The sequence below is a fragment of the Pelodiscus sinensis genome, chromosome 2, assembly GCF_052426305.1.
Source record: "Pelodiscus sinensis isolate ZL-2025 chromosome 2, ASM5242630v1, whole genome shotgun sequence".
NCBI classification, from domain to species: Eukaryota; Metazoa; Chordata; order Testudines; family Trionychidae; genus Pelodiscus; species Pelodiscus sinensis.
The window spans coordinates 25,708,355-25,996,712 of NC_143053.1; the positions used below are offsets into that span (position 1 = coordinate 25,708,355).

The following is a 288,358-nucleotide window of genomic DNA, read 5'->3' on the forward strand; positions in this document are numbered from 1 at the left end:
CCTTTTGCTTATGTACTCAGAACGCAACATTCCAAACTCTGCCCTGTCCTTCAGTCCCACAGCCTCTGCCCAGGGCCTTTGGTGTTTGTATTTAACAATTCCCTGCTGTAATTAATACAATTGACTGTGTCCTGATTCTCCAGGGCTATTCATCATTTCTGCTAAGACAGCCCAAATTCATATAGAATTTTCCAAGAGTATCATTCTGGCTCCAGGATTTGTCATTCTGCATTATAAATGGCATTTCAGTGAGCTCCTCTGTTCCCAGGGGGATGTAACCTGTCTAAGTCTGAGTCAGATAATGGTGAGAGAGAGCAGTTTCCCAAGAATGGGCTTATCTGTTCCAGATTGCATGATTATATAAATTGGTTTTTAGATATGGAATATAAATGCAATTAATTCCTCCAGGATTACATTTGATAATGCCATAGAAATTAATCTTCAATGGCAGAAATAACCAGCTGCTTCGTGTTACTCATTTTTAATGCAAAAGCCTGTTCAGTATCCATTACTGAAACCCAAAACAAAAAGAAAATACCACCCAAACCTTTTTTCCTCCATCTTTTAACAGAATTTAAATTGTTCATTTTTTAACACAGTAAGGTCTGGAAGGGAGATTTCTTATCGGAAAACCTAACCACAGTGATAGTCATTAGTCACTGAGGCTAGGTCTAGACTGCAAGCCTCTTTAGAAAGATGATTTTTCGAAAGATACTTTTGAAAAAGCTTCTTTCGAAAAAGAGCATCTAGACTGCAACCAGTACTTTTGAAAAAGCAAGCTGCTTTTTTGAAACAGAGCACCCAGGCTGTCTGGATGCTCTTTCAAAAAAGCACAGTTTGCATTACAGTAAACTTCCGATAATCTGGCACTTTTAGGACCCAGGGGTGCCGGATTATCAGATCTGCTGGACTATCGGAAGAGGAGGTTATGGGGGGGTTTGGAGTGGGGGGGAGATGCCACTCCAGACCCCTCATAGCTCCCCCTTCCGATAGTCTGGCTCTGCTGCTGAAACCGACCAATGGCTGACTAGAATCAGCTGCTGGTCAGTTTCAGCAGTGGCTGACTTGGGGACGCCTGGGGCAGAGCAGCTGGGGTGCTGCTGGATTGGTCCCATAGCGCCGCTCCTCGCTCTCCAGCTGCTCCAGCACTCCAGCTGCTCTTCCCCAGGCATCCCCAAGAGCAGCTGGGGTGCTGCCAGGTTGGTTTCGCAGCCCCGAGCGGCAGCACTCTGGGACCAATCCAGCAGCACCCCAGCTGCTCTGCCCCCAGCTTCTCTGATTCAGCTGCTGGTCAGTTTCAGCAGCAGCTGAATCAGAGAAGCCGAGTGCAGAGCAGCTCCAATTGTCCGGCAGCCAGAGCACTTCCTGGTTCCTGATGGTGCCGGACCATCAGGAGTGCCGGAGCATTGGATGCCAGACCAATGGAGTTTTACTGTACATAGCACCTTTTTTTGAAAGAGCACTTTCAAAAAAAGGCATTATTCCTTGTGAAATGAGGAGTACCACCATCGAAAGAAAAGCCGCGTTCTTTCGATTTAATTTCAAAAGAATGCGGCTGTAGTCTAGACGCAGGTGAAGTTTTTTTTGAAAAAAGGCTACTTTTTTCGAAAAAACCCTGCAGTCTAGACACAGCCTGAGAGAATGCATATAGTCATTTCCATTTAATCTATGAAGACCTGGTTTTCTGAACAGCAGATAGGGAATCAGGACTGCTAGCTCTGTGCCAACTCTCCAGCATTAGACAGCTATAGGGCTGAGCACTTCACAGGCTTGGGCTTTAGGGCCTGAGGCCTGTATACACTTAAAACTTAGATTGACCCAGCTATATTGCTCAGGACTGTGCAAAACTGTGTGACATAGTTATACTAACCTAACCCTCACTGTAGATGCAGCTCTTCAGTGGAGAATCCCTTCCATTGATGAAGGAAGTGTCCACACTATGGTATACACTACAGCTGCAGCACCATAGCTGTGCTCCTGTAGTGTAGAAGTAAATTTGCGCCAGGCTTGCTGGGGCTCAGTGGTGTGCAAGGCACAGAGTATAGACATACCTTCAACCTATCTATCTGTGAAATGGGCTTACCTCACAAGGTCTTCTGAGGCTTATCTTTAATGCATTTGAGCTCTTTAAAGGAGAGGTGCTATAGAAGTGCCAGTTATCAGCAACATTTTTTTTAAACTTTGTCAGACTTTAGTGTGCTACCCTGCCAGCTTTTAAGGCTGAATTACCACTATTTTCAATAGCATGTTCCACATACGTATGACTACCAGCTACCTTCTCAATTTAGGCCAGACAAAAGTTATGGAAGAAAATACACTATAAGAAACAATCGTGCACTGACAAAATCTCTCACTAGATAACTTACTACCAGTTGAACCTTTCTGGTCCAGCAACATCCATGGTCTGGCATGATTTTAGTTAGATGGATGTCCATTTATCCTGGGTATGGCCACGTTTCTCACAATCCCATAAAGTTTGCTCACAGCCACCAATCCTGGCTTTCAGTGTTCTGTGCTGTTATTTAGGTCTAATTTATCCCTAAATGTCCTATAAGAGCCCAGTAAGCAATGGAAGTGTTGGTAATGCTGCTAGATATCACTGACCTCCCATGGTTTAGGAGTGGACCATTCTCTAGTTCAGCACTGGTCATGTCCTGAGGGTGCCAGACTAGAGAGGTTCAACCTGTAGGTATTTTCCCACCTATCATTTCTGTGATTCTGTGAAAAGATATTGAATATAGCTATATTCCTGAAAAACTTGACTTGCATGAGTAGTGCTTACACAGATAGTCCCATTGAGGCAATACAATTATTCACATAAATAAGAACTATACACATGAGTAAACAATTGTAGAAATGGGCTCTACACTTGTAGGTTCTGAACCTATTCCCTTTGAAATAAATGGCAAATATCCCATTAACTTACATGGCACAGGATCAAATCTTTAAAAGAAAGCTCAATATTTATGTACTCTATAGATGGCCAATAGTGAGCAGCATTGGGGAAGGGTCATTAATGTACTGTGTAAAGCACAGAGCTGCTGCAATTTTTTCCAATGGATTTTGGCTTTCATTCTCCGGGCCCCACAGCACTTCAAATATCTTCCAAATACCAGCAAAGCAGTCAAATAGAAAAGGAGTCTTTTATTGTTTCCTGTGATCTCTAATTTATTAATTCAGCATCTCACTGATAAATTGTTTCTTTGCCTAGCAACAGATGTTTAGGAGTGGAAATCAGTGACAGGGAGTCAGGTTTTTCCTTACTGTGCTTTATTTAAATCACGTACACTACTCTTGTTTTCCTCAAGCATGGGGAGCAACTGATAGTCCTAAAACTCCCTTTTGAAGAACTTCAGATCAGCTCCCATAGCCCTGTCTCAGGTAGCAGCTGCCTGATACCCTGCTTCTCTCTGGGGAAAGGTATGCAATTCTTTGCTGACAGCCTGTCATGTTTATCATTGATATTGTTCTTGTTAGACAATCACAGCAAATCTTGTACAAAGTGTGTCATATAAGGTGTCAATGAAAATGTTCTGATTTGCTGAGTATGATTATACTGATTGTTTACAGTTATTATCTTTGTATCTAAAGTTATGAATATTCACTATCTGCCAGTATTTCAAAGGTGTCTATCCTGGGGTAATGCTCACCAGGTAATTTACACCAAGTATGGCCAGGATAATGTGAATGAATCATTCAAGTTGATGGCACGTTATAGAACATTTAAGTCTCAAAAAACATAACCCAGAGCAACAAAAGCACTGGCTTGGACAGTGCTATGTTAGGAGAGCTTCTTTGCTGACACAGCTACTGCTGCTGATTGGGGTTTATTATGCTGGTGAAACAGCTTTCTTCCACTGGCATGGAGCTACACAGGAAACCTTACAATGACACAGTTGCAGCAGTACATCTGTGCTGTTAACGGTCCTTAGTATAGAAATAGCCTAAGACTGAGAGCATCCCCTCCACAAGGTAGAAGGTATAAAGGACCCTAGAAGTATCTCCATTTTGCCTCTTTCCTTCTCTGATCTTTGGACTATGGACTTGCATTAAAAGGAACGGATAGTCTATGGACTAAGGACCAATCTTTTGGAAGAAACTGGAAACTTTAAAAACCATCAGCCTGTAACATCTGAAGGCCCTGATCCAAGGACTTTGCAATGACTGCATGTATATAATTCCTTTGACCATTTTAATTCTCTCATTGTTCTTTTCTCTCAAACAAATCTTTAGATATTAGATACTAAAAGACAGGCAATTGCATGATAATCAGGTCAGATCTTATCCAATTATGTGCCAATTTTAGGATCAGAGGATTCTATGTGATTAAATTGGTTTTCAGTAACTTCTCATTCTGGAGTCCAGTGTCTGGATGGTGAAGCAGAGGCTTGCATGCCAAAGGAGACACATTTTTCACTTGTTAACAAGTGTGGTCAGACAGAAGTTTACTTTTGTTACTGGTTTGCTATAGTTTATAACAATATAACCATTAATTTAATTTCTCAGCAGTTTGAGCTGAATCTGGTATTCTCAGCAGTCACCCATTGAGGCACAGTGACAGGGACCAATTACTCATTCACTCGGAGGCTGGAAATAGAAAGCACAGCGGCAAGAGGCAAATTAAGCAGTCTTGTCCAGCTGTGGCATATATCTTTAGCTAGTGTAGCTAAATATCACAGCTACAGACAATGACAGGCTTTAATAGATGCAACTGTATGTATGACGCTTCCCTTGCTCTGTCCATTGGCTCACATTTTGGGCAGTCCCCTCTTTAGAGTCTATCCTTTCTATCTCTTTCCCACAACACAAGGGGAATGTCCTTGCTTTTTCTGTCAGACCCCCTCTCCGCCTGATGCCACAGTCATGCAGCAGCAAGAACTGGGGAAGGACAGAGCAGCAGCAGTCCAATCCTGCACACTCAACAGCAGAACACAGGAAGAGGCTGGCTGGAAAGTAGCCTTGCCTGAGCACTGCTCAGCTCAGTAGCCTGTGGCCAAGCTCCCTCCTCTGTGCCAACTCCTTCCTGGTCCCTTGGATATGCAGAGCAGGCTTCTCTGGGCCAGCTCCATTTGAAGTTTGTGGGATGAGCTGCAGGTCTGGAGGAAAGAATCTTGGGGCCAGGTCTGGCTCATGGGTTTGTAGGGTGACATATTCAGGGTCTCACATCACTCTCAGTACTAACCCAGGTGGTTAGACACTCTTTTCCCTTCCTCTCTGTTACCTATCAGCTCTGAGTTCTTAGGGAGTCAGGGCACAGTATCCAGCCTGTCTGACTCCAAACACTTACCTCCCTCCCCCACTCAGCCGCTTCTGGAACCAAAGCTATCAGAAGAAAGGCTTACAAAAAGCAATGAAAAGGCAGGTGAAGACACTCCTAAACCCCTGGGGACAAAGGTGACAGGATTAAGAAAGGCATCTTCATTAACAAGAACCACACTGAACTCTGGAACCAGAATCATAGTATCATAGAATACTAGGACTGGAAGGGACCATGAGAGGTCATTGAGTCCAGTCCTCTGCTCTCATGGCAGGACCAAGTATTGTCTAGACCATCCCTGATAGACATTTATCTAACCTACTCTTAAATATCTCCACAGATGGAGATTCCACAATCTCCCTAGGCAATTTATTCCAGTGTTTAACCATCTTGACAGTTAGGAACTTTTCCCTAATGTCCAACTTAAACCTCCCTTGCCACAGTTTAAGCCCATTGCTTCTTGTTCTATCTTCAGAGGCCAGGATGAACAATTTTTCTCCCTCCTCCTTGTGACACCCTTTTAGATATCTGAAAACCGCTATCATGTCCCCTCTCAATCTTCTCTTTTCCAAACTAAACAAGCCCAATTCTTTCAGTCTTCCTTCATAGGTCATGTTCTCTAGACCTTTAATTATTCTTGTTGCTCTTCTCTGGACCTTCTCCAATTTCTCCACATCTTGCTTGAAATACGGTGCCCAGAACTGGACACAGTACTCCAACTGAGGCCTAACCAGCTCAGAGTAGAGCGGGAGAATGACTTCTCATGTCTTGCTCACAACACACCTGTTAATGCATCCTAGAATCTTGGCTTTTTTTGCAACAACATCACACTGTTGACTCATATTTAGCTTGTAGTCAACTATAACCCCTGGATTCCTTTCTGCCATACTTCTTCCTAGACAGTCGCTTCCTATTCTGTATGTGTGAAACTGATTGTTCCTTCCTAAGTGGAGCATTTTGCATTTGTCCTTATTAAACTTCATCCTGTTTACCTCAGACCATTTCTCCAATTTGTCCAGATCATTTTGAATTATGACCCTATTCTCCAAAGTAGTTGCAACCCCTTCAAGCTTGGTATCATCTGCAAACTTAATAAGTGTACTCTGTATACCAATATCTAAATAGTTGATTAAGATATTGAACAGAACCAGTCTCAAAACAGACCCCTGCAGAACCGCACTTATTATACCTTTTCCAGCAGGATTGTGAACTGTTAATAACTACTCTCTGAGAACGATTATCCAGACAGTTATGCACCCACCTTATAGTAGCCCATCTAAGTTGTATTTGCCTACTTTATGGATAAGCAGGGCTCGACAAATTATACAATCTACTCACCCGTGGCGAATAGATTGTAACCCGGAAGAGCGGGTTTGGGCGATCTGCGCATGCGACAGCGTGGCTGATGAGTGGGGCTCGCTGCGGTTCGGCGAGCCCTGTGGATAAGAATATCATGCGAGACTGTATCAAATGCCTTACTAAAGTCTACGTATACCATGTCCATCACTTCTCTCTTACTCACAAGACTCCTTATCCTATCAAAGAAAGCTATCTGATTGGTTTGACATGATTTGTTCTTTGCAAATCCATGCTAGCTGTTCCCTATCATCTTGCCACCTTCCAAGTGTTTACAGATTACTTCCTTAATTACTTGCTCCATTATCTTTTCCTGGCACAGAAGTTAAACTGACTGGTCTGTAGTTTCCTGGGTTGTTTTTATTTCCCTTTTTATAGATGAGCACTAGATTTGCCCTTTTCCAGTCTTCTGGAATCTCTCCTGTCGTCCATGATTTTCCAAAGATGATAGCTAAAGGCTCAGATACATCCTCTATCAGCTCCTTGAATATTCTAGGATTCATTTAATCAGGCCCTGTTGACTTGCAGATCTCTAACTTTTCTAAGTGATTTTTAACTTGTTCTTTTTTCATTTTATCTTCTAAACCTTAACTCCTTCCCACTAGCATTCACTATGTTAGGCATTCCTTCATCAGACTTCTTGGTGAAGACTGAAACAAAGAAGTCATGAAGCATCTCTGCCATTTCCAAGTTTCCTATTACTGTTTCTCCCTCCTCACTGAGCAATGGGCCTATCCAGAAAAGCAATACAGCATTGGCTAATGGGAAATCTCTGTTCCAGATGTTAATGAACTGAGCCTGCACACCCCAAGCTTAGTAGTTATCAGATCAATTCTAGTAATAAATCCTCTTGGTATCCAAAATACTAAAGCTGCCTAATTACATTATGAGCTCCCATGAAGAAATACCGTCCATAGTCAGGAATGATCAGTTCCTATTGTCTAGCCTGAACAAAACAACTTTGGCATACTCCCTTGAGCCATCAGCTACCCATAAGCAAATGTAGTGTTCTCCCTTGAACCACTATTGTTTCCTGTGAAAACCTTTACCCTAGCTGAAGTGAGTGTTCTGATGCCTGGATCTAAAATCTTCATCAATTCTATTGGGGCTTCGTCTTCTACTGACTGATCATGCTGGGATCTCTGTTTTTAGCTTATGGACTCAGCTACCACTGCCACTTGGGAACCCCAATTGGTTTAAGCTTCACAGAGTGATAAGATCCATCTCTCTCCCCCTCTCTCTCTAGCTTTCTGACCATCACTTGTGTGATCAAATAGTTTGCTAAACCTGACTTTTGTAATTTAATTTAAGTTTGGCTCCTCTTGTATGTTTATTACCTGGCAATACATAACTTTCATGGTTAAACTGGTTGTTCCCTCTCTCTTGTCCCCCCTCCCCCGGAACAGTGCTCCTGATATCTAAGCTAAAGATCCCTGCTGTGGGGTTTGCTTACTAAGTGGGTTATTGCCAGGACAATTGTAATGTGACAGTGGTGTTAGGGATGTGCTAAACCTGAGGCTTATGAGGGTGGCAGCTTGGAAGTTCTGTTTTTCCCAGCCTGCTGAGTCCAGGGATGTATAAGGGGTCAGTTTATGAGTCTGAATGCCAATTAACCTGGTTCTCTCAGACGCACTCTGTTAACATGTATGTGCATGTTCAAATGATTCTAGGGTGGGAAGAACCCAGCCCTGGAGAACCTAGGTCCTGCAGAAAGGCTTCATTGGGAGGGACCTTGCAGAAGGAATACGTAGCGCTCGACATAAGAGCACAAGTGACACAAGCAGTAAGTACATCGATAGAATTACTGCCCTCCACAAGAGTAATCCTATTGAATGAGCACACTCCAAAGTAAAAGGCTAGTCTGGTAACATCTTGCCTTAGCCCCTGAATTTTTCATCTCAAAAATCCTTAGTCCTAGGCTTGCCTCCACCTGCATGGGCTGGAAATGTTGCAGAGGCATTAATGGCCCTTCTGTGCAGCTGCACTATGTCACAAAGAAAGGTCCAACAAGACAGACCAACAATAGTACTTTAAATCATACTGAGACCTGCTCAACTCTTACATTTTAGTTCTACCTAGGTACATCACTTAGGGGTATGAAAAATGTACATGCTTGACAGATATAGCTAAGCCAACCTAAGCCACAGTGTAGAGGGGAAGAATTCTTCTGTCAACTTAGTTACCACCTCTTGAGGTGGTAACTCATAGCACTGGAACTGTAACAACTGTCTGCTGCAACAACCTATCTGCAGCACTGCAACTGTGTTACTGTAATGCTTAAAGTATAGGCATTCCCAGAAGTTTTCCTGAGAATCTGGGTGCTTACACACCAACAACCCTCTATGGGAAAGCTTTTAGTATATTACTCATACTGTGAAAGAAGAATCTTTACAGTGCTTTTATATTTTCTTGCAACTTCCTAGACAGATTCTTGCTATGACTTGGGAGTCCAGCAGTCTCCATTGCGTACATGATCTCACAGAGAATCTTCTGGGATAGCGATGGGTGGGGAAGGGTGTGTGTATGGATTTCCTTCAATGGGCCATCAACACATGTTTGGCTGATTCTTTGGTGGTGACCAGATGCTCCAATTTTATAGGGACACTCTCAATAGGTGCCTAATACCTGCCATACTTTGTCCCAGTTTTTCATATTTGCTATCTAGTCACCTAGCTGCAACTGAAAAGGTGGCTGTGGACATCTCCCAACTTCACAGAATATTTCAGTAACCCATATAGCATTGCTTCATAGCTTCACATACAATGATAGTACATACAATTTACCAGGATATTAATGTTCAACAGATTGAGACTTTAAAAACTGTACATCACATGGCTTTTTGTCCAAAACATGTCATCATCATATCACCATGGTGAATATAGGGATTCCAGAGTGATACTTGAGGTATAGAGTACTATACCCTTGGTTGATTTTTTTTTTTTTTTTTTTAATCCAAGTGACCTCTTTCTATTTGTCTTTCTTTGGATTCTTTGTTGTTTCAGCTCTGAGCCTTTGGGGCAGTATTGCTGCTATGTTTTTTCCATGCACACTGTTCAGTTGTGCACTTCTATTCTGACAGGCTTTTTATTTTTTATTAAGGCAAATAACTTTCCTTTTACTTGTTTTGTTATCAGGAAAAAGCATAGTTTACCTTCTGGGTAACATACTAAAGCAACTCTGCCTTTCAGACAGCTTTTCGCTACAGACAGAAGAGTTCATAGGGACATAAATAAACACAAATAAAGACATACTAGTTATCAAAATACATAACATATCCTTTCCCCACAGGAAATAGATAGTTTTAAGCCCAAATCTAGAGGTATATCTTCTATCACTTTTAATACTCTTGACACTGAAGAGTACTTTGTCTATTTCACTGTGTACAATGCAATTTTCCTTCCTGAACTTGTAAAGTACAGCTCTGCCCTTGGCTCTTATATGCTCATTTCCCCTATATATGTGGCTGCTTCCTGTGAGATATGATTGCATGGAGTTATGCAATACAGTAGCTTGAGACACTAATAGGAAAGATGCAGACAAATACAAATGCATTGTTTTTATGTTTTACATCTTTAGCATCCGACAAGACATGTTCAGGAATCTGCCCAAAGATACTACAGTTGATCAAGAAATCATTTGTGGAACACCAGGACAAGCGAAAACAAATGAGCAGGAGTTCTGGACTTTTTATTTACTTTCATGGACTCAAAGAAATACATAGCTGGGGAATGAATTATCACACCCAACCAAAATGCATTCATCTAGTCATACCATAGTCATATTCATTTTAATGATTCATAAACATCTCAGGTCGCAGTAGCTCCTGATTAACTCATCGATTCAGTGTTGTCAGCTGATACTAGGGGAATGATTTATCGAACAATACCAAATCACACCAACATATAAATCCTGCCAATTGAATTGGCAGGCTGTCCTGATAAATATCTTCGGCTGCTTGAAGATGAGAATGCTTTGTCTAAAATTCAGCTGACTGCAGTTGAAATACTGTTGTTTTATTTCCCTATTAATCTGTATAAGATGTAATACAGAATGGCCTAAAACTTTAGTTCCTAATTTCCACTCCTTCAGATTTAAATATAGTGCCTGCTCAAGAAAGGGATTTAAACATTACTTTTGAGACAATAAGAAATCCTTCAGTTCTGTCTGAGATGTCTGGTGACAGAACCGTCCTACCACCAAATCCTTATGATAAAACACAGTTGGGACCCTGTCTACATTGCAGACATAGTCAAGACCTCTAAACCACATAAGACTAATAAAACTCAGTGCTGATGAGATATACTTAGAACATAGCCTTGGATAGTCCAAGGCTTTAATCCTCTTACAGCTGTACACTACACATTGTGAATTTTAACCATAATGTAACTGGATTACTTGAAAATGGGTTGTAAATCTCCAAGACCTACTTCTTTTAAAATTTAGCCTGAGTTTGCATGAAAATAGTCACAGTTCATGGCCTGGTGTTACCGATAAAGCCCAAATGTCATTCCTCCTGGGTGAGCAGGAATCCCATAGCCTACTAACGCAGGAATTTCTTTCTGAAAGGATTCTAGCCAAAAGGAGCTGCAATCATTGTTCTGGGGGTGGGTGCTGTGCATGAAGTCTTCACCCTCTGGCAAATGGTGCAGAGAGGCACATGGCCCCAGCAGCCAGCTGCTTTGAGCAGCCTGGGGCTGTGGCAGGCAGGGGGCCACATAGGTAAGCCTCCTGACCAGAACCTGCATCTAGCACCTCACCCCCTTCTGTATCCCAACTCCTGCTCACCTTTTCCTCCTGCCCCAGCTCACCACCCAAACCCATTGCACCTCTCCCTGTCCCAGGTCACAAGTCCCTCCCAGATCCTGCACCCTCTTCTGCATTCCTCCCCCAGGCCATAATCCTCTTCTGCACCCAAACCCCTTCCCCAACTCTGCACCTCATTCCCCTGACCAAGATCATAAACCAAACCCTCTGAACCCCATTCTGTCCCCCTCCCACAGGTCAGAAACCTCTCCTGCACCCATATACTCCCAGGCTCTGCATCTCAAGCCCCATACCCAGGTCACACAAACCCCTTTCACCTAAACTCCCTTTCAGACCCCACACCCTCTCCTGCACCTCAGTCCCCTACCCCAAGTTCCTATATGTATCTCAAACCCCCCCATTCCTTCCGTAGAAAAGTGTGGCCCTTGACCACATACCAAAATCTTGACACAGCTCCCCATCAAAAATTATTGCCCAATAGTGTAGACACAGCTCTTGTATTTTGCTTACTACTCTCCTGTTAATGCATCCCAAAATGTTGTTTACTTTCTTTGCAACAGCATTACACTGTTGACTCATATTTAGCTTGTGGTCCATTACGACCCCTATATCCATCTGTATTCCTCTCTAGGCAGTCACTTCTCATTTCAAATGTGTGAAACTGATTGTTTCTTCCTAAGTGTGACATTTTGCATTTGTCCTTAGTGAATTTCATCCTATTTACCTCAGATCATTTCTCCAGTTTGAGAAAGGGGAATGCTTTGGTGCTGTGACCTCACTTGTAAAAGGACTGGTGTAAATAGCACACACAAGTTGCATTAGGACAATATGCAGACTCATCATGGAAACGACACCCTACTACAGGCAGTCCCCGGGTTACGTACAAGATAGGGACTGTAGGTTTGTTCTTAAGTTGAATTTGTATGTAAGTCGGAACTGGTACATATTGTAGGGGAAACTCTAGCCAAACATTTTTTTTAGTTTTGGATAGCATAGGGAAAGGTTAACTCCCCTCTAATGTTTGTTTTGCTGTCTGTTCCCCTGTTCAGAAGATTTCACATCTATTTCTGTCCCTGTGACAAACTCAGGACTAAAGGAGTAACTCATCAAATACCAAACAGCTCTGCACCATGCTTTGAGCTAATAGCTTTATTTCCACACACCACCCAGGGTTCTAGGAGGAGGGTCCTTTTTTTGCTAACACAATGAGGCCAGCACTTTGTTTGTTTTGGTGGAGTCTTTGTTTGCCCAGGGAGCCCAGCATGTATAGGGGGAGGAGGGGCGGAGAGGCTGCTTTTGTCTGCTGTTCGGCAGCCTGTTGCTCAGGGGAGGGGGGAGGCGTGCAGGATGCGAGGCCGCGGGGGGAGGGGGGCAGCGGGCGTGGGGAGGCACTTTTCCTCTGCCCGGCAGCTCTGCGGGATCCCTGTCCCTGTGGCCAGCTGCTGCAGGCAGAGGCCAGTTGGAGCCGGCCGAAGAGGAGGAGGAGGATTCTAGGACCCAGGTGAGCGAGCCCCGGGGACGCTGCTGCGCTCCGGGAGCCCGGCATGTATAGAGGGGAGGAGGGGCAGAGAGGCTGCTTTTGTCTGTTCGGCAGCCTGTTGCTGGCAGGGGGGTGGGGGGGGGGGGGCAGCAGGCATGGGGAGGTACTTTTCCTCTGCCCAGCAGCTCTGCGGGACCCCAGTCGGAGCCGGCCCGAGGAGGAGGAGGATCCTAGGACTCAGGTGAGCGAGCCCCGGGAATGCTGCTGCGCATGTGCGGGAGTTGCCTCACCCCGTTCGTATCTAGGGATCCGACGTAAGTCGGATCCACGTAAGTCGGGGACTGCCTGTACTCAGAAAAGTGAGAATGACGTGATGGATGTGATTACCTGTTACATCCCGACTGTAACTACACTACCTTCTGCAGGCAAGGCTTTTTTTGCCATTAGTATCAAAACTACCTTTGCTGCTCCAGTCTCTGCACACGGTAGTTATGTGGTGTTATTATAAAGGAAGGTAATAGTGAATGTGATATGTGGGGGGCTAAAGTATATTTAAAATGGAAAGCTTAGTCTCGCTTAAGGGATTGTGGTATAGTGGAAGGGGGTGTAGTACTCTTAGATTTTCCCCCTCAGAGAGTTTCAGGTCTAGCAACATGTATAGTAAAAGCTGTTATACAGTCCTGTAACAGCCTATAATCAGCATTTAAAATCACAGAAAGCCCAGTGTTCTATTTCAGCATAATCAAGTTGAGCACTTACTCCTACCATTTTTCCTGTGCCTAAGTGACTATTCAGGTACTAGTGATGCAGAGGAAAACTATAAAAAGATAGATTGACCCTTTCAATAGAGTTGGACATAATGTGTGACTAACCAGCTGTCTCCCAGGTGGTGAGAGAGAGACTAACAGGCAGCTCAACTGAGTGGAGAGGTGCAAGGAGTAGGGAAGTTTCCCGCAGGAAATGCTGGGTCAGGGAAAAGCCACACTAACCAGGTGGAAGACCTGGTGGGAACTGGGAGGGGATACATAATGTTCATAGGTAGCAGTCATCTGAGACAGAAGTCTCAGGAGGATCCAGGTGGCAGGAACTGTTTTGTACATATTGTTTTAATTTGGACTGTAATTAAGTTTTAACAATAAATGCTTCTCATAGGAAAAGGATTAGTTAACTGCAGGCACCACCCTTTCAGCTCCTGGCCAAAGGGAGCTATGGAGCCAGAGCATAAGGGAGGGGCAGCATGCAGAGCCACCTAGTTTCATCTCCACCAGGAGCAGTAGAGACAGGTTACTGATTGTGGGAAATGAACAGTGGTGAGCACCCCCTGGATCCAACATCCCCGAATACCTTCTGTGCCCCAACCACCAGCTCCATCCCCAAACTTTTTTCTTCTTAGTTAACTGACATTTTTCACTTACCAGCACCTACCATTCACCTAACATGCCAGGCGATAGAGCAAGTGGTGGTGTTGGGATTACATAAATATACAAAGGTGGTGAACATTATAATGAAGAATATATTTCAAAATAATAAGCACTTATTTTCCTATTAGAATTGTAAGATATATATTTTTTGTACAAAATTCAAGCTGTATTCAAGTCCAGTACAGTTTATATGGGCAACTTTATGCTTCCACACTCAGTTGCACTGATGCTGCCTTTATTTCTGATTTAGTTCGGTTTCGTTTTCTTTTTCGTTTCTTCTTAGCAGTGGAAGGCTGTTGGGTCTCCTGCACTTTGTTCTTTTTCTTCAGGCAGCTGAGAGGATTAGGGCCACCTGCCCTCTTACGTTTTCTTCTGTTTCCAGCCTCCTTTACAAGTCCCTGTTCTTTTTTCAGATGCTCAATACTTTGTTGCTGGTGGTCTGGAACAAGCTGATTTGCTTGCATGGCTTGAACAAATGCCAATGATTTTGGAGAAGGTTTATCCAGCACCATAGTGTTCTGAATAATAAAGAGAAGAGGAACTCCAGGCTTTTTCTTCACTTTTGTTGCCAAATCCTGGTCCTGTCAAAATCAAATGTATTAGTCAATATTTTGGGATGGATCAAACCTTTAATTTAAATGCAATTGCTTTCAAAACAAAGATCAGACAGATAGATTAATACTCTGACCATTTTTATAGAATGTATCAGACCCTTGCCATTACCTGTATCCCTGACAATGAAACTTAACTTTCTACCTTTGTGGACAGGAAAAAAATATTTAGTAATCTGCAACAGAAGAAAATGTTCTAATATAAAATGCTACATAAAATTCTAGCAGATCATTTTATTTTCCCATAGTGCAGAATATAAAACAGACTGAAGTCCATAAGAGTTTGTGAATGCACATAAAGTCTTAACAGACTTCAAAATTAGTGTTATCTGCATGTTTCAATAGCACAGTTTAAATCATTTTTTTAAGAAGAAAATTGTAACAAAAATTATTCCGAATTTTCAGTTTAGTGTTTTAATTAAAATTACAGTATGTTAAACCAATGCTAAAGATGACAGACAGACAAGCTATCAGAGAGCATACAACCTTGTTGTTCCCATTCATCACGCAAAATCGCATTCACTGCCTGTTTCCTTAAAGCTGTCACTCTATTTAGGGTACTGGCAACAGTAACAGCTAACCAGTCACTTGTGCTCACAAAACTGGCAGCTATACATGCAAATGACAAATTCACCATTTTGTAATTTGCATGTAACGTTACTTGTCTTGGGCATACAAGTCCTATAAATTAGTTCCAACACAGAATCGCAGAATACTAGAACTGGAAGGGACCTCATGAGATCAAGTCCAGTCCCCTGCACTCATGGCAGGGTCAAGTATGGTCTATATCAGGCATGTCCAAAGTCCGGCCCGCGGGCCAATTGCGGCCTGTGTTCCGGTTTAATACGGCCCCACAGGTAATTTGGCAATATCTATCTTTTATGGCCCCCAACGAATCCATATGTATTGAGATGAATACATTGTAAAATCTCAGTTAATGTCAGTTGGTCTAAATCAGTTATAAATATCTTTGGACACAACATGTATACTTGGTGTTATGTTCCTGTTCATATTTTTTGAACTTAAAAGTTGACAGATTACATATTATTGGTAATAAAGGTTATGTACTTTACAATGTTCCTGACATATATTTCAGCTTCTTGGATTTTTTTTTCATCTGGCCTTCAGATATGAAAGGCAGAGTGATTTAACACCTGTTTAGATTTGTCATCCATGTGACGAAATGAAAAGTATGCTGTTTGCAATAAACTTTGCATAAAATAGTTAATTTGCATTTAATTTTAATGGTTCAAAGAATGTCAGGCAAAATGGTCGGCCCTCACGCATGTTCACTTCATCAAATCTGGCCCTCTTTGAAAAAAGTTTGGACAGCCCTGGTCTATATCATCCCTGATAGATGTCTAACCTGCTCTTAAATTAAATATCTCCAGTGAACGGAGAGATTCCACAACCTCCCTAGGCAATTTATTCCAGTATTTAACCACCCTGACAGGAAGTTTTTCCTAATGTTCAACCTAAACCTCCCTTGGTGCAGTTTAAGCCCATTGCTTCTTGTCCTATCATCAGAGGCCAAGGAGAACAAATGCCCTTGCCCCCCGCCGCACCCTTTTATATATCTGAAAACCGCTATCATGTCGCCTCTCAGTCTTCTCTTTTGCAAACTAAACAAGCCCAATTCCTTCAGCCTTGCCTCATAGCTCATGTTTTCTAGACCTTTAATCATTTTTGTTGCTCTTCTCTGAACCTTTTTCTTGAAACGTGGTGCCCAGAAATGGACACAATACTCCAACTGAGGTCTAATTATTGTAGAGTAGAGCAGAACAATCCACATAAATCTCACATTCACAGTTGGCAGAATTCCTGTTACTTAGCAATCAGAGAACAGATTTAGGAAATAAGGCTTAATTTTATTTTAAAATATATTACCTGCGTAGCAATGAAATAGTGATGAGGATTACCCTCACCAATCATAGACAACAGACATGCTGAACCACTCACTGGATCTTTGAAGTGGGAACAGTTACGAACTTGAAATCTTTGAGCAATTAGTTTTGCTCCATAGAGTTCCTTCCCCAATGACTCCAATTCTTTTAGAACACATCTAAAAAGCAAAAAGAGGAATGATTTATTAGAGGAAAATAACTACTTGCACAACAATTTTACATGATTGCAAATACTTGACATTTAGAGATCCTAAGCTTGTTCAATTATAGTTGAATGTTATCTGATCAGGCTCTATGCTTGTCACATATTGTCCAATAATCTAGATGAAATAAGTTTACTTCAGCAAATGTTCAATAATTCTAAACAAGACTGACCAGTAACAGTTGAAATATTAAACTAATAGGGATAATTGAATAGCAGTGTTAAGTCTGTTTATGTGTATATAACTAATTGCTATAAAATTTTATTATCACATTCAAAAACTTATGTCAACATAATTATGGTCACTACAAAAAAATTCAAAGTTCTTAAGACTGCCTCTTCCTATATATTTAGATAGCACTTAGCTCACGAAGCTCTACAATAATGCAACTAAAACAAAACATGCAATTGCTTTGTAGGGATAACATTAATGTATTGAAAATGATTCTCTCAAATGGAAGTGACTCCCCATAATTTGTTCCCCACAACTTAAAGTGTTTAGATTTATTATTAATTCTTCTTATTATTTGTTAAGATTGTTAAATGTTTAGATTTATTATTATTATTGCCCCTTTAGAATATAATGTATTAGGTCATGTAACTTAGAACTGTTAAGAATATAATCCTATGTAGCCAGAAACAGCCCCCCCTCTGTGTCCCAGGGCATGCTCAAGCTTGTGCAAGGGGCTGCTTGAAATTGACATTGCAGAGATACATTGTAACAATGCATTGTCAAGCCACTAACTCTGCTATGGGAGCCAAGCCCTGTAATTGACTAAGGGCATTGTTACGTAATTGACGCCTGTTCTCTTCAAAACAACTGTAACTAACTCAGCACTCAGACAGAGAATGTTTCAAGAAATGCCACCCAGAAACTTGACTTTTTTGTAACTACAACTCTTAAATATGTAAAGTTTTTATACGAAATACTGTATGGGAAACATTAATTAGGGAATGTATGTAAGAAAGAGTGTGCTTGGATGATGAATGAATGGTTCTGAGAGGTGCCAGCCTGAGAATACAGCAACAAAGGGCTGAAGAAGGCATCAGGTGCCAGTGCAACCAAAAGGTGTCAAGAGGAGAAAACCAAGTACTGGAGGTCCACCCGATGAGATCACTGACGAGCACCTGGCAGCCACCCTGAAGACATCAGCATGATGCAGCAATTTCCATAGACTGGCATAGGAAAAAATTCCTATAAGAACTGGACTAAAAAACTATGGAATCGGAGTCCAAGGTTCTGCTGCCAGCCTACCAGGAGCTTCAGATGCGCATCTGATCAGGACTTCGCTCCCCACTACCATCACTTGTGTACAGAATACCTGGCCAGTATTCTGTCACAAGCAACTTCCAGGCTGGTAACTATAACAAATACACAGAAACTGAATGAATGGATGAATGAATGTTTATATGTATAAGGGTTAAGTAGTTAAACAACGTTGTTTGCTTCTATCTTTTCTTTATTTTTTTATTATTATCTTTACAATAAATGTGGCTTTTTGCCTTATCCCCCTCATAAGATCCTGCTTGCTTTTATTTGGTACAACAGCTTTATTTACTATATATGGTGTTACTTGATACTTAAATGTGTATGGTATGAGATGCCCAACTCTGAATGGCATGGCAGTGAAAAAGACACTGGGATGTATGATGTACAATCAATTTGATTACTATTTTCCATGTTTGTAGCTCTCTCTCAAGAGTGCATTCTACTCAACACAGCCTGAGATGTTTGAAGTGACAGGTGCTCAGTGGAAACATTCTCTGTTCTTTATTTATATATATATATATATATATATATATATATATATATATATATATATATATATATGGGGCATGTAGATAGATGAAAATCAAGGTCTCCATTAGGGATGTTAAATTGTGGGTAATCAGCAAATCAAATAGGGAGGAAAACTGCAGAGTCACAGTGGGGTTAGCTCTCAACCCAGGAGCTAACCTCACTGTGGATCTGCTTTTTAAATGTATTAAGAGCTACCAGAAAAAGCACAGGTGCAGAGAGGGAGACTGGGAGCGAGTTGGGAATCAGCAACTTCCAGCTCACTCCTGGGCCCCCCCTCTCTCCTCACTGCATGTCTGCTTTTAAAAATATATTAAAATAGCATCTAGGACTAGGCACAAGGCAGGAATCAGCTGATTCCCAGTTTGCAACCAGTCCCCCGCGATGCCTCTGCCTTCCCTGCACTGCTCTCCGTGACAATGCTGGGGGGAACTGGCTTTAAACCAGCTCCTGCTCCTCCCTCTCACCCGCAGCCTCTCTTTGATAGAGGCAGCAAGTGGGGGGGAAGTGACTAGTCGAGGCACTACTACTATTATCGGGTAGTCACCTATTCGCTTAAATCCCTAGTCTCCATAGAGTACAGATAGCTTGACAGGACTCGGGAAGGATCTACAGCGCTGCAACACCATCTGGGGTTTCTGCAGGACAGGTGTGTTAAGATGGGTATAAGTGGATAATGCTATTTCAACCATATCTACACCATTGGTAGGGCAATGCTCTGATCAACTCAGTTATACTATTATGAAAACGGAACTCAGTTTTGTTCTTTATCTAAAACCCAAAAAGTTCACTGCATTCTCTTCTGAAAAATCTAAGAGTGCATCTATTTAATCTAATGAAGTAACCCTGAAGTAAAGTAGCATGATTGAACAAAACATTTAGTTTCTTAATATACGACATACTGAAAATAATGTTTTTTAAAGATAATTTTGAACCATGTGCCATGGGAAAATGTTCAAAGGTAGCTAAAGAAAGCAGATAATGATGATGAAGAGGTGGCAGATTTCAACTCTATGGACATGGGGAACTATGTGAAAGGATCGATCAGATGAATGTAAATCACTACTTTCAACATGAAGTGTTTTTGCAGGGATGACAGAAACTTAACTGTAGGTGAAGAGATGGACCATGCAAAACTACTTCTATTCAGCACAGTGCTAAAATCTAGGCTGGTCTGCTCTGTGCTACATGACTTTGTCACTATTAATTTATTTTCAATAAAGGGGAAAGAAAAGAGGTTAGGATGGACATGTGGAAAAAAAGGAAGTTAGGATGGACAATGCACAAGGCTGTTTGTGTCTACAGTTCCACCAGCTTGCAAAAGATTTCCCCAACAACTGGGCAGGAGAGCACTCAAATAATTCTGATAGATGTGTCGGATAATTCTGATCTTTGTTCTAATTTCAGCCTATTTGCCAGGTTTGGAAATCAGACAGACACCCCAGAGTAGCCTTTGAAGACTATTTTAAAATCTTGATGCTACATTAACAATCCTCCAGCCATCTGGTGCAGAGCCTGGTTTAAGCAATGGGTTACACTCCCTAACTACTCTACAGTTGCATAGCTTGTTCCTTCCATACGGCCCAAGGAACTTATTACTATTTATCAATTTGCTCCAAAAACCGTCTCCAGTGGCACCTCAACCTAAGGCAGCACCTCAGACTCACTGATAGGGGTTGTGGCGCTGGGCCAAGGCCTGCCTGTAGTGGAGGGCTGGGGTTGGGAACAGCGTATTGTATAGGCCCGTGGTGCCCATGCTCCATCAATAGGAGAGCACAGAGGCCTGGCTCCACCAAAGCAACTTCCTGCCCTCCCACTGCACTTCAGCATCCAGAGGTGACTGCTGGCGCGTCCCTGCAGCCTACGGCTGTGTATCTCTGCATGCTGCCCCTATCCCCAAGGACTCTGCTACCACTGGGGGCTGCGGAGGCGATGCCTGCAGGCAGCAGCATGCAGAGGACCCACATGCTTAGGAGTCCCTGCCGGAGGAGGGTGCAGGTCATTTAGAGGAGCCACCTCACTTAAGTGCTACACTCCCTACTGCATCCTCCGCCCTCCCGTGTGCGCCCGAGCTCCCTCCCACAGCCTGTTCTCTCTCCTGCACCCACACCCCTAACCCAGCCTAGAGCCCGCACCCAGCCCCCTCCTCCCGGAGCGTAGGCAGATTGCGTGTGTGGATGTGGGGCGGGGGAGGCGGGGAAGACTTGGACCATCTCTGGGCACCACCAGAAATGCTAGACAGCTGCCAGGCCGCCGGAGGGGGTGGGGGAAGAGGTCGGGCACCGCCGGGCTCGCCAGGCGCGCGGAGGGGGACCGGCCCTGCACACAGGCCTCCAGGCTCACCCTGCTCTCAGCTACAGAAACCGCCATCTCCCCGAGGCGCGGTAACGGCCCCTCGGCCAAGCGCGCGCCCGGGGCTCCCTCCGGCCACGTGACAGCGGCGCCCGCCCCCCACGGCCACTGACCGGGTGGTGCAGAGCTGCGTGGCTCCGGCCAGGTAGCCGGGCAGCTGCTCGCGGATCTGGATCTTGTTGCGCAGGGCGGCCTGGCAGAACGTCCCGTCCAGCAGCACCTGGAAGGGCTCCCGGAAGCCGAAGTTGTACTTGTAGAAGCCCATGTGTTTTTTGGCGTGTTTCTGCCGCGTGATCTTCATGGCGACGGCGGCGCCCCGGAAGTGAACGGGGGCTGACCCGGAAGCCCACAGAGGCGTGCGCCCGGCAGAGGGCGGAGCTTCCAGTGAGCGATCCTCGTCACGACTTGGTCCTTCACCCGCCTCTGGTCGCCAGTGAGGGCAGCTGGGCTGCGCCACCAGGCAGCCGGGCGGTCAGAGCTACGCTGTTTTCCAGTCACCTCAATGTTTTTTTCGAAGTTTGAGGAAAAGAATTAATCGCACATCGGCACAACCTCTCCCCCCCCCCAAAAAAAAAGGGGGGTGGGGGGAGAAACCCGCAACAATTCTGGCTGGAGAGAAATGCCCGAGAAATCACTTGTCTTTGGGGAGAAAGAGCTGAAATGGGAGTTTTCTGCCCGCCGGGAGAGCGTGACCTGGATACGAGCCATGCAGGCAGTAGCCTTGGGATCATCTTTCCAATGTTCTTGATGGAACATTGATGATTTTTCCCTGTCACACCCAGGCAGGGAACAAGCACGTGTCGCAGGCTGTTTTAACCCCAGCAGAGTCTCAGCACACAGCCCATGCTTCCAGGAGCTCAGCAAGACCTGAGCACACACTATACATTTGATGAGGTACATGCCTCCTCACTAATTTCTATGCCTGGCAAGTCGTGAGCTTTCCCCTCACTCTCCAGTTTAAATGGTCTAATTCATTAGTTTAGCTAGCCTTTTGCCTTTTCAAAACCTGGTTTCAAATCCTGATTGGGACCCAACTAGTGTCATGAGGTCTGTGGACTCGCCTTAGCTTTTGTCCATATCGGGAAAACTAGATAGTTTTGCCCAGTTTAGCATATCTGATTTGTACTGTTTCAGAGAATCATAGCATTAGCAGCCCTGTTTTTACATTTGCAGAGCTTCTTTAGAGAAGTTTGTGCATTGCCTGTCCATATAATTGGCTGTGGTCAGTACATCATGCCTTCAATTGGACAAAATTAACCCAAATTTACAAGAACAAATGTTTTATACTCAAGGTTCTTATGTAAGCTTTGCCTTGTTTTGTATTGACACACGGAAACAAAGGAGATTTCTGTTTAATATTGGGAGATAACTCTCATTAAGAAAGGTTAGGGAAGTTATAAGGAATTTCCTGCTTGTTTGCCAGGGGAGTGGTGAATATCAGGCCTTTAGCAATCAGGAAAACTGAACTGAACGTTTGCATATTTGCAAAAACCATCTGTAGAGAGAAGCTGCAGAACTTGATTTCATTTACAAATTTGACACCTGCAACAGAGGTTTAAACAAAGACCTTAACTGGATGGCTTGCTACATTTCATATCCTAATGACACAAAAAGCCAAGCACGAGGTACGTAGAGTACTTAGAACCCATTCTATCAGCCTCATCTACCATGGACGATCTAATTGACAATGTATTTTTTCCTTCTCTTTCCCTCCCCAACCCCTCTCTTTCTCTGCTATTTATTTGTCCCCTGGCCTCCTTAACTCCATTCATCTGAGGAAGTGGGTTGTGCCCACGAAAGCTCATGATACCATCTACAATTTTTTGTTAGTCTCTAAGGTGCTGCAAGACTATTTGTTATAAGTTATTTGGAAACTTCAGTTTAAAGGATATTGGCTCCCTTGCAACCATTCTTCTGAATTTTTTTTACTCTTGTTAAAAGCAATAATACCTTTAATACGGTAACAAGTTAGAGAATATATATATATATATATATATATTTATTTATTTATTTATTTATTTATTTTCTCGCAAGTTTGGTTATTTGTTGTGTTGGACAATACAGTACTTTGTGCAGAAACAGACTCCCCATTTTCCTTCTAAAATCAGACAATTTCTCCAATTATCTGTGTATGTCTTTCACACTGCAGAGATTTTAAAAAATTAACATAGGAAAACATGTTTGTATAATAAAAAATGGTGGAGGGGGGTCTCAGAAAGGTGTTTTACTTATAATAGTTTTAAGACAAGACACCACTTATATACAAACACAAACAACTTACACATCACTGTTGATGTGTCAGGTTGCCACCTCTGATGCTTCTTACCTATCACCCATCACCCTGTATCTCATGGTTTGATTAGATCGTCTCTGTCCATCATGCTGTCATTTTAGACCAGGGCTACTCAACACATGGCCCGTGGGCTGCACACAGCCCGCAGCCCATATGTTTGTGGCCCACGGTGTGGTTTGGATTTACGGGAGGGAGGGCTCAATACATGGCCTGCGAGTGGGATGCTTTGAACATGGCCTCCACTGGGAACATGCTCCACAATGGAGAGGTGTCTCCCAGGTGGGGTAAGCATTGAAAGATGCAAGCGGACAGGTTGGCTGGAACAGATGGGTAGAGGGTGTCGGCATTTCCAGCCCCCAAGGAGGAGATGCCGGGAGTGCCAGGGCATTGTGGGAAGTGCTTTGTATTCATGCCCGTCAATGTGAAATAAGCTATTTGCTTATATTTGCATATATATTTGTGTGTATATGTAACCACATTTAAGTTGCAGCCCTCAGCATGTGCTGTGAATATCATTGTGGCCCCTGGGGCTTCCAAAGTTCCTATAAAACTATCCAGTGCTCAAACTATCAACTAATTATAACACTTGCCTGCAACTTACAATAACGTGGGGAAGAATATAGATGAAGTGTTTAAGATTTAGTCTTTCATCTTTCTGAGATAAATGGAGTACATGGCAAGTATGTTAAATTGTGTTTAATCTGCTAATTGAGTAGTTGATGGAATTTCCATCAACTACTTGATTAGTCGATAAGTGGGGAAACTGCAGATCATCAGCAGGGTTAGCTTCCGGCCCTGGGAGCCAACCCTGCTGCAGCTCTCCCTTTTAAATGTAGTTAGAGCAACATAGCTCTTACTACATTTTAAAGGCAGAGGCACAGTGTCTAGAACTGGGCGTGAGATGCGAGTCAGATGAGTCCTGATTCACGCCTGGTCCCCCGCTGCACCTCTGCCTCCCCTGGCCCTCCACGGAGATGGTGCCGGGGGGAGCCGGCTTTTAAACTGGCTCCCCCCAGCACTGGCTCCTGCTTCCCCCATTAGAGGCAGCAAGGCAGGGAGAAGTGGCTAGTTGAGTAGTGACTCAACTACCCATAATCTTAGGCTTATCAGATAGTAGACTATTCTTACATCCCTAGTACATGGTCTTTACTCTATGTGGGTGTTTTAGATAGCCCTCACAAACTGAAATCTTGTCTGCTCAGCCTGGACACTAAAAATTCACAATGCTGTATTTGTCATAATGTAATTGCATCTTTTGGGAGAAGTCTTTTCTCACTGTACTATGCTGTGAGCTGTCCACCATAGATATGTTTCATTACTGAGGCACTTGGGATGAAAGCATTATCTCAATATAAAATACTAGTACTTATACATGTAGAAAATATTTTAAAGAGATCCACTGTCTCACTTTGAACAACAAAGAACTCTGATTTTTTCTTATAGAAACTGAAGTGATCACACTCTTTCTGCCCTGACATACAACCGTGTATCTCCTGCTGATGTAAGGGCAGTGTTGAGCTCCATAGTGGCTAGTTGTCAACCAAATTTAAACATGGTTTTGATTATATGGCAAAATATTATTATACAATGGATTAATTGCAGTAATGTTATATGAGTGTATTTCAGATGCGGTGGAAAATTGTGTTTCTCAAATGATATGCACAGTGAATAATTTTTCTATGTATATATTAAGGCAATAAATTTAAGTAGGAAAGCATGAAACTACTTTCTGGAATATGTGTTTTCTTTCTAAAAAAGTGACAAGGAGTCCTGTAGCACCTTATAGACTAACAGATGTATTGGAGCATAAGCTTTCATGGGCAAAGACCCTCTTCATCAGATGCATACTGTTTTCTTTCGGTTTCCCTTCATGCTCCTCTTCAGTCTCAGCTGTGATCTCAGACACTTGATAGTATATGTGCCTTGAAAAATCAGGAGATGTAGTACCTGATTATAAAGGATGAATGTATTTGCCCTACGGATGAATCTAGCTGGTGAATGTATCTAAGATCAGAATTGAATTTTATGGGCAACATGCTTCTGAGTTATGCAGCAGACCTCAACTCTGATATTCTGCTCTCCTTTCACACTCCCTATGATTTCAGTAAATCTGCATGTTTAGTGGGAGCAGTAAAAGAGTCTATTCTGCTCTGCACATATCCAAGTGTTGAATTTTGTCTTTAGTCCATTTTCTATTATGATGCAGCTCCCGGAATAATTCCAGAACTTGCCAGACAATGCAAGGAGCTGTTGATGAATCTCTAGTGAATTTGTACAAAGAGTTACAGTGTTTGTTTTACTAGCCAAAATTTATTTTTTAAAAAGCTCCTCTTTTCCATCTATTACATTCTGGATCAAGTGATTTTTTTTAGTGCTATTATGTCACCTTAGTTTTACTTCTGGAATTTTATGCTGGATAGTTTTAAATGCCATAGAAAATTATCCATTAACATGAAAAATTAAACAAACACCTTGAATTTAAAGAGGGTAGAATAAGATAGATGCTAATTGAAATCAGATATTGAAAATGAGAGAATAGAGCTGATCAGTGAAAGTAATTTGTTTCTATACTATTAGGCTGTCTCTACACTGGACCCCTTTTCCGGAAAAGGGATGCAGATTAGACAAGTCGGAATTGCAAATGCAGCGGGGGATTTTTAAATCCCCCGCTTCATTTGTATAGACATGGCTGCCGCTTTTTTCCAGCTCGGGGCTTCCTCTTAAAATCAGGAATAAGGTATCTTTCAGAAAAGGCTTTATTTTCCGAAAGATCCTGTCTAGACTGGTGCTTTTCTCCGGCAAAGCCCTGAGCCGGAAAAAAGCGGCAGCCATGTTTATACAAATGACGCGGGGGATATTTAAATCCCCCGCTGCATTTGAAATTCTGACTTGTCTAATCTGCATCCCTTTTCCGGAAAAGGGGTGCAGTGTAGACACAGCCTTAAAGTATTTCCCTCATGTTTAGCAGTACTGTATTATGCTATTGTCCATTAAGTACTCTATTATTTTTCAAATTGCTGCTTTCACATTTAGTCAAACAAATACTAAAAAGCTGTTTGACTGAAAGCACAGCGGAAAGCAGATGGCCTCTGCAGCTCCCATACTGTTTCAAAAAATAAATAATACTTTTAAAGCTTACATTCTGGTCCTGTATTTTCTTTATTGCATTTGATATTTGTCTCCAGGACTTTTATTATGTTGTCGCAGCTCCCAGTGGCTATTGTTTTATCACTGACCTTATTACTTTTCCTTCTCATTTCAAAGAAAAAAAAAACCAATAACAATCTTTTTTTATTATTCTTTCAAGGAAAGTGGAAGGAGCTAAGGAGAAATTCACTCCAGGTTTACTTTACAACATAGGTACCAATGGTTCCTAAAATGCAAATTGTATGTACCATCTCCAGTACTTGGTACTGCTTTGACCACCAAAACCTAAAGTAGTCAGTGGAATGTTGTAAGTTATTGAAATCAATCTTGTAGTTTTTCACGTAATCATAGATATATAGTATTGGAAGAGACCTCAATAGATCATCTACCTCAGTCCCTGAATTCAGGTGAGACCATTACCTAGAGTCAGACCATCCCTGACAGGCCTTTCTCTATCTTGTTTTTAATAACCTTCAATGATGAAGATTGTACTTCTCTAGGCAATTTATTTAAATATTTAGTTACCATGACAGTTAGGGAGTTTTAAGTAATGTCTAACCTAAATTTCTCCTGCTGCAATTTAAGACCATACATCTTGTCCTGCACTTAGTGAGTAAGGAGAACAATTTATCACTTTCCTCTTAACAACTTTTTACATATTTGAAGACTATTATCTTGTCTCCATTTCGTCTTCTCTTCCCTAGACTAAATAAACTTAGTGTTTTCAGTCTTTCTTTGAAGATTGTGTTTTCTAGACCTTTAATTGTTGTTGCTCTCCTCTGGATTTACTCTAATTTGCCCACATCTTTCCTGAACTATGGTGCCCAGAATCGGACACTGTGCTCCAGCTGAGGACTTACCAATGCTGAGCAGAGTGGAAGAATTACTTCTCATTTCTTGCTTACAACACTCCTGCTAATACAACTCTGACAGGATGTATCATGCCCTGCTGGAAAACTAATAGGTCATCCACACCCACCCCAGGAAAGTAGCAGTGAAGACGGGTCTTCCATGCCTGTCTAGAAGTAGCCAGTCAGAGCCCAGCAGGCTCAGATGAACGGAGTTGCAGAGGCTAAACTTGACAATTGCTGGTTAGGATCAGAAAGGTTGAGGAAAGGTGCTCTGATTTAGCCAGAGGGGCTCAGGGAACAGCAGCAGAGAACTGAATGCTGCAGTATGCGGCTGCTGTTTATAGGAGCCTTGGCTGGAACCCAGAAGTAGTGCGTGAGCCAGGGTTCCCTGTCTGGCTACTGCTGAAGTGGCCTCAATCCTGAAAAAGGCATAAAGCTCAATTAGAAGCCTGAGCAAGGGTTGGGAATTAAAAGACCCACAGATGGAGATGAAAACCCTGAAGGCAGATACATTTGTTGGACTCTTGCCAACTTGGAAGGTTTGTCTTTTTTTGATTGTGTGACTTAGTCTAAAGCAGTGCTACTCAACACACAGCCCACTTGTTTGTGGCCCACGGTGCAGTTTGGGTTTACGCGGGGCTCAACACACAGGTGGGATCCTTTGAACATGGCACTGAAAAGCAGCTGGTATCAAGAACTGACTGGGAGAGGGAAAAGAGTTGGGCTCAAGCTGGAAAGATGTCTATCTTGTGAGTCAGGGGTGGGGAACCTACGGCCCGGGCATGAGATGCAGCCCCCGCCTTGCCTGGATCCAGCCCCTGGGGCTCAGGTCTTCTCCCAGTATTGGGAAGCCCCTGCTGGTACCTCAGCCTCTGAGGGCTGGAGCACACAAAAGCCTGGCTCCCCCAAGGCTCTGGTATGTGAGGGGTCTGTGGGGAGTACCTTTCTCCTCAGTTAGGGGCCACGTCAGTGAGGGTGTTTTTTCTTTTTGTGTGTGACCGCTGACTGATTTTTCTGTGGGTCAATGGCCCCAACCCAAAAAGGGTCCCCCATCTCTGTTGTGAATAATAATTAGGGATATAACAGTGTAACAGTTTAAAGGATTAATTTATAAATCTTGGCTTATTGGTTACCACTAACAGTTACACGCAGGCTCCTAACCCACTATCAGGGAGCCAGCTTTCACCCCATGCTGCTGTCTCTGTATCATAGCCCATAGCACAGGGCAGCAGCTGGTTCCCTGGAAGTGGGCCCAGGAACTGGCTGCCATCCCATGCCCTGGCAGCAGGGCTGCAGGCAGGGGTCGGTGTGTGCCTATAGCTGGCTTGAAAAGCTGGCTCTTGGTATGCACCAGCTCCTGGGAAGCTGGTTGCTGCCCCATGCTGCTGCCTCTGTATCAGAGGAAGCAGTATGGGGCGGCAGCCAGCTGTCCGGGAATGGGGCTGGCAGGTGGTGACAGGAGCTAGTATGTGCCCAGCAGCCGGCTGCACTGTGGGCTCTGCAGTATAAGCTGTATGCCACAGAACCTGAAACATGGAACTGTGTAACTGCTGAGATTTTCAGCGGTTACACAAGTACCTAATTACCCACTTTTTAACATCCCTAGTAATAACACCAGAAGTTTCAAGCTGCAGGCCAGTGAAGCTGCTTTTCAAGAATTTTTTGTTAATCTGCCTGCAACAATTTCTACAGTGAGCAATTTTTAAAAAGTAAATTAAGCTTAGTTTGAGTGCTTTGCTTAATAATCTGCTTTGTTCTGTTTGCTACCTCTCTAACCACTTAAAATTCACCTTTCATAGTTAAACTTATTTCTTATTTTTAATATAACCCAGATTGTGGAATTCATAATGGTGGGGGGGAGGGGGACTGTACATATTTTCCTCCGCATTGAGGGAGGAGGTGGATTTCATAATATATCTTTGGGTCTGTACTGAATGCTGAGGCAAGTTCCTTAAGATGAGTCTTCCTAGAGCTGATCTGCAGAATGACAGACACTGAGTTGGGTGTGGCCCTGCCTGTCTGTATCCTGGAGGAGGATTAATATCCTGGTTCAGCAAGATAGGTGGAAAAGATGTCCAGATTGCCACTGCTGGCAGGCTCAGTGGTATCTCAGCACATCAGGTAGCAACCTGTGCGGAGCTCTTGGACACAATTATTGGTATTAGTATAGAATATAAATTGCCATAGGCAAGGTAGTCTAGAATTTTAAGTAGACAGAAGGAAGGCTAGCATAAAGTCATTTCCAAAGTCTACTAACATCCAGGAAATTACATCTTTCAACCTGTTCTGTGGAGAACACTGATTCCCCTTACATTTGTATTACAATTACACCCTACAATATCATATCTCACAACACACTACAATACTCTTTTTATGTAGGCTCAAGGCTATCACTGCTTCATACAAACCTGACCTGTTAGGGTATGTCTACATGGCTGCAGCTGGCTAGGGTCAACTAGTTGAGCCATGCAAGGATCAGAATGCGGGACTGACTATTTCTGTTTAGATGCTTGGGCCGGAGTTTGGGCTCTGGGACCTCCTGTCTCTGAGGGTCCCAGGGCTTGGACTTCAGCCCAAATGTCTACACAACAATTGTATAGCCCCCAAAGCCTTCATTCCCTCTCCTCTAATTCTTCCTGTTGGAAAATCTTCAGTGCTAACTCTTGTCCCCTTAGGTGACACATGTGGGCATGTACAGTCACATTTGTCCCTTGATTTCCTGGTGGGAGTTGGGCTGAGTGCAGCTGAAAGGATTTGCCTGGAAAAGCCACCAGCAGTGAGCACTCCCACGGAGTCACACAGAGCAGAGTGGTGAGACTGGGCTGGCAGCACAGCACTGCCAGATGGGACCTAGAGAAGCCAAATCACGTTCTTTTTATGTCAAAGCAGGTGCAGTTACCTGCTTGAGTATGTGTCTAGACTAGCCTGCCAAGAACTTGGGAGTCTGTTGGGGTAATGGGGAGGAGAGGAAGTGGGGCCTGAGGGAGAGGTGGGGAATCCAGGGAGGCAACAGGGGTGGGTGGAATGCCTAGGGAGAGAGTTGATAGGGGCTGGGAGAAGCAGTAGGGGCCAGGGAGGATTGGGGAAGCAGCAGGGGCCAAGATGCTGGATAAGTCACTGGGGGCCAGCGGGCCATCTTCTCTAAAGCTGACCTGGTAATGCTAGTCTTAACGGTAGGTGACCAACATGGCTTCCATGGTCAGGAGGGTGCCTTGGTGATGGTGGGGCTGCCATTGTGCTCCCATCAATCTCAGCCTGGACCATTCTACATGACAAATCTATTTCCTGGACACCCCAGTACAAATCACCAATGGTAAAATAGACACCACTCTCTACAGAAACCCACCGACACATATAGTTACCTACATGTCTCCAGCTCCCATCCAGAACACACCATACGATCCATCATCTACAGCCAAGCCTTTCAATACAACCGCATCTGCTCTAATCCCACTGAAAGAGACCAGAAACTTCAGGATCTCTACCAACCATTTATAAACCTCAACTACTCACCCAGAGAAAGAAAAAAACAAATTGAAAGAGCCAGACGAATACCCAGAAACCATCTACTTCAAGACAGACCCAAGAAAACCAACAATAGAACACCACTTGTCATCACCTACAGCCCCCAACTTAAACCCGTCCAACACATTATCAATAAACTACAACCTATACCAGAACAGGATACTAAACTCCAAGAGGCTCTGGGAGACAGACCCCATAGTCTCCTAGGCCGTGTCCAGACTCAGGGGTTTTTTCGGGAAAAGTAGCCTTTTCCCGAAAAAACTTCCCCTGCGTCCAGACGCGGCTTTTCTTTCGATGGCGGTAACCTCGTTTCACGAGGAAGAACGCCTTCTTTCGAAAGTTCCTCTTTCGAAAGAAGGCGTTCTTCAATGTAAATAGGGCTTCTTCAAAAGAGAGCATCCAGACTCGCTGGGTGCTCTTTCGAAAAAGTGGATTGCTCTTTCGAAAGATCCGCCTGCAGTCTAGACGCGATCTTTCGAAAGAGGGTCTTTCGAAAGATGCTTTCGAAAGAGCCTCTTTCGAAGAAGCCTGCAGTCTAGACATAGCCCTATAGACACACCTAACCTCAAGATGATTCTTACCAACAACCACAGGACCTACCACACTAATACCAGCCCTGGAACCTTACCTTGCAACAAACCCTGTTGCCAGCTTTGTCCACATATTCATTCTGCTGATACCATTATTGTACCTAACTTATTGAGTTATAAGATCAAAAACACACATTCCTGCTCATCCAGAAATACAAATTTATTCTCTCATGTGCTAATAATGTCTGTCTGCTATGTACATTGGACAAACGTCTCAGACACTTCGCCAAAGAATCAATGGCCACAAAATAGATATTAGACAGGATCACAAAGAATAAACAGTTTATTGCCATTTCAACCAGAAAGGGCATTGTCTCAAGGACTTAACTACCTCCATCCTGCTTCAAAAACATTTTAACATTAGACTTGAAAGAGAATCCTCTGAACTGTCATTCATGCTTAAATTTGACGCTTTACACCTAGGTCTTAACAAGGACGCTAATTATCATACCCATTACAAAGATAGCTTCCCCAATTATCACCTCTAATATCATTAGCTCACAGTCATTTAACTCCCCCCTCATCCCCTTTCTGTTCTGAAATTTGATTTGTCCTTTTTATATGTGTTCATTTTTTTGATTGTATCCTTTGGTATATATAGTCCTGCCAATTTTCTTCCACTATTTGATCTGAGGAAGTGGGTCTGGCCCACAAAAGCTCATCACCTAGTAAACCATCTTGTTAGTCTTTAAAATGCTACATAGTCCTGTTTTTTGTTTCACCAACACCAGACTAACCTGGCTACATTTCTATTAATATTATTCTCAGTTACCTATGCTTGTCCCCCTCTCCTTTACCCTCAGCCCATATCCTCTTAGGAAGTCTTCAGCACCACATCCTCATTTGCCTTGAATCCTGTTGGTCGGTGGATTGCCAGCACAAGCCCTTAACCAATGATTCAGCCCTGGTCTGATCATAGAATCATATAATCATAGGACTGGAAGGGACCTCGAAAGGTCATCGAGTCCAGCCCCCCGCCCTCAGGGCAGGACCAAGCTCCGTCTACACCATCCCTGACAGATGTCTATCTAACCTGTTCTTAGATATCTCCAGAGAGGGAGATTCCACCACCTCCCTTGGCAATTTATTCCAATATTTGACCACCCTGACAGTTAGGAATTTTTTCCTAATGTCCAATCTAAACCTCCCCTGCTGCACTTTAAGCCCATTACTCCTTGTCCCGTCCTCAGAAACCAAGAGGAACAAATTTTCTCCTTCCTCCTTGTGACACCCTTTTAGATATTTGAAAACCACTATCATGTCCCCCCTTAATCTTCTTTTTTCCAAACTAAACAAGCCCAGTTCATGAAGCCTGGCTTCATAGGTCATGTTCTCTAGACCTTTAATCATTCTTGTCGCTCTTCTCTGTACCCTTTCCAATTTCTCCACATCTTTCTTGAAATGTGGCGCCCAGAACTGGACACAGTACTCCAGCTGAGGCCTAACTAGTGCAGAGTAGAGCGGCAGAATGACTTCACGAGTTTTGCTTACAACACACCTGTTGATACAACCTAGAATCATATTTGCTTTTTTTGCAGCAGCATCACACTGTTGACTCATATTCAACTTGTGGTCCACTATGACCCCTAGATCCCTTTCCGCCATGCTCCTTCCTAGACAGTCGCTTCCCATCTTGTATGTATGGAACTGATTGTTCCTTCCTAAGTGGAGCACTTTGCATTTCTCTTTATTAAACTTCATCCTGTTTACCTCTGACCATTTCTCTAACTTGCTAAGGTCATTTTGAATTATGTCCCTATCCTCCAAAGAAGTTGCAACCCCACCCAGTTTGGTATCATCTGCAAACTTAATAAGCGTACTCTCTATCCCAATATCTACATCATTGATGAAGATATTGAACAGTACGGGTCCCAAAACAGACCCCTGAGGAACTCCACTTGTTCTCCCTTTCCAGCAGGATTTAGCACCCTTAACAACAACTCTCTGACTACGGTTATCCAGCCAATTATGCACCCACCTTATCGTGGCCCTATCTAAGTTATATTTGCCTAGTTTATCAATAAGAATATCATGCGAGACCGTATCACCACCTGTCCTAGAGCAAAGCGATGCAACACGTGTGCGCGCTGGGACACGGGCTGCCTTCCTAGGACCAGCTCTAAGTCACTTGGCGAGTGACCTTCCCCACCCCCGCACAGTCCTAGTGTGGACGCAGCTCCCGCAGTCGGAAGGCGCTCGGGCTGCTCCAGCACAGCGGCTTCCCCCAGCGCATCCCACGGGGCGGACGTGCCACAACCCGCCCTTCGGCCGCGCTCACACTAACCCGGCACCTTCAAGGCCGCCCCACGGCTTGTCTCTGCACATACGTGTAGGGGGAGGGGCAGGAGAGCCGTGACGACTGATCAGTGACGCGCGTGGGCATATTTCCCTAGCTCCTTCCCCACCACGCACCCCCATTTTCTTCTACGCACGCGCAGTGTCTCCCATCCACTCAACTGCGGCCCTTTTTGACCCTTCCCTTCGTTTCCGTCCGAACCTCGTTCAGGAGCCCACCGCAGGGTTCTTAGCCGCGCTTCCGGTGTTTCATTTTTCTCTTTCCGGCCGGCGAGCGGGTGAGAGGAAGAGTCTCTCAGCATGGCGTCTCGCAAGGAAACCACGGGGCCCGCCAGCACCGTCTCCTCGGTCGCCACTAAAGCCAGGGGCAAGGCGGCCCCGGGGGACTCGGCGGTCAAGCAGGTGCAGATCGACGGGCTGGTGAGTGAGCGGAGGGTCCCTGCGGCCCCTTGGGGGGCGAGCAGAGTTCGGGGCCGCGCGGGGGCGAGCGGCGGCAGCGCGGCGGCAGCGCGGCGTGTAGCTCTGGGCACGTTCTGCGGAGAGAGTCGGTGCCCGCCCTCCCCTCCCCACTGGTATCGGCCTGGGGCAGGCAGGAGTGGCGCCCAGAGGAGCCCGCGCGGCTGGGGGAGAGGCGGTCAGCTCCGCTTGTGCGACCGCCTGTGATGGCTTGTCCGGGGATAAGGGCGGCTGGCTGACGAAACCCCTTCCCAGAGGACAAAGGCAGCTCCTGGCCACCTTCCCCCTGCGGGCTGGTGCTGGTGGTTTCCAGGATATACTAAGGATGTCAAAAAGCGTGTAACTTGTCAGTCGTGTAGTGGACACATTTTTTGTCGACTACACAATTTATCTTTATGGGGTGGTGCTGCTACCACTCAGTCCCGATTCCTACCAAATCCGGCTCCTACCCCCGCTGTGGCTCTGCATTACAAGCACTTCCAGAATTAATAGCTGGCGCACGGTCAGGCTGGCTCAGTCTTGGCTCATGCCGGGACCCAGCAACTACCCCTGCTGCGGTTCTGCACTGTGCTGGTGTGGGGGTTGATCCTGGGTCTTGCACACGAGCCAGAACTGAGACAGTCTCTGAAAACATCCATTCAATGTGCAGCAGTAGTCAAAAAAAAAAAAAAAAAAAACAACCCAACCCAAAGGGCTAGAGAATAAGAGAACATCTTATTTCTTCTATATAAATCCACGGTACACACATGTCTTGAATAATGTGTTCAGATGTGGCTGCCTAATCTCCAAAAAAAATATGTTGGCATTGGAAAAGGTTCAGAAAAGAGCAACAAAATGATTAGGGGGTTGGAATGGGTGCCATATGAAGAGAGAGAAAAAAGACTGGGACTTTTCATGTTAGAAAAGAGGAGACTAAGAGGGGATGTGATAGAGGTCTATAAGATCATGAGTTGTGTGGAAAAAGTGACTAAGGAAGGGTTCTTTACTTTTTCCCATAACATAAGAACTAGGGGGTCACCAAATGAAAGGAATTGGTAGCAGGTTTAAAACAAAAGGAATTTTTGCTCATGCATTGTACAGTGAACCTGTGAAATTCCTTGCCAGAGGATGTTGTGAATACTAGGACTTTAAAAGGGTTAAAAAAGAACTAGATACATTCATGGTGGTTAGGACCATCAGTAGCTGTTAGCCAGGATGGGTAGGAATGGTGTCCCTAGCCTCTGTTTGTCAGAAGCTAGAAATGGATGACAGGACAGGGATCACTTGATGATTCCCTGTTCTGTTCTCTTTCTCTGGGGCATCTGGCATTGGCCACTGTTGGAAGACAGTATGCTGAGCTATATGGACCTTTGGTTTGACCCAGTATGGCTGAGTGCCTGGATCTGTCACCAGCCCCTGCTGTGACTTAGCCACTCAGCCAGCCTGGTTAAAATTTACTTGCAGGGCAGGGGGGTTGCGTGTAGTTGATAACATTAACTTATAAAAACTGGTTTATCGGTTAATCATTTAGTCGACTATACTGTTACATTCTTAGGGAGTACCTGGCGTAAATTCCTTCCTAAACTGCCTTAGGAAGTATAGATCAGTACTGCTGTTTGGGGGTGCGTCAAGAGGGGTTGAAAGCTACCTGCAGAGCAATGTTCAGGGTAAAGGCACATGTCCAGGCCGCCTCTGGGACCTGTGGTATTTTGGTAATGGAGTCCAACACTACCTGCTACCAGGGTCTTCCCCCAGTTTCTTTTTTCCACCTTTTAATGTTCCAGCACAGGAAAGGTGCAAGTAAACACAGAATTGTAGTATTGGAAGGGATCTCCAGAAGTCTTCTAGTCCAGTGTTTCTCAACTTACTTTTTCAAAAAAAAAAAAAAAAAAAAAAGTACCCCTAGTACCTACAGTTTTCAGACATACCATTTTTTTTCTACCATTGTAACACATTTGTTTAAACAATTTAATCGTAGCCAGGCGGGCAATGAAATTTTTGGGTATAAAAAGTACAAAAATAATAAAGCTCTGTAAAACTTAAAACAAAATTTCTGTTTTCTCCAAATTTCAGTTGTGTTGATGTATCCCCCAGACTTCTCTCAAATACCCTTAAGGGTACTCAATCACTGGTTGAGAAACACAGTTCTAGTCCAGTCCGCTGTACTTACGGTAGGACTGCGTTTTAACTAGGTCACTGCTGACCAGTGTTCCCTGTAAGCTAAGTGCTTGGGCTCCCACACAGGAGAAGTTCAAATGCTGCACAACTGATTAGCAGAGCACTCAAAGTCTGCAATATGTATTTCTATTGGTGGTGCATATCTGCACATGCCACAGTTCATATAATACAATTTATTTTGCTCATGGATGGAAAAAATTACAGGGAACACTGCTCCAACAGGTATTTAAGTACTTTTAGAAACCTCCAATGACAGAAACTGCAAAACCTCCCTAGGTAATTTTTCCAATGCTGAACTACACTGAGAGCTATGAATCTTTTTCCTAGTATTTTACCTAAACCTCTTTTGCTGTAATTTAAGCGTATGGTTTCTTGTTCTTTCTCCAGAGGTTAACGAGAACAATTTTTTTCTCCTTCTTGTAACAGTTATTTTATTTACTTGAAAACTGTTATGTCCCATCTCAGTCTTCTCTATTCCAGACTGAACAAACCCAATTTTTTTCATTCTTTCCTCAAAGATCATGTTAAGTTTTTGTTGCTCTTCTGTGGACTTCCTCCAATTTGTTTATTTTTACATTGCTTATTGTGTCTTTCTTACAGCACTCGTGTTAACATCCCAAAATAATGATTGCTTTTTTGCAACAGCATTGACTTCTTTTAGCTTATAATCTACTCTGATCCCCGATTCCTTTCTGCAGTATTTTCCTAGTCCAGTCATTTCCTATTTTTTTGTATACATATAACCAGGGCTCTCCAAGCCGCAGTGAGCCCCACTCGCCAGCCGCACTGTCCGGTGATCTGCGCATGCGCAGATCGTTCTGTGCATGCGCAGATCACCCGAACCCGGCTCTTCCGGGTTGTAATCTACTCGCTGTGCGCGAGTAGGTTACATAGTTTGTCAAGCCCTGCATATAACTGATTAGTCCTGCTTAAATGGAATACTTCACATTTGTGTTTGCAGAATTTCATTCTATTACTTCAGACCACTTCTCCAATTTTTCTAAATCATTTTGAATTTTTGTCCTATTTGTCAAAGCATTTGCAACCCCTCCCAGCTTGGTAACAGTCACAAGCTTTATAAGTGTATTCTCTATAGTTTTATCTAAATCAGGGATGAAGATATTGACTGGAACTTGACCCTGAACTGATCCATGCAGGATACCACTTGATGTGCCCTTCCAGATTCAGTGTGAACCACTGATAACTACTATCTGGGAACTGTTTTCCAATCCTTTATGCATCTACCTCAGTGTTTCCCAATTGGTGCTCCGGGGAGCCCTGGGGTTCCGCGGAGCAAAACTAGGGGTTCTGCGAGGAGCCGGCACTCCCGCGCCCCCTCTGAAAAAGAGAGAGAGAACCAGCTAGCCAGCAGAGGAGTGGGTGGTGAGTTGTGTGGGCTCGTGGTGCCCATGCTCCAGCAATATTTGGAGCTGGAGCGGATCCCGACTCCCCCCCCTCCCCCCCCCCGTGCATCCTCCCACCCTGGCCCCAGAGCATCTCTCCCCCGTCCCGGCTTCTCTGAGCTCCCCCTTGCTGGCTGCTGCTGCCTTGCGCAGCGCGCTCAAACCAGTGGGTGGGTAGACGCCCAGACGTGACGTAACGTCACGGCCTGGGATTTTAAACCTGCTGGGTGCTGTGTTGCACCGCATGGCTGAGTTGCGGGTTCGGAGTCCGGGGACAGAGCACAGACTCCGGCCCCGCAAAGTGGAAGGCAGAAGGTACAGGAGAGGGAGAGGGAGGAAAGGGGCTTGTGCAGAGGGAAAGGGGAAGGGCTGGGAGAGGAAGGTGCTTGTGCAGAGGCGGAGGGGAAGGGGAAGGCACCAAAGGGACAGGGGTGGAGGAGAGTCATATGGCAGGGGACCAAGTGCAGACAATGAGGAAAAAGGCAGGAGGGGAGGTGTCAGTGGGAGGGGGACAGGGTGATGGTGGGAGGGGAGAGGGTAAGGGTATTGGGGGCTGGAAGGAGGAGGGGGAGTGCTGGGAGAAGGCTTGAAAGAAGGGGCGGGCATGAGGAAGGCCGGGATGGAGCAAGTCATGTGAGAGGGCACAGGGGCATGAGGGGAATGGGGGCAGAGGGTGGTGAGGGGTGGGCATCAAGGAAAAAGGGGGCAAAGTGGACAGGGGAAGTTAGGGAAGGGGGAGGCACCAGGAGGGTGCAGGGGTAAGAGAAGATGCAGGTGCCAGGGGATTCTGGGGGTGAAGCAGAAGGGCAGACACCTACAGGGGAGGGACCACCATCAGAGGAGAGACGCAGGGCAGGTTTATAGCGGGAGGTGTTAGAAGAGGGGATGAGGAGGAGTAGCTCACATGATCAGAGTGGGGCTACTGGAGGAGTGGGCACAAAGATGAGAGAAGGGCGGGTGGAGGGAGGCAGGTTGCAGGAGGGCTGAGGACAGTGAGAAGAGTAGGAGTCAGGACAGCAGTAGGCACCAGGGGAGCTGATGGAGCAAGGGGAGGAGACATGGCAGTAGTGGGAAAAGGTAGAGGTTTAAAAATATTTATTAATAACTTGGGTGGCACATCCAAACAAGCCACATGATCTCAATACTGGTGCACTACACAAAATTCATTTTGCTCATGTGAGGAAACTCTTAGGCTATATCTACACTGGTTGTTTCTCTCACAAGAACATCTTGCGCAAGAGTTCTTGTTGAAGAACATGTCCACACTGCCATGTGCGAACTGTGCTTTTGCACAAGAGCATTTATGGCAGTGTGGACGCTCTCTTGCCCGAGAAAGTGCCGATGGCCATTTTAGCCATAGGCCTTTCTTGCTCAAGAAATTCATGTTGCCTGTCTACACTGGCCTCTTATGCAAGAATAGTTGTGCAAAAGGGTTTATTCCTGAGTGGGAGCATCGTAGTTCTTGCGCAAGAAGCCCTGATTTCATACATGAGAATGTCAGTGTACTTGCGCAAGAACACACGGCCAGTGTAGACAGGCAGCAAATTTTTGTGCAAGAGCGGCCGCTTTGCTGCAAGATCGTGCCAGTACAGACACAGCCAAGGGAAGGGAGGAAGGCAGGGGCAGGGAATCAGCACTGGCTCAGCATGTCTGCATGGTTTGGGGGAAGGTGCAGAGTGGGGAGGTCCGGGGAGCTGGGCTGAGCTGCAGTGTGTGGGTGGGTGGGTGGAGCTCAGAGCTCAGTTTGGCTGCAGGAGGAGGGAGGTGCTGGGAACCCCGGGCTAGACTCAAGGGGAGGAAGCGGCAGGGAATGGGCTCTTGGCTCAGCAGTTTTGCAGGACTTGGGGGAGGTGCAGGGAAACGGGGCTCAGCAGTCCTGTGGGGGAGGCATGCAGGGATCCAGTGCAGGTTTCAGCTGGGCTGAGGTGGATGAGGGAGGGCATACGAACAGAAGGGCAGCTCAGCTGGGCTGTGAGGGGCTGCGGGGAACTGGTGCTGCACTCCCTTGGATTGTGGGGGATGGTTTTGGGGGAGGTGCAGGGAACCAGCAGGGGTGAGCAGCTCAGTTGGGTTGCAGGGGATAGAGGTGCAAAGAAGCCTAGTGGGGAAGAGGGGGAAACCAGGATCCCTGAAATTACCTCCCCTGGTCCAAAAATTCCTCATCTGGGACCAGTCAGATCTAGAGGGTGCCAGATCAAGGAGGTCCAACTCCTACCCAAGTCCGCTTCTTGCACCCTACTCCCAATCTGCTCCTGCTCCCTCCCCTTGGTCAGACACCCTACATCCAGCCTGCTTCTGCACCCTACCTTATCACCCAGACCTTGACCCCTTCCGCCCCCCAACTCTTTCCCAGATCCTGTACCCCGTCCCGCTCCTTGGCAGCCCTGCCATCCACTCTAGCACCGCCCTGGCCCCAGCACCTTGCCTCACACCCCAGGACTCAGCACCACCCTGGCTCTGGCCCCAGCACTCTGCCATCCATTCTAGCATCCAGCAGCACCCTGTTCCTTGTCCCAGCACCCTGCCAGTCACCCTAGTGCCCAGCAGGACCATGTCCCTGACCACAGCACCCTGCCACCTGCCTGCCCCAGCACCTTGCCCCAGCACCCTGCCACCTGAGCCAGCATCCTTCCACCCAGCGGCACCCTCTCCTCAGCCCCAGCACGCACTAGCACTCTGTCCCGTACCCCCACCAGTGCATTTGGGACCACATTAGTGAGGCTTGGGGGTTTTTGGAGGAGTTTTTTTTTGTTTTTTGCATCTCACTTGTGTGGCCCCAACTGACTTTTCTGTGGGTCAGTGACCTTTGACTCAAAACAGGTTCCTCACCCCTCTCATATATAAAGACAGTGCTAAAACCTTTTGAGTTTGACATAATATTTTATTTTAAAAATGAAGCCAGGCCAACAAGCCCCCAAGTGGGACCAAACCCCCATTTCACTGCACACTCCTGCACCACCTGACCCCAAATCTGAGCCTATCATACACTGGAATCCCCTGTCCTGAGCCTCTTACATCCCCAAACTCCTGCATCCCACATATTCAGTTTTCTGCCACAACACTCCTGCGCCATACACACATCACAAATCTGTGTCCTGAGCCCATCATACTCACAGCCTCCTTGCCCTGAGTCCCTCACATATCCAGCCTAAACTCCTGCACCCTCACATCCACAAGCCCTGGCTTGCTCAGCACCCCAACCTTTCACCTGAGCTCAACACTCCCCAGCCTAGAGCCCCCTCCCCGAGCCAACAGCCCCTTCTCCTGCATCCAAATTCCCTCCCAGAGCTTGTACTTCTCACCCCTTTCCACACGCAAATCCCTCATTCCCACCCCACACCTCACTCTCACTAGGGTGAGACAGGTATAAGGGCTGGGGATAGCAAGTGATGGAGAGGAGGGGAACAGAGCGGATGAGGCCTCATGGAAAGGAGGTGTGGGGGAGGTCTCGGGGAAAAAATGTGATTTTCATGAATTGGTGGGTCCCTTTCTCTCCCCCCCCTTTTTTTTTGCTTGACAAACCTAGGGGTTCCTTGAAATTCTGAAAAGCTGAAAAGGGTTCTTCGGCCAAATAAAATTGGGAAACACTGATCTACCTCATAGTAGTTCCATGTAGGCTGTATTTTCCTAGTTTTGTTTATGTGAAAGTCATGGAAGCTAGTATCAAAAGTCTTACTAAAGTTAAGCTATACCACTTTTATCACTTCCTCCCTATCCACAAGGCTTGTTATCCTGTCAAAGGAAGCTATTAGGTCATTTTGACACTACGCTTGACAAATTCATACTGACTTATCTAGGTGTTGGCAAATGGATTGTTTATTTTTTTGCTCCATTCTCTTTCTTTGTATTGAAGTTAAGTTGACTAGTTTGTATAGGGATGTTAAGTATCAGTTAATTAACTAATCGAGTAGTTGGTGGAATTTCCATTGACTACTTGATTAGTTGATAAAGGGGAGGGGGCTCCCGTTGCGATGGACTTTTACTACGTTTGAAGTGCAAAGCTGCAGTGGGGTTAGCTCCCAGGATGGTATGAGCTGGGAATGCTTACGCTGCCCCTGGGACCACTGCAACTCTGTCTCCTCATGCACCAGGGAGATGGTGCTGTGGTAAACTGGCTTTTAAGTTGGCTTCCTCCAGCACTGTCTCGGGGTGTGTGTGTGTGTGGGGGGGGGGGCAGTGATTAGTTGAGTACTCACTCGACTATCTGATAAGCCTACGCATATCGGGAAGTCAACTACTTGACTAGCTTCTTAAATCCTTAGGTCTAATTCTTTAGGCTGTACTTATTTCCCTCTTTATAGATTTGCACTATATTTGCCATTTTCTAGTCATTTTGGGTACATCTAAACTACATGGCTCTGTCGACGGAGCCATGTAGATTTGTTTGTTCGGCAAAGGGAAATGAAGCCGCGATTTAAATAATCGTGGCTTCATTTAAATTTAAATGGCTGCTGAGACGATTTAAATTTAAATGGTTTGCGCTGAGACGACAAACAGCTGATCATCCTGCGAGGCATAACGAGGAGGTCGATAAAGGGCTTTCAGGTCAGCGCGGGAGCGTCCAGACTAGCGCACTGAGCCGACAAACAGCTGATCAGCTGTTTGTTGGCTCAGCGTGGCAGCCATTTAAATTTAAATGAAGCTGAGATGATTTAAATTGCGGCTTCATTTCATTTTGCCGATCAGCCTAATCTGCATGGCTCCATCGATGGAGCCATATAGTTTAGACACACCCTTGGAGTCTCTCTCATCTTCCATGACTTCGTGATCACTAATGGCTCTGATATATCCTCAGTCAGTTTCTTGAATATTATGGGATGTATTTCATCAGACCATGGTGACTTGAAGATCTCTAATTTGTCAAAGTAGTTTTTAACTTGTTCTTTCCCTATAGTTTAACCTCTCCTAATATTTTAATCCTACCTCATTTTCACTGTCATTCACTGTGATTGATGTCCAGTCTCTGCTAATCTTTAACACATACGATGAGTTGAATTTCTCTTTCATCAATAATGCTTAGTGGCATTTTATTTAGATATCTGTCATAGTACTGATGTTAAATCAATATAAACATAACTATGAATAATTAGTGTGGAATAAAGCATAAATGTGGGGTTTGTTTTCAAAGGCCAGCCTCTGACAGAGGAGTGAATTTAAGCATAGGAGTATAAGTGAGGGTCTGTGAAGCTTTAATCCTGGTGCTGCTATTGGCTGTATGTCAGGTGTATGTCAGGCATGTCCGGCCCCTGAGACTTGCAAAGCCACCCCTGCACCCCCTGAACATGGCCCATGCCTCCTGGCTCCCCTGTGCTCACCAGGGCAGGGGAGCTGTCCGGATCAAAATGGCAGAACCAATATGGGAGCCCTGGGCTGCACGCAGTGTTTCAAAGTGGCAGCGCCATACGGAGCCCAGGGTCTGGCCCCAGGCTCCACGCGGCACTGCCTCTTTGAAGTTTCCCCCTCTGCTCCCCTCCCTTTGCTGCCTATTTCTGATAGAGCCAGCAAGGATGGGGCTGAGGGAGGGGGGAGCAACTAGTCGATTAGCTTGTCAACCATCTGATAAGCGTTTGCACATCGGATAGTCAATTAGTCGTTCACATTCCTAGTCTGAGTGCACCCCCTCGGGCCTCAAGTCTTAACTTATCATGGGGTGGAATTCTGTATTTCATGTACTCGTAGACTGGACGTTGAGCTACAGAACCATGCGTATCATAGAATACTAGCACTGGAAGGGACCTCAAGAGGTCATCGAGTCCAGTCACCTGCCCTCATGGCAGGACCAAATACGGTCTAGACCATCCCTGATAGACATTTATCTAACCTACCCTTAAATATCTCTAGAGATGGGGATTCCACAACCTCCTTGAGTGATTTATTCCAGAGTTTGATTACCCTGACAGTTAGGAACTTTTTCTTAATGTCCAACCTAAACCTCCCTTGCTGCAGTTTAAGCCCATTGCTTGTTCTATCCTCAGAGGCCAAGATGAACAAGTTTTCTCCCTCCTCCTTAGGACACCCTTTTAGATACCTGAAAACTGCTATCATGTCCTCCCTCAATCTTCTCTTTGGGTTTGATCATCATCATCTCTGCTGAGTTTGCTATCTTCAGTTCTTCCCTTCAAGTGCCTTTGACCAATGGTTTACATCAGTGGTCCCCAACCTATAGAGGCTCCCGGGGGGCGGGGCCACTCACGCGCCGGGCGCCCGGGGGGCGGGGCTGCACGTCCTGGGGCACGCCAGGGGCGGGGATGCCCTTGCAGCCGGCGCCGGCATGTGCCCCAGGGCCGGGGCCGCCCGAGCGCCTTGTACTGCGCGCCTGGGACCGGCGCCGCCGCCCGAGCCGCGCGCCTGGGGCTGGCGCCGCCGCCCGATCCGTGCGCCTGCATGTGCCCCGGGGCTGGGGCCGCCCGAGCGCCGCGCACCAGGCGCCGGTGCGTGTCGCGCGCCTGGGGCCAGCGCCTCCTGTGAGCCATGCGCAGGGGGTGGGGCCGGCCTAGGTTGTTGGCGGGCGCACACAAATGCCCCGGCGGGCATCACGGCGCCCGCGGGCACCGCGTTGGGGACCACTGGTTTACATACTGGCCAAACAGTATTTTAAGAACAAAGGACTTTTTATTTTGCACTAGGAACAAAGATTTTAGAGAGGATTTAAAAACAGCACGTCTGTCTTGCAGTTGGGTGTGGTAAGCCCATTGACAATCTTATTTCTTCAGATGCTGAAGCAGATGCCTGTGTCTCAGCCTTGGTCCCTGGAATAACTCCTCTAAACAACTACCTTCATTTCCTTTGAGAGATGCTTTCTTTTTCAACAGCTAGAGTTCCTGTGACATTGTGTGTTCCTAGGCTTTGGTCCTTCTGGACAAAATTAATTGTGCCAGATTGACTGAGGAAGAAGGAAAATCTTCAAAGCTAATAGTTTGGCCTTTTTGCCTTAACTGCCAAGTGTCTGCTATGGAGTGACTGATCTTGATGTATTTAATTCTTTCCTGGTTATTTTTTCCTTATAGCCATTGTTAAACGAACCCGTACACAAAATATTTCAATAACCAGGCCAACGTACAATATTTATAAAATATTTTAAAGCTGCTCTAGTTTCTGAGTTTCTACCTCAATACTGCTTTAGTCTTTTTGAGGTTTCTTATTTTAAATAGTGGTGTACTGTGGATTTCATAGTGGCTTCCATTCAAGAATCTTTCTGTCTTTAGTAGGCATTTATGAATAAATCCTCAGAACTTTTTAGTATTTTTTAGCTTGAGTTGTGAGATCATTGGGACCAGTATAATTCCTTTTTTGGTTTGTACAGTGGATAATGCCATGGGGCCCTGATTTCTATATACTACTGTAATCTCTCACTATATAAAACTTTTTTTCCTGCACGATGACAGAATGACGTCATACGTTGTCTGCATGCACAGGCTCCGCCCCCGATGGGCTCCCTGATCCGAACATTGTTCGGAGGACCGGCAAAGCCGCCTGGCAGCCCAGCCTAGGCAGATTCCACCTCCCAAGGGTCCTGCCCACTGAGCTCTGGCCTAGGGTCATTAAGTAGTGACGTTAAGAATTTCCATTTACTACTCGACTAGTCATTAGGGAAAGGCAGTTACCTTCCAGGTCTCAGCACCACCTCCCACCCCTGCTCTGCACTCTTAAAGGGACAGAGAGGAGCCTGCATGCAAAGATGCTGGCTCAGTTTCTGGTCCCCTGACAGGTCTCAGGACAACCCCCTGCTGCTCCTCTACATTCTGAAAGTGACAGAGCAGCGGCAGCTGTCCCTATCCCCGTGGATCTTTCTCAGCACAAGTCCCCCCTCCCGCATTGCCACTCTGTATTTTTAAAGGGAAAGAGCAGCAGCAGCTGCCGCTGATCTGTCCCTGTAAAAATGCAGTGTGGCAATGGGGGGTGGGTGTGAGGTGCTGAGAGAGACCCATGGGATTGGCTGCTGCTGCTATGTCCTTTTTTAAATAAGCCAGCAAAGAGGCAGAGTGTGGGGGAGGAGGAGATTTGTCCTGGGACTAGGCGGACCAGATATCGATCCAGTGTCTTTGCACACCGGCTCCTCTCTGTCCCTTTAAGAGTACAGAGTGGAGTGTGTGTGTGTGTGTGTGTGTGTGATCATCATGTAGTTGATGGTGCTTCTGCTTATCGGGTAGTCAGCTACTCGACTACTTGTTCACATCCCTGCTCTGTCTGCAGCCTTTCAGCTGGCCTGTCCCTGGCCCAGGGGCTGCTTTGGCTAGTGCGATGTCTGGGGTATGGCTCATTTGCGCAGGAAGCGGAAGCAGCCTCCCACATCCTGTGGTGCACAACTTGTTCCAGAGTCTCTTGCTTGTGCCGCTGTTGTTCTTGGTGCTCATGGGCTGCTGGGCCAGCAGGATCAGGAGAAGCGCAGTATGAGGCGCTCTTCGTCCTCGGCCGCCTGCCACCTCATCTTCCGCTATGCCCTAAGTGGCCACGTCCTGAGCCCATTACTGAGCTGCTCCAGTGAGACCCAAGCCCAGATTGGCTCTCTTGCATAGCCATGCTCAGGGTTTCAGCTGCAAGCGACACTTCTGCAAGACATGCGAGGAGGTGCCTGGCAACACTGACCTGAGTGGCTCGGGCCCCTCCTTTGCCTGGTGCTGCAGCTTCGCCCTCCCTCCTCCCCCGTGCAGTTGGAACACCCTTGCTGGCTTCCTGCTCCAGGGGTGCGTGCAGAGAAAGACCCGAGCCTTGCTGCGCAGGGTAGAAGCACTCCCCCTTCCAGGCTGAGGGAACAGCAGTGTGCAAGCTGTCTGGAGGCTTTCCCTGCACTCCTATTGGCCAGATTCCGGCTAATGGGAGCATCAGGAGACTGAGCCTAGGATTGTTACAGGGCCTAAAGACAGGTAATTGCCCTCCACCCCCTCATCCCATCTATAAAAAAGGAAATAGGAACAACTAGGGAAACTACAGTCAGTTTAACTTCTGTGTCAGGGAAGATAACGGAGCTAAGTAATTAAAGAATTCATCTGTAAACTAGGGATGTAATAGTATCGTCGATTAACCGATAAGCAAAAGCTTATAGGTTAATGCTATAGACTACACGCATTTCTCTCTCCCCTTCTCCCCCACCAATACATTTTTGAGCAGGTTGGTCACTGCTGTGGCTCTGCATTTAAAGTGTATTAGAAGCTGGGCAGGCAGACAGCCCAGCAGCTTAGTTCCGGCTTGTGCTGGGTCTGGGAACTCAGACCCCTCCCGCCCCCCAGACAAGGGCTGTTGCTGCCTTGCACTGCTGCCTCTTTATCAGAGGCAACAGCAAAGGGTGATAGGCAGCTGGTCCCTGAGGGGAACTGGTTTTTAAATTGGCTCCCCTCTCAGACCAGCTCCTGTTTGGCACCCCGTTCTGCTGCCTCAGTATCAGAGGCAGCAGCATGGAGTGGCAGGGGACTCCTTGGGAGTGAGGTGCACTGAGTGCTGGCCCACCCACAGGGACTATAGAATAGTCAACTAACTGATAAGAATTCATGAGGTTACTCGACTATTCAGTTAACTGGTATTTAACATCCCTGCTGCAAATAGCTGGAAGATAATAAGGTGACAAGTAACAGCCAGCATGGATTTGTAAAGAACAAGTCATGTCAAACCAATCTGATAGACTATTAAAGAAAGCTAAACTTGTGGATAAGGGAGAAGCGGTGGATGTGGTATGCATAAACTTTAGTAAGGCGTTTGACACAGTCTCACATGATCTTATCAATAAGCTAGGGAAATACAAACTAGATGGGGCTACTATAGGTGGGTGCATAACTGGCTGGATAACCATTCTCAGAGAATAGTTATTAATGGTTTACAATCATGTTGGAAGTGTATAACAAGAGGGGCTCTGCAGGGGTCTTTCTTGGGACCAGTTCTGTTCAATATCTTCATTGATGATTTAGATATTAGCGCATAAAGTATGCTTATTGAGTTTGCAGATGATATCCAGCTAGGAGAGGTTGCAGTTGCTTTGGAGGATAGGATCAAAATTCACAATGATCTGGACAAACTAGAGAAATGGTCTGAGTAAACAGGATGAAGTTTAATAAGGACAAATATAGAGTACTCCACTTAGGAAGGAACAATCAGTTCCACACATACAGAATGGGAAGTGATTGTTTAGGAAGGAGTACTGCTGAAACGGATTTAGGGGTCATAGTGGACAACAAGTTAAACATAAGTCAGCAATGTGACACTGTTGCAAAAAAACCCAAACATGATTCTAGCATGCATTGACAGGTGTGTTGTGAGCAAGACACGAGAAGTCATTCTTCTGCTCTGCTCTGCTCTGATTAGGCCTCAGTTGGAGTATCATATCCAGTTCTGGGTACCACGTTTCATGAAAAATGTGGAGAAATTGGAGAAGGTCCAGAGAAGAGCAACAAAAATGATTAAAGGTCTAGAAAACATGAGCTACGAGGGAAGACTGAAAGAATTGGGCTTGTTGAGTTCAAAGAAGAGAAGACTGAGAGGGGACATGATAGCGGTTTTCAAGTATCTAAAAGAGTGTTACAAGGAAGAGGGAGAAAAATTGCTCTCCTTGGCCTCAGAGGATAGGACAAGAAGCAGTGAATTTAAATTGCAGCAAGGGAGGTTTATGTTGGATATTAGGAAAAAGTTCCTGTCAGAGTGATTAAACACTAGAATAAATTGCCTAGGGAGGTTGTGGAATCTCCATCACTGGAGATATTTAATAGCAGGTTGGCTAGACATCCATCAGGGATGATCTATTCTAGACCGTGCTTGGTCCTGCCATTAGGGCAGTGCACTGGACTCAAGCTCTCAAGGTCCCTTCCAGTTCTAGGATTCTGTGATTCTATGCACGGACCCTCCACCCCAACCTCCTCACTCTTCCCTCACCCCCAGCCTGCTCCTGTACCCACCTCCCTGGCCAGACATCCTGTCCCCAGCCTGCTTCTGAACCCTACCTCACACTGAGACTTCACACTCTCAGCCTCTTCTGCACCTTCCCATATCCTGCACCCCCATCCCTATCCCACTCAGACAGGCCTGCCGTACACACTGAATCCCTCATTTTTGGCCCCACCCTAGAGCCTGGTGGGCCCACAAAATCCACTAACTCCAGAACCCCAGAAGAGTTCATTTGGTCTGAGGCCTTGAACCTCAGTTCTCCCCCACCTTCCGTGGAGCACCAGAGGAGTGAGGTGTCTCAGTTGGGGGTCATATCAGTGAGGGTTGGGGGCTTTTGGAGGGGAGCTTTTTCCTTCTCACTTGTGTGGTCTCCAACTGATTTTTCTGTGGGTCAGTGGTCCCCAACTCAAAAAAGGTTCCTTATCCCTGCCATAAATAAATACAATGTTGAAACCTTTTTGTGTTGGACATAATATTTTACTTTATTTAAAATGAAGCCTGGTCAACAAGGCCCCAGTTGGGGCCCAGCGCCCATCTGGCTGCACAGTCCTGTCTCCAGCCCCCATCCTGGTGCAGGCCCTGCTGTCCAGCCCCCATCTGGCCACAGAAAGGGCTGGTGGCCACCCCTTTCCTGCTGCTTCCTGAGTAGGGGGAGAGGCCATGAGCTGATTTTGGTGGACAGAGAGGAGTTGGTGAGAGTAGTGAGCAGGGGGTACAGCCCCCTACTAAATAATTATTAATGGTAATTTCCATTTCCTGAATGGGAGACCTGAGATGCAAGATAGTCTTCCCACCTTTGCACAGGTAGAAAGTGATTTAAAAATAGAACCAAGATTACCTTATTGCTGTATTTTAATTAAATACCTATGATTCTCCTATCTCCTTTACCCCCAATTGGGTAGCACAGGGCTTGCACAGGGGTGGGCTAACATTTTGGGTAGCATAGGGGTGGGCTAACATTTTGGCCTGATGGCTAAATTAAGGATCCAAAATTGTATGGGGGGCTGGGTAGAGAAGGCTAGGAGAGGCTGTACTTCCCCAGCCAGGTGTGGCTTTTCTCCTGACCACCCTCCTGCATTCCCATCCCCTATACAGATTGGACCTCCCAACCTGTATCGGGGGGGGAGGGGGGTTGGACTTCCCTGGTCCGGCCCCCATAGGGCTCCTGCCTCTGGCCCACCACCAGGTCTCTCTGGTCCAGCAATAGCTGTGGTCCTGCTGGTCCAGGGAGTCCTGGTTGAGAGAGGTTCAGCCTGTACCATCCTCCCTGCTTCCCATCCCCTGACTGCTCTCTGGGACCCTATAACACCTATCCAATCCCCCCTGCTACCTGTCCGGGACCCCTTTCGCCCTATCTAACCACCTCCCAGCCAGCGCTGGGGTTGGTGATGATACGCTAGAGCTGAAACTATGCTGCCAGGAGCATCAGTGTTGGTGGGGCAGTGAGCTGAGGCTGTAGGGCAGGGGGGAAGAAGGGAATGCTGTGGAGCTAGCTTTCTCGGGCTGGAGCTGGAGGCTGGACAGAAGGGCTGTGATTTGCCCTCCTCTGGGGTAGCTTCAGCTTCTACTGAAGCAGTAGAGAAAAATTATTCTTTAACTTAAGGATGTCAAGTGAGTATATGACTAATCGTGTACTCGATATAATTTGTATTGATTACACAATTTCTATAGCTGATAAGGCGCCCCGCTGCAGCTCTGCAGTTTAAATGTAGCAAGAGCTGGGTGCACAGAGCTGTAATGGGGGTAGGTCTGGCACCCAGACTGCTGTGCCTCTGCCTCCCCTGCTACCCTTGCCCACCTGCACTGCAGGGATGGTGCTGGGGGTAACTGGCTTTTAAGCTGGCTCCCCCCAGCACTGGCTCGTGCTTCCCCCCCCCCCACCCGTCCTTGCTGCCTCTGATACAGCAAAGGCAGGGAGGGAGGGAGGAGGGGAAGAAGCAAGTAGTCAAGTAGTGACTGGACTACCCACATGACTAGACTACCCACACTACCCACTAGCCTATACTTGCATTGGGTCTCCACTGCTGTGCACTAGCCTTTTAAATGTATTAAGAGCTTGACAGCTCTTAATATATTTAAAAAGCAGAAGTGTAGCATGTGGAACTGGGTGTGAGCCGGGTATCAGCTGATTCCCAGCTTGCTCCTGGTCCGCACTACCCCTGTGCCTCCTGAAGAGATGGTGCTCAGGGAAACCAGCTATGAAGCCCGCTTTCCCTAGCATGGGCTTCTGTTCCTCCAGTGCAAGGGGACGGGGGAAGCAACTAGTCGAGAGACTAGTTGCTTACATCCCTAGTATAGTTTGAGTGGAAAATAGTTGCTACTACTAGGTATTGATCTATACTAGTTTTATTTTATAAAGATTACTTGCAATATGACCAGTCTTTAAGTGACTGCCTGTGCCATTCTTTCCAAGGCATCACTTCTTACATTCTGTCTTGGTATTTCCACCTCTTAAAACTAGTAGATAGAGGTGTGTATTCCCTACCCCTACACTACCTGCACTCATGGATTTGGACGCTACTTATTTTACATGTATCCTATTTTTAGTCATTTTTATAGCCATTGACATTTGATTAAATGTATTTTATTGTGTAACCTTAATTCTGGCATTTGAGGTGTTTTTTGAATGTTTGATTTGACATTCTTATCTTTTGTATATAAGATGATGGTAGTATCACTCAGGATCCAGGTGAAATATTAATCAGCATAAGGATACCTCTGTCAAATTGACAGTCTGATGTTTATAGCTTTGTTTTGTGTTCATACTGTTTTGCAATTCATATGGAACTTGATTCTGTAAACACACTTGAATAATTTTATTGATTTGTGAAAGTGTTGTTTGCCTTAGCTGAGAGACATAGTCGAACTCAGGAGGTTGTGCTATATTCACTTGCTTCATGCAATTAGTAAAATAAAAATCTCTATTAAGCAATAAAGAGCCTCCTGTGCATACTTCTGCAGTTCTTTGATGCACTGCATTAATACCATTTCCAGTAACCAATTTAAAATACAATACTATAAAGCATTCAGATGCAAGATATCATATCCTGAAGAAGAGAAACACGTTCCAGAAATATCACCATGGTTGCAACTAACTGCACAAGGCGGGCTACACCAATGTACTGGTTACTCATGACCTGGTTATGCATTATCATCCCTAATCCATAGTTTAAAAATACTCCTTTAAATTTCCTTTGTGTTAAGTGTACATACTTGTATACACTCATGAAATCACTGTGCCTTGATGTGTAGTGAAATAAAAATATTTAAATTGAAAGATTAGCTCAAGTATATTAGAACATAAGAATGGCCATACTGGGTCAGACCAAAGGTCCATCCAGCCCAGTATCCTGTCCACCGACAGTGGCCAGCGCCAGGTGGACCGAAGACAATGATCAAGCGATTTATCTCCTGCCATCCATCTCTAGACAAACAGAGGCTAGGGACACCATTCCTCTCTGGCTAATAGCCTTTCATGGACCTAACCTCCATGAATTTAACTAGTTTTTTTTTAAACTCTGTTAGTCCTAGCCTTCACAGCCCCATCTGGCAAGGAGTTCTACAGTTTGACTGTGCGCTGTGTGAAGAACTTTTTTATTAGTTTTAAACCTGCTACCCATTAATTTCATTTGGTGTCCTCTAGTTCTTCTATTATGGGAACTAATAACTTTTCTTTATCCACCCTCTCCATACCACTCATGATTTTATATATAGCTATCATATCCCCCCTCAGTCTCTTCTTTTTAAACTGAAAAGTCCCAGTCTCTTGGGACCCGTTCCAAACCCCTAATCATTTTAATTGCCCTTTTCTGAACCTTTTCTAATTCCAAACTATCTTTTTTGAGATGAGCTGACCACATCTGTATCCAGTATTCAAGATGTGGGCATATCATAGTTTTATATAGAGGCAGTAAAATATTCTTTGTCTTATTTTCTATCCCCTTTTTAATAATTCCTAACATCCTATTTGCTTTTTTGACTGCCGCTGCACACTGCGTGGACGTTTTCGGAGAACTATCCACGATAACTCTAAGATCGCTTTCCTGATTAGTTGTAGCTAAATTAGCCCCCATCATATTGTAGGTTTAGTTGGGGTTATTTTTTTCAATGTGCATTACTTTACACTTATCCACATTAAATTTAATTTGCCATTTTGTTGCCCAATCACTCAGTTTGGTAAGATCTTTGTGAAGTACTTCAGTCTGCTTTCTTCTTGACTATCTTGAACAGTTTAGTATCGTCCTCAAACTTTGCCACCTCACTGCTTACCCCTTTCTCTAGCATGTTCAGGAGCTTCAGGGAGTAGCCAAGTTAGTCTGAAACAGGAAGAAAAACCAGAAGGTAAATGGTCTGGTAGCACTTTATAGACTAACAAAACATGTAGATCAGTGGTCACCAACCAGTAGATCGGGATCTACTGGTAGATCTTGGAGCCTCTGACAGATGATCTTGGCCAAACCTGTCAAGAGGTTACAAATCCCAGCACTTCAGCTGCCCTTCCCCTCCCCCAATTGTTGCACATCTCCTGCCCTTTGCCTTGGAGCTGTCCCCTCAAGAGACTCTGCTTTCTGAGCAGGGCAGGGGAGGAAGAAGAGGGGACACTGATGTCAAGGTACCCCACTCCCACCCTGTATCCTATCTCCACAGAGCAGAGAGGGGGCACAACAGGACTTGGGGTGGAGTTTTCTCGCTGCTTTTGGGAGTAGTGCAGGGCCAGGATGGGGTAAGCCTGCCCTACTGTGCCACCACCCAAGAGCAACCTGAGGTAAGCAGTGCCCAGCTGGTGTCCACATCCCAAAACCCTACTCCAGTCATGAACTCCAGCCTGCACCCCAAGTCCCTGCCCAGCTCCGAGCACCCCTGCATCCAAACACCCTCCTGCATCCTGCACCTAGAACCCCCTCGGACACTCCAACTGCCTGCACCAGGCTCAGCTCAGCCCTTCACACTCCATATTCCTTAATCCAAGACCAGAGCTTGCACCCCAACCTTGGGAGCCTATTGAAGAGCATGTGGCAGAAATGATCAAAACATTAGCTCAATACTATCTTTGGAGAAAAAAAAAGCATCCCCCCAAGTTTAGGTAGCCAGGGTTACACCATTAGAATTAAATGTAACACCAAACCTAAGTTTATTCCTCCAACCAACTGAAATACTGAGTATAAAGATTGCAATGTATCATCTTCAGATTAGGATAAAGGATCTCTGAGATCAAAAAGGATTAGGACTCTATCCTGTCCCTGTCCGGGCATTTGAGTTTCCCAAAGGAGGAATCCTCTGTGACAAGTTAGGTCACACAGATCCCATAAGACACTCACCTGATATACTGAAATACCACTGAGCCTGTCTACCTATCCTCTGAGATGCCCCACCAGTCTGTGCTGCTGAGCCAATCTGGTCTCCTCCAGTGGTGGCACAGGATTGGGTCACAGCCTCAAACAGAGCAACACAAGAACTTAGATCGGCTCAGCTCTTAGGAGGGTCAGTTAAAGGAAATACATGTATCATCATTCTTTCTAACAACTCAAGCTAGTAAACACACCAAAACATGCATTATCCACACGTAGCTCAACTTAAGATGCTAAACAAATCTGAGTCAACTAGAAATAGTATTTGCAGGGAGAGCATGATTAATACAATATTTACTGACACTGGAAAGGAGAGTAAGAGGTATTCACTAAGCTTACAAAGTTTCTTTGGGGAATGTTGAGGATCCATGCTTTAAAAACAGATAAACGTTCTCCTTGTTTGAAACTTTCACCTTCTGTGTGTCACCAACTCAGACTCAGAGGGATAGCTGTGTTAAACTGGAACTGAAAAAAATGAATGGTACTGCAGCACCATAGAGACTAACAAAATTTAAAGACTAGAAGCCCCAGAACAAATTAGCACATGGCTTCAAGGTTTGTAGACAGATGCATGTTTTAAAGAGCTTGCAAATAAGGTTTCATTCTACAAAACTACTAGCATCACACCTAGTACTTGCTACTTTTGACTCATAAGATTCAGAACTCTACCATGTAGCAAAAATCTGGCCGTAATGCAACACAGTATAGCATGTGTTAATTAGTAACACAGAATTTAAAAAATCATTAAGATCACAGTTTAAGATACCTGCAACACTCAAAAATTATTATAAATTTTTCTAAAAATCATTAGTCCCAGTTTAAAGATGGGAAACTGAGGAGAAATATCATTGGTTTTACATGGCTGCATGGCAGTTCAGTTGCAGAGCTGTGAGTTGTACCTGGGTCTTATGAAGCATAGTCTAGTCTCCCTTTCACTGGACCACACAGCCTCCTTTTAGGGCATATTTTTATGTTTCTTTAAACTTGTTGCAATAGAATTTATTCACTTAATTTTCAGTGAAGATAGGTTCCAAAAACGTGGAAAACTTCTGTTTCACACATTAAATAATAAATGATTGAAAATGATAACCATTTTGTCGCTTTCAAGTTTGTTTTGGAACATACACTAAAAGTATGTGAAAGGAGGGATCCCATAATTTTTATGCTTAAATACAATATTTTATGTCATCACATGTGATTTTTTTTTTTTTTTTTTTTTTAAATCCTGATGTGGCGAGGATCCCAAAATAGTATTAGGTACCTCTAATCTGCGGGGATTTTATAATGCTGTAAATAGACAAAGCAAGTTTATTTTGTTTCATTTAGCACTGTGTTCTGTTAATTTCCTAATCAAATAACCATGGATAACTATTGCGTAGGTTTTCTTCTATTTCAGAATGAGAATAAAAATTTAGCATAATTCATATGAAAAATGGGTGGTTGGTCGATGTTCAGTGCTGCTGCCTTTGGCTGCCACTTGTAAACTTTTTCATATGCAAGTACTAGAAGCCAAAGCCTGAAAAGTAATTTTTATTCACAGGTAGCACTACTAGCTCAGTAAGTACTGCAAATATTTGAATGCTGGTCGTTCGCTAATATAGCAGAAGACATTTTAGCATATAGCTGACAGCTAAAAGCATAAGATTCTTTTGTACCAAATGAAAAATATTCAATTGAAATGATAGTTTGTCTCTAATTTCCCTAAAATGCAGGTACATTGTTCATCAGCTTTGATTCTCAAAACAATGGAAATATATTGATTGCTGTTCTAAAAACATGTCATAATAAAAAACTTATTTTAAATATTACATGTGTTCGAAGATTGAAATTTTCTAACCCTGTTTGTGGAAGGAGCAAAAATGATCCATCACAAAACACTTAGTAACGCTCTGTCTCAGTTGTAACTAGGGCGACTGTAGGGCCCTACTCTTGTTACAGTCCCATCATTGCTTCCTAACAGTGTGGTAATGATATCTAATGCCCTGCTGCTCAAACAATTGGAATCCTGGGGCCGTATTATAGAAACAGCCTTATAAAGCAGTCATTCTGCTTGTGGTCCTGATGGTTTCCATGGTAATGAACACTGTACTGTGATATTTATATTATGATATTTTCTATTGCAGAGAACCATATTGATGTGTAGTGAGTGGGACAATGGATAATTTAAAATATACAAACATAATGTAGTATATTACTCTTTGTACGGATGTGGCACCCAAAATGTACTACATGCTTTCCACATAGAAGAAAGAGCTCACTCTTCAGATTGAATCTGATCTAAAAAATGATGATGAGATACAGAATCCAAACATATCAGTCCTGGGGGTGATTAGCATATGTCTTGATTTATATGTTTGATTTCAATACCCTTCACTTCTCTCCATCAGTTGATGACCTTATTGTTATCCAGTTCACATTCAGCTCCTTTCCTCTGCATCACTGAGCAACTCACTTACAGAGGAAAAGTAATAAAAATAAGCAAGCTGATGACTTTAAACGTGTTTCATGGTACCTGGAAGATATCAGCTGACCAGTTCAAACTTTGGACAGAGTTAAGGAAAACATTCTCTATGAAAGATTAACGTCCCTGGCTCCTTCGCCAGACTCAGGACTCCCACTTTAATTCCCTGCTCCTCTTAAAAAAAAACAGGGAAGACAAGATGGTTTTGCTATTCGAAAGATTAAACCCAAGCCAAATCCCAAGTACCTTTAGAAAAAAATCTCTCTCTTTATATATCAAAACAATAATATGTCAACTCTTTTCTTTAGAAAGTCTATTCATTTTTAGAAGAACAGATTAGGGCTGTCAGTCACAGCCGTTACCTGGGAGCAGCCCCATAGGCCTGTTGAGTCAGCAGCCTTGCATGGGTGGAGGGAGCGGAAGCAGTAGCGAGAAGTGGGGCGGGGGGGGGAGCGGAAGTGGCAGCGGGAGGTTGGTGGGTAGCTGCCAACTCCCAGAGCATGAGCCTGTGTGGGCTGGGAGCTGGTGGCCCCCTCTTACTGCTGCTCCCCTTGTCCCCCTTCCCCCCGGGCCATGAGGATGAAGCAGCCCATGCCCGTGTCATTGGGGGGGATGGACGGACTCCAGCCCACTAGATTGGAATCGCTCCCCTCTTCCACCTTTTATTCAGTTAACTTGTTAAACCCAATGTTTAACTGGTTAACTAATTAATCAAGATTTTATGGACCCTTGGGGGATACCACTAGTTATCTCTCTCCATTTTGAAAACTTACCATTTATTCCTACCCTTTGTTTCCGGTCTTTTAACCAGTTATCAGTCCATGAAAGGACCTTCCCTCTTATTCCATGACAGCTTACTTTACGTAAGAGCCTTTGGTGATGAACCTTGTCAAAGGTTTTCTGGATATCTAAATATACTATATGTAGGGTTGCCAGGTGTCCGGTATTGTACCAGACAGTCCAGTATTTGTGCACGCTGTCCGGTTAAAAAAACCAGAAAATACCAGCATGTGCAATGCCAAGTATTTTCTGATTTTTCCGACTGCATGCTGGACAGAAGCCTGGCAGGCGCCGGGGGGAGCGGCCAGGAGTCCCAGCTGGGAGGCAGGGCCGCGACTGCTGCCGGGAGCCCTTAGTCGGTTGAGTGTGAGGAGGGTTGGAAGCCTCCTCCTCGCTCGTGCGTCACCGAGAGCCTGCGCGGGACAGGCAGCAAGTGCCCAGGTCAGTCCTGCTCCCTGCCGGCCTATTTGCTCACCCCCCCCCCCCACCTTCCCATCCGGCTGGTTCTCCCCCACTTCCCCTCCTGATCTTCTCCAGCCAGGCCCCTGCACCCTCCCCTCTCTCTGTTTGCTTTCTGCTGGCCTGTTCCTCTTCCCGATCTCCCCCGGTCAGCGCCGCTGCACCTCTCCGTGCCCCTGCTAACTGTGCTTTCCACTCCCCCTTCCTCCTGGCCACCGTCGCGGCCCCCAATCGTCCCCCCAGCTCTGCTTCCTGCCCCCCCTTACTCCTGGCCAGCCCTGCTCCCTCCCAGCAGGTCCCCCCTACCCTAATATCCCGCAGCCAGCCCCGTTCCCCTCACCTCCTCACGACCAGCCCTGCTTCCAGTTGGCCCCCCATCTCTCCTGGCCAGCCCCTCCCCCCCCCCGTTAGCTGTTTCCAGCCCCTCCCCTTTTCCCCGCCAGCACCACTCCCTTCCTGTCAGGTCTCCCCCCCCGCCCTCCCTCTCCATGAAGCATGTTGGTTTTTTATTTTTATTTAAATGACTACCTAGTAACCCCTAGCAGTGATCTAGGTTCTTTGGCCTTTCCCCCTTTTTTCCCTTCAACAACATTTTTTCCTGGTGTTTTTTTTTTGGGGGGAGGGGGGGGATGTTCGATAGTTTTGTTTCAGGCATCTAGCAACCCTAACTATATCTACCGGATCCCCCTTGTCCATATAATTTGACCCACTCAAAGAACTCTAATACATTAGTAAGGTATGATTTCCCTTTACAGAAACCATGTTAACTTCCCCCAACAAATTATGTTCATCTACAAGTCTGGCAATTTTATTCTTTACTGTAATCAACTAATTTGCCTATTACTGAAGTTAGAGTTACTGGTCTGTAATTGCTAGAATCACCTCTAGAGCCCTTTTTAAATATTGGCATCACATTGGCTATCTTCCAGTTGTTAGGTACAGAAGCTGATTGAAAAGATATGTTACAACCCACAGTTAATAGTTCCGCAATGTCACATTTGAGTTCTTTCAGAACTCTTGGGTGAATGCTATCTGGTCCCAGAGACTTGTTACTGTTAAGATTATCAGTTTGTTCCAGAATCTCCTCTTATACCTCAATCTGGGACAATTCCTTAGATTTGTCACATAAAAAGAATGGCTCAAGTTTGGGAATCTTTCCAACATTCTCAGCTGTGAAAACCAAAGCAAAGAATTCAATTAGTTTTTCCCTGTAGATTCCTTCTTTGTTGCTATCCTGTTGTCTCACAATGGAGGCCATCTTTCCTCTGACCTACAAACGAGTAGGAAAAACTTCAAAATATCAAGATGCGCTCTGAGACCTAAGTGGCTGATCACACTTCTCTCCCCCTCCCTTTAGAAATATTAGAAATTGAGTGGGGAAAAGTAAAAAGATTAATGCGAAGACGACTAAAGATTCTGAGTACAGAAGTCACTCCTCAACAGTGGAATTTTTAAGGCTTTGCTTTCCTAGAAAAACAAGGAACAGGAGACCTCTTCCTTCATGTTTTCCTCTGCCACTTGACCATAACACAAACCTTCCCAGTGTTAAGCTCTACAATGAAGAAAAAAGGGCTGAAAATTCAGAGGGGCACTCATTAATTTTTTTCCTGAGAGTCGATTTTTTGCCTTTGGAGCCAAACTCCACAGAAGAGGAAATTAGACCCAAGGTGGAGGGAAAACCCTCAGGTTTTTAAATTGTTTTTAAACCACCCTCAGGAGTATTATCCAGACTCTGTATCCTTCCAGATAAGGCCTTGAGAAAAGAAACCTTGGAGAGAAGTTGAACTGAATCCATTCCAGAGTGAATGTCCTGATATGTATTCTCCAAAAGTTTGTGTAGTCCTAGTGTTTGATTAAATAAATGGCAAGTCTTTATGTAAAATGATAAAAGCAAAGCCAGCTTAGTGCCTTTCATGCATTTGATATTACAGCCATCTGTGCATGGCCAGACTTCCTTTTGCATACTGTGCCATTTCAGTTCAGATGTCCTCTGGACAGGGAGTTTTTGGTGAAAAACCTCTTACTAGTCATAGCAGATTGTCTTTCTCCAAACAAACAGAAAATCCCACAAAAAATAAACCTTAAGATGCTCAATACGAGTGGTGTGCTGTATAATTCTCATAACACCAGGTCTGCCTAAGGCCATGGAGGGCCAACCTCTAGGGAAAGTAAGTACTGTTTACTACTGAATATCCCACGAGGCAGGCTTTTCAGTGACTATAGATAGAACTGCTATGGAAACCTCCTTTTATTTAAAAATCAGTCTGAGATCCTTGTGTATCAAAGGAATACAAACACTGTTATAAGTCTTGGTACTCTTTGGAGCCATCTGAAAGTTGCAAGAGTGATCCAAGTGGCTGATTCTGTACACCAGCTGATTTTGAGGTATAGAGGAGATGATATAGGAAAATTCTGCCTCCTTTAAGGGAGCTGATTGAGGAGCATGTGGCAGAAATGATCAAAACATTAGCTCAATACTATCTTAGGAGAAAAAAAAAAAGCATCCCCCCAAGTTTAAGTAGCCAGGGTTACACCATTAGAATTAAATGTAACACCAAACCTAAGTTTAATCCTCCAACCAACTGAAATACTGAGTATAAAGATTGCAATGTATCATCTTCAGATTAGGATAAAGGATCTCTGAGATCAAAAAGGATTAGGACTCTATCCTGTCCCTGTCCGGGCATCTGAGTTTCCCAAAGGAGGAATCCTCTGTGACAAGTTAGGTCACACAGATCCCATAAGACACTCACCTGATATACTGAAATACCACTGAGCCTGTCTACCTATCCTCTGAGATGCCCCACCAGTCTGTGCTGCTGAGCCAATCTGGTCTCCTCCAGTGGTGGCACAGGATTGGGTCACAGCCTCAAACAGAGCAACACAAGAACTTAGATCGGCTCAGCTCTTAGGAGGGTCAGTTAAAGGGACTAGACACAGCATCCAGGTGTACAGCCACAATGGGGCCAGAACCCCAGATAAATCCATCTTACTCTGCATAAAGTTTTAATACAGAGCAAATGCATAATTCATTTGTTGTCTTTATTAATGGAAGAGAGAGATGCACAGCTGTTGTCCAACCAGGTAGCCATTGTTTACACTGGGTTTATTATTAAAAGTGGTTTTAAGTATAAAAAGTAGGATTAAAGTGGTTTCATGTTATAGAAGACAGATCAAAATAAGTTTATTTTTTTATCCAGCTGTAGGTTCTACTCACCTTTTTCTCACAAACTGGGAGGCCTCCCAACTTGGGTCTGATCCTTCTTAATGTTCAGTTCCAGGTGGTTACAGAAGACGTCTTATATGAAAACAAGGGTGCTTTGGCATGTGGGCAGCTGCTCCAATTGTTTGGTTTCCTGACTGGGTAGATTTTGTCAAAGGCAGGAATCCTTTGTGTTCAGTTCAAACTTTTCTGTCCTTTGGTAGAAAAGTACAATATCCAAAATGGGTACCAGCATCTGCTGACCTGGCTACATGTCTTGGGAGGACCAATCATAGTCCAGACTTACAGGAAATATAAGACTATTCAGAGATCATTGTCCCAAGTACCAGGCTTTCAGTTCCTTTAGTACTGCTTGTCTCACTTAACATGTCTAGATTAGTAAACAGGTTTATGTTTCACATTTCAAACTTAAAATACAGGAATGATACATGCACGCAAATGGAATATGCGTGTTGAACAAGTTATAAGTTCTTAACTGATAAGTTACATGAAGTATTTTGCATAAAGTATATTAAAGTATGTCATTCATATTAATAAACATATTTCTGTAAATATGAGGTGCAACGTCAGAAATTCAATTTAACAGATTCCTTCAGAAGCCACAGGTCAGGATGGAGATCCTGGGTTCCATCAAAACAGCAATTCCCAAAATAAATTTTTAATTTATGTATCATCCAATGTTCTTAATGCTTTAGCTTTGGTTTGCCTACCTTGGTAAGGGTGTCTTCCAAAATACTAGTTAATATATTTTTTCCTGTAGGCTCTCTCTTCCTATTTCAGATGGGCACTCCCAGTGTGTTCAATGCCTGGGCCAGGCACATGCCACAGCTCACTGCCAGCATTGAAAGCAGTTGACGGCCTGCACGCCGAAGGCCAGGGAGCTACAACTGAAGTTTACCTCCTTGGAAAGTACAGTAAGACTAGCCTCTGACCCGAAGCATTCTACTCTGCTTTGGCAGCCCTCACAAACAGCTATGTTGGAGAAAGCAGCCCCTTCTGTCTCTACTACTTGAGACTCTTACCTAGATCCACTCAGGAAGAGATCTCACTCATTGAGCAGAGGTGACTCCCCCCTCAAAAAAAAAAAAAAAAAAAAAACGGGGGCCAACACCTAAAATACTCCCTGCACCAACCCACTTTAGGGCCCAGGACAGGGAAGTACCAGGACCATCATCAGCTCATGGCTCCTGAGGGTCCAAGGACCTTGGAAAGACGACTGACGGCACAGGACAAGCCCATGTCAAAGCCAACTTTGACAACACTGTCCACCTCTGATTCGGCATCCAAAAAGGCCAATTCAAAGACACATCCCAAAGATGCTCCATCAGCATATCTATGTCACTCACGGTACCAAAAGCACAAAAGAAGCCTGCTGCATATTCTGCGCTGTCGACTCAGCAAGTAGCTGTGATACTGCCATCTTTGGCTCTGTTGGTACCGTTGATGCTGACTCCACTCGCACAGACAACAGTGGAGGAGCTCAGAATGACTATTCAGCACCAACGGTACACCTGCCTCTAGCAGGCTTACTTCATTTACTTCTGCATGCTCGGCACTGCCTCTGTCAAGTGATGAGGATGAGGAGCCCCTTGTTTAGAGCTCATACACCGAGGCACTCCTCACCCAAACAACTTTAGCTGCAACAGCAGCATTAGATGCACCCATCAGTGCCTCAATGGCAGATACCCGAGTGGGTTCTGCCTCCAGTCCCTGTGCCACATACCTGACCATACTGGGATCCCTGGGTTCCTTACATGACCCAACAGCCTCAACTCATGGAGCCTCAATCAACCATCATTGGACACCTGTTATCAAGAGGAGGACAAACCTCCTTCAACTGATGACAAGTCTGCAGTTGCTTTGCATCCACCCACACACACATCGTCCTCTTCTCCCAACAATGCTCTGATGCCTCCCCCTACTACAGTGGGGGATGATTGTAAATCCTTTCAAGATCTGTACAGAAGGGTAGCAAAGGTCCTTGAAGTTTCATCAGTTAGCCCCCATGAGGCTCAACATTAACTAATATCCTACATGTCTCCCTGGCAGTAAAGCTAGTGCTCCCTAAGGACCCAGCCCTCATGGTCCAGATAAAGTGCTCTGGCAGATACCAGGCATGGTACGGCCTGTCTGCAAGAAGTCAGACTGCAAATACTACATCGCACGTTAGGGCACTGATTTTTATTCTCCCATCCAACCCCAAGTTCCATAGTGGTAGATACAGTGAACCAATGGGGCAAACAGGCTGCAACCAGAATCACTCCTTATGAAAAAGAATGGAAATGCCTCAACTTCATGGGGAGGAAAGCATATTCCTCTGCTTCCCTGCAGCTATGTATATTGAACTATACAGTTATGCTGGCCAAGTACACACACCATATTTTCAAGCTGATGACACATTTTGTTGAAGTGCTAACTGAGGATGACACACCCGTTCAGGGCCAACATGAATGGGGCACCCTGATAGCACACACAATCCTTCAAGCTGCACTAGACTCTTCTGACACTGCATCCAGATTTATCGCAACTGCAGTGGTGGTCATGAGGAGGTCGTCGTGGCTACATCTTTCCAGTTTCCCACGTGAGGTTCAGGACTAGGTAGAAGATCTCCCTTTTCAGGGATCTAAAGTCTTCGTTGACATGGCGATTAGCCAGGGGATAAAATGGTGTCCTTGGCCTCTGTTTGTCAGAGGCTGGAGAGGGATGCAGGAGACAAATCGCTTGATCATTGTCTTTGGTCCACCCTCTCTGGCACACCTGGTGCTGGCTACTGTTGGCAGACAGGATACTGGGCTAGATGGACCTTTGGTCTGACCCAGTACAGCCGTTCTTATGTTCTTATGAATGCCCCCTTCACTCACTGAAGGACTCCTGTGCTACCTTGAAGACACTTGGTATTCATGTTCCTGCAATAAAACCTCCTTTACTGCACAAAGTGAGTAATCCTCTCCTCAACACTAGACCTAGTCTAGCAGTGTCTGTTACAGTGCTGCTTCCTGGGCTTGTGCACTCTTGCATCCAGAACAACAGTCTTCCACACACAGGCCCCTCCACACTTTACCAAAGATGGCATTTGCCTGCAGATTCCTCCCATCTGTTATGCAATACTCTGATTCTTGCCCACCTAGGCTGTTGATGGTCCAGAACTTGGCAAAAATGGATTAAACTAGGTTAGTAAAATGTTATAACACTTGTACCTTGAGGAAGTATTCCCCAAGCAGCGTCTTCATAGGCCTGGTCTGTGGGGGAGCACTTATGTAGGTGAGCAGCTGTTGTGTGAAACATCAATTAAGTTTGCTTTGATTAGGGCTGTTTAACACGGTATGTATATGCACACACAAAACCCAACAGTGCTGGCAACATAATTTCTAGGCTAGGGATGTAATAGGATAATGGCTTATACAGTTTACTGATAAGCCTGGGCTTACTGGTTACCGTGAACAGTTACACACAGGCTCCCGCCCCGCTCCCGGAAAAGTGGCTACCACCCCACACTGTTGGCTCTGTATTAGGGATGTTAACAGCTAGAAAGCTAACCATTTAACCAATAAGTAATTACACCTTCCCCTTCTTCTCCCTCCCCCCATACTCTGCATTTAAAAATTGGGTCAGCAGGCTGGCTCAGAACCAGCCCGCTGGTCTGAGTTTTCAATGAAGAGCATGCAGGGGAGTTACTTGCCGCCCTGCACTGCTGCCACTGATACAGAGGCAGCAGCGCGGGGCAGCAGGTGAGAGCCAGTCCATGTGGGGAGCCCACCTGCTGTCCCATGCTGCCACCTGTGTATCAGAGGCAGCAGCATGGGATTGCAGCCAGGAGCCCCTCTGCACGGGGAGCCTTTTTTTAAACTAGTGGCAGCAGCACTAGGTAGCAGGGGGCTCCCCAGGAGTGGATCTGGGAGTGCACTGGCTGCCAGCCCTGCCCTGGGGGACATCGAGTAATCATGTAACTGCTATGAAATTTAGAGGCTACATGATTATTAAAATAACTGCTTTCTAATATCCCTACTCTGCATCAGTGTCTGCAGCGCAAGCCGTAAGCCAGCTCCCTACGAGTGGGGTGGGAGTTGGGAGCTGCTGTGGAGTGGGAGCTGGCTTTTAAGCTGGCTGCTGCCCTGTGTTGCAGCCTCTGTACCAGAAGCAGCAGTGTGGGGTGCAGGCTGGAGCTGATAGGTGCTGCAGGTGCATGTATCTGTGTAACTGCTGAAATTTTCAGTGCTTACATTGTTAGCCAATTACTCGCTTTTTTAACATCCCTATTCTAGGCCTCTTGCTATTTCTAATGCTGGTGGAGCTGATCTTATGTTAGCAAGAGAGAATTTCAGAACATTTTCTTAGGTCTCATGTATACAACAAAGCTTCTAGTGCCTGCCCTACTGTTAACCAGTCTTTAAAAAAAGAGAATAGATTTAAAGCCTTAATAGTTATCTGCATATTGCTCGGCCAGGTCACAAATGACACTACACTTAGTACTAATAAGTGTTAATGATATATATGCTTATTTCTAATGATAGCAGTTAGCTTTTCACATGTGACAGTTTGAACAGGTCAATAAGCTAATTTCAGTGGTGTGTACACAAAGTTGGTAGTATAAGAAAATTTTATCAGCATACTATTGAGGTGTGAAATTAAACATAAGTATACTGGTGTAATTCCTTTGCCCCCTTTTTAAAATACAAAAGTGGCTTTTTTCACTTAGTTTGTCACTGGGGAGAGGGTTTAAGGAGAACCAAAGAAAGCCACTCATAACTACAAATACATTACTTGCAAACTGATGAGATGTTCAAAAGCATCTCTCAGTATTGCTATGATTATCAAAGAAATTTGGGTATACTTTTACATTTAAATGGTTTTTTTGGGGATAAGGGGAGAAGGATCTCGAAAATATTGGATGGCAAGATTTCTCCTTATAAGTTTTATAGCAATGTTTGGATAGCAGCTTTTCTTGCAATGCTTCTTTAAACTTCAGCTTATCATCAAGCATTATACATTAGGTGTTACTTACTGTATTTAGTCATTGTAGAAGTTGTATAAAACAAAATGGAAAATATAGTAAGAATGTAGTCAGTGTTTTCATGGGATGCATGTCTCCTTTCTTACAGTTTGTACTTTTAATTTCAAAATACAGTCAGTAGTTAGTATGCATATTGGTCCTAGGATATTAGAGACAGGGTTGGTGAGGTGATCTCTTTTATGGGACCAACTTCTGTTGGAGAAGAGAGAGAAAAATTATTTTGAACTTACACAAAGCTTTTGAAACCATCTCTCTGTCCAGTAGAAGATAGTCCAATAAAACGTATTAGCTCACCCACTGTGTCAGTCAACAGCTAAAGCTGGAAAACCTGTTTCTGTCTGGAGCGTGCTAATGGAGTTGAGCTTAGAACATAGCCTCATGCAGGTCTCTTACTAGATTAGCACATTAATTAATGCATTAGGATCCAGCATTGCATTAGGACAGGGGTAGCCAACCTATTACAGATGAAGAGCCAAAAAAGTGGTGGGTACAGCGCAAAGAGCCAAGGGAAAGAAGTTGAGCAAAAACCAAACAAAAAACTCGCTGCCCCTTTAAGAGCTGCGTGTGACCCAAGCAGGTTTCCGTCGGCTGCAGCGTCAGATCTTGCTGCGCCAAGGGGTGCCCTGCCCAGACAAGGAAAAAAGGTCAGAGCAGAGGACAGTAAGAAGAGCTGCGGGTGCGGGAGCTGCAATTTTTCCTTTGAAGAGCCTCATGAGGCTTGCAAGCTGCAGGTTGGCCACCCCTGCATTAGGATATATGGTTACCCATTTGGAGTTCTGATAGTCTCTAACCTTCTGTATTTCTTCTGAGTCAGAAGGTGCCAGGGATTGCATTGTGGTAGCAGGTGCTCTATTATGGTGTTTTTATAGTCTGATATAGGCTACTAGAAGATAAAAAGTGAACAATATCTTATCAGAAATAGTGAGATGAAATATTGTAGTGTAAAAACTTATCAAAGGTTAGTGGGAAGGCAAGCAGGGTGTAAGAGAACACAAACAATTGAAGAGCAAAGTAGAGAAATATCGGAAATATGATACTATGCATGCTTAATCATGCAGTAAATAGTATCTTATACATGTGCCTCAGTCCATCCTATTATTTACATGTTATATGACAAAATAGATAGCTCTCCACTAGAAATTTGATCTCTGTCCCAGCAAGCCTATCATGAAGTACCACAACACCTTAGAATTAATGGAAGGATATACTTTCTTGTGGTATAGTGATAGTTTATGGAAAAAACAAACAAGCATATTTGATTTAAAACTCTGTTATCTTTCAGCAGAGGTATTAAATGCCACTTCACTATATGGTATTTTTTTTCTTTCAAAATTTCAAAGTAGTTTCATTTTTCACATCTAAATATGCACCTGGACCTTTGCTCAAAGTATCTGAGATTACTAGGGGGCTGCACCCCCTGCTTGCTACTCTCGCCAACCCCCCTTTCTCTGAGGGTAGGTTTCTGTCCAGGGGAGAGTGTGCTGTTTAGCTAGAGTGGAGGCAGCAGGAGTGGGCTGGTTGTGTGGTGTCTCAGTGGAAGGAGTAAGGGAGTGGGGATGGGGTTGGGCTTGGATGGGATCCTGCCTGCCTGGTAGGGGTTTTGGGAGTCAGGCTCTGATGTCAGAGGACCTGATGTGGCCCAGGAGCGGGGTTGGGGGTCAGGTGTGGATGGTGGAGGGTACCCAGCCCCAGCAGCCCCCTCCCATTGGTACAGTGCCCTGGGGTGTAAAGTGAAGGCTGGAGCCGGAGCTGGAGCAGCCCATGACAGGAGGGGATAGCGCCAAGGCTGGCCACAGCACGTGACCGAGGGTGGAGGCAGAGGCGGGCAGCAGCAGTGGCATGATGATGATGTCATTCTGTTGTCCCGTAGGAAATTTTTATATATGTATATATATCTTTGTGCCCCATTACTAATCCCCTGAGGTATGTAGCCCCCTCCACTGCATTGTGTAGCGTGGTCCACCCTATTTAATATTTACAGCACATAAGATGCATTTCCCTCTTTTCTTTCACTTCAGCCCATATTTTCTTCTTTATCCTCAAACAGAAGACTTCTCATAAAACTTGGGATTCCCTCTTTTTCCTCCAAGAAGGCAATATATATTGTGTATTTGCATTTGGTTTTCCTGTGCTATGAATGTTTTTCATTACCACCATGCTGCAGGGAGTGTAAATCATTACAGGTGTTTTAAAATGATTGTCACAAACATAACCTTTTGCTTCATTATTTAGTGTGCAATGCAATATATGTTCCTGCCACGTAAATGTGGACTTGTATTCATGTAGAATGTTCATTGAATCTGTAAGGGCAGTATTTATGCAAAATTTGTTCTCTCTCAGTGGTAGAGCAGAAATCCATTATGGTAGCTGGTTTGCCTACAGATGCAAAGATCAATAATGCTTTCTTAACAGGGCCATCAAGCATTTCTAGCCTGCTATGCTTGGATAGATAAGACCTTAGACCTTGGTGAAATAAAGTCCACTTGAGCTTCCCTTTGCATCATCCTTAGTGTCTCTACACATATAGATTAGTGTCTGTTGTTACTCTACATTTATACGTTTACTTTGTCATTTAAGTCTAATTAACAACATGAATTGACCCCCCATACTTTGCATTTCTGAGCTAATCTCAAATCAGTGTTTGAAAACATAATAGTAAAATCTACATAATCAACTCTTCATCACATAGGGTTACTTAATGTATTCAGAGTTGTGAGGGATGTGATAATTATTATGACAATCCTTTTTTACTCAGTCATTTACACACTTTTATTTCTGCTCTTAGGTGTATTTTCTCCCTTGTTTATGCCTCTTGGTTTCTGTTAACTGAAAGCAAAATGTTTTCAAGGAACACTTTCAATGTGTCATAGTTCCATTTCAGTTTTGTAACTGATACTATTAAAATTATTCCTTGAAAGTCCTGCATTTGAAAATTTTAGAAGTATTTTTCTGCCTCTTTTAAACTGCTGCTGGCTGAGTTGTGCATAATCATTTTCACTACCTTTTGATAGTTGCATCTCCTGCATTTCTTTGGAGGGCGATTATAGCCCCGTAAGAGGGTATTTAATATCAGCATCTCCCCTCTCTTGCTGCTGTAATTATTATTTATATTAAAACAATTTAAAAGGGAGTTCTCTCAGCAAATTGATCTATGTTTAAATAAACAATTGTTTTCCCAGATCCTTTTAGTGGTCTTCAATACTTCCTCTTTTACCATGGGGTCTGGGCCGCTGGCTTATACTAAATTCAGTGAAACGTGTTAGCTAAAGGTAAAATGAAATTCTTTTGTATAGCTTCTTGTGTAGGACTTTTCTGTTGTCATATTAAGCCTGTAATTCATTTGGTTTTCAGCTATGATTTCAGATAACCTACTTAAACTATTTGTCATATGAATTTAAAGACCGTATAGAAGAGGCTTTCACATTCTACTCTTTGTCTTGGTTTTTAGGTTGTGTTAAAGATTATTAAACATTACCAAGAAGAAGGACAGGGGAATGAAGTGGTCCAGGGCGTGCTGCTGGGACTTGTGGTGGATGACAGGCTTGAAATCACCAACTGCTTTCCATTCCCTCAGCACACAGAAGATGATGCAGACTTCGATGAAGGTAATACATGCAGTTTGTGTAAACGTGGGTATTGGATTTTCCCCCAGAAAAGCCAAAGTATATAGATTTCTTTAAAAGACAAATCCCCTAAAATTCACCATACGTAACATTCACCAAACCAAAATAAATTACACGCGCAAGCAACTCCCCCTCTCCCCCTCTCACACACACAGCTACTATATCTGGTAACTTTATTCACATTTGTTACAAGGACTTTTTTAACTGGACTGAAATAATCTGTAAATTCAGTTCCAAAATTTACACATGGAGCTACCATCCTCTATAATTGACTCAGGGCTTATCTACAAGGGAAATACAAAGGCATAACTGCCCCAGTATAATTAGACTCTTGTAGTAACATTGGAATAACTTCCTTTGTATGGACACTCATATTGTAGAATGTTCTGGGATAAACGTCCATATGGAACGTTATGCCTATAAATATAGAGAAGCTCTTCTTCTTGGAAGTCTGAAGAGCAAAGGTTTGAAGGTTAAGGGACACTAGCAATTGGAGATCTTGACAATTTAAAATTACAGGCAGTCCCCGGGTTACGTACAAGATAGGGACTGTAGGTTTGTTCTTAAGTTGAATCTGTATGTAAGTCGGAACTGGCATCCAGATTCAGCCGCTACTGAAACTGATCAGTTTAAACAGCGGCTGAATCTGGACGCCAGTTCTGACTTACATACAGATTCTACTTAAGAACCCCAGGCATCCCCAAGTCAGCTGCTGCTGAAACTGATCAGCGGCTGATTCCAGGAAGCCCGGGGCAGGGTCTTCCTGTAGTCAGCCACTGGTCAGTTTCAGCAGCGGCTGACTTGGGGACGCCTGGGGCAGAGCAGCTCGGGTGCTGCTGGCTTGGTCCAGTAGCGCGGCTGCTCCTCGGAGCTACTGGACCAACCCAGCAGCACCCCAGCTGCTCTGCCCCAGGCGTCCTGATTCAGTCGCTGCTGAAACTGACCAGCAGTGGATGAATCAGGATGCCTGGGGCAGAGCAGCTGGGGTGCTGCCGGGTTGGTCCAGTAGCGCCCAGAGCGGCGCTACGGGACCAACCGGCAGCACCCCAGCTGCTGTACCACAGGCATCCGGAGCAAAGCCGCAGAGCATGAGGGCAGCGGGACAGCCCAGACGCGCCGTGGCTGTCCTGCTGCCCTCAGGCTCCGCGGCTTTACTCTGCTTTGCTCCCCGTCTCCCTGGTCTGCAGACCAGGGAGATGGGGAGCAAAGCAGAGCAAAGCCGCGGAGCACGTCTGGGCTGTCAGGGAGCACGCGGAGGGAGCACGTCAGGGAGACGCGTCTGGGCTGTCTGCTGCCCGCGTGTTCCGCCGCTTTGCTCCCCGTCCCCCTGGTCTGCAGACCAGGGAGACGGGGAGCAAAGCAGAGCAAAGCCGCGGAGCACGTCTGGGCTGTCAGGGAGCACGCGGAAGGAGCAAGTCAGGGAGACGCGTCTGGGCTGTCTGCTGCCCGCATGCTCCACCGCTTTGCTTCCTCTCCCTGGTCTGCTGGAGACCAGGGAGACGGCCCCGTTCATAACTGCGGATCCGACATAAGTCGGATCCACGTAACTCAGGGACTGCCTGTAATTTAAAAAGCTTCAGGTGTTCACAGCTGCACCTATGTTCTCCTGTTGATCAGTAATTTCTTACTATCTACAAGAGATTTTAAAACTGACTACATAAATTAATGTCAAATGGATAATGAAAACTAAAGTGAATTTCTGGTTTTTAATCTTAATAATAGTATCTTGTTACTTATACTAATTGAAACACTTGTACTGATTATTTTTAAGTTGATTGTGCCCCTTTAACATTATGAATTAGGTTTAACAAAGCAATATCTTCAAAGTAGTCATTCATTTAACCTGAATGTGATGGAAATAGTGCTTGTTCTACCTAATTTTGACAGCTCAATTTATGAAAGTAATTGTAACAATCTTAAAATTACTGCTGTTATTTACTGTACTTTGCTAACAGTTTAAATATAAATGTTCAGTGATGTGTCCTGCCAAGTAAATTATACCCATAAAACATGCTACCAAAACTGCCCATGTGTGGGTTTTTTTGGCGCTTTGTAAGTCAGTTGTTCCATCTGTTGTGGGGCTCAGATAGAGCTCTTATATCATGGTGAATTATGAGCCAAAAAAAGTCCATTGTTACAAGAGCTCTAATTTAGCACTGGAATGAAAAACATATTTTATATAATATGGTCTAATGAAAATATTAGATTCTCCTATAAATGTGCAGAAGCTTGGGTTTCAAATCCTCCTAACCAGCAGATGGAAACAGATTAATATGTTTAATAACATCAAACCTACATATAAAATTGCATCTGTATCTCAGACTTCATTGTTTCTCTGTCATGTAACAAAAGGGCAATCAGACCTTTTACGGTACATCTACATTGCCATTAAACACTCATGTCTGGCCTGAGTCAGCTGACTTGGGCTTGTGGGTCTTGGGCTCTTGGGTGGTAAAATTTCACTGTGTATGCTTGAACGCAGGCTAGAGCCACGGCCTGGGTTCAAGCCCGAACTTGAACAGCTACATTGCAGCTTCACAGCTCTATATCCAAAGCCCTTTGAGCCTGAGTCAGCTGACATGGACCAGATGTAGGCATTTAATTGCAGCGTAGACATATGGCTAGTGTCTAGGGATGATCTAGTTATCTGCATGGCAGTACATGATGTGGCAGTACCCAAATAAATCCTTAATACCATGTGCCACATTCAACTCTTGCCAGGCATACAGAACTAGCTGGCCGGAGCATGGAAGTGCCCATGGTGCCATGTCTCACTTGCATCTTAAGCTAGTTTCCATATGCTGAGCTTGACTCGAAGGGGACCCACTTCAATACAGTGAAACCACTAGTAACCCAGAACACTCTCTCATTCTACTGCCAACAAAGATGCAAACTAAGAGGAATTTTCATCACCTAAACAAGGAGAGATAATAAATTGGGATTTTTTGGGCTTGAAAAATAGACAAAAGGGGGATATGATCAGTGTTCCCTCGAATATTTTCCATTCATGTGTGGAATACATGTTGTTGTGTGAATTGACATGTGCTGCTGTGCATCACCAGTAGAAATAAACAAAAACTAGATTTAAAATATATTTTTAAAAAGTTACCATACAATTACTCCAGCCAGGATAAGTATGACATTCTAGAACTCACTATTCCAAAGAATTAAATTTAAATCCAAGAGAAATAAAGATTACCAAACGCATAGACCAGTCATAACACTAAAGTAACACACTTTGAAAGAATAAAATTATAGAGACTATCTGTGCATTGCAAGAAGCACCAAATAGTAGCAACAACAATATAAGTATGTGTTGTGAGCTGAATGTGAAAGAGACTGTGTGTGTGTCTATGGGAGTGAGACACAGACTGTGTGTGTGACAGACAGGGATGTGTGCTGATTGCTGCTGGGTAAGTTTCTGAGAAACCCCATATGCTGTCTCTTTAGGACACTGAAAACTCTTCTGCTCTGATCCTGAGTCCTGTTGTTCTCTTCCCCCACTCTGCAAAGATGGAGTACATAGGGAGGGAGAGTGTCTGTGTGACACAGTGTGTGTTTGTGTAGGTAGGTTAGAGAGAGACTGCGATCTGGCAGTTGGGGAAATCTTAGGTTAAACTATTCATTTCCTCATTAAGAAAGGAACTCAATCTTCAGAATAGATTTCAGACAGCAGCAAGTATCTTCCCAACCCAGGTTTTGACTCCTCTGTCCTGAGGGCCACAGGATGGAGAGAGAGGGGGAGGGGAAGAGGGTCAGCTCACACAGTCTGTCTTATCTGGGAAAATCTCAGAAAAAGTGGACTGTTTCTTTAACCGTTCAGACTGCAGGAGCTTGGAGTTCTGAGCCAGGCTGTGTCCTTCCCACCTCCCGCGTTGCTCTGCAGAGATGGGGCATTGGGGCAGGGGGACACCCTGACACCAGCACTCCCACACCCTCTGCTCTATACAGCTAGCAGGATGGTTCCTCCTGGGAGTAGCTGCAGGATGCTGCAAGGTGGGGGGGCACCTGATTAGCAGAGCATGCACAGCGGGCAGCATGTGACTCTCCCCTAGGGATGTCAACGTGTAGTTGACTCTGCGATTAACCGATAAGCCTAGATTTATCGGTTAATCTTGGTAACTACATGCCCTCCTCCCTTGCTGCCTCTGTTTCAGAGGTTACAAGGGGGAGAGCAGAAGCCAGTGCTGGGAGAGCTAGCTTAAAAGCTGGTTCCCCCCCAGCACCAGCTCTGCGCTGCTGCCTCTCCCTCACTCCCACACTGCTGCAGCATGGGGGTGGAGGGATGCAGGGGAGGCTGCTGCAAAGCAGCCTCTGTCTGCAGGGGCTCAAGTTCCTTGTGGACAGAGGCTGTTGCCTCCCCATGCTATTTCCTCTGTATCAGAGGGTGGCATGCGACTCACTGGGAGAGGGGCCAGAGCACACTAGTCCTTGGGGACTATAGAATAGTCAAGTAGCCGATAAGAATTCATGCAGTTACTCGACATCTAACATCCCTAATATCCCTTGTACAGCCACATGTGTGTAGCTTACAGGGAACACAGATTATGATAAATGTCTATAAAATCATGACTGCTTTGAAGAAAGTAAATAAGAAGGTGTTATTTACTCCTTCTGTTAATACAAGAACTAGGGGTTACCCAAAGAAAATTGTGAAAGCCAAGACTATTACAGAGTTCAAAAAAAAATCACTAGATAGTTCATGGAGAGTAGGTCCAGAAGTGGCTGTTAGCCAGAATAGGCAGAATTGCAAAACCAGGCTCTGAAGTGTCCAAAAGCTAGAACTGGATGACGGGGAATAGATCACTTGATTACCTGTTTGTTTATTTTCTCTGAATCACCTGGCATTGGCCTCAGTCAGAAGATAGGGTAATGGGCTAGCTGGAGCAGTATGATCATTTTTATTATAACTCTGAATTTATGGAGCTCTTGAATTGTAATTTTCAGGTTAGTGGGACCAGCAGTGATAGTGAAAAGGTCGAGAAGTTCATGGCCTTTTCCGTTGGTTGTTGAGTATGATGATAAAAGTAAACATTTTTCCAAACTGACTGTAACTTATGATGTCAGAGACATGGAATCACACATTTAGAGCATGAAGTTTTATATAGAGGAAAGTGAAATCCAAGTAGAGATTTTTGAGGCTGAAATAGGAGATTAGTAGAGTTAAGACCAGGGGATTCCATTATAAAATAATGCAAAAAAATATTCTCTGTGCAAAATCTTCTGGGCCAAGGAATTGATTGAGAGGTCTTGAGCCTGAAGTCTAACTTAGATTCTTGACAGATTCTAAATAGGGAGTTTTGAAATCCAGAAATGTTGAAAAATGTTGGTCATATATATAATTTATTAAAAGCAACTTACTTCCTTGGTTGCCAATAACATCTTGTATTAATAAAAAATTAATAAAACATGTAATTGCCTTGTGCATTTTTCTGTTTACTTAAACAGAATGAAATATAAAAAGCAATAAAACTGGACCGGCTCATATTACTTTCATTTATAATCTGTTTCCTTTTCTAGTTCTGTTGTACTAGCACTAGCACCTTTATAATGCTGTAGAACACATTCAAGATTAAAATTAAATTGGAATTTTTAAAATATTGAAAACATTTCTATTCAAATGGGGAATAGAAATGTTTTTGTGAAGCTTAATACTATTCCTCTTTATTGTGCTAGTTTAACTGTTTAAATACACCTTCAGATAAGAATTTATTTGAAACCTCAATGGGGATCACTGAAAAGTGAAATTCTTGCTAAAGGAACTTGACATTTTTTTTTTCAAGAGCAGAAGGAAATCTTTATTTGAATAATTTGTTTCCTAAAAGATGCAATAGAAAATTAGTGTTAGCTTCCCGTAGATGCTACTGTAATTCTGAATAGTTCTTGTAAAGGTTGTTCGCTCAGACTTGTGAATTTCAAGGAGGTAAATATGCTCACCTGGTAACAAATGTTTGAGAGCACTAGTTAAGTATTTATTATACCTAAGGAAAGTAGAGATCTTCAGTGTCTGTGTAGTTTTTTTAAAAAAAAAGAGCAGGAGATAGTAAATTTTGAATAGAAAATAAGGCTTTTTTTAAAAAAAAAAAAAAGTGGTTCCCAGCCTTTTTTATATCACAGACCAGCAAACCCATTCACAGACCTTTGGCGGACTGGCAACCCTTGATTTGCATATTCACATTTCTTTATGCAAATAACAGATATGCAACTATGCAAATAAAGTTTGCTGGTCCACTTAGCTCCAACCCAGCCCCTTGCTCCGCAGTGCCTAACACCCTTGGACTCCCAGGCCCATGCCCGTTGACCCTTTAACCTCTGACCCCTATAGCCCATGCCAACACCCTCTTGCCCCATGACCCCACCACGCCCTCACCCAACATCCCTTTGATCCTACCCCACCTCCATACTCCCCAGAGTGAGGCTGCCCACTCCAGGGAGCATGGCTTTTACTGCTACACAGGCAGAGGGAGTGACCGTTGGCAGTGCACACCCTCCCTTCCAAAGTGCGTCTGTCACCCTGTGGGTAGAGGAAGGGAGGAGGGGGTGTGCAGAGCCCTGGCTGGGCCACCATCTTACCTGCGTGGGAGAAGGGAGGGCGGCGCCTCCTGCTCCACTGCCTCCTGCCGGAGCTAAGCTCCCGTGAACAGCCGGCTTCAGCTCTGGCAGCCGCTGCGGCCTGGCAGCTAGTGGTTTGCAGATCAGCAGTTGGAAACCGCTGCTCTAAAAAATAAAATTTTCTTGTAGTGTTCCTAAAGTCATCCACCCAGAAGCTTGTGGACTTGCTCCATAACAAGATTTTTTGGGGGGGGAGGATTATCTTAGCAACCTATGCATTCTAGAGCAGTGATCTCCAAACTTTTAAAGCACAAGATCACTTTTGAATTTAAGCGCAATCCACGATCTACCTCAAACCCAAATTCCCTTGCCTCCTTTGTGTCCCTTCTCCGAGGCCTCATCCCTGCTCACTCTATCCTCCCTTTCACCAGGCAGGGGCAGCGGGTTGGGATGCAGGCTCTGGTCTTGGATTAAGGGATTTGGAGTGTGAGATGGGCTCTGAGCTGAGCTTGGGGCAGGCAGTTGTGGTGCCGGAGGGGGTTCTAGGTGCAAGGTCTGGGAGAGTATTTGGATGCAGGGGTGCTCAGGGCTAGGGCATGGGCTTGTGTGCAGGAAGGAGGTCATGACGGGGGTAAGGATTCAGGACGTGTGGTCTAACTGGGCACTGCTTACCTCAGGTGGCTCCTGGGTGGTGGTGCAGTGGGGTTAAGGAAGGCGTACCTCTGCCCAGGCCCTGTACCACTCCCAAAAGCAGCCAGCAAACTCCGTCCCAAATCCTGTTGTGACCCCCCCACTCTGCTCTATGGATATAAGTTACAGGCTGCGAGAGGGGGCACCTTGACAACAGTGCCCCATTTCTCCCTCCCCTGCCCTGCATAGCAAGCAGGAGGCTCCCAAGGGTGGGGAGAGGCAGCTCCAAGGCAAAGGGCAGGAGGTGCGCAGCAGTAGGGGGAGGGGCAGCTGAAGTGCAGACACTTTATAGTCTCTTGGCCAAACCAGTCAGGATCACCTGTCAGAGGCTCCAAGATCTACCCATAGATCCTGATCTACTGGTGGGTGACCACTGTTCTAGAGAGTTAAAAGGCAAAGCTTAATTGATGGCATGTTAACTAGATGAAGGAAAATCTACTCAATGGAGTGTAACATTGAGAACTTCAAACTGTAGATGCTAGGAAGAGGACTTTGAACGTTCTCTCATATTGTTGGACATCAAAAGTAAATGAAATTAGTATGTGCTCTTTGCTATTATACAACATCAAGATGGATAGATTCAAATCAACAAAAAACACGAAACCTTGATTTAAATCTATTGTAATCTTGATTTTCATTTTTATTCTATATTTTCTAAAGAAGGATTGATTCTCATTGTTTGGTAACCATTAAAACATTAATTTGCAACTTAATACAGCGGTGACATACTAAAATTCCTGTGTTTTGCTAATCAACAGGATGCAATGTTTATACATATGTTAAATTTATCTAATGTTAAATTTATTCAGATTCTTCAGTTTTACAATGTTAAAACAGAAAATGATGTATGTTCTTTTGCTACTTTAAGTTTTTACTCATTTCTTTCAAGCTATGTTTGGAAATTGGAATGCCATTAAATGCACAAAAATAGCATTTTAAAATTTGTTTTATTCAAAACTATCCTGAACTCACAAGAAAAAAGATTTATCAAGAGCTGCTTTTCATTTAAATCTGATAAAATAAAGGAAATATCTGTAGTTAATAAAACTGTTTCTTGTCACAAGTGCCTCAAGACTTTGGAACTAATAGATTGCATCCTCGTATCTAATCGCTATTCATCTTTTGGGGAAAAAAAGAAAACAAGCTTTCCTGCTTTCTTAGCTTTCAGTTTCTTAACTTGAATGATCTAATTATTGAACCAAATTAGCTGAGCAAACTGAAATGAAGATATTCTCTGTGCACTTTCAAGGAAGCTTCTATGGTTAAAAGAGCACTTTAGCACATCAGCGAACTCTGGTCCCAGCTTCTTAGCTATTGGTTTCTATAATCAAGTGCAATAATGGAATTTTTATTAACATGTATTGATTAATATTTTTAATTTTGTTTACAAGATTTTATTAGTTTTGGCCTCAACATACATTGGTATAATTTCACATTTAATGTCAAATAACTTTATTTCTTTTTTTTTAAAATGTCGTCTTATCAACCCTGAACAACACTGCTCAAAACTACAGAAGTTGCTGCCCACAACACAAATCTTTAACTTTGGAAAGATAACATCAGATTAATGAGTTGAATCTGACTAAAACAAATCTATTCAGACCTCTTTGAGAGACAAGTGAACTGATTATTAGGTCAGACAGTACAGGCAGTCCCCGGGTTACATGGATCCAACTTACATCGGATCCCTACTTACAAACGGGGTGAGGCAACCCTGCCCTAGCTGCTTCCCCCCAGCAGACCAGGGAGACGGGGAGCGGCTTTTCTCAGCAGACACCTCAGCTTGAGAATAAAGGACTGAGGGAAGTGAGGTGTGGGAGAATAAAACTGAGCTCTGGAGAAATGTTTGGCTAGAGTTTCCCCTACAATATGTACCAGTTCTGACTTACATACAAATTCAACTTAAGAGCAAACCTACAGTCCCTATCTTGTACGTAACCCGGGGACTGCCTGTACTCAAGATAAAGTTGTAGAATTGCTTTATGTGCCTTTCCAAGGGAAACTTTCAGTTTGAGACTTTAGCCTAGGTAGGGCTTTAAAGATATTTTCTAAAGTCTATTTCCCTTTGCAAATAGAGACTATAGATAAAGGTATACTTTGGACATACCAGTTCCTCTGGGAGAACGAATATATTTTTTAAAAAACAGTAAGTGGTATTTGAGGGAGAAGTGAAGTCCAGCCTCTTGCATTTAGTAGTTCTGCTGTTCACTTAGTGGAGGTCTTATTATTTTTTCTTGCACTGTATTGAATAAAATATACCTCCCTTTTATGGACTACAACTGAGTTTGCTAAAGTCTGCCTTCTTGAACTCAGGGAGTTGGTAGGTAAGATCCAATGGGAAGCAAATCTGAAGGGAAAAACAGTTCAAGAGAGTTGACATTTTTTTAAAGAGTCATTATTACAGGCACAAGAGCAAATTGTACCACTGCATAGGAAGGATTGGAAGTATGGCAAGAATCCATGCTGGCTTAAACAGGAGGAAAAGTGAAAATTTGGTCAAATTATAAAGGATGGATATAAACAAATAACACCAGTACATAGGGGCAAAATTAGAAAGCCCAAGGCACTAAATGAGATCAGAGTAGTTAGAGACATAAAAGGTAACAAGGAAACATTCCACAAATACATAAAAAGCAAAAGGAAGACGAAGGATGGAGTAGGACTCTTTCTCAATGGGAGGTATGGGGGAGAGGAGATAACCGAAAATGTGGAAATGGCAGAGATGATTTCTTTGTTTCGGTTTTCACCAAGAAGCTCAGTGGTGACTGGATATCTAACATAATAAATTAAAATGAGGTAGGGCCAGAGGCTAAAATTGGAAAAGTACAAGTTAAAATTGACTTAGATGAATTAGATTTTTTTCAGGTCACCAGGGCCTGATTAAATGCATCCTAGAGCACTCCAGGAGCTGACTGAGTACACATCTGAGCCATTAGTTATCATCTTTGAAAAATCATGGAAAGTGGGAGAGATTCCAGAACACTTGAAAAGGGCAAATATATTTCTGGTCTGTAAAAGGAGAACTAAGGGCAACCCGGGGAATTACAGAGCAGTAAGCTTAACTTCTGTGCCAGGAAAGATAATGGAACAAATAATTAATTGATTTGCAAACATTTAGAAGATAAATAATGTGATAAGTAACAGGCAGCTGGGATTTTTCAAGAACAACTTAATAGCTTTCTTTGGCAGGACAAGTCTTGTGGGTAGGGAGAAAGTGGTACATATGGTATATCTTGACTTCAGTAAAGAAGTCTTGTCTTGCATTTCCCTAGTTTGGGAGAGTCATGTAGGCTAGAAGGAGCTAGTATAAGATGGGTACAAAACTGATTGGAAAACCATTCAGAGTAGTTGTTGATGGTTTGCAATCATGCAAAGGACATAACTATTGGGATCCCTCAAGGATCAGTTCTTGGTCTGGTTCTGTTCAATATCACCATCAGTGATTTAGATAATGGCTTAGAAAGTACACACACAAAGTTTGAGGACGATATTAAGCTGGGGAGGGGTTGCAAGTGCTTTGGAGGATAGGATTAATAGTCAAAATGATCCGAACATACTGAAGAAATGCTGTGAAGCATATAAGATGAAACTCAGGGACGACAAATGCAGAGTACTCCATTTAAGAAGGAACAATAAGTTGACACAGAAAATGGGAAATGATTGCTTAGAAAGAGGTATTTCAGAAAGGGATCTAAGGATCATAGTGGACCTCAGGCTAACAGTGTGACACTATTGCAAAAAAGCAAACGTTCTGGGATGTAGTAGCAGGAGCACTGTGAGCAAGACATAAGTCATTCTTCCGCTTTACTCCACATTGTTTAGGCCTCAGCTGTAGCATTTTGTCCAATTCTGGGCACCACATTTCAGGAAAGATGGGGACAAATTGGAGAAAGCTCAGATAAGAGCAACAAAAATGATTAAAGGTCTAAAAAACATTACCTGTGAGATAAGACTGAAAAATTAGATTGGTTTAGTCTGGAAAAGAGAAGACACAAGGAATATGACGACTGTGAATTTCTGCTACTGATGAGTGTGCAGTTTCTGACTCTGAAGATACTCTGTTTTAAGTGCTATGATGATCATGCCTGAGGAAGCTGCATGCTTGAAAGAATGGTGGAGTGCTCTACAATGCTGGGATTTGAGTCCTCATCCATCTTTAACTAGATGAGGTTTCACTAGATTGACATTTGTTATCTAAGAAATATCATTAAGAGGTAAAGTTCCTTTTGTAAAACTTTGTGAAATTTTTGCTTCTCTCAGAGGTTGTGAAGAGATGTATTATAAAGTACTTGGAATGCTATCTGATGATCTAGAGAACTGTTCAGTATTAGCATTAAAAATATTTATTTTGTATCAGTACACCATTGCATAATTGGGTATGCCTCTGGCAACAATGCCTAGAAGCAATACTTGTGTAGCATTATGCATTTCTTGTTACAGTGCTCTTCCCCAGTCTTCAGTTTTCTTAAGTTGTGCTTTTTCTACTTTCCTTTCTTTTTAAGGATGGGTAAAACAGAAGAAAGTATTAGAGAATTACAGAAAACTTCACAAAGATCCGAGGCTATGTTTAGACTGCAGGCTTCTTTTGAAAGAAGCTTTTTTTGGAAGAGATCTTCCGGAAAAACTTTTTGAAAGAGAGCGTCTACACAGCAAAAGCATAACGAAAAAGCGATGTGCTTTTTTGAAAGATAGCATCCACATTCATTCTTGCATTTAAATTCTGATTGCTGTGGATGTAATGTGTTTTTTCCTGAAGGTTTCTTCTTTTGGGGAAAAAAAACCCTCTTCCCCATCCACACACGCCTTTTCCCGAAAGAGCTCTTTTGGAAAATGGCTTTTTCATTGTAGAAAGAGGTTTACCACTGTTGGAAAAAACCCCTCTGTTCTTTTGACTTTGTTGAAAGAACGCAATTGCAGTGTGGATGTAGTTTTTCTGCCAAAATGGTGGTTTTGCCTGAAAAAAACTCTGTAGTGTAGACCTACTCTGGTGTATATCCTATGTCAGGATGGGCCAACAATCCTTCCCAGCTCACTGTCCCTCGCAATGCTGTATTTGGGATCAGTAGCAGAAATGAAGACATAATATATGGAGATATACCTATCTCACAGAACTGGAAGGGACCTTGAGAGGTCAAGTCCAGTCCCCTGCCTTCACAGCAGGACCAAGTACCATCCCAAGTACTCTGTACTTATTTTTTTCTGTGCTGGTAGTCATCCAGAGGGTGACAGTACTTTATGCCTCAGAGCCATTCTTACATGGCTTATAGCTTATAAGTACAGTGCATGCTGATAACTGATGCTCATGGGAACAAAAGACTTCAATGAGTTTTAAGGATGAGACTTGGAAAAATTATCAACTTGAGGCCCGGGTAAACCAGGGACTAATTTGCATGTCACTTGTAAATTACTGCCTCATCCAGTAAGCAAGAATTTAGTGCCCTCTGGCTGTAGTCCTATCTCTCTTATTTTGCTAACAATATTACATATAAGAATTCCCAAAGTATACCCTTTACTTTTTTACTTAACTGTGTTGGATTGTCTATACCAGTGGTCCCCACCCTTTTGGGGCTGCCGGGGGCGGGGCTGCTCAGGTGCCCGGGGACAGGGCCACCCATACGCTGCGTACCTAGTTCTGGTGCCATCCATGCGCTGCATTCCTGGGGCTGGCACCGCTCCTGCGCTGTGTGCCCAGGGGCTGGCACAGCCCATGCGCTGTGCGCCTGATGCCGGCACCACCCATGCGCCGTGCACCCGGGGGTGGGGCCACCCATACGGTGCGGGGGCGGGGCTGCCCATATGCTGTGTGCCCGGTGCCGGCGCCACCCATGCACCACGTGCCCGGGGGCGAGGCTGGCACCAATCACTCAGAAAATGGCCAATCACACAGAAATGGCCTGCGGGCACCGCATTGGGGGATACCTGATTAAACGGTATTTAATTGGGGGGAAAGGTTTTTGTAAGTCCTGGCCTACCCATTCCATCAACTGGCAAACTATCTCTTCTCTTGTAGAGTTAAAACTCAGCACCAGTTTTGTTCTGGTGGTTCACATTCACACACAAAATTTATTCCACCCATGGATGGAAAAGATGAGAGGAGAACATTGTCAGTGAGCATGCATATTTATTTAGAAAATAACTGAAGTATCAGTGGAAGAAGTTGATTAAAATTGATTATGTAAATCAAGGCTTTATACTTTGTCATTCCAGCCTGGTAACTTGGGAGCATGGAAGTGGGTCCTTGGGATCTTGCATTTTGAGAGGTGAATTTGGGGAGGTATCACTGCTTTCTTTTAGGTTTAACACAGTCACCACCCCCGCTTGTCTCTCAAAAAGCAAAATCACTAAGAGCCACTTACATGCTCCCAAATTACCAGGCTGAAGCAATTTAGCAGTCACATCAAGCTTTTTTCCATGCCCCCTCCTAGTGATCTTTCTGTTTCATTAGTCTGCTCATCACCAGGTATGCGAGTGCCTCTGTTATTAATGGATTTTATTCTCTCAGTATGCTTGAGAGAGAGGGAAGGATTTATCCATTTTATACATTGTAACTCAGCTACAGGGTAGACTTGACATATCTTGCCCAAGAGGTTTGTGGCTTATCCAAGAAATAAATTCACATCTCATGGATATTTTTTTACTCAGAAGACCATCCTTCCTTCCACTAGAAACATACTCGTTCTATATGGAGTTTGCTAACTTATGTATCATCACTAATAAATCTGTTACTGAGGGTGCAGAAGTAACTTTGGCCTGACTGAATTTCTGTATGTAGGTATAACAGTTAACCAAAATAGCTGTCTTTAATTGCTCAGTGTTTCCTTTGAGAAGGAACAGCTGCAATTGAGAAGCAAAAATCCAATTACAATAAAATAATTTTATCCAAACTTGCACCCATTTAGTCAGAACTCCCTCTGATCTGAATTGCAAATCACTAACTTGAATATCCAACCTGCTGTTTGTCAATACTTCTTAAATGTGTCCACAATATTTTGGTGAACATGACTGTTGGATCATGGAGCAAGAGTGCGCTAGGGTATTGAATTGGCCACGTTTAAGCTACTTTTAATATACTGTGCATTGCAGAATCCAGAGAATTCTAAATTGTGAATAAGATGCAATTGATCAAGAAAATCCTGTGTAGCCAGTTTATTGTCAAATCTTTCATAGGCTTGTTCAGGGGACGCTCACAAATTGTTCTAATGGTTGTAACAGAAAAGGGGTTTGCTTCTTTTAGCACTTGAATCAGGGATTCTAAGTCCTCTGCACACTGATTTAACTATCCAACGTGGTTTTTAAGGATATTTTTTTGCCCTACAATTTAAAGATGCTAGGATCAAAATTTCATTTTTCTGTATTGAATTGTGTAATACATTTGTGTGTGTGGCATGCTTTTGATCCCACTCCCATTGTCTATTGCTTAACACAATAATCTGTGAATTCTGAATCTGGTTCCTGAAAGGAAACTGATGTTGGTATTGTAATGGACGCACAACTGCAGGTATGCCTTTGTTCATCAGAGTTGAATGTGGAATGCATGATAGCTTTTCTGGGCAATATTTCTATGGAATGTGTCCTTTATAATCACATGTGAGTCAGTGTTAACATTCCATTTAAAAGGTTTTCATAAATTACTGTTCCTTGAAAGATACATTGCTTATTTGTTTCTGAAGACTCACTCAAATATTAGGCTGTTCTTAATAATCTGAAATACTGTTAAAGACTGTTGCTTTTCTTTCAGATACTTAAAGTTTTTATTTTATATTTTAACTTTGAATTTTCTAGCATCAAAGCTTTTTTAAAGAAATCACCCAGTTTATTAGAACATTGGGTGAGATACAATTTAATAATAAAAAAACCCCATGGAAACAGCTTTGCATTAAAGTCCCCATTAGGGGGCACTGTTACCCAGTTTACAAGAATCAGAGACTAATTTGTTTTCTTAACCATGAAATCCAGGGTTTGCAAAAAAAGAAACTATTTTCATCTGATAAGGTTCAGATACTGTTTTGTACAACTGAATTCCTAAAATATGTTATAAAGTGGATTGAATTAAATACAGATCCAATAACTCTCTGTCTCTTTTTTCAGCAGACTAAATCAGTTTAATACTGCAGGTGCTGAAGAACTATATAGATCAGGATTTTTTGCCTCAAAGATTTGTGTTAGACGCAGAACAACAGCTTTCTTCCCTGTTTAGCAGGACTCTTTTTCAGCAGATTTGACTTTATCAGTGACTAAAGTAAAGAGGGAAACATAATCCTCGACATGGATCTTCTCAGAATAGCTCATTTAAATGGGCTTTATCCCAGCAGAGTTTGTTTATGTAGCTTTTAAAAATGTATGCAAACAATTATTTTTCCTGGTATCTACACATGCTCCTTTGTGATTGTATTTCTGGACTTTCAAAGCTATGGGGACAATACTTGAAGTGACAGAGAAATCTTAATGCTCAGCCTGTAATTCACGGGTACAAAAATGGAGCCTATTTAGCTATTTGAAGCACCAAGCAAATTTGTTACCTGATCTGAGCTGAATTGCATTAAGATTGTGGTGGTGTGCCTACTTGTGAAATGATTTTTAAAAACTCTTCACTATTGTATTACTGCTTTTCATTTTTCTAAAGAAAACGCTAAAATGTGCTACCAAGGGACTTTCTCACAAAAGCATGGAAATCTTTCCACTCTCCCATCTCTCACACCATGGCAGACACTAAGACTTTTGGTCAGGGTTTTCATTCATTTTTACTGTGCAGAATTTTTATGAAGCTCATACCATTATGCTAAATGCTTGCTTGTAGCACTTCAGTTGTACATTGCTTAACACTGTTTTGAAAAAGGTTAATTGTGTATTAGTCCTCAAAGGGAAGTTATAGACCTCTCATTTTTATTTTATGAATTTTAAATGGACAAAACGGCAAGGAATGTACATGTGCATCCTTTGGTGGCCATAGGTTGTGCTGGAGGAGCTAGTAGATCTTTTCCATATTCAGTTTGCTTCTGTCATTTGAGCCATTGCAATATATGCAAGTTGTGATTTTTTTTTATAGCCAGCAGATGTTGATATTTTAGTCTGTTTGTTCCAGCTCAAATGAATTCTTTTCTAGTAGTCATAAGAGTGACATATGGTAATTTAGTTTACTCTGTGGATACTTTCCACATTTTATAATTCTTTTATGTTAAGACAAATAAACTTGTGAAAAATCTCTCAATTGTAGGTGGCTAACAATATTAACCTAAAATGTCATCACCTGTAATTGTCCAAATAAACAGCTATACGTTTCTTAATCGATAAAAATCGAAATTGATACATAAGCCTTGTTTGGAGAAATTAAAGCATATACTGGAGAACTTAACAATCTTTAGAAGTTGAAGATCCAAACAACTTGAGGATGTCTTGAATTGTGGCATAAATTCTTTGGGTATTGTATCTGCATTGTTATTCATGGTTGTATTTAGAAAATGTTTAACATTTACCACTTACTGATTTATTGCTGAACATTCAGGGTTATGAATTTGTAGATTATTCTGCACATAAGTTATTCTCATCAATTATGAATAGTCTGATGATGATGAAATGAAACAGACTTCATGTTTAGTTTTAACTGAACTAACTTGAAATATTACAGGTTAAAACTCAGAAGTATGAAGTATTAATCTGATATTATAATGATTTCACTCTTCTATCCTGTTATCTTGTAATATAGAGTAATATAGCAAAGAATGTAATATAGAGTAATATAGCAAAGAATCTAAGTCTTATATGCTTGTCTTTATTTAAAAAGTTTCAATCTTTTTTTAAAATGATTTTACTTGTTCGCTTTACATCCCAAAATCTGAAGTGCTGTAGTTTAAAAGACAGCTCTAATATAGCTTATTCTGCTTTTATTAGAATACTCTGAGATTGATAGTCATGGACATTTAATTATTTTGCTTTCCAGAATCTTAGAGAGAATACTAAAATCACAGATCTTTAATAGTTTGAGTGTTAAATTTTTGTGTTTGAACAGTAATGATTTTACCTTACTTGATATCTTACAGTTGTGTTTTATTAATTTTTAGAATAGCATCAAGCTAAATACTAAACTAATTTGATACTAAAAAAACCTTTAACACACAAAGGAATAAATTGGCCAATTAACTCTATTTTCTCATGTGAAAAGGTTCCTGGCTTTATCCATTATTTACTGTCTGTATGTGATTGCGACTCTTCATTTACTCTATTTTCTCACAATGAAGGCAGCTTTATTAGGCTTAGTGTTTTCATCTCACTTTATTTATGAACAATCTTCCTTATTCCTTCACATACTGTTTTCCTCAGCTGTCTTATAAAAAGGGTGATGATATTGTTAATCACAGTAAAGTTTCCCAGTTTCTCCATCCTCTTAGGTAAGTTCTTCACAGCCATGAAAGTTACTTCTGTTGTGAGTTAATCTCCCCTGGATCATTCAGTCTGCAAATATTTTTGTCCATATTAGTGTCTTGTTTCTAGAGGCTGATTGCTTGCAACCCCCATGGCCCTGTGTAACTTTGGTCAGTTATCTTGGCTCTTGATTCACTTATTCTTTTGGCAAACTTGACCAGATATGACTGGAGTATCAGGTTGAGTGAGCTTTTTATCTCCCCCTGATTCAAATATATAGCTATATTCTTCCCCAAAGAATGTTGATAAATTAAACACAACATAATCACAACAGAATGAACATGGTCTAATAAATGGGTTCAGTTTCACTAAACAAATATTATGTTCTATAAATGTGCAAGGTACAAGATAAAAATGCAAGTGATATTATTTAGGCTTCAGTAAGGAAGTATAACTTTGTGTGATAAGATGAAATGAAGAAGGAAAATCTAGACAGAATCTGAAAGTTTTACTCAAACATTTGTCTAGGACTGGAGACTCTTTGGCATTGGTGGTGTTTCTTTGACTTTTTGGGGTAGTCTTTAACTTTTAACTAAAATCTTTTTAAAACTTGTCCATGTGCCCTGAAGGCATAATGAGCATACATTTATAAATCAGGAAAATGTTCATTAAGCCATAAATTGCCTTGAACAGTTTCATGTTGATCACAAGGTGCCGTCTAGTCAGTAACTGTTCATACTGATAAAAGTTCCCCAAAAGAAACTCTTAACATTATGCCAGACAAGAATTCATGCAATATTATTTCCATTAATTCCTTTTATTGGAGGTGGACAGAGTTTAAAATTTTGTGGTTATAACAAATAGTGCTGAAAAGTTTTGAAAACAGCAAGGCTAAAAAGGAATGTTTTTTAGATACAGGAATACATTCTGTGTGGAAAAACTCATGCCTTGTACAAGTATAATTAAATGGTTTACTAAGGCTTCACCCTGAAATTTATAAGAGGTCTAGATTAGAATAAAAAAGGAACTGGGGAATATTTGGAAATTTCAGTGCATTTTAATACCTTCAGGAGTTAAATGTTTACTAACTTTTCCCTATAATTAAATGTAGTAATCTGTCTACCTTTGCTTTTCTCCTTGAAAATTAGTATAGGCTGGGATATTTCAGTAGTTAAGTAGTAGAAGATAGTATTACACATACCATCTTTAAATGTATGCAATTTGAAACATTCCACAAGATGTACCAGACTTTTGTACAAATGCATAATCTAGAAAAATTACAGTAGCATTTTGATTTGTATAAGCAACTTCTACTTAAACTCAATTTACAATACAAATATTACATCTCAATATGCCTGTACTTTATGTAGTATTTATATTCTTTTTGCAGTTGGAGAGACTGAGACACAGATGTTGCTTCAGGTCCAAGATGACATAAATTTTGATGGCTGTAGGAATAGAATCGAGAAGTTCGAACTCTAGTCCTTGTTACCAAGAGAATATGTTAACCCAGCCATAAGAGCAGAAGGTGTATAGAATATATATTTGTAAGATTGTTTTTGGAACGGAGTATTAGTACTCAGTAGAATTCTCAGAAGAGTCGTCCCAAATAGTCCTCTTTCTGCATAATCTCTCCTGAATCTAAGATGGATGACTTTATGTATGAAATAACTAAATAGGTATTGCTGAAGTAATAGTAGTGAAGACTATATTTAAACATAGTCCTGATATACCTTTCCAATAAAAGACTGCAGACATAACAGTTGCATAGGCAAGATATGTCATAGCAGAACAGTTGAGTTTAATTCACTATATTTTAAGTTATATTGGTAAGTGCTCGTGATTACATATAAAGAAGGGATCAGATATATGTATGTATATAAGCGAATGAAGTATTAAATTTATGTACTAATTTTAAGCTGTATAGTGGACAAAGTTAGATGAGTGGAAAATAATTTACAAGAGAACAAATTTGCTTACAAAACATCAAAGGCTTTTAATATTGTGGAGAAGTTTGTGCAAGAATGTCACTAGTTAATTTACCACTTGCTGAGGAATAACACAGAATACATGAATCAGATGGGCTTCTTTTGTTCTACTAGATTAAACTACTTGAATTCATTCCGAATTAATATAGTTGGAAAATTCATAGATTAATGGGAAGGGTGAAGAACCTTAGGCCTGGAGCCCTGATGCGGCCCTCGGCTTGCCTGGATCTGGCCCCCAAGGCTCAGGGCTCCCCTCTATTATTGGGGAGCCTGCAATGGTGCTCCAGCTTCCCTGTGTGGCTGGAGTACACAAAATCTGCTAGGCTAGCCCCCCAACGCTCTGCTGTATGAGGAGAATGGGGGGAGTGTCTTTTTCCTTCTCAGTTCTGGGCCACATCAGTGAGGGTTTCTTTTGGGGTTTTTTGCTTGTGTGTGGCCCCTGACTGATTTTTCTGTGGGTCAGCAGCTCCAACCCAAAAAAGGTTCCCCAACCCTGATTTACAGTTTGGTGTAAGGCCTTTATTTTTATAATCTTAAAAGTCATGTTTTTAAAACTTTGGGATATCTGGTTTTATATCTGAAAGTCAGATTAAAATCTTGATGCATAAACTTGAAAAAATTAGACCATAACATTACATAGTTTTCTGGGGCTACATCTACACCGAGAGTTTTTTGTGGCAGAAAATATGCTAATGACGGACTTACTAGCATAAGTTGCAATCTCACTAGCATATTTTCAGCTGTTTCTTTGTGCGTGAAGGGTTTTTGCGCAAAAAGCAGCAGTGTAGCCGTTTCCATCCCATTTTGTGCAAGATCCTTATGCCTCTTATTCCCATAATTTTTAATTTTTTTATTTAAATACAATTTATACCTATCAAAGATATATATATATATATATATATATATATATATATATATATATATATATATATATATATATATATATTTTCCTTTTGGAAGAGGTACATTAAATGGGAAAAATATACATGCAATAGAGAATTCAAGTTTTGGTTGCTTCTGTCTATTGACATGTTATGTATTACATATAAACTCAGACACACTGTATATCTTGCAGTTCTGTAGTATACACTAATAACATGGATGAGTGAACAACCTGAACATTTGGAACTTCTTGACTACTTATTGCTTGATAGTTCAAATTTACAGTTTCATTAATAACTTTTTGTTTTTAAATCTGTTTTTATAAAAACTTGTTCAGAAATGTCAGCATATTTGAGACTACTATTATTTTGTTATGCCTTAGTGAAACAGGAAAACAGGTTTATCTAAATATTTTAAAATTGTTGCCAGAGATATTTACGCTTTTGTTGTGGTTTAATCTCAATCTGTGAAAGGGAATAGAGTTTTCAGAAATTTCTTTCATTACCAGTGATGTCTACAAGCAATAACTTCTTACTACCCCATACCATAATCTTATTAACTAATAGAAAAGATGCTGTTTAACATGGAAGTTGTGGAAAATTCCCATTTAAATGCAGTTTATTCCTATCAAAGATAGATGAGGTGGTAAAAGACAGAGCTGTAGGAATGAGGACTTTAAAATAAAAAAAAATCTCTTTTTTAAAAAGTTTCCTTTCTTAGCTCTTTTCAGCTGCTGAATTCTACTTAAAAACAAATCCTAGTTCTCCAGTCAGTTTGAGAAAAAGGCTGGTTATCTACTAGACTTATCACTGACAGTGTTAACCCTCTACCTTAGTCAAGCATATTCAATTATTTAAAAACCCTAGTAAGTTGCAGTGTCAAAATATCTCTTGCTAACTCTCCAGATGTTTTTGTTTGATACAGCAGATTAAATAAAACTGGGTTTTACTAGTACAGAATACACAATATATCAGAAATTAATCAAATTGTAATTGATTTCTCAAAGTTATTGAATGCAGTTGCAAAAATGAAGTTCACACAGATACTTAATTCAGAATTAAAAAGTCTATAAATGAGTGATTTAAATGCAGAGTTTTGCAAGAATCAGTGGTAGTACTCCATGCAAAATAGTTGAAAATATGACTTAACTATACTCTGTTGATAAAGCACAGCATGTGAAATGTACCACTAACTGTTTTCTGTAGAGTACACAGTATAGTTAAACAGTGCATTGTGTAATGTTTCTAGTCGACTGGGACTACGATCTGGCAGTACAGAATCAAAGAAGACAGCCTGAGAGGGGAAATGAATCAGCTGTAAGGAATCTATTTGGACACTGGGTGCCACTCCTGGAACATTTTGAGTAGCTAAAGAACATTTCTTTTACATCCAAAACAAGCCCTCTTAAAAATGGAGGTCTTTGTTACTTGTAAAACTTTGTTAGTGTTTGTCTTTTGGGTGCAATGGTTCACATGGTTAAAACATCAACGACTAAAACTCAAAAGTGAGTAAGTCATCAGGGTTGGAATTTTTTAATGTGTTCTGATTTTTGGCAAGGTCTTCTCTGCATACCTATATCAGTATAGCTATGTTGCTCGGGGGGGGGGGGGGGGGGGGAGTGTGAAAAATCCATACCCATGGGCGATATACCAATTTAACCCCTATAAATACAATGCTTTATTAATAGGAGAGCTTGTCCTATCAATATAGCTATCACCTATTGGGGAGGTGAACTAACTTTGCGGATGGGAGAAGTTTTCCTACTGATGTAGTAGGGTCTTCCCTAAAGTGCTACAGCTGTGATGCTATAGTACTGTACATGAAGACAAGCTGTTCCTTAGTTCTAATCTAAGGCTAAGCCTCTCAATGCTTATTCTGCCACTCTCTACCATGGGTGTGTGTGGTGTTGTATAGACAGATAAGAAAAGATGACTTTACAAAAATCAACAAAATATGGCAATGATGTTTGGGAATGGAAAGTGAAAGTGAGTAACAAAGAAAATGCAGCTTTTGGGAGAGTTTTGTGCAAGGTGTATAAATAGTCTGTATTTCATCCTTTTTTGTTACAATATATTATTTTTAATTGGGTGTCAGGATAGAAGCAGAAAGCATTAGTGGAAAACGAGCTGAAAGAAGGGAGTAAAATTGAATGGTCTGAGTCAGTTAACTTACATGATAGGGAGCTCCAGATGGAAGGGTGGTATGATGAAAGAGGCAATAAGTCCTGTAGACAAAATGAACATCCGAAAACAAAATGAACATTCAGGGGAGAAACATGGAGAAAGGGGTAGCTAATAAAAATGGGGAATGGAAATTATGAGCTGAGATGTAAGTAGGAGAAAGTTGTTCTGGATAGGCTGGCTAATGTATTTGTCCTAAAAGCTGCATAGTTTTCAAACAGAGGCAGAGGCCTGTATTACTGTGATAGTGCCTATCCCTAAAGGCACCAATGACAAGCCCCATTGAGGTAGGAACAGCACAAGCACATACATGGAGTAATATTTTTAAAAGTGACTTAGGAGTTTAGGAACCTAAATCCCATTGACTTTCAGTGATTCTTAGACAAAATTTCAAGTGTCTCACAGTCCATTTTCAAAATGCCTTAGACTCTTAAGTTCCTGAGTGATTTTGAAAATGGAATGTAGGATTCTTGTAATGTTGCCTTTGTTTCAATCAAAGCCAGTGAGACTTAAGAGCCTACATTCCTTAGTCTTGTAAAATGGAACTTAGCATCTTAAATTTAAGCCTAATTATCCCTTTTGAAAACTTGATCCACAGTCCCTTCCTGGCAGAGCCTTGAAGTTGAGGGCCAGGACTTTAGCATCCCATTCCCTCTTTTCCCTCTTAAAAAATTGAACAGAGATAAGAAATTGTAGCAATCCTAATATTTACATTTGCTCTTAAAATGAATTGGGCTTGTTTAGTTTAGAGAAGAGAAGATGGAAGGGAGGACACGATAGCAGTTTTCAAGTATTTAAAAGGGTGTTACAAGAAGGAGGGAGAAAAATTGTTCTCCTTGGCCTCTGATGATAGGACAAGAAGCAATGGGCTTGAATTGCAGTAAGGGAGATTTAGGTTGGACATGAAGAAAAACTTTCCTAACTGTCAGTGTGGTTAAACACTGGAATAAATTGCCTAGGGAGGTTGTGGCATCTCCATCACTGGAGATATTTAAGAGCAGGTTAGATAGACATTTCTCAGGGGTGATCTAGACAGTTCTTGGTCCTGCCATAAGGGCAGGAGACTGGATTTGATGACCTCTTGAGGTCCCTTCCAGATCTATGATTCTGTGATATTTTGAGAACAGGTCACTTACTCAAAATGTTTTCCATCGTCATAGTGAACATTTAACTGAAGTCTCAAAATCACTTTCCTCTTCATGATCTTTCCGGAGAAACACCAATGAATCTGAAATGTCTGTATAAAAACAATTATACTTACAAATGACAAGTAAGTTGACGTGCTCGTTTTGTATGTCTGTTATACTTTGAATTTTATAAAAGAAAGAAAAAATAGTGATAGAAAATATTGACAGATACCTTTAACTTAAAATGTGTAAAATTTGCCGTTACTACTTCTAACAAAATTGCTATTACAGTTTTTGTGGTTTTGACTTATGTAGCTTGTTGAGACAAATATATTAGCCCACATAACTATGGCACACATGAGTGATCTGATATCTCCCTAGTAATTAGTTCAGCCTTATGTAGATAATGAATAATAAAAAGCCACAGTGGTTTCTATGGGTTTGCCAACAGTGACAAAAGGCTTCATTTCTAAAATAGTTTTTTTTCTTCAAACTTTCTTTGGGCAAAGTAGTCTTACTGGAAAACTCCAGAAACATAAGTAGAGCTGTAATGGGGGATTTAATAACAAAACCTTCTTTTGTTGACACCAGGAAATCTATTAAATGGAGCAGTTGAAGTAATGAGTTCCATATATGATAAGCTGGAGCCACCTGGGTTTTATTAGGCTGCTTGATACTTTGATCACAATATTATTTCAAGACATGTCTGTTTATATTGCTAAGGTTCCTTGTCATCTCTGTGATTTAGACTTTAATTTGATATAATTCAAGGAGGGCTTACAAAAAAGAAGACCCTGTTCTAGCCAAAAGTAAATTCTGAGGAGGTGCAAGTTCAATAGCTAGGTTAACCTTGAAACAAGAAAACTTGTTAAACACAAGCTTTTAGCTTATGATTACAGCAGTTAATGTTTAAGTTCAGCTGATTTGGTGTTTCTTTTCAGATTTTTGTCTTTTGGATACTATTTGATTTCTTGTCAGGAAAGAAATAAGACAAAAATCAAAACACTTAGATCCTTCTAAGAATGAGAATCTGTGCCTACTAACAGATTAGTAAAGTTTGGGATTACTTCTGAATAAACTTTTTCTTGCCGTCAAGAAAATTATTTTGGCATAGCCTTCTGTACAAGATAAAGTTTTGCCACCTTGTAGTTCTTAATATAAGCAGGTACTGTGAAGGTAGTGTGACTTCTCTTGAATGGCATCGCCAAGGAAACATACCTTTTGGAGGTCAGAAAGTATAGGAATAATGTGAGAACTGACAAAAACCAAGCAGAGTTGGACTTTGTGAAGCAAAACAAAACCAATAGTAAAAGGTTCAATAGACAAATAAATAAAGAAACAAGGAAAGAAGTGGGACTGCTAAACACTGAGAATAGCGTGGAGATGAAAGATCATCTTAGCCATGGCACAACAGCTAAACAATACTTTTGCCTCAGTTTTTAACTAGGTTAACAAAGAGCTTAGAGCAGGGGTCTCTAATTCCCACTCCACAGGCCATCCTGGGCTGGAACAATTGATCAGTCTGGCCTGAGAGTACTGGGCTCTCCCATTTTCCAAGCCTCACCTTTTCCTGCCCTCATCTTATCCTCTCCCCTTATCTGTATCCCTGTCCCCAAAGACAGTTGAAAGAGGCCAGTCACAAGGCCTAGTTGGCCACTGATATTAATATGTGACAAACTGCAGCAGAGTTTGAGAGTTTCCTCCAGGAAGGTTCTCAGAAAGAATTCCAAGCGATCTTCAGTGAGTGTACAGCTGTGATCAGGGAGGGCCTTCATGCAGCATTTATCTCAAAGCAAGGAGAGAGAAGTTATCTTGAGGATATGCCTGAGGGCAACCTACCAGCCTGTTTCCCAAATGCAAACTCTAGTTTTTTCGAAACAGCTTTCCTTTTTCCTCCCTGCATGAGTCGCTATAATCTGACTGCTGGGACCTCAATACAGTGTTGCAGAGCTACACCCTCCAAGTTTTTTCTACCTCTACCATCACTTATCAGGGACCTTTCTCATAAGAATCTTCTTATGCAGGAAGTTCAGGAACTGCTGCCACTGAATAAGACAGAGGAGATTTTATTTATATACAGGAACAGGATAGTCTATTCCTGATACTTTTTACTTTCAAAAGAGGTCTACATCCCTTCTGAACCCACAAGACCTCAAAGGATACTTAAAGAAGCTAAAGTTCCACATGGTCTTCCTGGCCTCCATTATTCTCTCTCTGGATCTGGAAGACTGGTATGCCATCCTTAATCTGAAGGATGCAAACTTCCATGTAGCGATTTTTCCCAAGTCGCAGATGGTTCTTCCCAATGCCAGTTTGTGGTTCTTCCATTTGGCTGGGCAACAGCACCAAGAGTGTTTACCAAGTGCATGATGGTGGTGTCTGTTTACCTCCGGCACCAGAATATCCAAATCTACCTGTACCTCAACAAATTGGTTGGTCAAAGGACATTCCAAGGCACAGGTCCAGTGGGACATTATTGTTCTGCAAGCTATGTGCTACTCCCTCCAACCACATTATAGTACAAAGGATAGACTTCGTCAGAGTGGTGCTCAACTCGACCAGGGTTTCAGGCTCTGATGGACCTTACCGTAGGGGTAGCCATGTTTCCTTTGACAATAGCTAGGATCTGCCTATGGCTGCTGGGCCACATGTCAGCATACATGCATGTGGTCTGCCGTGCTAGGCTCTGCATGTGGCCCCTGCAGCAGAGGCTGATGTTGACCTAGTCCCAGTTCAGGAAACACCTGGAGAGAGAGTCACCAGTGCCTGGAAGTACTCACCTCGCTGCAATGATGACCAGTCATCAGAATGTCCTGGCTGGAGTTGTGTGTCAACAGCTTTCTCTCTTCCCCCTTGTCCATTAAGCTGGTGCTAGACATCTTGAGCCCTGGCTGGAGTGCACACCTTGAAGGTCTTCATACCCAAGGGATGTGGTTCCCATAGGAGAAAAAGTTGCACGTAAATGTCAAATAACTCAGAGTGGTAGATTTGGCCTGTGAAGTCTTCCTGCATCACCTGATAAGCAAAGTGGTGAGAGTCCTGGTGAACAATACAGCCTTGATTGTTGTACATCAGCAGGCAGGAGGGAGCGTGCTCATCAGCTGTCTGCCAAGAGGCTCCATCTCTGGGATGTCTGCATCAGCCATGGCATCCATCTGGATGCTTTTTTACTTTCCTTGGTGTCAGGAATACCCTAGCATTGTGGTGGGGAATACATAGCCTGCAGGCTGGATGCCCCACTGCAGGGGAAGCCTCAAGTTTCGGCAGCCATCTCCATAGAGCTGTAATGCAAGTGAAGTCCTGGCACCCCATTTGTGTGAGAGAGGTGAGTATTTCTCTCTCTCTCTCTCTCTCTCTCTCTCTCTTTTTCTTTTGCTTGTTGGGAGCCAGGGCTAAAGTTTTTGTTTGAGGTTGGTTTTTTTTGCTTCTCACTTAAGTGTAACCCGTACTGATTTTTCTGAGGGTCAGAAGACTCCAACTTAAAAAAGGTTTCCTATCCCTGCCCTAGTGGATCACCTCAGCAGGGACATCTCTCATCATGACTATGGCTACGCTACAGGATTTTTGCACAAAAACAGGTGGTTTTGCACAAAAACCCGTAGAGCGTCCACACTTTAAGCGCTTTTTTGTGCAAGAAAATCTACAGTCGATCAACAGAACAGAGGGCTTTTTGCAGTGCAGGTATGCCTCCTTCTATGAGGCATAACTCCTTTTTGAACGAGAGTTCTTGCTCAAAAAGGTGTGTGTGGACAGGGGTTTCTTGCACAAAAAACAGAGATGCTCTGATTACCATTCACAGAATGGCCATCAGAACTTTCTTGTACAAGAGTGTCCATGCAGTGTGGACATTCTTTTGCACCAGAAGTTTTTGCAAAAGATCTCTTCCACAAAATCTTCTTGCGCAAAACCCCTGCAGTGTAGACAAAGCCCATGAGTGGTTGCTCCAGATCTGTTTGCCACAAGGCAAAACAAAAAGCGCTGGAAGTTTTGCTCCCAGAAAGATCTGGACAAAGACTCCCTCTCTGAGGCCTTCCTTGTGTTGTGGTTAGGGAATGGGATGTATGCATTTCCTTCAATACTTCTCATGAGCAGGATCCTGGTAAAGATTAAGCAGGACAAAGCACAAATTTTCATGATTGCTCCAGTGTGGCCTTGCCAGCACTGGTTTGACATGTTCATGAACATGTTGGCAGTTCCTCAATGTGAAGTCCATCTTAGATTACCTACTGCATCTCAGGAACCACAGCTTAGTAGTTTTTGCATTAGAGTTTATCTCACGGCTACATTTCTATCACTATTCATAGCTATCTTGGTCTTTCAGCTGCTGATCCGGGGACAGAAAGTGTTTTCTCATGACATAAGCAGATTCTTGAGTGGCCTCAAGAGACTGTTTCCACAGGTGTGGACCCCTGTTCCAAAGAAGGATCTAAACTTGGTGGTCCTCATGTTCACTGGCCCACACTTTAGCTGCTGAACTCCTGTTTCCTTTCCTGCCTCTCATGGATGTTCACTTTCTTGGCAGCGAGGATGTTGGTAAGACAAGTGTCAGAGATTAAACCTTGATCCCAGAAGAACTTTACACAGTATTCTGCAAGAATGAGTCATCCTTAAAGACTAACAGGTATATTTGGGCATAAGCTTTTTTAGTCCTATTTGTCAGGTGCATGGAGTTGAAATCAGAAGTAGTGATATATATAAAAATATATTAGCCTATCAAAAGAAGGGAGGTATTTATCAAGTGAAAGATCAATGTTAACAAGGCCAATTGAGTCATGATGCACTCCAAGCAAGAGAGGTCAATTCCAAGAGAAGAAAATTTGCCTTTGTAGTGAGGTAACCATTCTAAGTCCTTATTCAGTTCTAATGTAACATAATCAAATTGGGACTGAATTGGTCTCATTAACACTTGATAAGTAACTCCCTTCTTTTGATATGCTAGTGGTGTGTGTGTGTGTGTGTGTGTGTGTGTGTATATATATATATATATAAAAAATATCCCTACCTCTGATTTCCATTCCATGCCTCTGACAAAGTGGTTTTTACCCACGAAAGCTTATGCCCAAATAAATGTTAGTCTTTAAGGTGTGTCAGAACTTCTTGTTGTTTTTGCAGATGCAGAGTAACACCATCTACCCCTTTGAGACTTAAGAATAAGGTTTAGCTGTGACCTCACCTCTTGCATAAAGACCTGTAGTGAGTTGGTAGGGGTCCTATTACCGCCAGTCATGAGAGCCTACTCAACTAGACATAGGCTTCCTTGTTGGTATTCCTTGCCCAAATCCCTAGTCAAGATGTCTGTAGAGTCACAGCATGACCTTCATGGTACCTTATGCTATCACTCAGCAGGCTAGAGAAGATGCTGGGATTGGCAGAGCTGTGTTACAATCTACACCAATGGTAGTCAGCCTGGGCTAGTGTGTGAGGCCTGCTTTCATCTCAGTGGGCCACAAGATTGTCATAATCAAGATGGTCTCCTGGAACAGAGTAGCTTTGTTAACTGTGCTTGCATACCTAGAATTTGTGAGGTGTGCTATTGATTAGATACAGAGGATTACACAACTTTGATTAGATACAGAGGATTACACAACTCTCTGTCAATGTTGTGTGCAATCAGCATGCACCTCATTTCATGAGCCTTTGCTTTACGTGCATGTCATTTTTAATAATACCAGTAGGAAAAAAACTATGCGAATGGAATCTGGCAACCCTGAACGTGAGCAAGCACTCAAAGAATTAGACAGTTACTGGTTTCTATAACTGATGTTTTCCAAGATATGTTGCTCATGTCTGTTTCATGACTCACACTCCCAACTGTTGAAGTTTCCAGCAAGAAGGAACTGAGGGTGGCAGAGAGCCAACATGCCCTTTATACGATGCCATGCGGGCACCATCCAAAGGGCACCGAAGCTGGTCCTTTATGGATACTGCTGAAGGAAAAAGCTTCTGATACTGGTGCATGTGGCCAGCACGCACACCTAATGTAAAATGGACACAAGCAACACATCTCAAAGAAAAACCAGTTATGGAAACAAGTAACAAGTAACTGTCTTTTTCCATGGTGTGCCAGGCATACCATATTGGACAACCAGATCTGTGAAAGAGTGTATTGTTGACTTCAACTGCCTGCATTGAGGTAAAAATAAAAACACTTCTCTATTAGGATTTTACAGTTACTGTCTCACTGTAAATATATACTTAGCAGTCAAAACATAGCCTTAAATAAAATCTTTGCTCTTGGAGGTAGATGAGCTACTCTTCATCAGTCAATTCATACTTGTTAGCTGTGATTTTGTTTACTGAACAAAAAATTCACTTGAGAAAGGCTATAAGAATAAATTGATCATCTTTATTTAAAATCTGCCATGTATATGAGAGGTGTAAATTCTACTGAGTGCTCCTATTTTCAAGCAGAATTTAATTTATTCAAAAAGTACAGAATTAGATGCTCAGTCTAAATATATTCAGGAATATGAAAATTAAATTTGTCTTTCAGGAAGATACATACTATACCATTTAAAGTATGTAGACAATGCTGTCTGCTTTTAGAAAAGTGGCTATTTGAGAGTACTGTAGTCATTCATAAGAAGTGTCTCAAAAAGATGTTTGAAAACACCAAATTTTATATTTAGTTTGAACTATGTATGTGAATATAAATGAACTCTGTGAAACCCCACCCCCCCAAAACTCTGCAGATGTGGTTTCTTTATTATATATACCAGCCCTTGTCAGTAGTGGCTTTTTTCTATTTTTAAGAACAGAGAAGTGGCGAAAGAAAGTTGGTAGTAGGATACACCCAAACAATAAGTAAAATGTTTTTGATCTTTTGCTTAGCATCTGCTAAGCAAAAGAAAAAAGAAAACAGGACTTCCCTTAGGATCCTGCAGACTTGACAAGACTGATAATTGGTTTTTAATCTTTCATTTCAGCTGGCTCTGCCTTGCAGGAGAGAGTTCTTCTTGTGCTTGTTAATAGGCAGTGATGTAGATCATGATGCAAAGCAAAATCATCAGGCCAAGTATTCAAGATAGAGAAAGTTGGTAATTCACACAGTTTCAACTCAGGCCTTCTGTTTAATTGTTCTGCTTTTCCATTCTGCATCTCGTTTAGTAAGCCATTTTACAGTTCTCTAAAGTAAAAGTAGTTAGAGTTTATCTTAATGTAAATATCCTAACCCAAGTATTTCTTAAAGAGAAAGCTTTTAAAAGTTGTAGTAAGCTTGTCATTGTTAATGGAGCCAAAATACGAGAAGCTTTATAGATGGCAGAGAGATTATTTTAGTTGACTAGCTAAATTTCTGAATTCTATTTGGCACAAATTCTTCACTGTTATACTAGAGTAGCACAATTGGTTTCACTAGTGAGATTCCCAATCTGTCAGTGTAACTGCAGAATTTTGCCCCTTATCTCTCCTATTCATTCTTATATAAACTACTCACTCTTCTTTCTCTGTTTTGCTCAGTGCTCACCAGGACACAATACTCTCTAGTGTCAGATTGCCTGTGTTCCAAGTATATTTGATAAGGTCTCAAAATATTGGAGTTATCTGTTGCTTGCATCTTCAGGCAGTGTTGTACTGCTGTTTCATTTCTAAATCATGACATACTAGCACCATTGTCACAAGAAAAAAAAATAAACACTTTGATTCTGAGCTAGTTCAAAAGGATTCTAGGATTTTTATTTAGCATATATGGTTATTGCACATGGGGAAATAACACTTGGGTTCTCTCTACTGGTTGTCACATTCATTTTTCATTGTTGAAATGGTATTGATGCATCTCCTATTTTCAGTGCTCAGTTAATTTGTCACACATATAGAGAAAATGATTGACTAGACTGGCCATAAAATATGCTTTTACTACCAGTACAGTCAAACACTTCTGATTAACTTTTATTGGAGTCATTTTATTAAATTTGATGCATGTGAATACTGTGCTTCTGCTGATTTGGATACCATGTAATTATTAATCTGTTATCAGAAAGCAGGGTAGTTAGTTGGTTTTTTTCTTTTGTTTTTTTGGTCCCTGTCCTGGTTTTTGGGAACCTGGCAAATGCACATCATTGTGGTATTTTTTAAAGTTAGGATCATGACTAGCTACAGTATCATGGCTAGATAGCAGGGGTTTGATTTATAGTTCCCAAGTGTCTTTCTGCACATTTTAAAAATAAGTGAATAAAAGCTAAAGACTGATTAAAAAAACTTTCATAATAGTGTTTTTGCTTTATGGGATGATGTGAAGATCAAATTTATTTGCTCTCCTCCAGTTTTCAGAAGATGTACACTCTGATCAAGCCCAGAACAATGAATCTCAAGTATGTAGTTATACTGTCTTCACAGAAAACTTTAATACCCAATTGACTGAATGCAAAAGATATATTTTTGTTGTTTCACTTCACATTGGGCCGAGTATTTAATGATTCAGCCCTGGAGGAATTTTCTTTATCAAATTAGCTAGTTTTGATGCTAATTAATTTAATTTTGTTCTCAAGCAGAGTAAGAACAACACACACACAGTGATTCTAATGTTTATGTGAAGATCAAATTTGTTAATCTAAACTTTAATAAAACCTTTGGGGTTTATTAGGAATATTCACTAGTACACAGTGAAAATCAACCATTCCTAATTTTACTATGTGACCCAATTTTTGAATTAGAATATGAAAATTCAGTGTTTGGAACAAAGGGAGGGCTTAAAGTAAACATCAATGATGGTAAGCATTTATTTGACAGTAGAGCACAAATATACAAGCTGATGTACGGTAGAATGTTTCCAAACAGCTTAACTGCCCCCTCCGGGGGTTACACTACAGAACCAACTATAGATAGGGTTGCCAGGTGTCCGGTATTCTACCGGACAGTCCAGTTTTTGCACCCTCTGTCCGGTAAAAAAAAATTCAGAGAATACTGGACATGTGCAGTGTTTGGTATTTTCTGTTTTTTCCAGCTGGGCGCTGGATGGAAGCCTGGCGGGGGTAGGGGAAGTGGCTGGGAGGCAGGACCGCAATCGGCACTTAGAGCCTGTGGTAGCATGCAAAAGCCTAGTGGGGGCGGGGGGAAGTGGCTGGGACTCTGCACGCAACCACAGGCTCCCAGTGCCGATCGCGGCCCCGCCTCCCAGCTAGGAGCCTGTGAGAGTCCCCAGCCACTCCCTCCGCCCCCACCTGGCTTCTGCACACAACCAGAGGCATTCCCAGGCTGGGAGGCGGGCCACGATCGACGCTGGTAGGCTCTGGTTGCTGGGACACCCAAAGACCTGGCTATGGGGGAGTCACCTTCCTAACCCGGGGTCTGCCTCTCTCTGCTTCCCCCTCCCTTTGTTCCCAGCTTAGTTGTTGGTAGTAGCCTCACAGGATGTGTGTTCAGTGTGAGGGTGGGGGGGTCCCCCCCCGACAAATTTTTAGCCCATGTGTTCAGTATTTTTTGGGAGACCATCTGGCAACCCTAACTATAGGATGGAATTTAAATATGAAAATTGACTAGTGGGTTTTGTTTATCTGAACTGTATTCTGGAAAAGTTTGTTTTAAGGTACTTTTTTTGGGATAAATCTTTATGTAAGTAGACAAAGTAGGGGCTGGGGAAAGATTCTAGAGTGGTGCTATGAGAAGCACAGGAAGAGATGACATGTATGAGGGGGCCGAATTATGGTGTTCCTATAAAGCGAAAGAGAAAGTTAGAACTGCAGAGAATATGGGAAAACTAGAATAGAGATTAAATCCAGGTTGAGAGGCCAGAATAGCCTCAAGTGGGAAGAAGAGAGAGGTTCACTACTACACTTATGTGCTAAGAGAATGTATTTACTTGGGTGAGAGTGTTAATTGGGGTCAAACTGTTAGTTTCTTTCTGATGGAGGGTCCTTTCTAACTCTTCCCAGTTTTCCTTTAACTTCCCATTTTTTTAATTAAAAAACAAAAAAACCTCACTTTAACTCAATGGAAACTTTTGAACAAAAATGATATTTATGGTGAATTGGTAGGCCACTAATTAAATAACTGTTTCAACTTTAACTTAGGCCCAGTAGACTTAGAGTGTTGACATGTGGAAACTAGTGCAATTCTTTAGAATGACCAGCTTTAGTTACAACTTGCTTAACAAAGCAGTGTTTTTGGTAGGGTTGCCAGATGGTTTCAACAAAAATACCAGACATACTTGACATTACATCACAATCTACATTACATCTTATTTAGAAAATACCGGACATTTATATTCTCTCAATTTGTTTCCTGAACAGAAAGCTCAAATACTGGACTGAGTGGTTCAAAACCAGACACCTGGCAATCCTAGTTTTTAGAGGGATGTTGTACAGTAAACTTCTGATAATCCGGCACCTTTACAACCCAGGGTGTGCTGGATTATCAGATATGCTGGACTATAGGAAGGGGGGGCTATGAGGAGTCTGGGGTGGAGTGGGGGGGATGCGCCCCTCGACGCTGCAGAACCAACCTGGCAGCACTCCAACTGCTCTGCCTCAGACTTCCCCAAGTCAGCCGCTGCTGAAACTGACCAACAGCTGACTCAGGGAAGCCCGGGGCACAGCACGCTCTGCCCTGGGCTTCCCAGAGTCAGCCGCTGGTCAGTTTCAGCAGTGGCTGACTTGGAGACACCTGGGGCAGGGCAGCTGGAGTTCTGCTGGGTTGGTCCCAGAGCGCCGAGGGGTGGCGCTACGGGACCAACCCAGCAGCACCCTAGCTGCTCTGCCCCAGGTGTCCCCAAGTCAGCCGCTGCTGAAACTGACCAGCGGCTGACTTGGGGAAGCTGGGGGTAGAGCTGTTCTGCCCCCGGCTTCCCCAAGTCAGCCGCTGGTCAGTTTCAGCAGCGGCTGAATCAGGGAAGCCAGGGGCAGAGCAACTCCAATTGTCTGGCTGCCCGGAGCACTTCCGGGTTCCAGATGGTGCCGGACCATCGGGAGTGCCGGACCATAGGATGCTGGACCACTGAAGTTTTACTGTAGTAAGACTTTTTTTCAAACAAAGTCAGAATTTCATGTGGTGCATCATTAGGCTTTTCTATAAAAATATAGTAGCACCACAAAAATGAATGAATTCACGCTTATGTTGGACATTTTTGTGTGTAAATCATTAGAAATGGGTATATTTTATTATCCTGTAATTTTCAACATTACTTGCAATTTTTCATTCATTTAAAACAATCTCAGAATTCAGATGTCTGCTCTAGAATATCTTAGATGTTCAGGATGAGTTTTTCATGTAAAAGGTGTTCTATGATTATGCTTTCCTTTGTTTCTCCATTACAATTCTGTCCCCACTCTTTAACACATTGGCTGTGCTTCCCGTTAATTTACCACTTTGAGAAAGATAACAAGAAATTGTTACTGCTAAACAAGATTTTTTTTTAACATTTGTTATCTAAGCAGTTACCATACATTATTGAGAATGTGTCCACGTGACACAGTTTTTAGTGACAAGGCTATGACACAGCCCTGTTAAAAGTTGGCGTGTGTGAACGCTGTTTGCTTGCACTTTTGCCAACATTATAATTTCTAGCCCCCATGAGCGGCTTTCACTTGGTTGGTCAACAAGAGAGCACTCCTATTGACAAAGCAGCACTCGCACTTGCCAGTGCAAAACTTTTGTCATTTAGAGTATGAGGGGGAAGTTAAGCATGTGTGAATTACAAACTCAGTTGCAAGTGTAGACATGGCCTCAAGTATGTTTAAAAAAACCAGTTTATCTTCTGATTTTTATCTTCATCCTTTCCTGTTTTCCCTAATGTTCTTGAACATTTTATCTAGGTAGGATAAAGTCTTTCAGCAGTAGTGACGCCTGTTTTTTATTTTTTGCAGATTTTAAAATTGGTTCAAGAGTTGGATCCATTAGAGCTAGGGAGCATCTACACAGCAACGTTATTTCGGAATAACATGTTTTTCTGAAATAACAGTGTGAGCATCTACACAGCATTTCCATTATTTTGAGATAAATTCAAAATAATGTGTGGCTTATTCTGACTTCTGTAAACCTCATTCCATGAAGAATAATGCCTGGTCTGGAATATCAGTAGTGTGGATGCTCCACTGTTGCTGTTTCGAAATAGCTCCTCTCCAAGGCAATTCAAAGTAATTACTCCCCAGTGCTTCTGGGGGCTCTAAATTGTGGTCTCCAACCTTTTTAAGCATGAGATCACTTTTTTAATTTAAGCACAATCCAAGAGCTACCTCAAACCCAAATACCTTTGCCCTGCCTTCTTTATACCCCTTCTCCAAGACCCCGCCCCTGCTCACTCCATCCTCCCTCCCTTTCACCAGGCAGGGGCAATGAGTTGGGGTGTTGGCTCTGGTCTTGGATTAAGGGATTTGGAGTGTGAGAGGGGCTCTGACCTGACCTTGGGGCTGACAGTTGGGATGTAGGAGGGGTTTCTAGGTGCAGGCTCTGGGAGGGTGTTTGGGTGCAGGGGTGATTGGGGCTGGGGCAGGAGCTGGGATGCAAGAGGGTGTTCATGACTGGTGTAGGGTTTCAGGATGTGGGCTCTGACTGGGCCCTGCTTACCTCAGGAGGCTGCTGGGTGGTGGTGCAGTGAGGCTATGGCAGGCTACCTGTCCTGGCCCTGCACCACTCCCCAAAGCAGCCAGCACTCTCCATCCCAAGTCCTGATATTCCCCCTCTCTGCTCTGTGGTGATAGGATACAGCGTGGGAGGGGGGAAACTTGACATCAATGCCCCTCTTCTCCCTTCCCTGCCCTGCACAGAAAGCAGGAGGCTCCTAGGGGTGGGGGAGGCAACTCTGAGGCAAAGGTAAGGAGTTGGGAGGTGGGGGGGGAGGAAAGGGGGAGCAGCTGAAGTGCTAGCACTTAATAGCTTCTTGGCCAAACCAGTCAAGATCACCTCTCAGAGGCTCCAAGATCTACCAGTAGATCCCGATCTACTGGTTGGTGACCACTGAGGTAGAATGTCAACATCCTGAGGCTTCTCTGCAGTATAGACATGCTATTTTGAAATAAACTATTTCGGAGTATTGCGTCTGAAATAGCTTATTTCAAAATAAGAGTGTGATGTAGACATACCCCTAGATGGATCACTTCTGACATGTTATAGATAGTGGAAGATATTTTTGTTTCTACTCAAAGTATCTTATTTTATACAAAAAGTGATTATTTCTACAAAGTATTCTCCCTCTTCAACAAACATTCCTTTAATGAAAGTCAGATGAGTGTGTCTGAGGTGGCACAGAGTGATATTCATGTGGCTTTTGAGTGCTATGTATTTAGTACTGTTCTAAAGTTTTAGCATGTTTGATGAATCTGGACTTAAGACAGATATGTCAGACTATTTGTCTAATAATTTGCATGTACAATTACCCTTGTAGTTTTTGATAGGGATATTAAATTTCTTGTGTTATCATTGTCTTTTAAAAGCAAAAACTATGGGGGAATGAAGCATCTAATCTGACTTTTCACTGGTCAGCCTATTGATTTGGTAGGAACATAAGCAAAAACCCAGCTGTCCAGATTGACACAGTAGGGACCAAACAGTTTATAGGTGAAGACTGACTAAATTACCATACTAGAACCAGATGGTGTTCATTAAAAAGGAAAAGTAGCTAAACTGCTAACAAAATTTGTATTCCTGTATACTGCTACTGTGCCAGGGCACTGGAACATGGTTGCCAGTATTGTAACCTTCTTGAGAAAATGTGTTGTTAGGTGATTCCAGGAATGATCCTTCCTCCAGTTCATGGAGAGAGCAGAAAGAAAATAATTCGAAAATATGACAACTCATCAATCAGAACGTGTACTGAGGATAAACACTAACTGTACTTTTAGGAAAAAGTTACACTTGCAACCTATAAAACCCCCCAAAATTACACACAATTGCCTAAATGTGGGTATAAATTTAGTTTTTCAAACACTATCAAAAAAGTCCTTCACAAAAGGCTGTATATGAAAATTGGTAATCCTCTGGTTCCTTCTAACAGTGTTTCTCAAACTGTGCTCCGCAGGGCCCCAGGGCTCCGCAAGACATCTCCAGGGGCTCTGTGAGGTTGAGAAACTGGAAACATCGATAGGTACAACACATACAGTCAGTGGACCACTGGGGCTCCGCATAAGTACAACACGTACAATCAGTGGACTGCTGGGGCTCCGCATAAATTTTTATGCATGTAAAGGGCTCCGGAGCCCAAGAAGTTTCAGAACCACTGCTCTAACATGTCTTCAAGAATTTTAAAAACTAATTGAGATCAATGCGGATAAACTTAAATGATTTTTTAAAAAAATCAGAAATTGTATTGTTTTGATTTTATTTATATTATAAGAAGTTTTTCGTTTTTAAAATCGCGTTTAAAGTAAAATCTGAAATCAATACAAAATATGTTTTAAGGCAGAAACTAATTTTCTTTTAAACACTTTAAATAAAATATGAATATAGGAAACCTTCGTCAATACTGATAGATGCATTCCTGCATCCATAGCGAACGGCTAAATTCACAAATACTGGGAGCCACAGCTCCCACTCCCCATGGTCAGGGCTCGACAATCTATTGAATCTATTCGCCCATGCCGAGTAGATTTTAGTCCGGCGCCCCATTTACCGGTGGTGCGCACATGCGCAATGAGGCTCTTGCGCATGTGTAGTACAGGGCTGGCGAGTGGCTTTTGCCACGGTTCGTCAAGCCCTGCCCATGGTGAACTACCTGCAGCTCTCAAATTCACTGTGGGGGCCATGAGCTGTGGAGAACTCATTCTGGCTCCTGGCCCCTGCCGTGCCCTTCCCACCCAAACCAGGCCACGAGAGCCCACAAAAACATGGAACCGTGAATGGCAATTCCGCAAATTGTGAGGATTTCCTGTATGCAGAATTCATTATCAAAAGCTTTGGGTCAGACGGGTTTCTATATAAAGAATGAATCGGGGAAAACCATGTACGTTTAAAGTTTATTTTCATATACATGGCACGGTATGTTTTGTTGTATTAAGAGCTTGCGTTGTTTAATAAAAATGTTTATAAACTATTATGTGAATTTAATTAAATTCCAGTTACTGTCCTAACAGAGCTGCTTGCAAAAATCATAAGCAAAATGTAAATTTAGCTAGTCAATAGATAATATATCTCTTACCATTTTCCAATATACTAAAAATGTACAATTAATAAGAATCTAAAAATATTAAACTTCATAATTGCTTAAATGTATATAGTTGTAGTGCACCATCCTAGGTAGTAAAAGATGTACCAAATCTAGTGTAAAGGCTCTATTATTTCATTGTAAATCATTATGCTTTGATGCTTATATAACCAATGAGTGCGTGCCTTTCTTTACAAGTACAAATGGAAAAATGGATCTTTTAACTCAAGGCTTTCAATTTGTTGAATTAAATCACAAATCAAATGGCTGATTTAAATTGCCTTAATTTAAATCAGTCCACCCTGTGTGATGCTTATCTGCTCCTTTAGGTGCCTAAATACCTTTGGAAATCTGTCCCTGAGTTCTTGGAAAAAACTCTTGTGACTTATTGATATAAATACTTTAGAACTAGGTCAAATCGCAAGGAAATCCTGAGGGACCTCACAAAATGAGGAAAATGGGCAACATATGGCAGACAAAATTTCATTTTAAGGTTAATCCCCATAGGAAGTAATAATACAAACTGCTTGTCTGTATTGGGTTCTGAATTAGTTGTAACCTATGAAAGGTGGTGGGAGGAGATTAAAGACAGCTGCTCAACATACAACAACAGGTGAAAAATGTGAATTAAATGCTATGATTCATAGGATACATAATAATATGGATATATTATAATACTGTTATTGAAATTGATAGTACATATGCTGAATACTGCAATCGTTTTGTCCAAGAGAGAAAAAGGACGAGGGTGATGAAAATATTTGAGGCCTAGTTGAGGGAGTTTGGAAGGGAGAAAATAAGATCATATGCAATATGTGATATAATGTGCAATATTAACAAGAGCAGTTGAATCTCAGTATATCCTAAGCGAATTAAATTCCAGTGTGGAGACTCATTCTGTGTTAGAGTACATTGTTCATCTGCTTATTTACGTAATCCGTTTTTTAATTAGTTAAAAATTAGCATTAATTAGCATTGAATTAACATATGAAGGCATCCATGTTTCTCTTTGGAAATTCTGAAGCTCCTTTTCAGTAGTTCATTAAATATATCCTGTAGCATGTAAACTAAGTTCACTACAAGTTTTTTTTGCTGTTTTCCTTTCTATTTTATAAAATTAAGTGAATATAATTTCTAATTAACTCTATCTTTGTGAGTTCCTTACCAAATGCTTCACTTTCTAATGGATACATTTGGGGGGAGGAGGGGTTTGTGTGGTTTCATTTGGTAATGAAAAGTTTAATAATGGGAAGATGGGGAAATTTTTTTTTGTCAGACTTAAGTCAGTTTCTTGTGGCAGTGTTATCACTGATAACAGTAAAAAGTTCAGGTAGTTTAAGGATCTTCTAATTAGTGAATTGCAGCTCTTGTTGGAGTGCAGATTGCCAAAAGATCAAACAGACCATCTGACCATCTTCTGTTTAGAGTTAATACAGCAGTTTCTGAAGCAACTAATGGTTGTTACAGGGACATTTTGTGGTACATAATGTTTAAATTTCATCTGCTCATACTGCAGTCTCTCAATTGTCATAACATCTGTTGTCAAAGATCTCTCATTTACACCTCACTGAGGTATTAAGTAAGCAAGGCAAGTACTGTACTAAGTAGGCAATAAAAAGATTAATATCATGGCTTAAAAAGAATTGTGTTTTGATCACTGGGTATTTTCAACAAGAACAAATTGTAGTTTATAAAAGTAAACATAATGTGGGTGCCCTTCTCTCTTTAATGTTGATTAGAGCCAAGTTCAGAGAGCTGATTTATATCAAAACAGAATCATATTGAGCTGCACATAAAATGCAATTAATCAAGGTTATAGCTTATCCTCAAATAAGTAATATTGAATACACACAGATGGTTTCTGTTCCTGTTGCATTTTTTCATCCCAAGAGCTTATTTTTATCAGAATCTGGTCAAGAATTCAGTTGCAACCATTCTTGATATGACTTGCCTTTCTCTTAGCTAAATGCCAAGGGAATGTGTAAGTTGAAATAATTCAGAAGTAAAAACGGACAAATTTAAGTTAGTGATGCAGTTCTTTGAAATTAATGCAACAGTTTTATAACTAAAGCTGAGTGATTCGAGTCCCCTTCAGAAATGTTTATAAAGTTCACGTATTGTAGGCTTATCTGAGATTCCTCTAGGCTTGTGTCCATGAACAGTGCAATGACTGTGCCATTGTAAGTGAAAGGTAGATTCAAATCACAGTAACAGTCTCAAAAATTGAGTCCTGCTAATAAGTTTGGTCCATGTTTTTATTAGCCTCGCAAATAAGATAAACTAAGAAAAGGTTCTCCACCAGGTTTCTCTGATGCCTGACCTTGGTATGCCACAATACTGTGGGGGAGATTCAGTTGCAGGCCCATATGCAGTAGGGCTACGAAGGGTGTGAAAGTACACCTGTGATGGCGCGTTGGGGGTCCCCCGTCTCCTGCACCCCGAAATGGCACAAACAGACTGCACCAGCCGGTGGAATAGAGGAAGTTTATTGCCTCTCCAGGATACAGTACAGCACAGATGTAATCTGGTCACAGAGCTGGGCTAGGATGCCTCAGGCCCCCTTGAGATGGGGAGACCGGGCCCCTAAACTCCAGCCCCTTTCCCTAGGCTGTCTCCTCCATGCTCCCAGACAGCCAGCCACTAACTAACTCTCTTCCAGCCCTGCCCCCCAGCCAAGGCAGCATTCCACCTTCCTTTGTTCCTCTCCATGGGGGGTGTCTGGCCATACTGGTTTGCATAGTGACTCATCCTGTTTTGCTGGGTTGTGGTACCCACGGCAGCCAGTGGGGGTTACCCCAGAGCCAGCAGCATAGAAACCAGCCAGGTACCCCCACTACGTCACAACACCTCCATGGTCCTCCCTCCCCCCTCAAAGTAATTATGCTCCAGCTGGTGTAGCCTGTCCAGGGGAAGGCAGGAGCAGCATGCTGCCCGAGTCTCCCTCCCCCATGCTCTGGCCGGTTGGAGGAAGGCTGGGGCTGATTTCCCCACTTACTTGGGGAATATAGGGAGGGATGTATTCACAACCTTGCAGTCCACAGTTACCAAAAAAAAAAAACCCACCCCTCACAGAAATTCCTGTGTTCAGGCCTAAGTTGGTAATCGTAAGTTGGTGGATTGATTAAGTTGTATCTTACTTTTTTTTAATGCTAGGATACTCTGTTGTGTGTCCAGTGATTAACAAGGTGAACTTAATTTCTAGTAACAATTCTTTGTTTATCCACAAAAGAGAGAAATCTAGAGGAGCACAGCAAGTTACTCAGCATTTCCACATTAAATTGCCCCATCCCTTCCCTAGAGGAATCAGATTTTTGGGATAGTAGTTCTTTCATTGCTTATTTCGTTATTGGCACTGCTGAGATGGCCAACAATATCTGATAATACTTCTGGGGGTTTAAAAAAATCCCTAGGTATGTTTAAATGCAGCACAGAGAAGCAGTGTAAGTAACCAAGACATTTCACCTTTAAAGCTCTTAATGTTATCCTCAGAACAATGTTACAAAACTGTCGTCATTGACTTTAATGGCAAAATGCATATGGATTTCAGTGGATACAGGATTAGGTTGAATATTCAGATTTGAAGCATTTTTAAATGTGCACGATGTAGCTTGCCATATCCCTAGATCTGCTTTGGACAGTCATATTGTGTATGTTTAAGAGCCTGAATCAGGGTGAATTGATTTAAATCAAGGTAATTTAAATCATGTTTTTAAAGAGGGAAAATGTTTATTTAACTCATCCATTTAATCAACTTTTCCATTTGTACTTCTATTATTTTCCAAAGAAAACTGAATTTTTCGAGGTGGATTGATTTAAACTATCTATTTAAATCAGGACTTAAATCGTCAAAAAAAAATTTATTTAAATCAAATTACCAAAAAAAGCTAAGATTTATTGTGTTTAATTGGATTTTACATTCCAACTCTAATCAGTTAATTGGTTCAATGTTAGGTTAACCTAACGTTTAATCAGATAATCGACTAAAGCGGCATACTTGTGACAGGTGGGGAGCTGCTCCAGCCCCCACTGGTTACTGGTTAACTGGAGCCAGTAATATTCACCGGTTTAGAGTAATCTTACCAGTTAACCTTTCACGTCCCTATCTTAATGTCACTTATTTTTTTAATAAGCCCCATTGAGCACACTAACACTTCTGTTATTTTATTCCTATTTTCTCAAAAGAGATTCCACAGGAAAAGCTGAGTTATACTAAAGTAAAATAGGGAATGGATTTATGACATCAATATTATGATCTTGTGATCATAATGTTCCAAAATAAGGAGCATGTATTATATTATGTAATATAATGTAAAAAAATGACACACAGTGGCAATTGGCAACTCTAGATTTCTCTTACTGCAGCTTTCTGTATTGTATACTTGGGTGATTGATTCTAAATTTAGTTAACTAATTAAACATGTCATAAGGATTAGCTAAGCTAAACTTTTTTTTTCTACCAACATCCAACACTGCAAACAGCTTGGGAATTTACTTGTCAAATCACACTTATATTAAAAGGCGTAGATAAGTCTCAAAGTGTCAATGTTCGTTTGTAACTTTAAAAAAGGCTAGTAGTCCTGTTGCACTGTAGAGACTAGCAAAAATGAGCTTTATGGGCAAAACCCACTTCTTCAGATGAGCTGGAAGCTGATCTGAAGAAGTGGGTTTTGCCCACAAAAATTAATGATACTATATGTATTTCTGTTAGTATCTGAGTTTCCACATGACTACTTGTTTTTAAAAATCATAGGGAGTGTCTTGAAAAATGATGCATTGCAAAGTGAATTATTTAAGTTACTAACCAGTTGATCCTCTGAGCCATATCCACATCTTCAGCTACATCATTTTCTCCAAATAAGCAATTTTCTTTAGAAGAAGATTAAAAAAACTTACCTAGCATATCCCGGGTCCTTCAGGACAAGGAGCTAGCAATGTGGGGATGCAGGAATCACAGCAGGGCCTTGGGATGTGGAGATGGGGACAGTATAAGAGGCGAAAGGGGGCAAAGGGTTGCAAGAGTGAGAGCTGGGGATGAGGAGGGGCTCAGGGTGAGGGTCCCATCTGGTATGGGCCTTTTCTTTCTCCCAGGCCTCCACCCTCCTTTCAAGAAGCAAGAGCTAGTAGTCAGGCTACTTTACATAAAAGCATAAGAATGGCCATACTAGGTCAAACCAAAGGTCCATCTTGTCCAGTATCGTGTCTTCGGACAGTGGCCAATGTCTCAGAGTAAACAGAAGAAGTAATCATCAAATGATCCCTCTCTGGTCACCCATTTCCAGCTCCTGACAAACAGAGGCTAGGGACACTATTCCTGACCATTCTGGTTAATAATGGATAGGACTTGCCCTCCATTAATTTATCTAGTTCTTTTTTGAGCCCTGTTGAAGTCCTGGTCTTCACAACATCCTCTGGCAAGGAGTTCCACAGGCTGACTGTGCACTGTGTGAAGAAAAACTTCCTTTTGTTCGTTTAAAACCTGCTACCTATTAATTTCATTTAGTGACACCCAGTTCTTATATTGTGGGAATAAATAAATAACTTTTCCTTATTCACTTTTTCCACACCAGTCATGATTTTATAGACCTCTATCGTATCCCCCCTTAGTCTCCTCTTTTCTAAGCTGAAAAGTCCAAGTCTTTTTAATCTTGCTTCATATGGGACCCGTTCCAAACCCCTAATCATTTTTGTTGCCCTTTTCTGAACCTTTTCCAATGCCAATATATCTTTTTTGAGATGAGGCGACTACATCTATATGCGGTATTCAAGATGTGAGCATAGCATGGTTTTATATAGGGGCGATAAGTCTCTGTCTTATTCTTTATCCATTTTAAAATGATTCCTAACATTCTGTTTGCTTTTTTGACTGCTGCTACACGTTGAGTGGATGTTTCCAAAGAACTATGTACAATGACTCGCAGATATATCTCTCAAGTGGTTATAGCTAAATTAGTCCCCATCATGTATGTATAGTTGGTTTTGTAGTGCATTAACCAATTAATATCTATATTCACGCCCATGTGGATTGTGCCAGATTTTTAAAAGAATTACAGTTTAGCAGTCTCCCTGTCAAACTGGGTGATAAAATTCCTTTCTAGAAGAATGGCTACTTTTAAATCCATTATTGAATGTCCAGGGAGGCTAAAATGGGAGTGTGTATCTATAACTACATAATTTTTTTCAACCAATTACATAACTTAATATTTTAATATTGTACATTTTGGTATGTTAGAAAATAGTGATATATTTCTTATTAACTAGATAATTTTTTTATTCATTTGTGTCAAACTGCATTAGGATGGTAATGAGAATTTAATTCAATTTTATATGCTGTTTTGGATGTTTATTTTTATTAAACAAGCAACCTTAAATATTTCTGATAGGTAAACTTCTCTTGTCAAAACAAGTTCCACATTTACAACTAAATGATTTATTAAAGGAACAGAGGCACTATCTGTAGTTATTGAATTAAACTGAATATTTAAGGTTAGTCTGGGAAATATTCGAATATGCCTAGGTGAAAGTGACTGGCGCTTAAGTTCCTACTTGGTAAATCTCTTGAAAATGAGACAACTGTCTGTTATGTAAGCTGTCCTTCAGAATTTTAAAACTATTAGATCTCATTTCCTCCCTACTCATGTTTAGTTATAGACTGGAAGAAAGACAAGTTGTTAATGAACTTGAAATGAATTAGTCCAAATGAAGAAAATATTCTTTCTGTGCCCATTGAAGAGGCTGTTGCTGTGAGAAGCTGGTTTAGCATTTCCATAAACTTTGGTTCCAGATATTTAGCTAGCAACTTCTGTCAATTCAGTAAGTAGTATGATTTAAAAAAAAAATCAGCGTACATGTACTGCTTGTGTGGTTCCTTTCCAATCCTGAAATGTATTGTGTTTAGCATAATCAAAGCATGATTATTAGATGTCCGTGTCATAACAGCAGCATCTTCTTCAGCAGTTTGGTATCTACCCGTATATATTTTCGGTTGACAATATTGGCAAGAAAATGAGATGCAGTAAATGCGTGAGCCATCCAATTCTTTTTACAGTGTGAATTTTATCTTACCATTTCTTTCTTCAGTGTCTTTTAAAGTTCTTTCCAAATTTCACCATCATCAGCAGTTACAACAGTGATCTTTCTGCAGTTTGTCCAAGGCTATGGAAATAGGGGTTTCTATAGAGCATGTCCTCTACATTTATTGTAGTTTGATATTGACTACTTGGGCTGTGATAATTCCATCTGCTTTGTCATGAATTTCTTCACAAATGGTTTTCAAAACAGGCCAGTTCTTAATAAATAGCTGAAAATAGTGAACCATTGAATTCAGTCAGACATGTTGGGAGGGAATTAGTTTGGATTCCTGTGTTCTCTTTAGTGAAACATAATAAAGTGGTTGTTACAGAAGTATTTTGCAATTACAACATTATTTTTTTGTTTTATTCCTGGAATTGCACGTAAGTGTTTCTCTAAATGGTACATCAAATGAACACCTCACTCATTTGAGGTTCCCTTTTGTTGTCTTCTCAATTTCTTCTAATTTTTGCTTCATTTTTGGCATTATCTGTGGCAAAGCTACATATCTGAATTTTTATTCATAGTTTGTTATAGCTTTTACTGCTGTTTCTTTAATAATTCTTTTATTTGGGGATTTGTTTTTGTAAGATAGACAATCCCATCTTCTGTTGTCAAACAAGCACATATTGCTGGATTATTGTGTACATTATTCTGCAATTCTCATTAACAAATTTCTCGTCAATGCTTTTTGGACACTGTGCAATTTCTTTCTCATTTACTATATTCATCAACCTTCCAGCAATTTTTGCTCTGTCACATAGAGTATAGCCTGGTTGCAATAATTGAACTATGCCAGTGAAATGTTTGTTTTAAGTAAGACACAAAGGGAGAATTTGTTGCATAAATGAGTAGGGCAATCTTTTCATCTATGGAGTCTTGCTGGAATTAGTTGATCCTACTTATGAACTCATTTACACTGGATGATTAGTATTTTTTGTTGTTATACAGATAATTTACTGACAAACACATTTCTAGTTTAGTTCTGCTGCTGCTACAGGCAAATGACTCTGAATTTGTAGACATTTCAGATGATGAACTTTCATAATTTCTTCCGTCTAAGGGGGACTCTGAAAAAACAGGTTAAAAATAAAGTTACTCATTCACTGAGCGTGAGTACACTGTTTTAAACAAAGGGTATTGCTAATGAAATGCCTCTTCCTATGGCTGTTTGTGCCATAATTTAAATTCTCAACCAAACCAAACTTTATAGGATAATAGTGCATCTGAAGGATTATCTAAAACAATTTAATACCTTTATCTCTAGCAATGTATCAAACAGCTTGATTTTAAAAACAAAATGTTAAAGTTCACAAATGCCTAATAAAACTTTAATTTTAAACGGGGAATGTTAACCTAGAACTCATTCTCCAACTGGGGTCTGCGGTTCGAGCTCAGCCCACTCTCTCCCCCACAATGGGGAACCTGCACTGGCACTCTAGCCTTACCCCCCCACCCCGCAAGGTTGGAGTCCCAATGTGGCTTCCTGTGCCAGGAGGGGGAAGAGTAAGTTCTGATACTCCCCGCCAGATCCACCTTGTGGAGAAGAAGTGGAACCCACTCCACTCCTGCATCCTCCCTCTTGGCAGGCACCCTCCCTCCAACCTGCTCCTGCATCCTCCCCTTAGCCATACATCCCACTCCCAGCCTGCTCCTGTACCCTATCTCCCACCCAGACCTCTCACCCTCACCCTCTCCTGCATCCCCATGCCTATCCCACTCACTAGCAGCTGTGTCCCACACATTGAATCCCTAATTTTTGACTCCACCCCAGAGCTGGGGGGGAGGGGAATCTACAAAACCCACTAACCTGGAATCCCAGAAGAGGTAATCTGGACTATGGGAAGCCTTGAACCTCAGTCCTCCTTATCTCCCTCCCTCCCCCCCCAGCCCCGGAACAGGCTGGAGTGCCAGGGGAATGAGGTGTCTTGGAATTTCCATTAGCAGCTAGTGATCCATGGAAAGGATTGCATTGAACCACGTGGATGCTGGGCCAAAAAGTTTGAGAACCACTGACTTAGAATGTTTGATAATATTGAGCAATAAAAATACAAGAAGTCCAGCAGTAACAGTTGAAAATATAATTGTTAAATAACTTCCATAGCAAACTAATATACTCATTATATTTTTAATACACGTGTTTTAAAATTCATAAGTGATTCACCCAACATACAAAATTTATGACTGTAATCTACATTATCATTTAGTAACATAGTAAGGCAGAATGCAGGACAATGCAATTCACAGACACTTACCTTCCTTCCTCCCCCTTCCCACCCCCCCGCATCCCCCTTCTGTTCTGCAATGTGATTTGTCCTTTTCATATTTGTTCATTTTTTTTAATTGTATCCTTTGGTATATATGGTTGTGACTACTTTCTTCCACTATTTGATCTGAGGAAGTGGGTCTGGCCCACGAAAGCTCATCATCTTATAAACCATCTTGTTAGTCTTTAAGTGCTACATTGTCCTGCATTTTGCTTCAACTACCCCAGACTAACACGGCTACATTTCTATCACTATAGTAAGGCAGGGTAGCCAGGCCATAAGAACTGTGCAAAAATAAGTGTTCTAAGCAGTTGATCCCAATTGTTTCATTCTGACAACCAGGCCTTGCATCTCTTTGTTCCACTCTTTACATTTGGTTCCTTTTTTTTACATTAAGGTATAGGAATTTCTTAAAATACTCTCAGATGGGTATTTTTTATGATCTGCATCCCTGCTAATTTGGTCTCCATTTTCCAGGTGTTGAAATCAACATTAGAAGCTGCACTCTGAAGTAGGTTGTCCCTTTTCCCCCACAGTGTCCTGTCTTTCCTTTCCAAGTGCACATGCTGCTTTTTCTCCCTTGTTATCCAGCGCTCTACTCCACTTGCTCCCTCAGAAAAACGAACTGGTTCTGCTCATGTAATCCACATGCCTTTTGCACTCCAATATTCGAGGGGTGCGCCCAGACTGGCAAGATTTTGCGCAAAAGAGGCCGCTTTTGCGCAAAATCTTGCCGTCTGTCTACACTGGCCGCGAGTATTTGCGCAAGAACACTGACTTCGCAAGAACCACTGATTTTGTACTGTACAAAATCAGTGGTTCTTGTGCAAATATTACGACGTTCCCACTCAGGAATAAGCCCTCTTGCGCAAATATTCTTGCGTAAGAGGGCTAGTGTAGACAACCAAGTTAATTTCTTGCACAAGAAAGCCCGATGGCTAAAATGGCCATCGGAGCTTTCTTGCGCAAGAGAGCGTCTACACTGACATGGATGCTTTTGCGCAAAAGCAAATCTTTTGCGCAAAGACACTCTCTTGCACAAATACTTTTAATGGAAAAACTTTTCCGTTAAAAGTATTTGCACAAAATCATGCCAGTCTAGACGCAGCCTATTTGTTTAATGAATGAGAGGGAGGTGGTTGAGAAATTAATGGGATTCTGTTTGTATCTCTGGCTTCGTGGACAAGCCAGGAGACAGAGCTGGTTATTGGCCAGACAGTGTTCTCTCCATAAGCTAGCGAACTAAGTTTTCATGATGGATGGAGTCATAAATATTCATATTTGAGAGCTGAGCCAATCAGAGCTCAGATTGAGATGCTATGAAATAAGAGTATGAAATCACCCAGATTTGCTTAATAGATGATCTTGATGAGAACTACCCTGATCCAGTAATATCTGCGATATGGAACCTGGCAGGGGGAGGAAGTGGCTCTGGTGCTGCAGCCCTCTCTTCCCCCAGCTTGGGGAACGGCAGCACAACAACATGCTTTTCCTGAGACTTTCCCCACCATAGTGGTAGGGGGTGATGGTTGGGGGGGACGGGACACAAAGCCAATGTGCCCCTGGAAGTGGGGTACCAGGTAAGCACCCCATCCTCTCATTCCCCTCTCACACCCTCCCACCAGATTAAAGAGGTTCAGTGTATCCCCTGCAGTCAGAGGCTGGGTGTTAATGCTTATGATGACTTCCTCAATCTCTTACGCCTTATAGCAATGTCCCTGGGACCATCACAGGAACAAGCCCTTAGTATAGTTCAGAACCTTTTGTGCCATATTTAGAAAGCTTGACCTAAAAAGTTAAGATTTTCCTCAAAATCTATCTTCCTATGTAATGCAACCTCGAATTTAAAGTTTGATAGAGGCTCAGTCATTGATTCAGCACATTATTTTTTTTACATGTTTTTAGACATCATAAGAAGTTTAGAACTTAACATATTCTGTATTAAATTAAGATTTCAGTTTAAACAATTTTATTTTAAACTCAAAATTTAAATAATAAAAATCTGATTTAAATGTTAAAAAATTCAACACTTTTCTTTTAAGCTAGATTTTTATCTTTTACTAGAGATGATTAAAACATCTATTTAATCATAGAACCCCCAACAGGTTTATTGTTGCTGAAACACATAGCAGCTCTTTCTCCTTGTTTACACCTATTATTAAATACAGGTAAAATCATATTACTTTCCGAAAGAGGTAGTCTGCAATTAAGAGTAGGAGTGGTGGTGATCCATGATGCAATCTCTTTATTGATATGTGAGCCATAGTGTGGAAAATGTTTAGAGTTCCTGTATTAAATAGGAATGTAAAATTCCGGTTAATCATTTAACTGGTTTAATATTAGGTTGACCTAATGTTTAACTGGTTAACCTGGGGGCCACTCTAGCCTGGCAAGAGTAGCCCCATGGTAGGGCTGGCTGGCAGCTCTCAGCCTCACACTGGAGCAGCCCCTGCCTGCGGGGCACCCGGAACCAGCTGCAAACGGGTTGTATGGACGAGAGCAGCCTCTGGCCACAGCTGGGCAGGTAGGGAGCTGCTCAGCCCCCATTGGTTACTGGTTAACCAGAACCAGTAAGCATTACCCATTTATAGTGATGCTTACCAGTTAACGTTTCACAGTCCTAGTATTAAATGTTAAAATCTTTAATTGCTTCCAATTGTACTAAACAATTGTATCCTGAATAACAGAGACTTGTGTCTAAACCCAGTGTCTTGATATTAATTCTGACTCACCAATTTCCCAGCAGAGTATTTATTTCCTACTTTTGATTTTGTCTTGAGTTTGATGTTACAATTGTTTAGTGATTGTGCTCTGTTTCTACTGTCAGTAATGTTCCTACCATTTATAACACTGTGTAAAATCCAGTGTCTCTTTCATCAGTGCTAATGGAAGTAGATGAGAGTATGAGGTGATGGAAACATTTTATTTCCTAAACACTTTTGTTTGCCATTGATTTCAGTTACTCCAGAGGACACTGATCTCTCACAGCTGTTGTAACTGGGTTTTTCCCCTGCTGTGTAGATATCTGCCTGCTTCTGAACTCTTGATGGCACAATAGGGCCTTTTAAAAATGTCACATGCAAAATAATTTGTGTAGGTATTAAAAATAAGCATTGTTCTGTGGTTTATAGCAGAAAATTAAAAGTTTAGGAGTGAGTGATGAGAGTCTATTCAACACCCTTTATAAAAGCAGCACTGTCAAGTTTGCTGCTTGTTTTCATTCCATATCTTGTTTACAGTAATAGTTTATAGTGTTCAAAAGTATTTATGGTTTCATTTTAAAATAATCATAGCAGTTATGCCTTGTACTATCTAATCTTGCATTTTACAATTTTGTTTTGTCTGTTAAATTTGGAAATGTGTGGATAGACCTAATTCTCAAAACTTATTCTAGCTAAAGACGTAAACGACAGTGACGGCCAGTTAATCTAGATAGCTTTAGGTACACTACTCCCTCGCTGTATTCTTGTCAAATTACATGACAGACTTTACGTTAGTAGTGGACATTAGCAAATGTATGCCTCGAATGAATGCACAATGACAGTTCTGATGGAAAAGGAAACATCAGTTTGGCTTATGGAAAGTGTTCCTTATAATGCTCCTTGTTCTCAATTATCTTCTAGAGCATTGCAAGCTTTCAGCTATGATCCAGGAATACTAACTTCAGTAGCAGATGTGAGCCTGAAGCTTCTTATATGTTTCACCAGATGTTTCATTTATCGTTAGGGCAACATTCTAGTTTGGTTATATCAAACACTGAGAAATCAGAATTTAGCTTATATTTTAAACATGTTATGAATGCTTACAGATAAAAGAAAAAACAAATCTTTTCACAACCTGAATACATTTTGTATCTGCTTGTGTTTTATTCCCTTTTTTTATAATGTTGTCATCATGTTGATTTGCAGATATTAGAGATGCAAGATGGGTGAGGCAATATATTTTATTGGGTCTGAATTACCAACAGAAGATGGTCCAATGTTAAATACTACCTCACCAGTTTGTGTCTAATAATTTTTGTTTTAAACTGCTTGTGATGACACTTTTAAATCTATATTAAAACTGATACTGAACTTAAAATCTCACTGAACATTTTGTAGAATTATGTAAGGAAAGGCTGTTATAGCATGCAATATCTGTTGCATGATAAAAATAAATTACTTGTAAAGAAAATAAAGCAATCAGAAATGTAAAGAAACTGACAAGGTCATTTGTTACTGTTTTGTATTTGTAGTTATATGACTATTATAAAAGCTTTCAAAATTGAAGAAAAATGATATATAAATAGCAGGCATAGGATTTTCGATTATTAGATAGTAGTAGTAAAATGCTGTGTTGTGTTTTCATGCTCGGTTACAGTTAAAGGTTTTTTGTTTTGTTTTTTAAATGTTTGCATCAGTCTTTGGATTTTTTAGTAAATGCTGTGATTCTGTGCTTCAGGAAAATATGTTCTGCAGGCAAGGTTCCTGATTTTTGTTCCCATTCTCCTTCCCAATACCAGTCAGTATTAGGCAAACAGTTTTATGAGGATAAGTCAAGAAGGTCACGAAGTGAGACTGCTAAAAAAAGTTAGTTTTAATGTATTGCTTGTCATATGTAGAACTGAACAACTGTAGCTGAAACTAAAGTTCAGTTTTGAGAGTAGGAAGAAATCAGTTGTAGCCTTGTTTTTTTCCTTTTCTTCCTGTGGCTCCTTTCTTTACTCTACAGGTTATATATATGGAGCTGTAGGAAGGCTTGTGTCCCTATCTTCTTCTTACTATATGTTTTAGAAATGTACGTCTGTCTGTCCACCTGTCTGTGAATCCATTTCTTCAAGGACTTATCCTAAATGGTAAGAGCTAGAACCATCAAATTTAATATGTAGTTGCTTCTTATAACAGGGGTGGGAAACCATTTTGGGTCAGGGGCCACTGACCCAGAAAAATCAGTCTTGGTACAGTTTGGGTTGCTAACCCTTATACTAGAGTTTGTGAAACCATTTCTGTTGCATGTTGAAATGGTCTCTGCTCAGTGGCCAAAATCGTTTTAACCCATGTGAGTTACAAAGGCCGTGTAATTTAATATGGTTAGTGTTTACAATTACATTTCAAAGGTATTTAGACCATATCCTTTTGGGATTATGTAATGTTTTAATTGTGAAATCTCTCATCATGCTTGAGATACTTTAACAAAAATATTTAAATGCAGAATGAGAAACTGCTGCTTTGAAGCAGAAAATAGTATCGATTTTAATAAAATTTCATGAAAGACTAGTTTGTAAAAGTCTACATCTAACCTAACTTGAAGTATAGACAATCTTAATTTTTCTTTGTCATCATACAGTAGAACTTAATTGAACCTTGCCTGCAACACACTCAATCTCAAACCTCTGGAAATTTCAGAAAAGGTTTTAGATCATTTCCCCAAGGCTTCGCCATCTCTTTAAAGCACTAGTCAATTAGCCCATCATAAGGCGGGATTTTCAGGTCTCTCCTCCACATCGGTCTTCTCTCCTGAGCCTCTGGTCGGTCTCTCTCTCTCCCTCTCTCTCTCCCCTCCTCCTCCTGCCTCCCCTTCGCTCTCTCTCAGCTCTTCTCTGCCTCCTGCCTCTCTCTCTCTCTCTCTCTCTCTCTCTTCTCCTCCCCCTCCTGCCTCTCACTTAGGGGACCGCAGAGGCCAAACGGTTGTTTGCTCTGCTTGCTCCCTCGCAGTGGCCTGGCTGAGCGGCGCAGAAGTCAGCCTAGCCCCACTGTGGGAGGCGAAAGGAAGCGGGGCCTGGAGCCACTGTCCCACTGCATGTCACCACCGTGCCCCCCTTTGCCTCCCACCGTGGTGCTCGGCTGACTTCTGCATCGCTCAGCCGTGCCGCCGTGGGGGTGCAAGCAGAGCAAGTGGCCGTTTGGGCTTCCCCATGGCGGCCTGGCTGAGTAGCGCAGAAGTCAGCCGAGCGCCATGGCAGGAGGTGAAGGATGTGACTCAGGCAACAGCAACACCCAGAGGGAACAGCCAGGGAGGCAACAGTGCCACCCAGAGGGAACAGTCAGCATTTCAGCATTACAGAGTCACAGACATTGAGCTACTATATATATGATGCCTGCTCATTGAACTTCAGTCTTTTCTTGTCAAAATCTTCTCAGCAGATTATATGTATGTAGCGTGGCCAGTTCTTTGTAACTGGGGAATCTGGCTGTGAGTGCAGATTCAGTCTGCTGAACTTGTTCTCTTCCTCCTCCTTGCCTTTCCTCCTTCATAAAAAATTATCCCTCTGATTATCCAAAGATTCCAGCTGTCCCCAAAAGCATTCTAGAAAAAGTAAGGTCACATCTATTGTTGTCATGAATGTGAATGTGCATTTTAAGGTAGCTGAAGTTAGCCTTGGAGTTTCCCTTATCTTGATAATTCTCATTACAGTTGCTATTACATTTTTTACATTATCTTGTTTCTACCACATTTTAAAGGAAAAAAATTAAATGTACAGACTAATTTCAGACACACTGTAAAAATGTCCTCACTACAAATGAGGGTAGCTGTTGAAATGGTCAAATTACATGTGGCTTGCTTCAAATGTTTTCTAGTCTTAGCATTTTCTGGTATCAGTAGAAAGTAAGTTCATTATGACATGGAAAGTGTTCAGGGAAAGGGTTTTATCTGGAAATACCCAAAGGAGAGACAGACTTAGTAAGTATCTGTATTACAATGATAGTTGAATTTGTAAAGGTCTCTGCCAGAATTGAGAGCCCTATTGTGCAAGGTAGTGTACAGATGGTACAGTAAAACTCCGATGGTCCGGCACTCCTGATGGTCCGGCACCATCAGGAAGTGCTCCGGGCAGCCGGACCATTGGAGCTGCTCTGCCCCCAGCTTCCCCGATTCAGTCGCTGCTGAAACTGACCAGCGGCTGACTCCGGGAAGCCCGAGGCAGAGCTGCTCTGCCCCGGCTTCCTGGAATCAGCCGCTGGTCAGTTTCAGCAGCAGCTGACTTGGGTACACCTGGGACAGAGCAGCTGGGGGGCTGCCGGGTTGTTCCCTATAGCGCCGAGGTGCGGGGACCAACCCGGCAGCGCCCCAGCTGCTCTGTCCCAGGCATCCCAATTCAGCTCTGCCTCGGGCTTCCTGGAGTCAGCCACTGGTCAGTATCAGCAGCGGCTGACTTGGGGACACCTGGGTCAGAGCAGCTGGGGTGTTGCCAGGTTAGTCCAGTGGCGCTGCGGGACCAACCCAGCAGCACCCCAGCTGCTCTGCCCCAGGCATCCCCAAGAGCTGCGAGGGTGCTGCCGGGTTGGTCTCACAGCGCCAAGGGGTCGGCGCTACCAGACCAACCCGGCAGCACTCCAGCTGCTCTGCCCCAGGCGTCCCCGATTCAGCCGCTGCTGGTCAGTTTCAGCAGCGGCTGAATCAGGGACGCCTGGGGCAGAGCTGGACTATTGGAAGGGGGGGCTATGAGGGGTCTGGGGTGGCATCCCCCCGTCATAGCCCCCCCTTCCGATAGTCCGGCATATCTGATAATCCAGCACCCCCTGGGTCCTAAAGGTGCCGGATTATCGGAAGTTTACTGTACTAAGAATTGTACTCTGCCCCAGAGAACTTACAATTTTAAAAGATAAGATTAAAGGATGAGACTAGAAACGGATAACAAGGGGATGTTACTAGCCCAAGGTCACTTAGCAGGTCATTGGATGAACTGGAAATTGAACTCAGGGTATCCTGGCTTATAGTCTAGCGCCCTCTGCATTAAACCATGCTGCTTCTCTATTATTTTCAAAGAACTGTGTATTACTAAAGCGACATGCACGTGAAGTGAGGTGCATGTGGATTGCACGCAACATTAACTGTGAGAGCTGTGCTCTCCTGCATCTAGTCAAAGCACTACTACAGTTCACTTGGTACATTTTGCAAATACTAGGTTCTCAAGCTTAGTTAGAAAAATTACCCTATCCTGGTAGATTGTCTTGCTTATGGCAGTCTTGAGGGCCACTCATGTGGTCTGTTCACTAGTACGGATGTAAAATCCTGGTTAATCAGTTAACCAGTTAAATGTTAGGGATCCTAGCTTATGGAACTCCTGGCCCCTATGCTCCCTTACCCTGCTGGGGTTGTTCAGTTACCCATTCACATCCTACTCACTAGGTTGCCCATTGCTGCTCTAATTTAACAGGTCTGCCTGTTGCTATATAGGTTTTAGAACCCTAGGTATTGAACATAATCAAATATTGATCCTCCTTCCTGACACAGAATACTTTCTGCCTATCTAAGCAAAGTATCAATTTAATTCATGTGTACTTTAAAAGGCAGAACCACATGTAGCCATAAACTTGGTAACTGTTATGTTGCTAAATTATTAGCCTTTGTTTTCGGAGAGTTGTTGTAGGAGTGTTTTACAATCCCTAGAAAGTTGAGAAATTTACCCTGATTGTATCTCACATAGCTTGATTTCTCAAATGGCTAGCCCGTCCCAGACTTGGCTGTTCTTCTATATATCATATTTTATATGTCTGAAGTTTTTTCTTGTTGACTTGGCATTTTTGTCCTTGAAATACATTTAATCATATCAGATGCTGTAATGTTGCTAACCCTATATTGTGTGTGAGAGGATATTACTTTGTTTTTATCCCAAATATCATGTGTTAACCACTCAATTTTTTGTTCATCTTGTAATACCATGGAAAAGAAGCCTGTCTACTTAGTCTTACAGTTCTTGTCTTTTTCAGGAGCTGTTAAATAATTTACAGTAGCAGTAAGGTATCAGTTGTAGCTTTGGCTAGAGACCCTCTCTATAGATTTATATTGATATGAGCAGGCAACAGCAGGTGTGTTGTACATTATTATAGCTCTGAGGTAGAATAGTAGCATGGAGTGAAACAGATATTAAATAGGAAATTAGACCAAGGCAGGTATCAAGTTATTTTGTGAACAATAGTGTGTGAAATCATAAGCTTGTTTTTTCTGGAGAGGAATCTTGACATCTTCAGGAATATAGCCCGTGGAAGTGTTTCTTGTCTGTTACTGGCACAGTCCCCTTTCATTAATTGCTGTTGAACTTCAGCTTAATGACTGGCACATTTTTAGGGTTCTCATTGAGTCATTTTGTTTTGTAACATTTATTGCATGCATGTATTGTATGTTTCAGTTTGGTAAAAATGTGTTAGGGCGCTTAGAAATAACATTTAACTAAACATTTTATTCACCTTCATGATTAACTTGATTGTTGAATAAGTTTCTATGTATTATATATTGTTGATAACTGACCATAACTATCTATAGACTATAAAAATGAATTAGTAATACACAATCTTGATAAATCTAGATCTGTTGGAAAAGAAATAGGACATATGATTTGCTGGGATGGTCCCAACATGATTTTTAAGTAAACAAGAAACATTATTAAAGCTAGAGTCAAAATTTGGGTAGTATATGTTAATTCACTTGAACAGTTCTGCTGGTTTTATGTTTGATGGTTGGATTAACACTTAGTTATGCTGGGTTTTTCTTTTTGTACATGTGTCTATAAAGATTAAACTGTAATTCCTTAAAAATGCTTAAGTAGGTATTGTGGTAGAGATGTAGCTGTGTTAGTCTGGGGTAGCTGAAGCAAAATGCAGGACAATGTAGCAGTGCTGCATTTTGCGTAAGTAGGTATTGGCATTTTAAAACATCACTGCAGAAGTTCTTATCCAGGAGCAATTATCTGCCATTCTGCATTTGTGACTTGATCTTTTTAAAAAGTTGTAATATGAAATTACTATTACAGAGTATCCCTGCTATAAGTCTCCCCGATATATTTTGGTTCTGCACTAGTGTCATTGATGCTTGTGGTAACTGATCCGTTTTAAGTCCTCCCATTCTGCAGGAAAAAATTCCCCACTTTTACATCCTTTGGCTATACTTCCACGGTTTTTTTGAACGTATCTTGGACATATAGCAGGGACATCCTGTACCTTGGTTCTGTTAGTCAGTCTTTACACGTGTTCCTTGACAACACTGGAGTGCATGGAAGTCTCCAGCAATATTAATGCTGTCCTTGCCTGTGGGTATTATTGTAGTCAGTTGTTTATTGGAAACCACATAAGACATTATCAAGGAATCAGGCAGATATTGAAGAAAAAAGGCGTGTCTTCACTGGACTAATTTAAATATGTATAGTCATATTTAGGCCCAGAGCATACTATAAGGGCAGGTTGTATATAATTGCTTTTCTTACTTCTGAGCAGCTGCTGGCAGCAACATTGCTTTCAGAGCTGGGTAGCTGGAAAGCAGCAGCTGCTGGTCAGGAATCAAGCTCTGAGGGCAGCCCTACCACCAGCAGCAATGCAGAAGTAAGGATGGCATAGTATGGTGTTGTCTCTTACTTCTGTACTGCTGCCTGCAGTGCTGGGCCCTTACTTAGCTGCTGCCATGAGAAAATGAACATTCAACATCAGCTAGTGTTTTGTTAAGTACGAAGTGTGGAAAATCCAAATCAGATGATCATGATGGTCCTGGAAAGTCACTTATGATGAAAAGAAAATATGATTATATAAAATATGGCTTCACATGCATAGATGATCAAAAGTGTCCAAAACCATAGTGTGTAATTTGTGGTCATGCTCTAGAAAGCAGCATCCTCAAGTCTGTTGTTTTTTTTTCTAGAGAAAATTAGCTACAGTAGAGTCCTGATTATCTGATCTTCACTTATCAGACCTTCCGCTTTATCCGACATAGCCATACCACTGCTGCTTTGTCTGGCAGTGTGCGCCCTGGTCCCAGCCCACTGTGGCCAGGCCACTCTATTGCCTGTCATGGTGATGAGTGCTGGGGGGAGTTGGGGGCCTTCCTCTTTGCACGAGGCCTCTTGGGGCTGGCAGTTGCAGGAAGGGGTGCAACGGGCAACACGGGAAGCCACGTAGGCTGCTCCGTGCTCAGCCCGAGCCACTCTCCAGGGGCTCCTGTAGCCAGGCCATGCTTGCCCCAGCCGCGCTAGCAATGCTTGGTTGAGGGTGACACATGCAGCCCCAGCCCTGCCTGCGGATTGGCACAGCCTTGTTCTGGGACCGCCCAGCTACTGCTTCCTGCTTCCTGCTTCCTGCTCCTGCTCCTGCTCCTCCCTTTGTGCAGCGGGGACTAGGCCGAACAGCAGCGGCCCTTTCAAATCCAGTCCTGACTCCAGAGAGCAGGGGGGATCGGTGCGTGAGATCCAGCCACGGGGCGCATGCGGGGCCTAGAGGCGCGGGCTGGCGCTGCCACCAGGAGGCGGGGAAGGGGCTGAGCCATGGCCATTGTTGACTGCTTTGTCTCCGAGCAGTTCGTGGTGCAGAGCACTGGCAGCCTGCAGCGGGGTGGGAGCCCCCTGGGCAGCTTGCAGGGCACTGCTGGTGGTGGGGGGTGATTAAGGAGAGGATCCCCCTCACAATACAGCGAAGAATTTGTTCACATCCTGGGCCGTTTCCATATTATCTGACATTTTCGTTAATCCGACCGCCTATTGGTCCCGTTTAGGTCGGATAATCGGGACCCTACTGTACATGGAAAAGTGACATTTCCAAGTATGTATCAAAAGCATATACTGATAACAAAAATGCATGTGGAGCGTCATACTGAGCGAGCTACTAAATAGTAAAAGTGTTAGAAGCCCATACTATAGAAGAAAACTTGAGTGGTCCATGTATAAAATTCATATTTGGAAAAAAGACTGCAAAAAGAATTGGTGTAGTACCTTTGACCAATATGTTGTGAAAAATTAATGACCTGTCAAGTAATATAGAGACCACAATTGTATATAGAGTGAAAAACGGTCCATATTATTCTTTGCAGTTGGATGAATCAGCTGATGTTGCTAATCTGTCTGTTTTGATGGTAAAAACTTTAAAAAACAAGAAGTAGTCTGGTAGCACTTTAAAGACCAACAAAACATGTAGGTGGTGGTAGGAGCTTTCATGGGCACAGCCCACTTCAGATGACCGGAGTGTTGGAAGTCTAGAACCAAGAATAAGTAAGGGAAGGAGGGGTTTGGCAGGGGTTGGGGGTGGGGAGAGAGGACATTGAGTAGGTAAGTTTCAAGGGGATAGCCCAGCCAGTCTAACAGGAAAAACTTAAAAATCTATTATCTTAAAAGATTAACTAGTTAAAAGAGGCTGATAAGAACATTAGTTTTCACTAGGAAAGGAAGAGTACTAACACCAGATTCTACATAGACATCAAGAACCGTTGGCACCTTCATTGGTTGGTTAGTTGATTAATGTGCAAGCCATCCAATATTGCGATTTAGATCATTTGCATGAGAGTTAAACTGGAGAATGAAGTGGCGTTCCAATCCTTCTCTATGTATTTGGCTTGTGGAATTAGTCTGAAACAAAACAGCAACTTGTAGATCCCTTAATGAGTGTCCAGGGAGGTTAAAGTGTTCCCCAGCAGGTTTTAGTGTTGCCTTTTCAGAGAGCTGATTTGTGGCCATTAATTCTTTCCCGTAGGGACTGTCCAGTTTGTCCAATATATATCACAGTGGGGCATTTCTGGCATTTGATGGCATAGATCACATCACTGGATGTGCAGTTAAATGAGCCTCTGATTTGGTGGCTGATGTGGTCCCCTTGAAACGTACCTACCCAATGTTCCCTTCCTCCCCCTCCAATTTTTTTCCTCCCCATTCCCCCATTTATTCTTGGTTCTGTGTAGGCAGTGCGAAATTATGAAATAAGCTATTTTAAAATAATATTGATATAAGATATGCATATCTTATTTCAAGCTATGCTGCAGCGTAGACACTCCTTCAGGTAATACTTGTCAGGCAATAATGGTTGGGTTCACAACTTCTTTGATGATCCCACTTTTTCAAAGCAGCTGTTGAGCACTGAGGGAAAAACGTTGATTGAGATCTCCTGTGATTACAAACTGAAGAGGAGTTTCAGAAGTCTGTCACTGATCAGCTTTTGGCTGAGTTTAAGAAATGAGTACCCTGCTGACAGAAAAAGCTTCTAGAGTTTTGTTACTATTTTCAACAACATACTTTTGCAGGAAAGCATTTTTTTCCTTGTATGCATGCCTCTAAAATACAGAACAGACTCAATGCCGAACCAACCTGAGACTCTTTCACCAGTGGTTCCAGACTTCCAAGAGCTACAAAAATCAAAGCAAACACATTCGTCACACTGAAAAGATTTAAACTTCAAGACTCCTTATGAGAAATAGAAAGATGGGTATTTTTTACTGTCTTTAAAATTAAATAGGGGGCTAGTGGTTATTATGAAGAACAAATTTAAGCTTTATTGTAGGTGTGTGGTGTTTGCCTAGACCAGTGTTTCTCAAACTGTGCTCCGCAGAGCCCCAGGGCTCCGCAAGACATCTCCAAGAGGTTGACAAACTGGAAACATTGACAGGCACAACACATAATCAATGGACCGCTGGGGCTCCGCATAAAGTTTTACATATGTAAAGGGCCCCGGAGCCCAAAAAGTTTAAGAACCGCTGGCCTAGACTGCTCAAGACTGAAATGCTTGTGGTTAGAGGAATTCTTTGTGAATTATTGTCTTGAATGCCTTCATGCTGTTTCACATCTGATACTCCTTGATGAAACTTGTTGGACCCTTGTCCTATAACAGGTCTAATCAAAGTGATATGAACTATGAAAGTGAATTCTTGGAAAGAGTGTTCTCATTCTCATAATATAATAAAATCAATAATGTAATGATAAATTATGTAACAATAGTATGTAATAAACGTGTCTTAAAAACAAATTTTATATTTCCAAGATAACTACTTTTATAATTTATGCTCATGTGAGGGGGAAATTGCTGGAAATATTCATTTTTAGGAGGGGGTTCGTGAGATTAGACATTTTTTTGAAAGGGATTTGGAGGTTGTTAAAGGTTGAGAACCACTACGTTAGACAATTTAATGCTGCCTAAGTCAAAGGACATAACTTTGTGGTCTTGAACATCTCTTGTTCTTTATCACGGTAGGCTCTCCAGTTGTTTGCCCGCCTATATAGTTAACCAGTTGGCATTGGTTTTGAATCCCCAATTCATTGCTAACATTCTTATCCATCATTTCAACACCTGCATAATGGTAGCTTTTTTGAAGAATCTGAGAAATTGGTCGAGTTGCCACATGTAGAAGCAGTTTCTATTGCAAATCTACCTGCTGTTTTTTGTGTGAATGTAGGTGACAGCTTCTGAAGCTCGGTTGTATGATTTTTATCATGGCCCTTGACACAAATTACCAACCAGAACCCAAGATTCACAGATTGTCAAGATATGAAACTGGAACCTGAACCTACTGTAATCACCTAGGATATTTTAGGGGAGCTATTTCAACAGGTTTTTATCCCACAACAGGTGTCAGTCTGACCCATTAGCTCTATTGTTGCTTCCAAGATTTGATCAGCCTTTGAAATTTGTTTTGTAATTTAGTTCAGCATTTGTCTGTTGAGGAGTCAGTATCCTTTGATTTGGAATGTTGTCTTTGCGCAAGTTAGAGGGATTTAATTTACTCAAGGGCCAAAAAATAAAAGTGGTAACTTTCAGTTTTGCTTCCTGTGTTGATACACCTTAAGAAGATTTGAGAATCCATTTACCTTGTAATTGGAAGTTGAAATCTGACAGGAGGCATCTAAAGATTAAGGGCTTAGCTGTTAAGCAAATTGCAGTGGTTTAAATTGACACCAAATCAACCTATTTAAACGTATACAGATTCATAGTGTAGATGCACATAAACTTCGATTGAATCAATTTATCTCGTGAACGAAACTACACCAGTTTAAGCAGGGGTTAGTGCTGTACAAAACACAGGGGAAGTAACAATCCTTGTCTCCACGAACTAATAATACAGAAGTAGAAACATAGGTTCATAATTGCCATACAAGATCAAGTGGCTATATCCCTAAGTCCAGGACCCTTACCTATGACTGGGGGGACAAGATAGGAGAGGCTCTGCACTGTTGCAAGGGATGCAACTTTGGGTAGAAGGTGTGGGTCTGGGGGCAGCCAGCCCTTTGTGCTGCCCAGATCAAGCTGCACTGTGCACACCCCTTCCCTGTGCCAGCCCTCAGAGCCACTAAAATATGCTGTGCAGTGCTCTAGTAGAGTTTTAAAGGGCCCAGGGCTTCAACTGCTGCTGCTACTGCAGTGGCAACAGGGAGCCTTAGGCCCTTTTGAGGTGCTGGACCCCAGGGCAGTTGCACAGATTCTTCCTAACCAATTAGTTCAAAATGTCTTCCTAACCTGTTAGTTGACTTAGATTCTCTGAAACCTGAAGCTATGTATTTCATGGGTTTCAATCTTGTATATTCCAAGAGTCAATATTTTTCTTATGCATGTAAATTGATTATGGTTAACATTAGAAAATTTGGTTTCAATAGTGTCTTGTGCTGTGAGTTCCATAGATAAACTGATTTTTAAAAAAGTCTTTTGTTGGTTGTTAATTTGTTGTAATTTAATTTTCTCTTGCATTGACAGAGGGTAAATAGAAGTGTCTTCTTTTTCTTTCACACACATGTTCAAGTTTTATTCCTCTGCTGATTTGTTTTCATTCTAAACTAAAGAATTTCAGTCTTTGAAAGTGTGTTTTAAACTGGATTTTGTTTCACGTGTCTGTCTTCTAGCTCTGGATTGCTTCTTCACCATATCTTACACCCATATAAGCATAATGATTACAATTTATTATCACTTTTTAATGCATCTTAACAAGTTTGCTTTTTATGACTGCCACTTTAGATTGAGCAGATGTTTCTGTTGACATCCACAGTGATGGCCAAATCTACCTCCTGAGTGGTCACAATAAATTTAGAACCTAGTAATGTGTGAAAGTAATCCAAATTACTCTTGTAACCATAAATTTGTCAACAGTTAATTTAGTATGATTCCCACTCACCTTTCTTTATGTCCATCTGAATTTCATTAGCCATTTTAAGGTCTTACTGATATTTTGCATTGTGTGCAAATTTTTCCACTTCGCTGTTCACCCAGGGTGCTAGAAAAATGTGTGTGTTGGAGGTGCTGAGAGCCATTGAACCAGACTTTAGATCCTCTGCTCATATTCAAGATCACTGCCAAATCTGCAAAGACATTAAGCATTGGACAAGGAAGGCAGAGAAGACAGCCTACAGCTTTTGCACATATATGTAAGCTGTCATTTAAATCTGCTTCTGAACTAGATGACTTGAGGGTAGCTAATATGACACTGATTTTTAAAAGAGGCGAACTAGCAATTACAAGCCAGTAAACCTAACTTTGGTATCCGACAAATTGGTTGAAACTATAATAAAGAGCAGAATTATCACACACAAGATGAACTTGATTTGTTTGGGCAGTGGTCACCAACCAGTAGATTGGGATCTACTGGTAGATCTTGGAGCTTCTGACAGGTGATCCTGACTGGTTTGGCCAGGAAGTTATCAAGTGCTGGCACTTCAGTTGCCCCTTCACCCACTGACATGCTGCTCCTGCCCTCTGCCTTTGAGCTGCCCCCCTGGGAGCCTCCTGCTTGCTGTGAAGAGTGTGGGAGGGAGAAGAGAGGGGCGGCTGATGTCCCTCCTTCTTCCCTCTCTGTACTCCAGTGATCTCCAACCTTTTTACACCCAAGATCACTTTTTAAATGTCAGGAAAAGCCAAGATCCTCCATCCCTTCCACAAGACCCTACTCCATCCCTTCCCCAAGACCCTACTCCTTCCTTGAGGCCCCGCCCTCTCTGTTCCCCTTCTCGTGCCCCCATTGGTAGAGGCAGTCGGGGGGAGTGGGGAAAGAGTGTGGAGCCCCAGCAGGGCTGCCATCTTGCCTGGGTGGGAGGAAAGAAGGAGAAGCCTCCTGCTCTGCCTCATTTTGCTGTCACCTCAGCCTCCGCTGCCCAGTAGCCAGCAGTTCGTGGCCCAGCACCGGTCTGCAGACCAGCGGTTGGGAACTGCTGCTCTAGGATAACTTTAAAGTTTTTGGGAGTCATACACGGTCTTGAAATGCTCCTAAGGAATTCTAGGCAAAAAAAAAAAAATTATGTCCACAATATTTTAAAATTCTGCAACTGTTACCTGTCAACAAATAAACGTGGCTCCATCATGGCCAGAGGGAGCACAGTCACTAGCTGTATTGATGTAAGGGATCTCCCTGAAGCCCCACCTTCCCTAGTACAGGGATTTAGCAATGAAATTGCACTGAACCCTGACACAATGCAAGGCTGGGCCTGCCCTAGAAACAGCCCAGTTTCTTGGGCCTCAGCAGCAGGTGTGGGTGGACAGTCTTAGTCCAGCAGGATCCAAGTGCGGAGGGGCTTAGCTTGGGGGGATCCAATTTGGTTTGAGAAGTTTCTGTGTGGGGCAGTTTGGGTACGGGTGGTTCACTGGAAAATCTGGATGCACAATGGCTTGTTGGGGGATTCTGGGTGCGGGGGCAATGGTCCTCTGCAGGGGATTCAGGTGAAGGTGATTGCTGTTACCCATTATTGGCTCCACCACTTTGTTAGGACCCATGTCCGTCCCTACCAGACCATGGCACCCTCCCCTCCCAGAGTGCTTCCCTGCTGCAGTGTCCCCATGTTCTGGGGATCTCTCCCTAAGGAACCACAAAGCCCATAAGTCCACCTTGCCTCAGGGGCAAACTGCAGTCTGAAATGGCCACTCATCATTGGTAGGGGGTATGGACCTGCTACTTTCTACTGCACTGGCTGCCTGCAGCCCTAATACCTTCAGGCTTTGCTTCAGGTTCTGCAGCCTGGAAGCTTACCTTTCCAAAGCTTCCCCAGCTCTGCCTGCCTTTCCCCAGCTCTTCTGTAAGTCAGGAAGCCTCTAGCTCAGGAATGGCCAACCTGTTCCAGACGAAGAGCGACAATAGCATTGGAGACAGCGTGACGAGCCGGGGCAGTTGCTGAGTGCAAAAAAAAAAAAAAAAGTGCCACGCTGGGGGAAAATAGGTGCTGGTACATCTGTCCCAGGGCACGGTCTCTTTTTTTTTTTTGCGCGCACAACTGCCCCGGCTCTTCACGCTGTCTCCATTGCTATTGTGGCTCACAAAAAAAGCACTGGGAAGGGGGGAGAGGTGCAAGCTCTCGGAGGGAATTTGGGTGCAGGAGGAAGTAGAGACAGGGATGCTGGCTCAGGGAGGGGACTACAGACTGGAGAGTGTTGGGGTCAGGTGGAGGGTTGGGGTGCTGAGCAAGTTGCAGGCTTGTGGCTGTGAGGGTTCAGGAGTTTGGGCTGGGGTGCATGAGTGCCTCGGCAAGGAGTATGATGGGCTCAGGACACAGATTTGCAGTGTGTGGATGGTGCAGGAGTGTTGTGGCAGAAGACTGGAGATATGGGGGTGCAGGAGTTTGGGGGTTTGAGAGGCTCAGGACAGGGGGTTCCAGTGTATGACAGGCTCCAGTTTGGGATTGTGTGGGAGGGGAGGGAGGTGCAGGAGTGTTATGATACTGCAGCCAGATGGGGGCTTGGCCCAAAATGGGGGCTTGTTGGCCAGGCTTCATTTTTAAATAAAATATTATGTCAACCACCAAATGTTTCAGTGTTGTCTTTATCTGAGAGGGGTGGGGAACCTTTTTTGAGTCAGGGGTCACTGACACACCCCAATTCCCCCCCTTCCCCAGAGCCAGACGTGCACACACCCAACCCAATCTCCCTCCCTTTCCCCAGAGCTAGGCACACACACCCTAACCCAATTCTCCTCCCCTTCTCCAGAGCCAGGCACACGTACCCAATACTTAATCTTCCCCCCCGAGCCAGGCACCAGCCCCTCTCTATACCAATCCTCACCAACCTAATTCTTGGGTCCCAGAGGTGGAGCCCCCACTACAGCCACACGCATATCCCTCCAGGCGCTGGGGGGTGTGCGCTGAAGTGGCCAGCCTTGAGACGTGCTGTCTGGGATGCTGTGGGCACCCTCTCCGCACCCAGTCCCTTCCTTCCCCCAGACTAGAGCCAGGCCTCTCCCCCCTCCCCTCTCAACCTAATTCTCGGATCTCGGAACTCCCTCCAGGCGCTGGGGTGTGTGCATTGAACAGTTGGCATGCTGTGCGCACCCTCTCCCCAAACCCCTTACTTTTCCCCCAGAGCCAGACACCTCCTCTTCCTGCTGTAACCCAATCCCTCTCCCCTGCTAACCTTATGCCCAGATCCCGGAGCCGCCGCACCTGGAGCCGCTGCCTGCGCTCAGCAGGCGGCTGCTAGCACGTGCAGGCTGGGACAGAGTGTGTGACCCGGCCTGCATGTGCAGGATATGACGTAGTGCGCTGGGGGCTGTAAGCGGAACGGTGCAGGCTGTGAGCACTCATGTGACTCACAGCGGCCCGGCCATGAGAGCGGCTTGACCCAAGCGGTTCCAGGTTCCATCCTGGTTCTGTCAGGAGCCACAATTTTTTTTTTTTTTTTTTGAGAGCTGTATGCAGCTCGTGAGTCACAGGTTGGCCACCCCTGCTGTAGCTTCCACAGTTGGAGCAAGAGTGAGTCAGAGAGACTTTTCTCCCCTCCAGAAGCCTTTATTTATACTGCCCTCAGCTGGGCCCTAATTGACTAATACCTGCCATAGTTGCTGGTTCTACAGCTCCAGTCCTCTCTCAGGGATGGGTTTAACCCTTAAAGGGCTAGTTTGGGGCAGACACTCCATCACAATAAGTATGAAGTGATTCTGGGGCGAAAGATGGTCTGGTGATAGAACGTGATTTTTTTTTTTTTTTAAAATAACCCAAATTATTAAATTCTAATTTAATTCTGCAAAAACATTCCTCTGTAATACTTTTTCCAGTAGAGCTGCTGCTAGTGTGAAATCAAGGAATTAGTTATCACCCACTAGCTCAGTCAAAACCACCAATCTGTTTCAGTGATCTCTGTGTAGTATGGTCTTGCACTTTTTCTTTTTGTGTTTTAATATGTTTCTTCATTCTTTACTGGGCCTCAATCAAATGTAGCATGTAAGTACTTTTTCTTGCTTGCTTACAGAGATTTATTTTTACGCACTTTAGAAAAAGGCAAGTGAAAGGACGGGGAAGAAGATTAAATTATGTCTCTAGCTCCTGATCAGACATCAAGAGAAGCCTTTTTGTTGTTTGAAATCTTGTTCGCACCTCATGAGATACACATCTTATTTTTGTGAGACTCCCAGGAGATAATACACTCTTAATCCAGCGCATAGCACTTCAGAGCAGCACAAACAAAATAATGCCAAACAGTTTTTTTCTTCATACTGGCAAAGCTTTTTAAATGATTTAAGTTTCTTTAAAAATGTAGACGTTATGTTTCAATGAAACGAGTAACTTAATCCAGTTGTCTGTCTGTCTGTCTACTTCAAAAAGTCCTATTTCAGTAGTCAGTTAACTCCTCTCTATGGTTGGAACTAAAGAGTATACAGGCAGTCCCCGGGTTACATGGATCCGACTTACATCAGATCCCTACTTACAAACGGGGTGAGGCAACCCCGCACTAGCTGCTTCCCCCCAGCAGACTAGGGAGACGCAAAGCTAGCACCCCTCCCAGCAGACCAGGGAGACATGGAGCGGCTTTTCTCAGCAGACACCTCAGCTTGAGAATAAAGGACTGAGGGAAGTGAGGTGTGGGAGAATAAAACTGAGCTCTGGAGAAATGTTTGGCTAGAGTTTCCCCTACAATATGTACCAGTTCCGACTTACATACGAATTCAACTTAAGAACAAACCTACAGTCTCTATCATGTACGTAACCCGGGGACTGCCTGTATCTGATTCTAAAGTATGAGCTCCTGACCAGTGCATCTGAGTGACTTGTCCTGATTCTTAACAGAGCACAGAGCTAGCTGTCCCTTAGTTAACTTAAGGAAGTGATGCTCTCAAGAATGATGGAAAAAATGTGAAACAATAGTGATGATTATATCAACACAGACAGTTTGTGGGTTATTTATTATGTAGTTGTATAACCTGATAGTTTTGCTGGAACCCTAGCTGCTGCTTCGAACATGCTTTTGTCTGAGGTCGGTAAAAAGTTACTTTCTCTTTCTGATACAGACCTCTCCTCATAATTGATTTTTACTTCTGTAGTCATTTTTTAGAGTTGCTAGCTGTGGATACTTTGAGACTTTTCTGTATTAGAATATAAGAATGACCATGCTGTGTCAGACTAAAAGATCCATTTCACCCAGCATCCATTCTTCCGACAGTGGCCAATACCAGATGCCCCAGAGGAAGTGAACAGAACAGGGAATCAAGTGATCCCTCTCCTGTCATTCATTTCCAGCCCCTGATAAACAGAGCCTAGGGACACCATTCTGGCTACCTGTTTTGTGCAGCATATGTATGTCCTCCGTGTTTTTTTTATATCCGCTTAAAATAGTTGAAATTAGGGATGTTAAATATTGGTTAATTGAATATTAACCTCATGAAATCTTATCAGTTAATCAACTATTCTGTAATCCATGGGGGTAGGGCCGGCACCCACTGCTCTCCAGCCTCACTCCCGAGGAGCCCCCTACCCCGCTGCCTCTGTATCATAGACAGCAGCGTGGGATGCCATGTGGGAGCTGGTCCATGAGTGGAGCCAGTTAAAAACCAACCCCCCTCGTGGACTGGCTGCCTGCTACCCCACACTGCTGCCTCTGATACAGAAGCAGCAGCACGAGTTGGCAGCAGCCCCTGTCTAGAGGAGGTCTGAGCTCCTGAACCCTGCATGAGTTGGAACTGAGCCAGGCTCCCTGTCCGCCCAGCTCCTAATACACTTCAAATGCAGAGCCACAGCAGGGGTAGGCCCCAGACCCATCGCAAGCTATGACAGAGCTGGGCTGCTGGCTAGCCTGGTAAAAAATTTACTGGCGGGGAGGGGAGAAATGCGTGTTATGATATAGCATTTAACTTATAATCCTTTTCTTATTGGTTAATCGACTACACTATGAGATCCCTAGTTGAAATGGAGAAGTGTGAGCCGCATGTGGCAGAGGCCCTGGAGGTTTTTCGCCTTCCTCTGTAGCATGGGTTACAGATCACAGCTAGAGGATTCTCTGCATCTTGGGGTCTTCAAAGTATTTGAAGGCTTCAATATCTGAGATATAGGTGAGAGGATTATTCTAGGAGGGGTGGGTGAGATTTTGTGGCCTGCACCGTGCAGGGGGTCAGACTAGATGATCATAATGGTCCCTTCTGACCTTAAAGTCTATGAGTCTAAGAAGAGAGAAAAAAATATTCTCAACTTCTAATGATGGGAGAAGAAGCAATGAGCTTAAATTGCAGCAAGGGAGTTTAGGTTGGACGTTAGGGAAAAACTTCTTAACTGTCAGGGTGATTGAACACTGTAATATATTGCCTAGAGGAGGTTGGAGAATCTCCATCATTGGAGATATTTAAAAGCATTTTAGGGCTACTCAACACGTTGCCTGTGAGCCGCATGTGGCCCGCCGTGCAGTTTGGGTTTACTCAGGGTTCAACATGCGGCCCGCAAGTGGGATCCTTTGAACATGGGCTCCACTGGGAATACGCTCTACAATGGTGAGGCATCTCCCAAGCGGCATTGAAAGATGCAAGCAGATGGGCTGGCTGGAACAGATGGGTACAGTGTGTCAGCATTTTGAGCCCCCAGGGAGGAGGTGCCGGGAGCACTGGGGCATTATGTATTCATGCCCATCAGTGTGAAATAATCTGTTTTTGTATATTTGCACGTATATGCAACCACACTTTAGTTGCGGCCCTTAGAATATGCTGAGAGTATCATTGTGGCCTCTGGGGCTTCCAAAGTTGAGTAGCCCTGATCTAAGGGGTGCCTGGTACCACTGTGAATGCAGAGGACGGGAGTAGATGACTTCTCAAGGTCCCTTCCAGTTACAGTATTCTGTGATTCTGTAAGTCGTGACTTGCAAATGTGGACAGCTGTCAATGGATGATTTTACTTTTCCTACTGTCACAGTTTTAGTGTAACTCTGCCTGTATTCCCACTCTGTAATCCACCAAACATACCTACCTCAGGATCCTGGCTCTTAGTTGTTACCAATGGGTATGTTTACACTAGCCCCCTAGTTCGAACTAGGGAGGCTAATGTAGGCATTCGAAGTTGCAAATGAAGCCCAGGATTTAAATATCCCGGGCTTCATTTGCATCTTCCTGGGCGCCACCATTTTTAAATGTTACTTAGTCCGAACTCCGTGTCCGCGGCTACACGCGGCACGGAGTAGGTAGTTCAAATTAGGATCTCTAATTCGAACTACCGGTACACCTCATGGAGATCCTAATTCGAACTACCTACTCCGTGCCACGTGTAGCTGTGGGCACGGAGTTCGGACTAAGGGACATTTAAAAATGGCGGTGCCTGGGAAGATAAAAATGAATCCCGGGCTTCATTTGCAACTTTGAATGCCTACATTAGCCTTCCTCGTTCGAATTAGGGGGCTAATGTAGACATACCCAATCTTGGGTGTAGACCCATATTTCACTCCCTTCTGAATGGAAATTCTTGAAGGTTGCACCATTCCCTGCCTGCATTGTGATAGACTAAAAGGCCAGCATTGGCACTAGTGATGTAAACAACTAGTGGAGTTGACTACTTGCATGCCCCCTTGCTGCTTCTATCAGAGGCAGCAGTGCAGAGGGGTGGGGGGAGAAGGGAAGCCTGCCACGAAACAGTCTCTCCCTGCAGAGGGTCCAAGCATACTGCAAGCAGAGGCTACTCTGCATCCTGCAGTGGGGAGCTGCCCCGCCCCTCACCACACAGACAGGGCCTGCTGCCAGAGCAGTGTTTCCAGATAGGGGCTGCTGGACCCGGTGTGAGCTGAAACTGAGAGATCCCAGCACAGTGCTAGCTTGCGCTGGATCCAGAGCTGCTCCTGCTGCGGCTCTGCATTTTAAATGTAGTAAGAGCCGGCCTGTCCCTTACTATATTTAAAAGGCAGATCCCTTAGTGGGGGTAGCTCCCAGACCTGGTGTGAGTGGTCCAGCACTGCTGCAGCTCTGTATAAGGAAAAGTGCTCTGTCCCGGTTCATGCCGGGTCCGGGACCTTCCCCTGCTGCGGCTCTGCTGTTTAAATGTAGTAGGAGCTGGGTTGCCCTGCTCACCCAGCTCCTACTATATTTAACTGCAGAGCCACAGCAGGCCGGGACAGAGCGCCTTACCTTATTGACTAATCATGTAGTCCATACAGATATCATCTACTACACGATTAGCCAGTTACCCACCTCTTAACATCTTTACTTGGCACTTTGCTTTCTCACCAGAGGCTATGACCAGTATATTACTACTAATTATAAATGCATGCTAAAAAACCTACCAGAAGTCACCCCCAACTTCTTATTTGACCCACTAGCAAAGATCTACCCCATTCCTGGGTTCTGTGTCAGTCTTTCAAAACTCCAAACTGGGTTTTCCCTGTGTTGTATAGATTCCTAACTGTCTCATAACCAGAACTCTGTTTGGGCAGTTCAACTTTTTTTTATATACAGCTCAGGCCTTTAGACCTTCAATCATTTGGGACCGGGTAGTCAGCAGACAGTGATGTACTCCTCAGGGTATAGCTTCAAAAGACATGGGTTTTGCATGACTGGAGATAGGAGGAAATAAATGCAGTTTTTCTGGGTATTCCCCAGGGAAACCATTTCACACTTTTATTGTCCTAAAATAAAATAAAATATATATTATCTGGCACGTTTTTATTATAGTCTTTGAACTCCTTGTCCCCAGTCACTTCCTTCCCTTATAGAGGTCACACACAGTCCTAACCAACAATAATTCATATACTTTTTATTCAATACAATGGCCCCCAAGGATACTTAAAATTAATTCAGTAAAATCTTCCAGTGTTAGTGTAGAAAATTGTCATGTCTGTCACATCTACCTTCTGCTAGCACTCATAACCAGTTCTGTTTCTAAAAAGGCAAAGTCTGAAAACTTCTCTTGTAAGCATTGTCCTCTCGACAGAATCACCAGTTACCTCTGAGGTTTGTATTGAAGCATACAAAATATCTTTACACAAACTTGTGAAGGGCCAGGAATGTTTTTCCCATTCACTTCCCTCTTTCTTTAATACTGGACTCCTCAAAAGTGACAATTTGAAACTGAGCCAGATATGCAACATCATTTTATGTGGCTCTTTCAGGGGTACTCCTGGCATTCATCCAGTAGTTACAAGTAATTTTTTCTCATGTCAATTTCATTTGCCCAGAAAGTGGTGGAACCAACAGTATTTTCATTCATCTTTTTCACTTTTCATTCAGATCTGATAACGGTTCTCTTTCCTGAAGCAAAGCTGCCTTTTGTTTCCATATGAAATACATTTATTCTGTGTTTTTGTCTATGTCCTGCTTTAAACAAATAGTTTGTCAGATTTTTATGACAGAGAATCTTTGAGCTTTATATATACTTTATACTTGTCTACCAATAGAATTTAGATTCTTGAACAACCTTTTCTTTTTTTCCCCCCAAGACATTTAAGGAGGACTCAAAAGCTTCTCTGACATGCTTGAATCAAGGGATGGATGAATGTTTGCTTGTATCACTTTTTCCTAATATAGGGAGTGTTTCTTCTAGGCTGTGTTCAGACTCAGGGTTTTTTTCAAAAAAAGTAGCCTTTTTTCGAAAAAACTGCACCTGCGTCTAGACTGCAGCCGTGTTCTTTCGAAATTAAATCGAAAGAACGCGGCTTTTCTTTCGACGGGGGTAAACCTAATTCCAAGAGGAAGAACGCCTTTTTTCGAAAGTGCTCTTTCGAAAAAAGGCGTTCTTGAAAGCAAACAGGGCTTTTTAGAAAGAGAGCATCCAGACTCACTTGCTGCTTTCTTTCGAAAAAGCGGCTTGCTTTTTCGAAAGTTCCGCGTGCAGTCTAGACGCTCTCTTTTGAAAGAGGCTTGCAGTCTAGACATAGCCCTAGAGAATATCTTTTGAAGGACTAGGTGACAGGAACAGCAGCTGCAGCAACTTCCTTGAATTTGATTGGTGTTTCTAAATGTCTTTGCTAGTGGGTCATACTTCTTCAAAGAAGTAGGTCAAAATTGAGTTCTGTACCATGAACTGGAAAGAGGTGGTATTTTCAGCATTTCTGTAGAAAGAATCAACTTTTTGCTCAGTCCACGCTTCTATATTTTGAGCAGTGATGGGCTTTTGTTTTACACTCTAGTGTCTCTTGGTGAACATGCATTTGCTGCTCAGCTGCCACCATGTCATCTGTGATGGCATTCTAGATTCTGATGATGTGCATTGGTATAAAGATTTACATGCACTCTTGAGCCAATTTTTGAGATTCGTAGATGATACCAGTAGATTGAACCAAGATGTCCTGTGGGTTGGGTGTACAGGTGACGCCTGGGGTTTGTGTATAGTACAAACCTGCAGCAGTGAATCTCAGCTTAGGCAAACTGACTTGGTCTTGTAATATAAAGTTAAAAAAAGAAGTGTAAGTATTGAGGCTCAGACTGAAGCCTAGGGGTCTGTCCTCTGTTGTCAAGTTTCAGAGCCTGGGCATCTATAATTATATTTCTAGTCCTGTGAGCCTTAGTCAGGCTCTGAAACGCAAGCTCTGAAACTCACTGACACAGGGTTGTGTTTTTGCAGTGTAGACATACCCTTACATTGTGAGCTATTGGAGCATAGACATTACAAAGTGGAAAGCAAAGTGCCAAACATGTATTTCATGCTGTACAAGTAAGGTGCCCAGGTAATCACAGATATGGTACTTGCTTTTTTTTCTGATGTGTGAAAGAATACAGAGGTATTAACGTATTTTAAATAAATACAGAGTGGTAAGGTGTGGCAGATTAACTTTTGGCCACAGAGCAGCTATAAGCAAGCATTGGAATTTACAATTTGCCTGCTATCTGGCATGTTGGAAGTGTATTTGCTCCTGAGAAATCTCCTAATAACTTTAAAGAATATGGAAGGTTTCATTTCCTTCCTGTAAAGAACTAAAAAGTATGTCTGAAGACTTTGGAGTACATTTTGAAAGTTTTCTTTTACTCTTGCTAATTATGTAGCTACTTGATGTTATGACTGTTTCATGTTTTTTAGACCAGTAAACTCTTGTTGCCATATAAAAATGAAGTACAGGCAGTCCCCGACTTACGCGGATCCGACTTATGTCGGATCCGCAGTTACGAACGCGGCTTTTCTCGCCCCGGAGGACACGGACTGTGGGACCTCGTGGTCCCGCCGCCCGTGTACTCCGGGGCGAGAAAAGCTGCTCCGCGTATCCCTGGTCTGCAGACCAGGAAGACGTGGAGCAAAGCTGCGGAGGGGCTCGGGCAGCCCAGGCGCGCCTGGGCTGTCCCGCCGCTGCCTTCCCCCGCTGCTTTGCAATGCCGCGGAGGGGCTGGGGCTCCGGGGCAGCCCAGGCGCGCCTGGGCTTGTCCCGCTGCAGGCGTGCTCCTAGGCTTTGCTCCCCGTCTCCCTGGTCTGACCAGCAGACCAGGGAGACGGGGAGCAAAGCCGCGGAGCATGCCCGCAGGGGGACAGCGCGGCGCACCTGGACTGTCCCGCTGCCCGCGTGCTCTGCGGCTTTGCTCCGTGTCTCCTAGGTCAGCAGGCCAGAGAGACGGAGCAAAGCCGTGGAGGACTTGGGCGTCCCCACCCCCGTCTCCCTGGTCTGCTGGGGGGAGGTGCAGCTAGTGCCCCCCCCCCCAGCAGACCAGGCTTTTCTTGCCTACCCCTGGGGTAGAGCAGCTGGGGGCTGCCGGGTTGGTCCCACAGCGCTGCTCCCGACCAACCCGGCAGCACCCCAGCTGCTCTGCCCCAGGAGTCCTGATTCAGCCGCTGCTGGTCAGTTTCAGCAGCGGCTGAATCAGGACGCCTGAGGCAAAGCAGCTGGGGTGCTGCTGGGTTGCTCCAGTAGCGCCGAGGAGCCGCGCTACTGGAGCAACCCAGCAGCACCCCAGCTGCTCTGCCCCAGGTGTCCCCAAGTCAGCCGCTGCTGAAACTGACTAGTGGCTGACTACAGGAAGCCCGAGGCAGAGTTGCTCTGCCCCAGGCTTCCTGGAATCAGCCGCTGATCAGTTTCAGCAGCAGCTGACTTGGGGACGCCTGGGTTTCTTAAGTAGAATCTGTATGCAAGTCAGAACTGGCGTCCAGATTCAGCTGCGGTTGAAACTGATCAGTTTCAGCAGCGGCTGACGCCAGTTCCGACTTACATACAGATTCAACTTAAGAACAAACCTACAGTCCCTATCTTGTACGTAACCCGGGGACTGCCTGTATACCAAATGTAGCAAGTTCTACAGCCTGCAAACATAATTTTAAAGAATTTAATTGACTGTTGGTGTCAGTTCCTTTGATTAGCTCACTGAAATCTAATACTGTTGATTTTAAATTGCTATCTGCATCAGGACTGATATGCACTGGATGCTTACATTGGTGTAGCTATGTCTCTCAAGGGTGTGATGTATTTCGACCTAACTCCCAGCGGAGATGGTGCCAGGTTGACAGAAGAATCCTTCTGTTGAACTAGCTTCCGTCTTTTAGGCAGGCGGATTATCTCTACTGTGCAGAGAACCCTCCAGGCAGCCTAGATAGAGTCTACTCAGAAGGGTTATAGTGGTACAGATTTAGCAATTTAAATGTAGACAAGCCATCAGTTATCTATCCAAAATGCCTGAGTTGTGATGAAATGATAACCCATTATACATTTTTTTTAACTAGAAATATAAATGGCATCATGTTAAACACTGCTTAATATTATTGTATTACGTAAAGCCAGGCTGTTTAGATGATAAACTTTATGGAAACAATTTATTTGTTGGCTACTGTACAACACAGTTCTTAGTATAATAATCCTCTACCTTCTAAAGTAAAGTTCCATATAGTAAAAAAAGTAAAAAATTAAGGATTAATGCAAACTGCCTTATTGTTACAGAAGTTGACTCCAAATGGGAGAACATAATTACTGTGTGTACTCCTATAAATGTACAACTGTCAGTATTCTCATATTTACATTCAAAATAAACTGGTTTTTTTTGTTCCCATAAATCTGCTTTGTCATACATATAAAAGTTGTCCTATAATGTCTAACATTATTAAATAACTCAGTCACACTAATATTACTTTTGAACAGAATGTTCCTGTTGAACAGAAATTTATTTTTGCTTTGAGAAACAAAATAGCAGGATTTTTTTTACATAATTGAACAAGATAGTAAATGCAGTAAATAAACAGTAAATAAACATTTCATTAATAAGCTTAGCAGTGAACTTCAATGAGAAGATTATTCTAGTTAACCAAAATAGTTTTATTCTAACTTTTGTATGACAACTTTCAAAATTTAATATTGCCTGTGCTAAGCAGTGATGGAAATAAGCCAGTCTGATTTTATAGTTGTGAAAAATGTAGCTTGCTTAAACTTAATTATAGGTATTCTTGAGAAATAGTTTTTAAACGTTTATGCTTCAGCATTTTTTTTTAATTTCATCTAGTTCAATACCAGATGGAAATGATGCGAAGCCTTCGCCACGTAAACATTGATCATCTTCATGTTGGCTGGTACCAATCTACTTACTATGGCTCTTTTGTCACTCGTGCCCTCCTGGATTCCCAGTTCAGTTACCAACATGCAATTGAGGAGTCTGTAGTTCTCATTTACGGTTAGTATGAGGTTTCCTTTATTATTCTTTTCCCCTCTTAATATTATTACTACTATTTTTGTATTCTGTCTTTTGCCTGTAAGAGTAGCCTGGCAGGCCTTTTCAAGTAAATACCAACCCTGTGTCTACAGCAGCCTCAGCAGCAGCTAAGTCTAGACAGGGTTTCCTTCTTTCTGTTTATTTTTCTTGCTATCAGAGCCCTGATGTGTACGTTATGGAATGCTGGAGTAGCTGCTTCATTTTTATTCCTTCATCTCCCCTCCTTCGTTGAAGGGGCTAGTGGAACTAGACCAGATGTCTAAAACCCCCCGATTACTAGAGTGTCTGGCTCTGTACGTGACTAACCAATCATAACACAAATTGCCAAATTTTTTATACCTCTGACAGAAGCATACAAAACCTGGACTGTTTCTTAGCACAAAGATTTTTTTATTTTCTGCCTATTTAATGGTGTTTCCTCAAGCTCTCCAGACCAGATGTTCTGTGCTGTATCAGAACCGTAGGCAATTTAACAGCTTTATAGCCTCCCCCTCCCCGAACACTCACAGTTTGCCATATCTGGCAGACTTGCATATAGTTTCCAGCTGAGAAGTAAATGTAACGTCCTGAGTATCTGTCAGAAAAAATACTAATGAATACGATCAATCTTATGAGCTGCTCCAAAATTGTTTCAGTATGTTAACAATTGGATTACAGTAAAGAACAAGTTGTTAAAGTATACTTATATTGGCTGGAAACATTGCATCATCGGACCTTGATGAATTTTCCACTTGTTGAAGTTATTTTGGTTTTCATTTTATCACCGATTGCTAAAAGTTTGACTGTGTTAAATTTCAGACAACATGAATGTTAGCAGTTTTTATTCTAATATTGGCATACCTTAGCCACTGTCATGTTACGCTTTCCTGTCCTAGGAATGTAACAATTTGTTTAGAAAACATTCCACTAAAATTCAAGACAGTATGTGAAGATGAAGCTAATATTTTTATGCATCAATTATATTTTTGCCCCAACCAATTATGTAATGTGCATTAGACTATCACTAATCCTAAATCTCACTTTGGTATTAAGTAATTATGGTTTATACATATTTTTATTTTACTATTCAATAGCTGCCTTTTTGTGAGGGGGAAACCTTTGTGTGAGGGAGGCATCCATCATATAGGAATTATTTGGGTTGTTTGCGCTAAGGAAAAGAAATCAGGAAATTAATAGTTTCACTTTTCTTCATTACTCTTCTTCAATATTTTCTTAAGTACAAATAACTTTAAATCCTAATTTGCATTAGGTGAGTGAATAGATGCATTACATGTAGTTCAGGTATATTTTATATCTCATTACAATACTTCTTAGTCAGGGAACCAAAGTTCCTATTGTGGTGTGGTAGTGTTTGTTTTTTGGTGTAAGGGGTTTCTAACTATAAATAAGCAATACAATATTTTTTTTTCCTAACATATATAGAGAAATATTCAAGTAGAGGAAGAATATTTTTGAAATCTTTGTAATTGTGTCCATCCTCCATACTTTGTTGTAGATCCTATTAAGACTGCCCAGGGGTCTCTGTCACTAAAGGCTTACAGACTGACACCCAAACTGATGGAAGTTTGCAAAGAGAAAGATTTTTCTCCAGAAGCGTAAGTATTTTAAAAGCATATCTCTTCATGCATTGATTTTCTTTTTCAGTGTAGGGTGAGGGGCAGATGAGGAGTAAGATAAAAGGAAATTTTTAACAAAAAAATGCTGATGTGATGTAAATTTCTGTGGAAAATCAGGTATATATTCCAGTGTTTCATGTATACTCAAATGCGGTGTCTAAGAAATTATGAAAATATTGCTTCAAGCATTCCTACTGCTGGCTTTGGGGAACAATATTAACATATGTTTTGAAAGGATGTGCTGCATATTATCACTCCAACCATGGGGTGAGTGTTGTGAAGACAGCTGCAACTGGGAAAAGGAGCAGAATACATTGATGTGATGGCAAAAGAGGGGGAATATTTCAAGAGATAGAGAAAAGGAACAGACCAATCTTTTAAGACCTTGTCTACATGGAGAAAATTGACCAGCATGGATATTTCAGAATAAATATTCTGCTATAGCTATTTCTTGGGCACTCTTCTGGAATAAAAGTAATTTTGTTCTAGAATATTTACTGTACTTCCAAATCAGACCTTTCTATCTAGTATCTGTACACAGTGTGGCTTATTATTAGTATTATCATTATCTATTCTCTTGGCCAAAATAAAAATACTCCTACAGCTATTTTTGAGACTGGCTAATCAAATGCATTTTTTTATTATATTTGTGGAGAGAGACTGTTTTATGAATTCTGTTGTTTGATTAGTTACAACAGTGCTGCCTGTTTGACACTTCCATTTGTAACCACTTATTATAGAACCAGTTGGTAGCATGACATCTTTTCCCCATTCATCTGTGTTCAGCATCATAAAACAAACCCATGCAAAGCTTTTATTCAAAAAAAACTGAACTTTCACTGCTTGTGTCTAAAGATAGCATTTCCTCTAGTTTGCTGCTTAGTCTAAACTGAAGTGAATGTTTTAGTTTCCAGACTTGATACACATCTTATATGTGCCCCCAAACTTGTGTATTGTACCTTTATTTGTTGGTCTCATGAAAGGTATCAATATTTGTTTTGTCTATTTAAAATTAAAAGTAAGGGGTGATAAATGTATGGTAAAATGTTTTTATAAAAATAAGGAAAATCTCTTCTGGTATTTGGACTAGAATTGAAATATATTTGCTCATCCTCTTTTTAATTATGCAAATCATTTACAGTTATATGTTCAGTTACTGGCAAGTACACCTTTCCACAGAAGCATTAGTGTATTTCATGAAACACAGTGTTTGTGAACTTAGAACTTATTCCAGAGCTATTCCATGACCAGTCTACTTCTAGTTAAGAGAAACCAATAATAAGGAAAATAGTAAAATATTGTGGTGGAGCAGAATTAACCTTGCCATTATAGTATTTTGCTGGAGGTTTATTCTTATTATAAATAACACATTATTAGGGATCAAAGCATTTACTTTTAAGGGCTTTTTCACTTGGTTAGTTTTTATAAGGCTTATAAATGTAAAGTTTTTTTTCTATGCAAATACCTCTCTTATCAAAGAGGCTTGAGTGTTGCTTGACAGTGGAGCTCTGGAAACCTAGGGCTCTATGGAATTACCATCTGGCAGTTTCTAGAACAGTAATTGAGACCCCAAAAAGCCAAGATACTGGTCATATTAAAACAAAACTTTAAACTTGTTTTACAGATTGAAAAAAGCAAATGTTGCATTTGAGCACATGTTTGAAGAAGTGCCCATTATAATTAAGAATTCGTACCTGATCAATGTTATGCTTTGGGAACTGGAAAAGAAATCAACAGTAGCAGATAAACATGAATTACTCAGTCTGGCTAGCAGGTATGTACTTGTTAAAATAATATATGTATCTATCTTTATGTTCACAAACAAAATACCATGGTAAAATCTCTTCCTTGTTACATACAATGAATGGGAGTTTTGCCATTGGCTTTAATGGAGCCAAGATCTTACCCCCTTGTCTTGCTTTTGAATGAAACAAAAATGACATGGTGAAAAACATAAGTTTTGAATTCAGAGAATATATAATTTACATACTCAACATGTGCCCAGTAAATTTTATAGTTAGTGTGTGTTTCTTTAAAGAAAATGTGTAGATCCAGTTAATGCTCAGCACCTACGAAGCTGGCCAAACAGATTTCAAAATAGAACAATATCTTTGGCCTCTTTGTCAGATATAATGTAATATATGAATGATTTTATTAAAAAGTAAAGCACATCTGTTCTGCTAAGCCAGTAATATGAATTTTAAAAATGATAAACACTCCTAAAGAAGAATACAAGAGTGCATGAAACAAGAGTGCATGAAAAGAGATTTCAATTACAATTGACTTTACTAAGTCTGGTTCTGAGGGCATCCATTTTGCTAAAAAGTAACTTTAGGTGTGCTAAGAGTTTGAGTGCCTAGTTCAGTTGTTCTCGCTATGTGGCATTTCTATTGCTGAAGGTTTGCGAACAAGATAGCACATTTCATATGCTCCTCTGCTCTCTTCATGAATGGATAGCCATTTTTATCCACCCAGAATACCACATTGTCCTTCCAATATCTTTTTCTGCCTCTGTCTTCTAACATCAGTTTTCCATTCCAGGATCTATACACACGCATTGCTTGCTGAACCTTTAATGTACCCTGCAAATTGAATCTTTCTTTCAGAAGATTTCTAGTGTTTTCTAGAGTTCCAATAATTTCCAACAATAAGTTCCAATAATTGTTTTTGTTACATAGCCTATTCATGGTATTTTTCAGAATTCTGTAACATCTTAATTGAAAATTACAGTTTCTTTAATGTCAATTTATTTGAATGTCCATAGTAAGGTTTTTCAGAGTTGGAACTTAGTCTTCAGATTTAGGTTCCTTCTCATCAGATGTTTAATCTTCCATAATATCATTTGATCTTTCTATTCAAGTGCTGACTTCAGTGTCTCATCATCTATTTTCTGTAATGATGCTTCTCAAGTAGCAATAATTTCTTGCTCACTGTATGGCTGTCAACTGAAATCTTGCCTGTTTTGCTGTGATCCTAGCATACCATCATTGTTATTGTCTTGTACACTCGAGATCACCTACTTTGCCATATTTGTATGTAATCTTCAACTTCCTCAGACCTTCTCAGAATCATCCAACAGCTTTTTGTCATCTTTATAGTGTGTGTTAGTCATCCATTTTCCATTCCTCTTAATACTTTCTTGTGTTTCTTTGATTTCATAAGTTACTATAAATGTTGACTAAAGCCAGTGACATTATACCTTGGTTCACTTCTTTCTTGATCTCTCAAAATTTTTGTTTTCATCTCCCATTATAATTGCCTACTAATTCCAGCATAATTGTTTTACAAGTCTAAAAATTCTGATTTTTATTTGGTTTAAAAATTTAAAAATGGATGTATTATTATTCCTATAGTAAAGACTTTAGGACTTTTTAATAGAATATACCTCTTGAGGTCTCTTCCAGTTCTTGTGTTCTATGATTCTGTGATTCTGTACATTAGAGTATAAAATATTAGAATGCTCTGATTTAGTCACTTTTGTCTTAGATTAGAAATGAGTGAACGATTCTAGCATTCAGCTGCTGTAAATATTATTTTTTGGCAAAATCCCCTATGATGTTAATAGTATCAGAAATGCTGATTGTAAATTAATCGTGTCACAGATTTAGATTACCAGGCTCATGAGGAAGGTGAAGAGTTATTTTGTGGTGTAAGAGATGGAATATATTGACTGTTAGGTGATAGATGTCACAGTGATCTGCCAGGATTTTTACTTCCTGATCTGGGCTCCCCATTCCCAAACTGGCTTCATGTTTTTAAAGATTCCTTTGGCCCATAAGGGCAGTGTGTGAGCCAGACCCAATATTGATTGATTAGTTGTCATATGAGCTGAAGCACTACCTCTGGAACCTTCCAATAAGTTCTCTCTTGAACATGATCAGCAGAGGCTTGTAGATGCTGTGCTTCTGTCTATTATGGCACTAATTCTTTCAGTTTCATTCTAAGTTGCTCTGATACAGGCCATCCTTTCATCCTCTGCTGGGCATAATTGGAACTCTTAGCACACTTAGAGTAGAGGAAGTTTTGAGAGATGCATGCCAGAATTGATGTCATTGACTAGAAAATTTGAGAGAGGAGCAGGCTGAAGGTAAAGCGTATGAATGGTTGGTTGGATTTGGAGGCGCTGGAAAACTCCTTCTTGGATAAGATAGATTCACACAGAGGAACGAAATTATGATTTCTTCTCATGGGAGGATCTTGAGTTTCTCTAGAAGCTGTTCAAGCAATAAGTCTTCTGTTGAAACATGTTCAGGAATCTACATGTTGTGTGATGGATACCTGGTCCAAGTAAATTAATCCAATAAAGTTTCCATTTCTTTGCAACCTGTTTTCCTTCAGGTGGTGAAGGGTACAGTAAATACTTTACGCAATTGCCCGTGTTTCAATATGTATGCAAGAAATATGTACCACACTATCTCCTATAATGCTGGTGATGTGGTTTCTGTCCTGAAGCAGGAAAAGCTGGAGTATTAGCCTTGACACCTGAGAGAATTTCTTTGGGGAACAGGCAGATACATCACTCCATTCAGAAAATCAAGGTATCCCTGAAATGTCTTCTCCAAATACCAGCCCATAATGCCTCTTTTATAAGAGCAAACAGGAAAAATCATCACTTCATAAACCAGCATTAACTTTGTGTTCAGCTTGCCAGAACCTTCTTTTGGCCCCAAGTGTTCCTGCTCTTAACCCAGTAGCCCTTGGTCATCTTTGATATGAATCCTGAGCCTTGTTCAGAGGGACTGCTAGAACAGGTTTCAGAAAGCCCTCAGACTGAACACATACAAGCCCACATCCCAGCAAAGAACTGTCATGGATCCCTTATCCAGAAAAGACACACCAGGGACTCGAGCTCCTTCTGGCAGAGAGTTATCAAGCCTATAACTCTATGAAGAGAACTACAGGCAGTCCCTGGGTTACGTACAAGATAGGGACTGTAGGTTTGTTCTTAAGTTGAATCTGTATGTAAGTCGGACCTGGCGTCCAGATTCAGCCGCTGCTGAAACTGACCCCAGGCATCCCCAAGTCAGCTGCTGCTGAAACTGATCAGCGGCTGATTCCAGGAAGCCCGGGGCAGGGGCTTCCTGTAGTCAGCCACTGGTCAGTTTCAGTAGCGGCTGACTTGGGGACGCCTGGGGCAGAGCAGCTGGGGTGCTGCTGGGTTGGTCCAGTAGCGCCTCCGCTCCTCGGCGCTACTGGACCAACCCAGCAGCACCCAAGCTGCTCTGCTCCAGGTGTCCTGATTCAGCCGCTGCTGAAACTGACCAGCAGTGGCTGAATCAGGACGCCTGGGGCAGAGCAGCTGGGGTGCTGCCGGGTTGATCCAGTAGCGTCCAGAGCGGTGCTACGGGACCAACCGGCAGCGCCCCAGCTGCTGTACCACAGGCGTCCGGAGCAAAGCCGCGGAGCACGGGGGCAGCGGGACAGCCCAGACGCGCCGTGGCTGTCCTGCTGCCCTCGAGCTCCGCGGCTTTGCTCTGCTTTGCTCCCCGTCTCCCTGGTCTTTAGACCAGGGGGACGGGGAGCAAAGCGGAGGAACACGCGGGCAGTGTGCTCCACGGCTATGCTCTGCTTTGCTCCCCGTCCCCGTGGTCTGCAGACCAGGGGGACGGGGAGCAAAGCGGAGGAACATGCAGGCAGCCCAGACGCATCTGGGCTGTCCGCTGCCCGCGTGTTCCGCTGCTTTGCTTCCTCTCCCTGGTCTGCTGGAGACCAGGGAGAGGGCTCCGTTCGTAACTGCGGATCCGACGTAAGTCAGCTCCACATAACTCGGGGACTGCCTGTACTTAGTATTCAGAAAGACAAGAGAGCTCTTTTACCCATCCTAGATATGAGTGATCATTACCAGTATTACTCATAGATTCATACATAAAACAGAAGGGGCCACTGTAATCCTCTAATCTGACCTCTTGTACATTTGATAAAGGAAAGATTTACTGTGAGTAGGGATACTTAACATTATTGGGTGATGCCTTCCAGTTCTGGTTAACCAGTGGGTTAACCAGCAGCTCCCCCCCCCAACAGTTAACCAGTTAAACATCACGTTTAATTGCTTAACCAATTAAACAGAATATTACCTCCTTAACTGAGACACATGTTTTTAGAGGAAGGCAAATGACTATGCTCTGGTTCTTTGGAACATTAACATGTACAAAGCAATATTTCTGGTGCTTATAGGAAATATCTTTAATTTGTCATGAGGAAATAGCACTTCCAATTTCATGTGTGGTGTTTTGGTTTGGCATCTATTGTCTGAAATGCTTGGCACTAGTCGTGGCCTTCCAAACACCTACATCCAAAGTGTAGTGATGGCAGTTATGTCTAAGTTGGCATCAGGAATGCATGCAAAGGGAATTAATATCCAAGGAACTCCGTTTTTCCTCATTAAACCTTCCCTCACATTTTCGTATTCTGAAGGAGTGTGATTCTGAAAAGTTTAAGGATCTCGAGAGACATATTCTCCCCAAAGGCAGCCCACACATTGTAATAGATAATCAGGCCTCCATATTTTGTATGAACACACAATGGTGTGCTAGGCATTAACTCCAGTGTCAGGATGCTTTGCAACTGTAGGAGTGGGGGGTCTGTCCCAATTATGCTTCTGGTTGCAGTGCACTTAGTAGGACATACTATCACATAAGATCACAGTTGGACATACTATCAGTGTGTGACTGATATTCACAAATAATCTCTGATGAGTAAGTGGTGGATCAGATCTTACTTATAGAAATTGTAGGGCTGAAAGGGACCTCAGTAGATCATCTAGTTCAGTCCCCTCCTCTGAGGTAGGACAAAATATTATCTAGACCAATTCTGGTGTTTCTCTAACCTGTTCGTAAAACCCCCTCACAGCCTCCCTAGGTGACTTATTCCAATGCATAAACATGACATTTAGGAAGTTTTTCCTAATGTCTATCCTATATATCTACAATGACTCTCCATTACTTCTTGTGCTGTCCTCAGTGCTTAAGGAGAACAATTTATCACTCTTTGTAACAACCTTTTACATAAATGAAGACTGTTGTTGTGTTCCCCCTCACTCATCTCATCTACGGACTAAAAAAAACCCAATTTTTAAATCTTTCCTTAAAGGTCATATATTCTAGACCCTTAATCATTTTTGTTATCTTTCCTGAAGTGCAGTGCCCAGAAGTGGACATGATGTTCTGGTTGAGGGTTTATCTGTGCTGAATAGAATGGAAGAATTACTATTTGTATCTTTCTTACAGCACTTCCGCTAATACATACCAGAGTAATGTCTGCTCTCCCCCCCCCCCCCCTTTTTTTTTTTTTCTGGCAACAGTATTTTACAGGTTGAATCTCTGTCATCTGGGAATCTCTGGTCCGGCAACATCCGTGGTCTGGCAGGACTACAGATGTTGCTAGACCACAGAGTCTTGGCCACAGAGGTTTAGAGCAGCTTGGAGAGGAGTCAGTCTGGTTGGTGGCAGCCCAGAGGGCGAGTGACCTGTGGGTAGAGAGCCCTGGGAAATACTGCTGCCTTTTGAAGGATGGGGGCAGGGAACCGCAGAAGCAGCTGTGGTCTCGTGTCAGGTAGTCCTGGGAGCAGCTGCCACCCTGCGCAGGGAGCACTGGAGCCCTGCGAGTGGGCTGGGGGCAGCAGAGCCAGGCAGGTGGGCTCCAGGAGAGCCCACATGTCTGACCTTCTTTGGTCTGGCAAATGCCTTTGTTTGGGACCACTCAGATCCCCAGGATGCAGCACCAAGGAGGTTCAATCTGTATTTTTTCATCCAGATGTCATTTGTGATCCACTATAATCCCAAGATCTTTTTCTGCTGTCATTTCCCATTTTGTATATGCACAATTGATTATTCTTTCTTAAGTGTAATGCTTTGCATTTGTCCTTACTGAATTTCATCCTACCTATTGTGGATCATTTTTTATCATCTAAGATCATTTTGAATTCCAATCCTGTTCTCCAGGGTATGTCTGCATTGCAAAGAAAAATCAGTAGCTCACCCATGCCATCAGAAACAGGCTCTCAGTGCTCGGGCTGCAGAGTTCTTTCATTGCTGTAGACTTCAAGGTATAAAGTGAGAGTATTCAGAGCCCCGGGCACCATGGAAGCCCAGACTCAGTTTGATTCCAGGCAGATCCCATTATTCTGGCACAACCAAGCCCTGACTTTTTTTTAAGTTATAAGAGGTAGCTGCTTACCAAATTTGGTGATCCTAGCTCTTACCGTTGAGGAGACATGCTTAAACAGAGGGCAGACAGACAGATGCACATTTCTAAAATATACAGTAAGAAGATATAATGTAAACGGTCTTAGGGAATTCCTTTATTTGTGTTTCATAAAACTGGTTGGTGCTCTACTGCACACGACTTGGGTATATTTGGAAGCGATTTCAGCTTCACATTGAAGTTAAGGGACCGAAGAAACTGGTATACCTTCATCAAGTTCATACAGGCCCTGACACTTCTGAAATCCCTCACTAAGGGTATGTCTAGACTACATGCCTCTATCGTCAGAGGCATGTAGATTAGGCTACCAGGCATAGGAAAATGAAGCGGCGATTTAAATAATTGCCGCTTCATTCAAATTTACATGGCTGCCGCGCTGAGCCAATCAGCTGTTTGTCGGCTCGGCGCGGTAGTCTGGACGCGCGGGTGTCGACATCAAAGGCATTTGTCGACCACCCAGGTAAACCTCATCCCAGGAGGCATACCTGGGTGATCGACAAATGCCTTTGATGTCGACATCCGCGCATCCAGACTACCGCGCTGAGCCGACAAACAGCTGATTGGCTCAGCGCGGCAGCCATGTAAATTTAAATGAAGCGGCAATTATTTAAATCGCCGCTTCATTTTCCTATGCCTGGTAGCCTAATCTACATGCCACTGACGACAGAGGCATGTAGTCTAGACGTACCCTTAAAAGCTCTCTGTGTCTTGAGATATTGATGTAGCTCTGGATAAAGCTGAATGAAGCTCTTTTTGAACCAGTGTATATCTATGAGTTTGTTTCTTAAAGGTTGGTAAGTACATTTCCTTATGGCAATTACTTCAATTATTAAAGTGTCTTTCAAGAGATAGATTTGGCCTTTACCAGATTTTGCAGATAGGAAGTCTGCAGTTACCAGAAATCCTTCTCCCAAATGGCTTCTTAGTTCCTCCTAGTGAGCCTTTCTGCAACTATTCTTACCTCACTCTGGTGATGTCATTTTCCACGTGCATGATGTCAAAAGTCATTTGGCTTCATTTGGAGCAAACTAAAGCTCTAGAAAATCCATCGAACCTTCATTTATTGTCTTTTGTCTGGATAATGTGGTTACAAAGAATACCATGCCTAAATTCATTTCATATTGCAACCTCGTATAATAGAAACTAGAAAACTGTCATGGGTCATTCATTCAAAATAAGGTAGTCTACACTGCTGGCCTTAAATATTTTACTTCTCTGATCATTCTGTTTCTTGAATTCAGTCTCAGGGAAGGGTGGTGTATTTAGTTTGGGTTTCTCTGTGCTCTAAAACTTATTTCCAAGTTTTAATTATCGTACCACAAAGCTTGTGGTTTCTTTAAGGATTTCTCTTATTTTACCTGACTTTGGTATTATTGATGATCTCCTAGCTTTTGCTTCTACCTGTGAATAAATATCTTCTCATTTTATAGGTATATCTACAAGCCATCCCTGTTCATGTTGGTGCATGTTACAGCTTTATTCACTTTTCAGGGATCCTCAACTTTGTTTTCTCTTCTGGAGTGATGATCTTGAAAGTGGCATCTTCAGATCAGAAAAAATTGCTTGCTTGTCATTCTGTTTCTTTGGATACATTAGTTCATCAGGATTCTCTCTTGCTCACATATCATATCCGCTTTATCTGAATTTGGATGTGTATCTTTTTTTTATGTGCTTTTGACTTCACATCATGATACTCCCTTTACTTTTGAAGCATATTCTTCATAACTTGTTTTGATTAACTTATTTATTTCTTGAAACTTTTTCCTTCCATGAGACTTTAAAGTTCAGGATGGCACACAACAGCAAGCTGGGGACTTTGGCTCACACTCTGTGGTCTCCTGATACCCTAACAGCCATACTGCCTTAAAGACTGTGGAGAGACAGGGTGGGTGAGGTAATATATTTTATTGGGCCAGTTTCTCTTGGTGAAGAGACACAAGCTTGGGGAGTTCTTCCAGAGTTGTGATAGGGATCTGAGACTTGGGGTTAGAATCCTGGCAGGTGATATTTCACATCTTGAGAGAAATAATTACAACCAGCTTTCCCTTTCTTTTTACCCATCTCTTGTCCATTCTCTTGATGATAAAGTTGAAATTCAAAAAGCCATTTTGAGGTCTAAACTCACAATGGATCGTTTATATTTCAATTTGTCTAAAGCGAAGAGCAGTATTAGAGACTCACATGTGGTGAGTAGTTACTGAGGTAACATCTACGTGGCAAACATTTTTCAGGTATCAGCCTTTATATTTTGGTATGAAATGAGGAAGACTACTTGGTTCTCAGAAAACAATGTTAGTCTTTACATGTAATATTTCTCATTAATAGACCTCAGTGTGCTCTCCAAATTAAGGTAAATAGGACAATTCCCATTTTACAGATGAAGAAACTGAGGCAGAGAGTGGAGAAGCATGTTGCCCAAAGGCACAGACCTGAGAATATAAAACTCAAGTCTCCTGTCTACTAGTCTTGTACCCTTTTAAAGGCTCATCCCACACAGGTCTGTGAAAGAGCTCTTTCAGCACCTCCAACCCCCAAATCAAAGTTACAGGGTTTTTCATTGCCATGTTGGTCACACAGAGGTAGCCACCATAGAAGTGGGGAACTTTGTTGTAGAAGAGAACATACTTCCATAGTGGGGGAAGTAGGAAGAGTGGCTGCAGAGAGGTTGTTTGGCCCTTCCCAAACGTTGCAGCTGTCACATAGTATTTCTCATATACGTTCTTGCCACTCTGTTCCTGATCATTATTTGAAGGGAAAAAATTAATTGGGCAATCTATTTAGTGAGATACCTTTTATATAGAGCTAAATGCAATATTATTATAGCTTCTGTCATATAGAAGGGAATTACATGTTCTAAATAGTGTCTTTATTAATAGATTTTCTCTGCAGTTTTAGAGATTGTAGAATTCTAAACATTTATGCAAAGGCAAACCTCTTCCACGGATGTCTTTCCTTAGATGAAGTGTTTCTTTTGTCTGGCATTTGAACCTAACAAATAAAGGTTCAGATGTTTATTAAACTCACCTTTATCGACAGTTACCTGCATGGATTTACTGCCTCATACCAACTGAGTGACATGGGGCCATGCCTACTTTTGTTGTAAAGGGTGACTCAAACAATTTCACTGATTTTTTTTTTGTTTGTTTTCCCGAGTGTTATATTTGTATTTTATTAAGTATGGATTTCTGCCATGCTTTGTACAAGATTTTATTTAATTTGTTTCATAGACATGCTTCATAGATGTGCATATGTATGTACATTTACACTCTCAAGAAACCAGTTCCTGTTGGTCCTTTTTTAAAAAGGAGGTAGGAACAAGAACTGGCATGTCTCAATTCACATCTGTTTAAGTTATCTATTTTCAGCTTTGTGTTTCCCTGGCAATGAAAGCAAACGCCATATTACTACAACTTTTAACAATAACTCCCTTTTTCAGCATTCTACTAAACTGAACTGTCCCCAGAGATATTCCCATAAAACAATTCCCTGTAACTAGCCATATTTCATGTGGACACTATCTGTAAAATAATTAAGTATTTGTGATACCCACATGCCCTGCAAGGCCATTACTGTGCATTTACACAGACACTTGCTTCTGATAATATACAGTTTGAACACATTGGTTGCTTTTGATAATATACAGTTTGAACACATTGGTTAATATAAACTCTATAAAGAGCTGAAAATACACTCACCCATAGTCATGGCAGTATTCTACAGTTCTAATATCATACAGTTAAAATACTCAACTCCCTCTCTCCCCCCACTTTTCCCCCAAAGAAGAAATTCAAAAATTATTATAGGGACACCTTTCCTGCTGCTCTTTAGTTAAAGCTTTTCTCATTTTCTTCCACTCCCAAAGAGATTTTAAAATTTGAGTAGAAAATAAGTCATGGGGTGAAACTAATGCTGAGGTTCTCAGCTGGGTGAACAGGAGACTGCTTAGAGTGAATTGTCAAGTAGCACGTCCCATACTTGGGGCAATGACACAAGAACCTTTAGAGAGGTGAAGAATGTAGAAAGAATGTATTATAAAATTCCAAGGGACATATTCATATACACCGGGGAGTGGGGGGATGGGTGATACAGCCTGTGGGCTGGAACTGACACGCCAAGCCATTTGATCCAGCCCCTGGCCCCCCTGCTAAGGCGGTCTGGGAGCGAGTGATTTCGCACACACTCCCCCTGCCACAGACCTCGATTGGTTTGGGGGTGGGGTAGTGTAGGAAGTCTCCTGCCGCCTTCTCTCACCAGGCATGTGTGGCACTACGCACCACACGCTGTTCGCAGTGGGGAGGAGAGAGGGAATTTTGCGTGCTCCCCTGCCCCTGGACCAGTCATTTAGGGGCAGGTGAGTGCACAAACTCCCCCTTCTACTCCCGACCGCTAGGGTTGCGTGGCACGTAGAGGGAACCACCAGCTGTTTTGAAAGGTGGCAGTTGGCCTGGGGGTGAGGAAGCATGTGAGAAGACTCTTGCCCCCCAGGGACACGCAGCCCTGAGCAGCACATGGGAGAAATCCATGTGTCTGGGGCTGGAAGTAGCCAGCCTCAGGGACCCTCTGGCACCTCAGCCCCTGTCTCCTGCACCCCAGCTCCTCCCACTTCTTAACTCCCTGCCCGAGGTCATCACCTCCATCTGCCCTAGGTCACAACCTAAATCCTCTGCACACTGCCTCAGATCAGAATTCTCTCCCAGACTCTGCATCTCCTGCTGTACCCATCCCTGAGGTTGAAATTCACTCCTGCACCCCTACTCCCTCCTGGTCCCAGCATTCTAATCCTCTGTCCAAAGTCACAACCCCCTACTTCACCTAAACTTCCTCTCAAACCAAACACCCTTTCCTGCACTACAGTCCCCTACCCTGAGCTCCCTTCTGCACCTAGCCTCCATCCCAAACCCCATAACTCCTCCATAGAGAAGTGCAGCCCTTGACTGCTTTCCAAAATCGTGGAGTGGCCCCCAGTCAAAAATTATAGCCCACTGCTGATATAGACAGTCTAGAGGAGTAGTGGCTATATGATTTTCACAAAGAAGTATACAAAATGGAGTGGCTAACTAAAAACTAGTAATAATGCATTTCAGTAGAGAAAAGAACATTGGAGTTTGTGTGATTAACTGGCCTGGATCTGAGCACTATTCATTTGGAAGCCAGCAAGCCCTGCTTCCAATCAGTCCAAGAATTAAAATACAGAGCAATAGTCTCCCTTCCCTACGCTCCCATTTGGTATGAATGGTGTCACCATAGATATGACAGTAAAAGGTAGGTTTGGGGGCAAGGAAATGTTTTAGAACATAAGAATGACCAAAGTGGTTCTGCCCAATGATCTGTCTAGCCTCTTAACTTGCCGCCAGCAATGGCCAGTACCAGAGTTTCAGGGGAGTGTACAGAACAGGGCAGGTATGGCGAGATCTACCCTTGTCTTCCTCTCATGCCTCTGGCAGTCATAGGTGCAGGGATACCCAGCACGTGGGGCTACATCCCTGTCTATCTAGGTACCGTATTTTCCGGCGTATAAGGAGACTGGGCGTATAAGATGACCCCCTAATTTTCAAGTTAAAACATAGGTTTTGGCCTATACTCGCCATATAAGACTATCCCCCCTTTCGAGGCAACACCATTTAATAACATCAGATTTGATTTAAATAATTCATAGGAGTTTCATCCATATTTCCGATCTGACTTAATGCATAGCCATGTTTCTTGCGCTGTTGTAATACATATCGATGGAAAAGACTTACTTTGCCGTCGAGATCTGCAGGTAATTTTTGTGCAATTTTGGTCTTTTGCCTCAGTACTAGATTATGCCTTTCCAAGAACCTAGTACACCAGGATACAGTGGCCTTAAATCCTTTGCTGTGATCTGGGTTAGATTTGGCCCACTGAAGTGCAAACATACGTATTTTATTTCGTGTCACTACATAACCATTTTGACGATGCTCATGCACCATGTCTGCTACGTGCTTTTCAAGTTCTGACCAATGTGGGGTGCCTCTTCTTAATGCTCACTTACTACTTGGCATACTCTTTAATGCATCTTCATTTGCTTTCCAGTCTCGGACCATCTTTTCTGTTACTCCATATTGACTTGCAGCAGCACAGTTATTATGTTCCTTGGCAAAGTTTACAACTTTCAGCTTGAAACTGGCTTCAAATTTCCTTCTTCTTGCGGGAGCCATGATGGGGTCTTTTCTACCAGCTATTTGTTGTACACCCACTTACAGAACGTCCCTAATCTTTTAGGCCGCTGGATGTGCGGTAATACAGTACTGTAGCTTTGGCTACATACAGAACGTCCCTATTATTACCTTTTAGCCCGCTGGATGTGCCCTAATATAGTACTGCAGCTTCGGCTACATACAGAACGTCCCTGTGCTGATACTGTATGTACCGCGCTGAGCCAATCCCGGCAAGCGGTGTATTCTATTAATGCATACAAAGCCTGCTCAGATTGGCAAAGGTTGTAATAGCCCGCCTCTCTGACTCAGCCAATCCGAGCAGGCTTTGTATGCATTAATAGATGACACCACTTGCTGTGATTGGCTCAGTGCGGTACATACAGTATCAGCACAGGGACGTTCTGTATGTAGCCGAAGCTACAGTACTGTATTAGGGCACATCCAGCGGGCTAAAAGGTAATAATAGGGACGTTCTGTATGTAGCCGAAGCTACAGTATGTTTATACCCGGCGTATAAGACGACCCCCGATTTTTGGGGGATGTTTTTTAGTATAAAAAGTCGTCTTATACGCCGGAAAATACGGTAATAGCCATTGCAGAATCATAGAATACTAGGACTGGAAGGCATCTTGAGAGGTCATCCCCTACCGTCACAGCAGGACCAAGCACCATCTAGAATCATCCCTGATGGATGTTTATCTAACCTGCTGTTAAACATAGACCAGTCCTCTGTGAACTTAACTAGTTCATCTTCAAATCCATCTAGTTATACTTTTGACCATCACAACATCCCATGGTAATGGGTTTCACAAGTTAATTGTGTTATGTGAAAAAGTGCTTCCTCTTATTGGTATTAAACTTGTTGCCTGATAATTTAATCTGGTGACTTCTGTTTTTTGTATTGTGGCAAAAGATAAATAATAATTCTGTATTCATGTTCTCCACAGCATTCATGGTTTTATACATCTTTATCGTATTCCCCATTAATCATCTCTCTTCTCAGCTGAACAGCCCTAATGTGTTTAGTCTCTTCTCATATAGAAGCTCCCTTTGATCATTTTTTTCATTGCTTTTCTCTGAACCTTTCCCACTTTTTGAGATGGTGTTACACTTTTTGAGATGGTGTGACCAGACCTGGGCATGATATTAAAGGTGGGGTTGCACCATGTATTTATATAGTGGTATTATATTTTCTGCATTATTTTTATCTCTTTCCTAATACTTTCTAATAATTCTGTTAGCCTTGTTGACTAATGCTGTGCATAGAGCTGAAATTCTCAAATAACTATCCAGTGTGACTCCTTCATCTTTCTTAATTGGTAACTAATTGAGAACTACACATAATATGTGTAATTTGGCTTATTTTTTCCAACATGCATTACTTTGACCTGTCAAAGTTGAATTTCATTGGTTGTTGGTTGTTCAGGCACCCAGTTTTGTGAGGTCTTACTGTAAATCTTTGTCGTTTGCTTTGCGCTTAACTATCTTGAGTAGTTTTGTATCATCTACAATCTTGTCATTTCACTGTTGATTCCCTTTTCCAGATCATTTATGAATATGTTCAACAGCACAGGTCCAAGTACATATCCTAGGGTGATCCCATTATTTACCTCCCTGCATTGTGAAAAACTGACCACTTATTCCTACCCTGGGTTTTGTTTTGTTTTTTTAACTTGTTGCTGATACATGAGAGAATCTTCCCTGTGATCCCATCACTACTTAGCAAACATCCCTCAACAAAGGCTCTTAAATAAACTAAGGCTTTTTGGAAATCCTAGTACTCTCTCATGCTTATCTGTGTACTTATTGATACCCTCAAAGAAATGTAACACATTGGTGAGACATGATTTCTCTTAGCCATTTTGACCTCCCCACTCCCAACATATTATATTCATTTATGTGTCTCGGTAAAGCTGTTCTTTACAATAGTTTCTATCAATTTGCGCAGCAGTGAAGTTCAGCTTAGTGTCCTGTAATTGCCCTCTGGAGCCCTTTTTCAAAACCTGTGGTTACATTAGCTACCTTCCAGTTGTCTGGTACAGAGGGTTGTTTCACAATCAGTTTCAGATTACAGTTAGTAGTTCTGAAGTTTATATTTGAGTTCCTTCAGAACTCTTGGGCTATCTTGTCCTGCTGTGATATCTTGGAAAATCCAGCTTCATAAATTGGGGGGAAAAGGTATTAAAATTACTAAACAGACTGGATTGTTTGTACAAGTTTGCATATAACCTAAATTGAACCCACTCAGCCTTGCTGCTTCCATATGGCCTGCAGTATGGAATGTTGTATTAGTCTCATTGGAAACAACTTCGTCTGTCAACAATTAAAGGGCAAATGATGTCTCCTAAACTTCCAAGTGTAACTTGGTATCTTACTTACTTTTATGAAGCCTTGAAGAATATTTGACTGCTCAATTGGTCAAGAGACCCAGGAAGATTGCATGGGCCTAGCAGAGACTTTAAACCAGGGGTGGGCAAGAGGTGGCTAGCGAGCCGGATTCGGCCTGCCACGCCACCAGATCTGGCCCGCGGCTGCCTCTCTGGCACCCTTACTACAGAGCAACTGCAGCAGCTTCAAACAGCAGGGTGCTAATTGGCATGCAATCTGGGCAGGAAGGAGAAAGGTTTCGCATGCTGTCCTCATGCCCTAGCAAAATCCCCCAGCTTCTGTTAGCTGGTTTCTGGACAGTAGGAGCTGAGAAATTTTGCTGAGGGCAGGGCAGTGAATGAAGCCTTTTTCCTCCCTTCCTCTCCTCCTTGTGTTGGAGCAGAGCCACATGGAGCAACCTACCTAGCACACAGGCATGGAGCCTGTCTCAGGTTTGCGCAGAGTTGCTGGCTGGGAGCTGCCTAGGTAAGCGCCTCCCAGCCAGAGCATGCCTCTGGCACTCCAGCCCCTCATTTGTCCCAACTACCTGCCCCAGGCCACCAACCAAACCCTCCGTATTTCCTCTCCCCACCTCTTCCAGGTTACAGCTCCCTCCCAAACCCTACACCCCCTCTTATCCCCCCAGGCTAGAATCCTTTCCTGAACACATACCCCTCCCTGACCCTGCTTCCCATGCCTCTTCTCCATGTCACCACCCAAACCCCCTGCACTCCTTTCCCCCCCACTTCTCCCAGGTCACAAAACCCTCCCAGGCCCTGCCCCCGCTCCTACTATGCATTTCTAGAAGGAAAGTACAGGCAGTCCCCGGGTTACATGGATCCGACTTACATAGGATCCCTACTTACAAACGGGGTGAGGCAACCCTGCACTAGCTGCTTCCCCCCAGTAGACCAAGGAGACGCAAAGCTAACACCCCCCCAAGCAGACCAAGGAGACGCGGAGCGGCTTTTCTTAGCAGACACCTCAGCTTGAGAATAAAGGACTGAGGGAAGTGAGGTGTGGGAGAATAAAACTGAGCTCTGGAGAAATGTTTGGCTAGAGTTTCCCCTACAATATGTACCAGTTCCGACTTACATACAAATTCAACTTGAGAACAAACCTACAGTCCCTATCTTGTACGTAACCCGGGGACTACCTGTAACTACCTGCACTTTTTGGCAAGAACGGTGGTCAAGTGACTTTGTAATCCACTTGAATTTTAAAATATTGTTATGGTTAATTTTACCAATAAAAAATTACTCTTGTATTTCAGTAATCACCTGGGGAAGAGCCTGCAATTGCTGATGGACAGAGTGGATGAAATGAGCCAGGATATAGTTAAATATAATACTTACCTGAGAAACACAAGCAAGCAGCAGCAGCAAAAACATCAGGTTGGTAGCTGAGAGAAGCTGAATCAAAACTTTTTTTTTTCATAAAACAAGAATGAAGCATCATATAAGGTTACATTTAATACCATTCAGACTAGCCTGTTGAAATGCCCTGCATACCAGCTGCTGCATCTAGAGCAGCGATTCTCAAACTGTGGTTCAGTCTTCTCAGGGGGGTCACGAGTATAGTTCCTTCTAAAGCGTGCGTCTGCTTGGGCACGCACCAGCAATTTGACTCCTGCACACCACTTTAGCAGAGCCACGCAGTGGCTTTCAGCTGCTTCTTGGTGGAACCGAGTAGTGGGTGGCTGCCCCGCCCCAGGAGCACCTAAGCAACCACAAAGCAGCCCTGGCCCTTCTGCAGAGCTGGAGCTTCAGTCAGGGCAGACTGAGTGGCATCTGCGGGAGCTGGACTCTGGGCTGTGGTACTAAAAATAGCACCACGACCAGGCTCTAGTCTTAGCACACGCGGCAGCCACCCATCATGCGGCCTCCCCCCAGGAACGGATGGGGCTGTGTGGCAGCTTCTGAGGCTGGGACTGTGGTACTAAAAATAGCACCATGGCCAGCCTCTAGATCCAGCATATGCCGCAACTGCTTACCATGCAGCCCCACCCCAGGAACAGCTGCAGCTGGGCCTGCATGGCAGCTTCTGAGACTGGGACCATGGTACTAAAAATAGCACCATGACCTGGGCTCCTCTCTTGGTACATGGGGGTGCGGCCATGTGGCGAGCAGCTGCCCTGGGTGCCGGGACTGAAGCTGGGACCACAGTGCTGTTTTTAGAACAGCAGTGCCAGCCTCAGAAGCTGCCATGCAGCCCTGGCCCCAGCTCTTCCCAGGGTGGGGCCACATGGCGGACAGTTGCTGTGTGTGCCAGGACTGAAGCCCGGCCGCAGTGCAGCTGTTCCTGGGCCTGGGGATGCGGTACAAAAATTGCACTGTGGTCTTAGCTCCAGCCCTGGGACACAGGGCAGCTGCCTGCCACTTGGCCGCTTGCCAGCAGGTGCAAATGTTAAGAAAGCAGATGGACAGGGGGAGAAGTAAGGGGAGAATGAGGGTGAGGAGAGGAAGGGGCTTGTGCTGAGGGGAGTCCAGGGCAGGAGAAGAAAGGGGAAGGCACCAAGGGCAAGGATAGTGGAGACACAAATGCCATGGAGAAAGGGCAGAGGAGGATAGGGGGATAGGAATGTATCAGTAGGTGTGGGAGAAGCGAGGGGATGAGGTGATGCTGGGAGTGGAAAGGGGAGGGGTAGGAGGGAGGGAGCAATAGGAGCAACAGTAAGGAAGAGGAGAGGGGAGAAGTGGGTGCTGAGAAAAGCGGGGTTGAAAGGAGTGGTGGGCTTGAGGAAGGAACAAGTGATGTGTGAGGGCCCAGAGGGGCATAAGGAGACCTGGGGCAGAAGGTGGTGAGGGGGTGGGCACCAGGGAGGAAGAAGTCAGGGGCAGTGAGAGAAGGGGGAGACACCAGGAGAGTGCAGGGAGTAAAGGAAGGTTCAGGTGCCAGAGGGATTACCAGAGTGAAGCAGAAGGGGCAGACTTTGGGTGAGGAGGGATGGCACCAGAGAGCAGAGGAGAGTGGGAGGGCAGGTGGATAAAGGGAGGTTTTTGGACAGGGGATGGGGAGGGGCAGCTACAGATAATCGGAATGGGGCTAAAGGAGATGGCCACTGGAGGGAAGGGAAAGACAGGTGCAAGGGTCAGAGAGAATGGGCTGGGAGGGCAGGTCCCAGGAGGGCTGAGGGGAGTGAGAAGGGCAGGAGCCTGGACAGCAGGGAAGGTTGAACGATAGGGATGTAATAGTGTAGTTGATTTAATCGATAAGCAAAAGCTTATAGGTTAATGCTAAAGACTACACGCATTCGCCCCTCCCCCTAGCCAGTAAATTTTTTAGCAGGCTGGCCAGCAGTGTGGCTCAGTCCTGACTTACACTGAGTCCAGGACCTACCCCCTCTGTGGCTCTGCATTTCGACTATATTAGGAGCCAGGTGGGCAGGCAGCCTAGCTCAGTTTCAGCTCATACGAGGGATGGGAGCTCAGACCCGCTCCCCTCCCAGAAAGGGGCTGTATCAGAGGCAGCAACACGGAGATAGGCAGCTGGTCTGCGATGGGAGCTGATTTTTAAACTGGCTCCCCTCATGGACCAGGTTCCATCTGGCACCCCTTGCTTCTGTCTCTCACACGGGGCAGCAGTGCAGAATGGGAGGGGGGTCCTCAGGACTGAGGCGGGAGCACACTGGCTGCTGGCCCCGCCCCCAGGACTATTTTGAGTAACTGATAAGAATTTGAGGTTAATCGACTATTCAGTTAACCAATATTTAACATCCCTATTGAGAGGTGAAGGTGGCAGCAGGCTCTAGGGGAGTAGATGGGGTGAGGGGGAAGGTGGGAAACATGGCAGCAGAGGGGAAAAGGGAATGGTTTAGAAGATACTTAGGTGCCACAGTGGCAACCATCCGAACGAGCACACGTGAACTCAATACTGATGCACAGGACAAAACTCACCCCACTCCTGGATGGGAAATATTAGAGGGAACATTGATCATGAGCTGTCAGCTTCCACCCCAAACTCCACTTTACTTCAGCATTTATAATAGTATTAAATATATAAAAAGTGTTGCTAATTTATAGGGGGGAGGTCAAACTCAGGATATGTCTGCATTGCATTCCTCCTTCAAGAGAGGAATGCAAACGCAGACAAACAAAATTGCAAATGAAATGTGGATTTGAATTTCCTGCGCTTCATTTGCATAATCGTGGCCGACCGCTTTTCCAAAATAGCATATTTTGAGAAAAAAAACTGGGTTATTTAAAAAAGAAACCCTTTGAAGTAACCTTTACTCCTCATTATTGGAGGTTTTTTTCTCAAAATACACTATTTCAGAAAAGCGTCTGGCTGTGATTATTCAAATGAAGTGTGGGAAATTCAAATCCACGTTTCATTTGCAATTCCATTTGTCTGCATTTGCATTCTTCTGTCGAAGGAGGAATGCAATGTAGACATACCCTCAGAGACTTGCTGTGTGGAAGGGGTCACCAGTGCAAAAGTTTGAGAACCAGTAATATAGAGGTTAGTTCAGAAAGCAAACATTTTCTGCATTGTTTGAAACTCCTCCTTGCACAGTCATCTGCCTATTTAGAACAGACATGGTAACATTAGATGACAAAATATGTATTCACATTGTATTGTCAAGGTTATTTGAATAATGAAAAGATATATTTATTTGGAAAAGCCCAGTGAAGTAGGTTCCAGAATGTTGCACCTCATTTCTTTACTAACTTTAATTGCTTTTGTAGCGGATTATTGCAGTATAGTTAGCAGTCAGTACTTCATTTACAAAATGGAGCAGTTGTGATTCAGAGCAAGCAATTTTTATATGAAACAAGAAACCAGCTAAGAAGTGGGTGGTGCAATATAATATAATTCAGTTACACACAGAAATATGACTATGTAACCTTTTCTTCATTAATGTGGCCCGAAGACCACGTTTGTCATTGCTGCTGAGATACAAAAAAAAGTATCTGATGGCATACTGAAATGCATTCAAGTATTTCTGTGCTGATGTAGTAAACTGACAATAAAAATATCATGTGTGACTCTCGGCCTTCAGATTTAAATATATTTGCTATGAGTTTAAATGAACAAGCTACAGATGAAAGTTTATGCTTTTACTGTCTACATATATCTAGTTTATTTCAACATTCATTTTTATGTGTATAGTACCATGCAAAATACATTACATGGCTTCTAAAATATGTATATATCTTTAAAAATAAATGTAGCATTCCTTTATGGCTTATTCAAGAACTGTTTTTGTAAAAACATAAATATTCAGCTAATAGCTAAAAAAGTAATCTTGCGTCACTGAATTTAAAAACATTGTAAAAATAGACTTGAAAAGGGCAAAATTATAAGAACAACTTGTAAACACCTTCTTTAATAAGTCAGTCAAATTACTTTAATTCTTCCTTGTATTGGGCTATATAGTAATGACTACTAAGTGGCAACATTTCCAAACGCTTCTAATGGATAAAAGAACAAATAAAGCTTGATCTATGGATGGACAATAACATGTTTTAGCCAATTCTGTATCATTGATATATGGTTCTTGCTCTTCAGCTGAAGAGATAGTTATCAAGAAGTCTTTTCCCCTGCTATATAATAACATTGTGTTGACAAAGGACTTAGGAATTTCTGAATTTGTAAGCAGTGGGGGAAAAAGCAATAAAAGAAGCAGTGAAAGATAAAAAGGCATTGTTTAAAAAGTGGAAGTTAAATCCTAGTGAGGAAAATAGAAAGGCGCATAAACTCTGTCAGAAAAGGTGTAAAAATATAACTAGGAAGGCCAAAAAGGAATCTGAAGAACAGCTAGCCAAAAATTCAAAAAGTATTAGCACACTTTAAAAATAGCACTTTAGAAGCAGGAAGCCTACTAAACAACCAGTGGGGCCACTGGATGACTGAGATGCTAAAGGAGCACTCAAGGATGATAAGGTCATTGTGGAGAAACTAAATGAATTCTTTCATCAGTCTTCACAACTGAGGACATGAGCAAGATTCCCAAACCTGAGCCATTCTTTTTAGGTGACAAATATCATTTGGTACAGGTGATGGAGGATCGCTCTAGAGATGATCCTGGCAACTACAGGCTAATAACTCTAACCTGAGTACCAAGCAAATTGGTTGAAACTATAGTAAAGAACAGAATTGTTAGACACATAAGGGGACATAATTTGTTGTGGGAAGTGTCAGCATACTTTTTGTAAAGATAGCTCATGCCTCACCAATGTACTAGAATTTGTTGAGGGGGTCAACAAACATTTGGAAAGGAGGACCCAGTGGTTATAATGTACTTAGATTTCAAGAAAGTCTTTGACTAAGTGCTTCACCAAAGGCTCTTAAGCAAAGTAAGAAGTCATGGGGTAAGAGGGAAGGTCCTCTTATAGATTTTGTTAAGTCGATAAAAGATAGGAAATGAAGGGTAGGAATAAATGGTCAGTTTCCAGAATGGAGAGATGTAAATAGTGGTGTCTCCTAGGGGTCCATACTTTCAAGAGAGGTATCTTGGAGTTATTGTGGACAGTTGTCAAACATCCACTCAATGTGCAGTAGGAGTCAAAAAAGCAAGCAGAATTTTAGGAATAATTTAAAAATGGATAGAGAATAAGACAGAAAATATCTTAATGCGCTATATAAATCCAAGATAGCCCACATAGATTCATAGAATAGAATCATAGGGCTGGAAGAGACCTCAGGAGGTTGAGTCCAACCCCCTGCTGAAAGCAGGACTAATCCCTACAAAATCATCCCAGCCAGGGCTTTGTCAAGGCAGGACTTAAAAATCTCTAGGGTTGGAGATTCCACCATCTCCCTAGGTAACCCATTCCGTTGCTTCACCTAACTCCTAGTGAAATAGTGCAGATGTGGTCAGCTCATCCCAAAAAAGACTTCTTTGATTTGGCAAAAGTTCAGGAAAGAGCAACAAAATAGGTTAGGTGCACAATCAACCTGTGGAACTCCTTGCCAGAGTATGTTTTGAAGGTCTGGATTTTAACAGACCCCCTTCTTCCCCCAAAAAAGCTAGATAAATTCATGGCGGATAGGTCCCTATCTTCTGTTTGTCAGAAGCTAGGAATGGGCAATGGGATAGATCACTTACTGATTATCTGTTCTTGTTCTGTTCATTTCTTCTGACGCACCTGGCTTTAGCCACTGTCAGAAAACAGGATACTGGGCTAGATGGACCTTTAATCTAACGCAGAGTGATCATTCTTATGTCTGCTATAAAATTATTTAAGGCTTCTTGTACACTCTTAAAAATTCTAGACTCTCATTTGACTATGTTTGGGAAAATTGAGTCTTTTGCACCATACTGATCTTTCGATCAAATATTTTATTGACTGAGCTTCAGTAAAAATGGGTTTTAACCTCCTTTCAAAACAGAAAGTTCCAGGACATTTTTCTGCTAACAAAAGTCCCAACTCTTTAAAAAATATATATATTTTTTACTTTTTAAAAACGTTATTGATATATATGCATGTACAGGCAGTCCCCGGGTTACGTACAAGATAGAGACTGTAGGTTTGTTCTTAAGTTGAATTTGTATGTAAGTCGGAACTGGTACATACTGTAGGGGAAACTCTAGCCAAACATTTCTCCAGAGCTCAGTTTTATTCTCCCACACCTCACTTCCCTCAGTCCTTTATTCTCAAGCTGATGTGTCTGCTGAGAAAAGCCGCTCCGCGTCTTCCTGGTCTGCTGGGGGGGGGGGGCGGCTAGCTTCGCATCTCCCTGGTCTGCTGGGGGGAAGCAGCTAATGCGGGGTTGCCTCACCTCGTTTGTAAGTAGGGATCCGATGTAAGTCGGATCCATGTAACCCGGGGACTGCCTGTACTTTTGGGGGGATTGGATTGGTTTAATTAAATAAAATTCACATATGGGTGAAATAACTCTCTTCATTTCCTTGCTGGCTGCACTTGACAAGTTTTCCTTCATCAACTATATCTGTGTTAAGAGTCCTACCACAATCTGTGTTTGTTGCATTGTTTCCAGTATCAGCAAAGACGCCAGCAAGAAAACTTACAGCGACAGAGTCGAGGAGAGCCTCCCCTTCCTGAAGAGGACATGAGCAAACTGTTCAAACCACCACAACCCCCTGCCAGAATGGATTCACTGCTTATTGCAGGTAATGGTTCTGGAGAGCTTTCTCACTTCATAGCCCATCTTTTCACATCTGTCATAACCACAGGAAAATAAAGATTTGTTACCCTTAATACCCCGCTTTCACTTTGCATGTGGTGTCATGTGGTAGCTCAGTGTTTGCACTATTTCCCTTTGTTTAGTCTCTCTAGGGAAATATCTAAGAAATAAAGCAAATGCTGGTGGTAAATGGTTTAGCTTAAGATTTTAAAACGTAACCATAGTACTAAACTGAAATACAGACATAAAGCTAGTTTGTATGGGAGAGCTTTACATTTTTGTGCTGTGGGAATCGTGCACTTTATCTTCTCCATCTAATTCTCTCAGCTGGGAGAATTAAGTCTAGCTAGGTGGAGCTCTTGGTGAAGAACAGTTTCATTTTCTCTCCCATCCCCAAGGCAACTGAAGAAGTGAGTGGAAACAAAACGCAGGTTTCCCCAGCATGTACAACCTCCTCTCTTGTGCAGCCACTGCTTGCCACACCTGACCCCAGCTCATCTCCCATTTCTTATGCTTGGTAGGACGGGCAAGACACACACATGAGCGGAAACACAAACCCAAGTCCCCTCAAAGAATCCTGGGATGGAAGACATGATGAGAAAGTGAATTACTTAATTTTAGGATGAAGCTTATATTTGAGTTTCTTCTGTTTCTTGAGCCAATTGACTGTCACCACTAATTGGATGACATTCGGTTGAAAGGCACTCAGATATATTAGCTCCCTAATAGTTTGAATTCTCATGCCATTTGAAAGTAATTTAGAAGATTTTTACACACACCCTATACAGAGAGAAAGAGAATTAAAATAAAGTCCTGTGTAGTCTGGTGCAGTGGAAGGAATGAACAACACAAATATGACATTAAAAGAATTGGCCCTTAGCCTCGTTGCTTGAAAAAAATTCAAATGAGGAAAATAACATACTTCAATGAGTCACTTTTACAACATGGTTTTAAAACAATAAGTGTCCTGGTTTACTAATGCTTCCTGAGGTCTCTCAGAATTCTGAGGGTGTCCTGAGTACAAATTCTGGTACAATTTGTCTTGGATAATCTATTTTCAGAGTAGCACAATGCTACTTTAAAATACTTTTTAACATAGTTTTATGAAATGTAATAGAGAAAGTGAGTGTGCCTGCTTTTATGATAGTTGGTTATAGCTCAATCCTCAACAAGAGGAGAAAGTGAAAACAGCCATCAGCCAAAACACTTTCTCCATTTGTTCTCTTTAGCATAGTTGATGAAGACCTGAAAGCACCCATTTTCTTAATTCACATGGAATTAAGTATAGAGATAAAGAATAAAATTTAACTGTTTTGTCTGAGGCATTTAAAAGGTTTTTAAATAGAGCATTACGTTGACAGTTTATTGGTCTGCTCAACAGTCTTAATTTTGATTAAACTGGCTTTGTGTTTTGCTATTCCTGACTAGCAGGATAAATAACTTGTAGCGGCACTTGTATAAAAATTGTTTTATGGGGAAGTTTGATCTGTATAGCACTGACAAGTCTTCACAGCCTGAAGATTTTTGAAATTGCTAATAAAGTAAAATATTTTGTGAAAACATGGCCAACTAAATGTCAGATGGGAGGGTTTTCAAGCTAATCATGGGATATAGAATAATTTTTTTTAACTGGGACAGCAAATACCTAAGAATTAAACTGAAATTTAGCCAGTGTTTTTAGAGCTTCAGTTAATTGATGTGGTTAAACATCTAACACAGCACCATGAATGGTTTTCCGTTGTATTGTTCAGCTGTCTTTTTCAAAAGTTGAATCTCATGAAACTTTTTTGTAATTAAAATTGGATTCTGCTTACAAGAGTGATAATTCATTTTAATGCTTACTAACTTAGCCATTCTGCTTATTTGATTTACTGTTCTTCCTGTGTATTTAAAGACTCTACGCATAAGAGCAGTCAAAATTGTGCAGGATGCTATCCTACCTTACATAAATTTTACGTTTGAATAATAAACGCTCTTTGGTTTATTAGATTATGATCAGAGGTTTTTGTTTTTTCTTGTTCACAGGTCAGATTAATACTTATTGCCAGAATATCAAGGAGTTCACTGCACAGAACCTGGGCAAACTCTTCATGGCGCAGGCTCTTCAGGAGTACAGTAACTAAAGAGAAAAATCCAGTATTTGATATATTCTTCAACAAAAGAAGTTGGCCTGTTCATACTTCTGACAACACTTTTAAAAATATTGTTTATGTATTGGAAAAATCTTGTGAAATCAAGGCCATTTAGGTTTGCATACAATTCTCTTTGAAAGAAAAATAAAAGCAAATTTTACTTTTGTTTGGCATTTCCTTATTTGTTGGCCAAATTAGACTGTCATTTTCCATGATGTTACCTCAAGGTTTTATGAACACTCAGTTAACTCATGTCACATGTCTTATTGCATTCATTTGTACTAAACAATAATAATACATGTATTTAATCTGGAAGCTAGGAATAAAAAAATTCATATTAGCAAAATGGCTGAGTTAACTTTGCAGGAGAAGCCTTAGCTTTTGGAATTTTCTGACTAGAGTGTTTGAATTTACAATTGTAAAGTTGCATCGAAAATAGCTTTTTGTATTTAACGTCTTTGGACTTCTTAATACAGGTTGGACCTCCCCAGTGACCTGATGGGTCCTGGATGAGGGATTTTTCCAGAGCACGGGAGGTCATTTCAGGCCCCCCAACACTCCTCTTCCCGCTTCCTGGCTCTTCCCACGGCCCAGCTGAGCTATGTGCCAGCTCCCGCCCCCTCCCCAGCCCAGCTGAACCATGTGCTGGCTCCTGGCCCTCTCCCACAGCCCAGCTGAGCCACGTGCCTCTCCCATAGCCCTGTTGAGCCACATCCTGGCTCTCTGCTCCCTCTCCTCCAGCAACCCAGATGAGCTGCAGGCTGGCTCCTGGCTCACCCTCACAGCCCAGCTAAGTTTCCACCTTCATGCAGCATGCCAGGAGTCTCTCGTCCTGGAACATCCGTAGTCATGCTGGGCCACAGATGTTGCCTGACCAGAGAATTCTGGTTTTTAGAGATGCAACTTGTATGACAGGTATTTAGCTTGTATAGGACAAAAATATCACAGGCTTCACAAGTAGAATAGATACATTTTTTGTAACGCATCATAGTGAAACTTCAATAATCTAAACCATGGGTGGGGAACCTTTTTTGGGTTGGGGGCCACTGATCCACAGAAAAATCAATCGGGTGTGTGTGTCAAATGAGAAGCCAAAAAAGAATTCCTTCTCCCCCCCCACTGACATGGCCCCTGACTGAGATGGAGAAAGACATTCCCCACATTCCCCTCACACACCAGGGAGGCCAGGCTAGTAGATTTTGTGTGCTCTAGCCCTGCAGAAGTTTACAGGAGAGGTTGGAACGTGCCAGCTCAGGCTCCCCAATCCTGCAGGGGAGGAGCCCCGAGCCTTGGGGGCCACATCTGGCCTCTGGGCCTTAGGTTCCCCACCCCTCATCTGAACCCTAAAATCCAAATTGTTACACGGGGATGTGATGTGCTCCCTGCAGTTGGGCTGGATTTAAGATATTCAGAAAAGATGCCACTGTGGATTTGAGTTCTGTGGAATTTCATACATGTTTTGATGGATTTGAAGCTGATTGGTGGTAATTTATGAATGTTGCACATTCATCTGATGTTTACTGATTTAGTTTAATATAGAGCTGTCTAGAAGAACGGCTCAGGATAAACCACACTCTACCAAACACTTCACACTCATTAAGGGACAGTGCCCAAATGAGTTAGCCTTGAAGATTTTTATCTTCTCCACAGTCAAACTACAAAACAAATTTTATCTTGAATAGTTCAATGCCAGGAATGCAGAAAATTCTATAGGAGCTTAAAAAAGATGCTCTCTCAACAATGTCAGAAGCTGTTTGGAAGAACCATGGTGAAACATAAAGGACTCCTGTGAGAAGTTAGACCTACCTAGTTTGCCATCAGCCTTGGTTAAGCCAGACGTGTATGCACTGTTTGTTTTGAATTCTGTTTTCCCTAAATGCTTTGTTCCTATTGCAAAACAACCAGTACTTTAGTTTGGTGAGGGCTGTTGTGGCTATATAGTATGCAGGCTCCCAAAAGGAAAAAACGCGAGTACCAGAATTCATTTAGCTCTGTATGTAAGAGAATTACAGGGTGCTGTAGCTCAGGGCTAAGTCTGCAAGTAGGAGAATTGCAGAAATCCACTTTGGGATAGATAAAAACATGAGTCCTGACACCTGAGGGGCTATACCCAAAAAAGACCACAAAAGGCACAGATGCAACTAGTCCTGTAGCTGTGCCACGTGGGGAAGTTTTAGGTAGTGTAGGAATTGAACAAATATACAACTTTAGAGCAGAGCTAATCATCAGGCACATTTTACATCCTACACTGACTCACTACACAGTGTCACCTGTTTGTTGAACTCTCTAGGTTGTTCAGTTAACAATAGTTCCTTGTCAACGCTACCAGAACTAATGTACTTTTGGAGTTATGAAGGTGCTGAAAGTTATAAACCCAGGCAAACTGGCTGCACTTAGAAACTCCTCCATCCTTTGGTCCAAATCTGAAGCTAACATTCTCCCTCAGTACCTGAGCTTTTAAAATCCTAAACAGCTGCTTATGCATACATGAGTTTTCCTGCCAGTAGCTTAGCAGAAGCTTTTGTTTAATCAGTCCTATATTTTCAAACATGGTTACTCTTAAACCATTATTTTTTCAAATTTAGTTAAGCCCATATTTGGGATGTTAGCATATTTTAACTAGCAAATCTGAAGTTTGAATTCATCTGTTATCCTTACAGAAACACAATGTTTGTGCAACATTTTTTGTACAATAAGTGGGTCTTATACTTAGCTTCAAGGGCTGAACAGATTTTAGCTGAAACTTTTCAAAACAATTCACTTTCAGATAGAGATCAAACATGACAAATTTCAGCCCAAAAAAGAATGTTTTGGAAAGTTAAGAGTGTGTGAAAATTCAGTGTTGGGGAAAAAAAGAAATCTGTTTTCCCTAAATGCTTTGTTCCTTTTTGTTTTTTTGTCTTAACTATAGTAGATATGATAATATATGAATTTATATGCAAATTGTGTACAGTTCTCAGGCACCTGGCAAACTGCCAGTGCAGCCTTTCTTGTTGCAAAGTTAGGGCAACAAATCTAAAATCAATGTAAAGCTTATACCTTTTGTGACTCAGCTGTGTGACTGTCACTGTAATGCTGAGCAAGGAAGGGAATGAATACAGAAGTCCTACAAGGTAGGTCTTAGCAAAAACTATACTGGAGAGTTTTAAAAACAAGATGGCAGTTTTGCATGTGAATCTAAAATGAATGAGGACCAGCTGCATTCTTTTGTAGGTGAGGGGTGTAAATGTGAGAGATGAGCACTAACATTCTCCTGTAAAGTTTGAGATTAGTGTGGATAAAAGGGATTTGCGACAGTGATTCTATGAGGACAGATGGAAGATTTCAACAGAGCTGGCATAATGCCAGCAGGGGGAAGGCATGCTTCAGAAATTTCAGAAGAGAAGACAGTTGAGGGCCTAGGTTGGACAAGAGATAAATGAGTCCTGAGCTGAGGCAGGAAAGGATGAGTTCTCTGTTTTAATCAAAAGGAAAGGACTTTCGTCATCCGAGACCGGAAGTTTACTGAAACATGAAAGTAAATGGCCATAGAAGAGTCATTAAGGCCGTTGATCTTCAAATGAGTAGCAGCATATGGATAATAGTTTAAAAAACACACACCCAGAGAAATCGGGCAGTGTTCACACACCATGTCTCCTTAGAGCTTGCAGCCAGCCTCCAGTTGAGCTTCATTTTCCCACGGCTGCCTCGCTTGATGTTCTGTTCCTCATTGTCATAACTCAGGCCAATAAGGTCAGTGAGCTGGCAGCTTATACTCCATAAGATGTTGTTCTCAGTTGCTCTTTAATCAGAAGATTAATATTTACCTATTTTTTTGTCATTTCTCAAATGACAAAGCCCTTCCAGCATGCTTGGGATATTACTTGAGTTCTTAAATTCTACCTGGAAAGAAGTAAAACTGTTTCAATTGGCTTATGTGAGTAGGGGCCAGGATTTGGACTAAGACTTTGAAGGTTACATCGACTTGCTGATCTAAGGAATCCTGCTTCTCAGTGTTCCGTAATTCTCCAGTCTGGTACTGCAAAGTTGACACATCCTCCTGGCATCATTAGTGAGCTTGAGATACTCTCAGATCTGGGTTCCCCCACTTGGAACCGTGCAGCTCCCATCATTTTTAATGAGTTCTTTGTGTGCACATCGCAGGAAGAACAGATTCCTAATGAGAAACAGAGGGATTGCAACTGACAATTTTGATTTCCAGACTGCAAACTGTAGTATAACTGAAATGAGCTGTAAGTGTGCAACAGTCCAGGGAAAGGCTGAAAGAAGTGTTTGCTATGCATTACCCAAAATTGGAAACAACTTTAACAGAAGGTATTGTAACTAATTGTTCAGACTTAAAGTGTGTTCCGCATCTGTCTGTTTATGTGTATTTAAAAACAAATGGAGCTAGTATGTAGTTTCACCTTTATATATAAGCACCGCAACAAAGAAAATGCTGCTTTGGAACCCAGTACTACTCCATGCGCTCAACTCCTGTTGTGAAGTCATTCAAAGTGCATCTTGCAAGGTCTGTTACTGTGAGTTTTGGTTTTGGGGGGTTGGGAGGGACAAAGGATTTGGTGGGTTCTGTTGCTGAAGAAAAAGTTTTAAATAGATTGTTTTGGATAATTACCTAATTAAATTTCTTCTGGGTTGGCTCAGACAGTATATCCAGAGCTGTAAACATCCTTATTGGTGTGCCCCACCTCATGAAGTGCAGTTTGAATTCTAGGATGATGTTCACTACTCATGCTCCAATACCAGGACATGTCGTATAAAAGCTACTTCGTGCTGATTAATTTGAGCACCCTCATGAATCTGAGTGTCTTTCCTCCCGTTAATTGCAGCCTGGACTTGCTCACAACACCAGAGGCCCTCCTGTTTGAGAGGAAACATCCATCTCCTCTTCAACCAGTTCCCTAGCCACACAAGTCCCCTGCCCCTGGCATGGAACTGCCTTTCTATTCCCTGGGGTAGAAACAGCAAAGCTCCCTGAAACAAGCAATAGAAGATGATCTCATGCTGAAGCTTGGGCCTGGTTGCATGAGCTAGGCAATAGGATGGCTTTGCTATTGCCAATCATGGCTGACTTTTTTTCCTTGCTTGAAAAAATTTAAAGAGCAATGAATGGTCCTGCAGCACCTTAGAGACTAACAAAAAATGTAGATATGAGCTTTTGTGAGCAGATCCTGCTTTTTCAGATGAATGGAGTTAAGGGATCCAGGTCATCTTAAGTTGTAGATGGTCCTACTTTGATTCTGAAGAGAAGTTCATGAGATGATGCCGGCAGAGGCAATGAAACCAATTTGTAAAGAACTGCTCTCTCAGACTGGGTATTTTTCTAAAAGATAGGCTCTACAAGTTACTTTTGGGGGGACGTCTATGGCCTGTGTTGTACAGGAGGTTGGATTAGAGATTGCAATGGTCTCCATCCCTGTTTGCACTTTGTGAGTTTGAGTGCACAGAAATTCACTCATCTTACTGGTTGAGGTCTGTTCATTTTGCATTTTGATAATCCCTGATGTGACACATATTAGATAAATCTCTCTCTTTAATAGTTAAGATTTGCTACCGAATTCTTAGGTTTGGCCTAAAAGTCATTAGAAGTTGGTAATGCAAATCATATCTCCAGCCTAAGTGTATGCAGTCAGAGACATTGATGTAGTCTGTATAGTTGCTCCTCTTTCAAATGTGCTGTCACTAGAGAAGAAGATATATGCTCCTCTTAGTGTCTCATGCCTTCTGCATCTTTTTCCAAACTTTCATATTCACTTTTAAATTGGTTTCAGATTTTGCTCATGTCTTTTATTTCCTTTTACTTACAAGCAATATTTTTTCTCTTAAAAATTGTATGCAGTGACCTCTAGGTGCTCTATTTTACCCTGAATTCTTTTGGACAGTCTGGGTATGTCTACACTGGACTTGGAGGTGTCATTTCCAGATTGAAGAGAGATACCCAAGCTAACATACTAAACTTAGATGTATAGTCATGATGGTGTGAGGGACTAGCTGCCCCAAGTACGATCCTGTCCAAGACCCTATGTATATTCTCAGGGTGGCTAGCTCCTTTCGCCGCTTGCACAGATACAGCTACTCTTCTATTTTTAGCATGCTGGCTGGATCAGAGCTAATGTGGCAATGTCTCTTCAGACTGAACATTACATCTCTAGCTCCAAGTAAAGACAGACCCCAAGTCTGTATCTGGACAGTAGGCTTACATTTTGTAAATAGGGCTTTTAAAGTGATGGAAGCCTCCATAATTCAAGTGTTAGATATGCTACTAGGGTTGACCTATTCACATCTCTAATCCTCCCTTGTTAAGAGACTGAATATTTTGGAATCACCTAGAAGTCAGTAGAGAATTGGTGCCAGTGCTAAGCATGTGATTGGACAGCATTTCATACCAACTTTATGATTGGAAGGAGATTTATACAAAGTTGGGTCTGTTTTATTTTTTGATTAATTGACTGCACAGATTGCTGTTGATACAACTCAACATATATTAAGAAGTTGCAAATTGTACGGAGTTTGGAAGGATATCTTCTAAAAACAGAGATTTGGCAAGGGGCTCCTTACCTGTAGAAAAGTTAATGCCTTATTTCTGGTAAAGACTATTAAAGAAAATATATAAACCTGGAAAACTGGTCAAATCATTTTTACCAACCATACTAAATAACATCAAGGCATCAGTGAAATAAACACTGAAAATTTGAACTGTGTTTATCCCACAAAAATAAAGTTGAAAAATATAAAAGCCTATATAATTCATAAAATGAAAAGAATGTCTGCAATAAGAATTTTCACTCTGTTTTAAATTATGTCCCTTGCATCAAGTTCTTCATTTTACTAATCCATCCCAATTTCATCTACGGTGATATCTCTTAAATATATTGTGACACATTAGACCTTTGAGTGAATATTTCTTCTATATTTGAACAATGTGATTTAGTGTTATACCAGAGTGCACACTACTTTCAACATTCTGTGGGAGTGATTTCATCTTCAATATCTCAGTAAAAGTGATGGAGAGAATTTCATTTCCAGCAAGCTGTAAATTGAGTTAGTACTTTGAAGGCTTTTTGAAAGACTCAAGGCTCACATCACAGAACTTTGCATATCTGCATATATTAAGAGAATAGAAAGCAGGTTGTAAGATCTGACTGCACTTGTTTGTTACAGTTGACTTTCTCTCACTATCCCACATTGCTAGTTTGTTACAAAGCTGCTTAAATGTTTATGAGGTAGCATGTAGAAATTTTAGTTTTAAGTATTTACATTTAAAACAGGAAAACATGCTAGCTAATTGAAAGAGATGTGGCCGTTGCCTTGGCCATTTCAAAACACTGCGATAATATATTTGATAATAAATTGAAGCTTTCACTGCATGTATGTGGGACTCTCACAGCTTTTGAAATATTTGTAGATGTTCAAGGCTGGAACAGACTACTCTCATAATCTAGTGTAACCCTTGCAAAATACAGGGCCTGGAATTTCATCTAGCAACTCCTATTTTAGCACAGTTTCTAATTTGCATACCAAGTTCTTCTTTGAGGTTGGATTAAGTAATGTGATGTTAAACATAACTCTACAACCAGTGTGGATAGGAACAAGTCCCTGGTTACACTGGTTTAGTTCCAACAGGAGCTACTGACTGTAGTCTTCAACAATGTCAGCAATTTATCCCTATCTACACCGACTGTAAAGTCCTGTTAAATGCCATGTTAATTAGCATGACCCCTTAAAGTCTAATTCTGTCAGGAGCTAGCTTTCTAAGTAAAAACAAGCTTTCTGGAGCTAGAAGCAAATACTCCTTGCATTATGTAGAGAGGGGTTTTGTGTTGTTAACACAAATAGTGTCATACCTGGCAAATGAATAACAACTGAATATTCTGGTGGGAGAATTTTTGTAATATTGAGAACTGCCCACTACTGAACCCCCATCATAGGGTGAGTAATAGAGTGGAATACAACAGTGACCTAAAAATGAAAAATCATCACTTGTTCCCTGACCTGTACTGTATGAGTGGGGGGGGGGGAGAAAAAAAAGCTTTCTGAATTGAGATTAAAATGCCAGCAAAATAATTACTATTCTTCTGTGGGTATGTGGGAGCTACATTTTCTCACTTGTCTTCACTACATGGTATATCGCTGCTGCAGCAATTGATCCACCAGTGGCCAATATATCACAACTGCTTAGACAGAGTCGACAGGAGAACAGCCCCCTCCAACCTTAGTGCACAGAGGTACAGTGTGATAAGTACATTGACTTCAGTTATGCCATTTGCATAGCTAAAGTTGCATAGATTAGATCGAAGGGGGTTAGGGGTAGTTAGTATAAACAAGACCTGAGTCCTGTCATCCAAAACACTTGAGTTTGCACTTTGTATAGAATATTGACCGGGTTTTAAAGAGTAACTGTTCACATTCCCCAAAGCACTAAATGAGCTAATGAGGTAAACATGGCAGAAGCATTTTGTTCATCAGTGAAGATCAGCCATTAATGAGAAGAAGCCTGGGAATTATTCAGTAATTCACAGCTAGTGAAAGTTGATACGTATTCCATCTTAATATGTTTGTGATACATCTAGGACTTGTAGAGAGAGGGTAGGCATGACAGTAAGCTATTGAGTTAGGATTCAGATTTGGGTGCAAGTTCCTGTTCTGTAGCATTCACTGTATGAACCTGGGCAAATCAATCTTTGTATTTCAGTTCCTCCCCTATACCATCAGAATAATACTTTGTCTATATAAGCTCTTTGGAGCAGGAGCTCTCTCTTACTCTGGATGTATGTGGCACAATGTAGCTCCAATATCATTTGAAGCCTTTAGGCATTATAGTTGTAAACTTTCAGGCAGGTATCCTGTGAAGAGAAACATGCTATGTGATTGTGTAATTAAAGACTCTTATCATGAAATGCATATGCACAGGAAGGACAAATTAAAATTGCACAAGCAACTTCAATTCTGGCATTTCCTAATTTTTTTTTCCGGTGGTTGAAACCTTAATGGTCTCTGAACACAATTTTGTGGTGTATTTTCCCAAGCTTTTAAAAACTTAAATTGAAAAACCAAAAAGCTCATCAAGCACAGCCATCTGGACTCCAACATCACTCATCAGAAGGGATGTAGGACCTGGAAGCATTAGAAGGGTAACATCTTCCATGTGGCTTTATTTACTCAGGGCTTGTCTAGACTATGCTGACGTTTCGAAAGGAATTTGCATATCTTCTTCCGGTCTCACTTTTGAATGCAGTGCTTTTGAAAGTGAAAGTAGTCAGGATGCGGGTTTTTTCGGCAACTCCCCCGTTCTTGAAGAGCCGCGTAAATCTCATTTTTTGAGGAAGAGCAGCTTTTTGAAAAAGGGTGCTGAAAAAACCGCGTCCCGACTACTTTCACTTTCGAAGCAGAGGCTTTCGAAAGTGAGATCAGAAGAAGATATGCAAATTCCCACTGAATTTCCCACTCTTTCGAAACTTCAGCATAGTCTAGACATAGCCACCGTGGGTTTCTCATCCTTTTGCCAGAGAGACTCTTAGGAAAAATGGTTTAATTCCTGATTCTATAGGGGAATGTATGTTTTCTGATTCTATCTCTCGACCCCACTCCTGTAAATCTCCCTCCTCCTCCCACTGCTACCATCTTTCTCTGTCTTCTTCTAATACCCATCCACGTCTTCTACCTTCCTCCCAGCTGCTGGTCCCAACCTCTTTCACTCAAGGTTCCAGTTGCTTCTGCCCTTGTTCCCCTTCCCGGCGTCTCTTCCCCCCTCATCCACCCACTCCTACTTCCTCACCTCTCTGTATTCTGGTCATGCTGCATCTTCATTCTTCATGCTGCCTGAGCACTGAGAGCACAGAAGAGACCGTGTCCTTGTTTTCACATCTAGTGCCTTGTATAACAATGGCTTCCAGAAGCTTGGAGGTACAATTACTGAAAAAGACTTGCTGTGCCCTGGGTTAGTGCCTGTGCACTCCTGTGTGTGCTCAGCCCAGCCAGAATCTTCAGAGAATTTAGCTGCCATACTCTAACAATCATCTGCAGACATGCACAAACTGAGAGTTATTCAGAGGCTCAGAAAATGATTAAATATAGGGTCAGCAAATGGAACATCCTTGAAGTCTGGGTGATCTCTATGCCAAATGTCAAGCTTTTGCTACAAAAGATGGAAGTGCTGAACTTTCCCAATGAAACTGTTGAAAGAATTATCATCATAGGCCACACAAAGTTTTTGTCGTTAATCTCTCACTTGGAAATGGCTGAATCATACAAGGTGAAACTGCCTGCCTGCCTTAGTAAGAGAGATGTAGCTGTGTTAGTCTGATTTCAGGCTGTGTCTAGACTGCAGAGTTTTCTCGAAAAAAAACTGTAGCCTTTTTTTTTAAAAAAAAAAAACTTCACCTGCGTCTAGATGACAGCTGTGTTCTTTCGAAATTAAATAGAAAGAACGCGGCTTTTCTTTCGATGGCGGTAATCCTCATTTCACGAGGAATAACGCCTTTTTTCGAAAGTGTTCTTTTGAAAAAAGCCGTTCTTGAATGCAAACAGTGCTTTTTCGAAACCGAGCATCCAGACTGCCTGGGTGCTCTCTTTTGAAAAAGCCGCTCACTTTTTCAAAAGAAGAGGTTGCAGTCTAGATGCTCTATTTTGAAAGAGGCTTTTTCGAAAAAATCTTTCGAAAAAGCCTCTTTCAAAAGAGGCTTGCAGTCTAGACGTAGCCTCACTGAAACAAAAGAGAGGACTATGCAGCACTTTAAAGACTAACAAGGTGGTTTATTAGGTGATGAGCTTTCGTGGACCAGACCCAATTCTTCAGATCAAATTCTGGAAGAGAATTGGCATGACCATATATACCAAAGGAATACAATGGAAAAAAAGTGAACACATGATAAAACTGACAAATCAGATTTAGAACAGAAGGGGGGTGAGGGGCAGGACTAGTATCTATAAGATAATGATACTCATAGATCGCTATTACAAAGATAGCTTCCCCAATTATCACCCCTCAGAATTTGATCTGAGGAAGTGGGTCTGGCCCATGAAAGCTCATCACCTAATAAACCATCCTGTTAGTCTTTAAAGTGCTGCATTGTCCTCACTTTTGTCTGCCTTAGGTGAATACATAGCATGGGATATTTCAGCTTGAATGTTTAGAGATTGGTGAAGTGACAAGCAACCGTAAGAATCTTTCAATGGGCAACCATAGAACAAGGTAGGGCTACCTGCATTGCTTCTAATAACCTTGATCTTGTAGAAGATATTCCTGTGCTGGTAGACGTTAGATTAGACTGATTAGATTTCCTAAGAGGCCTTCTTCATCTTTTCTTTTTCTAGGTTCCAGGACTTAAAACTGCTTCCACTGAAGTCATAGGCAAAACTCCCACCAACTTGAACATGATTTCACACCTATGTTATTGGACTTCACACAATTGAAATCTACATGATCTAAGTTAACACGAGCACTGCAGTGCCAAAAAAGTAGGCAAAATGATCAGCATTAAGGCTGGAATGCTAGTCTTAACTCTGAAACTCCACTCATTTGTTGATTCCGGTTCATCTCACTGTAACTTTTTTAAATCTTTAAATATATTAAGAATACACAAGTCCCCATGGCTTTCTGTTCCATAAGAATTATATTTCTAATAGTGTGGAAAGAAGTTGTGTGTGATGGAGAGTTCAATTTCATTTTTCTGAGTGCTACGTAGATCTGAAAAATCATAATTCTTGGAGCATTAGATATTAAGTTATATTAACATTTAATGTTTTATTATTGTACTCGCACTTGCACAAACTGCAAATTATTTCTTAGCCCCCTACATTTGCTGTTGCATTATTGAAGCCTGAGCAGCTGCTGTCATTGACTGGGAGAAAAGCTCTTCAAAATATATTGACTTGCAGCTGATTGCCCAAAAAACAGGATAACATCACAAGAACTGTTGCCCTTTAAAACTGAGGGTGCTTCTATTTGAATAGGCGCTACGCCGGGTGGCTTTTTTATCAGTGTGTTGTGCTCTTCTCTGCCAGTGACACATTCCCAGTTCATAAGGCTGAGGTTGCTTGTGCTGCTTTTTCTATTCATCAGGCCACATTTTGTCCCCTTGTCAATTCAGAGTAACTCAAAAGAGCTGATTTATCTTTTTCATCAGCTCTCTGGAGTTTTACCAGTGATAAGACTTGATTCAAATTCTACTCTTGGTCACGGGTGGGCAATAATTTTTGATGGGAGGCCACTCCAAGAATTTGGAAAGTGATCGAGGGCTGCCCTCTTCTGTGATATTAATGGAGGAGGTATAGGGTCTGGGATGGAGGTTGGGTGCAAAAGGGAGCTTGGGGGTACGCGAGAGAGTTTGGATGAAGGAGGCAGTTGTGACCTGGGGCACTGGATTGGGGTGCAGAGAGTTGGATTGTGACCTAGGGCAGGGAATGGAGGTATAGGAGCGAGTGCAGATATTTGCATTGTGAGCTAGGGCAGGAGAGGGACTGATATTGGGCAGGGGATTGGGGTGCCAGATCTGGGAGGGGATATGAGTACAGGAGGGGGAAGAGGATTTGGGTATGTGGAGTGGGGGGCAGAGGGTTGGAGAAGATAAGGAATTGGGGTGCCAGAGGCAGGGTCTGCCTAGAAGACTTAACAGCCAACAGTAGTAGTTTCTGAATCAGCCTCCCTGCCTGTCCCGCCCCCACACATGCTGCAGCCATATGCTCTGGAGCCCCTTGTGCTTCGTGACTGCTTGTTATTGAAACAAGCAGCTCCCATTGACCAATGGGAGTGTGTTGGGGGCAGGAGCAACTCCTAAAGCTTCTCCCCTCCCTTCCGGACTCACAGTTTTTAAAGAACAACCGGCCCAGAGCTGTGTTTCTGAGCGACATGTAGGTAGGGCAAGGCAAGCGGGGAGCCTGCGTGGGGCTCCCTGCAGTATCCGTGGGCTGGATCTGCTGGCTTGATGGGATGGATTCATCCCACAGGCCATATTTTGCCCTAGCCTGATTTTGCCCTGCCCTAGTAATTCACTCCTACTATGGACTTTCACTTATGTACTTGAAAGCAGAGGTTGATTGCCTGCCTGTATGCTTTCCATCTCATACAACATGCTAGAAGAAAGAGATGGGACATTATTGTATCTGGCAGTGCTCTCTGGGATCGAGGGAAGCAAGTTGTGGGGAAGTCTGACTGCTATTATGTTTGAAAGCAGCAGATCAAATGAAGGGTTTTTCTGAATCCAGCTTCAGAGATGTTCGTGCTCTCTGCAGGATAGACCTGGCACTCCAGGAAAGGTGTGAAGGTGCCATCTGATCTGAAAAAAAAAACCAAAAACGGACTAGCTGTGAGGCTGCACCCACATACCCTCACTTAAAAGAATTCATTAGGAAGTTGGGGGAAGGAAGAGAGAAGATGAAGCTGCAGGAAGAGTAAGTTTAGCTTAGCTTCTAGTGAGCATCCTCATTTTGGGATGCTGAGCTGAACATCTGAACCTTTGTGAAGCTCGCCCGTCACTGATTCTAATGACTCTATTCTCTTCTCAGTATGTGGGGCTTTAATTGTGCACATCCTATTAGTGCTAATGAGAGCTACACACCTGAAGTCTTGTCTGTGATGATGAGATAATAAATCTAGGGTTACAACCTCATTAAAGACATAGTTGTTTATTTCATGTGTAATGGTCCTTTTGCTGCCCTGATATGATAATTCATGGCCTTATTTGTCCCTCTGAAAGATTTTTGTGGTTCTCCAGATAATAAATGCTTTTTATGCATGTTCCTAAGGTGATCAGAATCACCTTTCCCCAACTGAGCTCTACAAGGTGTGCACCAGCTAAGAAAAACAATTAGGGTCAAGTCAACAGGGAATTTTCAGGGCCATTAATGGAAGATTTTTTTTAAAGGCCTCAGCAGCAGCATTCTTGTTTATTATTTCAAAAGCTTAAAACTGCTGCTACCTCACCCCTTTCTCCAGTACAATTAGTCATCACTTTGGAAAATCCAGTAATAGTCAGCATTTTATTGCTGAGTGTAGAAGCCTGGAGAAGTGTGGTGTCTAAGGGAATCTGGGAGGTGCTAGAGAGAGTGAGCTATAAATGAATTTGAGGAGGAGGGCTGGCAGACATGATTGGAAATAAGGGATAACCTCTAAATCGAGAGAGAAAGAGAAGGGCCAATGTGAAAATGAGAAATTATGGGAGACTGTAGGCCAGGCAGGGGTGGGTAGTAATTGTTGTTCGGGGACCATTTCAAAAATGTTTGAAGTAGCCCTGGGCCACCCCGGAAGGGGTGGGGCCTAAACGGGGAAGGGCAAGGCTTGCATACCCCCAGACCATGATTAGTCTGGGGATGGGGGAGCCCCTTGCCCTCCACTTCACACTAGACACCCATGCCCTGGAAGAGGCTTGGCATACTTCCCCACCCCCAGGCCAATTAGGGCCCCGGGATGGGGAAGCATGGAAAGGCTACTCCCCCCCTGTGAGGAGCAAGTGGTGCTTTGAAGTGCCGCGGACTCCTCGATGGGCCCGGGCAGGATGAAGGAAGCCCCACGCAGCTCCCCCACCCCCAGACCTGATTGGCCTGGGGGCAGGGGATCACACGAAGCCTCCCTCCGGCCCTGTGGGCAGCGTGCATGCTTCAAAGTGCCACATGCTCCTGGCGGGGCGGGAGGAGGCTTCCCACGCTCCCCTGCCCCAGGCCGTATTTGGGGTGCGGGAGCAACAGAGCCTACACAGGCTGGATCCATCTGCTTGGCAGGCCGGATCCAGCCCGTGGAGGCCATTTTGCCTACCCCTGCTGTAGGCCAACTCTGCACCACCGGATGCTTATAACAGACTTTAAATGTTTTTAATTTACTTATTACTCTCATTCCTAATATTTTATTATTTTCTTAGGAGTTTGGACCTTGACTATACCTTGACCAAGAAATGTAGACCTTGACAAAAACAATTACCTCTGGTAGATGTGCTGTCTGCCCTAGATTGATTGTCTGACCAGCCCTGGTCCACAATGGCATCAATGAAGGTACATTTACTTGGAAGGTAAACAAAGCTACCAACCTAATAAGCTGTGAAGAAGATAGCATGGAGTCTACTTTCCAACAGGAGAGAGAGAGAGACTTTGTCTGAGCTTACTTTTCAAAGATTACACTTCAAAGGCTTCTTGGTCTATACAAAGGAAAAAGATTTATCCTTCACCTGAGGTATTAAAGACACCTTTGAGCGTCTCGTGGTAGGTCCTGGATGAAGGATGGCCCAGCTATGCTGGAAGAATGATTGTACTGAGAAAAACTTCTTTGAACAGAAGACTAGTTTAAGTTGAATTTTCGTCTCAGAAGAGTATTTGTACTTGTGTGTGTTTGTAACCATTTCTATCCTTATTCCTTGTAGTTGGTATCACTTAAACCAGGGTTGAGGAACCTCAGGCCTGGGGGCCAGATGTGGCTCCCAGCTTGCCTGAATCTGGCCCCTGAGGCTCAAGTTTCTCTCCCCCACCCAAGCATTGGGGAACCTGTGCTGGCGCTCCAGCTTCCTGCTGCCTCACTATGAGCCCCCAACCCAAAAAAGGTTTCCCCACCCTGACTTAAACCTATGTCCTTTTGTTAATAAGCCTGTTTTACTTTTGCCATAAATCCACTCGGTGCTTTGACCGAAATGGAGAGTTCATCAACATCAGTTAAGTGCATTAGTTGCTTTGTGCTGTCTCTTTCAAGGAGCAGGAAACTTGGTACATTTTTGGGAGTACTACAGTTAGAGCTGAACGCCATAGAAATTTTTTTGAAGAGTGGGGGGAGAACATGAAGGGCTGCTGAAGTCCTGCTGCAAGGAGTCACCAGGCTACTGAAAGCGAGGTTGAGGTGGTTGTGCTGTGAACCTACTGCTGGTGTAAAGGCCTCAAACCAAACCTGCACAGCACAGACACAGTGCAGTTTACAGGGTATGTGGTGACACAACCCATCACTGATCTGAGTTGAAACCCAGAGTGTCACAGGGGCCAATTCAAGATGCCTGGTTTTCAAAAAACACTGAGCATGCTCCACATATTTATTGAAAATCTTGGCTTTTGTGTGTGGAAAGAAAGGGGAGGAGTCAAAGGCTACTCCTGGGTATACGTTTTCACGGCAGGTAAGTTGACGACAATGACAGGAACAGATGGCATAAGGGGCATTTTGGAGGAGAGTGAGACAGTTCTGTTTTGACCCTGGTTAAACTGATGAGATGTCTGAGACACAAGCTGAGATAAAGTGTTCAAGGGAAGGAGACCAGTCAGGAGTGAAAAGGTGGGGAGATCTGAATCATTGGCTCGAAGCTGATATTTGAAATTGTGTGCAGAGATTACCAAGAGAGGGTGGAAAAGGTGAAGAGGAGACAGAACAGAAAATGAGTGGAGGAGAGTCCACCAAATGAGGGACTAGAAAAGATGCAGGAGAGGATGGAGTGGTAAAAGCTGAGGGCAAGATAGATTCAAAGAAAGAGTATGATGAACACTATCAACACAGGAGGGTTGAGAGAGGATGGAGAAGGAGTCAAAGTCCTTGAGTTTGGCCAAAAATATATGTGGATTTTACATCACTCAGCAGAGGAGACAACATCATGGAGTGAGCTGAGAGTGGGCAGGAACGGATTGGAAGCCTTGAAACAGTTTGATGACGGGCAGCTGGATAATGTTGAGGGAGATGTGGGGGTGGCCAGAAAGAGGGAGTGTGGAAGCAGAGAGCAGAAAAGGAGCAGTGTGATCCAGAATTAAAGCAGTCTCATTAACGATCACCCACGTTCTTCCCTGCTGGAGAACTCTTAGAGATTCCAGAAGGCCCTTGCTGTTCAGACTGTTGACAAAGACAAATAAGCCCCTTTACCATGTCCTGAAGGAGATGCTGAAGGTTTGTTATCTCTTTACACTTCCTTTAAACAACCCCACTTCACATGAGGACAGTTTTCCAGCCACCATGTGTAGGCCTCATTGCAAATGAACATTGTACCAGAGGAGCAGAAATATTTAAAATTCACATTGCTCGTTTGCTAGTAGTGTGTTTGAGTTTTAATACGCATGTTAATTAAGCTAATGTGTACAAATTGCTATTAAAGACTAAACCGAAAGCACCTCATTAGGAGAGAGCACCTAATGAGACTATAGCCATTCTTGAATTCTCTCTTGTTGCTGCTAAGAGCTGGGATTGAAATAATGACCTATTCAGGGCATCTTTAACTTGTGCCCTCGTCATTTACATAGCCATAACCACCCTTATTTTCTTGCATTAAAATGTACTTTTTAAGGTGCCTAGTACCCTCTTCTGCTGGCTTCATTTAATGGGAATTAAGGGCATTCAGTACCCGCCTACGCAGCTAACATGAGGCATACATTGCATCTGAAATAGAGATTAAATTCAACCACTTAAGGAAATTTGCAGCCTTCAAACATCATGCAAAATGTTCTGTTTATTTCAGCTTAATAGACACATGCCCATCCTCTGCTCTAGGTACATGTACAAGGTACAGAATAACAGAGGAAGCCAGTGTCCAAAGTATAAATCGCTCCTAATTCATTCCTGAACCTGTTCTCTCTCTAGACCATCCTCTCATATTTACACTTCAGCAGCCCTCAGGAAAAGCTGGGGGGTAACAGGTGGGCCTAGCAAAATGAGCTGAAAGTCAAAATTTTGGCAAATCAGCGAGAAACCATATACAATCCAAAGGGACCCCTGAATGAAAACAGTGGCTCCATCCCTAGCAATTTATCCAGAGGACTGTTAGCTCAGCTACCTCATTTGGTTTTTAACTGCCTTGTTGTAGTTGCTGTCTTCATCTTAAAAGAAATAAATATTTGACAATATACACAAGGTAAATTTTCCTGGCTTTGGGTGTTTTTTATAACAATGTTCAATGCTTACACTGGTCTATTTATTAGACACAGTCTTTTTTCTGTAAACCAGTGCATAGCTCATGGTGTGTGTGTGTGTGTGTGTGTGTGTGTGTGTGTGTGTGTGTGTGTGTATATATATATATATAATCTCTAAGGTGCTACAGGACCACTTGTTTGTTTTTTAACGTTTTTTCCACTTTGTAAGTTGCACACATACAGAATGGGATGCACTCTGTTTCCTACTTAGAAAGGAATACTGCAGAAAGGAGTTATAGTTTCTCAGAAGCTAAATAAGAGTGAATAGTGTAACACTGTTAGGAGAGGGGAAAAAAAAAGCCAACATCATTCTGGGAGTATTATAAACACAACATGAGAAATATTCTTCTACTCTATTCTGTACTGATTAGGCCTCAGCTGGAATACTGTGTCCACTTTAGGAAAAATGTGGACAAATTGGAGAAAGTCCAGAGAAGAGCAACAAATATTATTAAAAGTTTGGAAAACATGACTTATGAGGAAAGTTTGAAATAAATGTGTTTATTAGGTCTGGAGAAGAGAAGACTGAGAAGGGACTTAACAGTTTTCAAGTTCCTTAAAGGTTGTAACAAGGAGGGAGAAAAATTATTGGGCTTAACCTCTGAGGACAGGACAAGAAACAATAGGCTTAAATTGTGGCAAGGGCAGTTTAGGACAGACATTATGAAAAACTTCCTCTCAGGGTAGTTAAGAAATGGAATAAATTGCCTAGGGAAGTTGTGGAATCTGCATCAAAGAGCAGGTTAGACAAACATTCAACAAGGATTGTCTAGATAACACTTAGTCTAGCCATGAAGTGCAAGGAACTGAACTTAGATGACTCCTTCAGGACCCACGCTTCTCTGATTTTATATTGTATAAATACCTCTTGCCTGCCTTTAACACCTGGACCATGCAAAGATGCTCATATTCATGGATTTCTAAGACACATGCCCACACAGTGTTATAGACATGCACACGTTTACAATGTGTTGCCTGTCCCAAAGAGAATGCTCAGTGTCTTCTCTGAGACTGTACAGCATTGCTTTTTCAGTGAGGCCCTCACTCCTCTCTGCTCTTTGTCTCATCACTTGCACATGAGGGTGAGAATCTCATCACTTCATCACATACGTGTGCCAGTGATGGAATTTACACCTGCGGATGTGGACAGATGATCAGCTTTGCATATGAAAATGCTTATTGCCTACATCTGTAGACCGTGCACATGCATGTGCACACCAGACCTTTTGAAAATAAGGCCCCAAGTACAGCATTTACCCTTTCTAAAGAAGAAAACCTTATTGATTATTTAAAGGATATCAACCTACCTATCTTGTCCATGTTCCTAAGGCCAATATAGATACAAATATTTTCTTCAATGTTTTTATTAAGTGAGACCACATACTTCCAGCTGTGACCATGCGGTCAGCTCCTCTAGTTTACGGCTATTTGATGTGTCTCTCTTTACACCGCCTCTGCTCAGTAACACTTAACAAGCTGGCTGCAGTGCAGATGGTGCATACAGAAATTGGTGTTTGAAGCTGGCAATCTGACTCCCATTAAAGCACCATGGGAATTTTGAAAAACACCTGCCTGTAGAAGAGAGGGAAACTGGAATTAAAAATAAAATAAAATGCAGTTCTACTCATGGGTACCACTAAATATCTAATGGTAAGTACCTAACCTGTATAACCTGGTAATTGTGGAAATGAGGGCCTGGATTTAGACCACCCATCATCTTGTTAGTTCTATGCCCCTCTACCATAGTATGGAGCAGAAAAAATATAACAAAATATAACAATACAATTAAAGAGAAGTAATAATAGTTGTGCCAGGGACGTTTTCTCTAACAGCATCAGCTTTCCACTCATTTGAAGTAAAACAGCAACTGGCAAGTTTCATCTGAAGAAGTGAGCGGTGCCCATGAAAGCTCATGATTCCATCTACATTTTTTATTGGTCTTTGAAGTGCTGCAGGACTCTTGGCTTTTTAAAATTTTTTTACAGTTACAGACTAACACGACGACCCCCTCTGAATCAACTGACAAGTGGTACATTCTGAGAATGGATAAACAGGTGCAAATGTGAGCTTTGGAAGAAGGACCCTTCACTACACATGTTACCTGCCATGGCTCATGTCTGCAGTCCAGCAGTCATACAAACTTTGAAGTGTATAGAGCAGTTTGTGTGGCACACATGAAAGGCTCAGTCTGGAACACACAGGTTTCAGAAGTTGTTAAAAACAGTGCTTCTCTCAGTGAATGTTCTGAGCTAATGAGAGTTTGTTCTGATTATTTATTATTTGCTACATACTAACAGTGTGCTCGCCTGTCCCAGAAAAGAAAGACTGAGGGGAAAATTCACAGATGTACCTCAGTGCTATTTTCAGAAGTGACGTGGGCTCGTAGGGCTTAAATTGTTTTCATAGACTCATAGAATACTAGAAGTAGAAGGGACCTTGAGAGGTCATCAAGTCCAGTTCCCTGCCCTCACAGCAGGACCAAGAACCATCTAAATAATCCCTTCCATTTTAAGAACAAGTCTCATTAAGACACTATTGAAAATGGGATTTAAGAAATTTTAATCCTTAACTATTGAGGTAATTCAGTTCAGGTATTAAAACCTTTCAGTCAGGAGTAGATGCCTTTAGAAAAGAAATGCTATTGCTTAAACAGAAACTAAGGGCTCCTTCAGAGATCATTAGGTGAGGTTTTATAACCTGTGTTACGTAGGAGTTTATCTAGGTGATTGTAAAGGACTGCTCTGGTTCTAAAATCTCTGCTACCCATCCACCCCTTTCTTGGCAATGAGGTATGTGGAGCCTAGTTCAATCTTATCCAGTTCTGTCTGCCTCATCCCTCAACTTTTTAGCTCCAAACATTTAAGAAACCCTTCCTTAAAGAGATGCTCCATAAGATTCCTCCTGCACTCTGAACTCAGTAGCTGGGATTCTTGGATAACAATACAATTGTGGGTTTAAAGGGACACATCATCACTATTATTGTGTGCCCATTTGTTAATCACTGTAACGTATATTGAACATTTTAGTAACATTTTTCTTCATTTGGTTTTGGTTCAGCTTCCTCCATTGGGAGTTCACAATTGAAGTAAAGGAAACTGAGCTAAGGAAGTGTAGAGAGGAAGTGATTTGTGTAAAATCTTGTTCACTTGTTTTCAACACTTAGTAATAATTGCGCTTCATTATCACTGGGATTGAAATGATCCCTACCTCCAGGCTACCCGTGAGCTATAAGTTGTGCTATGTGATAAATTATCAATGGCAAGAATGACTCACGAGATACAATTCATAATGGACAGGCATGGCAAATATCGTAAAGTGCTGTTCTCCTTTGATTCTCTAAGAGCAGCACATTGGAGCTTTTATGATTATTGTTTTTCAATGATTTCAGAGCAAATTTACTCAGTTTACAAGGAAAACTTTGCGTCCTCCCCAACTTTGCCAATCTTATGTATCCTCTCTGGCCAACTCGATTATTTCCATTTTATGCATAAAGCTTGTGTAGGGCAAGGTAGAGCATAATCTGACACTGCTCAGGTCAACCTAGCTTTAGGTGTCATTCAAGTGTCTGTTGCTGACAGTTGTGTGTGTGGATTTTGTAACTCAAAACCTTGTATTTTAAGAATCTGCCCTATGACACACTCAGGTCACTACTTACATCTCTGCAATTCTTTTACCTGGGAACTTGCCATTACTGGCTTTGTCTTCACAAGGACAAAAGGTTGTGGTTGGCATAGTGGGGTGGTATTAACATGATTACAGCTACAGCTTTGCCTCTAGCATGGACAGTTTTAAACACATTTTCTGGTTGTAGTTGATCCTAAATATCCAGCCCCTTGTGCATATCCCTTGCTATCAATTAGTTTATAAAGGTTTAACTCATCAGAAGTTAGTAAACAATCATACACAAGATGATCTAATACCAAGGTCATTCAGCATTAGCTGTTCTGGATTGGCAGAACTAAGGAGAGTAAAATGCAGTTAAAAACATATTAACACTGTGTCCCTGGATTCTGTTTGTCAGGGCTGGTGATGGGCAATGGGATGAATCACTCGATGATGACCTGTTCTGTTCATTCCCTCTGGGGCACCTGGCATTGGCCACTGTTGGGAACACAGGATACTGGGCTGGATCCCTTGGTCTGACCAAGTATGGCTGTTCTCAGGGCTGGCATGAGGCATATGTAGTTGGTACCCCCACAGGTGGCTTTGTGCTTTTTTATTGGCCCGGCTCCAGGCTCTATTCTCATATACTGGAGATTTAGATTATTTATTTTATTACATATTAAAACAATAATGATTAAAAGTTCAAACTATATTAAAATACCAATGTATGCATATTTCTTTTGTAGAAGTAAAATGTTCCTTATGACATATACAAATAAGGTTGAAATACGTACATCCATTTTAAACCAAGCGCCAATACGAAGTCCGTAATGGACCCACTGCAATGTGCATGTATCGTGCACAGTGGACTAATGGCTGTTTTGACAATGTTGAGTGTGTTAATGATGGTAATGTGATGAAACTTGGTTTTAGTGAAAATTTTATAGTGAATTTGGGTTTGTTTTCTTTGTCATCATTTGAACCACCCGGTGTATCACACGCGCACTCCAGCTCCCACTCCATATATTCGAACTAGTCCCCACAAATAATCTTGCCACCCTGGCCATTCTTATGTTCTTTAGTCTCTGCAGTTGGCAGAAGCCTCGCTAGATAAACATGCAAGGAGCAGGTCTGCTGAATAGAAGGTGCCATTTTTCCATAATCTTTTCCCAGCACTATAAGATTTCTGAAAAGATGTACAGCGTACCAATAAATTAACCAACACAGGCTTCTGCCATTACAGAAGCATTTTCTGTTTCTTTGTAAATTGTATGCAAGTGAGATTTTCCCAAGTGTCTGTGCTTAGGGGAAACTGTGGATAGTTCTCTATACTTTAATTTCTGCTCTTAATTTCAGGACAAGCAAGTTAACAAGTAGTCTTCCAATGATATTACAGTATATTGTGTTTACAATGTCAAACTAAGAGTGCTCTGATTTTCTAACATCTATAAAACACCCCATATACTGTAGTAGGAAATAGTCATATTCTTCCATACAATGTGCCTGGTTGGTATAGTGAGACAGTTTGGGACATTTCCAAATAAACTCAGCTGCTGGGATTTTTATTTCATTCCTCCTCATGCAATATGATCTACTGTAGGTCCCATGTGAAGTCGGTTTATATACCTTTGTCCCCATAACCCCACATGATTACTAGCTGATTTCTTGGCTCTGAGAAAACTCGTCTGACACTTCTGGATGGTACCTCTACATAAAGAGGAGCGGGCAGCCCACTAGTCCAGAAAGCGAGCATAGATTTTTCTTTAAAAAAAAACAAACAGATATTAAAAACCTCTGGCTAACACTCTGACTTCTTTCTTTATGAAAAGCAACCTTGTTACCTTCCTAATCACAGTCTGGCACTACCTTTAAGGGAGGGAAGACTGATTTACAAATAAAGCCTATCAGTCAACCAAATGTGCATACTTAATAATTTACAGCACCGAGTAGCAATATATTAAAATGCTTGTAGTGAATTAGATGTTTCTGCAAAAATAATTGTTCATGTGAAAAATTGTTTTGTAATGCTTTTTTTTGGCAGTGTTAGGATACAGAAGATATCAATAATGTGGTCCTTTCACCTTTTATTTTATTACTAGATTAGCCCCTTGTCTCTGGTTCCAGTTTGCTAACTATAATTAAGCAACATTCTGTTCTACTGGAAATGGTCCAGCATCTCTCTGCAGTGTCCTCAGCATAGCACACAGACATTTCTCTGTGTCTGAATGGCTTGGTGCTTGTAAAAGGCATTGGATTGACAGGACTGGAAAGTGGAACTTTTTCTTTGCCTACAGAATAGAATCTGTGTCAGTGCAAGCTTCCACAGAGAACATTGCCAGTGAACCATAACCCACACCTAGCAGGTGCTTGGCAGAGTAATGTTTACTCCCTGGTATCCTTGCTAAGATGGTTGACTAGATGGGACTGAAGCAGAATATCAGACTGACACCTCTTCAAACTTTCTGGAGAAATTTGGATTAGGATCCAAATTCTGTAGCTTGAGCCCATGTTTGCTGTTTATTCATTGCGAACTTCTGTGGAACTCCTTGCCAAAGGATGAGGTGAAGACTAGGACTTGAACAGGGTTCAGAAAAGAGCTAGATAGATTCATGGAGGTTAGGTTCATCAATGGCTATTACCCAGGCTGGGTAGGAATGGTGTCCCTAGCCTCTGTTTGTCTGTAAATGGGTGACAGGAGAGGGATCACATGAAGATTACCTGTTGTGTTCCCTCCTCCTGGGGCAGCTGGTATTGGCCACTGTTGGCAGACAGGATAGTGGGCTAGATGGACCTCTGGTCTGACCAAGTATGGCCATTCTTATGTTCTGATGTTAGTGGTTTTTGGAAAGTAGATATTCTTGTCCTATTGATCTAGCTCTTTTGAGATCATTAGGGATCTTACTGTTCACTGGGAGCTGGAGTGACACCAGTGACCCATTTCACATGAACAAGATGACTGGTTACTTATTTATAGACCTGAACTGCTTTGCAGATATAGAAGCTGAAAGACCCATTTGCCATAATTAGTCCCTCAAACCAGGGGTGGGGAACCGCTGCCGTACCAGCTGCATGTGGTTTCTCAGGGATAGCTGCTGATGGGCCACCAAACAGTTTGTTTACCTGAGCATGTGCAAGTCTGGTCGCTCACTGTTCCCAGTCAATGGGAGTTGCAGGAGGTAATAGCCTGGCTCATGCTGCTTCCCACAGCTCTCATTGGCCAGGAATGGGAAATTGCAGCTGCTGGAAGGTGCATGGTTCATGCCTGCAGACACTTAGGAAAACAAACTGTCTTGCAGCCTGCCAGCAGCTAACCCTGACTAACTGCATGCTATCCATGGGCTGGAGGGTCCTCACCCCTACCTAAAACCAGCCAATCTGTCCCAAACATTTTGATTTCCAACCACATTGGGAATTCTCTGTCTATATAGTCCTATATGATTTGTTCTGCAGTCACCCAAGTTTATTATTAAATAGTCTCCAGCTACTTATGACTGCTAAATTTAAACCCATATATAGGCTTTAATTTGGCAACCACTTATTTCTAGTGCCCTAAATGAGTTCAGACATTGAATCCAAGGTTTTAATCTGTGTGCATTTATTATTTTATGTGAAAAATTTGAAGCTTTCCAGCACCTGTTACTTATAGTTGCTCTTCATTAAACTAAGCTTTTAATTTATATTAAAAAACACATTTAAATAATGATGAATCTGGTTTAAAGTAATCAAAACCAGGAAATTATGAGTGTGTCGCTCCTTTCTTAATCAGATTGTAGAAATAAAGCTGCACAGCATCTTGAGTTAAAGGGCAAGGTAACACATTTAACTTTGATTTATTGAGCTTAGGACATATAATCTGCAGGCTATAGTGTGGAAAGATTTAAATATTGCAATGGACTGACATATGTATGCATGCAGTAGTGCCCTCTAATGGATAGCATCCAAACTACTCTCCTTTATGTCATGCTACTAAGAACTAATGGAGATCCTCCTTTCGTTGAAGCTGTAGGGATTTGTGTTTTGTGGAACAGCTTGATCTCATTTCTATTCCTGCTGTCTCCCTGAAGTTGTATGTGGCCATACCATACAGCATAGACACACCTGGAATGTTGCTAAATAATCAAAGATTTGTACCAATGTTATTTTCTTAAAATGTATTCTTCAAAGTGAAAGGTACCAGGCTGAGATCATTGCACAGTGAAATTGTCTAGTTCGCTATCGAGAAATATTGCACCAGTAAGTGTCCTGCTTGCTGTCCCGCCAATAAATAGCAGTCCTGACATTAGCAGTCCTTAGTTAAAGCCATAAGGTAGCTCACTCTCCACTGTCCATTCTTCTCTTGAGTTTGTAGCATTGTTGTGTTAATGATATCACTACAACTAGATGGGGTAAACAGGTGTGCTAGGTACTGTACAACTATAGAGTAAAAGCCAGTCTCTGCCTCAAAGAGTTTACAGTGCATTTGTTGAAAAAAATAATAAATAAACTCATAAAGAAGTAATTTACACAGACACCCACACCACCCTTGTTAGGTATAAAAATAAGCATGACTGATTTAAGCATGACTGATCTGCAAACTGCCATTGTTTTCAAAGGGAAATCTGGCTGTGAAAGGAACACGGCATTATAGCGAAAGGTTAATTCTGCACAGCCAAGGCATTATTTTTCAAAGGGGATCAATAGAATGTAATGCGTGAACTTATGAGTAAATAATTCTCATTTTGTTAGTAACTGACCAAACTGATAAATATGACTACTCTGCCATTGAGCACAATCCTATCTGAAAACATCCAGGGTGTGCAGTGAGTTTTAAACATTGCTACTGCTCAAAATATGTTCCCTGGGGCAATGGGACAGAACAGGATCTATGGACTAAAACATAAAAAAAGATGGGTGCAAAACTGTAGGACCGGATCTTAGATCATCCTCCAGGAGCATCAGCGTGTTATGACCTGACTCCCCTCTTTGTGTCTAGTGGACTAGAATGATGAATTGAGCTAGTAATTATATCTCATCTGTAGAACTGTGTGAACAGGTGTTGTATGTGTGGTGGATAACTTTAGTATCTAGGGACAGTAAATGAATTCTGCTTTCACAATAAACATGGCATATTGCCTTGTCCTCCAAGTAAGATTCTGCTAGTTCTATTTCTCTAAGTGCAACACTAGCCATGGTCCACACCAGGAAGTTATTTGGAAATAATTCCCCTTATTTTAAAATAACAAGCTGCACGTTCACACTACCAAGACAGTTATTTTGAAATAGCAGGCTGGTTAATTCGAAATAATAACTTCTGCTTTTCACGAGGAATAATGCTTTTTTCAAAATAGTTATTTCAAAATAGTGTTAGTGTGAATGCTCCACTGCTGATATTTTGAATAACGACTCCCCAGTGCTTCCTGGGGCTCTAAGTCAAGATAGAGCATCCACATTGAGGGAGCCTGCCTGGAACTAATTTCAAGGCTTCCCTGTAACTGGACATGCTATTTCAAAATAGTTATTTTGGGAGTTATTTTGAAATAATTTCCTAGTGTAGATATGGCCTAAATGTGCCAGGAACCACAGTCCTATTTTCAAAAACAAGCGGGGCACTTGGGAGTGTTCACTGAAGTTTCATCTACTGAAAACTGCACCCAGTCCAACAACTGATATTTGGACTACAGCATAGCTTTTGGATATACATCCAGGTTCCAGGTTATATACAATCCACCACATCCACTGGCAGGCTGTTCCAGTGGTTGATTTCCTCAGTGCTAAAATATGTGCACCTTATTCCAGTTTGAACCTGGTCAATTCCAACTTCCAGTCACTGGATCTTGTTATCTGCTAGATTAAAGAGCCTGCTAGTATCAGAAATCTTCTCTCTACGGTGGTGTCTATGAATTTTAAGAGTACTATTTACTCTACTCCTCTTGCTGCTCATCTTTCCTGGAAGGCACAATATTTTTATAACCGGAGCAGATCAAAAAAATGCCAATTATTTTATTTTTTTTAAATCCAATGAATTTTTGTTCAGTTCAAAATTGAAACAGGAAGAAAAAGTGTTCACAAACTTTTTTGTTAAGGAAAAAAGTAGTAATAATTCAGATTTCAAAAAGAAAAACTATTATTTTTACCAAAAATGAAAAAAATTGACTCTTTTTGGTTAAAAATAATGTTGATGAAAATGTTGACCTGTATTGTTCATAACGTGTAGATTGAGTGCTCAGAGGTGCTGACCACTTACCAAGTAATGGCCTGTCAATTTGATCTGTGTCTCATTGATGTCAATGGCAAAACTTTGGGTTTGATCCTCAAAGATGTTGTGCATGCTCAACTCCTGCTGCCCTAAGATCAGATCAGCATAATGAGCCTATAAGACAGAAGAATGTAAGAAGTGACATACTGGCTCAGATTAATTTTACATCTAGCCCAGTATTCTGAGGTGCTGGGCAGTATCACAAGTTCAGGGGAAATGTATAGAACAGGAGTCGGCATAGGCCTATATTTCCTTTGCTTTGTCTCTCCACCAGTTGTTTTTAAGGACTCTAATTCTTTGTTGGACGTTGGACTTTGGCTTTGGCAAGCTTATAATCATGTTTCTTGTGCTGAGATGAGGAGTAGCTGTTCCAGGCTTGGAATGCTCTGTGTTTAACATCAGTTAGGTCCTGGTTCTCCTTATCATTAGTATCAAGCCAATCCTGGTTCCTTCACTTGGTGTATTCAAGGGTTTCACCACAGGTTTCCAGGACAGTGGTTTTCAGAAAGGACAACGCCTGGAGACAATCCTCCGGTGGATCTTGGTTACATAGCTTGTTGCTAAGGCTTTGTTGGAAGATAAGCTTCATCTCAGGATCCTTTAAACCCTCTGTGTTGATCTTGCGGTGGTTTTTTTTTGGTGAACACATGCCTTGGGCTAGTTTGAGTGACACAATGATGTATATATGCAGACCGTGATACTCAACAATGGTGAACCAATTGATGTAGGCCTGGAGTCAGACGAGGATGTGTGATGACTCCTGTGCTATTTAATATATTTTTGGCAGCTATACTCCAGTTTATTGGAGCCTCTTCAATCTGGTCTGTTTCAGAGCTGAGACCAAGACCACAAAATGTCAGAGGTAGAACTGCAATAAGCTGATGATTTCTAGGTCAGTGCCACCTCAGAAGATGGGCTCCAAGCAATCATCAACCTTTTTCACCATGGCCTATTACAGGTTGGGACTGACTCTCAATGCACATAAGACCAAGTTTCTCTTTCAGCCAACACCCACCAAGTGCTGGAGAATGTCAACAGCTTCTCTTATCTCAGGAGCTTTCTGTCCAGCAATGCTGACATTGATGATGAAATCCGCCATTGACTCTCCAGTGCCAGCGTATCTTATGGACGTGTAAGGAGGTGAGTCTTCGATGACCGTGACATCAAGACACAGACCAAGATTGAGTTCTACAATGCCGTAGTCATCCCAACGTTGCTGTATGGAGCTGAAGCCTGGACTCTGTATAGATGTCATATTAAAGATCTGGAGAAATTCCACCAAAGGTACCCAAGGAGAATATTGCACATCATGTTGCAGGACAGATGGATCAATGTTAGTATTCTTACAGAGGCTGATTCTCACAGCATTGAGGCAATAGTCGCCCACAGGCAATGGTCTGGTCACATGGTCAGGATGCCTGACACACACTTGCCTAAACAGATTCTCTATGCTCACCTGAGGACCAGGACAAGGTCTCGTGGTTGGCAGAGGAAATGCTATAGGGATGTTCTTAAGAACACCTTGGTAAAATGTGGCATTGATGCTGACACCTGGGAGAGGCAGGTAAAGGACTGGGTAACCTGGAGCACCACCATCAAAAATGGTGCCCAACACTTTGAGGTCATGTCTGGAGCGTAAAGAGCGTGCCCGGGCCCATATTGGTTCTGCTGGTGTTGGCACTGCTGGAGCTAGAGATCTCATATGCAGCCACTGCCAGAGAGAGTTCCTTGCCAGAATAGGCTTAATTTCTCATCTACACGCCCATCAGTTATAGGCATCCAAAGGAGAAACTTACTCAATTCAGGGGTAGAACAGGGCAATCAGAGTGATCCACCCCCAGTTTTCCCTTCCTGGCTTCTGATATTCAGGAGCTTAGTGTTGCCCTGAGCTATGGCTAATAGCCATTGATGGATCTTATTCTTATGAACTTATCTAGTCCTTTTCTGAACCCCATTATATTTTTCACCAACACAACATCTCATGGCAATGAGTTCCATAGATCAGTTGTGTGTTGTGAAAAAGTACTTCCACTTGTTTGTATTAAACCTATAGCCCGTTAATGACATTGGATGACCTTTAGTTTTAGTTTATTCACTTTTTGTACAATATTCATTATTGTATGGACCTCCATCATACCATACCTCTCTCCCATCCCCCTTAGTGGTCTCTTTTCTAAGTGGAATGACCCCAATCTTTTTAGTTTCTCCTCTTGTGGAAGACAGTGTTATACAGCACTTTTCATTCTCTCTGGCTACATCTACACTGCAAAGTTTTTGCGCAAAAACCCATTGAGCATCCACATCTCAAATGTGCTTTTGTGCAAGTAAATCAACAGTAAAACAGCAGAAGAGAGGGCTTTTTCCGGTGTAGGTAAACCTCCTTTTATGAGGCATAACTCCTTTTTGCACTATAGCTATTGTGCAAAAAGGCAAGTGTGGATGCTCCAGAGGGGTTTCTTACTCAAAAAAAAAAAAAAAGTACAGGTGCTTAGATGGCCATTCTGTGCATGGCCATCAGAGCTTTCTTGTGCAAGAGCATCCATTCAGAGTAGACGTGCTTTTGCACAAGAAATTTTTGTGCAAAAACACTTGCACAAAAAGCTTCTTGTGCAAGAAGCATGTAGTGTAGATGTAGCCAAAGAGTTCTCCCCCCCCAGGTTACCTTACTGCTCTTTACAGAAATGACATTATTTAAGTAGTACAATCCCCACATCACAAATGGAGAAGATGAGATCTAGGGTGAGAAGTGGCATCAGTATTAGAGCTGGGAGATGATAAATCAATGTTTCCTTCTTAATTCCTGTATAAATAGCCAGTAATGCTGCTAACTACATTCACATTGGTGTAACAGAGCTAAATTTGGCCCTGTCTGCATGGTGCATGTTACAGCCCATTGCCACTGTACTCTTTTTTCTCCAATGATTTGGATCCCAAGATTTTCCACCCATTACAGTAAAACTCCAATAGTCCGGCATCCAATAGACCGGCACTCCTGATAGTCCAGCATCAAAATGGCAAGAGCCTAGTGAGTGAGTTTTGGCAAAAAATGAGTCACAAGGTAAAAGCGGCAGCAGCTGAACTGAGCAAAAAGAGTAAAAAAGGCTTTAAAAACCTAAAACATTACAGTATACTGTATACAGTATGTACAATAAAAAGGGTTAAGAACACTTTATATACAGTAAATAATGTATACAGTATATATATAACTAGCTTATAGTACCTCCTGATAGTTCGGCATATCTGATAATCCGGCACCACCTAGGTCCCATAGGTTCCGGATTATCGGAAGTCTACGGTATAATCCTGTCTGCATCTCAGCCAGTAGGAGGCAGCTGCACTGTATGGCTCTGTGGGAGCAAGCCATTGCCAGCTGACTTTACAGCCAGTTGGGGGAATGTCTACACTGCACCCAGAGCTCAAAATAAGCAGCACTTATTTCAAAATAAATTGTTATTCCGAAATATCCCTTGCTCCTCGTGGAATGAGGTTTACAGGGACGTGAGACTAGTGAGCTCATTATATTTTGAAATAACAGGCGCACTCAAAAGATGTGGAATAGTTATTTCGGGATACCCTGGTATCCTGAAATAGCGCTGCAGTGTAGACATAGCCTTGCTGAATAAACCTATCCTTCCTGAGGAAGGGAGAGAGGTTTTTCAATGGAGTGACCATTCATGGCTATTTGAGGAAACATGAATGTGAGCCATGATAATTATTTATTATATTTTGGGGCCAAAGCTGAAAATACAAGGGGTCATATCTTCAGCTGGTGTAAATCAGCACAGGCGCATCAATGAAGCTACATTGATTTACACCAGCTGTGTATGTGGCTCACAGTAATTGAAAATGACTGTTCTTCTCTAAAGTATCTGATTGCAGATGAGTGGGGAAAAAGTAGGGGGGAAAAAACCCTAGCTGGATTTTCAAACCAGATTTCTGTGTTCAGATAAGCTGGAGGGTTTAGGCAGAACACAGACACAATTACGTTACTATGCACAGCTCGGGAAACAATGACAATCTGGAGTTTCATTCTGAGAATCCAAAGAGAATCGTGCCTGTTACTTCCTCTCTCTACTCAGCAAGGATATTAAAAGGGTGTGTGGGGTGGGATTTCTGATGGCTCTGGGTGTTTGCATGGCTTGACAATTACTGTACTTGCTCTGCAGTAGACTCATATGGAAATGAAAACAACTCTCTGATATTTACTGCTGGCAAAGAGGGGCTGCTGGAAGGAGATCAGGTAATGATTTCACAAGTATCACCAGTGATTTGTGTTTTGTGGCAAAGACATTGACAACACTTTATATTAAAAAAACCTGTTTTCTTCCCTGAATTTGGAGATAGGTTCTGTCTCTGCACTGTGTGTCATTTTTCAGTGTGCTCTAGTAAGCCCTCTGCAGAATGACAGTGCGATAAGGGTTTCTTCCCTCCGGTGACCTGGAGGTTTGTTAGGAGCAAGGATGGGTGCTACAAGGAAAATGACTAAGAATGTTGACCCAAGATCAGTAGAGATTTGGAGCCAGGCTTTGTTCCTGACATCTCAGCTGAAATCCAAAGTAACTCCACTGAAGCTCCTCTGTGGTACCCAGGAGCACATTTTGGCCCTGGAGGTTCAATCACTGCAATCAGAGCTATTGGTCTCTGAACACACTACCCTGTTGGAGGAGACACACATGAAAGTCTGTCTTTGAGGAGCTAATAGCAGCATGGCCAGGGAATAAACTATGTTGCCAGTGGTCAGAGGGGCCACTGAACATGGGGTGCGTCTACACAGCACCCTTACCTCAAAATAAGGTTGTCAAACACTGGAATAAATTGCCCAGGGAAGTTGTGGAATCTCCATCTGTGGAGATATTTAAGAATAGGTTAGATAAATGTCTATCAGGGATGGTCTAGACAGTATTTGGTCCTGCCATGAGGGCAGGGGACTGGACTCGATGACCTCTCGAGGTCCCTTCCAGTCCTAGTATTCTATGATTCTATGGTAAGCTACGCAATTTGCACAGCTTATGTTGAGGGAATTTCTAAATAGATTATTTTGAAATTTGGTACTGTCTATACAGCACCAAATTTCAAAATAAAGCGCTATTCTGACAAGTCCCTTAACCTTCATGGAATGCTGGAATAGCACACCCATTATTTCGAAATATATTTCGAAATAACGTGCGTTTAAAGATGCGGAATTGCTATTTCGGGAGACTGGAAATATCCCAAAATAGCTCTGTAGTGTGGACATACCCCATATGTAGCAGTCCAGAACTCTGTGCTATAGCAGGTTCTACATGGCATGTTTGTGCACAGCAAGCTAATGAAGTGTAGATTAATACACCATGTACCAATTCATGGTGTAGACAAATCCTGAGTAACTTAAGAAACCTTAGAATCGAGGCGCACTCTGCATCTAAAGACCTTTGTGCCCTATTCCAAAAGATCAGACCCTTGGGCCTTATACACTGGCTTCCAGGGGGAAAGGACCATCTGCTTGAGACAAACCTACTGCAGCAGTGAAAATAAATAACGGAGAGTGCAGGCAACCTCCATCCCCTGCAAATCATTCAGCAAAGGGGAAAGTCTCCACCTCCGCAGATCCAGCAGCAGGAGGAATCACAGGTCAAAACCAGCTACTTGCTGCGTACACCTGACATTTAACAGTGGCTCCGAGTGAACAATCTCCCAGCCTCCCAACAGTCATTTTCCCAGTACTTACGTCAGGCCCCTTTCACTTTGCCAGTGTGTTTGATATGACAGACTAAAAGCACCATTTTCCTGGTAAAGCAAACACAGACTCCTTTTTAAAAACACCTTTTGATACTTTATGAGCAGGGCTGGTGTATGTAACCAATCAAGACCAGCATATGGCTTATTATGACATTCAGCTGATTAAAATAGTCTAGACATAAACTTGAGATTTCAGAAATGTTTAAGCAAGGTCCGACACAGATTTTAATGTACAGTAGATGTATACTGCGATCTTGGCCACCTGTGTCCCTACAGGAATTATAAAACAGGAAGTACTTTTGACTCAAGAAGTGTGTCTGAAAATTAAGGCTGTAAATTAACAACAGCTTGTCTATTAGATTATTTCTCCCATAAAGGATTCAGTATGTTTCTAAAGGCTTGTGATTTTCAATACCTTTCTGTTGTTACTTTTAATAAAGAATGATGCAGGCAATGATTTTGGCTGCCAGGTTAAGCAAACTTTTTAGAAAGCCTTAGAATAAATAGCAGCAGCCAGTCAGAAAATGGAAAAACATGCCTTTGGCTAATGGAGAATCCATGTTGGCCTGTCCATATGTATGGTGCTGTTAGAATGGTAGAAAAATCATTCTAGCTCACTACAGATCAGGCATCTTGGGCCATAGCTGAAAGCAGGGTCCTATGTACAATGCAGTCAGCCAGCTATGCAAATGGCTACATAATTTACCCGTCTCAAATTCCTGGTTGAGGTGTGTAATGTCCCATTGTCCTACACCCGTGGTTTCCAACCTTTTTAAGCATAAATTTAAATGCAATCCAGGATCCACCCCAAACCCAAACTCCCTTGCCCCAGCACCTTCCCACCTCTTCCCCAAGGCCCTGCCCCTGCTCACTCCATCCTCCCTCCCTCTCTCCTCCATCCTCACTTACTTTTATCAGGCTGGGGGCAGAGGGTTGGGATGCGGGGGAGGGGGATGCGGACTCTGATCTTGGGCTAAAGGATTTGGAGTGTGGGAGAGGTTCTGAGCTGAGTCTGAGGCAGGGAGTTGAGGTGCAGGAGGCGGTTCAGGGTAGAGGCTCTGGGAGGGAGTTTCAGTGCAGGGGGACTCAGGGTTAGGGCCAGGGTTTGGAATTCAGGCTCCGGCTGGGTACAGCTTACCACAGGTGGCTTCTGGGTCGTGGTGCAGGGGTAAAGGTGGATTTATCCCTACTCTGACTCTGCACCACTCCCAAAAGCAGCCAGCAAACTCTCCTCACTCCTGCCTCTGCCCTGCTCTTTGGAGATGGGATACAGGGAGGGGCATCCTGACATCAGCACCCCCTGTTCTTTCTGTGCCCTGCACAGCAAGCAAGAAGCTCGTAAGGCTGGGGGTCAGCTCTAAGGCAGAGAGCAGGAGCAACCCGGCAGTGCTTAGCGGGGCAGATGAAGTGCCGGCATTTGATAACCTCCTGGCCAAACCTGCCAAAGGCTCCAAGATCTACCAGTAGATCCCGATCTACTGGTTGGTAACCACTGTCCTACACTCTTGCTTACACTTACGTTGCTTACTTATCTCCCCTCTAGTTGAAGTTCAGTAACTTTGTGCCACAGCCCTTCAAAAGTAGGGTTGCCAGGTGTCCAGTTTTGGCCAGAGAGTCCAGTAATTGCATCTTCTGTCCGGTAAAAAAAACAAACAGACAAAAAAAAAACCCAGAAAATACTGGAGATGTAAAATGTCCTGTATTTTCTTTTTTTCTTGGACTGAAGGCCGGTGGGGACATTTTTCCCTTGCCGCATCTTGCGGGGGCTGGGGAAGCAGGGACCATGGGAATTTAAAGGTGCAGCGACCTTTTTTGGGGGGGGTCTCCTTTTTTTACTCAATCAATTCCCCCCCACCCTCCGCCATGTTCGGGATATTTTGTGAAAGTATCTGGCAACCCTAGGGAAACCTGACAGATCAAAGACAGTAGTGAGCCCTCCCTGCTCCATCTTTCAGATTTTTGTGGTGGTGGGGTCATGGCTGTCTCTCACTCTTCACCCCAGGGTGAGAGCCCGGAAACTTCTAACCCTTTCTCTTCCAATGGAGGGCTAGAGTGGAAGGGAAATGAGAGCATGGCTTTGCAGCTAACTGGGGAGAGAGAGCTGGGGTAGCCATTGGCAGAAAAGGGCAAAATTTCCATAGGATGGGTTGCAGGAAGATAATTGCAATACGGAGTTTCCCAGCCCTGCGCCCATAAATTATGTAACTTCCATTTTGCCACATAGTTCTGCTACTTAATGTAGGCATAGTAAGCTGTGTTGTGCCTGGTGCCTTGGCAGCACTCATTATGGCAGTGGTCAGTGTTAGGACTGGCATGGTAAAGACAGAGAGTGGAGGGCTGCTGCTGCTAACGGTATCAGCTAATGCTAGTGAAGGCTGCCTTGAGCACAGCAGTAAATAGGGCAGCATGTCAAGGTCGTGCCACAGAGTCCAAGTGACCAAAAGGACTCCAGTGGCCCAGACTGAGAGATGCTCAGGGCTCGGGTGGGATTAACTCTTCTGGGGGCCGAGGGCTTTTAGAGTTTGTGGGGCCCCCTAGGTTCTGGGGTGGAGCCAAAATTAAAGAGTTCAGAGTGCAGGAGGGGGCTGTGGGTTGAGCCAGGGGATGTGGGAGAATGAGAGCTCTACCTGGGGGTATGGGCTGAGGCCGGAGATGAGGGGTTTGGGGTGCAGGAGGGGGCCCCAGGTTGGGTCCAAGAGACGTGGAGTGCAGGAGGGGGATCAGGACAGGAGATGGAGATGTGTACAGTCTGGGTGCGTGTTAGGTGTGGGAGGAGGCTCAAGGTAGGGTGTGGGTATGGGATCTGGGAGGGATTTAGGGTGTGGTAGCCAGCTCAGGGCAAGGGGTTGTGTGCAGAGTCTGGGAGGCAGTTAGGCTGTGGAAGGGAGGCCAGGGCTGGAGCAGAGGATTGGGGCGTGGGCGCTTGTATGGGACAGCTTTCCTTTGTGGCACAAGCCCCAGGGAAGGGGCAGCATGGGGAAGGGGGGTCTGTGTGCTGCCGCACACTCATCTACAGGCTCCAATGGGAACTGCAGGGGGCAGAGCCTGCAGGTGAGGGATATGCATGGACAGTTTTCCGGTGCTTTGCAGCTCCAGTCCAGCCAGCGGGAGGAGGGGAACGGCAACTCATACAGCCATGTCCACTCCACCCTCCCTGCCTGGCAGGGCTGGAACACAAGGAATTAATGACAGCAGCCTGGGGTCTCCTCAAAGAGCTGCACTTTTGGCAGCCCGGAGATTGTTTTTGGATCCCTTAGCCTGGGGTCCTCGGCTTCAGCCCCTAAATTTCCCTTTCTCAATCCAGCCCTGCCCACAGTTGAATTAAAGCCAAAGTACATGTAGAAAGAGAGTTAAAAATTCTTCTTGTCTCCCCTCTCTGGATCCCCACCCCCACTTTGGACTAATAGATAATGCCTCTTAGGTACTGTGGCTCCAACCTTGGCCCATCAGATGCGTAGGTTGCCGGATCACTGCTGGGCATGCCTGCCAGGGAGCTTGACAGGAACTGATTGCCTTAGGCCTCTAACTCGCCTTTAATTCATCTGTGAAAAGGAGCCAGAGTCTGAGACTCTTCTGGCATCATTACCTGGTGCTCAGGGTGACAGTGTTGAGCACTTAGCGGCGTTTCTCTCTCACACGTTACAGTGTGGCCCAGCATGGACGTCAGCCAGAGCCTGCGTAAACCGTTGGCTTTAACCTCCCGGCTTCCTCACTTGCCTTGGACTAGTGGAGTGAGAGTGACAGGAAGAGCTCTGGGTGGGTGAAAAGCTACTGCTCATTGCGGATGCCTTGGGAAGTGCTGACATCGTGGTGCCAGCTGGACCTCCAAGCTGCCAGCAAAAGCGAGAAGCAAACGTAACTGTCACTATGGATCAGTTCCTCACGTCTCGGAACGCAGCATATTAAAGCAATTAAGCAAAGCTTTGCTCAACTCGGGGATTCTGAGGGGAAACATGAATGTAAGGAAGGATACAGCATTCCTCCATCAGAGAGGAGAAATAGCGAAGGGCAAATTAAACACAGCTGGAATAAGCATAAGAAATAGATTAATTCCACTAGGATTTTCCCCTCTTTCCCACCCCCCATTCTTTACAAATTATAGGCACTAGGAAAACCAGCACTTCTTAATTCTACTCAGCATGTTGCATTTTAATCCTCTTGCTCTCAAGCCAGCGCGCATTAAACTCGAGCACAGAGCGTCCATCTCACCCATCAATAACTCCAGACTCACGTACTGTCTCTTGTGCTGCTTTGGGACTAAATTCTATAGGTGGGGCCTTGGCAAATACACCAGCAATTTAGTATTTACTAGGGAATTGTGACCCTTGGTTCACAGCAATGGAACAACAATCATTTGTCCATCGTGCCGTCAACTGTGCCTTTATATAAACACTGAGGCGAGGACCGGCTTTTTCTTCCATGTTTGTACAGCACCTAGCACAATGGGGTCCTGGTCCTTCTAGGTGGGGCCACGATATTAAGAACAATGCTACTGTGATTTGGGGACCTGCTTTTGAAAAGTGCTGTGCTTGCCTGTGACTTCCACTTGGTCCAGCCTCAATGTGTGGAGATGACCTGCACCAAGATTTTTAGGAGGGATACCCACCAACTGTATTCTGTCCTGTTTTGTGACCCCTTCAGGGTCCAAATTCATAGGGAGCCCAAAATCTTAGGCCAGCATCCTCCACCTCTGTTGTTGCATCCTCCTCCTCCTCACCTTTCATCAACTCCCCACGGTAGCACCCCTAGTACTGCATTGCTAATCCCAACCCAGGACAGAAAGACAGCTGGGCTAAATCTGAGTGAGTGGCATTGCAATCTGGTGCACAGGGTCACAGTGTCACTTAAGTTTGGCCTGGTCAGCACAGCTGGGTGCTTGAACCATCAGCCTATCGAACATTCTGGGTTTGTTAGTGCTCAATTTCGCCTGTGGAAGCTGTTCCACTTTCGATGACTATTTAAATGTTCATTTGCACAGGGACTAGTCTCGCAGGGCGGCCGGGGGGGGGGGGGGGGGGGGGGGGGGGAGAGGGAGGTGCACTCACCCTGGGGCTACAGAGTCATACTTGGTTTTTTCTGGCCCAGTCGATATCAGGGCCTTAGTTTGAGACACAATCAGACAGAGTGATAAACAGTAAGGAGGAATTTACTGCAGCTGAATCACAGCTGGCCATTTGAGGCATATGTATGGCTCAGGGCTTGTTAGGCTGCTGCTGCTTTTTTCCCCCTCTCTCTTAAACATCAGCTAGAAGAAAGATGAAGGAATAAGAAAGCGGATACCACTGGGGTCCCCTTACTGAGAGCACTGCAAAAGTAACAAGAGATTTGAATGAACTGAGAATACACCTATGTTTCCACAACATACAAATTGGTTTATAAACCAACACTGGACAAGAAATTCAAGTGAAGTCTGGCCCTCTGTTCTAAACTCATATAGCTGACAGGGGAAAGTAATTAAAAATGCCCTGGACTTTGACTCTCCTGGCTTTTCTTAGTTTGCACAACAGCCACAATATTAAGTAAATCTGTGTTTTCTTCTGGAAAGAGACTTGCTTTTTCCTTTGGCAATGATGGATTTTTTAAAAATAAAATTGAATATGGTTATAAATTGCCTATCATTTACCTGAACTAAGTGGATGACTCCGTTGGAACTTATCCAAGGTGAGGTACAAACATGTATTTAAGCAGGTCTAAAATACAGTCTGTATTTAAGGATGAGAAAATATTTCTTGAGGCATTTTTAAAACAGTATTTTTAAGAAATCCGTTCACTGTATATTTTAGTATCTTTAATCTTCTCCCAATTCATGATCATGGCTTCTTTGGAGATGTTGTATTGTGTCAGGTATAAAGGCTATTGTTAGCATTAAGCTGCATGCTCCATTAGGTAGAGACTGGAGATCATTTCTGATAGGTATGGAAGCCACTTTGTGTGTCTTGTTGTTCTGTTATGGTTGAGGCCTTACCAGTTCTCAGTGTAAGTTAGAGCAGCCTCAGGGCTACTCACACCCCCAGCATATTGTAGGCAGCTGAGATATAGTGCAATGGCACTGTGGCTCTGCCTTCTCCACACTTCACCCTCTCCCCTGAGACTCGTGCTGTGATGAAAAGTTTAATGGGGACAGTAGAAAGCCATTCCACCCGCAACATGATAGTTTCCTTTACAGGAGTTCTGCTGTACTTAAAACCCCTTTGTGTTACCCGTACAATGTCAAGGAGCCTTGTAAAAATAACTCACTTGGTTGCAGCTAGTAGATTCTGCAAGTTTTACTCCATGTCAGTGTTTGGAAGAGAAAGTTTTCATTGCTTTCAGCATCCTAGGTGCTCCAGAAATCTCCCAAGTAAACTGAGTTTGTGGGAAATCCAAAGGAAAACATAAGCATAAAACAAGTTCTGGAGATGATTTAGGCTGCAGGACCATAATGAAGCAGAGAAAAAGGTATGATATGGCAAGCAGAGCTCTGTCCATAGGGCATGTGACTTAAAAAAAGAGTTTAAGGCCAGAGCCCCAAAAAGCCATAGTTAAAATATCACCTCCTAAACCATATCAGAACCAATGTGCTTCTAACCTATCCCCAGAAGGCCAAGCTCACGGTGAAATGCTTAAAGCAGGCTTTTAGCCAATATGGGATAGAACACAAGAGAGCACTTTTGAGGACGGAAGGAATCTATGGACCATAACCACATGCTTCCACTCTGGGATCTTTCCAAGCCTTTTTGGTCTCAATGGAGTACTGCTCCTATTGGTCCAGATGGTTTTAGATGCTGATCCAAGCCTGATCAAACAGTGAGAGAGAGACTGCTGAGCACTTGTGCATGTGAAAGTTTGACAAGATATTTGCTAGCTAGTTGCAGGCCACGCAACATGCAGACTATTAATAAACAGAAGAGATCCAGACAACGTGTCTCTTCGACTCTGGAGCTTGCTCATACAGTTGATAAGATTTAAATCCTGTTATGCAGTGGAGCCAGGGACTCTGCTTGGGGTGGCCGACAAAGTATCAAGGAGCCCTGCAAGGTTTCCACGAGGCTTGGGGTGAAGCAGAAGCACACATGGGTGCTAGGTGGAGTGGCCTGCTTGTCTAAGGCAAATGATAGCCCTACAATGTGTATCCACGTGTATCCAGATATTGGCATTCCACATTCAGTGGATGATTTCCATGCAGTGACAGGGGAGCTCCTCTAAGGGCAAACTCAGATTACCCATGGAAATTACTTGGTCATCTATGCCACATTCTTCATAGGCATTGACAAAACCTTAGCTCTAGCAGTATATAGAGAGCCATAAAATTAGCCCATGCATCCCAGATAAGGGAAAAGCCACCGGAGGGCTTGATGATTTCAAGATACTGTTCTTCCAGACATACAACCTTCTAAACTAATCTAGGCACGTGTAAGGTAAAGTTGATTTTTTTTAAAATTTGCAAAGTCTTTTAGACAGAACTAGTATCTAAGGCCAGGATTAGGAGGGAAGGACTCTTGGGTTCTCTGACATTCACTTGCCTAGATAACCATGTGCAAGTCACTGACTCTTTATCTGCCTCAGTTTCCCCATGTGTAAAATGGTGCTAATTCCTTCCTGTTTCCTCAGGCTATTGGAAGGATTAGTTTAATGCATGGTAAATATTAATGTTTTTTATTTTAAAATGTTCTTTCAAATCTAAATTATGAAAATATACAATTAAAAAATAACATACTAGCAATGGCCCAGAGCCTCAAAAGTATCTAGAAGCCTAACTTGCATTTACTGGCCTACTTGTAGAAAGAGCAGTGACAGAAGCAAACCTGCAGACCTATAGTTCAGCCGTGAAATTTAATAGTAGGACTTTATTTCTGTCTTTAAACTTCTTTTTATTCACTTCTCTCTCTAGCTCTCATTTTTTTTAAGGCTAAATTATATCTTAGCGGTTTGAAATAGCATCAAAGGGAGTGCTGGAATGCTTATAAATAGCTGTATCTTTTCTTGAAGGTGTGGTGTCCAAGTTTATTTCAGGTTTTGAGGTAAGACAACGCTCCAGGCCACAGCACCGTGGAAGCTGCCTCTCAGATCTCTCCAATGACCTTGTGAATTTCCTTTCACATTCTCTAGTGTCCCCAAATTCTGCTTGCTCCCAGGGTGCTCTCTTTCGTCCCCCTTTGTTTTTCCAGTATTTACGTGTACACAGTCCTTGCTATTTGAGTGTGTTCTTCCCTGTTAATGCACCCCTGACTGTTCCATCCCTACTGATCACTTTCAAGTCTCTCTCACTACTTCTCTGACTCCTCTCATCTCCCGGCTTATTTCTTCCATTGCTCTCCTCCCCCTCCCTTTACCCCTGGCTTTGGAAATGCTGCTACCTCAGACAGGAAAAGATATTCCCTCAAATTCTTCCAAAGTCACTTTTCCTCTCCCTCCCTGCATCCCTGTATTCTCTCCCCTATGTCCATTAGTAATACTATCTACTAATAGGCTACCTTCCCCTTCCTTTTGAAGGATCCTAAATTATATTATTAAATTAAATTACATATATTAAATTACAAACTCAAATACAAAGAGCTTCACTTACATGCAGCTACTTTGGAGGCGGTGAGCTGCAGCCAGGCAGGCAAGCCATGCTTAATACTCTGTCCACCCCACTGGGAGGAGAGAAATTTGGCCAGGCACTGGGGCAAAAACCCCTTTGCTGAAGAATGATGCTCCGGGCTCTTTAATATTCCCTCAAGCAGACAGGACCTTGGCTGCTCTGTTACCTGGCAAAACATTGCCCACTGTCAGGACACCCTAGTCCCTTGAGACTGCCTAGCAGGAGAGTTAGGGTCTCATTTCATGGCTCTGCAGCAGCAGAGAATGCTGGGAGGAAAGCCCAGCGTGTCCTGGCTCTGAGCTCACAATGTGACCTATAAGCACCAGCCTATAAATGAGAACATCCAAACAAACAACCAAAAATGAGACCAAACTTAAAAAAAAATAATTCCAGGACAGTGCTGCTTCAATCATGAGCCCTGTAGGACTGATGAAGAGACTGGGTGGTTCTTCAGATTCCTGTGGTCTGAACACACACCCAAGTCATCACCGACATGCACTTGGAAAAAAACGGTAATGAAAGAGGGCTCAGATTTATTTCCTGATAAAATAACCTTTGCTCCCAAAGGCTAACATTTCAGTTCCAGCTTGCAGAGAATGATCTTTTATTTCCATCCATCAAAGGATACGTCGTGCTGGATATTCATAGCATTCTTCACATACAGCCCTGAGTTAGCCGGTGCAGGAAAATTGCTACCTATAATTTATTTTTTCCCTGAGGGAGGAGGCAAAGAAAGAGCTAAAAGTTAGTATTAAAGACCAGAATAATGACTGGCCTAATGCAGCTTGCGACAATTGCATGTGATGAATGAGAAAAACGGCTGGATGGTAATGGCTGAGTGAAAGCTTTTCTTCACAATGTAAATAATCTCCAAGTTCTCTGCAGCATTTGAGCTGAATCATCCAAATAATTCCTGTTTATTTTCATCTGGGTAGATGCTTTTAAAAGAACATTATGGGGCTTTCTGCTCTCCTGGTGTGTTAGAACTACAGCCATACTTCATGTTGTTGTACATTACAGGTGTCATTTGTCCGTGAGGAGAGGCTCTGTGGTGCTTTCTGAGACTGACAAGACTTAAATAAAAGTGATATTTTCTATTCCTATGGACAATTTTCCACTGCATTGTGCTGCAGCTGGCTATTGGAAACAGTCAGCATAAATGAGTTGAAAGCAAGGTCTGATATTTATTTGTAATCAACAATATAACTGAGCCTGCTGCTTGAGCAAGCGGTGCCACCTGCAAGGAAGAGATGAGCTGAAACAAAGGGTCATTTGCTTCCTCACTCTATGAAAATGAGGGTTTGTTCCTGCTCTCTTGACACTTGTGGTGCTGACACATACTGGGGGCCGGGGCTGCGGGTTAAGCGAGGGCAAAATCAGATAGCTGAGATGCATGTGCAACAATAATATTCAAAATAAACATACTAATTTATGAGCCTCCAAAGAGCTGGAATGTGGGTTCAGTTTGGAGAAGCATATGAAAGGCTGCATGTTTGTGGTACAAATTCAGGTCTGACCCGTACAGAGGCAAAGGCAGAGTAATTCCACTCAAGTCAAAGGGTTTTTTCTAGGTTAAACTAGTGAAAGCAAGAATTCACATTTCACAAAGTCAGGCCGTGTGAATTTCTTGGTTCTTCAGAGCACTCTGGAAAAATCAAGGCCTTTTTTCATGGTATTTCAGCAATGCTGTTGCTGGCTCATCCAGAACCTGAAAATTCAGAGGTGAGTGAAAAACAATGCAAACAAATGATCCAAACATCTGGGATCTTTCAAAAAATCGATCAGTCTGGTTTTAATTTCATAAGTGTATGAGATGTGAGGGGAATTCTTGTTTCCAACTTTATCTCAACTCTCCCACTAATGCTACTCAGATGTGGAGATCATGGTGACATCTGACTGAAGTCTTTCTACTTTGTAGCTTTCTGCCCTAGAAACCTAGCTGTATCCCTGTGTACATGTTGGGACAGGAAGGCAAAGTGGTTCATCTTCAGATGCTCATTGCATAATTAGTTGAAGATAAAGGGTTAATCTAGGATAGTGGTCACCAATCAGTTGATTATGATTGACTGGTGCATCGCGGAGGCACTGCCAGTCGATCTTGACACAGTGTTCCCAGTCCTCCCTTACTCTCCCCCACCTGCAATGAGGAGATACACTGGCAATACAGCCTCCCGCCCCTCACAAAATTGGAGCCAAAGCTGGCTTCCTACATCAGAGGAAGGGGAGTGCGGGGGGAGGAGAGGAGGGACTCCTATGGCACAGCACCAGATCCAGCTTCTCAGGAAGCATGAGTGTGCTGCTTCCCTTCTCCCCACAGAAACATGCACATTCCTGTTTTGCCTTCCTTCCCCTGTGCAGGGGAGGCAGAGGTTTAAGATGACAATGGAGGTCCTGGAGCGGCTGAAATATCTTAAAGGAGCTGCACATGCATTTCTTCCAGAGCTGCCTGAAGATCCTTCCCAAGAGATACTTGTCCCTGGAGACTCCCAGGTACCGGCTGAGTTGCCCCGCTCCCTCTTCCCTTGCCCAGACACTCACCAGCACCCTGGCCAGACACTCATCAGCACCCTGTTCCTGCCTCTTCCCCTCTGGCCAGAGACCTACCCCCAGCTTGCTCCTGTACTCTACTTCCCATCCAGATTCTGCACCTCTATCCCACTCATTAGCAGCTCTTTGGATCCTTCATTTTTGGCCCCACTTCAGAGCCTAGGGAGGGCCACAAAATCCACTAACCTTGGAACCCTAGAAGAGTTAATCTGGCCTGAGGCCTTGAACCTCAGTCCTACGTACCCTCCCTCCCCACTCCTGCCATGGGGGGCTGGAATGCCAGGGAGTCTCAGCTGAGGCCACATGAATGAGGGTTGGTTTTTTTTTTGGAGGGTTTTTTTTTTTGCATCTCATTTTTGTGGTCATTGACTGATTTTTCTGTGATTTTTTTTTCCCCTGACCCAAAAAATGTTCCCCACTCCTCCCATAAATAAAGACAATGCTGAAACATTTTGTATTGGACATAATATTTTACTTTATTTAAAAATGAAGGCTGGCTAATGAGCCCCCAATTGGGGCCAAGCCCCCATCTGGCCGCAGCATCATAATACATGCCACACCCCAACCCTGAGCCCATCATACACCTGAATCCCCTGCCCCGAGCCTCCCACATCTCCAAACTCCTGCACCCCCCCCCCCACATCCACAGTCTTGTGTTATAACACTCTTGCACCACTCACATGCTGCAAACCTGTGCCTATCATACACCCGACACCTCTGCCCTGGGACTTTCATACACCCCAACCCAAACTCCTGCCACAAGTCTGCAGCTTGCTCAGCACCCCAATGCTCCACTTGACCTCAGCATTCTCCAGCCCCTTCCCTGAGCTAGCATCTCCTTCTCCATCTCCTCCTTCACCCAAATTCCCTCCCAGAGCTTGCACCTCTCACCTCTTCCCACCCCAGAGCCCACACCTCCTGTCTCAACCCAGTGAGATTGAGTAAGGGCTGGGGACAGCAAATGATGGAGAGTAGGGGAATGGAGAGTGCAGGACCGCAAGAAAGGGGTGGGGTCTTGGGGAAGGGATGGAGTAGAACTTGGCTTCCCCTGACATTTAAGAAGTGATCTTGGGTGTGAAAAGGTTGGAGACCACTGGTCGAGGAATTGGACTTTGCATGCATTTCTATGGAGAGCACTGTGGGGGTGGGTTTTTGTGTGTGTAGGGGGAGTAGCAAAGAATGGACATTTACTGGCAGAGTCGATATGCGTGTGTGGTGCAGAGTGGGAAGATGAGACAAGGAAGGAGTGAAGGGATTGAAAGCTTAGAAAAGAGAAAAGGGAGGAATGACTGAGGGGAGACATTGGTTGGGATCAGAAGACGATAGAGATAAATCGGAATCATCAGCTAACTACAGCTATTGCTAAAAGGTGAATGAGTAACTTTTCAATGAACAAACACACAAAGATCTTTAAGCGTCTAAATCAGGAGCAGAATACCTGGAAGATGTAAGGAAATGTTTCAAACAATACTAATATTTCAGAATATCTTCGTTTGCTGACCTTCTAGGACCCACATTTCTTCTGCTGTGTTTTCCCTGAAGGAGCGCACCTCATCACCAACATGTAAGGAAATAACCAGCTGGATGTCCGATGAGATTGCAGTGCACGTCTAAGAAGTCAAGGGAAGGTCTTAGCAATTGAATTTTGGCTCTTCTTGAGCTAGCACACTAAAACCAGGTGTGTAGCTGCAGCACAAGTGACTGGCCACCCTGAGTACTCACCCAGGGTATGTCTACACTACAGAGTTAGTTCGAACTAACGGACGTTAGTTCGAACTAACTTTAATAGGCGCTACACTAGCACTCCGCTAGTTCGAATTTAATTCGAACTAGGGGAGTGCTTAGTTCGAACTAGGAAAACCTCATTTTACGAGGATTAAGCCTAGTTCGAACTAGCTAGTTCGAATTAAGGGCTGTGTAGACCCTTAATTCGAACTAGTGGGAGGCTAAGGCTTCCCAGGTTTCCCTGGTGGCCACTCTGGCCAACACCAGAGAAACTCTATGCCCCCCTCCCGGCCCCGGACCGCTTAAAGGGGCACGGGCTGCCTACGGTGCCCGTGCCAGGTGCAAGCCTGCCAGCACCCAGCCAGCAGACCCTGCCCCTGGCACGGATCGAGCCACCCACCCAATGCCCCCCAGCTCTCCCCCTCTTCCCGGGACCAGGCTGGCGGCTCCTGGGAGCTTGCCCGGGACCGCAAGAGGCGGGCACCCGCCTGGGCTAGTGCGGACATCATGGACCTCATCCACGATCTCCGCACTAGGCACAGGAAGGTGGCCGTCTAGGGCAGGAGAGCTGCCAGCCTGGCCACCCAGAAGCAGGAGTGCATGAAAATCAAGGTGGTCCACTGAGACCCCCGACCCTGAGCCCTGAGCTTACAATGGCCGTCCTGGGTCAGACCAAAGGTCCATCTAGCCCAGTAGCCTGTCTGCCAACAGCGGCCAACCCTAGGGACCCTGGAGGGGATGGACCGGAGACAGTGACCAAGCCATTTGTCTCGTGCCATCCCTCTCCAGCCTTCGACAAACTTTGGGCAGGGACACCACTCCTACCCCTGGCTAATACCACTCCATGGACCCAACCTCCATGACTTGATCTCACTTCCCTTTAAACTCTGTTCTAGTTCTAGCCTTCACAGCCTCCTGCAGCAAGGAGTTCCACAGGTTGACTCTTTGCTTTGTGAAGAAGAACTTTCTGTTATTAGTTTGAAGCCTGCTACCCATTCCTTTCCTTTCGTGTCGTCTAGTCCTTCTTTATGGGAACTAATGAAGAACTTTTCTGTATGCACCCTCTCCACCCCGCTCCTGCTTTTAGAGACCTCTATCCTGTCCCCCCTCCGTCTCCTCTTTTCTAAGCTGAGAAGTCCCAGTCTCTTTAGCCTCTCTTCATCTGGGACCTGTTCCCAACCCCTGATCATTTTAGTTGCCCTCCCCTCTCCCAGCCTCTCTCTTCCCCTCTCCCACTGCCTTTTCCTAGTCTCCCCCAGTTTTGTTCAATAAAGACAGATTCAATTTTTGAACACAATTGTCCTTTATTTTGTACATCAAGAAAAGGGGCTAGGGAAGGGTAAGTGGAAGGAGGTGAGGGAGGATTGGGGCACGAGCCCCCGATGGGGAGGACTGGGCTGGCTCTGTGGGCTTCTGGGGGTGGAAGCTCTCCTGCAGCCCCCCAATTGCCTCCTCTCCCCAGATGGCAGCCTGCAGCAAGTGCAGCCGGGCTGATGGCCGAGTGCTGTGATGTGCCCAGTGTGGGCACTCCGGGCACTCCAAGCCAGGACTGGTTTTCAAGCGGGGCACCCCTGAGAACTGTCTGTCCGGGGTGGGGTTCGAGACCCTTTAAGCACAGCCCTCGGCTAGCCTGAGACAGCATCTCCACGCTCTAAGTCCTCCTCTGATGCCCTGCCGGCACTGCTTCCGGCCATCCTTAAGCCCGGTTCAGGGTCCACTTAATGTGGACATGCTAGTTCAAATTAGCAAAACGCTAATTCGAACTAGTTTTTAGTTCTAGACGTGTTAGTTCGAATTAGCGCTGTAGTGTAGACATACCCCCACCCTCTGTGGTGGGTACATAGATGGGTCGGCTTCACACTTGTGTGGCTACTAGCTTGATGAGAGTTACGATGGATACAGCAACTCAACTTGGGGATCAGACCCACAGCTCGAAGTGGGGCCAAATCCAAAGTGCCCTGTTGTGCCAGCCCCATACAGAGAAATTGCTGCTGCAGGTGACCAGCCCTAGAGGGGCCGCTGCTGCTTTGGTGCTCTTTCCCTGTGCAAGCGTGGATCATGATCTAGCCTTAAGCTGGAGAAGCACTTTGCTTTTGTTTTATGCAACGGGAACAGAATAGGACACAGAGACCCTATCAGATTAAATACGTTTTTACTTGGAAAATTCTGAGCAAGTGAGCAAAATTCTGAGCAAAAATTCTGATCGCAGAATGTGGGCTCCTAAATCCATATGGGGGTTCCAAAAGGAATGCTGAGCACCCAGAAGCTCTCCCATAGCAGAAGTGGATTAAGGTTTTGTGGGGTCCTGAGCACAGCAAGTGGGGTCCCTCTCCACTCTTCCATCTGCAGCCCATCCATCTGCAGCCCATCCTGTTCTACACTTTCCCCTGCAGCCCTACCCATTTCACCCATGGTCTGCCCCATTGCACTCCCCTTCACTGTGGCTCCCCTTCCCATTTGCTCCTTTGTGTCTCCCGACTGTGGCTCCAAGACCAGAAAATCTCTGTTTCCTCTCCCCACACCCTCTACGGCCCTGGCCTGAGGCTGTGGCAGGGAGCTAGAGCTCATCCAGTCCTGGGGCTGAGTGCTACTGTCAGGGAACTGGGGTCATGGTGCGGGGGCTTCCCTACGCTGCTCCACCTGTCCAATGCTCTGGCCAGGGAGTAGGGTCAGGGAGCATGAAGACACCCATTTTTCTGTGGGCTCCCCAATTGGTAGGGGTCCTGAGCCTGGGCCCCATTGGTTCAGTGGCTAATCCTGAAGTAACACACATTATCACCCACTCCTCCCAAACCTCCTGCCTTAGTGTCTGTCAAGTTCACAGCTACGGAAGCCCTGTGAATTGTATGTGCGGATAGAAGAGTTAAATTCGGTCTGAAATCCCGAGTCTTCCCTTTCCTCTCAGCTAGCGAACCGTCCCCACTGTTGTCTGACCAGCATTTGTTTTCATGTCTCATTTTCCTTTTCTGTTGATGTATTAGTCTGGTAAATTGGATTTTCTCAGAGGGAGGAACTGTGTGCGAGTTTCATTAAAAATATTTCACAATGCGGCTCTCAAATGTGATCTGTGCTTTTGTGCAGATGTAAATGGTACAGCAGCCTGTTAAATATATTCTTTTGTATTTCATCAAAACAGAAGTGTTTTAAATGGGAAGCTTTTCCATTTATGTTTCTTTGTGGAGATTACAGAAAGATTTTTTGCACTGTCAACACAATTGCTTTGAGCCTCATTCTTTTTTCACGTGCACCATTAGAGTAACTCCACTGAAATTCATGGAGCAATAATGGTGTAAAACTGGTGTGGAAGAACAAGCAAGAGTCCTTGTTTTTAATGTGTGTCAGTTGGGGGGTTTTAGATGTCCCAGAGTTGCCTGTCACTGGCATATATTTAACTAGAATATTAATGAGGGGAAAAATCTAAGTATTTTGTGGTTAAAGCGTTTCTTTAAAACTTCACAATAGGAAACAACATGTTTTGCATTACCATTTACCTCCTCTAAGGGAACAGTTGTTTCAAGGGGTAGATTGTGTGAGAAATTATGTTACACACCACCGCGGAGCCTCACATATCTCTAAGACATCTGAAATTCTTTAAATCTGCAAATCAAAATGTTCTGGGTATTACTGCAAGCTGTGCTGTACCAGCACATCTCCACTCAAGTCACAGAATGAAATTAATAATTCACTAGGGTGTTTTTAATTTCTAAAATAAATAATTTAGTCCTATTCATTTGAATAGAAATTGCAAAATGTGACCCTGGTTTTAGAATCCAAATGCTCATATCATTGTTTCACATTAAACACTTCACACTTTTTCTCCCCAATATTTGTTTTTCTGTGATTGTTTTTGTGGCTGTAGCTATCTGGAATCTCGAAAGGGGCCACATACACCTACTGCCATGTTGCCTCAAGCAATGACCTTTTTTCTGTTAAATTTGTTAAGCAGAGGCTGGGCCATTTGGTAACTGGAGAAGAGACCTCCTAAGAGATACACTGCAGGAGATGGTGTGAGATATTCAAGAAGTTACTCTCTTCCCTATGAGACAGCATGGAGCCAATTAGGAGACATGTGACTCTGGATTAGACTCATCAAAGGATTTAGGTGCCTAACTGCCAGAATCAGGCCCCATACGGCTCATAAAACCCCAGGTCAGCTGATGCCAAGCCCTGTAGATCCCTAAATGTTGGTAGCATGGGCCTATGTTTCTGCCTTAGTGCATCTGAGAGCTGCCTCTGACAGATAGGAGGAATGCTGGCCAGACAGTATCCCCTCTCTAGCATTCATGTCTTAAAACATGAGAAGTGTCAGGGCTGGAGTGAGCTTGACAGAAGAGCCTTGTGCTCTGATGCCTATTGGCCATAATAGGATGTTATCTGCCAGCAGAGGTTAGAACAGCCCCAAGACTGCTCTAACTTGTGCTGAGGCAAACCAGCTCCTGGTACTCCCCTGACTGGGCAAGATCAGTGTTGGTATGATGTCTCCTCTGTACCCCTTTTTCAGATCTTGAACCAAACATAACTTGGCTAGTATTTTTGTCATGATCTATCTAAATAGAGCTGATAGAGAAATGTAATTTTAGTTTCACGGGAAAGGCTGACCTTTTATTTTGAATAATAAATCAATCAATCAATCAATCTATCCAAATACAGTAGACTTCCAATAATCCGGTCTTTGGGACTGAGGTGGTGCCAGATTTTGGATATGCTGGAGTATCAGGAGGTACTGCATACTCCCAACCCAATCCCTCTTCCCCTCCCCCAATCTTATTCTCGGGTCCCCGGAGTCTCTCCCCAGGCACTGGGGCATGTGCGCTGAGCGGCCGGCTTTTCAATCAGCTGGCCAGGATGCCGTGAGTAACCCAATCCCCCTTCCCCAGAGCGAAACACCTCCCCTCCCTGCTCTCACTCACATGAGAGCAGCTGACCTGAACGGTTCCAGATTCTGTCCCGGTTCCGTCAGGAGCGCTTGCCATTTTGATACCGGACTATTAGGAGTGCCGGACAATTGGGTGCTGGACTATTGGAGATTTACTGTAATAGATTCCTAGCTTCCAAGGCCAGAAAGGACTTTTGTGATTGTCTAGTCTGACCTCTTATACAGTACAGGCCATCTCCAGCTCCAAATAATTCCTAGAGCAGCTCTTTCAGAAAAAAATCCAGTCTTGATTTAAAAATTGTCAGTGATGGAGAATCCATCATGACCCTTGGTAAATTATTTGACTAATTAATTACCCTCACTGTCAAAAATGAACACCTTATTTCCTGTCTGAATTTGTCTAACTTCAGCTTTGAGGCAATAGATCATGCTGTTCCTTTCTTATAGACTATGATCAAATCACCCCTTAACCTCCTTTTTGTTAAGCTAGAGTGCGCTCTTTGAATCTATCAGTTTCAACGTTCTCCTGGCTTTTTCATGAACTCCCTACAATTTATCCATATCCTTCTTGAATTGTAGGCACCATGACTTGGCACAGTATTTCAACAAAGGTTTCATCAGAGCCAAATGTAGAGGTAAAATAACCTGTCTGTTCTGAATAAAGATTCTCTGTTTATGCATCCCAGGATCATAGGAAATCTTTTGGCCACAGAGTCACATTAGGAGCTCATATTCAACGGATTATCGACCATGAACCCCATCTTTTTCAGAGTCACTGTTTCCTAAGATAGACTCCTCCATTCTGTAGGTATGGCCTAGATTCTTTGTTCCTACATGTAGATTTACATCTGGCCCTGTTAAACACATTTTGTAAGTAGTTTATCAAGCAATCCAGATCTCTTAGGCACGTTTAGACTGCGTTTTTCTTTCGAAAGAAGATATGCAAATTTGGCATGAATTTACATATCTTCTTCTGATCACTTTTTCAAAAGAGGTTTTTTCAAAAAAGCAAGCAGTCTAGATGCGGTTCTTTTGAACTCCCTCCCCCTTTTTGAAAGAATGCTGTAAACCTCATTTTTTGAGGAAGAAGCATTCTTTCGAAAAAGGGCTTTTTTTTTCAAAAGACTGTAGCCAGACAGGAACCCCCCTGTAACATCCATCTTTGGGACCCCTTCCAAGCCCCTAACCATTTTAGTTGCCCTTTTCTGAACCTTTTCCAATGCCAGTTTATCTTTTTTGAGATGAAGCAACCACATCTGTTTGCAGTATTCAAGATATACATAGGCAATAAGATATTCTCTGTCTTATTTACTTTCCCTTTTTTAATGATTCCTAACATTGTTTGCTTTTCTGACTGCTGCTGCAGACTGAGTGGATGTTTTCAGAGAACTATCTACAATGACTCCAAAATCTCTCTCTTAAGTAGTTATAGCTAAATTAGTCCCCATGATATTGTATGTATAGTTTGTGCAAGAACTATGTCAGGCTAACAGATGTATAATTACCCAGGTCATTCTATTTTCTCTTCATAAAATTGGATTTGTGCATTTATTTATATTAATCAACAGGGCTCAACAAATAATATAATCTACTCGCCCGTGGCGAGTAGATTACAACCCGGAAGAGCCAGTGCAGAGCGATCTGCGCATGTGCAGAACGCAGAACCGTGCGAAACCGCAAGGCTGGCGAGTAGGGCTCGCCACCGCTTGGTGAGCCCTGTTAATCAACATTAAATTCCATTTGTCATTTTGTTGTCCAGTCAATTAGTTTTGTGAGATCTCTTTGTAGCTCTTCACAGTCTTCTTTGGTCTTAACTATGTTGAGCAGTTTAGTATCATCTGCATTTTTTTCCACTTCTCTGTTTACCTCTTTCTCCAGATCATTTATAGATAGGTTGAAAAGGATTGGTTTCAATATGGACGTTTGGGGGACACCACTGGTTACCTCCATTCTGAAAACTTACCATTTATTCCTACCCTTTGTTTCCTGTCTTTTAACCAGTTATCAGTCCACGAGAGGACCTTTACTCTACAAACTCCGGTCATCTGAAAAAGTGGGCTGTGCCCACGAAAGCTCATGATACCATCAACATGTTTTGTTAGTCTATAAGGGTATGTCTACACTACTCCGCTAGTTCGAACTAGCGGGGTAATGTAGGCATACCGCAATTGCAAATGAAGCCCGGGATTTGAATTTCCCGGGCTTCATTTGCATAAGTGGGGCGCCGCCATTTTTAAATCCCCGCTCGTTCGAACCCCGTGCCGCGCGGCTACACACGGCACGAACTAGGTAGTTCGAATTAGGAAGCCTAGTTCGAACTACCTAGTTCGTGCCGCGTGTAGCCGCGCGGCACGGGGTTCGAACAAGCGGGGATTTAAAAATGGCAGCGCCCCGCTTATGCAAATGCAGCCCGGGAAATTCAAATCCCGAGCTTCATTTGCAATTGCAGTATGCCTACATTACCCTCCTATTTCGAAATAGGAGGGTAGTGTAGACATACCTTCAAGTGCTACCAGATGATTTGTTATTTTTAAGTTTTTCTTATCCCATGTTAGCTTACTTTGTTTAAGAGCCTTTGATGAAGGATCTTGTCAAAGGCTTTCTGGAACTCTAAGTACACTATTTCTACTGGATCCCCTTTTTCCACATGTTTGTTTACCCCTCAAAGAACTCTAGTACATTAGTAAGGCATGATTTTCCTTTCCAGAAACCATGTTGACTTTCCCCCAACAAATCATGTTCATCTATGTGTCTGACAATTTTATTCTTTACTATAGTTTCAACTAATTTGCCAGATACCGACATTAGACTTACCCCTTTGTAACTGCCAGGATCACCTCTAGAGTCCGTTTTAAATATTGGCATCACGTTAGCTATCTTCCAGTCATTAGGTACAGAAGCTGATTTAAAGGCTAGGTTACAACCCACAGTTAATAGTTCTGCGATTTCACATTTGAGTTCTTTCAGAACTCTTGGGTGAATGCCATCTGATCCCAGTGACTTGTTACTGTTAATCTTATCAATTTGTTCCAAAATCTCCTCAAATGACACCTCAATCTGGAACAATTTGTCTGATTTGTCACCTAAAAAGAATGGCTCAGGTTTGGGCATCTTCCTAACATCCTCAGCCATGAAGACCAAAATAAAGAATTCATTTAGTTTCTCTGTGATGACCTTGTCGTCTTTGAGTGCTCCTTTAGTACCTCAAAAGTCCAGGGGCCCCAATGGTTGTTTAGCAGGCTTGTTGTTTCTGATGTACTTAAAAATATTTTACTCTTACTTTTTGGCTAGTTTTTGGGTAGCTGTTCTTCATACTCCTTTTGTCACTGTACCTTTTAATTCCTGTTTAACTAATCTCCTCATTTTTGTGTAGTTCCTCTTTCTGAAATTAAATGCCATAGTGTTGGGCTGCTGAGGTGTTTTTCCCACCACAGGGATGTTAAATTTTATCACATTATGGTCATTATTTCTAAGTAGTCCAGTTAGATTTACCTTTGGACCAGATCATGTGCTCCACTTAGGACTAAAGCAAGAATAGCCTCTCCCCTTGTGAGTTCCAGAACCAGCTGCTCCAAGAAGCAGTCATTTAAGGTATCAAGAAATTTTATCTCTGCCTCGTCCTGAGGTGACATGAACCCACTCAGTATGGGGATAGTTGAAATCCCCCACTAGTATAAGGTATGTCTACACTACAGCACTAATTGGAACTAACTTAATTCGAATTAGTTAATTCGAACTAAGCTAATTTGAACTAGCGCTTCTAGACCTAAAAACTAGTTCAAATTAGCATTTTGCTAATTCGAACTAGCATGTCCACATTGAGTGGACCCTGAACCGAGGTTAAGGATGGCCGGAAGCAGTGCCGGCAGGGCATCAGATTAGGACTTAGAGCGTGGAGCTGCTGTCTCAGCCTAGCCGAGGACTGTGCTTAAAGGGACCCGACTCCCACCCCGGACAGACTGTTCTCAGGCATTCCCCGCTCGCTTGTCTAACTCGAAGAGGGACAGTAAAGCAGTCCTGGCTTGGAGTGCCCTGAATGCTCAAACTCGGCACATCACAGCACTCGGCCATCAGCCCAGCTGTACTTGCTGCAGGCTGGCATCCGGGGGGGGGTGTCAATCGGGGGTTGTAGGAGAACTTCCACCCCAAGGAGCCCACAGAGCCACCCCAGTCCTCCTCATAGGGGGCTTGTACCCCATTCCTCCCTCACATCCTTCCACTTACCCGTCCCTAGCCCCCCTTCCTGATGTACAAAATAAAGGACACGTGTGTTCAAAAATAGAAACTCTCTTTATTTAACAAAACTGGGGGAGTAGGGAGTTAACCTCTGGGGAGACTGGAAAAAGGAGGTGGGAGAGGGGAAGAGAGAGGGTGGGAGAGGGGAGGGCAACTAAAATGATCAGGGATTTGGAACAGGTCCCATTTGAAGAGAGGCTAAAGAGACTGGGACTTTTCAGCTTAGAAAAGAGGAGACTGAGGGGGGATATGATAGAGGTCTATAAAAGCATGAGTGGTGTGGAGGGGGTGCATAAAGAAAAGTTCTTCATTAGTTCCCATAATAGAAGGACTAGAGGACACCAAATGAAATGAATGGGTAGCCGGCTTCAAACTAATAACAGAAAGTTCTTCTTCACAAAGCAAATAGTCAACCTGTGGAACTCCTTGCTGCAGGAGGCTGTGAAGGCTAGAACTAGAACAGAGATTAAAGAGAAGTTAGATAAATTCATGGAGGTTGAGTCCATGGAGTGGTATTAGCCAGGGGGTAGAAATGGTGTCCTTGGCCTCTGTCTGTGGAAGGCTGGAGATGGATGGCACGAGACAAATGGCTTGGTCATTGTCTTCGGTCCATCCCCTCCAGGGTACCTAGTGTTGGCCGCTGTCAGCAGACAGGTTACTGGGCTAGATGGACCTTTGGTCTGACCCAGTATGGCCATTCTTATGTTTTTATGTTCTAAGCTCAGGGTCAGGGTCTCACTGGACCACCTTGATTTTCATGCACTCCTGCTCCTGGGTGGCCAGGCTGGCAGCTATCCTGCCCTAGATGGCCACTTTCCTGTGCCTAGTGCGGAGGTCGTGGACGTTGGAGGCTTCCTCCCAAACCTCGATGAGGTCCACGATATCTGCACTAGATCAGGCGGGCGCCCGCCTCTTGTGGCCCCAGGTAGGCTCCTGGGATCCGCCAGCCTGGTCCCAGGAAGAGGTGGAGGGCTGGGTGGCAGCGGGTGGCAGGCTTGTGCCGTGCCAGGTCCAGGGTCTGCTGGCTGGGTGCTGGCAGGCTTGCACCTGGCATGGGCACCATAGCCAGACCGTGCCCCTTTAAGGGCTCCGGGGCCGGGAGGGGGGCAGACGAGTTTCTCTGGTGGTGCCCAGAGTGGCCACCAGGGCAAGCTGGGGAGGGCTAGCCTCCCACTAGTTCGGATTAAGTGCCTACACAGCCCTTAATTCGAACTAGGCATTAGTCCTCGTAGAATGAGGTTTACCTAGTTCAAATTAAGCGCTCTGCTAGTTCGAATTAAGTTCGAACTAGCAGTTTGTATGTGTAGCGCCTATTAAAGTTAATTCAAACTAACGCTGTTAGTTCGAATTAACTTTGTAGTGTAGACATACCCATAGAGCTTTTTTTTATAGCCTCTCTAATCTTCCTTAGTATTTCATAGTCACTATCATTAGCCTGGTTAAGTGGCCAGTAATATATCTCTACTACTATATTCTTGTTATGGGAGCATGGAATTGCTACCAATAGAGATTCTGTGGAACATTTTGGTTCATTTACGATTTTTACTTTATTTGATTCTACATTTTCTTTCATGTATAGAGCACTTTAGCACCAGCACAACCTATTCTGTCCTTCTAATAAATTTTGTACCCTGGTATGACTGTGTCCCATTGACTGTCCTTATCCCACTAAGTTTCTGTGATGCCTGTTATGTCAATATATTTTATAATACGAGGCACTCTAGTTCACCCATCTTATTATTTAGAACTCCAGTGATTGTGTATAAGCACTTTAAAAATGTCACTTTTTATCTGTGTGCCATTTCCTGAGGTGTTAGACTTTATTTGATTTTCTCATCTGATCTTACTCATACTTTATGATCGTCCATCCTCTCCTCTTTACCAGAACATAGAGAATCTCTATCAATGTATCCTCCCCTAAGAGATGTCTCTGTCGATCCATGTGATTCTCCGCACCCGTTGGCTTCCCCCCAACCCTTAGTTTAAAAAGTGCTTTACAACCTTTTTAATGTTAAGTGCCAGCAATCTGGTTCCATTTTGGTTTAGGTGGAGCCCATCCTTCCTGTATAGGCTCGCCTTTTCCTCAAAGTTTCCTAAGTTCCAAATAAATCTAACCCCCTCCTCTCCACACCATCTCATCCACACATCGAAACTCAAGTTCTGCCTGCTTACTTGGCCCTGCACGTGGAAAATGGAAATATTTAATAGAACACTACCATAAAGATCTTGGATTTCAATCTCTTTCCTAACAGCCTAAATTTGGCCTCCAGAACCTCTCTCCTACCCTTCCTTATGTCATTGGCATCTACATGTTCCCTCCTCCCCAGCTCTACACATAAGTCTATCTAGATGTCTTGAGAGATCTGCAACCTTCGCATCAAGCAGGCAAGTCACCATATGGTTCTCCTGATCATCACAAACCTAGCTATCTATAAAAGTGACAAGGAGTCCTGTAGCACCTTATAGACTAACAGATGTATTGGAGCATAAGCTTTCGTGGTCAAAGACCCTCTTCATCAGAGGTATGGAATTGACATGCATCTGACAAAGTGGGTCTTTGCCCATGAAAGCTTATGCTTCAATACACCTGTTAGTCTATAAGGTGCTACAGGACTCCTTGTTACTTTTGCAGATCCAGACTAACACGGCTACCCCTCTGATACTAGCTATCTATATTTCTAATGATTGAATCCCCCATTACTAACACTGCCTTTTCCTAATGACTGGAGTTCCTTCCCCCTGAGAGGTATCCTCAGTGTGAGAGGATACCACAACATCATCTGGAGGAGGGTCCCAACTATTGGATTGTTTCCCTAGGGCTTTTTTTTGCCAGTACTCATTTCTTGAGGAAAGTAAATTTGAAAAATGCCTCTCCCGCCCTTCTTCCTATATCATGTCAACACACGCATGTGCATAAGTGAAAAGCAAATTTTTCATCTTGCTGTCCTGCAGAAGGAGTCAGTCAGGCTGAGGGCTGTGCTCAGGGAAAGCGGCATGGTGCTAGTGCGTCCCAAAAATGGTGCTAGTGCGGCATGGTGCTAGTGCGTCACAAAAAAAGTGCTGGGTTTCCCTCCCCTTATATGTTCTCCTTCCCTGAGCCTTTCACTCTCGTTAGCAGCACAGGGGCTGTCTGACTGGAGGTGGGGCAGTTCTACAGTGTCCCAGAAAGCCTCATCTACCTACCTCTCTGCCTCCTTAGTTCTTCCAGTCCAGCCACCTTGGACTCCAAAGCCCATATGTGGTCCCTGAGGGTTTGGCGCTCCTTGCACTCCATGCACACATATACTACCTGTCCATAGGGAAAGTAGTCATACATGCTACATTGGCTGTAGTAAACAGGATAACCCCCACTTTGCTGCTGGGCTTCTGCCTGCATTTTCTCCTACAGATAATTAGATTATTGATTGGGTTTCTATTTAAATCAAGTAGTTTTAGTTTTAGTTTAGGTCAGGGATGGTACTTGGTCCTGCTGTAAGGGCAGGGGACTGGACTCGATGACCTCTCAAGGTCCCATCCAGTTCTATGAGAGAGGTATATTTCCATATATAGATATGGAAATATACCTATGGAGATATACCTAACAGTTTTAAAGAATGGCAAGTGTATCTAGCCCTCTTCCATCTCCCCCTCTGAATTCCCTCATGGAACTCCCTGTTAGCTACTTCTGTTCATTAAGATCCCAGGTTGCTTACTAGTGAGCTTTATATAGCCCTGGCCTTCCTGATAGCCGGGCCCATTGGTTAAGGCTTGACCAATGAACAGAGGGTTCTAGATTTCAAATCCTCCTTATGAAGCTCACAGTTTCCAACTGTCATCCTCAGCACATAGTCTTTTAAACAAACAGCTCAGCACATGGATCTCCAAACAAACAAACACAAGCTCATCACACAGTATCTTTCAGGCAAACAGCAAGTAACTCTCAAACACAAACACACACACTACAGATAGCCACTTACCCCAAAGGCCTTGTAATTGCTCCTCCTTCACCTGGAGAACTCCCTCGTGAAACTCCCTGTTAGCTGCCCCTGTTCGCTAAGACTCTGTCATACTGTCAGAACTCTGATGGCAATTTATTTTCTCCTTCTGTCCTTTTACTTCCATACCAATTTTCTATAATTCCTAAATTTTGATTTGTGTTCATTAATATCAACTCCTCTTTTAATCCATTATAGTTATGTATATATTTACAATTCCCTTCATTTCATTACTAACATTTTTTTAAAAACCCAGCATAGGCACTTTCTTCAGTTAGCTCTGGTCTACACCAGGGAGTTATTTCAGAATAACGCACCCCTTATTTTGAAATAACAAGTGGAGCATCCACACTACCAAGCCTGTTATTTTGAAATAAGGGGCTGGTTATTTCTAAATCTGTACTCCTGATTTCCTCGGGGAACAACGCTTATTTTGAAATTATTTTGAAATAGTGTTTGTGTGGATGATCCAGTGCTCCTAATTAGAAATAATTAGCCTCCAGCGGCCTCTCACAGCTGCACTCCACTTCTCCTGCGGAGCTTAAAGCAGAAGGCTGCAGGAAAAGCGCTTTTGGCCCATGGAGAGCTTTGCCAGACCCGTGCCATACAGCCTTAGCAGACAAAGCCATGGCAGACCCCATCCCTCTATGGCCACCAGCACTCCTGCAGCACCCTTGGCTGCCACTGGCCTGGGATGCAGGAGAGCACTGGACTGGTGAGGAGATCCTGGACCTCACTGAGGTCTGGGGTGAGGAGATCAATCTCCAGGATCTCTGCACCAGAAAGCACAATGCCGACTTGCGTGGCCAGATGACCACCAGCCTGGCTAACAAAGGCCACATTCGGACCAGGTCTGAATAAAAATTAAGGCGCTCTGGCCTACAACAAGGCCTGGGAGCAGAGTGGATGCTCTGGGGCAACACATCACATGCACCGCTACTATGAGTAACTTGATGCCATCCTGGGAGGGGGGCTGGTAACTTCCTCCTGCCATCATCGAGTTCAGCCAGGACACGCCTGGTGTCAGCCTCCATGTGGGTGGGGTTGTGGAGGACAAGGAGAAGGCCAGCCAGGACCTGCTTCTCATCCTGGAGCCGGTACCCCCCTGCCACAGAATGTCTCCCAGGCATTGGATGAACTTGAGAACGCACTTCAGGCGAGTTCTATAACTTTCCCTATACATATGTTGGGGCAGGTGAGGGGCTGTGCACTCCTCACTCAGCTTAGGGGCCGCACAACAGCCTGTGCATGTGGGTGCACATGGAGTGTCAGTCCTGAGCACTCAGCTGCATGATGTTCTCACTCAGGAACCCTTCCCTCCTTCTCACAAGGTTGCTGGAGAGGCTTATCTTGCTCCAGCCTCTGTGGTGGGCCACCCTCCCATGACAAGCCACCACTAAGGAGGATGGGGTCATGGAAACACACAGCAGTGCTGCACACACTACAGGTTCATGCCCACACTTGGGCAGCATCCACTCCCGGTTAAAGGCAGTGATGTGGGGGAGCCTGATTCCTTGCATGGGAATCTGCCAGGAGAGGTAGAAGAGGGAACCCCAGTAGAACTCTCTCCAGCAAGCAGCCTCTGCTGCTCACACACACCTCCCCTAACATCTTTTCCCCTCCTCTAGCAGGCAGGGATAGAAGTTATCTCTCTGTGGGATGTCACCAGTGCCAGACCCAGCATGTGCAGGATTCAGAAAGAAGCTGAGCTGACCCGTCCCCCCTCCTGCCTGCAGGGTCCTGGTCTGGCTGGCACCTTCCCATGCCTGCTTGTACCCAGGTCATGGGTGTAGTGATGCTCCCCTGGGACATCGATGCCCCTGCAGGAAAGTGCCTACTGTGTAGGCAACATATGGCCTTGTCTGAAGCACTTTGCCATCATCTGAACCCAGACCTTCAGTTCAGTATCTCCTAGGATGACTGCCCCTGTAACTTTTCTTCATAGTTGGGCCAGCTGTGAGCATGGCACGTTCACCACCTCCTATGCCATCTTCACAACTCTACAGGATCTGCCAGAGAAAACACACCTGAGAAGACCTGATGCATGAGCAGATGGCCTGCCTCCAGTCACTTATTTGGGGGTAAGGGATGGGAGGGGTGGGGGAAGAAAGGCATGCAGGGGCTCCTGGCAGAAAGACATGCGGGAGAGTCTCACAACTGACCTTGGCTGAAACATTCCCTCAATGCCTCCCTGATGAGCACTGTCCCTTGATGTGCTTGTTGAATGGCACTGGTGTCTGGCTTCTTGTATGCCCTGGCCAGCCATCTATCCTCTGGCCCCCACTCTGCCAGGAAAGTCTCCCCCTTGCACTCACAAAGGTTGTGGAGCACACAGCAGGCTGCCACCATGAAGGGGATGTTGTGCTTGCTGAGGTCCAGGCGGGTGAGGAGACTCCTGAACTTCTCCTTTAAGTGGCCAAATGCACACTCCATGATCATGTGGCACCTGCTCAGGCTGGCATTGAAGTGCTCCTTGCTGGGTTCCAGGCTGTCCATGCAGGGCTTCATAAGCTGGGGAAAAAGGAGTAGGCTGCATTGCCCAGGATGCAGCTGGGCATGCTCTCCTTCCCAACTCTGATAGTGTGGTTGGGGAAAAAAGTGCTGGCCTGCATCTTTTGGAAAAGGCAGGAGTTCTCCGATCAGCTGATGATGTCGATGAGGCATCCCTTGTGCCCATGAGGGCCTGCAGCACCATGGAGAAGTACCCCTTTCTGTGTACATAGACTGAGACAAGGTGGTCAGAGGACAGGATATGGATGTGAGTGCAGTCTACACTCCCACCCCCGAAGCTGGGGAAGCCATCAATGATTGTGTCCATGATTCCCAAAGTGATGACCCTCCATAGCAGCATGTGGTTTATGGCCATGGCAACTTGCAGGAACACAGCCCTGACTGTGGAGTTCCGCACACCAATATGGTTCCTGACAGAGCTGTAGCTGTCCAGGTACATTTTTTGAGGAGTAACGTTAGTTCAAACCAAGGGGTTTGGTTTGAACTAAGGCATCCCGGCATGAACTTTCACTTTCAAAATTGCTGTTCAGTGGAGTAACGCGCTGGCGAGATCATGCTAATGAGGCATGGGATATTTAAATCTCTGCTTCATTAGCAATTTCAGTCGCCTATATTTGCATCCCTAGTTCAAACTAGGGTGCAAGTGTAGACGTACCCTGAGTGATTTTGTTTTGATAATGTTGAAACAGTTTGTTTTGATAAGGTAAAAAGGTTTATTTTTTAAATGAAATGAAGCATTAAAATGATTAATTTCAATACTTTTTTCTGTCTGAAGTTTAATCATTCTTGACAGTTTCCCATGAATCATTTAGATTTTGATGAAACTACATTTTCCAATGGAAAATTGTCACGTCAAAAATTTTTCAACAAGCTGTAATCTTGAACTGTTTTGTAGTATTACTGGGAATTGTTTAAAGTCTTCCAGGTTTTAGGATAGCCTCTGGAGACAATGGATGTGTTTGTGGAAGGACATATATAGAGATATATTGTCAACTCAATGAAGGCCATTGGACTGCTCATATGTAAATGAGAGCAGATTTGGCCCAGAATTTGCAACTGGTATGTAAAGTTTACTGAGTTATTTGGGATTCTTGGATGAAAATGCTATACAAATGTTAGTCATTATTTTAAATAATAATTACCTACAGCTGTAACTATGAAAAAGCTCAGTGTAAGAATGGCTAGCCATTCATGTATGGCTTCTGTGCTTCACTGCCAAACTTCACCAAAGTGCACAATAAACTCTTTCTTTAAAAATATGTACTCCAAGAAAACGTTCAACTGAGCGTGAGAGAGAAATGATGCACCTATATCATCCTGATAAAAGCTCACTACAGCGCCCACAGAAAATAACAGGTTTTGGACTGCATCTAGGAACATCCCCTATAAATATACAACAGTAATGGTGACAATATAGGTGACAACCTAATGCTGGTGCTTTTTGCTGCTTTTGTTTCTGAAATGTGTTATTTAAGCAAAAATGTAAACTAGTCCCTTAACCTGTATGGCAGAGGGTATAACTGGCCTGAAATCCAAGATGTGGCTTCAGTTCACCTAGGTGTACCCATGATGGCTTTCCTGGTGCATGCATGGTTAACAACAGCAGCATAGATGTGACAGTACAGGCATCAGCAATGCAAGTGGGTCCCTGATTGTCCAAATTGTTATTTTTAGCAGTGCAAGGATGGGTAAGACTAGCATGGGTATTTTAGCTCAGTTTGCAGTATAGCCATGCCTTAAATAAGCACCCTTTGCTAACAAGTTCACAGATGCTGACTTGCAGGAACCTAAAAGATGGAACACAGCAGTAACTGTTAAGCAGCACACAATGTTACAAGTTAATAGTCTGGAGAGGAAGCAAAGAACACTGCATGTGACTGAAATGGCCAGGGAATTTAGGCAAGCAGCATGTAATTGCCAAATTGATTTTGGCCAGGAGGCTATGGCTAACACCCATAATAAGTGTAAAGTGCCGTGGGATCTTTAATGACCACAGTGGTTCGGAATCAATTTTACAGTTTTTTTTAAATGTTCATTTTATGTTTGTGAATAATATACTCCATAAAATGTACACAGTCAGGAAATGCCAGACATTGCCAGCCTCCCAAAGGCAATTTCCATGCATGTAAAGAAAGCTCATAGGCCTCGATTCATGTTCATGTTAACCTTTGTTGATATGAGGTAATCGACTATATTTTATTCATTAAAATGCACCATATGCCTAAAAGGAATCCAGCAAATGCTTTACTATGCATTAAAATCCGTCTTCACCTTTTCACTGAGTATTAAGCAGAAATTGTTCCTGGCCGTTGCATGTTCTGGGAGATTGCTGATGCTGGCACTTTGACAGGCCAGTTTTGTGTAGGAGAACCATCAATCTGCCTTGGAATAAACCCCAAGCCTTTTTTTTCCTTGGTGGGAAGAGGATGTCACAGAGATGCTTGAAGAGAGGAGAACTCAGGTAAATGAACTGATTGGTTTCTGTATTTGGCATCTAGAGCCACATAAAGCTTCTCTTTACATCTTCTCTGAGCTCTGGCATGGAGCCCTTAGTTGGGAATATCTTGCTTGGGTCTGCTGCTCCTTTAAAACACATCAGCTGGAGAATCATTCTTGTTATTTTGACTGGGGATTACAGAAAGGGGAGGCCAGAGCAGCCAGGTCACATGTAGCATTAACCGTCTGATAGTGAAGCAGCAGAAGTATCCATCTCTGAATGGAGAACACACGAGCCACCCACCTCGCGATTCTGATAGGGTATTTTTATACAACAGCTGTGGTGAAAGTTCAGTTTTCCCTGAGTGCTCTGGCCAACCAGTGACCCCAGATAGCAATCTGAAGCCCAGGTCCTCCATGAGGCTCACACCAAAAGATTGTGTCAGAAAAAATAGAGAAGAGAAAAAGTAGCCCAATGTCTGAGACTCTGTAACGCTGAAATGCATGCTGTTCCCTCTGGGCGGCGCTCTTGCCTGAAATGCTGGCTGTTCCCTCTGGGCGGCGCTCTTGCCTGAAATGCTTGCTGTTCCCTCTGGGCGGCGCTCTTGCCTGAAATACTGGCTGTTCCCTCTGGGCGGCGCTCTTGCCTGAAATGCTGGCTGTTCCCTCTGGGTGGCCCATGCTGCATAGGGAGTGCAGGGCCCAAACAGCCGCTTGCGCCGCTTGCTCCCCTGCGGTGGCCCGGCTGAGCGGCACAGAAGTCAGCCGAGTGCCACGGCAGGAGGTGAAGGGGGTTGGGGCGGTGATGTTCACGGCCAAGGGGCAGGGCCTAGCTATGTACATCGCCGCCCTCCCACACTTCGCCTCCCGCCGTGGCACTTGGCTGACTTCTGCGCCACTCAGACGGGCAGCCACGGGGGAGCCCAAACGGCCGCTTGGTCTGTGCCGCTCAGCTGGGCCACCGCAGGGGAGCAAGTGGCATAAGCGGCCGTTTGGGCTCCGCGATCCCCATGCATCACGGGGAGTGTAGAGCCCAAACGGCCATTGGGCTCTGCAGTCCCCCGAGTGGGAGGCAGGAGGGGGAGAAGAAGAGAAAGAGAAAGACAGAGAGAGAGGCAGGAGGTGGAGGAGAGCCGAGAGAGAGAGAGGGGGGGAGGCAGTAGGAGGAAGAGAGAGAGATGGAGCGAGAGTCCGGAGGCTCAGGAGAGAAGACCGACGTGGAGGAGAGACCTGAAAATCCCGTCTTATGATGGGCTAATTGGCTAGTAGAGAAGAGAAAATAAAAATAAGATGAGCATCTAGACACTCAGAGGAGTATGCACAAAGCATTATGACGAGATTGTCACTAGAATGAAGATTACATAATACCGTCTAGATGAGTATTTCTCAAACTTTGTAGACTACATGTGGCAAGAGGGGTGGTAGCATCTGTTTTATCCATGCCTGGCAGAAGTCAAGCAGAAAAACCATGCACCTGCCGGGAGGACAGCCTTCCTTTCACTAACAACTCTCCCTCCTTTCATGTGAAGATAGCTGCCTTTCTGGCAGGGCTCAGCATAGAACTGATTAAAATAGCAGCAGCTCTGAGTTGTTTAGGGTCTGCCTTGGTGTTTCCATTCTGGCCATCACTGATGGAGCTACACTGGTGATAGTGATGGGGAAAAGACTGAGCCTGTCAATTATATGAAGCAGTAGGGAGGACTCATTAGAAAAATAACTTGCCTTCCACCTCCCGCTAGCCTTTCTCTATCTACAGAGTTCATCATCAGGCCACGGTATCCCTCTGACTTTCCAGGATGACCTTATCTTTCACAACACAGAACAAGGTCACTGTTACTGAAGTGGTTCACTTTTCCATGGGAAAATCAAATCAAAACATTTTCATTTTGCACCAATATTATTACTGTGTGTATTAGCCTGAGCTGCCATTGTGCCTCACAAACCCACTCTTCTCTAAGGATCAGGTTTCTTAGCTAGATCATAGTTTCCATGATGAACAGCATTCTCAGGACTCTAGATACACTCTGGGTGGCTGAGCCAAAGGGAGTGACCGCTATGCACTAGGGAGACATACCACATAGGGGGGGAATATGGAGGCTTAAGGCTTCTGAACTTCAGCTCCCCCGAGGCACTGCAGTAGATCATGAAGACACAAATTAATATAGGCCCAGGCTCAGATGCAACAAATTTTGTTTTGATAAACTAAAATTAAACATGTTGACATTTCCAAAATGAAATTCTTCAGAACTTCTTATTCTGCAAAAAGCTGCAATATTTCAACCTTCCATCACAATGCAGGACAAAGAAAAGTCATAACATCAGAATTTCTAATGGGAGGGAAAGCCCATTTTTTGCTCAGTTCTACATGGAGGAGGACACTTGCCAGCATCCCCCTCTGAGATCTGGAACATTCAATGGACATATCGCTCCTTCTTAACCTTCCCATTGCTCCAACAACAACATAACAAGAGGCAAGAGTGTAGAAAATAAATGAGGAATAAAAAAGTTCCTTGGTTGCCCGAGGGGAAGGAGAGAGGATAAAGGTAAGAAGGAAGGGAAATGGATTAATGTGGTCCTTTGTTCTGTGATGACGATAATTGTGTTTGGTACTTAGGCCAAGATTTTCAAAAATATGTCACAAAAGTTAGGCTCCTAAAAGTCTATATTTAGACAGCTAAATAAGTGGCCTGATTTTAAAATATTCTGATTACCCAACATCTGCCTGTGCTGACAGAACTGTAGCCAAGGAAACACAGAAGGCTGAAGTCAGGTTTTAGCAATTAGGAATGTACTTGTAACTTTAAAGACTTCACATATATTCTGCAAATGACCTGGGATTCTAAACAGCCTTTTGTGTTTACTGTTTTAACATATACAATATTTCAGTTCACCTTTAACATCCTGAGCTATATCCTTTGGTTATATCAATGTCTTTTGTATAATGCCCAATTACTGATAACAATTAAAATAATTTAGATAAGTCATGGAAATAGATCTTAAATTATTCATATCAGTATGTTATGACTACTCCCCATGTGGGATGGGAGCTGTTACAGTGAGTTGTACAAAACTAACAGAACACAGATTTCGCATTAGCTGATAATATTTTGCATTTCCTAGCACTTTCCATGCATGGATTCCAGAGTGCTTGATAAATATTAGTAATCAGTTAAGCCTCATAATATTCCTGTGTTATATTACAGATGACTTTGCAATATAAACTGTATGCCCTAAAGACCATCTGCAGATCTCTGGTGTTAGCAAGGGGGGACATTTTAGGGAAGAAGGCTAGTAGACAGCCTGTGAGTTGACATTTGAGTCATATGTCTTAAAGACTATCTGCAGATCAAAATGAAAATGTCAGTGTGTGATCCAGGGTGACATAAGCAGGGAAGACACCTGTGTGATCTTTTGCTTGTTTTAGATGGTGAGATGGATTGCAGTTTTTCTCTTGCCACTCCCCATTGCTAGGAGTGGAACAATTTGTTCTTTAATGAGTTCAGGGCCCTCAGACTCATTTCATTTCAGATATGTTTCCGGTGAGGATGTTTTTGTTTGAATGATAATAGTCCTATAGATTAGTGGTACCCAGCCTTTAACGAGTCATAGAGAACTGCAAAAAAGCCATTCAGAATGCTCCAATGTTGTGGTGCGATATACATGTGTCATGGAGTTGTTGCTCCAATTTATGTTGTGTTGCTCTCCAAGCCATTTCCCATGCCTACCCTTTTCTTCAGGTCACTGAGAGTGAATAGAGTAGTGCTGGCTTCTCCTAAACTCTAGTGCTTAACTGCTGGAACAATTTACTGAAGGATGTGATAAAATCTTTGAATCAAGACTGGATGTCTTTCTAAAAGGGTATCATGAGCTTTTGTGGACACAGCCCACTTCTTCAGATGAAGTGGGTTGTGCCCACGAAAGCTCATGATACCACCTACATTTTTTGTTAGTCTCTAAGGTGCTGCAGAACTATTTGTTACATTTAAGTATTTTCAGTTACAGACTCACATGGCTACAACTCTGAGATTTCTTAAAAGGATGGGATAGTCCATCTGGAAGTTCTGAGCTTGAGGCTGGTATCATCTGGCAGAATGGCCTGTCTTATGCAGCTGAACCCTTTGGCTTAAAATCTGTTTACAGTGGTCTCTTGAGTCAGTCTATGAAGATGTCTGCGTCAAATGTCGTTATAAAACTCACACCAGAAAGACAAGATCAGGGCGGTCAATTCCCCAATTTGATCTAAAGTAAAAGGCGCAGTCTTTTTTAAAAATATTTTTTGAACATTAAAAAAGGGCATTTAGGGAACCTGTCAAGCAATGCCCCACACAATACCAAATCTTGAAATACAGGTATTTCAGTTACCTTTTCAATGTCACGTCTTCATTGTATTACTCAATAGGGGATTAAGCTAATGAATGTGAGCATCATTCTTTGAGGTTCCAACTTCATTGCATCCTTTCCTGAATGAGCTGACCGATCAAACACTTGACTTCTTAGAACAACAGCCTCGGTCATGTTCTGTTGCGTGCTATTGCACACAAATTACTTACAGCCCTGTATTAGTCATTCTTCCGTTTTAATGACACATTTTTTGTACGTGTTCTGAATTTGTGGCAGAAATGCAGTATGATTTAGCTACGCAAAATCATTGCTGGCGTGGGCATATGTGTTAATGGTTGATAAAAGGTATCACCCCAAAGCATGTAAGTAAAGAATCTATTCAGAATGAGTGGAGGTATTTATGCCTCTCTTAGCAACTCATGTCTCATTATCTATGAGACGCTTTCAAAACATAGAATGAAGTGGAAATGTAAATGAAATGGGGCATTTTTGCTTCTTTTCCTGTGGTCTGCAGCCTTTTGTAAAGATTAATTGTTATTTAATATTTATATTGTGATGGTGCTTGGAGGCTAGCCACACTGGGGCCCCTTTGTGATAGGTGCTGTACAAATACATAATAATGGTGGTCCCTGTCCCTAAGAGATTAATTAAAGTTTCTCCAGTATGTTGTAGAACTATGTAAGTGCTAACTAAGGCCAAATTTGGGGGTCATAGAGAGTTTGTCAGTGCAGAATTTGACTCCGAGGTTCCATTTCTGTTCTCAGTTGCACTCCTGGAGAATTAGTGTTGCCAGCTCTCTCAGTTTTATTGTGAATCTCACATTTCATGTTGTTCTCAAAATCCTAGCTCTGCTGTATCAAAGTCACTTATGTAGCCTCCTGCACCATGGAGCACACCTCGGATCTGAGTGCCTCACTGTCTTCAATGTGTTTATTTTCATCGCACTATGAGGTGGGGACACTGTTATCACCATTTTACAGACAGGAAACTGAGAGACTAATGGCATGTCTGCCCCACAACTGGCACAGCTACAACTCTGCAGTGCAGACACTCTCCTGCAGTAATGGAAGGGTTTTTCCATTTCTATAGTACAACCACCCCCTGAAGAGGCAGTAGATAGGTTGATGGATAGATACTTCCTTTGCCTTAGCAGTGTCTGTACCGCGGCTTAGGTTGGCCTAGCGGCATCTCTCAGGGGCGTGATTTTTTTCTCTTCCCTGGAGTGACACAGCTAAGTCAACAATAGATTTAGTAATAGACTGGGCCTAACTGACTTGCCCGGGATCACATAGGAATCTGCAGTAGTGCAGAGAATTGCATTGAGGCCTCACAAGTCCCATGCTAGTGCTCTGACTGCTGGGTCATCCTTCTTCTTCTGGAAAGTTGTCAGAAGGTGATAATCACAGCTTTAATTTGTTTTTAAGTACATTTCCTGCCCTCGTGACTGTGGAGAAAAGCTTGCAAATGTGACCAGAGTGTAACAAAGCTGAAGCATTAAAAACCAAAAGCAAAATTAAAAGAACCCCCAATATATTTTTTTAATCCCACAATTTTTAATCCACTCAAATGATTGTGAAGGCCCTGACTTGTGATTTTTGAACACTTAAGGTTGGCAACACTGTAGATGCCTGTGAAACAGTGGACAGGACGGGGCCCTGAGCAGTCAGTCCCTGCTTTGAGAAGGAGGTAACTCTTTGCTGAGTCTTTTGCTAGAAATTGCTCTTTCAGTCTGAGGTGCAGCATGTTAATGCGGGGTGAGGAAGAGGAGCCAATTGCTCTCTGAATACTCCTGCTTGCTATGGATATCCAAAGAGTGACATGTGACTCTCAGTTGGCCAGTAGTGGAGAGTTAGGGGGAGGCGACTTTTCCTGAAGTCTGGTGGATCACTGTACATGTGGGTTCTCCAAGAGCCATCTGAGGCTCAGATGATTAGTCTCTAGGGACAATTAGGAGATCTTGATAATAATTATTATCACTAATAATTGTGCTAACGCTGTTGCAGAGACTCAGAGGAAGAAATGACACATACACACGCACACACAAAAGCCTACCAAACCAAATGATTGGTGCCTTTGCAACATTTTGATTTAATCAATGAAAATTGTGTGCACCCATATTATTCAGTGGCCAGTTTGCCACATCTAGTGTTTGAGCCTATTGTAATTTATGTCTAAATGAATCCATTCTTGCCTTCATCTACCATGCCTTCAAATACAAGAATTCCTTTAGGAAGTGGGCAAGAGCCTTGAACTATGCTGGATGTGGGGAGGATTATGTGAACTGAATCATTCAACAGTTTCTATCAATGGGGTTTGTTCACATCCTGAGTTTGACTTGCTGTTCCAGCTTCAAATGAACCCTTCAAAGTGGGGACAGGGAAGCAGTGGCAGAGGGGTCTGTAACTACTAGGTATGCTATTCTCAGTCAGAACCTAGAATACAGCTTGGGATTCCTGAGTCTCCCCAGCCCTCTGTGCAATGGATCTAATGGTTCCAATCCTGATGCTGACCCCTGGGGCTGGTAATGCAGTTCCTTCCACCTGGTGAAATTTTTCTTTTCAGTTTTCTCTTTTGAAAACGTAGGAAATGACATAACCTCTCATCACCAAGGTTCATCCCTAGCTGTGCTGGTGCCCTATACAACCCAGCACCAACTCCCCCTTCTCTCCACAGGGGAAGTGGCCATGGGCCAAGCTTTGGAGGAAAGGGATTGATTGCCAATACTCCTAGACCTGATGGACCAGACCCCATTTGCCGCAATGGCGTTCAGTCTTTCTGGTCCAGGAAAGCAGTGCAGGGAGGGAGGTGCAGGAGGCACAGGTGGTGGCGAGCAATGTGAGTGTGGGCTGGTGGACTCAGACAGAGCAGCAGGAGGCTGCGCTGCCAGCCAGAGAGAAGTGGCGCTTTGAAGGGGAAAACACTGCTTCTCTCCAGCTAGCTGCACAGCCACTCCCTGTTCCTCTGGAGTTCTCTGGCCCGCGCTCTCATTGCTCACCACTGCCTGGTGAGGGGATGCTGGGCATAGCCCATGGGGAAGGAGTGGGGGAATGATGAGGGGTTGCTAGATTCCATATTTAGCATGTGGCTTCATAGGCCACCATGCAACTTGGGACAATTTGGAGCCCCAAATTTCATGGTACTCTCCACGGCTGTGTGTTTTGCATATGGTTAGAGGGTCCTGCCACCATCCTCTTCCAATTCCCTACATTAAAAGAATGTTGAAGTTGCAAAGTCAAACACTCAGAAGTTAGGAAATGCCAGGACCAAGGATGTCTATGCAACCTAAGTTAGGCTTCCTTTGCATGCACATTATGATACAGTTTTTAATTAGAGGATCACAGGCCATTATATACTGGAGCCAAATTTCATACTGTTCAGAGTACAGACATACATAGAACATAAAATTGTATATATTGGGCCAGATCAATGATCCATCTAGCTCAGTATCCTCTCTTCTGGCAGTGGTCAATGAAATGTTTCAGAGGGAATGAAAAGAACTGGTAATTTATCATGTGATCCATCCTCTGTCACCCATTCCCATCATCAGGCAAACCGAAGCTAGGGGTACTTCAGAACATGATATTGCATCCCTGTGCATTCTCACTAATTGTCATTGATGGACCTATCCCCATGCACTTATCTAGTGCTTTTTTTGGAATCCTGTTATAGTCTTGGCCTTTCCAAGATTCTCTGGCAATGAATTCCACAGATTGACTCTGAGTTGTATGAAGAAAAACTTTGCTTTGTTTATTTTAAACCTGCTGCCTATTAATTTCATTTGGTGACCCTTAGTTCTTGTGTTAGGAGAAGGAGTAAATACTATTTTCTTTCTTATTTTCTGCATACCAGTCATGATTTTATAGACCTCTATCATATCCTCACTAGTTTTTTTTCAAGCTGAAAAATCCCAGTTTTATTAATTTCTCCTCATATGGAGCTGTTCCAAATCTTTAATAATTTTTGTTGCTCTTTTCTGTATGTACCCTTTCAATTTCCAATATATATTTTCTGAGATGAGACAACCAGATCTGCACCCAGTATTCAAGATGTGGGCATATCATGGATTTATATAGACGCAGCAGGATATTTTCTGTCTTATTATCTTTCCCTTTCCTAATGATTCCCAATGATTTCCTATTTATGGATCATACACATGGGAATGAATAATGGTGTGAGTGTTTCTGAGTGTTTGACTTTGCAACCTTAACATTCTTTTAATGCAGTGTTTTCTATGTAATTATATAAGAGCATAGGGAAGTCCTTGGTCATGTCTGGTCCATGCTTTCATTTACTGGCAGGATCCACTTACCATCGTTCAGAGCCAGAGATGATAGTAATTTTTCTTGACTATTTGCTCAAGTAGTTCTATGTTTTGGGATAAGACATTAGGTCTTATTCTTCTTGGACTTTGATAAGACAGAGGATGCCAAGAAATTTCCAGGCACCAGAAACAGAGACTACAGAAACAAGTCAGAAACCAAGCCAAAAACTTCTCTTTTGGGCAATTACAGCTGCTGTTTCCTGCAGCATTAGCAGACTCTTTTGTATAGGCTATTCTAAGAACATGTCCATCTCCTATGACATACGGTGTCCAGATTCCATGCATCAGTTGCACTGTCAAAGGTTTTTCATTTCCCCCTTTGCCAAGATTCAGATGCACAGTGAAATTCTCACTCAATTAGCCCTCTTTCATGGGCCAACACATGGCTCCTTCTTTCTCATAAATGACATGCAGGACCTGCTCTGATCCTGCTCTGAATAGGCTTAGCGAAAATACAAAAATTATTCATGGAGGGTAAAATTTAAAAAATCCTATTTTCAAAAGTGACGTGTAGGATCATAAGTTTTATTGAAAATTAATGGGACTTAGGGGCCCAAATGCTTGTCGCTTTTGAAAATGAGACTTGGGCTCCAAAATCATTCAGGTGCTTTGGAATATATAGCCATACAGGTTATTTATGTAGAACAGAGGCATAACTATCCAGTGACTAGCGTTATCAGTGCACTGAATTTGCATCTCTGTGAGCTTGCCTGCACTTGAAAATGTTACAGTGACACAGCTGCACTAGTGAGTGCTTCTGCATAGACCAGGCCCCCCAACTTAAGGGTTTTTGGCACCTTAGGTGAACTATGAATTTGGCATCCCTCCACATTCAATATAGAGAAAAATGAGAAGTTACTGCGCCTGCGATGACATCATAGTAACATAAATCTAGTAGATTTGAATTTATTTAATCATTTCAATGTACAATTAAAACTATTTAAAATGTTAAACAGAAGGCCAGAATTTCTATTATTATTGAGGATTATTGCAATTAGAATGGAAAGGAATGTATATGTTGAGTGGTATTTAACATTAGCAGTCAGGTGTTTGAAAAATAAGGGCTTTACTTTTCCTGTAACAGTAATAGTCTACAACAAATGCACAATCTTAATGTTACAAGCACTTGAGCTTCTCCTTTTACAATCTTGTTAAAACTATAGGTAATCCACCTCCCTGAGAGGCAGTAGCTAAGGCCAACAGAAGAATTTTTCCATCAGCTTAGTACTATCTACACCGGTGATTAGGTCCTCATAACTATGCCACTCAGGGGTGTGGATTTTTCAACTACTGAGCAACGTAATTAACTCAACTTAATTTTCTTATGTAGACCAGGCCTGTGTTTTTTCACAGTTGTGGATGCTTTTCTTGAAAACTGGAGCCACATGTTGTTACAATTTTCTATAGGTATCTTTAGTTAGTTTCTCTGTTTGGATGAGATAAATATCTCAAAGCTCAGGTACATAATCTATAATAAAATCATGAGTTATTCCATTAAAATAAAATGACTGTGGCCTCAGATTAATTTGTTAGCTGTCTGCTTGCTATTTAAAAAATATATGCGGCCTGGAATATTTTTAATACAAATGTAAAATATTTGTTAAGCGCCAGGAACACTTAATCAATGGAAAGTCACGTATTTTATCTGACTAATACTGAAAACCTTTTGATTCAAAAGGTCACAGGAAAGTAGCAGATGCAAAGCACTTTTCACAGATTCTTTAATGTATGTAATTTTCCAGGCTCTCTACTCTTATGCTGCTTTCTAAGTACCATTTTCCTATTGCCTTTTCACTTAGCCCCTTTCCACTACCCCCAAGTCTGCCAGCTACATCGACAGCTTTCAATTCACTTAAGTTGAAATGACAACATAATCAAGCTGCTGACGGTCAGGTTTCAGAAAACAATGAAGCACGTTGATGAGAAACAATCACCAAAACATAAGTACTTATAGAAGCCAGAGATAAAAGAGTCTCGTTTTCTTGGCAGCCCGCATAGATGTTCTGCAATGACTGATGATATGACTGTTATCTTGACACCATACTCTCCCATGTTTAAACTGTTTATGAGAAACAAACATCAAGTGAGAAACAGATTTCCAGAGACTAAGTAAATCACTATAAAGGAGAACGAGTCAAGTACTGCCAGCTTTACCCACATTGTCATTGTTATGATGTAACACATTCCTCATGACTGATATTGTATCCAAATTTGGGCACAAAACTTTCCCTTGATCAGTTGGCTGAAATTCCCTGCCCTGTACACACACGCACAACCTGAGTAAGTACAAAGTGAAACACTAGAATAATGGAGTATTAAAAAGGTGGGCAATGATTATACAAACTGTAAATTTTATCCCCTGCCCTGTCCAATAAACTGTTACAATCTTCTAAGCTCTGCTAGTAATGATTAATAAACATTTAGTGTGCTAAACATATGGAAAAATCATCCCATCTGGACCATTTAAAATTGGGACATAGACTTTATCTTTGTTTATTTCATCCTTAGCTAAAAGGCTTATTATGAATTGCAATACTCCAAGAAGCCAACCATGGAAGACAGACAAGCTCTTTAGATAAAACCAAAAAGGCAAGTTTTCTAACCGAGTACCAGATGTATTTTTGGGTTTTGCTCTTGTACATATTTAGCTGAGCTTTTCAAGTGGTGAAGATTTGCATGTTTGTTTTGCAATACTAATGAATATGTTTTAGATTTACATTTTAGAAAATGGAAACTTTTATCTTCTTGGGGCTTTGTAACTTAATGATTTCCAGAAGATAGTTTGGTATCCTCTTTTAACCCTTCACCATGGAAAACATATCACTTTCCAAGGCACAACTATATAGGGCAGGCATTGTGAACTAAACCCAGACTATATATGTAACTCTGTCTATTGTTTATTGCTGGCATTGCATGAAATTTTTTTTCTTAAATTTTAGTCTAGTGAAACCATATGTAAATGGCAAATTATTTTTAAACTAGCTTTATTGTGATTCTTGGGGAAAGCATTAAATACAGAGAATTCTTTTGGAGAAAATTATTTTAGACATTTATCTACTACTACTGATTCAGTTTCCTCTAAGATAAAAATTATTTTGCTGAAGTACGGAAAATGTACTGTATTACTAAATTCTTACTTTTGCAAAAATGATCACCGTCACAGTTTCACAACAAAGATCTTTCTCCCTTTGATTTTTTTGTGATGTTACGTGAAGAAATAATTAATGAATAAAACATAATTTTTCAAAGGCTTCCTCTTGCTGGCAATATTTATTTGAAAAGTGCCCTATCAGAAATGAAAAATTCTTCCTTAAGGAACAACAGAACATTTTAATACAAGAGATATCTACAGCTTTGAACTTTGTGTGGTTGACAAATCAGTCTGAAACAGCTTGTCTTCCAAATTCTTCCAATAGTTTGTATAAAATACGATAGCAAACTAAATAGGCCCTTAAATGCAAATGCTCTTCTTTGTGCTGAGGCCATGAAATCTGCTAAAAGGTCTAGCTTTCTGGGATATGTAGGTCAAGGTATAGTGACACAAAATGTGTAAGACAGGAAGATTTTGTTGCTGTTCTGCAACAATTGGTTGGAACAAAGTTAAATAGAGTACCAGCATGTAGAGATTTTGAGGTTGGGGATATCTCTTATGTATCCAAGGCCTTCCTGGCCATTTCCTCATGCAGCTGCAATAAATACGTGCAAAATTACATGTGTGGTCACACATATTTATCTTCTGGGATCCCATCTAGTTTATTGAGTGCAGGGGAGATGCATGGGAGGGGGTCATGAGAGATCATGTGCAGAGAAACTAGTTCACTTCCCTGCACTCACTGGACCGCACCAATCAGAGGAGTGGGGAGAGCTGGGGCCACATCACTCCACTTCCCCCACTCCTCCCATCGACCTCCTGCTGTATGGGTGGTGCCAAAATGTAATTTACGATACTTCAACTCCAGCTACATAATTAACATAGCTGGAGTCGCCTATCTTAAGTTGACTTTCCCTTGCAGTGTAGACCTGGCCTCAATGTAACCCTCTCCAAAAGCAGAACAAACAAGGGGGGACACTAGATCTCTTCAAGGATATCTTAACCTTTGCCAGTCCATTCATAGAGTAAAATTTCACCTATTGGCATGGCAGATATCGGCGTCCATAGAATAGGGGTGGGCAATAATTTTTGATGGGGGGGGGGCAGTCCAAGATTTTGGTATTGGTCAAGGGCCTCACTTTTCTATGGAGGGAGTGCGGGGTCTGTGATGAAGTTTGGGAGCATCAGGGAGCTCGGGGTAAGGGAGTTTGGATGAAGGAGGGGTTGTAACCTGGGACAAGGAATTGGGGTGAAGGAGGCAGTGGGACGTCAGATGCAGGCTCTGGTCAGGAGGTACTTACCTAGGTGGCTCCTGGCCATCCAATGGAAGCTGTGATGATTGAGTTGGGAATTGGAGACAGTGTGTGGAGACTTCCCCTCCCCCTGTGTGTACGGTGCAGAGAAGCTCATGGAGCATCCAGCCACTTTGACATTGTGGGGCTGCAACAGTCAGGGAGCCTGCCTAAGGGTCCCAGTGGGGTGGGCCTGATCCAAAGACTTGGCAGGCCACAGTAAGTCCTCAGGCTGTATCTTGCCTGCCCCTGCCACAAAAAGTACTGGTAAATTAATGTAATATCAGACTTGTATGTCATACGGTTGTCACTCTAACAATAACATACGAGTTGCGTGTGACATGCAGACCACTGCAGCTTGACCATCTGAAAAAAACAGGCGTGGTCATCATACTACAAAGGTAATACTGCTCCACCAGAACCCCAAGCACCACAATAACCTCCAGGTTATTGGAGATGACCTCCCAGGTGGAGTTGAAATAACCTACAGGATGGATGGTAGCCTCTTCAGTCAGAGCCAAGAGCAAGACCACGGCCTACCGCAGGTTTGGATTGACTCTCAGTTCACAAAAGACCAAGGTTTTCTTTCAGCCAACACCCACTGTACTGTTACCTGAACCAACCATCACAGAGGATGACCAAGTGCTGGAGAATGTCAACAGCTTCCCCTGTCTCAGAAGCTGTGTGTCCAGCAATGCTGACATTGATGATGAAATCCATGACCAAATCTCCAGTGCTAGTGTAGCCTATAGACGTTTATGGAGCTGAGTCTTTGATGACCGTAACATCAAGATGCGGACCAAGATCAACATCTACAATGCCGTAGTCATCCCAACACTGCTATATGGAGCTGAAGCTTGGAATCAGTATAGATGTCATATTACAGATCTGGAGAAATTTCACCAAAGGTACCTGAGGAGAATACTGGGCATCACGTGGCAGGACAGATGGACCAATGTTAGTGTCCTCACAGAGGCTGATTCCTGCAACACTGAGGTAATAATCGCCCACTGGCAGCTACAATGGTCTGGTCAAGTGGTCAGGATGCCTGACACATGTTTACCTAAACAGATTTTCTATGTCCAGGTGAGGACTGGGACGAGGTCTTGTGGTGGGCAGAGGAAGTGTTGTAGAGACATCCTTACGAACAGCTTGGTAAAGTGCGACATTGACACTGTCACCTGGGAGAGGCAGGCTGAGGATTGGGTAACATGGAGGACTGCCGTCAAGAACGGTGCCCGATACTTTGAGATCAAGCGCTGTCTCCATGAAGAAAATCAGAGAGCCCGATATGCCCAGGCGCCAATGGAGATAGAGACCTCACATGCAGCCACTCCCAGAGAGTGCTCCTTGCCAGAATTGGCCTAATTTCTCACCTACGCGCTCCTCAGTTATAGGTGCCGAAGGGGAAATCTTACCCAATTCAAGGGATCCCAGAGAGAGAGAGAAAAAGAGAGACTCTAACAGTGATCCAGATCCACAGCTGGTGTAAATCAGTGTATTGCCATGGACGGCAACAAAACTAAGTTTATTTACTCGCTGCAGTGGAGGGAGCCAGAGAGGCCCGGCAATCTGCTCCTCCACTCCTCCCGCCCCCCCACTGCCCTCTTCTGGCTCACTGTGCTTGGCTTCTCTGGGACAGCAGGAAGCAGAGGACAGCAGCCCCAGAGTGCAGAAGTGGGGTGCTGTGGACTGGGAGAGGATAGTGGGATGGGTAGGGGTGCAGTGGTGCTGCCGGACCACTCCGTCTCCCACTGCTGTGGTAAAGGCAAGGGGGGGAGTGACTCCTACTGCTGCCCCATTCCAGGCCCTTGGTAATCCCTCAGGGTATGTCTAAACTACCCCACTAGTTCGAACTAGCGGGGTAATGTAGGCATACCGCACTTGCAAATGAAGCCCGGGATTTGAATTTCCCGGGCTTCATTTGCATAAGCGGGGAGCCGCCATTTTTAAAACCCCGCTGGTTCGAACCCCGTGCAGCGCGGCTACACGGGGCACGAACTAGGTAGTTCGAACTAGGCTTCCTAGTTCGAACTACCGTTACTCCTCATTTCACGAGGAGTAACGGTAGTTCGAACAAGGAAGCCTAGTTCGAACTACCTAGTTCGTGCCCCGTGTAGCCGCGCTGCACGGGGTTCGAACCAGCAGGGTTTTAAAAATGGCGGCTCCCCGCTTATGCAAATGAAGCCCGGGAAATTCAAATCCCAGGCTTCATTTGCAAGTGCGGTATGCCTACATTACCCCGCTAGTTCGAACTAACGCAGTAGTGTAGACATACCCTCAGATTGTATCACATGGGGGAGGAGGACAGGGAGCAGAGCAGGGATGAGAAGGGGCATGGTGGGGTTGGAGCAGGAGCAGGGCTTGGGAGAGGGGATGGAGTGGGGGCAGGGTGGAGGTAGAGCAGAAGTGGGACAGAGGCAGGGGCTGTGGCAGTGGAGTCTTGTCCCAAGGCCTGGGCTTCAGGCTCCCCTTATGAACAGCTCTGTGTTTAGATATGGGGGCTAATACCTTTGTCTAAGGTTGGGCTAGCTAATTCATATTAACTAAGACTTATATAAACTTGATCTTTTCCTTAATCTAACCCACCCCAGACTGTTGCATATTCAGTTTTTCTTGTGTTGTCTTGCATGTTGGCATAATGCTACTGTCTATGCTTATATGGTCACATGCTATCTTTTGCATAGGATCCCTGTCTCATAGAGTATGTCTACACTACCCCGCTAGTTCGAACTAGGAGGGTAATGTAGGCATACCGCACTTGCAAATGAAGCCTGGGATTTGAATTTCCCGGGCTTCATTTGCATAAGCGAGGAGCCGCCATTTTTAAAACCCTGCTGGTTCGAACCCCATGAAGCCTAGTTCGAACTACCTAGTTCATGCCCCGTGTAGCCGCGCTGCACGGGGTTCGAACCAGCGGGGTTTTAAAAATGGCGGCTCCTCGCTATGCAAATGAAGCCCGGGAAATTCAAATCCCGGGCTTCATTTGCAAGTGCGGTATGCCTACATTACCCCGCTAGTTCGAACTAGCGGGGTAGTGTAGACATACCCATATATAGTATGTGGTGGATGGTGAATGAGGAAGGGGCAACAGGAAGAAAAAGAGTGCTGTCATGGATAAGATATTGACTGACCCAGCAAAAGTGGGACTATCTTTGGCTCTGTTTCAGAGTTCTAATGGGGTTCGGCATGTTTCATCTAACCAGAGATACCGACTCCATGGGTTGTCCAGGGCTGGAGCACCCAAAGACGAAAATTAGTGGGTGCTTAGCATCCACCGGCAGCCCCCTCTCTCTCACAGTGCCTCCCATCGACCATCAGCCTTGCTGATCAACTCTTCTTCCCTCCTCTCAGCATCTCTTGTGTCCTGTGTTCAGCTGTTCAGCAGCGTGCAGGTGGAATGGAGAGGGAGGAGGAGGGGTGGGAGTGGGCAGAACTGAGGGATGGGGGTGAGGTGCTCGCAGAGTGGGGCTGGGAAGAGACAGGGCAGGGGTGAGGGCTTGGGGAAGGGATGGAGTGGGGTCAGGGCCTGGGGTGGAGCGGGGGTAGGAAGAGGCAGAATGGGGGTGTGGGCTTGGGGGAAGAGGGAGAGAGCCCTGGCCTGTGGCAGGGCAGCCGTTGAGACCCACCAAATCGACTGCAGATCACTCTCCAGTCAGCCCCATTGCTCTAGCCCAGATGTGAAGAGTAAAGTGAGTCAATGGGAGAGTTTCTCCCGTTGACCCTCCCCAGTGTTGACCTCATGGTAACTTGACTTTAGATACCTCAACTCAGGCTATAACATTCCTGTAGCTGGAGTTCTGTCTTAGCTCAACTTTCTGCAGCAGTGTCGATGTAGGCTGTGTTCAGCAGCTGGATGATACTTATGGACAGTTGTCAGCTGGCATGCATTAGAGCAGCCTCAGGCTGCTGGAGTCTGGCTCAGGCCAGGTCTTTAGCTAATCCTCAAGGAGCCATAGCTAGCTCCCTGACAGCCTTTCCTTTCTTCTGGGACTGCATTATACGGCATATGCACAAGGGGGCAGGTGCAGAGGCAACTTTCATTCTGTCATTTCTTACTCTACGAGTGCTTGACTTTGCAACCCACATGACATTCGTGCAGTGTAGCATACTGTATGTGGCATAATAGTGCTGTTACATTAGTGTCCCCTCAGGCCACAGTCAGGATCAAGACCTCACTGAGTTAAGCCATGTGTTCATATGCTTGATTCTTTGCTGTTTACCAGGGATGGGGAAACTAAGGCCTGGGGGTAGGATGTGGGCCCCTGGCTTGCCTGGATCCAGACATTGAGACTCAGGGCTCCCCCTCACCGCCACATCACTGGGGAGCCGCATTGATGTTCCAGCCCACCCTCTCCCCTGCATGGCTGGAACACACCAAATCTACTAGCCTGGACCCCTCCTTCCCTGGCTCTGGTGTGTGAGGGAGATGTGGGGAGTGTTTTTCTCCTTCTCAGTCAGAGGCCACGTCAGTGATGGGTTTTGTTTGTTTTTTGGTTTACTTCTCACTTGTATGTGGTCCCCGACTGATTTTTCTCTGGGTCAGCAGCCCCCGACCCAAGAAAAGGTTCCCTGCCCCTGCTGTATACTGTGTTGTATGATGAGTGAGCAATATGCAGCTTGCTGGGTCAAGGGGGTTTCCAAGTAGAGCTGAAAAAAACACTCTCCTTTCAGTTCTGAATGACTGGGGGAGCCAAGAACCTCGCTAAGCCCCTGGGCAAGGTGGTGGTGGGGCAGCTCCATGCTCCCAGAAGGGCTGGGGCAGCCTGCCTGGAGTGTAGTGTGCCCCTCCCTACTCAGCCCTCACTGCTGCCTGGAGCGTGTGGCGCTGCGCTCCAGCAGAGATTTAAAGAGCCTGGGACTCCAGCCGTCACTGCTGCTGCAGTAACAGCAGTGGCGGGATCCCCACGCCATTTTTCATAATATTTTAATATAATTTTGCTACATCGAATTACAGTTCATCATGTACTTTGCAACCCAGATTTCTTGAGATCATGTTGGATGGAAACTTGGCATCAGAACGACAAGCCTGGATTTTATTTTATTTTTTTAAAGAAAAATGTTATAATCCTTCAATCCTTTCCTGATTTATAGGGCAGCAAATCCCACATATTTTATAGAGTTCCATACATTTCCCCCTCCCGTCTCCCCCCAAACTTTGGACCAAATGTGGAAAGTTAATTTTTTTTAAGTATAGAAACTGATTTTGATTTAGCATTTTGCAGGTTCCAACATTACTAGTTGCATCCAAGGTCTGTATGTAATCCGGGGGTGCTTCCAATCATAAAAGGTGGGAAAAGTCGAGCCCCAAAATTTCCATTCCATAATACTCTGGAGGACTAATCTTGCCATGGACAAAAATTAAAAGGAAGGGATGATGTAAAGATATAAACCAAGACTAGTTGTTTTTCTAAAAGCCATGCCCTGGTTCAAATAGGAATTACATCAGGGAAGTCCTTTGCCCAGAGTTATGCAGGAGAACTGATTAGAAGATCACAGTGGTTCCTTCTGTCCTATAATTTACAAAAGGTAGGGTTACCATATTTCAGGCTCCCAAAGAGGATACTGCTAGATGGGGAAGGGACCACTCAGCTGCAGAGAGAGACAAATCAGTTGTGGATTTCTGAACTGCAGTGTCTGCTCTTTCTGAACTGCAATGTCCACTTTACAAAAATTCTGGACATTGACTCTTATTTGAAAACATCCATCCAGAGGTCAGAGGAAAAAAAGAGGCAAGGCCCAGGAAATTGAAAGCAGGAGAGAGAGAGAGAGAGATGTGCCTCAGAAGGCCTCTTCTTTTCTTCCTCTTACCATCAACTGCCTCATTTGTGTGTTTGCACCTGCTAGCATGGTGGCGTAACTATTTTTTAAAGAATATGGCTAATGTGCACCAAAATGTTACTCCCAGAAGAAATGGTGGCAGGGTTAGGTCTCCCTTTTGGGCACTGGTAGAGGGGCAACAAAGTTCTGAGCATGCTTTCTGGCACTATATAGGCTGATGGAGGGTCACCCCTCTCTAATGTTTCACCAGAGAGGGACCTGAGTGACCAATCAATAATAAAGTTACAAGCTTATATACAGTTGCTGGCTGTATGTCATGTTGATGCGTCTCCCCAGATTTTGCACTGGGTGGGGGAAAGTTAATATTTGTTATGGCTTACGACCTTTTTCTTTTGGGAAGAAATGCACTGAAATGACACCAGAAAATCCATTTTCTTTCTAGACATTATTCTGCAATATTAATGCAGATTAGTTTTACTCTTCAGAGTGCCATTAAGTGGAGTGAGATTCTTGCAGAAGTGACTCCCATGCGGCTTTGTGAAATCAAGATAATACACAGTCAACTGGTGTTATTTTGCATATGATTGCACAGAACAATATGGAGTGGTTCTTCATCTGCAACTTATCTCTCTGAGAGAGCTTTAGAAGGACCTAAATCTCATTTATGGGACCTCTAAGGTCTGGGGAGCAGACATTAACCTGCAATATTAAACATAGCATCATAACAACAGCACAATATGATGCACAAATAACACAATAAATGATTAATATAGCAATTCTCTAAAATTCATTCACTGAAATACTCCCCATAATTCAAACATATTGGTGGTGCTCCTTCAAGTGACTAAACAATAGATTTCTGAAACTCTTCCCTGCTCGCAATTATTTAAGAGAATTTGGATTTTTTTTCATCTTTTTAGGGCCAAACAAGATTATGGGAAACGTTTTCGGTAGCTTTTAAGTGACTAAGGCTTTTAAGGGCATGAATACCCTCACACTTGATTGACAAAACTCTTGTCACTCACCGATGCTTAAAAAAATAAAAATCCATAAACGACAATGTTCTGCCTCAGCAAGTGAAAGTATGAACTCTTCATTGTCAGCAGGAACACTCTGGCCAACACAGTGAAACCTCCTTAGAGGAGTTGGAAGTATTTTGTTTACAAAATACTTACAAAAACGGTTCACACAAGCTGACTTTTAGCAACAAGAATGCTTAGAGTGTGTCTACACTACACTGATTTTAATGACAAAGCTGTGTGGAAACAGCCTTGTTGCTAAAAGCTTCTTAATATAGGCATACCCTAAGTCTCATTTTCAGAAGTGACCTAGACCCTAGATGCACAAAAGGACTTAGGAATTGCTCAACATTGTGGCATCAAACTTTAGGTGCCTAGAAAAATCACAGGAACAACACTGAGATTTGCAATGCATGAGGTAAGTGGCCAGCTCCCTGTACAATGAATAGGCAGGGGTAGGCATGTTGGAGTGCGAGCTGCAGAGCACAATCAAGCACCCTAACTAGGGCCATACAGGTCAGAGACGTCAGGATGGAGACTCGTAAGCATGTTGGTGGGCCCTCTCCATAGGGAAGGCATTGCCCCACCCACATTCCGCCCCCAGAATGCCCACTGTAGGTGTATTGGAGGCAGATGTTACTGCCCCCGAGATCCTGCCCTCCCCCATGCTCCGAGGCCAGGGAGGCTGGGGGCCATGCAGCCTCCTTCCTCCCCATGCTCCAGGGCCAGGGAGGCTGGGACTGCATGCCATCCTCCGTTGCTGTGCTCTGTCTGGAGAGACGGGGGCTGCTTGCCCACCTGCCTGCCCTTCCTGTGCTGGGGTGGGGGGGTGCAGCATGCTGTTCCACCTCCCTGTGGTTCAGGGCAGAGTGGCTCTCATAGGGGGTGGGGCCTCAACAGAATAGGCATGCAGGGGGTGGGGCTGTGGGAAGCAAGTCCCACCACCCATGCTCTTAAACCGAAGGAAGAGCTCTGTGCCACCACTAAATCCAAAGAGAAAGACTATAGACCAGACTAGCCAGGGACCAGGACTGAGGACACAGATGCCGAAGAGAAGGGCAGTCAACTCTTGAGACCAAGGGGAGAACACGTAGTTCAAGTGTCTTTGTATTTAATAAAGTAGAAGCTCATCAGGGGAATTTTTTCTTACACCCCTTTCATGGTGTGGAGTTCTTAAGGGGCCCAGAGAGAAGGAAAACTGAAGCAGGAGGGTCTGTAGTACCGCAATAGGTCATGAATGGGCACTATAGGACAAGCAGGTCCTGTAACAAGGCTTCTAAATGCTCAAATATCCTTTAAAAATGGTACTGAAGGACCAGATTTTTAAAGGCATTTAAGCACTTAGTGAGATTTTCAAAAGGGCTTAATTCCATTGAAATCAATCCCATTTCTAGCTGTCACATTTTGGTTGCCATGAAAAATAGAGGAGCTAGATCCTTTACCCCTCTTTGGTTGTCCAAGAAGAGTAGAGAGATGGTCTCAGCAAGCAACTAAAAATTCCCCTGATCTAGGAGCTGAAATCTTAGTTCACTAAACTCAGTGGCAGAATTTCCATAGTCTTTAATGGGTCGAAGATTTTACCCTGGGAATGCACAAGTAGAGGAAAGCCAACATAACTCAGTTTATATCACTTGCTCCCCCTTCCCTACATTTAGAGGCCATGGCTTGAATACCTTGAACTCCAGGAATCTGCTGGTGAAAAAGTGACCAGAAAGCCATTCCTGCCAGATTAATTTAGAACAGCCCTGAGGATGATGTGGTCCCTCACTAATGACACCAGAGAATGATGTGGTCCCTAACTAACGACAGGATTGAGAAAACATAAAGGTTGTTCTAGGGGCACCATTCCCTCCTCCCCCAGGTCCTGAATAAATGAGCAGATTGTTAAGCCTTGGAATCTTCCCCACAGTGCCTGACGAATGAAGAGAGGATTATTAAATACCTAGATATGTAGATTAACTCTGGAAAACAAAGTCATATGCCGAGTGCCCTCTACTCCACTATATCTCAGTGGGCATTGAGGGTGCTCAACCTCTCTCAAGCTGTGTTCAGCACCTCGGAGAGTCCAGCCAAAAGGCCCAATCGAGTTAAGCCATGAATAAGAACAGTTACCCTAGCATGATAAGATATAATGGATTCCATGTCCTGTTCACAGTGCAATGATCCTGCCATCTGAGCTGGGCCGGCAGACACCTGCACAGGCATGGAGACTTGCTGACTTTGTAGCCATAAAAAGTCAGTTTATTAACAGCCAGAGTCTTGGTCACCTGAAGCCACATAGCACACAACAAACATCTAAAAAGTCTGGTGCTCCCTTAAATTAACGAGTTGAGGAAGTGTCATAACCCTGTACAGCTAATATCTGACCTTCATAAAGTGCCACATCATCACACATATACTGGGGAGGCAGTGTGGGCTAGTGGGTAGAGCATGAGTCTGGAACTCAGGAGGCCTGATTTCTGTTCCTGCTCTGTCACTGACCTGCTGTATGATCTTGAACCTTTGCCACCACTTCCCCTTGTCTGTCTTGGTTGCTTAGGGTATAATCTTGTACCATTGGCATCAATGGAAGTTTTCAATGGGCACAGGATCAGGCAGTCAGACTATAAAGTTTCTTGGGGCAGGGTTCTTGTTACATGTCTGTAGAACATCTAGCATGATGCAGCACCAGTCTCCAATAGGCCTTTCAGTGTAATATATAATAATATAATGGTCAACACTTTAAACTTATCTTTGAAATAGCAGCTGCACAACTTGAGAAAACAACAGGAAATGATCCACAAGCAAAGTGCAACACAGGCACTGTCGGTCTGGATGACTTTTATTTCAGAGAAAAGAAAGAAAGAACAAGTTTCTATGACGCAGAGGGAGTGTACATTTTGTAGCAGCCTCTATACCCACATCTGGCCTGCAGACTGTTACACAACTACCAGTGCTATCGACACCACAAACTAGGAATGTAAAATCCTGTTTTAAATGTTAAAGTGGTTAAACTATATGGTTAATTGGACTGCTGCATCATGCATGGGGACTGCTCTGTCGAGGCTGGGCAGAGCCCATCACACACTGCCGTGGACAAGGGTCTGCTCCAACAGAGCCGGGCAGAGCCTTCCACATGGCACCGTGGGTGGGGCTGTTCTGGCCTGGCCACATTAGGCTGCAGGTGGGGGGTTGCTGCAGCTGGGCAGGGCAAGGCCTTCCACACTGAACTGTTGGCAGGGGCTGCTCTGGTTTAGCTGAGTGCTGGTTAACTGGTAACCTTAGTATGCATGCCAGTAAGGCAATGTTTACCAGTTAACTGGTTACCACTTTGTATCCCTACCTCAAACTGATTGAAAGTTGATGTCAAAGTTATGATAAAATCCCTTGAAATAGCCTCATATCTCATAATACATTGGAGAAGTGCTATTACTTGGATACATCATTTTACAAAAAGAGGAAATAACTCAATAAAGTATATCTTTGAGATCCTCTTATCTCATATGCTCAGATATCATGACACTAGTGGTGGCATAAATATCCAGATTTAATTACAGGCAGTCCCCGGGTTACATGGATCCGACTTACATCGGATCCCTACTTACAAACAGGGTGAGGCAGCACCGCACTAGTTGCTTCCCCCCCAACAGACCAGGGAGACGCGAAGCTAGCACCCCCCCCCCCAGCAGACCAGGGAGACGCGGAGCGGCTTTTCTCAGCAGACACCTCAGCTTGAGAATAAAGGACTGAGGGAAGTGAGGTGTGGGAGAATAAAACTGAGCTCTGGAGAAATGTTTGTCTAGAGTTTTCCCTACAATATGTACCAGTTCCGACTTACATACAAATTCAACTTAAGAACAAACCTACAGTCCCTATCTTGTACATAACCCGGGGACTGCCTGTATTTCTGATATTTAAATATCATACATAACTAAGCTAATACAGTATATTGTAGTTGTAACAATGCTGGTCCTAGGATATTAGAGAGACAAGATAGGTGAGGTAACAACATGTATTGGACCAATTTCTGTTACTGAGAGAGAGAGAGAGAGAGAGAGAAAGAGAGAGAGAGAGAGAAGTTTTCAAGCTACACAGAACTCATCTTTGTGTCTTCAAACCTGCCACTGACTGTCCAAGTCAACCCAGTTTGTCTTAAGTTTCTGAGGTCAAAATAAATATCAGAAACGTCCATTCCTGCTTGTAGTCTTGAAGAAGTGGTAGAATGAGCAGCTTTAAAGTTTCTTTATACAGAAAGACCAAAATACTGTCATCAAAATAATCAGAAAGCGGAGTGTGTGCCAACTTCTTTGATGATAGTGAAACAGCAGAGAGGATTTTTATTCCACCTCTGCAAAATGTAACATTTTACAGTAAAATTGGGGGTAGTGCACCTGGTGAGAATGACAAGTGACATAAATCAGTTTATTTGATTTTGTGGTGGATGAAGTAATTATTTTAAATAGTTTGGAGTGAAGGTTGCTTGCCGCTGCTCTTTCATTTGAACTCATTTGAAGTAATGCTGTCTAAACCTCACTCAGTAAAATTGGGTAAAATAAGAAGGTGATGCACATTCATTAAAGGCCCATGGATAAGCTCCCACTGAACTGTTGCTACACACAAGCCATTGCTAACCTTGTTCCAGTGTTTCATAAACTCATTAACACTTTCGAATATGCCAACAATGACATTACCTGAGGCACCTTTTATTGGCATCCTTTCTGTAAGCTAGATCTAGCTGCTACCCGATGCTGGCCTGAATTTCTTGCATTGTCATCCCAACATTACAGACGTGTGCCTTGGATTTTTGCAGAGCCCTCTATTCGTACCCTGGGTCTGAAGATATAATACTATGCATCTTGTATTATCTTTTGTACCTGTTCAATGTGGAGTATCAAATATTACCACATTAAATGAACCGTGTTTGTCATTCAGTTTACATGGATCCAGGTGACTACACAATGGGCAGAATCAGGCCCATGTACAGTTGATTGTAATCAACAAGTTAAGTGTGATGCTTTTGATTGCATGATTCTATTCAAAACGAAACTACATTGTGGTAGCAAGAAACGCTTAAAACTTCCTCTTAAGTGTGTGGGAATCCTACATTGTTCTGTGAGCAGGAGTGTTTTCTCTCTCTTTCTTTCTCTCTCTCTTTTAACTCTGCAGAGTTGCATTGAAACGAATGGAATGCTTACACTGTGCATTTCAGTGGGACTTCCCGTAATAAAACAGAAGGTTAGTGGAATGGATGCAAAAAATATAAATACAAAGTTTTTACCAAGTGCTGCAGAACTGTAAGCAAGCAATATCTGTGCAGCATCTCCAGGGCAATACAGAGAGACACATTCCATGCATCAACTCTCTGGGAACTAAGAGCACTCCAACTTTCAGTTCAGAGCTAGATGCCAGCCAAATGTCCAGTTAATCTGATTCACTGACTTGCTGAAAGTATCAATCAGGTTAGAGTGGGATAATCTGAACAGGCTGCTAAAGGGCTGTTCAGATGCTCAGTATCTTCCAGAATTTGGTCCACAAGTTGGAATCCTGTGCTGAACTTAATCTGTTTAGGAGAATAAAGAGGAGACTCTGGAAAGACTCCCAAAGCCCATAAAGACACTCAATGTACTCATAGTCTCTGCAAGAGTTGAAAAGATTTATCTGGGGACATGTTTAGATGGATAAACATTATTTAAAAGTGCTTTTCTTGTCTGTGTCTTAGTAGAAGGTTACTCTAGTGGTTAGGACACAAGGCTAGGACTTTGGAGACCCAGATCAAAAGCCTGCTCTGCAACATACTTCATATGCATCCTTGGGCAAGTCACTTAAAGCCAGGTTTTTAAAGTAGTGCTAGGGTAGCCCACATACCTTCTGGGTGTGGTGTACTGTCCTATTTTGTGGCACGTAGACAACTTACAGAGAGAATAATGAGTCTGCCCTACGGCCTTACCTAATAGCCAGCTAGCTTTTACCTTATGCGGTAGAGGCTCATGCATTAAGTCATCTACATCGCTTAAAGTCAGATTTTAAAGGTGTTTGGGCACTGCTTTGCTCAGCATTGGCACGTCTTACTGATTTAGGAGCCAAAGTCTTATTTTCAAAAGTGATTTAGGCACTGAAGAGGGCTGGGGGCACCACTCCAGTGGCAGGTTTTGAAAATATGGCTTTCAGTTAGCTGTTGCACTGTTACATGCATCCATGCCTAAAACTCTAGCCTATGGCCTTGCAATGCTGAATGGAACAGCAGCGGAATACTTTTAAAATCTGGGGATCCGTGACTCTTACCTTGGTCCCTGTCTGTAAAATGGGGATAATAGTACTTCCTTATGCTAAAGGGAAGAACTTTAAAAGAAAGTGAGGTGCTAGCAGGAAGGGAGGCTAAATAAGTACCAGACTTTTTCAAAATTGTATAAATTGTCTCCAGGGTATTTGTGGTCACATGTTTACCTCTTGACCATAAGGCCCCACACCAGGACTTGGGCTTCTCAGAAATGTTACTGTTATGCTAGGTGAGTACTTACAATTACGTTGGTAACGGGGGTCATTTAAGTAGCTGAGGTAGCTAGAAAGAACCTAAGGAACATTCAGCAGTGGCTTAGAAAGTAGTGAGAATGGAACCACTGAAGATGGGCTGAGCAAGACAATGATTCACCCTGTGTGTGTGCAGGCCACTGAACTCCATCAACCAGATGTTGGTGACACTCTCTTAATGCAGAATAAGTGCATTGAGGGAGCCTGTCCTGAGACAGCCTTGGCAAAATTGTGCATGAATTCAGAAGCAGTCGAGTGAGACACACCATCTCCTAGTCACTGTGCAAGCTATAATCTACAGAGTTTCTTAAAGCAGGAAACTTTCATAGTCTAGTTAATATGAATCTAATGACCAGGAATGACTTTGATCGGAACCTGTGGAAGCTAGAAGGCTGAGACTATTGTGAGAGGAAACAGCCACGGATGAGAGATGCGACCATGCTGCAATATAGTCAATAAGTGCCTGCTCTGTCTTGTTACCCATGACGATCAGAAAATTAGCTAATATCCCAACCCTGTATCAGAAATATCAATCCAGTGTCCCAGAGTGAACTATCGCGAGGTCTGATTTGTGTATGTCATTGCTGTGAGCACAAGTTATGCTGATCAAAGTAGTGAAAGCCACAGTGAAATGGATTTTTTTGGAAAGTGCCTTGCACTGACTGCAAAAACAATAGGAACAATGACAGTGGGTGATGGCAATACATTTTGCATGTGATAAGACTGGTTAAACCATCCAAATAGTGTTCCATGCAGAGCAGTAAGAACAATCAATCAATGCACTCAAAGCTCAAGGTCAGGGAAATAATGGCTGTCAAAATATGCCTATTTTTTTTCTGATTCGCATATAATAGAAGATGTTTTCTAAGATGCCTGGCCCATTTCTAGCCATGAGAATTAAATAAAAGAGATGTCAGAGGAGGATAGAAAAATCAGCAAAGAAGAAAAAGAGAAGTATTGATCAGAGAAAGCATTTTCTCACAAGACTTATAATGAAACAGGTTATATCAAAACAAATGAAAAAAAAAAAGCAAGTGATCTGAGAGGGCCTTTGAATACATGCCGTGAACTGAATGTTTGTGCTGTGAGTGGATAGGATTTTCAGAATGTATCTCCTACCAAGAGAATCAAACAGCTTTCAAATGGCTGATCTGTAGAATCAGTGTGAATGTCAAAGTCATAAAAAATAAGAAGCCTTGAGAGCCTTGTAAGTCAAAAGGCTGATAGTAAAATCACTTTGAACCATAATAAGCAGGATGCAAATGCAGAGATATGGGAGGTGAGTTAGGATGCTTCTTAAGGATAGCAAAAATCATACTCCAATTTCTTTTAAATTTAATCTTAACTCAGATTTTCCTGGATTTATAATTCTTGTTCTGGGAAATAATTGTAACACACCTAAATTACTGATGTACTCTCATGCTTAACTGAATCTCAACACAGTTTTTTGCAGATGTATTCATATTGCAGATGTATTCAGTTTTTACTCTACTACAATCTTCCTGTGTCATTTTGGGCTAGTTTCTTACCTCTCACTGCCTCAAGTTGGTTTCTGTGAAATTGAGATAATATTTTGCCTTGTCTATTTATATTGCAAACTTTTGAAGGCAGAGAGTCTCTTACTATTTATGCCTAGCACCTATCATAATGGGCCCCCAATCTAGGTTGAGACTACAGGGTACTATGTAATAAAAATAAAAACTTAACTGAATAACTAATCACTCTTCATTATTTTATTTGTCAAAAGCCAGGAGGATTCTTGATAATGTTAAAAAAAGAGAAGAGTTTCTCCTGTACCACTGACAAATCAGGCAGTCTAGTTCCTCTATCAGCTATGATAGCTCACTAGTTGTGGTACTTCTTCCCACATAATGCCAGCACATTCAATAGCTTCTCTCATTGACATCTGCCCATTCTTCCTTGGACTTCCTTGTTTTCTCTTTCCTCCCTCTGGTATCCAGTTCAATGCTTGCTTACCCATGTTTTATGTTTTCTATATGATGCACATATCCCAGCCACCTGAGCCTTCTTTCTTAGATATTTTTCTAATGTGTCCTGCTCTGTCAGTTCCTTTTCTCTTGTGCTGTTTTATTTTTCCATGAAATGTGTAGTATCCTTCTAAGCCATCTGTGATGAGCTGCTTCCAATCTCTTTTTGTCTGCCACTGTCCTCAGTCAGGGCTCTGCTTCACACAGTAACCTGCTCAGTACTGTCACATGATATTATATGACCTTTAGTTTGGTGTGGAGACCTCAATTGAACAGATGGTATTCATCCTTCCAAAAGTGTTGTTTGCGTTTCCTAATCTTTTATGAATATCTTTATCTCAGCCATCTTTAAATGTCATCACATGTCATTCCCATATAGCTGAACACTTCTGTTTGTCTTCTTTTCCATTCACGTACATCTTTGCATCTGTTGTCCAATTTCCTATCTTCATAATTTTGGTTTTTTCTTAAGTTACTTTTGATCCAGTTTCTGCTGCTTCCTGTCCTTCCTCTGATTCCTTAGTAAAGAAATACCATTGGCAAAATCAAGGTCATGTAACTCTTCTCCACTAACTCATTTTATGCTATCCTGTTTCATCACACAGTCTGTTACTAATGCAAAGAGGATCCGTGATAACACACATCCTTGTGGAACTCCAGCCACAACACTGAACTACTCACCCAGGCTCATATTTCATCTTACTGTGCCTATACTTGCAGCATATAAAATTCTTAATATGTTGATCAGCTTGCCTGGTATCATAAAGCTTCTAGCAATATTCCACATGGTCTCACTGTGAATAGTATTGTGTGCTTTCTTAAAGCCGATGAAGGTGATTAAGATGAGTTTTTGTCAAGCAGTAGTTTTTTGTTAAATAGTGAATACTCATTCACAACATGACTTACCTGGATGGAACCCAGCCTGTTCTTGTAATGTTTCACCTACTGGCTTCTCAATAGAACAAATAGAAACAAGATGAGACTGAGTAAAGTTTTCAAAAACCTCCTATGTAACTGAGTACCCTGAATCTTATATTCAAAAGTCCTAGTCACCTAGAAATGAACATCAATGGGATTGAGGTCTTTTCTTGTCTAGATAGGAAAGCTATTACAAAATAAATCTGGGTCTGATTTAGGGATGTTACATTTTGATTAATCAGCTAATTGAGTAGTCGATGGAATTTTCATCGACTTCTCAATTAGTCTATAATGGGGAGGTAGGGCGTTTGCTATCCTGGCTGCTTTTCTGCCTTTTAAATGTAATAAGAGCTGCCTGTGGCTCTTACTACATTTAAATGGCAGAAGAGCAGTGGAGAACTCAGGGCGAGTGGGGACTCTGGCTACATCCCTGTGGGGCTCTTGCTACATTTCAAAGGCAGAGGTACAGCAATAAGGACCTGGCATGAGCGGGGACTGTTTCAGTCCCCATTCATGTTGTTTCCCACTGTGCCTGCTCCCTCATGGAGATGATGCTGGGAGGAACTGGCTTTTAAGCTGGCTCCCACCACCACCGGCTCCTGCTCCCCACCTTGCTGCTTTTCTCTGATAGAAGCAGCAAAGAGGGGAAGCAACTAGTTGAGTCACTACTTGACTACCCGATAAGCTTATGCTTATCAGGTAGTCAACTAGTCGCCTACATACCTAGTTTGACTTTAAAGGGCAAAAGCTGTGGCTCATTGATTTCCCTTGTGAACATACTTATTCTGCACTAAGAGCGCTGGTGTGAAATTTAGTTCAATCCACTTTCAAAGTGGATTAAATTAATTTTGGAAAAAAACATTCTTTTTGTGGAAAAAGAGTGTCCACAAGGTGAGTGCTGAATTTTGCAATAACTTTTCCAGGCTATTTCCCTTTGTAGCAAGCTCTTAAGCCTGGTAAACACTAAAGGAGAAGGTCAGCTTAAGATACGCAACTCCAACTATGTTAAGTTCATAGCTGGAGTCAACATACTGTAAATCGACATCTACACAGTGGGAGGTCAGTGGGAGCAAGTGGTCCAATCAGCTTCTCTTACTTTTCATGAAAAGCAGGAGTACCTGTGCCAAAGGGGCACCCTCTCAATTCAAATTAGTGGGTTTTCTCCGGACCTGTTATATCAAACCCCAAAAGATCGACCACGGAAGCATTGATCTTCTGCATATTTTAGACATGGCCTAAGTGTCTAAATCACTTCTGAAAATAGTACTTAGGCTCCTAAATCACATAGATGCTTCTGAAAATGTTTCCCTCACTCGCTGCCTAAAAGAGTTTATAATCTAAATTCAAATACAGACAAAATAGATAAGTCATGTACCTCGTGTACCAGGAGGAGATGTAGGTTGGGACTGAATCTGTCAGTAAACATTTTTTAAAGGCTTAGTGGAACTGTTAGAAGTGCTTCTCTTCCAGATGTGCACTTTCAGCATATACTATCAAGGTTATAACATGCAGCACAGTGCATATGGAAGAGGTGTATTGTATCTACTGACATTTGACATAGAACAAAGAAGTCTTGACACCATTGTGTAGGGCTAGTAATAGTAGATCAATATATTTCAAATCAATGTAGCTACACCTGACTCTTTATTAACAGTTCTCCGGCAACTAGATCTCTTCAAAGCTTCTAATTGCTCAGTTCCCAGAAGTTGTCAGGCCCTGATAACTTTCCCTTTAAAGTCACTAACACCCCAATCTTTGTGTGGCTCTCTGAACAAATTTGGTCTTTCTCAGGAACCCTGAGTTGTCCTTTTATTCAGGATTGCCTCATCTTCTTATTCCTTGGTTGGTCCCAATTATCTGGTTCCTCTCAAGTGAGCACCTGTCTGGTCCTTATCCATTTAGAGCTATTCCCAATCTGACTTCTTTATTTTCTAGGATACACTGACCTTGCAACTCTTATGACATCTCTGGTCTGGTTTCACCATTCTAATTTGGTCTTGGTCCTTTAACACTGGACAGTCTTAGGACATTGCCTTTTGTTCCACTCTAAGCATACTACATTAGACACGATGATGCAACTGATATATTCAGGAGGAAACTCATGGGGCAGGAAATACAATACACTGACCATAGATCTTGCTATCAGAAGACATCAGGAGGAATTAATATCTTGTCTCTTTAAGAGCTCATTATGAGACACTTTTTAACACAGGTCTTTTCTCAAGGAAGCAGCAAGTACTAACCACCAAGATTTCTTCCTCCCATGGATATTTGTGTTCTAAGAAGCCACAGATAATAAATCTCTCTGGATATATCAGGATGCTAAGGCTCTTAATTATTTTATTTGATACCTGAATATCACCAGAAATTCATAGCTAGAGAAATTCCTGGGTACTTCTCAAACAGCAGGTAGTATAATCTTTGGACACCTATTTCCTGTTTCTTTAATTTCCCCAAGTTCTTTTTTCCTTTAGTGTTTTCAATGAAAACAAGATAATGTATGTAGTTTTTTTTATGTCAATGAGGAAAATAAATTCTCTTCCAGGTTTATTCAAAACTTGATGAGAACTTGGACTAGATCACCCACTATGGATATATCTAGTTTAGACCTTATCCTACTGTTGTAACTGGAGTTCACGGATTGTTTGCAGGTTAATTAGAGTTAGCTAATACATTTGTAAATGACATTTTAAACATTGAAAAAACATTTGTTTCAGGGAAAGCATTTATGGTTTACCCTAGGTTGCTTGCTAAGATAAATGATAAGCATTTGTCTCATGGAACAAGCATTTATGAGATGTCTAGGGTTGGCTAGCATCTACAATCATGCTAAATAACTCTAGTGAACTCACCATCAATTAATTCGAGTTAAGACAGAACAAAACTCTCAAATATAGACAAAGCCATTGATCTCAAAGTTTTCTAATAGCATGGTGAATTCCAAAAATGTGTCATAGGGTCAGGTAAGTGGTAGTAGAAAGATCTAGAGAAGCTTTTCTTGTCTAGTTGTTAAATATTAATAAGTTTATTAAATAGCCATAAGAAGTTTGAAATATCTACCCAAGAAGATATCTCCTAGGATTTTGTGGGAAGAGGGAAAATGGCATGTACTGGGCAGCAGACCTGAAAAAAGCAGGCTGTGCGGGAGTAGGCCAATTGGCTGTTCACTGAAAAATCAAGAAGAGTCAGCAGGATGCTAGCCTTCTTGCAGTAGACAAGGAAGGCATGTCTAAGGGGCATGTCTACACTGGTAAGTTTCTGTGCAGTAAAACAGCTTCTTGCACTCAAGCTGCTGAGGTGTACACACTACCAAGTCACTTTGTGCACAGAAACTCCTCAGTTGCAGTGTTGCAATAAAATCACCTCGAAGAGAGCTTCAAGGCTCACTGTGCAGAGGCTGCAGCACAGTATTGGCAGTGTAAATACATGGATTACTTTCTGTGCTGTAGGTGGCCTCCAGAAGTGTACCAGAATCCCTCCTGTGGTGCTCTGCGCACTGTTTTGAACTCCTGACTGCCATGGAGGTATGTGCTTGTCCCCTTTCAAAGCTCCATTTCCAACAGCCCTTGTGTGCTTTGTCGATCTGCTCCATGACGCAAAGCAAATCATTACTTTGCAGTGTAGATCTATCCTTAGTCTAGCCTTGCTGTTTTATCAAGACTAGGGATGACTAGTCAACTATCCAATATGCAAAAGCTTATCTAGTCCCTTGACTAGTCGCTTCCCCCCACTTGCTGCCTGTATCAGAGGCAGCAAGGTCGGGGTGAGCAGGGACCAGTGCTGTAGGGTTCCCGTTTCCCCCCAGCACCATCTACACGGGGGACAGGGTAGACAGTGGGGTAGCAGGGATCAGGCGCGAGCTGGGAATCAAATGAATCTCGGCTCGCGCCCAGTCCCAGACACTGTGCCTCTGCTTTTTAAATGTATTAAGAGACTGCTGGCTCTTAATACATTTAAAATCAGAAGTGCAGCATCTGGGACTGGACACAAGCTGGGAATCAGCTGATTCCTGGCTTGCTCTGGGTCCCCCCACTGCAATCCAGCCTTTTTACATTTAAGGCTGGTGTGCAGTGCGGGGGACCTGGCACAAGCTGGGAATCAGCTGACCCAGCTCGCACTAGGTCCCCTCCACCGTGCTTCAGCCTTTTAAATGTATTAAGAGCCTGCCAGTTCTTAATACATTTAAAAGGTAGCGTCACAGTGGGGTTAGCTCCTGGGACCGGGAGTTAACCCTGCTGTGGCTCTCCCACTTATTGACTAATCAACTAGTCAATGGAAAATCCATCGACTAGTGATTAGTTGATTAAACTACATTTAACATACCTAATCAAGACATGGCTTGATTATGTTGCATACATTCATTCATTGGAAGAAAATTCCATGTGCTAAAAGCTTTTTTATCTGGTAGAGAAAGGCATAGCAAGAACCAATGGTTACAAGTTAACATTAGAAAAATTCAGACTCGAAATCAGATGCAAATTTTAAACTGTGAGGGTGGTTAACCATTGAAAGAAATTATCAAGGGAAGTAGCAAAGGTGAAGTCTCTTTATTTCTTCAGATCAAGACTGGATGCATTTCTGGAAGGCGTTCTTCATTCAAATATAAGTTATTGGGCTCAACAATGCACGGGTAGCTGGATGAAAAACTAAGGACTGTGCTATACTGAATGTCAAACTAGATGATTTAATGGTCCCTTCAGGCCTTAAAAATCTATGAATCTAAGAATTTGGCTCATAGTATTTATGACTTTTCTCCAGCAAAGGAAAAAGTATGGTTTGAAAGTGAGTTAGGTGCCCTGTTAATACAGAGCAAATGTTTAAAAACAAAAATAGAACAAGCAATCAGTCAAAATATTGCTGATGTTCATAGTATTGAAGTAAAACGGGTCATAATGCACATGGTGTTCAAATAAATGTTGTTATTTCAACCTTTTGAGCATTATCAGCCATTTATTTCCTTTCTAAAAAGACTAATTAGGGGACATTATATTGATGGAGGAGGCATACAGGGGATAACAAGTGGCTATCACAGGTGCTTAAATGCCCCAGGGAAGAAAAGCTATTTGGTAGTGTAAATAACAAAAGTTATTTGATAATGCTGTACGAGGCCATTGTTTATGGCCTCATACAGTGCATTCTTCCATCATGGACATTGTTATTATGTCATAACAAGACAAAGAAAAATGGTCATAAAAATAGGAGTAAAGAATTTGCTTTTCATTCCTCATGAGGTTTTGAAAGTCTGGTGCTTCTGTTTTCTCAGACGGAAGTGCTTAAAGGCAGGGTTAAATATGAATAACCGACTGAGGGAGTGACTTGGAAACACCATGTTGCCTCTGAACACAGACTGTGTCAATAAAGACTTCAGTACTGCTGCACAGTTTGAACCAAGACTGAAATAGATGTCCCCAAAACTTCATGCACAGACAGGTTCCTTAGAACTCAGGAACTATGTTCAGCCTTCTTCAGGGTGTGGTCTTCTCCACCCAGACTGCATATTTCTCTGTAACCACTGTTGTGAGTCATGTTTGAACACGTGGAAATATTAATAGATGAAATACCAGTAGATAATCCGCAAGAATATATAGCACAATTCCTGGTTTTTGAGAGACCAGAAAATCATCTTGTGGTTGTGCACTGCCAATGGCATCCTCTGTGCTGCTCTTTAGTTACACAAGCTTTTAACACAGTGTTAGAATAAAAGAGTTTCAAAGAGCCTGGGCTGAGCTTGCACCTGCTGCTGTGTTCACCTCTTCCTCTGATCTGCATTGCCTTCTTCAGGCCTGCTGATGGAGGCAGACAAAGGGGCAGTTGTCCCAGGGCTCAATGATTCAAAACGACCCATGGCTAGTAGTGGCTGGATCTCTGGGCTTTGTAAATTGCCACTGGAGTGCTGTGTGGCATGCTCCTGGGGGTCCAGGGCTGCAGCAGGAGGAGACGTGGTCCAGGCAGCACTGAAGACTGGCTGCCCTCAGCTCCATTCCTTCCAGGAGCATGGAGCAGCCTCCGGCCCCATCCAGGGGCCTGATATTCTGTTGGCCAGTGTGGCCGTCTTCTGATTGGAGGCCATATTATGGTACCAGCAGGCAGCTATAAGCAGCATTCACCCCACTCTGAGCAGGAACAGCAGTCTGGTTTGACTTGTGCCATAGGAAAATGGTGTCACCCATTGACCATAGCCCAGACATTCCCTCCCTGCTGCCTTTCCTCTTCCAAATGTGAATGTAGTCATTACAAACTCAAGTGTTTAAAAACTCTAACCCTCCCCTCTATGACCAAAACTCTGAATTCATCTCCCTCAGTTTAAACTGACACATCCAGTTTAAACTAAGCTTCCACCCAATTTCAAAAGCCCTGGTAAAAGCCCTGAGTTCCCATTAACTTCCAAGAATTACCACACTAAACATATATACTGTTGGTTGATGTTCGATTATTTTGTTTCCTTTCATTCTGAATTCAATAAAAACACATTGATTTTATTTTCCCCCATACTGCTACGAAATCTGCAGCAGACTTGAAAGCATCCAGACCACAGAAATCAGAAACTCCAACCCCAGAATATAGAACCAGACTGCAGAGCCTCATGCATATAGGACACTGATTGGCACCTGTGTAACAGGGCTTCCCTCTCTCACCGAGAGGGATCTCTGTGTGCTTGTTAAAAACAAGCTTTGTTTTGCCCTAATTAATTTTCACTCCTTTTTCGTGACTAACCTTTTCTGTTAGCACTTGGAGATCAAATGGATTTTCTGTGCAGCTGAGGTAGTGCAGCTATTATCCCCTAGAGTTGTGCTCCTTTACTCATCCCAGAGGAAGCAAACCATTTATGCTGCATGTTTAAGATATTTGCAAGAGAAACTGTGAAGAGCATGGCTGTGTTTTCTGATAGTAATATTCTGGCACACAGCATAGGCCAATTAATATCCTATTTTAATGGATATTGTATATGCAGCATGCCCACAAATGACATGTGGTGTAGGGGCAGCCGATTGCTGGTGCTCTGATCTTTTGCATATTCTACAAACTTAGGGTATGTCTACACTAGCCCCCTAGTTTGAACTAGGGAGGCTAATGTAGGCATTCGAAGTTGTAAATCAAGCCCGGGATTTAAATATCCCGTGCTTGATTTGCATCTTTCCATCCAGTCACCATTTTTGAAATTTACAAGTCTGGACTAACTGCCCGCGACTACACGCGGCAGGGACCTGGTAGTTCAAATTAAAGCCCTAGTTCGAACTACCTGTTATTCCTCCTGGAATGAGGTTTAACAGGTAGTTCAAACTAGGGCTTTAATTCGAACTACCGGGTCCCTGCCGCGTGTAGCCGTGGGCAGTTAGTCCAGACTTGTAAACTCTAGCCATTATTTCCAGAGCAAAACACAGTTACTGCAACAGTGGATCATAACTACTTTGGGCAGGAAGTGATGCTTTGGCCTAGTCAAAAGTTCCGGAATTATTCTTATTTATTTTGGTAGTTGGATTGTATAAACCTGAATTTAGTCAGGATCCTGGTACTAACACAACTCTTGCAAAAGTCTGTGTGGTGTCTTTAATGAACATAGGCATCAAGATCTTATTTATATATTGCATCAATGATATGGCACCTCCATCAGTAGCACAGTGCCTCCTACAAGCATTCAGGGACACTGCTTCAGAACTGACGCAGAGGAAGAGTACCACCCGAGGAGTCATGCACAATACTCCCTGCAGCTTTGTACACTGTCTTTAGGTGTCTCCCATTCAGGGGTCGATCAAGACCAAAAAAGCTTAATTGGTGAGCGTAAATGAAATCAGCATGACTTGGCCTGGTTGCATGTGATGCTGGGGAAGAAAAAGGATCTGAATTCAGTGTTTTCCAAAAGTAGCTAGAATTGGGAGGTTATAAGTTTTTAACTTGAAAAGCAGATGAATTAGAAGACTGCTGCTTGTGTATTGGAATAGTTTGGGATTTTTTTTTTGGTAGAGAGAAAAGCCTTTCATTTAGATTATTGCTTCTCAGCTGAATTTACTGCAGCTGCAATTTATCTAATTATTGTAGCACATTTTCAGTGGGGGGGGGGAGGGGGAAAGGAGGGGAAGAGAAGGTAAACTACCTCTGATTTTTTTCTTGCATTTACATTTCTTTTGCAAATATTACCACGTTTTTCAATAATTTTAGGTCAATAATATTAATTCTTATTGCTGGGTCCTATTAGTCTGTCAAAGGTTTTCTTACCCACCTGCAAAACAAATAAATTAGTTTTTTAGGGTCACAGTCAATAGTCACTCCATACACAGTAGATTTAGAGGAATTATTAAGGGTGGCAAGAAGGTGTATAGCTAGAAGTGAAGAGATGAAATGATGAAAGAGAAAATTTTAGATGAATATTATGGAGCATCTTCCTGACAGTGAGATATATTATGCTCTGAGGAAGCTTGACCTAAATATTGTATCTGGGCGCCATGAATGGGGCAGTTGGTGTGCTGAATCTTTGACTACAAGAATTATTTTTATTGTTGTAGCGTGTATAAGTTCCCAATCATACATCAAAACCCCACTGTATTGTACAAACCTACGAGAGAAAAGATTGTCTCTTCCTCAATGAAATTAATCAGGGTTGTTTCACTGTATTTACCTTGTCCTTTTGTTGTTTATTTGCTGTATCCATATGTTGTTGTCTCATACTGACATGGGCACCAACTCCTTGGGTGTTTTGGGGCACGAAGAGATGGGGAGAGGGTGGAATGTTGAGGGAAGGAGTGGAGGGAGGGCAGGGGTTGCGGTGGAGAACAAGGTTTGAGCACCCCTGTCGGGGGGTTGGGATGGGGGTGGGAAGGATTTGATGCATATGGGTAACACTTTCAAAAGAGCTCAGGGACAGCTTTTCAAGAGCTGATTCTCCAACTGGAGCAAGTTTGGGCACACATAAAGGCAGGATTTACAGAAATACTCCTCTCACAACAGCCCCCGTAATCATAATTATAGCCACATTTTCCATCATGTGCATGTGATGTGCTGACTTCTTAAAAATGCTGACATCTGTGTGTGACTATGTCTACTCCATGGGAACTGCATGGGAGCCTAGCCATGTTTACACTGAGGGTTAGGTTGGCATAGCCTCAGTGCCCACGGCCATGGGTGCTGACTGCAGGTACTCTAGGACTGGAGCACCCAGGAGGAGGTAGAGGAATGGGGAAGGATGAGGCAGGCAGGGGTCCAGAGAGGGCAGGGTGGGCAGGAAGAATCAGGGCAAAGGTGGGGTCTTGGAGAAAGGGGTGGTGTGGGGATGGGGAGCACCCTCCAGCACATTAGAAAGTTAATGCTGCTGCTCAGATCTATGGATTTGTCACATCCCTGAGCGCTGTAGTTATGATGACCTAAGCTTTATGTGTATTCCAGGGTGTGTGTGTGAGAGAGAGATGTGGGGGGGAGAAGCAAGAAGAGAAGCTCTGTGACAGCAGCAATGAGCTATATAAAGATTTATTAAATAGTAAAAGGAAAGTTGAGAATTATTTACAAAGTTAAAGCAGGTAAACACAAGTTCATACACGTGTTTCATTCTTAAATTTTAAAAGGTAATAAACTTTCTATAATCTGCAATCTATATATATCTTATTATATATCTTAAGCAGTTGGGGGAATCTCTAATTTATGCTTAGATAACCTTGACCCTCAGAGAATTCTTTCCTGCTAGAGGTTGTATTCCTCTTCTGCAAACTCAGCTGATGCAAGGAATTCATTGGCATGACTCCTCTTCACAAGGAGGCAGGTAGAATGAAAAAAATCCTTTGTATTGATGCCATGTAGGTAAATTCCAGTTGCAGCATTTCACAATAGCCCATCTAGTATTGCCTTTCAGGAAGGGCACAACACCTCCTGTGGAAAATCAGCCCTTCATCCCTAGTAAATGTTTCCTTTCTGTCTGGTAATTCACACCATCACAGAGATTCACAATATAACTACTCCAACATTACCTTACAGTATGAGATACAGAAGTCATAAATGAGATGAGTGCGTGCAACAACTCACAAACATTTAATAAAGTTTAAACACTAAACACATTCTTATGATTCTAATACCTATTTTAACAACACCGCCACACAAGTGAGCCTGACTGATTTCAGCTGTGTATTTATCAGTGTTAAATTGACACATGGGGAACTTGGCATGAGTTGGTACCTTGTCTGACAGCATCAGAATATTCCTTTTCAAGTAAAGATAAGCAGAACTGATGGTGCAAGTTATTTTCTGAAGTATTAAAACAGAAGGTGACAGATATAAAACACATGGGAATTCAGCAGATATGAGGCATTACTGACTGAGTTGCAATAAATATCCTTATTGTTAGTATAAATAGTTATGAGTTTTATCAGCCCATCCTGTTTGCCTCATCTTTCCTTAAGCAGTTCAGTTATTAATCTCATGAAATCAGTAAGTCATTCCATTTTTCTTGTACTCTGGGCAAGCACATTTCTGTAAAGAGTATTTATTTTTGCAGCCATAGTGATGCAACATATTTACTGGCTGTGCTCGCAGTTATTCTAAGCAAGCATTTCTGATTCTTTAATTTTAAACAGATTAGTAATAGAAATGCATTGTCTAGGGGAAGTCTAGAGGCTTTGGCAGCTGCTTGGGCTTTTAATGTTGCAGGAGTCTAGGAGGCAATTTGAGTAAGCACATTAGCTGGGTGATCAGCAGGAAGACAGTTAACAATGTTGACCTTTAAATTACCATCATGTTCATGGTTCTCATACGATCAAGATAAATGGGGTAGTTCACGCTGCTTACGGCTGATATTTCAGGTTGTCTGTAGACTCTGGAAGTTGTGATCACATCTCACACGTGGCCTTATGTCTTCATGCAAAAAAGCTGTGTTTTTACATCAGCTAACTCAATGTAATTAGTTCCATATAAGATCCCACTGAACACAAGGCACTATTTAGTTATCACTATATATTGAGATTGACTCTAAACTCCCACCTGAGGTATACCAAGACAGGGCCTCATTTCCCCTGGGATTTGCCAGTGAGGTAGCTATCTTGAGTGAGCTATCTCAATGTGAAAAGACACCTTTTTTTGAAGTGAAGACAAAGCCTCACTCTCAGAGTTATGCTGCCCTTGTTGATCCATATAAGTGTTGCTTCCATTGGTTTTACACTACATGGAGCGTATAATGTTCCTTTCTGTTGTGCCTCTGCACATTTTTGTAGCTGTTTGTCTCTTTTCTTCAACCTTGGCCACCAGAGGTATTATTGACAAGTGGTAACCAAACAGACATTACCAGCTGCTGCAGCCACCAACTCAGCATTATCAGTGTATTAATTCTGACACTGAAGGATGCTTGCTGCTGTGGCTTTTCTGTAGGGTAAGCAGAGTCAGCTTATTAAATATTTATCATCACAGCGTACACACTTCTCTTCCCTGAACTATTCAACAAATATAGGAAAATGGAAGCCACACCCCAGACTTCACACCAACCCCCTCCCCTCCAAAAAACCTCCTCGTTAATGTTTTTAATGAAATAAATAGTACTGGGAAATGTGTGATTATGAGAGGCTTTAAGCTTCCCAGATATAGATGGGAGGACAAGTGCAATTAAGAATAGTAGGACCCAGATTTTCCTGGATGCGCTTGCTGACAGTTTTCTTCACCAGTCGCTAAACTAACAAGAGGTGATGGCATTTTAAATTTGGTATTGGGGAGTAGTGAGAAGAATTGATTAAGGGACAACTTTGGTTCAGGTGATCAGCAGCGAATTCAGGTTAAGCTAAAAGGAAGGATAAACAAAAACAGATCTGCAACTAAACTTTTTTTTAAAGGGTTAACTTTAAAAATCTAAGGGAATTAGTTAGAGAAATGGACCAGAGAACTCAAGGATCTGGATGTGGAGGAGCCTTGGAATTATTTTAAGTCACAGCTGCATATCAAGCATAGGTGAAAGAATAATAGGGAGGGGCTACACACAAAGCTGGACTTGAAAACATATCGAACAGGTGATTAAGAGAAAGCAGAAAGCTTACAAGGAATGGAAGACTGGAAAGATAAGTAAGAAAAGATACTACTTGGAGGTCAATGCTCAATGCGCGGAAGAGACAATGACAAATTTTTAAAATGCTTATACACAAATGCCGGAAGTCTAAACAATTAAATGGGTGAACTAGAGTGCCTCATATTTAAGGAGGATATTGATATAATAGGCATTACAGAAACTTGGAGGAATCAGGACAATCAATGGGACACAGTCATACCTGGATACAAATATGTTGGAAGGACAGAACAGGTTGTGCTGGTGGGGAAGTGGCACTATATATGAAAGAAAATGTAGAATCAAATGAAGTAAAAATCTTAAATGAACCAAAATGGATAGTGATTTCATGCTCTGCTAATAAGAGTATAGCAGTAGGGATATATTACCAACCAAGATAGTGATAGTTATTATGAAATGCTAAGGGAGATTAGAGAGGCTAATATCCCCATGTTGACTGGCTACGTGTCACCTCAGGTTGGGATGAAGAGATAAAATTTCTTGATACCTTAAATGACTGCTTCTTGGAGCAGCTGTTTCTGGAACCCACAAGGGGAGAGGCTATTCTTGATATAGTCCTAAGTGGAGAGCAGGATATGGTCCAAGAGGTAAATATGATTGACTGCTTGGAAATAGTGACCATAATATAATAAAATTTAACATCCCTGTTGTGGGAAAAACATCTCATGAGCCCAACACTATGGCATTTAATTTTAGAAAGGAGAACTACACAAAAATGAGGAAGTCAGTTAAACAGAAATTAAAAGGTACAGTGACAAAAGTAAAATCTCCACAAGCTGCATGGAAACTTTTCAAAGACACCATAATAGAGGCACAACTTAAATGTGTTCCCCAAATTAAAAAGCACAGTAAGAGAACAAAAAAAGTGCCATCATGGCTTAACAACCAAGTAAAAGAAGCAGTGACAGATAAAAAGACATCTTTTAAAAAGCGGAAGTCAAATTCTAGTGAGGAAAATTGAAAGGAGCATAACATTTGCCAAATTAAGTGTAAAAATATAATAAGAAAAGCCAAAAAGGAGTTTGAAGAACAGCTAGCTAAAACCTCAAAAAGTAATAGCAAAATGTTTTTAAGTACATCAGAAGCTAGAAGCCTGTTCAACAACCAGTGGGGCCCTGGACGATCAAGATGCTAAAGGAGCACTCAAAGACTATAAAGTCATTGCAGAGAAATGAAATGAATTCTTTACTTTGGTCTTCACGGCTGAGGATGTTAGGGAGATTCCCAAACCTGAGCCATTCTTTTTAGGTGAAAATATGAGGAATTATTCCAGATTCAGGTGTCTTTAGAGGAGGCTTTGGAACAAATTGATGAACTTAACACTAATAAGTCACCGGGACCAGATGACATTCACCCAAGAGTTCTAAAAGAACTCAAGTGTTAAATTGCAAGATTATTAGCTGTGGTTTGTAACCTATATTTTAAATCCGCTTCTGTACCTAATGACAAGAAGATAGCTAATATGACACCAATATTTAAAAAGGGCTCTAGAGATGATCCTGGCAATTATAGACAGGCAAATCTAACATCAGTATTGGGCAGATTAGTAGAAACTATTGTTAGGAATAGACTCTTCAGACACATAAACAAACATAATTTGTTGAGGAAAAGTCAACATGGATTATATAAAGGGAAATCATGCCTCACTAATCTATTAGAATTCTTTGAGGGATCAAGAAGCATATGGACAAGGGAAGTCCAGATTTCCAGAAAGCCTTTGAAAAGTCTCTTACCGAAAGCTCTTAAGTAAAGTTACCAGTAGTTGTCATGGGATAAGAGAGACAGTCCTCTCATTGATTGATAACTAGTTGAAAGACAGGAAACAAAGAGTAGGAATAAATTGTCAGTTTTCAGAATAGAGGTAACTAACTAGTGGTGTTCCTGAAGGGTCCATACTGGAACTAAGCCTATTCAACCTATTTATAAATGATCTGGAGAAAGGGGTAAATAGTGAAGTGGCAAAATTTGCAGATGATACAAAACTGCTCAATATAGTTAAGAACAAAGCGACTGTGAAGAGTTTCAAAAGCATCTCACAAAAATAGGTGAATGGGCAACAAAAGGGCAATTTAATGTTGAAATTTAATGTTGATAAATCAAAGTAATGCACATTGGAAAAATTAATCCCAACTATACATACAAAATGATGGGGATTAATTTAGCTACAACTACTCAAGAGAGAGAGCTTGGAGTCATTGTAGATAGTTCTCTGAGAACATCCACTCAATGTGCAGCGGCAGTCAAAAAAGCAAACAGAATGTTAGATCTCATTAAAAATGGGATAGAGAATAAGACAGAGACTATCTTATTGCCTCTAAATAAATCTGTGGTACATCCACAGCTTCAATACTGTGTATAGATGTGGTCACCTCATCTCAAAAAAGATATATTGGCATCGGAAAAGGTTTAGAAAAGGGCAAAACAAATGATTAAGGGTTTGGAATGGGTGCCATAAGAAAAGAGATTATAAAGACTGTGACTTTACATCTTAGAAAAGAGGAGACTAAGGGGGATATGATAGAGTTCTATAAAATCATGATAGGTGTAGAGAATTTTCCCCAGGTCAGATTGGTAGACACTTGGGGTACATCTAGACTACAGGCTTTTGTCGACAGAAGTTTTGTCGACAGATACTGTCAACAAAGCTTCTGTCGACAAAGAACATCTAGACTACATCCAGTTCTGTTGACAAAGCAAGCTGCTTCGTTGACATGACAGTATAGACGTAAAGGACAGTGTAGATGCAATAACGCCTTCTGTTGACAGAACTCTGTCGACAAAAGGTGTTATTCCTCATTGAATGAGGTTTACAGCTGTCAACAAAATTGCTGAGTTCTGTTGACTTTATGTCGACAGAACTCAGTGGCAGTGTAGACGCAGGTATAGTTTTGTCGACAAAAGTCCACTTTTGTCGACTAAACCCTGTAGTCTAGACACACCCATAGTGGGGGTTTCACCTTTCTCTGACATATGTGGCACAGATCACTTGCAGGTTTGAACTTGTGTAAACAGTGAATTCTTTGTCAATTGAATTCCTTCAATTATGATTTATGGTTTTCACTAACTCAGCCAGAAGTCAGGGGTCATTATAGGACTGGTAGATGAGGTGATGGTTCTTCTTCCGTCTTTAAATGGAAAGTGAGGCAGACATCCATATGCGAGTGTGGTCACGAGGCACAAATAATGGATGGCATCATACCTGAAGGACATTCACTAAATCCCTGCTGTGGCAACATGCTGACTTTCAAATCTAGATATAAATTTGTAATTATTGCTACCTATGGGACCATATGAAAGAAGATTTGCTTATAATGTTAATATCATTGAGGAGATATTTTGTCTGCTATCCCATTATGCTGTCCAATAGGCAATACATATGATTTGAGACCATCCAAAGCTTTAATCTTGCAAACATGCGTGCAATATGCTTAATTTTTTATACAACAATGGGATTACTCACATGAATACATGCTTACAAGATCAGAGCCTTATGTTTATTTTCTTCAAACAACGAACTAAGCAGTGTCCGGCTGACTCTCTTTTTGGAAGCCATTATTTTAATATATTATGATTTACTACATTATTTTCTTCCAATACATGACTTATTGGCACTAAAGTTATTTTAAATAGGAATTGGAACATGAACTTAGATTAGCTCTACTCTAACAACTTGATCTTCCACAATAAACAAATACAAATTTAAAAATTCAGCATCCTGCAATTTTCACTGAGTGCTTAATGTAATTACATATTGCATGGTGATAACACATTCAAGGTTTGTTGGGTTTTTTATGGTTCCACAAGCTGGCAAGAAACCCAGACCAATTATGTTAATGATAATTGGCAGATAAAGTATAAATCTGAAAGAATCAGGATTTCTTCTGTTTTCCTACCTTTGTGTTGATTGGAAATTGGAAGGTGAACTTTTTTTTTATCACAGTTTTTTCTGTTCTAAAGTGCCAGGCAATTCAACACTGTCTTTCCTCTGTGCCTTTTAATCCATCAGCTGTTATTCATGTAATGCCTTGTTGTGTATTTTTAATCTAATAGACTACATCAGTTTTCTTTCTAACTGCCTTTTAAAATCAATCATAAAGGACTTTTTGAATGCGCAAAACAGTTGGTTGTGATGACATAGCTCCAGCACTGATGTTTTTTTAGTAGAGGCATGTGCCCTAGTGCTAATAGCATGATCTGTTACATTTGAAATATGATCACTTACCAACTTCTCAGGTAAAGGTACTTAGTTACTGTCACTATATTTAATAGGCTAAGGACCTGACTTGCAGTTGGGGCTACATAGGTGAACCCCTTTCTCCTGCACAGGTTGTATTCCAGTGGTGGGGCCTACAATAGGACTTCTGTGTGAAATCCTTCCAGATGTCCTGGTTGACTTTATTCACCCTAAACTCCCCCCCCCCCTTTTTTGGATGATGTCACCGGGAGCCCGATGATAACGTCACGGCCATTGACGGCCAAGCAGGTGGGGACACCGATCGCGCCTTCTGCCTAGGGTACCATCTGCTGCAGCTGGCCTTGAGCCACTCCTGTCATGGTCCCCTTATGTGTATGGGGGGTGGTGGAGAGGGAGCCCAGAGACAATGCGCCTGGGCCTTGCCCACCATGGAGCAGCAGCTGGGTGTTATGCAGGGGTCCTGGCCCGTTCGCCACATGCCGACCTTGCCTTGCTGAAAGGGGCTGGGTTTCACCCACTGTGTCCCCAGGGAGAACTGACCACTGCTCTTGTTTCACCACAGCCACAGCACCTGGAACTGCAGGGTGCACCACTCTGCCTGGAATAGCCACCTGCACCTGGGCCAGCAGGTGCACCTGCAACCAGGAGGAGTACCAGCAGCACCACCTGCGGCTACTGGGGCAGCAGCGCCACAACCAGGAGCACTGGGTCCGTGAGGACCTGCGGCTGCATCAGCAGAGTTTGCAGGTGTTGGAGGATCAGGGCCGTGCCCTCTGATATCACCTCCAGACCCTGGTGGACAGGTTTCTGCCTTCCACCTGCTCCAGCCCCTGTGGCTGCCCCAGCTCTCGCTCCTTCTCCCACCCCTACTCCCCCTCCCGCTTCCTCCGCCCCCCATCCCTCTTGCCCCACCCTTCACACCCACTCCCCTCTGACAACCCACAGTGCTGCGAGATGGGAGAGCCTGCAAGACCCCGAAGCGGAAAAGCTGTGAACCGGCTGTCCAGGGGGATCCCTTTAAGCACAAGCCTCATATAGCCTCAGACAACAGCCACACAAAGCAACTACTAACCTGATGCCCTGCTGGAACCAGTTTGAGCTGTCCTTAAATATGACCCAGTGTCCAATCAGTGTGGACGCGCTAATTCGAATTAGCAAAATGCTAATTCGAATTAGTTTTTGGGTCTAGATGCACTAATTCGAATTAGCTTATTTCAAATTAAGTTAATTCGAATTAGCGCTGTAGTGTAGACATACCCTTATACAGTTCTGACCACTGGTATCAAAGGGTACATCTACACTACAAAGTTAGTTCGAACTAACTTAGTTCGAATTAGTTAATTCGAACTAAGCTAATTCGAACTAACGCGTCTAGAACTAAAAACTAGTTCGAATTAGCGTTTTGTTAATTCGAACTAGCAAGTCCACATTGAGTGAACTCTGAACAGGGCTTAAGGATGGCCGGAAGCAGTGCCGGCAGGGCATAAAAGGAGAACTTAGAGCGTGGAGATGCTGTCTCAGGCTAGCCGAGGGCTGCGCTTAAAGGGTCCCGACCCCCACCCCGGACACACAGTTCTAAGGGGTGCCCCGCTTGCAAAGAAGTTCTGGCTTGGAGTGCCCGGAGTACCCACACTGGGCACATCACACCACTCGACCATCAGCCAGGCTGCACTTGCCGCAGGCTGCCATCTGGGGAGAGGAGGCAATCGGGGGGCTGCAGGAGAGCTTCCACCCCCAGAAGCCCGCAGAGCCAGCCCAGTCCTCCCCATCGGGGGCTCGTACCCCATTCCTCCCTCGCCTCCTTCCACTTACCCTTCCTTAGCCCCCCTTCTTATTGATGTACAAAATAAAGATAACGTTTCTTCCAACATTGACTCTGTCTTTATTGAACAAAACTGGGGGAGACTGGGAAAAGGAGGTGGGAGAGGGGAAGAGAAAGGCTGGGAGAGGGGAGGGCAACTAACATGATCAGGGGTTGGGAACAGGTCCCAGATGAAGAAAGGCTACAGAGACTGGGACTGTTCAGCTTAGAAAAGAGGAGACGGAGGGGGGATATGATAGAGGTCTCTAAAAGCAGGGGTTGGGTGGAGAGGGTGCATTCAGAAAAGTTCTTCCTGAGTTCCCATAAAGAAGGACTAGAGGACACCAAAGGAAAGGAATGGGTAGCAGGCTTGAAACTAGTAAGAGAAAGTTGTTGTTCTTGACAAAGCAAATAGTTAACCTGCGGAACTCCTTGCTGCAGGAGGCTGTGAAGGCTACAACTAGAACAGAGTTTAAAGGGAAGTGAGATCAAGTCATGGAGGTTGGGTCCATGGAGTGGTCTTAGCCAGGGGGTAGGAGTGGTGTCCCTGCCCAAAGTTTGTGGAAGGCTGGAGAGGGATGGCACGAGACAAATGGCTTGGTCACTGTCTTCGGTCCATCCCCTCCAGGGTCCCTAGGGTTGGCCGCTGTCGGCAGACAGGCTACTGGGATAGATGGACCTTTGGTCTGACCCAGGACGGCCATTGTAAGCTCAGGGCTCAGGGTCGGGGGTCTCAGTGGACCCCCTTGATTTTCATGCACACCTGCTCTTGGGTGGCCAGGCTGGCAGCTCTCCTGCCCTAGACAGCCACTTTCCTGTGCCTAGTGCGAAGATCGTGGATGAGGTCCACGATGTCCGCACTAGCCCAGGAAGGTGCCCGCCTCTTGTGGTCCAGGGCAAGCTCCCGGGAGCCGCCAGCCT

At 43.0% G+C, this 288,358-nt stretch overlaps 2 protein-coding genes across 3 annotated transcripts; one reads left to right on the forward strand and one right to left on the reverse strand.

Annotated features, from left to right (window-relative positions):
* Positions 1-14,350: 14,350 nt before the first annotated feature.
* UTP23 (UTP23 small subunit processome component) lies at positions 14,351-33,952 on the reverse strand. 2 transcript variants are annotated; one of them, XM_089776179.1, is made up of 3 exons: positions 33,879-33,952; positions 16,777-16,951; positions 14,351-14,859 (listed from the first exon to the last, which is right to left on the reverse strand). In XM_089776179.1, the coding sequence occupies exons 1-3, from the start codon at positions 33,932-33,934 to the stop codon at positions 14,479-14,481; spliced, it is 612 nt and encodes a 203-aa protein (XP_089632305.1). In that variant the 5' UTR covers positions 33,935-33,952; the 3' UTR covers positions 14,351-14,478. The 2 variants fall into 2 exon arrangements, with proteins under 2 accessions (XP_089632305.1, XP_006130849.2); XM_006130787.3 differs by lacking the exon at positions 33,879-33,952 and adding an exon at positions 21,259-23,108.
* A 138-nt stretch (positions 33,953-34,090) lies between these two features.
* EIF3H (eukaryotic translation initiation factor 3 subunit H) lies at positions 34,091-176,046 on the forward strand. Its single transcript, XM_006130789.5, has 8 exons — positions 34,091-34,266; positions 69,462-69,618; positions 147,088-147,255; positions 148,790-148,889; positions 150,535-150,684; positions 166,932-167,052; positions 173,603-173,735; positions 175,775-176,046. Exons 1-8 carry the CDS (start codon positions 34,147-34,149, stop codon positions 175,870-175,872), a joined length of 1,047 nt encoding a protein of 348 aa, XP_006130851.2. The 5' UTR covers positions 34,091-34,146; the 3' UTR covers positions 175,873-176,046.
* Positions 176,047-288,358: the final 112,312 nt, after the last annotated feature.

What these genes read in the sequence shown, in the direction of transcription:
- UTP23 (XM_006130787.3), bottom strand. Translation starts at nt 21,446, where the DNA reads ATGAAGATCACGCGGCAGAAACACGCCAAAAAACACATGGGCTTCTAC. An exon ending in ACGCAGCTCTGCACCACCCG is followed by an intron (nt 16,952 to 21,258) that starts GTCAGTGGCCGT and finishes TTTGCTTTTTAG; the next exon opens with ATGTGTTCTAAAAGAATTGG. An exon ending in ACTATTTCATTGCTACGCAG is followed by an intron (nt 14,860 to 16,776) that starts GTAATATATTTT and finishes TGATTTTGACAG; the next exon opens with GACCAGGATTTGGCAACAAA.
- EIF3H (XM_006130789.5), top strand. Translation starts at nt 34,147, where the DNA reads ATGGCGTCTCGCAAGGAAACCACGGGGCCCGCCAGCACCGTCTCCTCG. An exon ending in AGGTGCAGATCGACGGGCTG is followed by an intron (nt 34,267 to 69,461) that starts GTGAGTGAGCGG and finishes CTTGGTTTTTAG; the next exon opens with GTTGTGTTAAAGATTATTAA. An exon ending in AGCAGCAGCAAAAACATCAG is followed by an intron (nt 167,053 to 173,602) that starts GTTGGTAGCTGA and finishes CATTGTTTCCAG; the next exon opens with TATCAGCAAAGACGCCAGCA.